This window comes from Schistocerca americana, chromosome 1 (assembly GCF_021461395.2).
Source record: "Schistocerca americana isolate TAMUIC-IGC-003095 chromosome 1, iqSchAmer2.1, whole genome shotgun sequence".
In the NCBI taxonomy this organism is placed as follows: domain Eukaryota; kingdom Metazoa; phylum Arthropoda; class Insecta; order Orthoptera; family Acrididae; genus Schistocerca; species Schistocerca americana.
The window spans coordinates 36,451,483-36,726,105 of NC_060119.1; the positions used below are offsets into that span (position 1 = coordinate 36,451,483).

The following is a 274,623-nucleotide window of genomic DNA, read 5'->3' on the forward strand; positions in this document are numbered from 1 at the left end:
AGAATGTCATGGAACAGTAGTGTGTAAAGGTAGGATGAAGCAAACAGCTTGGTGGAATGACACAGTCAAGGCAGCCTGTAAAAGGAAAAAGGAGGCGTTTCAAAAATGGCTACATACTAGAACTCAGATAGACAGAGAAAGTTATGTTGAAGAATGAAACAAAGCCAAACAGATAATTGCAGCATCCAAGAAAAAATCTTGGGAAGACTTTGGAAACAGGTTGGAGACTTTGGGTCAAGCTGCTGGAAAACCATTCTGGAGTGTAATTAGCAGTCTTCGAAACGGAGGTAAGAAGGAAATGACAAGTATTTTGGACAGGTCAGGAAAACTGCTGGTGAATCCTGTTGATGCCTTGGACAGATGGAGGGAATATTTTGAAGAGTTACTCAATGTAGGTGAAAATACGATCAGTAATGTTTCAGATTTCGATGTACAATGGGATAGGAATGATGATGGAAATAGGATCACATTTGAGGAAGTGGAGAAAATGGTCAATAGATGGCAGTGCAATAAAGCGGCTGGGGTGGATGAAATTAAGTCGGAACTAATCAAATACAGTGGAATGTCAGGTCTTAAATGGCTACACAGGATAACTGAAATGGCGTGGGAGTCGGGACAGGTTCCATCAGACTGGACGAAAGCAGTAATCACACCAATCTTTAAACATGGAAACAGAAAAGATTGTAACAACTACAGAGGTATCTCTTTAATCAGCGTTGTGGGTAAAATCTTCTCAGGTATTGTTGAAAGGAAAGTGCGAGTATTGGTTGAGGACCAATTGGATGAAAATCAGTGTGGGTTTAGGCCTCTTAGAGGTTGTCAGGACCAGATCTTTAGCTTACGGCAAATAATGGAGAAGTGTTACGAGTGGAACGGGGAATTGTATCTATGCTTTATAGATCTAGAAAAGGCATATGACCGGGTTCCTAGGAGGAAGTTATTGTCTTTTCTACGAGATTGTGGAATAGGAGGCAAACTTTTGCAAGCAATTAAAGGTCTTTATATGAATAGTCAGGCAGCAGTTAGAGTTGACGGTAAATTGAGTTCATGGTTCAGAGTAGTTTCAGGGGTGAGACAAGGCTGCAACCTGTCTCCACTGTTGTTCACATTATTTATGGATCATATGTTGAAAACAATAGACTGGCTGGGTGAGATTAAGATATGTGAACACAAAATAAGCAGTCTTACATATGCGGATGACTTAGTTGTGATGGCAGATTCGATTGAAAGTTTGCAAAGTAATATTTCAGAGCTAGATCAGAAATGTAAGGACTATGGTATGAAGATTAGCATCTCCAAAACGAAAGTAATGTCAGTGGGAAAGAGATATAATCGAATTGAGTGCCAAATAGGAGGAACAAAGTTAGATCAGGTGGACGGTTTCAAGTACTTAGGATGCATATTCTCACAGGATGGCAACATAGTGAAAGAACTGGAAGCGAGGTGTAGCAAAGCTAATGCAGTGAGTGCTCAGCTACGATCTACTCTCTTCTGCAAGAAGGAAGTCAGTACCAAGACTAAGTTATCTGTGCACCGTTCAATCTTTCGACCAACTTTGTTGTATGGGAGCGAAAGCCTGGTGGATTCAGGTTACCTTATCAATAAGGTTGAGGTTACGGATATGAAAGTAGCCAGGATGATTGCAGGTACTAGTAGATGGGAACAATGGCAGGAGGGTGTCCACAATGAGGTTACCCAAGAGACTCATGGGTTCAGCAGTAGAGGGTAGGAGGAGTCGGGGCAGACCAAGGAGAAGGTACCTGGATTCGGTTAAGAACGATTTTGAAGTAATAGGCTTAACATCAGAAGAGACACCAATGTTAGCGCTGAATAGGGGATCATGGAAGAATTTTATAAGGGGGACTATGTTTCAGACTGAACGATGAAAGGCATAATTAGTCTTAAATGATGATGATGATGATGATGACCACTGAAATGCGAGACAATTTCTTCCTCTTAGAAATGCGAGGCATGATACAACTGTGAGTTACGAAGCTGTTGAAGCTGGCATGGTTTAGGCATGTTTACGCCTAGTAGATAAAAGATGGAACAAATTTTCGAACTACAATGGTTAATAAAATTAGGACAGTCAACTTGTTTAATGCAGTCCGCATAAATGCTAGGTCACTCTGCACAACATGTGTACGTGATTTTGTTTACGATGTCTAGAAAAACTTTTGGAAAGTATGGACATTACAAGAGTAATCGCAATCTGATTTATAGTTGTTGCCCATACCTATATGTGGTGATATATGGATCCAGAAGAAAGCCAGTTGGAGGAAAGGTGATGGTGTCGGTGAATCTGCTCAGAATATAGCTCTCAACCAGGAATTGATGTCGGTTTGGAAGAAACAGTGGATATACTATTGGAGGCAGTATTTAGCAAAGCTTTGAAAGAACTGCGCACGAACGAGGCGGACCGAATACATAACATACCTACGGAAATTCTTAAATCATTGGGGTAAGTGGCAGCCAATCGATTTTCAGATAACGGTGTACAATCCATAAGACTGTAGATGTACCATCCAACTTTTGAAAGACTATCATTCGGACAATCCCGAAGATACCAAATCTCGATATGCGACAAGTACCGCATAATCTGCTTAACAACTAATACATTCAGGTTTATGACAAACATAAAATACAGAAGAATGTAAAACAAAAATGAGGATCTGCCAGATGAGGAGCGCTTTGGCCTTAATAAACATAAAACCAATTCTGACGTTGTGCTTCATAAAATAAGTAAGACTTAAGAAAAACCAGGACACATTTGTGGATTTGTTGACCAACAAAAAACCTTTCAACATAAAACGATACAAGATGTTGGAAATTCTCAGAAAACTAGGCATAAGCATAAATAAAGAGGGAACAATAAGAATGAAGACCAAGAGAAGAGTGCTTAAATAGAAAAGAGCGTAAGGCAGGAATACAATCTTTGAACCTATACATCGAGGACGCAGTTACGGAAATAAGGAGTGGAAGCAATAAATTTGAGAGAAAAGGACATCAACGTAAGATTCACTGATGATACTGGCATACTTAGTGAAAATGAGGGTAAACTACAAGAGCTTTTGAATAAAACGAACAATGTAACGAGTAGAACACAGGGGCTGACAATGAAAGTAAATCGAAGAAAGACGAAAGTAATGAGTAAGTAAAAAAAAGGAGTTTAGCGACAAACTTACAATCAAAATTAGGGACCACGAAGTGGACAAAGTAAATGAATTCTGCTACCTCGGAAGCGAAATAATACAAGACGGACGCAACAAGGGCATAAAAAGCAAACTAACATAGCACAGACAAAGGCGGTATTCCTCTCTAAAAAAGCTTGATAGATCACACATTGGACTTAATATGAGGAAGAAGTTTCTGAGAGTGCCCTGCTTGAGACAGTATTGTATGGAAGTGAATTGTGGATGCGGGAAAACCGAAAATGGAAAAAATCGAAGCGTTTAACATGTCGTGTTGCTGAAAATTAAGTAGACTGATAAAGTAAGAAATAAGGTGATCCACCAGAGAGTGAAAAAAGAAGTTGTGGAAAACAGAAACTAGAAGATGAGACGGTGTGATAGGACCAGCAGGGAATAATATCCACGGTATCAGAGGAAAACTGTACTTAAATGCAGACGCCAACACAGTCATAGTGGCCCACGTGAGACCAGCCTGAAGACTGAGGAAACGGAAACAAAACAATAATACTAATCCAAGACTACAGCCCAGGAGACATGACATTTAGTTCAAAGGCTACAGATGTTAAATGAATCTCATTTTTGCCACATGATGGAGAACGGCAAAACAATGACCTGAGTGGAAAGACCACACGCCTCGACAAAGTTGCTAGTATTACATTATTGAAGCGGACGTAACTATACACAGAGGAGACGAGCGGAGACGTTCGACACCTGGATTGATCGAGAGACTATGGCTAAACAGCTAAGTTGACCATTCCTCCTCACTGCTGCACACCTAAATTTGAAGAACCATTCCGCACAGTGGTTTTCTTAATTTTCTGCTATCGTATTAAAACACGATTATCAGTTACGATGACATTTCATTTGTGCATCAGTTTCCAAATCCTATCTCTGTATATGGAACTGCAGAATAAAAGCCATTTCATAAAACATAAATATATACAAAGAAAGCAGACTCCCGAGGCCGAGGTTGTCAGCGGCACGCGGTCCAGAATAAGCCAGTTCGAACCTAGGTGGTGCGAAAATTTTTTATTACTAGTATTTGGCCAGCAAGGGCAGTGAAGGTGGAGGAGTAAAGTTCCTGGTCATCACGCTTTTATTTATTTATTTACTTATTTATTGCTCTTAAAAGCCGGCCGAAGTGGCCGTGCGGTTAAAGGCGCTACAGTCTGGATCCGCAAGACCGCTACGGTCGCAGGTTCGAATCCTGCCTCGGGCATGGATGTTTGTGATGTCCTTAGGTTAGTTAGGTTTAACTAGTTCTAAGTTCTAGGGGACTAATGACCTCAGCAGTTGAGTCCCATAGTGCTCAGAGCCATTTGAGCCAGCTCTTAAAAACTGGATATACAATTTTTATGCCTAATGGAGCTTGTTAATGCAAATTGTACTTGTTCCAAATGATATAACGTGTTCAAAAAATTATATATAAGTGTTGAATTTCTTGTTTACAATTAAAACAATATATTCAAAAGCCGAACAATCTAACCCTTTAAACACATTTGGATAATTTAAGTAGATATGCCTTGCTACACAGAAATTATGACGTGGTATTTCTGGAAATGTGCTGCTCCAGCGCTCAGATTCTGTACTAACCATTTCAAAGGTGACCAAGTAGAGCTACTCACCATAGCTACAGACTACATTACAGCAAAGAGACTACTGTAGAATTTCGCTCTTCCATTTAATATCAATGAGTCCGCTGGACGTTATTCTTTCTTTCCTTGAGTGTGAGATGACTACCATCTCAATAGGGAAACTGTTCTCCTAGCACATCGGTGGCACGACACCATCAGAGTGCCTCCCGAGTCTATCAGAGAGGTGTGGTGTGAGAATCGAATACCGCATCCTCACCGGACCCACCAGGAGACATCTCATTTCTCTTGGAATGCAGAGGAGATCGCAGCATTGGACGCAAGGCTACCGCCCTCTCAGTTAAGTCCAAAAGATTCGTTTTCTGTCATTGCCTCTGCTCTTCCGTTTGCACTTCGTTGCTAGTATCGTCTGAAAGGCCACGTCTTCATCTTGGCATACCTCCTATCGACGTTTCTCCATCTTGCTCATCTTTCATCTCTAGTGAACTGTTCTGACAGCTCCGACTTCACTTGGCTGCTCTACATTACTTATGTATTCTGATACTCGTCTAATTAAGCTTTGGATATATTGTTCCCTGGAGTATCCAGCTGCTGCCTCTTTTCTTCATTCTAAATTATGACATACACCCTGCCATATAGTGTCCACTCCTTGTGTAAATTCACTACATATGTCGCATTTAAACAATGTATGTCCACCAGAGGTTGAAAATACCGCTTCAGTTGTAAAGTTCTTTTACTATCACACGACCGGGTTCAAAATGGCTCTGAGCACTATGGGACTTAACATCTGAGGTCATCAGTCCCCTAGAACTTAGAACTACTTAAACCTAACTAACCTAAGAACCTCACACACATCCATGCCCGAGGCAGGATTCTAACCTGCGACCGTAGCAGTCGCGCGGTTCCGGACTGAAGCGCCTAGAACCGCTCGGCCACCGTGGCCGGCCACACACGACCGGTTTCAGGCTCTTATAAGCCCATCTTCGGGTTTCGTAACTTTCGTAACTTGGTGCTGTGGCCCCCGAGCGCTCGGGGGCTACAGCACCAAGTTACTACACCTGAAGATGGGCTTATAAGAGCCCGAAATCGGTCGTGCGATAGTAAAAGAACTTTACAACTGAAGCGGTATTTTCAACCCCTGGTATAATGCACAGTTGCGCATCTCCCTCCAACAGGATTGTTTGTAATGTTTGTTCAGGTGTGCCTACCAATCCACAGTTGCATTCCACTGTGCTAATATTATGTATTACACATACACATGCGTAATGTTGACGGCGTACACTACCTAATCAAAAGCATCCAGCCACCTATTAGTGGAGTTTAGTATGGGGCGTGTACACACTTTGCCTTTATGCTTGAACTCTGCTGGAGACACTTTCAATGAGGCGTCTGAATATCTGTAGAGGGATGGCAGCCCATTCTTCCACTGGAACCGAAACCAGAGGAGGTAATGACGTGGGACGCTGGGGTGTGAAGCAAAGTCAGCATTCTAACTCATTCCAAAGGTGTTCCATTGCGTTCGAGTCACGGCTCTGGGCAGGTCAGTCCATTTGAGGGATGTTATTGTCCACAAACAACTGCCCTGCAGATGCTGCTTTATGACAGGGTGCATGATAATGCTGATATAAACACTCATCGTGTATGAACTGTTCCTCTACTGTGTGCTTGACACTATGCTGTAAATGTGTCCATATTCTTCAACATTTAGCGCTTTCTTAAGCAGAGTAGTGGAACCACACTCTAACCATGAAGAACACCACATCATTGCAACATTACCTCCTCTGTGCTTCAGTGATGGCACTACAAAGGCACTTCCATCGGATTGCCACATTGTACAGCGTATTTCATATCTCCAAATGGCTCGTTTCCAGTCATGCACTGTCCAGTGCTGTACCACCTCAAACGTTGCCTAGCACTGGCTATAGAAAACTGTGGAGTGCGTACTGTAAGACCTTCGGTACACACACCATCAGGTTATTTGACTTGTCGCTGTAACGAAGTAGGTGAGTGTCAGCAATATGTCTCGTGGTCTTATCGTGGCGTGTTCATCTTCTGCCATTAGGTCAGACGATAGAAATGCCACTCGCACGCTTAGGGTAGCAGATTGACGGTGACCAACTTTAAACAGAACTTGATTAATTTTCACACGCATTTATTAAAATAATAAAAATCATAGAAATTACTTAACTTGATTCTGGATGCTGTTTACAATTGACAATATGAAGTTCCTTTGGTCTTGGTACGTTAATCTTATTCTCACATATCTCTGATACTTGACAAAGTGTCTGTACATTTTTCTTCGTGGCTATGTACAGGAATATGATAATCTTATTAGGCGCAGACTGAAACTGGACTATAGACTAATGCAGACTGACTAATCGGAGGTCTGTACACTCGTTATAATACCTCGAGCGTTCAGGTATCACTGCACGAGTGTGATCCGCGAGGAGAAAAGGTTCTACGTTAGCAGCAATCTCATTGGCTGCGAGACATATTAATACGCAGATCGGCGGAAGCAGAATTTGGTCCGTCTCTAAGGCAGCGCCATCTCGTAGTGCGGAGACGGACGAGCGCTGCGCCTGCGCTGTTGTGCTTAGCGGGACGCGCTCTAGTGGGAAAGTTGTGTACGCGCTGACTACGCGGAACTATGTACACAACAAAAACTGTGGCTTATGTAACTCTCTACGCATAGTCATTGTGCTAATTGGACTGCTGATAATATTTATTTCACCGATTTTACGCGATTTTTACAATCGCCCTTTGCAATGCTATCGTCCCCTGTCTGTCAGTACATTAGGTGTGTCTGGTCTTCGTTTAGCTGATGTTGTTCCATCGCGTTTCCACTTAAGAATGACACCAGCGACAGTCAGGCAGCTTTATAAGGGTTAGAATGTCCCTCATGGATTTGTCACTCAGGTGACATCCAATGAGTAGTCCATGATCAAAGTTACTAATCTCTCTTCACCACCACGTTCTGTTGTCACAGCTTCTGTACTGACAACATAATACTGCCTGCCTCGTTTCTGGATGCTTTTGATCAAATAAAATTCCGTTAAAGTATTTGTATGGAGTGTAGCCATGTATGGAAGTGAAACATGGACGATAACCAGTTTGGACAAGATGAGAATAGAAGCTTTCGAAATGTGGTGCTACAGAAGAATGCTGAAGATAAGGTGGGTAGATCACATGACTAATGAGGAGGTATTGAATAGGATTGGGGAGAAGAGAAGTTTGTGGCACAACTTGACTAGAAGAAGGGATCGGTTGGTAGGACATGTTTTGAGGCATCAAGGGATCACAAATTAAGCATTGGAGGGCAGCGTGGAGGGTAAAAATCGTAGAGGGAGACCAAGAGATGAATACACTAAGCAGATTCAGAAGGATGTAGGTTGCAGTAGTTACTGGGAGATGAAGAAGCTTGCACAGGATAGAGTAGCATGGAGAGCTGCATCAAACCAGTCTCAGGACTGAAGACCACAACAACAACAATATACCGTTAAAAATACGCATTTTTCGTTTGGAATGATTTATATAATTGAACTGGAATACTTCATTGACATTTGGAAAAAAAATGTCTACTCGCTGTGCTGTGTTTCTAGCGTCTCAGTCACATCGTCATTCAGCAAACATTAATTCGAATTTCTTGTGAGTCATGTTCTGGCAGTAAAGTCTTGTATGATCCCGAATGTATCTAATGTTACTCTCGTTTTCATTATGCATTGTGTGAGATCTTTCTTGTTACATTGGCTTGAAATGTGAATTGTAAATGTTGTAACATCACAGATGTCACATTTATTGCAGCGTGTTCCTTTGAAATGTTGTAATTGTATCATAATGTATTTGGATGAGGTAGGTATCTAGAGGAAGTATTATATAAAACTGACATGCAATGTAAAAATTAGGAGATGTGTATGGGTTGACTTAGGCAGGAAGAGGATGGATTGGGGCCTTCAATGAGGGTGGGACATTCAGAGTGCAGTACAGTTGGTAGGAATGATAGATATTAGGGATCATGTTGGTTGGTTGGTTGATTGATTTGGGGGAGGAGACCAAACAGCGAGGTCATCAGTCTAATTGGATTGGGGAAGTATGGTGATGGAAGTCAGCTGAGCTCTTTCAACGAAACCATGCTGGCATTTCCCTGAAGCAATATAAGGAAATCACCAGGTGCCGGTTTGAACCATCTTCCCCTCAAATGTGGGTCTAGTGTGCCACCTCACTCGGTAGGGATCATGTCATGGCCTGGGAGAGAGAGAAAGGATGTGAAGTGTTAGAGTGAAATGTGCCGATATGCTAGCAAAGCACCCCAGGTTTTCGTGCATAGGGCTGCAGTGGGGTGTTGGGATTAAAGAATTCAGTAGGCATAGGCGAATTTGTTCTAGGTCTGTGACGAGATGTCGAACTCTTATGAGCTAGTACAGTGTATGGGAAGAAGAAAGTAGTCAGGTATGGGAAGGAGTGTGGAGTTTGGGATGATGATGATGATGATGATGATGATGTTTGGTTTGTGGCGTGATCAACTGCACAGTATCAGCACCCATACAAAGTCCCAATGATTACACGGTACAATTTTTTCACAATCCAATGTAGCCACCGTCATAAATGATAATGATGATGATGAAATGAGAAGGACAACACAAACACCCAGTCCCCAGGTAGAGAAAAAATCCTTCAACCCGGCTGGCAATCGGACTCGGGACCCCGTGATCCAGAGGCAGCAACATTAGGGAGTTTGGGAGGAGCAGAGATCCATATGGGGATAGATAGGGTTGTGGTGCAGTAACCTTGCACAGGTAGATGGACGGTCTTTGGGTCTACATAGCATCTTCAGCCTGTTTTTAGTTTCAGAATATTGTGGGCTTTCTTTTCCAAGATTTCTAGTTAGCTTTGAACGAGTGGTTTTCCTAGGCAGTTATCTTTTTATTTCGGTGTATTGGTAGGCTTTTTTTTTGTTTGCCAAAGGTATCTGAGGTGGAAGTATCACCTGGTTTTTTGCATTAATCACTGAAATGTACCATGAGTTATATTCGGATATCAAACAGTTGAGATGGAGGTACCATTTGGATGAATTAAGGATGGGACTAGGTGGCAAGAAAGGCAGTATTGTCAGTATTCTGAATTATGTGGTACACAGGTGGGGAGGGTTTGTGAATGTCAGCTGTGTGTAGCGGATAGGATGGAGCCTCAAGCACACCGGCAGTTGGTTGGGAAATGTGAGAGAGTGTGTGTGTGTCGTTTGCATTGTAATTTGTCTTGTTAGTGTGGCCGTGCTGGTCGACTGGTAGTTCTGTGTGCCGGCAGACCAGCTGCGCACGCTGCAGTCGGCAGAGCGGCGGCTGGTGCCGCGGCTCAAGAGCAGCGACGACCTGGAGAAGCTGAGCGCCGCACTGCGTCGGGCCAAGCTCAACAACCTGCTGCCGCCGGGCGACCCGGCGCTCTGCACGCACGGCACCCACCGCTGCCACCACGCCGCCCACGCCTACACCGGCGTGCCCTGCGCCGCCTACAGTGAGTCTGTCCTCTCTCCGTCACAGCCGGCCACCTATATGGGGTGATCTTATCCGCCGTGTGCGAACTCTGGGGGTTGGTCGATGAGAGGATACGGAACAAACAAGGTCAATGCGTCGTGTCCATGCTACAGACCATTTATGCAATCCTACTTTGCTGCATGCCACACTAGCACATACTGCAAGTAGTAGGGCAACCTATATGTCAGCTCACTCTGCATTGTTGCCAAATTTATTCAAAATGGCGGTGATGACGTCACCCAAGATGGCGGCGTATAGACTTGGCAACAGCGCATGACGTCATCCAAGATGGCAGATTTGGCGAGAAAATAGGCCAATTAGGCTATGTCCATTAACCTAATACTCGAGAAAAAATGGCGAGGATTTTGAATTTTGGCGGGAAAATAGACCAATTGGGTTACATCCACTAACCTAAGCCTTCATAAAAATAGGCGCCAAATTCAAATTCCAACAGGATAACCCATGCAAAACTGTACTTGTCTTTATTATTATTCATTATTATTGATTATCATTTATTAACAGTCATTATCATTCATTATCATTTATTATAATTTATTATTGTTTATTATTATTTATTATTATTGACCTGCCTCAACTAGAAAATTCCCTCCAAATTCAAATTCCAGCACGCTAATGGCTGCAAAACCTTACTTTTCTTTATTATTATTCATTATTATTCATTATCATTTATTAACATTCATTATCATGCATTGTCATTTATTATCATTTATTATTATTATTTATTATTATAGGCCTACCTCCACTACAAAATTGCGCCAAATTCAAATTCCAACACGATAATGTCTCGAAAACTGTACTTTATTTATTATTATCATTTATTATTTATTCAAGATGTCCCATTTTCTCGGCGAGAAAGCCATTTTCCTTGCATCCATAACAAAAATCTATCACAGTTCAAATCCGAGCAATCGATCGCATGTACGAACTTTCTCTTTCACTTATCCTTTTTCACTGGTAACCTATCAGAATCATATGTATGACTTCTGCTTGGAATTAGGTTTGTCTATTTGTTCTACCTGCATACTAATATATGCTTAGAAAGGGAGAATGTTTTTTATTATTAAGTGAGTTTTGGCAGGAGTGAATAAGCTTTTATATATGAGAGCGCTTAAGATTTGTGAGTGGAAATTGTCAGTGCAGCGTGAATCACGTTGGGTTCGCTGGCTGGGGGAGAGACAGTGTTTACATGTCGAGTTGGAGATGCAGGGGAGGATAGAGATCTGCGATATTCAGGAATCCATTTGTGCAGTGTATGTGGTTAGACAATAGCTGGAGAGCAGGTATCGAGAGAGCCCACTTTGGCGTGCTGGTCCTGGGGCTGAGTGGACGGCTGTTTAGATGGACAGATATGTGGCTTTGACATGCCGCCGCCGGCGCTTGAATTTCAGGCGAATGGCCAAGACAAGGTCCTGTTGCAGTAACTGAGGTCATTCTGCTTGTAGACAGGCTGCAGAAGGTAACTGATATGTCTTTCTCCGACTTAAATTGCATATATCAGATGCGCAAAGATCTGGAAATGGGATCAGCTAAACGATGTGTAGGGTGTGACTAAAGCTAAGTTCGAATTTTACTGTAGCATGCAGGTTGGGGAAAAGTGAGACGTTTCACACTGGGTGCAGCCATGTTGAATAATGGTAATTATGTAATCAACTGACGTGATGACAGAGTGCTCTGGTGATTGTGGTAGGAGCTAAACACAGTTGAACTTGGAGCAAATTTTGTTAGGTAAACGAATTGTATGAGGCGATCGCCGAAATTGTGGAACAATTGTGAGAGGGACTTCTGTCCGTTGATGTAAAAGGGCTGATTACCGCTGAGTGTCACATGTGTAGAAAGAAAGAGTAGATTCACAGCGCTTCCTTAGGAATGGAGCGCATTGGGGCATATAGTCGGTATTACATTGTTTAGGGTTTGTATATAATGGATTGTAAAGTTAGTATTACTGATCTTATGGAATGAGTAGAGAGGATGACCGTGTGTGTGTGTGTGTGTGTGTGTGTGTGTGTGTGTGTGTAGATTGAAGGGGCTGTGGAGGTAATTTAGCGATCTCTGTAAAAGTAAGCTCAGAAAGAAAAGCAGTATGGTACTTCGATAACAGGTCCTTAGGGAATTAGACCTGTAAATTCGATAGGAAGGAATAAGAATGATTAATCGGTTGTTCTGGGATATAGGAGGATTGAGAACATTTGTGTATGTTGAGAGCTGGAAGGGTAGGAGGTTAGGAGCGCATTCAGTGTTATTTTCGTAAACAAGTCCTGTTAGGGTAAGAACTTGAATTTACAAATAAGCTGAGAAAACACGAAAGCGAGCATTAACAATTTCTGGGGGGCAATATACAATTTTGGAGAGGTTGACTGGGCTCTTATTTTTTTTTACATAGTATGATGATCGTTTTAAATTGTGAGGGTAGGGCAGCACTGGGATGTGTGTGGACGGTGCGTGTGTGTGAACTCGCTCTCGGCTGTTCTGACAACAGACGTGAAGGTGGAGATGCGTCGCAAATAGGCCGGCAAGCAATGGAATGCGGCCTTAGCATGTGTGTTGGACCGCACTGAGCTAGGACGGTGACAGACGACGCGCGCGGCCTGGCTTGGATAGTCATGTTCGGCGTGTAGGTGATATGAATTTATCAGGTGTTAAGTGTGAATGCGGCTGTCATCAAGTCATGTTTGAGGGGTCGAACAGAGACTTTTGAGTGAATTGAGAGCTGGTGGACGTGTGACTTAGTGTGGGAAAGGTTCAATGCATGCGTCTGTTGAGTTATTTTGCTGTGCGTTATTTGGGCAGATTATGAGTACTGATGATGTTTACTGTTATGTGTACTGCATTAGGAGCAGTTTGATATTGTGCACTGCAATTAGGAGCTGTTTGCGTGTCTGCCGACTGTGCAACATGACACCAGGTCCGTCAGGGCGAGTGTTTTTTTGTTTGAGAGTGATAGATATACTCGATGCTAAATAAAATGTACGTTAAGTATTTGTGGGACGATATAGAATATGAGAGAGTTCGAGTTGGTTATTATTTTTTCTACTTGGAGGTTTTGTTACATCGAATTGCTGTGGCAAGTAGCTACGAGAGTGCGAGGGATGTGATTGCAGCATATCTCCGTCTCTCAACGGTTAACTACAGGTGGAGCGAGCGATGTTCTTGGCTTAGGTACTGGGGGTGTGCTCTGGCCATGTCCTAGGCCGTGTGGATTGAACAACAGTATTCGGGTCATAGTTTAGCTAGAATATTTACAGAAGAGTATGTCCGACACGAGTATAAAGGTCCACGCTGTGACGTGGGCGGTCTCGCGCTCGTGGCGTGTGAAAGAGGCAAAGCCGACGATTTTGAATCATCACAGGTGACATAGTGGCTTCGTTTGCCACAATTTTCTTGTGTTGGTAGCGAAACACGAACTGACCATCAGAACTCAAAGTTGGCTTATTTGTATAGAAAAATGTGATATACGTTAATGTAGGTTGGTGCACGTTAGTAAACGGCAGTACACTTTAGTACATGTTAGCCGACGAACGTGGGTCGGTAAGGGGCCGTGGTGGTCGGTAGGGACGTTAACTATTTCATTCCAAGTCCAGGTGGGTGTGGCACTGGTGGAATATTGATTCCCGCTCTAGGTGGACTTGGCAGTTTTCCGCATCAGAGAGGTTAATTAAGTGATCAATTTAATTAAGTAGTCATGGGAACTTTGTTACATTCACTTGAGGAGATACTAAGCTCAGCGTGCGTGAAGGCTCACGTGCACGGGCGTGTGTTTTCATGACGATCTTCGATTAGGTAAGTGCAGAATGTGGAATGAATAATGAGAGTCGGTTGATCAATTAACTTAGCAAGAGACATCGTGGCGAGCACATGTGCTGGACCACCTGTGTGACGTCATGGCGGATTCCGCTCTCGAGCAAACTTTAGCGTCAATCGTGCGGCAGGGCATTCTTTGTCAACCAGGTGCTGGATCAACCGACCGACCGTTATGAAATCGGCAGGTTCCAACCTGTGCAGCGAACAGCTTTGGCGCCAACTGGACGGTGGGGGTGGACTCCACTGTCCACGAAAACATGTTTACATCGCTGGACCAACGCGGGCCCAACGCGGGCCTGTGAAGCGAGTCGGCGGCACGTGGGGAGACCGCTCGCTTGCCGGTGGCGCCCGGTCCAGTGCGGGTCGGCGGCGACCATATGAACTAATTCAGTTGTACTGGGGACCTCATTGCGGCTGGACTGCGATCTCTAGAATGTGTACTAACTCTGTTGGAGAACAAGTGATGACGGTACTGTTTGAAATAAAGACTTCATTCCCTTTCCCCCTGCAAAATCAAAGGGTGTGACTTAGGTTGGTATAAGTGCACTTTATTATTTGACGCGATTCTGATAGGTTACCAGTGAAAAAAGATAAGTGACAGAGAAAGTTCTTACATGTGATCGATTGTTGGGATTTGAACTTGTGATAGATTTTTGTTATGGATGTAAGGAAAATGGCTTTCTCGCCGAGAAAATGGGACATCTTGAATAAATAATAAATGATAATAATAAATAGAAGCACAGTTTTCGAGTCATTATCGAGTTGGAATTTGAATTTGGCGCAATTTTGTAGTGGAGGTAGGCCTATAATAATAAATAATAAATAATAATAATAAATTATAATAAATAACAATGAATGATAATGAATGTTAATAAATGATAATGAATAATAATGAATAATAATAAAGAAAAGTAAGGTTTTGCAGCCATTAGCGTGTTGGAATTTGAATTTGGAGGGAATTTTCTAGTGGAGGCAGGTCAATAATAATAAATGATAATAAACAATAATAAATGATAATAAATGATAATGAATTATACTGAATGTTAATATATAATAATCAATGATAATAAAGACAAGTACAGTTTTGCATGCATTATCCTGTTGGAATTTGAATTTGGCGCCTATTTTTTCTGGAGGCTTAGGATAGTGGACGTAGCCAGTTGGTCTATTTTCCCACCAAAATTCAAAATCCCCGCCATTTTTTCTCAAGGGTTAGGTTAGTGGACGTAGCCCAATTGGCCTATCTTCCCGCCAAATCCGCCATCTTGGATGACGTCATGTGCGGTGGCCAAGTCTACATGCCGCCATGTTGGATGACGTCATCGCCGCCATCTTGAATAAATTTGGCAACAATGCAGAGTGAGCTGACACATAGGTTGCCCTACTACTACCGCAGTAGTACAAGTTGATATGCCAAATGGCTCCATAGATGATGAAGGGATTGAAGAAATGTATGACGTTATAAGAGAAATTATTCAGAGAGTGAAAGGAGATGAAAATTTAATAGTCATGGGGGACTGGAATTCGATAGTAGGAAAAGGAAGAGAAGGAAAAGTAGTAGGTGAATATGGACTGGGAGTAAGGAATGAAAGAGAAAGCCGCCTGGTAGAATTTTGCACAGAACGTAACTTAATCATAGCTAACACTTGGTTTAGGATTCACGGAAGGAGGGTTGTATGCGCGGAAGAGGTCTGGGGACACCGGGAGGTTTAGATAGATTATATAATGGTGTGACGGAGATTGGGAACCAGATTTTAAGTGTAGGATATTTCCAGTGGCAGATGTGGACTCTGGCCACAATTTATTGGTTATGAACTGTAGATCAAAACTGAAAAAACTGCAAAGCGGTGGGCGTTTAAGGAGATGGCACTCGAAACAAGCAGAGGTTGTAGAAACCTTCAGGGAGAGCATTAGGGAACGATTTACAAGGGCGGGGGAAAGAAATACAGTAGAAGAAGAATTGGTAGCTTTGAGAGATGAAACAGTGAAGGCAGCAGAGGATCAAGTAGGTGAAAAAACGAGGGCTAGCAGAAATCGTTGGGTAACACAAGAGATATTGAATTCAGTTGCTGAAAGGAAAATATAAAAATGCAGTAAATGAAGCAGGCGAAAAGGTATACAAACGTCTCAAAAATGAGATCGACCGAAAGTGCAAAATGGATACGCAGACATCGCTAGAGGACAAATATGAGTATGTAGAAGCACATATCAATAGGTGTAAGATACATACTGCTTACAGGAAAATCAATGAGACCTTTGGAGAAAAAGGGAACCACCTGTAAGAACATAAAGAGCTAAGATGGAAAACCAGTCCTAAGCAAAGAAGGGAAAGCAGAAAGATGGAAACTGGCAGGTGTGGCCGAGCAGTTCTAGGCGCTTCAGTCTGGAACCGCGCGGCCGCTACTCTCGCAGGTTCGAATCCTGCCTCGGGCATGGATGTGTGTGATGTCCTTAGGTTAGTTAGGTTTAAGTAGTTCTAAGTTCCAGGGGACTAATGACCTTAGATTTAAGTCCCATAGTGCTTAGAGCCAGAAAGGTGGAAGGAATATATAGAGGGTCTGTAAAAGGGCGATGTACTCGAGGATAATATTATGGAAATGGAAGAGGACCTAGATGAAGATGAAATAGGAGATATGAAACTGCGTGAAGAATTTGACAGAGCACTGAAAGACCTAAGTCGGAACAAGGCTCCAGGAAGACAACATTCCATTAGAACTACTGATAGCCTTGGGAGAGACAGTCCTGACAAAACTCTACCATCTGGTGAGCAAGATGCATGAGACAGGAGAAACATCCTCAGACTTCGAGAAGAATATAATTCTAATCCCTAAGAAATCGGGTGTTGACAAGTGTGAAAATTACCGAACTATCAGTTTAATAAGTCACGGCTGCAAAATACTAACACGAATTCTTTACAGACAAATGGAAAAACTGGTAGCAGCCGACCTCGGGAAACATCAGTTTGGATTGCGTAGAAATGTTGGAACACGCGAGGCAATACTGACCCTACGACTTATCTTAGAAGATAGGTTAAGGGAAGGCAAACCTACGTTTCTAGCATTTGTAGACTTACAGAAAGCTTTTGATAATGTTGACTGGAACACTCTCTTGCAAATACTGAAGACGGCAGGGGTAAAACACAGGGACCGAAAGGCTACTTACAATTTGTACAGAAACCAGATGGCAGTTATAAGAATCGATGGGCATGAAAGGGAAGCAGTGGTTGAGAAGGGAGTGAGACAGGGTTGTAGCCTATCCCCGACGTTATTCAGTCTGTATATTGAGCAAGCAGTAAAGAGGACAAAAGAAAAATTTGAAGTATTAATTAAAATCCAGGAAGAAGAAATACAGACTTTGAGGTTTGCCGATTACGTTGTAATTCTTTCAGAGTCAGCAAAGGACCTGGAAGGGCAGTTCAACGAAATAGACAGTGTCTTGAAAGGAGGATATAAGATGAACATCAACAAAAGGAAAACGAGGATAATGGTTCAAATGGCTCTGAGCACTATGGGACTTAACATCTATGGTCATTAGTCCCTTAGAACTTAGAGCTACTTAAACCTAACTAACCTAAGGACATCACACAACATCCAGTCATCACGAAGCAGAGAAAATCCCTGACCCCGCCGGGCGAGGATAATGGAATGTCGTCGAATTAAGTCGGGTGATGCTGAGGGAATTAGATTAGTAAATGAGACACTTAGAGTAGTAAAGGAGTTTTGCTATTTGGGGAGCAAAATAACTGATGAGGGTCGGAGTGGAGAAGATATAGAATGTAGACTGGCAATGGCAAGGAAATCGTTTCTGAGGAAGAGATATTTGTTAACATCGAGTATAGATTTAAGTGTCAAGAAGTCGTTTCTGAAACTATTTGTATGGAGTGTAGCCATGTATGGAAATGAAACATGGACGATAAATAGTTTGGAGAAGAAGAGAATAGATGCCTTCGAAATGTAGTGCTACAGAAGAATGCTGAAGATTAGATGGACAGATCACGTAACTAAAGAGGAGGTATTGCATAGAATTGGAGAGAAGAGAAATTTGTGGCACAGCTTGACTAGAAGAAGGAATCGGTTGGTAGGACACGCTCTGAAGCTTCAAGGGATCACCAATTTAGTATTGGAGGGAAGCGTGGAACGTGGAAATCGAGAGGGAGATCAAGAGATGAATGCACTAAGCAGATTCACGTTGCAGTAGTTGCTCGGGGGCGAAGAAGCTTGCACGGGATAGAGTATCATGGAGAGGTGCATCAAACCCGTCTCTGGACTGCAGACCACAGCAACAACAACAACAACTTTGCTGCACAGACTGCCGTCTAATACGTTCACATCAGCCAGGGTGCATCCGGACAGTGTCAAAGGCAGTGGGAATACGTTGCTCCAGTGTCGCCACGTCTGGAATGTGCTCTGCATACACGATACATTTGAGATGGTCCCATAACGAAGAATCACAGGGGTTGAGATTCATCGAACGAACAGGCCTTTCAACTAGGCCCCCTTGCCCGATTCATCAAGCAGGAAAGACACAACTGAGATGCATCCAGACGTTAACGGTGATGTGGGCTGGAGCACCGTCGTGTAGCAGCCACATAACCTTTCGAATCATCAATGCCACTTCTTCCAGTAGGTGAGGTGAAGTCATCCGCAAGAAACGGTGATAGTTCCAGCCCGTTAGGCGACGTGGAGGAAGGACTGGTCCCAAAATATAGTCGCCAGTTATCCCGGCCCACACATTCCGGCTGCACCGATACTGGTGATTCGCTCGTTGTCATCATACCGTAGGGGGTTCTGCATACTATCCCACAGATGACTGTTTTGAAAGTTCGAAATACCACTCCGTGTAAAGGTGGCCTTCGGATATATAAATGGTGTAGTAGAAAGCATCAGATGCCCTTTAAGGCTATTCACAGATGATGCAGTTGCCTACACCAAACTAGCAACGCCAGAAGATAGTAAGAATTTGCAGTACGACCATCAGAGAATTGATGAATGATGCAGGCTCTGGTAGGTGGCCCTGAACTTAAATAAATGTAACATATTGCGCATACATAGGAAAAGAAATCCACTACTGTATATTGGCACTGTTGATGACAATCAGCTGGAGACAGCGTCTGCCGTAAAATATCCAGGCGTAGCTATCCAGAGCGACCTTAAGTGGAATGACCGTATAAAACAGTCTCAGATTCATCGGAAGAATCTTAAGGAAATGTAACTCATCCACGAAAGTAGTGGCTTATAAGGCGCTTGTTCGCCTGATTGTTGAGTATTATTCATCTAACTGGGACCCTATCAGGTAGGACTGATAGAGATATAGAGAAGATTCAATGAAGAGCAGCGCGTTTCGTCACGGGATCGTTTAGCTGGCGAGAGAGAGTTACAGAGATACTAAACAAACTCCACTGGTAAACGCTAAAAGAGAGGCGTTGTGCATCACGGAGAGATTTACTATTGAAATTTCGGGACAGCATTTTTCAGCAGGAGTCGGACAAAATATTACTTCCCCCCACATACATCTCGCGCGTTGACCACGAGGAGAAAATTCGAGCCAATACAGAGGCTTACCGACAATATTTCTTCCATTGGACTATTCGCGATTGGAACAGGGTTACAGGGATCAGATAGTTGTACCGAAAGCACCCTCCGCCACACACCATCAGATGGCTTGTGGAATATGATGTAGATGTAGCTGACACAGAGCCCGGAATCGTTGTTGCCTGGTGTAGAAACCAGTGACAAAACTGCTCCCGACGTGAAAAGTTTGTCGCTAGTAATCCCTGCACACGCTATAAGTGATGAGAGTAGTAACAATTGTCACGAAGAATATTCCACATCTCCCTGTACTGGCGGGCCAACTGCCTGGTACTGACACAGCGGTCGCCTTTCACAGTGTTAATCACATTATCCTCCAGGTATGGTGTCCGAACGTTTCGGGTACATCCTTCATGATTTCCTGCTTCCTGAAACGACCCTGTGTCAGACAAGCGGCGAAAAACTGATGCAAACATTGAATGCTGTGCTTGCTGTCGGCGGGGATAGGGCTCGTGATCCAACCGTGTTGGCCGCCGCCCGTTGCCATTTGCCTTTCCGTGTCGGCAAGCTCTCCATTCGAATACAGAACCACTGTGTACTGTGTACACGGTGAGTCAGCAAGAGAGGTGAATCGGACACAACATTACCAATTACTATGGCAAGAGAGGGCGCTAGGGCATGACGTACGAGGAACAGTTCCACCCTCTAGGAGGAAATCATGCATACCTCTGCATGGTACAGCGCGTGTTAGACCGCTGTCTCTGTAACAAAGTATGGTTGAATAAATGGTCTCTAGTATGGAAGCCATCGTTTCCGGACATAAGTTTATTACACCTATTTTGGTTCCGTATCCTCACATCGATCACAACTTAGTACACGGTTGAAAAAATCACCCTATATAAACACCACAGGCGCCGCCATATTAGATGCCAATTGCATACTTAGCCGCCACGTTTTGCAAGGTCATGTCGAGTGGTACTGATCGTCTACTGGTAGAGAATTGTATAGCTTTGTTTGTTATACAAAGGCTCCCACATAAAGGCGGTACGCCACACGTACTTGTTAATCGTCTCTGGTCGAGCTGCTTGTGAAGCGGGTACAGTGTCTCGGAAGTTGGCTACACTGCATTTTATCGGAAAGTTGAGGGCAGTTGTACGTTCGTGTGTCAATTATTCTGAGAAGCTAGTACTGTTGAGTTGTTACAGGAATGGGGCAGCTTGCATTAGAACAGTGAACTGATATAGTAAAATGTTACATAAAGAAAGGCTCCATCGAGGAATGTTAAGAAATGTTAGAAGCGAAGTATTCCGGTAGAAAACTTCTCACGACCAGCACAATTCAAGATCTGTACAGGAAATGGATGGCTGCAGGATCCGTTTGGAATGTGCAGAAGAAAATGCGACCGACAGAGAGGGCCCTTGAAACTACAGGCAGAAGTCCCGAGGGCATTACGAGAAGTCCCTGCAAGTCAGTAAGGAGTTTATTGCAGTAGGTTGGTGTACCTTGTACAACGTGTACTGAAACACCTATCGTGTGAGTGTGGTGCAAAACTGAAATTTGAGGACCAAGAAGTTCATTATTGTAACTGGCTGTTGATATCAATTACTAACAGCTACTTGAACCCCTCGCTTTACTTCATATCAGATGAGCGTGGTTTCATTTGTAGTTCCAGTCGCACGACAACCTACGTATCTTGCACGAAGAACCTCTCCACTCAGAGAAGACAGGCGTTTAGTGTGTGTTGATCGGCATGCACAGAAGTGGTTCCAAATTTTTCTATTACACCTTAAACAGTACCAGATATCTAGAGATCTTTGACTCTTTTCATGCATAGTTACCAGATGCAGAAAAGCTGTATGTAATATTCCAACAAGAAGGAGCGACCGTTCATACATCGACCAAAGTACGACCCACATCACCAACGTGTTCCCTGAAGACAATCTTGTCAGTAGAGACCTCTGGACCCCTCGGTCCCCGGACTTAAAATCACGTGATTTTTATTTATGGCTCACACTAAAAAGCAAAGTGTATTTTGACAATCCTCGCACAACAGAAATCTTCAACGGAGCTTTACTACAGAAATTAACAATATCACGTCCGCAGAATTACAGCATGTTGTTGGTAACATCGTCACATGAAATCAGCGATGCCTGGATGCCCACGGATACAACTGCCAGAATCTCTTATAAACAGGCAACTACGTATTTCTTTAGTATCTCTATTATTTATTCGTTTTTAGTTCGTTCAATGTTACTTGAATTTCCGGCGTGAGGTGTACCTGTTTTATGTGGGACGCCCCGTACAACAGCATTTGCTGCTGCTAGTGGCGATTTTTCCTTATTTCTTGCCCGCACAAAGTGTTTCAGGAAATAATTTCCAATAAGAAGTGCGTTTTTCCTGTATTATGGCTTATCGAGTGTGATGTTTGCAGTGCGCGAGTTGCTACGTCATTCTGATGACTTTAATGTAAGCACGCGCATTTGTGTTGCTATTGGCGACTTTCGTTATAATTTTGCTTACAGTTATTACACGTTTCACTTGAATAACATTTTGCGTATTTCATGCTAGAGAAGTTCTGTCTTACGTATTTATCAAAGAGACATTTTTTATAATTGTTGATATTCATAAAGGGAGCAAACAATAGTAGACTTATATATAAATAAATAATTTAAAACGTGATTCGAAGGCTTAATTATCGTTGCGTTAGAGAGAATTCCAAATATGTGGGCTAAGAGTTTTTCGTTCTTGTGTAGCTTTCGGCAGTTCTAATCAAAGACGGCACTATCATGTGTCGTGTCACATTGAGTTCGGATTTTTATTTCTCCAAAAAGAGCAATTACCAGAACATCGAAGATAAGAAGAGCACGTATAATTATATTATGTATACCATCACTTGTTCACAGCTTATACAGGTTACTCACCTCTGTGTTGGCTAGTAATTTTTCAGAGGAATTCAGCAGTAAAAATTAGGAGTAGCTTGAAGAGTTTATACGCATACATAGCCCTTATGCCTATTGTAGTTGTTATTTAACAAGTAATTTTACTCTGGACAAACGACGCACTGAGCTGCATCAAATGCAGTCGAGAGATGTACTTTAATAAAGTCGTCTACCTGAGATCCAACATGCCTGTCAAAATCTGAAAAATACGATGTAGAAATTTGGCATACACGACAGGTACGTACAAGAAATTTTAAAAGTGAAAACATGCTAATACTTACGTAATCATTACTGTGATTAATATAGTACAATTGTACTCTGAACACACACTAGATGTGATGTATGACCAACAAAATAATTTTTAAATTATATTTCAATTGTAAACACATGTGATTTTCCAGCAGCTATTACATCTGTCCAGCTTCAGTATTTCGTATGCCTGGCGTTACAAAATATGGCGACCAGGGTTGCTTGCATCTGCCACCCAGAGCGCTGTAATGCATAGATACTCTCAATGAGGTTAGAATAAGAGTCCTAGAATCTTTTTCCCCATTAAAACCCTGTGTTATACATATCTTTTTGGTGTTAATGCGCTTAATTGACAGTCAGTTCTGAGTATTTACTTCGAAACAATATTGTGGATGAATACTCATCATCAGAGAGTTAAAAACAATTTGTAATGCCAATTCTCAATCGTCGAGCAAGGCGCACATCGCAGCAAAACAACCAAACGTTTTGTTGCTGTTTTACTCGCAAATGAATGCAAGAGCAGCACAGCAATACCAGCACTCTAAAGACTCACCAAAATATGGCGGAGACAGGTTTCACTTTTTCGTTGTAAGGGCGTCTCCCTTTCTCCTCTTTGGTCACAACCATTCCAGTACGCCTCCAGTTTACTCTTTGTACAGGGTGTCATGAAAAAACGTATATCTCTACAACAAGGGTACATATGAACTATCAAAAATTTTTAATGTTCAATGTGGCCACGCTGCATGTCAACGCAAAGAGACCGCCTTTCCACCGTATTCCAGAACACGTTGCGTATTTGATTTTTCCAGATTCGGAATAATAAAGTGATTGCTGTCTGGCTGCTCACAGGGCTGCAATCATAGAACGCTGTTGGACGCGCTCCTGTTCCGTCCACCGTTGTCAAATCTCTCTGCTGCCGCAGGTAGCGGCTAGAGATGGGTCGTTCGCGAACTAACGGGTCCAAAGGAACGGTTCATCAACGGAACGAGCGAGGAACGAATTCAAAGGAACGGTCTTCCATAGTTCACTTCGGTGGCTGCTTTCTACTTACAGTTTCCGGTAACAGGAAACGGCCGGTGTCGTTCCCGCAACTGCAAGTCGGCCAGCCTCGTTCCAGCCTCGACTCCGTTCTCGTCTCTGTCTCTGTCTCTGTCTTTGTCTCTGTCTCGGTTTCGGTCTCTCTCGGCCGGACTCGTCCTTCTTCGCGTGGCCACTCGTCGCAGTTCCACTGCCGACTTCTCATAGTTCAGTATCGAGTTGTTCGTTTCGTACGCTGCGCACGCCCATTCTAGATCTGTTTCAAACCTTTTTTGAACTCTCAACTTCTGGTTCTGTTCGTGGTATTCTATTCCGAGTCGACGACTGGTAATTAAAATGCATTTTATAATTACGTTAATTACATAAAATTACGTGGTATGTAATACATACACCTTTTCAGGTAACAAAACGGCATATCAGCTTACTTCACTATTTCGATAAATAGCAGAAAAAATATTTGTAAAAAGGTAACATTTTTTTGTTATTACACATGCAAAGGAAGTCGGCACGGCACACACCAGTGGCCATTTTCCGTCTTTTTATGATCCAAGGTAAAAGAGCATGTTCATTGTTATGGAAGGCAGACCGACTTACAACCGAATGAAGTCCGCGCTCCATAATTGAGTGCCTGGTGTCACATTTTCTAAAGAAAATATCATAACTTCTTCAATATTATTTTCGTGGTACAGCGTGGCACACGGAAAATCGGCCCCGAGTACTGGACTGCTCTTTGTCACCCACTAATCGTCATCTATTGTTTGGAAGTTGTTGTTTGCATTAGCTTATTACTTATTTCTTCACTGCCTAATTATTACATGTTTATCTATTCTGCTCGTAGCGCTCAACATATCCTGCGTAATTGGCGAGCTGTCTGTACCCGGGACCGGTTTTTCACGCGCCACCTTGTATTATATCACTGTGATCAGCCACATAACGCTACAGTTGCCTAAACGAGAGGTTTTACAGAATCACTAAAATTACAACTTTGTGAGAGTTCTGTTATGAATAAAAATTCCGTACTCCAGGGGGGAGGCAAGTGCCCCCTCTTGCCGTCTTCCATCTTCAGTCACGTATGCTACTAATTTTCAGTTTTTCATAAGAACCATATACCAAGCACAAATGAACGGTGAACGAGTAAATATGAATGGTTCCCAAAAAAGAGCGATCACCAGTGAACTAGTTCCCAAGGATGAACGAGTTCGCCCATCTCGAGTAACGGCTACTGTAGCCACTTGTAGGCGACGCCCGCGGCCCGTCACGTAAACAGTTGTGGTCCGTTTCGTCGTGTGCTCTGTTTCTCTGTGCGGCGAATTTATTTTACGCAACTGGTGCAACTCTGTTGCCTTTAACCAAGGTAGTCGAGAGAACGGCAGACGCCTTGAAGATGCACAAAAATACTGTAGTCAAAATTTGTAAGGAGAAAGGGGGAGAGCCTGGTTCGTCAAAACTGTGGGCACCCGGAAAGGAGAGGAGGAGAGACCCACGTGTAACAAACTTTGACTCTTTTCAACAAGATGCTGTTCGTCGCCACATATATGGATATTCCGAGAGGAAAGAACATCCAGCTACCAAGAAACTGTGCGTTACTCTTCGCGAGGCAGAGTTATTCAGTGGCAACAAAACGCCTTTGTTTACGGTTGTCAGAGCCCTCAGTTCTCGCTATAAAATGTTAACGGCGGAATATTGTAATGGACAGAGGCGACATCGTAGAGTGGCGTTATCGATTTTTTAAGAACTATAGTTAGAGCGCCGTTTGAAGGCAAGAAACCTGGATAAACGCCGGTCATTTTGTCAGAAAAGACAGGCCAGATGGCAGCATATGTGGAAGTTCTGCTGGTCCAGTGCGAAAGGGTGCGAGAATTATTGTCTTGCATGCTGGAACTGCATATGGTTTCGTACCTGCCTCCTGGTTTACAAATCGGGAAAACCAAACACTACCACGAGGAAATGAAGCACGATAGTTTTCTGAAATGGTTCAAGGGGCAACAACTCGAAAACTTAAATGAGGCGTCTATCACTGTAATGGATAATCCTCCACGCCATTCAATTATTAAAGACAAAGCTCCAACGATGGCAACGTAAAAAGCCGACATTCCAGAATGAGATTTTCACTCTGCAGCGGAGTGTGCGCTGATATGAAACTTCCTGGCAGATTAAAACTGTGCGGACAGAGACTCCTGCAAGGTTCGCAGGAGAGCTTCTGTGAAGTTTGGAAAGCAGGAGACGAGGTACTGGCGGAAGTAGAGCTGTGAGGACGGGGCGTGAGTCCTGCTTGTGTAGCTCAGATGGTAGAGCACTTGCCCACGAAAGGCAAAGGCAAGTCTCGGTCCGGCACAGTTTTAATCTGCCAGGAAGTTTCAAAGACGACATTGTTGAATGGTTGAAGCGCAACAGAACGATTTATTTAAGGCAGAGCTCGTGGAAATGGTAAAAACAAAATAAGCCACAGTTTCAGCAGTGTGTTGTGCGCGAGGCAGGTAAAGAACATGGCCACGTGGTTCTTAGGCTTCCACCATACCACTGCCACTTTAGCGCCACTGAAATTATTTGAGCGCAAATTAAAAATTACGTGGCAACAAATAACAAAAGCATGACTGTGGCAGAAATTCAAAGACTGTTAGAGGAAGCTGTGGCAGAAATAACGCCAGAGAAGTGGGGAAATGATGTACGCCACATAGAAACGTTAAAGAAGCGTGGAAAAGTGAAGTGTGTGTCGATAGCAATACACAAAATACAAATATATCCTTGGGCAATTCCTGTGGCTCGTTCACGGACCAGAGCTCAGAAAACGACGGTGTCGAGGAAGAAGATGATTCTGAACTAAGTGGCATTTACCCTTTGCCTTAATTCGCCTATAGTTTTGTGTTTGTATTTGTTTTATTGACTGAATGGAGTGTACTCCAGTTGCACGATAAATCTCATCTCATTATTAAGGAATACTCCTCCGTACAAATATGACATTCTGCATACACACCACAGTGTAAGAACTCAAGGAGTTTATATTATCTTGATGTTGTTAGTTATTGTATTTACATGAACGATTCAGATCCTTTTTAACACACCTTACGCATCGAATGCAACTACTGAACGTGATTAATTCTGATTATCGTAAAAACCATGCTCTTCCTACCGCTTTTGTTGAGATAGACAAATAACACGAACACGGTATCGTTTTATATAACGGTCCTGTAAAGCGAACTCAATACCGAACAGTAAAGGCGGCGAGAGAAGGCAGTCCAGTAAGAAACTGCCCTGCTGTCGCTGCTACAGCCATCGCGCGCACAGAGGCATCGGCGAACAGACATCGCCCCCTTCCACGCTCAACCGTGGTTCGCTGTAAATCACTCGGTTATTGTGATCCTGGTATAGGTGTGATTCTGTTAACCTTCTTCGCAGCTAATGCAGGATACTGATTTTAACCCTGTACACGCAAGGCTTGATTTAGCCCCAAGCGAAGAAGTGTAAGGAGCTAAAGTCAGGCGACTTCGAAGCTCACCGTGATTGAGGTAATCTCGAACAATGGGAGCAAAATGTGGAGGAGCTTGGAGCCTTATCCTGCTGACACACAACGGATTTCAAAATGCCATCAAATTCCGACTGCAGTTCCAGGAGAAGCTTAAGCATTTCAAGATAACTGGTACCTATTACTAATTTCTCTGTAAGAGAGAATGGTCCATACATGTTTCTCATAGTCTCCCCTAGCCATACGTTCATTTTCTGGGTGTTTCTTTCCCATTATTGCACCTCATTAGGATCGCTGTCGGTCTGTAACGAAACAGATGTGCGAAATGTGTCCTCGCATGATGAGAAATGGTTATCTAACAGGTTTTCATTTTTCATGGCTCCAAAAGGTCAGCACACATTTCCGTACGGCAGCATAATATTTCTCCTGCAGGTGGTACATTGCCAGGATCCAATAGGCCGTCTTCTTCAGCAGAAAACGAAGAGTGCAGCAGACAGTGGACCATGCAGTGTTGCTCGCGGCTCAGCCGACGAATAGAAGCGCGTCTGCTCCTTTCTCTGGCCTCCCCAACGTCCAGACTGCACAGTCAGCTGTTGATTGCCGTCCAGGACGTTAGTCATTGGGCACACTTCCTCTTCGGCTGAATTCATTGACAGAAACTTGATAGTATTCCTTGCTGGTGGCTCCTTCCCATATCTTAGATGTTGCAGCTCACGCACCTTCTCAAATATTTTACAGCCAAATTTCGAAGGAACGTTGACTATTCTTTCTTCTACGGTACGCTAACGACACTGCCTTTCTCGTCCTGTACCCTACCCTCTAGAATATTCTTTCGTCTTAACCACAATCACTTTACCTGCTGGTGTAACCAACGCGTTATCGAGATAAATCATTTCTAAAGTCTGCCAATAATTATTGGATGAGCTACCGGCACCTTCAGTCCAACCATGTATGACCATTTTGTCCTATTAAATAAAAAACTAAAATAGCTCAAACTAATCCCCTACTGTAAAGTAACACTGTAGCCCCACCTAACTGTCCAACTAACCGCCTGCAATACACTATAACTAATCGGTTGGCCAAACACGGGCGCCTGTATCCGTCCATCATTCTGCACATCTGCGAAGACCTGATTCGTCCCACCCTCTCCTGCGGATATCTTAATGAAAAGCCACTCCAGACGCTGATTAGAACTTCATTAAGTCCACGATCTGTTTCGGCCTTCATATTACGGCCATTTTTAAGTGGATCTTAATCTGCCATTGTTAACGCATAGCGTGATGGATAATAAACGTTTTACATAATAGGAGATAGGTACAGTATAAGTACAGAAAGAATATACGACTTAAATTGTGCTGTACAGAAACAACGTTAAGTGAAAGAAAAGTAAAAGTCACGTGGATATAAAAAGGTTATATAGCCATTCTCATGGCGAGAAAAATGGGCGTGCCAAGATTTAAAAACTATGCAGTTCGATGCATTAAAAATATTGGCGTACTTTAGCTTCAAGGAGAATTACATTCGGAGACGTTGGAAATTTAAGTAGCATTTTACCAGTTTCTTGGCAGTGCGGGGGAAGGGGGAGGGGGGGGGGGAGTACACTCTCCGTCTACCCAGTTACGTCAGAAGGACCACCTGAATCCAGGCAGTTTCACAAGGCTACACCAGTCATTCCGCAGAACGTCTTTTAAATCGGTAGCGACGCAGTAGGCGGAAATGCTCTGGGAGTGTTTATTCTCCACTAAATGTGTAAATTCTGTGTGGAATACAGAAATTAGTACCTAATGTAGCTAACATACATGAAAAGAATCTTCGTAAATACAGCACGCTGAACTGCACTGCTAGATGGAAAACTGATTACTATATAGTCATCCTTTTTTGGCAGTTATAGTTCAGTGCACTTCCTCTACCATATGCTCTACTCGCTCTTCGGTTCACAGACTGACTTTATTTTATTGACCTTGTCGAGTATTTAACATGTGCCAAAATGTTTCTCCCTTAGCTTATTGTCACTTGTTAGGTACTTCGTTCCAGTGCCTTGAATGTACTATGCCTTACGAGAGCAGTTGTGTCGGCCCTTATACAATCTATACCAAGCACGGCTGGTATTTAAGGGCTCTGAGGGGAGCTGCCCCAAAAATATATTGAAATATATTCGTCAATAATGGATTATAGAATTTAAATTATCAGAACGCATTTCGAATTTAAACAATGACAGTGTTGTTTTTGGAGCTGTTGATAATCACTGACGTTTTTAAAATGATAGTAGATGGTCTTGAGATCGCACCTTGTCTAGTGTCGTTCAACTCTATGAAGTAGAGGTTTGGAGCCGTGACTTCTACGAAGTACACATCTTATGGACCTCCCAAAGGCTCAGCTCGTTCAGGCTAAAGGTGTTGCTTTAACATCCATACGATTATCACGATTTTGTTTTTTTTTTTTTTAATCACTGTCTCTGTATATTTATATTATGCTATGATCCCCCATTAATTGACGGTTAATATTAATGCTTTGAAGTGCTGAAAATAATTTTTTGTTTCTGACATTAACTGTTATATATACTGTAGAAAAGGCATGTGAAGTTTGTAAACGTCCCACCAGAGTCCACTTGGACATCGTAACTAAGTGCCACCACATAGAGAGAGTTTCACGAATGTGTAGAGGAAAAAAGCACGCAAAGCATTTCTCATTACTAAGAATCTCCTTTCCTGTTGACGTTCGTCAGATGAGATTTCTTTTTGTTAAGTGTGTCATGCCTGGGTTATCGTGAGTTTTATTTTCTTGCAAATGACTACTGTATATCATGAGTCTGAAAACAGTACACTTGTATGAAACTTCCTGGCAGATTAAAACTGTGTGCCCGACCGAGACTCGAACTCGGGACCTTGGCCTTTCGCGGGCAAGTGCTCTACCAACTGAGCTACCGAAGCACGACTCACGCCCGGTACTCACAGCTTTACTTCTGCCAGTACTTCTGGTAGAGCACTTGCCCGCGAAAGGCCAAGGTCCCGAGTTCGAGTCTCGGTCGGGCACACAGTTTTAATCTGCCAGGAAGTTTCATATCAGCGCACACTCCGCTGCAGAGTGAAAATCTCATTCTGGAGTACACTTGTAGTTTAGTGTGTACTTGATTAGTACAAAATTTGACACATGAGCTTAGGATGAAAGTGGAGGAACTTGTTGCGCCTAAACCTGATCTAAACATAAATCAAGACAGTGGCGGCTGGTGCAAAATTTTGTCAGTGTGCTACAATGAAACTTTTGACTTACAATGGTAGGAAACGTAACTTAACTCAGTATTTTAACTTTCTGTATATAAATTGAATTGTTTGAATATATTTAGAGCTTATTATTAATAGTTTAACTTTGTGGGGAATAAAATAAAAGGAAATGTTGGAACAGCAGGGACCGAACCCGAGTTAGCTAAATGCCAGTGAGAGCACTAGACCACTCAGGCAAAAGGCTACTACAAAACAGCTCCTAATAAATCCATCGTTCTCTACGCTTCCACAATATGCTACATGCAATTTTTTACTGACCTGGTACTGTGAGCAGCGTAGTACTCGTTGTGGCGGAAGGGATGACGTCACTTCAGAGCATGCCCAGGTCCACGAGGAAGACGGGCCGCGGCGCGTACGTCACGAAGATAGGCCTGAGCTCGCATGCTCGTGTAACTCGAGCGGGAAAAATGCGTCTCTAAAGCTGTTAACTCACAGCTGGGTGTGTACGTACTAAAGAGAATTGCGTCTTCTGATGGAATCTGCTATCATGAAGTCTTACTGATTACTAGTCATACAACAAAATTTAAAATCAATTCTCGACATAAATAGTATAACGGGTTTTTTTAGCATTTAGTCTCTTTCTGCCTAACATACCTCATTTCATAGAAGATATGGTGGCTTATGCAACTGATAATCATTTTGGCATGATTTTAATTGTGTTGTACTCCAGAACAGCCGTAACAAATTACTAGTAGGCCTATGGGCTTCCTACCATGGCAGGACTAATAACAGTAAGATACCATGATAGGTGCAATTCTCGTTTGTACGTGCACGCCTAGTTACGAGTTAACAGGTGCAGAAACGCAGTTTGTCTGCTGAGCTGAGCGAGCGTGGCCTACCTTCGTGACGTACGCGCCACGGTCTCTTTCTCGTACGTCTTTCTCGTAGGCCTCGAGGGCATGCTCAGTCAAAAACAACTGCGTTCCTTATTTGGGTTATCGTACCGTGACTGCGCATCATTCCAGCTCTCGACACTGGTTTCTAGTTAGTGCGGACAGAGTTCTACAAAATATGTTTTTGTGCGTATCATGTGCAGGTACTTGCGGACACTGCATAACAGACATGCCTACACGCAACGTAACAACAATCTCCAGAGGATGGACGGCGATTCCCTCAGTGACAGCGAAAACAGTGACACTGAAGAGTAACAGGAGGAGGAAGAAGTGGCAGTAAATAAGCATAAGGTGCTGGTGATCCAGCCAATCATCATCATTCAACAGTTCCAGTTTCCAGGTACTGGTAATGACCCTCTTCCACTTCGTCCTGTCCAGATACGCCTGTTAACGGAGAACATCATCCACTGTCCATCCTCTGGTCAGTAGATCAGCCTTGATCAAGTCCGTCCATTGAGTTTGAGGTCCTCCTTGAGGTCTTTTCCCATCCACCTGTCTTTCCAAATTTATTTTGGCTGTTCTGGTTGACGCCATTCTCATCACATGCCCGTACCATCGAAATCTAGATGCGCCAATTCGATCTAATAGGGATGTCTTTATTCTGGCTTCTTTCCTCGCCTCCTCGTTCCTCATCTTGTCCATCATGGTCTTCTGGTTGGTGGCTCTAAGAAATTTCATCTCTGCTGCTTGCGGCCTTGATGATTCACTTTTTGTGAGGGTGCATGTTTCAATACCACAGGTCAATATTGGTATGAAACAGCTATTAAAAATCAACAGTTTGGCCCGTTTTGGGGTCAAGTCATCCCATAAAAGTCATTTTACATTGTTGGTAGAATTCAGATCCTTTTTTCACTCTGTTGGAGACTGAATTTCTGACCAAGTTATCACCGGAAATTACACTTCCAAGGTAAGGAAAACTGTCCACACACTCTAGATGGTGGTCTTCTACTTTTACACTTGCTGGTTGCCCATCTCTGTTGACTGCCATCACCATGGCCTTGGTCTTACTGATGATGAGGCTATATTTCTGGAACTGAGATTTCCATTCATCGAGTCTGATGTGTACTTCCTCTTCAGTTTCACGCCAAATCATGATGTCATCAGCAAAGGCAAATGCATTCAGTTCACCTGACTTCTCCTTGAAGTTCTTCATTATAGTAGCCATAACAGTTATGAACAGTAGAGGGGACAATGCACTTCCTTGCTGAACTCCAGTCTTGGTTTCAAACCATGACGATTGTCCTTCCCCAATTTGTACACAGCTAGTACAGTCTTTGTACAACATCTGAATTTTTTTTTGTTAGTCCTTCAGGGACATTCTTTTTCGTCAAGCATTCCCAGATCTTATCTCTTATAACACTCTCATAGGCTTTTTCTAAATCCAGAAATACAATGACCAGGTTCTTGCCTTTCTCCCAGTACTTTTCTATCAACATGCGGGTGCTAAAAATTAGATCTATTGTTGATCTATTACTTCTGAGGCCTTATTTTTCCTCCTCTAGCTGTGGTTCTATGATAATTCTCAGTCTCTTTTCTATGATCTTCTCAAGTATTTTCAGCCCATGAGACAATAAGGTTATTCCTCTATAGTTGGTGGGTTTCCACCTGCTGCCTTTCTTAAAGAGGGGAATTATTACACCCTTTCTCCAATCCACAGGTATTATGTTACCTCGCCCATATGGCATTGAGTACTCGGTGCAGAAATTGTATGCCTTGGATACCTGGATACCTGCTGCCTTCATCATGTCTGCGTTCACTTCATCTACACCTGAAGATTTTCCTTTTGGCATAGATTTTAAGGCTACCTCTGTTTCTGTTCAGGTGGTTGGAGGTTCCTCGCTGTAAGTGTGGACTTCCAGTTCTGTATTTGGTTCTTCAACTGATCTATTTAATAGGTGGTCAAAATGGTTTTGCAAGACTACTCTCATGTCACTTTCTGTCCTAACCAGGTTTCCATTTTCATCTTCAAGTGCTTTTATGGTATTCATTGGTTTCCTTTTACCTCTGATAACCTTATAAAACAGTTTCTTATTTTCTCTATCGTCCTCCGCCAATTTCTTAATGAATATCTTCCAAACCTTGGTCTTTTCTTCTGTGACCGTTCTTTTAACTTCCTGTTTCTTGATTCGGTACATTTCTTCGAGGTTTCTGATCTTTGTCTCATATTTGCGATCTAGCCAAGAAATCACTAAATTCTGTACACAGATGAGCAGGGTTAGTAATACATAGGATTAGGAATAAATAGGATTAGGAATACTTTTCTATACTAGTAACCAAACTTTTTTTGCGACTGGTGGTCAACACCTCAAAGAAATAATTGCGAGGTATTCACTGTCACTCACAATCGGAGATGGCGTTAACAAGTCTCTCCACTATCCTATCATGTTTCTATATTCTCCTTAAAAACAACAACATCTTATTTATATTTCAACCTTAAATTACTGTTTCTTTAAAAGGTATTATTCTTTGTAAAATGTTGTAGATAAAAACGAGACAAAACAAAACTGCAAAAAGATGAAAACCGAAAACTGTAAGATATGTTTTAAAACATCAGGTAACAGGTCTATAATTTGGCAATAAATAAGTAAATAATAATAATAAATGCCAGCATGCATTCGAAGAGAAATAGCGTAATCTTAGTTCAGTTTCAGGCTCGAAGAGAAATGGCATAATTTCGAAATTTTAGTGCAACATCTAAATTGTTCTCCAGCACATTATCACGTGATAACTGGCCACCACTGAATCAAAAACAAAAACAGTGCAAATACACGCACAGATATATAGATAATTTCTACGGGCCAAAGAACATTAATATGTTTAACCACCGCTGTCTATTTTCCCGACACTTTAGCACAACGAAATGTACTGAAAATTATACGTTTTGGAAAGCTCTTTAATTTGGTAAATCACTTAAATTGGATACTTTCGTAATATGCAAGTGTAAATATGAATGCCAACAAATACAGCTTCACAAGTACTTAAAGCAACTTTGGAACTGCCTGTTTACTTCCGTCAGCCAATCACTGAGCCGTGACGTCACGGGATGGTGCCTAAAGTGTTTCGTCGCGTATAGCCGTAAACATGAAGCCAACACACACCGCATTAAAATTCTCTCCAAAACGCGTCGTTTCTAGTACGGTTTGTTGTGGTTGTCTCAAAGAAAGATAACGTCGGCGGCTAAATATGCCAACTATAGAGTCAGTTTTGATGTTATTTAGTAGATATTACGAAAAGCAAAGGAGATACCGTTTGCACACTTTTTATAGAGCCCTGGCACCACATTTACGATCCGCAGTCACGAGCCACGCATGTTTGGCCGGATACTGTACTGTAACGCTGATGCGAGCTGGAGGTGAGTACTGCACTGGAGTGACGCGTGTAGCCGCGTGTTGCAGTCGCGCCGCGCCTCAACCACCACCAGCTGCCGAAGACGGCGGCGACACCCTTCCTGCCGCGCATCCACACGGGGGCGGCGCCCGGGGGCGGCGGCAGGCCAGCGGGGGTGGCCAAGGGGGCGGCGGCGGGGGCGGCGGGGCGCGCGGTGACGCTGGAGCTGGGCGCGGGCGGGCGCCACGTGATCGCGCTGCCGGCGGAGCGCGGCCGAGACAAGCGCTACTACGTGTCCTTCACCATCAAGGGCGGCGGGGGCGGCGCCCCGGGGGCGGTGGCGGCGGCGGCGGGGGCGGCGCCGGACCGGGAGGACGGCCGGCACCGGCACGCCAAGAGTCTCTAGCGGCGGCGGCGCGCGTCGTGCGCTCGCTGGCCAACTCCGTCTACATGTTCCGTCAGCGCGGCACCTGGCAGACACGTGGCGCCGCCACGCGCCGGCCGGCCTCCCCGTGAACTAACGCGCAGGACGCGGAAAACGTTCACCCCAGGTCGCAGACGACACTGAAGCTGAGCTCTTAGTAACAAACCCTACACTCTACAGCCTGTCCAGGATCTGAGCTAGGAGGGCTGGTTGTACTATATGTACAAATTTTGTGTTAAGATGATGCGCTAATAGTCACTGTATCCATTATATGTTCCGACTTTCTTGAAAATAAAATTTGAAATATCTGAGTTTCGGAACAGGATTCGACTTTGACTTGGGAAGATCATTCTTTCTAGCAGAGCACACCTCTGAACAACCTGACAACATTGAAATGAGGATTGTAGAATGTACGTTAGATTCGTTTTTTAAACTTTGTAGGAGGATGGAAAAGTGTGTTGTTCCCGGTATACCTTTTAATTGCAGTTTCTAAAATTAAAAATCTGAAAAAACTTGTGTTATTTCTGCACTAAATGTATAACAGTAGGATGGAGAAGAAAAAGAAAAAAACATTATGCTTGCATAAATTAGATGCATCAAAACATCAGCCAGTCTGTATTTTGTGGATGAAAAATAAACACGGAAACATTACAAAATATGGTACATTTTCAACACTTCTAAGAAAACACTTGACAAAAATAACATCTCATACAAAGCATCTCAGTAATGAGCCACTGGCAGAGATATTTGTAATATCAGTGGAAATTCTGTACAATATCTTCAACAATTTTCTTCAAATCTCTCAATGTCTTTTACTCATTACTCTTACTATCACTAGGACAACATCTTTCACTGGCCATGGCTGGACAGATTATGTCACATCTTATATATCAAAACAACTACTACAACTAAGATAACAGACAAGAAGCAATACATATCGATGTTGTATACTATGGTCATAAACACCACTTTACAGCTCTTAAATGTTTCGAGTTTGTAGCTTCATATGTGATCCTATCATGTTGACCCATCTACAGTTCCACTTCCAGAGAAAAATTCTTTTACAGAGTGTAGTGGCTGTTGCTTGAGCACACACATGAGTGGCAATATTTGAACATCCGGTGGTAGGTGGTTGAATATGTTCAGAGCTGCCGTGAGAAAACTGTCCAGTGTCTTACTTAGGTGACAGCTTGGAATATCAATGTTGGCCTTATTCCGTGTCATAGTTGGGAATCTTTTGTCGCTTGCAAATGAATCCTCGATTTTCTTTTACATAGACAAGAGAGTTGAAAATGTACTGGCTAAATATTCTCGTTATTCCCAACTGCTTGAAAATGGATCTACAGTGGACAAATTTCTTGCTGGAAGATGTTGTCTTACAGCCTTCTTTTGTTGGAAAATATGTTTTTATTTCCAGTAGTGTCCCCTCCAGTAGCCATCCATATGAAACAGCGCATTATAATTAAGTACTGGTCTGTTATCACACATTTGAGCTTCCTGTGTTTGTCCACATCAGCTTATGGTCAATTGTGACTCCCATGAGTTTGACGTTACTGACATTTGTTGAGGGTCCACCGTCACCGAGGCTGCATAATATTTTCTGGGTTTTATCTTCATTTAATTTCATTTTGTTTGCTTTGAACAACTTTTTATGTACTTAAAACAAAGTTTCGGTAACCTTTGTCACTCAGCACAGTTTCTACCCTTAGTCATTAATGTAACACCTACAAAGAACTGTCTATGACCATCACAACTTAACTCTTTGACAAACATTGAAAGAGCAGAAGGCCAAATACAGAGCCCTGGGTTACACCACGTTCAAGTGGCATTTCATGAGACGTCACTCCCTGGATACACTCTGCCACCTGTCTCTTAGGTAAGATGACAGGTTCTTAAAAATGACGCCCTTTATACCATGAGGTTTTAATTTTTCCCACATTATATTACGCTTAGATCACTGTAGATTTCCCACTTCTAAATCCATCTTGGTTATCCAGGAAGAATTTGTTGCCTTAAAAATAATGGAATAGTTGGTTCGTCATTATAGTTCCAATCACTTTTACTAGTATAAATATTACAGAAATTGGTCTATAGCTGGATGAATTGTTAGGATCATCTTTTTATACATTGACACTGGCTTTCTCAATTTTAATAAGTCTGTAATAGTACCAACCTGAAGGCATTGGTTAATGACAGCAGTGAAAGGTTCGGCAATATCAGATACAGCATCCTTATGTCCAGAAGGGCACCTAAGATGGTTAGGAAGCCTGATGTTTTGTGGTGGTTGTTGTTTGATACAGAACTACCAGTATTATTTGAGAGTGATAAATCAAAGAATATCATCTGCTGTATCCATTGTCTTTCTCAGTGCTGGGCCAGTGGAACAGATTTTCATAAAATAAGCAGAAGTTTTGTCATATACATTCAACCACTTTGTTCAAACCCTTCAGTGATTGTTATCCACTTGCGCAGACCCAGAAGGGTAACACATATAACTAGGATTGGGGATTCAAATTACATCTTTTGAAACCCATTGAATTGTTGATTCATTATGGTTTCTCTTCTAGATCATAAGCACAGACATATTTCCTTAGTTTTCTTTCCTTTTTATTCCAGAATCTCAGTAATAAATAAGTGGACTCCAGTGACAAACTAATGGATTATCTTGTTGAATACCCACAGTCATATAAAAACAGGACTGAATCATTGCGTAGTTATGGTTTTGTCAGGACAATCATTGCAAAAAAAAAGGTAAGATTGGTTACTGCAGAATGTACATACTCATTTATATATGTGAACAACAAGCTGCAAACTTCATTAGCTCCTTTCTTGGTCTCCCCCTTCATGAGTGATGCAAAAAGAAGCCAGATTTTCTGATTCCGTCTACCAACTGGAGCAGAAACTGCATGAACTGCTGACTTGTTTCTACAGTCATACCAGATTCCTATGGTCCTACATCTTCTATATAAGACACCAGACTAGTGTACGATCTACACTCATTGTATGCTGACCCTGGACAAGTCAGTTACTGCCATAAAATAAGAAAAGAACAATTCTAGACTTAAGTGATTTCTGCAATCATCAATTCAAATGTTTAACTGACATGCATAGTCATCGGTATTTTCTATACTTCCTGTACATAGAAACAATAACTGCTACAATATGATTAAAATTACTTGTTAGTTGACATGTCAAGCATTGGAACTTAGTTTCTGAAGTCATAGTTCTCAAAATCATACACAAAATGTCTGCCATTGCTAAATTGCCACAGCGGATTGTCAGTATACTTACAGTTTTTAAGTAATGCTGAGTGCACACAAAATCTGTTATTTGGCACTGCTGACCACTCATTTAACTGTTATTGCAGAGGGTAAGCAAGCTTTCTGCTAATGGTGGCAATTATTTCATGTTGTCGGAGCTTTAGTTCAGGCATAGCGGACTGTCAATAGTTAATGCAGTAGCACTAAGTGACACACATGAAGTAGCAAATAGTTTGAATCAGAATGTAGTTACATGATGGTGTGTTTGCCTTCACTTGCATATTTAGTAATCTAGTAATGCCCACTTAGCTGCTTAGTGCAGTAGTCCCAAACAGATCTTATTTTGCAATCTGCAGGCTGTACCCTCTCAGGGATCATTGTATCATCCCATACAGCCCATCTCAGCATCTTCCACTTCCTGATGACTCCAAAGTCTCTTCAGGAAACTTGCACTAAGCAGGGCTCAACTTGTTGCCTTATGAATGTGTATTTTGGAGAGAAATTATACAAATGTATAATCATATTAATTGTAGTTTCCAGAAGTGTAAATGGTTTGAAAATAGAGAGGGTGTGACACAAATAACCCATAGTCCTGATTAATCAGCTTCATGTTCCAGTCCTGTTGCAACAATTATAGTAAACATATCAGTAGTGCCAATTGTTCAATGGTATGTTCAGAATTTTATGATTTGAATTCACAAAACATTGAAATTATAAATATGTGTACCATAACTGTTTGAAACTTACCTTCATATGTGGTGTATTTTGAAAGCCAGCAATTTGTGACAGAAAAATGAATAAGTTAAGGTTTGAAGCAGTATCACACTACAACTGCAGTTAACCTAGACAAGGTTCACATACAAGGGAAATGGTGCATTTAAGATTTCATAAAAGTGTTTCATTTATGACAGGTTAGCTTGCATTTGAACATTGCGATCATGACAATTCTTCCCTGTGCAGCTTCAGGTAAGAAAGACTTTGCAAGTTACCATGATTAATCAGAGACAGAACTGAATTGTGTAAAGATGCTTGAAGAGTGATCATGAATTTACTCCAAGGCTCTTGACTGTCACTTGGATATGGAGGGAAAGAAAAACATTTTGCAGCAAAGAAGTAACCATCTCTGTGAAAATAATTCCTTTCAATTTGTAATGTAAATAGAACACCTTCTTTCTTTTGTGTTATCAACTGTGAATCATTGTGTTGTAATATCTCTCTTTCAGTAGCTCATAAGTATCATTCCATTTCTCTGCACATTATAATTCTTTTATCTCAATTTTCAAAATGTTCTTTTATAAAAAAAAAGTAATTTACTAAACAATGTGAACATTAATTCCAGATTTTTCTGCAGTTTATTCACTTATTGGATGACTGACTACAACTTATTTTCAAAGTGCACTACTTTTACTCTGTTCATTGGGATCTTATTGTTCAGCATTGATCCATGTGGTAAGATAATACTCTAAAGGATACGAAGGAGTGTAATAATAGTTAGGAATATAATTAAAAAGAAGATACTTCGAAATTGATAAATGTTCACTATTGTACCACTCTGCAAACTCTCTCATTCTAGACTTTGATATACAATTATTTTATTGTTTTCTGGCAGTTATTTGATGTGATAAATGAACAACAAAAATGTATATTCAACCTCTGTTGATCCATCATGGCCAGGGGACATTGGCTGGTTAATACTATTTGTATGATGTTCCTAACCAAATTCGAGATAGTTAACTCGAGATGTTCACTGTGTTTATAACGTGAGGAAAATCAAGAAATGTGCATCAGTTCAATGGTGTGTTGTATATAGAAGATAAATAAACAATAAAGTAATATTGATGTGAACTTTAACGTACTGGAATAATGTAGCCTAGTCCAGACTCTGAATGGTTGTTAATATGGAATCTTAATATTTGGCAGCTTTACTATTGACGTACTAATAATGTCACTGAACTATACGGACTCACAAAAATTGAAAAAAACTGCAAAATTAAAAAATAATTGTAAAATAAAGTGCTCCATGTGAAAACTTACATATTCTATATTACAGTCATGCCTTTTAGTTTTAATCAAGATAGACTGTGAGTAATATTTTGTATGTGTAAATATTTGTAAATACGATTAACACATCTTTACGTATTAAATAATCACCACTGAACTGAAAACATGAAACTGCCAGTTTGACACTTTTAGTATCTTGTATACTAATGTTAACAAGGCAATAAATTTTGTTGTATTATGCATGCTATCATTATTCTCAAAACCAGCTACATTCTTTGGAAGAACTACAGCTGATTCATGGTAAAAATCAATGTTGCAGGTGAAGAATTTTTCCCACAATCTTCTCAAGCATGTCTCATGGTTGTTACTGATCTCTAGCTGATTTTTGATAAAGAATGTAGTAGCAGCTTCTTATTAATATCACTTCTTATTAATGTCAGCAGTTCAGCATCACGATACGGTGAAGTCGCAATGACAAGAGGTTACTGTATAACTATATAAAAGTCAAATCACATTAGCAGTTCCTACTAGTAACATTAATGACGATTGCATACAGTGTGTGACATGCCACCGCACACAACTCTCTCATTGTTTTCACCATTATCCAAATTGTTAAAATGATGGTATCTAACTTTTCGGGCTAATTTTTGTGACCTGCCTTAATGCTGTTAAACCATTTTATTTCTCAGTATAATAGTACATGTGAAGACACGTACATAGACAACGTAGTTGCAAAATCAATTTATATAATAAATGTGTAGTTTGTCTCTTGAGGAGGTGGCATTCTCATATGGGATGACTATCCAAAACATCACTTTCTGCTGTGTCTCTCCCAGCCCATTGATGTTCATGGCTCTGCAAAGCTTCTGGAATGCCAGGAATTTTTCCAACTGGAGGGTGGTGCCCAGCCAGCAGCCAATGGAATATCAAGGCCAACCTCCCATCCCTGCACTCCATATGTTATAGGGTACCAGCCAAGAAGCAGAAGCATTTTCTGACAGCAGTTCACACACAAGTTTCAAGGGCTTCAAAGGCACCAATTCTGGTACACAATCTTGCTTTGGGCAGATTATGAAAGAGCTTTCAGTTAATACATTCTATCAAATTATAAAACACCCTATAAAGAAAAGTAACAAACTCCTAATATCAAACAATGCAAAGCCTTGGTTAGAATATCAACAATATTATGAAAAGATTGCTACTCACCATAAAGATTACATGTTGAGATGCAGACAGATGCAACAAAAATATTGTTAGACACTTAGCTTTCAGCCAAAGCCTTCTTCAGAAAGGAAAATAAAACACACACACATTCACACTAGTAAGCACACCTCATGCATACATGACCACTCTCTCTGGATGCTGCAGCTGGAATGCAAAGGTGTAATGTCAGGCAGAATAAGCAATATGGAATGGGGCAGGGAAGGGGGAGGGATAGCAGTATCCAGGTGGGGGTGAGGAACCAGTGAGTGCTACCTGACGGGGCATGCAGGGACTAGATGGTGGCCGGGCAACGTTGCCTGGTGTGGTATTGGGAGATTGTGGGGGAGGGCAGGGGAGGATGGGAAGAGGAAAAGGAGATCAGCAGAGATGGAAAAAGTCTGATGGCAATGACATACAGTGGAGCACAGTGAGTGTGGGAGATGTGAATTGGGAGCTGATAGGACAGAGAGGGTGGAATCTGTTGGAAGGAATGTGCAAGGGCAGTAGGTTACCTTATGCTGAGGCTGCGATTAATTCAGGAGCAGAGATTGTCTTGTATGGATAAACCCCATCTGAGCAGTTCAGAGAAGCTGACAGTGAGGGAAGGGTGAAAAGGGGGGGGGGGGAGGGTGGAGATTCAGGTGGCCCAGGTTGTGAAGCAGCCATTGAAATCATGAATGTTATGTTCAACTGCATGTGCCACAGGGTGGCCCACTTTGCTCTTGACCACAGTTTGGCAGTGGCCATTATTCCTGGTAGTCAGCTGGTCAGTAACGTACCAATATAAAAAGCTATGATTGCAGCAGAGCTGATATATAACATAGCTGCTTCTGATGGGGTAGGATCCACCTGTAACAGGACTGGAATAGGACACACTGGGTGGATGGATTGGGTAGGTCCACAGGGACATGATCCTTACAGTCAGGGGCTGAGTTTAGGAGTGGCATAGTGATGGACTAGGATGTTGTGGAGGTTGGGTGGGCATCCTGGGTGTTGACCTCCTCCTCCCTGATGGCTCAATTTACACCTCTGTCCACATCAAACCCATGACTGCCAACAGTACCTGCATTTCCATAGCTGCCATCCCTCCCACACCAAAAAAAAATATCCCATACAGCCTGGCCACCTGGGAATGGTGTATCTCCAATGACAAGAACTCCCCTGTACAGTATGCTGAAGGTCTCACAAAGGCCTTCACAGACAGACATTATCCTCCACATGTAGGCCACAAAAAGATTTTCTGTGCCATATTTCCATATCCCCCCTCCAAATTCCTCCTAACACCCCCAAGAACCAGCTACAAAGGAGTACCCAGTTCATTACCTAATACCACCACGGACTGGAACAACTGAACTACATTCTTCTCAGATCTTCAATTACCTACTATCATGCCCTGAAATGAGGGACATCCTATCCAAGATCCTTCCCGCCCTCCTAACGTGATGTTCTGTCACTGGAATTAAAGTATCTTGTGCTAGGAAAAATTGATAGAAGACAGATTGGAAACAAGAGTATAAACTGCATTGACATAAATATTGCAAAGTGTTGAAACTCACTAACGGTAGAGCAGACACATTTTGCACACAGAATGAATCAAAAGTAATCTTGTGCCGTATTAAACAATTTAAGATGCAAATATCAAAACTGTTGGTCACCAACTTAATTTTCCAACAGTGGTAAAAATACATAGACCTATCAATAAACGAGCAAATACAGATAAGTTACAACTGAGTCGGTGAGTTGGAAAAGGGGTCATGTCCACTTTTTTCTAATTACATTTGCCAGCAGTAACTGATCTTTATATCTGTATAGATTCTTTTGGAGAACAGGGGTTATATCCCAGCAACAGAAGTGCTTGTTAGATGGGTACTGAGTTAGAGAAGGGGCCATGTCCAGATAAACAACTGTATGGCAGACCTGTTCAAATAGTGGACCTGCTAGCAACCAGCGAAGGATGGACAAGCTAAAGATGAAGTGCACCCACCATTGTTTGCTTTGCTATGGTTTGATTGTGGCTGTATTTTGGGTACGTTATGAATAATGCTCATAATACTCTCTTTTATTTCTACAATGAATATGAATAATATAAGCTTTCATAATGCAATCTTTCCACTGTAAGCAGAATGCTAGTTGCCTCATCAACATCATCAAGTTTGGAAAAAGCTCACCTCCAGTACATTCATACTGGATCACTGACCACACTTGGTGGCTAAAGTATGTTGTAATTGTATATTTTGCATCACTCTGGAGCCAATTGCTACATAGCAACTTCATGACATCATGCTTAAGCCCACTGAGTAGTAAAACAATTTTTTTGTGTCTCCTGGAAAATTTACTTTCTGGGGCATGACCCTTTTTCCATTTCACCAATTCAGTTGCAGTAACAGCAAATATGTCACAGACAGATATTAGTTTCAGAAATGCAATCACAAGGTTACAAAAACCTTTAGCTGCTAAAAGAGGCAGTTTTTTGGTTATGCTGATCTGTTAACTTGAGTCACTAATTCTGTATCCTGAGAAAGGTAAATATGTTGAAGCAGCAGCCATTGACAAAAATTTTGATAAGCATATGACCTCTAATTATGTCTTTTACATTCCTAACTTCTCCTATTATTGAGAATGTAGCCTACAATGAAGTACTGCCCCACTTTACTGAGAAAATCTTGCTAATGTCCTCTTAGTTTGCTTTTGTAAAGCATTTTGTGCAGAAAAAGCATTATATGACCTCAGAAATTAAATCCTGGAAGAACAAACAAAACAGATTATTCTAGTGTTATTTTTTTTACAACAAACTGCATCACAGGAGTATTATTAAAATCCAAATTGGGAGAGTGCGAAATGTGGAATACCACAAGGCTCAGTATTGGATCGATTCCTATTCTTCAATTACGTGAATAACTTCCAATATACTTCAAATCATCATTTGTAAATGAGGATGTTTGCTAACGACAAGCAGTTTGATAAAGGCTAAAACACACCCTTGTTGTTGTTGTTGTTGTTGTTGTTGTTGTTGTTGTGGTCTTCAGTCCTGAGACTGGTTTGATGCAGCTCTCCATGCTACTCTATTCTGTGCAAGCTTCTTCATCTCCCAGTACTTACTGCAACCTACATCCTTCTGAATCTGCTTAGTGTATTCATCTCTTGGTCTCCCTCTACAATTTTTACCCTTCACACTGCCCACCAATGCTAAATTTGTGATCCCTTGATGCCTCAAAACATGTCCTACCAACCGGTCCCTTCTTTTTGTCAAGTTGTGCCACAAACTCCTCTTCTCCCCTATTCTATTCAATACCTCCTCATTAGTTATGTGATGTACCCATCTAATCTTCAGCATTCTTCTGTAGCACCACATTTCGAAAGCTTCTATTCTCTTCTTGTCCAAACTATTTATCATCCATGATTCACTTCCATACATGGCTACACTCCATACAAATACTTTCAGAAACGGCTTCCTGACACTTAAATCTGTACTCGATGTTAACAAATTTCTCTTCTTCAGAAACGCTTTCCTTGCCATTGTCAGTCTACATTTTATATCCTCTCTACTTCGACCATCATCGGTTATTTTACTCCCTAAATAGCAAAACTCCTTTACTACTTTAAGTGTCTCATTTCCTAATCTTATTCCCTCAGCATCACCCGATTTAATTCGACTACATTCCATTACCCTCGTTTTGCTTTTGTTGATGTTCATCTTATATCCTCCTTTCAAGACACTGTCCATTCCGTTCAACAGCTCTTCCAAGTCCTTTGCTGTCTCTGACAGAATTACAATGTCATCGGTGAACCTCAAAGTTTTTATTTCTTCTCCATGAATTTTAATACCTACTCCGAATTTTTCTTTTGTTTCCTTTACTGCTTGTTCAATATACAGATTGAATAACATCAGGGAGAGGCTACAACCCTGTCTCACTCCCTTCCCAACCACTGCTTCCCTCTCATGCCCCTCGACTCTTATAACTGCTATCTGGTTTCTGTGCAAATTGTAAATAGCCTTTCGCTCCCTGTATTTTACCCCTGCCACCTTCAGAATTTGAAAGAGAGTATTCCAGTTAACATTGTCAAAAGCTTTCTCTAAGTCTACAAATGCTAGAAACGTAGGTTTGCCTTTTCTTATTCTTTCTTCTAAGATAAGTCGTAAGGTTAGTATTGCCTCACGTGTTCCAACATTTCTACGGAATCCAAACTCATCTTCCCCGAGGTCCGCTTCTCCCAATTTTACTATTCGTCTGTAAAGAATTCACGTTAGTATTTTGCAGCTGTGACTTATTAAACTGATAGTTCGGTAATTTTCACATCTGTCAACACCTGCTTTCTTTGGGATTGGAATTATTATATTCTTCTTGAAGTCTGTGGGTATTTTGCCTGTCTCATACATCTTGCTCACCAGGTGGTAGAGTTTTGTCATGACTGGCTCTCCCAAGGCTGTCAATAGTTCTAAAGGAATATTGTCTACTCCCGGGGCCTTGTTTCTACTCAGGTCTTTCAGTGCTCTGTCAAACTCTTCACGCAGTATCTTATCTCCCATTTCGTCTTCATCTACTTCCTCTTCCATTTCCATAATATTGTCCTCAAGTACATCGCCCTTGTATAAACCCTCTATATACTCCTTCCACCATATGAGACACAATTCAGTTGATAGTTGAACAGGCCTGCAATTGATCATCTCAAATCTCTGGAGATCAAACAATGGAAAATCCAGGATGGAATGTAACAATCGTGACTCAGCACCTCCGCTATATTGCTACAAATCTCTGGAGCCTAATTTCAAATCAGAAATTGTGTCTTACTGAAAATACATTGCTTGACAGAAAAGGAAGTTTAGCAGCCAGAAGACATGGTTGAATGTCAATGCCTCTTTGCAGACATACACACTATTGACAGATATGCAAATGATTACAGTTGCAATTCTCTTTGACAGGTACAATGGCCATCATAGTCCATTGGTTTTTTTCATGTTTACTGTTGTTACCAGGACTGATAGGGTACAGAAGGGGTCTGAAGAGTGTCAAATATTGAGTTATCATTCTGATGGACATGTAGGTGCCTCATATGTGTGGGTAACAGCCTTATCAGCACCTGACATAGTTTGTTAAGAGCCTTATTGTGAGTCTCCATTTGGTTAGCTGATTGAATTGTGCAATATCCCAATTGCTGGGGCATTCAGATGTGATAGGGTCCAATGTTGAACTGCACAGGAATGTGAAGGTAGGCACATTCATCGTCAAGGTTCCAGATGATCACAACTGACCACCACAAGCATACCACCAAGCATACCGTAACCTCTTCACTTCTGAACCTGCCATCTGAGAACAAGTAATGGAATCCCTGCAAAATTTTATTCCAACCTGCTCCACTGAGTGGAGACTAGCAGCCACCAGACTAGGGAATTACTGTGCCACACACAGGCTGCCATTAATACCACAACACAAAAGGCTGCATATGGAGTGGAGCAATGACAGAGAAGCATGGACTCCTGATGAGTTGCATCGCATTGTGTTCAGGAATAAATCACAGTTCTGTACTGCCCCAGGTGATTGTCATCAGCGAGTAAGTGACCTGTGTCATGGCTGGTAGTCATTGAGGGAACTCTGATGGCATGACAGCACACTGTAGATGCCTGCATCCTCTCAGTCATCTCTCATACAACAGTATCATGGTGCCATTTTTCAACCAGACCATGCTCATCCATACAGCATGTATCTCTATGCTGTCTGCGCGGTGTTGAGGAATGCCCATTGCCAGTCAGATCCCCTGATTTGTCCCTGATGTAACATGTGTAGGAGCGGCTTGGACATCAACTCTAGCACTCTACCAGTATGTCAAGGACTGGTTTCAACAGTTGTGGGCCAGCTTACCTCAGGAGAGGATGCAACGGCTTTATGACTCCCTTCCCAAACAAATCAGCGCATTCATCCAGGCCACAATTGGTGCAATGTCATATTTATAAGTGGCTTCACACTGCTAAGTTCTTTGTAAATTTGATACCATTTTGTAATCAGTGAAATAACATCACATACACTCTGAACACGTGAAGTTTAATTCTTTTCCTCCTCTGCTTCTGAGGTGCATAATTTTTTTGGCAGGCACTGCAGCAATAGATGCTAATAATTTTGTAGTAAATGAGACATTACATGCAGAATTTCTAGATTTCTAGCAGGATAAACAGTTAGAAGCCACATATAAATTGACAAAGAAGCTCAGTTTGGCAACTTTAGCACTTAGAATTAGCTCCAATTGTCCTCAAAGGATGTAATGTCAGCTTACTTTGCCTATTCATACAGAATTATCATCTGGGGTAATAGAAAGTAAGTACATAAAGTATTTATCCCACATAAGTGAACTGTAATCTTAGTATAAAGGAGATGATTGCACTTCCTGATGGGACATTATTAAATTGTTCAGGCAGTTGGCTTTATTGATACAGTTCATACACTTTGTTTATGGTGAAGCTATGTTTACTTTTGGTGTTTACACACAATACTATTAAACAATTTTACTCAGGAGACAAACATAAAATTCATATTTACCTAATTAACAGGATGCTGATTCTTTATATTTCTTGAGAGAAAGTGGTCCATGCTGAACTGATTCCTGGACACAGCTTTTGAGCAACTTTTGTATTGTGCCTGGTGATGATAATCTACATGAATATAGTGGACTCAGATCAGCCATCAATAGACTCTTTGGTGCATGTGTTATCAATCATTGTATTTTGAAGAAAACCACTCAAGCACTATTTACAGAAAGTGTGAATTGCATTGCTGTTATTCTATAGCATGGCCCAAATACTAAACTCAAGATTTGCAATTGTTAGGGATGGAGAATTGTTTTATTCATTGAACAATTTACATATCATGCAGTGACCCCAAAATGAGGGACTGGTGTGGATTGTGTCCCTGTATATGTGACCCTTCAGGCTTTCCCAATAGATCAGTTCAGTATATTGCTCTCAGACCTGCTGGCAGACCACATTTTTTACATCCCAGAATATTTCTTCAAGGCAACTGCTCAGCATCATCAGAGCTTTTGGTTACTTCTGACAAGTAGCAACTGCCCGTGCCCACACTGCAATGGTCTTCTTGTGGAGGCGTCATCTGAAAGTTACGTATGCATGACCAAGATGCTTCCCATGGCATGTTAAGAGCCCCCTACTGGAGCAAAGCTGTGGCTTTCCTGCTAACGCCAGATCACTTGTGTTGTTGCCAAGTGTCCACGAGCCAACCAAAATTGGTAGCTAGGTCATGCCTCCACTATGTCACAGTGGAACCATTGTCAAAAAATCTTGTTTTTCTCTCACAAGTGTGGTTCCAGGCTGTACTTATTTGGAAAACTAAGATCCTATTTATTAGGTTATAACTATTTAAGTACGTATTTCTGTCTTTATCACAGTCCAGAAAGACACAATTTAAAATATAATCTTTGTATTCTTGTACAACGTGTGGTTCCCTGTACTAAAGCAGTGCTCTGTTATTCCAGTTTCATCCTGTTGGCTCAGACATGTATGACAATGGTATTTGACATGTCTGTCTTGCACTTTACAATGTCTGGCCAATATACATCAGCACTCATTTTCTATAACCTTATATACACCTGTTTCCTGTGACTGAGATTGTCAGGCCCCAACAATTCTTCAGTTTAGCTGGAGGATGAAAGACACACGCACAAGATTGTGTCTGTAGTGGACTCCCTAGGTACTTAAGGGAGTACGGCCAAAGTATGGCTAGATATGGAGTGCTTCTGTTTTTTCATTTTGTTCCCTTGGATGGACTCATTTTTGCTGGACTGTGCAATGAATTTGCCTTTCAGAATAGCCCTTCTGTCAGAAAGCTGTCCTAAGGTGTCATTCAGATATGACATTACTAATATTTTATCTAGTTTACTGAACATATACGGCTTATTTTAGTTGTCCTTTGTACTTTGGTAATCATTGTTGCCACAACTGCATCATGGTCACTGATACCAATTTTGATGTGGACATCCTCAAAGAGGTCAGGTCTATTGGTTTGTGGGTTTGTGCCATTAGATCCAATATATTTCCATCAAGGTCGCACCCTGTCTAGCCATGCTAAGTAGCTACTACTTACCATTGCTTGGTTAATATTTATAAGAGAATACCAATTTGCATACTGTAAGTACAGAGCACTATTTAAAATGAGCAGTTTTATTTGAAATGTTGCTAACAGCCAATTCCACTCACTGGATATAGTTCATCAGATAATCTGTAGGAATAAGATATGTTTTTATTTTGGTTACCTCTCAGTATTCTAACTGTACACTGAGAGTTTTTTTCTCCATACCAAAATATTTGATATGTTCTACAGCACCTCCAGACATTTGCTACTATGACATCACATGCAAGTCTCATAAAATACTACACGATCTAGTAACATTAATGCGACCACCTATCTAAATACTGAATAACTAACTTCTGTGCTGCAAACATGCAAAAAGAGAGTCAGTGAGGTTCTGCAGAGTACTGACAGGGATGTGAAGCCATGACAACTCTAGTGCCAGGGCCAGTTGTGCTAGGTTCCTCGGTTGAGAATTCATGGCACGAACAGCCCGATCGTGATGGTTCAAAAAATTCTTGATTGCATTTAAAACCGGAGAGTTTGGTGACCTGGGGAGTATTGTAAATTTATCCTGGCACTCTTCAAACCATAAATGTACACTGCAAGCTGTAGCTGTGTGACATGTTGCACTGTTCTGCTGGTAGATGTCATTGTGCCAACGATAAAACATATTTAGTCCCCAAGGAAAGATGCATACTTGCGTTGACCCACTGTGCCTTCCAGAATGAAGAGATTGCCCAGGGAATGCCAAAAAAGATTCCCCAGACCATATGGTCTCTCCTCCAGCCTGTACCATTCCAACAATTTTAGCAGGACCATACACAGCCATCTGTCTGATGTTGCATAAACCGTGATTCATTTAAAAAGACCATCTGTTGCCAGTCTGTGGACATACACTTGCAGTATTGGCACGCAAATTCCAGCCTTCCTCTCCATCACCAATGAACAGCAGTCAGCAAGGGTGTATGAACCAGGTGCCTGTTGTGGAGGCCCATATGCTGCAACATTCACTAAACGGTTGTTGAGGAGTCACTGTTGGTAGCCCCTTAGTACATCTGGGTGGTCAGTTGTGCAACAGTTGCATGTTCTGCCCATACACATCTACGCAGCCATTGTCCATCCCTGTCATCTATGGTCTGTGGTGCAACAGTTGTCTCTGGTTTTGGATAGCACCATTCTGCCATGCTTGGTATACTTCAATCACAGCAGCATGCAATCAGTTCACAAACTTAGCCATTTCATTAATGCTTTCACAGTTGGTCCAAAAGCCAATGATCACGCCCTTTTGAACATTAGATACATAGTCCTGTTTCTGCATTATATGACTGCCCTTTTTTCTGTGTCCCTCCAACACCTTTCATATACCCTTCACTGCTTGACCTTCTGTCTGTGGGTTGTTACTGCACATTGTCATCAAACATAAATTGCGGTCACATTAATTTGACTGGACTGTGTACATTGTTAATGTACATTGCAACTGATGACTGCTTTTCTTTTAAAATTGGATTTACATACATACAAGAACACATGGGCCAATACATTATTCCATAACAGACACTATAACAATATTATTTAACTTTAGTTCAGCATGTTGTTTATTACAAGTCAATTTATTAGACAGATATTTTCTAAAAAAGTATTTATTGATCATCAAAACAGTGAAAAAATATAACTCATATGAAGGTGCATGTTAACATCAGTACTGAGTCACTTCATTAGACAACACATGCCACAATGCATTTCTTAAATTGTATTTTATGATGCCTATCAATGGAACAATACACTTAACCATGAATAAGCACCACTATAAATGCTATGCAACAGAATACATGCCACAAAATCAAACTTCAACTTCACAGACATTTGCATTTGTACTTTGCAGTTTCTGCTTTGACCTTGGCATCAACATAAATTATAATTTAATTCCCTTATACTCTTCAGATTCCCTTTATTTTGTATCAAAAAAGGTAACTGTAAGTCTGAGAATACATATATTTTCAGCCACTGGAGGAACTACACTTTTTTAACCATTTTAATGATAAACTCCTCTCTCTTCTCATAGATTAATTTTAAAAAATTACTAGCCATCAGTCCCTCCTTGAGCTATGTTCTAGCTTCTGTTTCCTTTGCTCAGTCATTTATGATGAATTTTGTTGCATTTGACATTGACCTAACACATGAAACAAAATTAATTTTTCTAATGCAAACAATTTTTACTAGTCAATGATCATCTACATAAAAAGTTTGTTAATTGTTTCTTTGGTGGTGCCTCTCCATTTGGTGCATACAATGGGCATTTTAATCATTTCCTTTGTCTCTGAATTGATGGATGAAATAAAAACTATCTGTATTGTTCAGTACAGTTTTTCATTCTTGGACACATTTTTTCACTCTTAAACATCCAATTGATGTGTAATAGAATGCTGAAAATCACAGTTCACATGTTTATTCTGATTCAGATGTCTTTATACTTCCATTAAGGATGTCACTGCCATTTGTTACACCACCCTTGTTTGTTATATAGTTCAGAAGATCTATCGGTGTAACAATTCCAATAATTACTTCCCTTGTCTCAACCACATTGCTATTTGTGTCTGAAAGAGAAACAAAAATTAGAAAAATTAACACAGTAGTATCATGCACTTATACAGAAATACTGAGAAATATTTTAGAGAAGCTACTTGTTGTAGGCCTATATACCACTTCTTGTCCTATGCTATAGAGCTCTAGCAGTTTGTCATTCTGACTGCACATTGTTTTACTAGTGAAAATGAGTAATAAATTTATAGTACATGTAACATAATATAATCACAGTCAATGATCAGTTCGACATCTTGACTGTATACATGAATGAGCATTTGAGAAACGGGGCTGTGACCTTGAAATTAAATGCAGGAAAATGAAACATAAATAAATAAAATTCTAAAGTAAAGCAGTAAAGCATAGCAATAGAACTTCTGTTCTCAAAACAAATACCTTCTCCAACAGAAATTTGTGTTCAACACAGCCGGAAGATTTTCACAAGTTCCAGCAGATACTTACTGCAAACTATTAATATGGTATGGAAAATTCTTGGTGGAATATAAATAATTTATGAGTGCTCTTTACATTATTTTCTGGCAAACTATAGTTATTAAGGATATCTATGATATTGTCCACAAATGTAAAGACAACTTGTTCAACTGATACAGTGATTAAAAGACAAAGTGCCTTTCATTTATAATAAGAAATTGGTCAAAATGTTTCCAATCTTGGTTACCAACAGTTTTCAAATAGTTTGGAAAATACAGTTAATAGTGAGACCATTCTACAGTTGTTTACATTGCTAGCATCCCCTTTTTATGAAGTGGTTCTATGATGCGAATTTCATCCTTCCTGGGAATATTCCCTGGTACATTACCATGTTATGGAAGGCACAACTCTACATCATTTACTAGTTGAGGTTTTCAGTAGCACATCACATATGTATAGAGTACTTCTGAAAACTGTTTATTCTTTGATGAAGCAATGGTCTTCCTCAGTTCACCATGACTACAGGAGATTGGTAATTTGATCAAAAGTAATGAAAACTTCATTTTTGAGGATATCTACTGCCTCACACACAGCTGACTTGTTGGCTCTGTTACACTAAGGAAATGTTCAGTGAACATGTTGCCAATAATTTGCTTATTACAAATTTCAGAACAACAGCTGAAGCCCTGCTGAATGTCTCTCCTGGCTCATTTTTACATTTTTATTTTTCCCTCACTTTATTCAGACCACTAAGAGAGATGAAAAGGCAACTGTGATGTGGTTTGGAACTTGATAGTCAGAAAAAGGAAGGAAAGGAAAACTGGTGGGACAAATTAGACTATGGTAAAGAAAAGAAAGGGGAAGCTGACTCATATAATTCTTCACAGAGCACAATTTGGTCTTTGTTAACACAGTTTAAGAATCATGAAAGAGGGGTGTATATCTGAAAGTGGAAGAGATCTGAACACACCATACGGCTTCAGATAGATTACATAATGATAAGATTTTAAACCGCAAAACATTTCCAGTGCCAAATATGAACTGCAGATTAAAACTGAAGAAAATACAGAAAGGTAGGGGATTCATCCTATTTATGACCTTTTGGTTCCCTTATGCCCAACAGGAAAAAGGAAATGTGTGGCCAGAAATATTGCAAGAAGGATCTCACAAATCACTGAAAGCCCTAAGTAAAAACAAGACCCATGAGAGTAGACAATTACTTAGAACTTTGAAAGAACATACCATAATAAAACTATTCCGCCAGGTGTGCAAGATATATGAAACAAGTGAAATACATGTAGTCTTATAGAAGAATGCAATAATTTCAATTCAAAAGAAGGTAGGTGGTGACTGGAGTGCATATTACTGAATTATCAGTCACATTAGTCATGGCTGCAAAATATTGACACAATGTACTTAGAGAACAATCAAAACATTGGTAGAAGCTGACTTCAGGGTAGATCAGTTTGGGATCCAAAATGTAGGAACATGCAAGGCAATACTGATCCTGCATCTTAACATAGAAGATAGTTTGAAGAACGGAAAACCTATATTCATAGTATTTGTAAAAGTACAGAAAGCTTTTGACAATGTTGAATAATGGAAAGCCCAGGATGGAATAACAACAATATGGAAAAGATAGATTGCTACTCACCATAGAGTAGGCATTGAGCTATACACACACACACACACACACACACACACACACACACACACACACACAAAAAAAAAGCACATCTCACATAGACATGGCCACTGTCTCTGGACTTTTCTGCTTTTGGACAAGGACTGTCCAAAAACCTCAAATATTTCACAATGGAAAATCTGGGATGGAATGTAACAGTATTATGAAAAGGAAAGTTGCTACTCGCCATATAGCTGAGATACTGAGTCGAAGATAGTTACAACAAAAAGACTGTAACAAATAAAGCTTTTGGCCAGTAAGGCCTTCATAAAAATAGAAGAAACACGCACACGCACACGCACACGCACACGCACACGCACACGCACACGCACACACGCACACACACACACACACACACACACACTCACTCACGCAAACGCAACTCACACACACACGTCTGCAGTCTCAGGCAACTGAAACCACACAAATATTTCACTAGGATATTTCATTGTGCCTGTCTGTGATGCAATTCCTCCTCTATGTAGCAAGTAACAATCTATCCTTTCTATTTTGACAAAGTTGAGTGGACTAAATTTTTTGTAATTCTTAAGATATCATGGGTAAAATACAAGGAGTGAAAGGTTATTTACAACTTGGACTGAAAGAGGACTATACTTATAAGAGTCAAAGAATATAAAAAGCAAGCAGTAGTTGGCTAAGGAGTGAGACAGGGTTGTAGCCTATCCACAGTGTTATTCAATCAGTACACTGTGCAAGTGTAAAGGAAATCACCACCACCACCACCACGAACAACAACATCAATTTGTGAATAATATTTCAATACTTTTCAAAGAAGATGAGTTTTTAATAGCTGTTTCATGTTCTAGGTTTATTATACAGGCTTTCTTTCTTTTAAGACATATCTTGGTGCTGGTATTTATCCATGGCTTCTTAACACGTTCTTAGAGGTGCATCTTGCTATTTATGCCATATATTAATGGCCTGGTGAGCAATATTAATAGCAACCTCAGATGTTTTTGCGTGTGATTTAGCTATCTATAATAAAGTACTGTTTGAAAGAAATTGCACAAATATTCCATCAGATTGCACTATGGTTCAAAGCGGTGCTAAGACTGATAACTCAGAAATGCAAAACTATGCACTTCAAAAAATGTAGAAATGTAGTATTTTATGACTACAACATCAACAAGTAACTACTGTAATCAGTCATTATACAATTAACTGGATTTAACAATTCATAAGAGTAAGAAATGGAATTATTATGTAGGCATAATTGTAGGTAAAGCAGGTATCAGACTTCAGTACATTAGTAAGATACTAGGAAAAGACAGTCAGTCTACAAAGAAGACTGTTTATAAAACACTCATGGGAGCCATAGTAAAATACTGCTCAAGTGTGCATTGATGATGGGCTGTGAGTGCAAGACCAGTCACCTCAGTTTTATTGCACCAGGGTACGCACTCATTCAATGAAGTGTATGTCTACCATGTTGCATCATACCTCACTCACATCATACCCACAACTGTACCCAACTTCCACACTGATGACCCTACGATTCGCAGTGACTGTGTACAATCTAATTTTTGCAAGAATATGGTTGCTACACTAGGACAATGCAAACTCTGTTAACTGATGAGTGCTGAAACTGGCATACTGTGCCAACAGCTTCTGTTCTGGACAGTGCAGTGCTTCTCAACTGATTTGTCCACCATCTATAGACATCAGTTATTCAACTGAAGTGCTCAACTACTCTGGTTCAACTTACAATGCCAGTCCTGAACAACTAAATACAACAAACAATCTGCTGTGGGACCTCATCGCCTTAACCTACTTGCAGAAATACTATGCAAAGACTGGACTGCAACATTCTCACTGTATAGATTCACATTCATTCAGCACAGACAGCACATCTTCTGCACCACATGAAAATCTGTTCACTTTGCCTTTGTTGACGCCAGTTGCCTGGCTTTCATACGTGGCCATGGAACATACCCAGTTTTGTTCAGACCAACCTCAAACCTGGCATACAAATGTGGACAACTTATTTCTAACTAGTGGTGTTGCAAATGAACAATCACATCAAGAATGTTCTGTGGATCACCGCTATGGTATTCACATTGTTGATGACAGTGTTGGCTGTCTTGAACCACAGCAACAGCCTTGGCACGCTTCCCTCCTCATAGGACCCGAGCCAAATCGATTTAACAAAATCGCTTCAGACTCTGGCATCACCGCACCTGTCTGGATTGACAGCCTTTGCGTATCAACAAACCCCCACATCCCCGAGACCCGTACCACGCCTGCACAGCACATTCCCATCAGCACCGCACCTGTGCAGAACACTACCAAGCACGCTACATTCTCACCTACACGAAACATCATCAATACGCAATGCCCGCACAACAGCTTCACACGACAAGTTGAGCCACACCCAGGCAGAACTGCTTTGTCCAGCAGCTTGCATCCCTGCCACAGTTTGGCACACAACTGTCGACTAACTTGTGACAAGTCGACAGTGTCTGCAACAGGTTCACCTACCAAGAAGACCATACTAGTCATCTCCGTGCTCTGCACAACAACGAATCTTTTCTCACACCACTGACAATGACTGCTACTGGACTTCAAATCTCCGATTGCACACATGAATGTCATCTTCTCATCAACCCAGTTTCTAATGAGTATTTCGTGCAGCTTCCACCTCCATTTGTCCCACTTCCAGCAAGCCACTTTTTGGCAGACATCAGCTCTGACATCAAACTGCAACTACTTGATCTTTCATCATCAATGGACAAACCTATGGCATTCCAACCGCATGAAGTTGCCAGTTCGTCAATCATAGCGCACAGACTCATGACCAAGAACCCATTACAATCACTATCCGACCACCTTATATGGACTTCTCTTTTAAGGAAATCATAAAACCAGACCTAGTGATGGAGCTTTTTATGCCAATTCCACCTCTCCTCAATCATACAACACAACAACACACCACACTCTTTTACTTCAACAGGGCCCTGCATCCCAGGACCTTTCACCCTGGCGCCTCCAACTCTACCTGGTACATCGACCATTAAAGACAAACAACAGGAAGACAATTGTACATCCATCAACACAGTCAAGCAGTGTGCCCCCTCAGCTGAAGAGTTCTCGGTGATTCACCTACACTATGCTGACTGTTATTCATCATCAGATGCTCTCCGTATGGAGAACACATTGGTCCTACAATATAATGATGCACAAATGCTGCGCAGCTAGCGCCATTCGACGGCCAACACCGCGGTTCCTGGTGTGTCCGCTGTGCCGTGCGTGTGATCATTGCTTGTACAGCCCTCTCGCAGTGTCCGGAGCAAGTATGGTGGGTCTGACACACCGGTGTCAATGTGTTCTTTTTTCCATTTCCAGGAGTGTAGTTTTTTTTACATTTAATGTTTCAAGAAACAGTGTTAAAAACAAATGGAAATATCATGTGAAGGTTCTTGTTGAGCAGGTTCTTATGATTTTTGTAAAGGCCTAATTCAATAACAACATCTCAAATCACTTCGTTCAAATGTTAGTAATAAGTCACCTCCAAAAAAGACTATTTACAATTGGCTTGCAGTATTTCTATACAGTTGTGCTTTCTTCAGAAATTACTTGGATGAAGATGGACCAAAATCAAATGCTGTTCCAAAAAAACACTGATATCGTGTGAAACATGATTGAAGAGAATCAGCATGTGACACCATGAGGCAGATGCATTCTTAATATATATCAAAGACAACAAAATATTTGATTTTTCATAAAAATATATCTTTGAAAAAGATCTGTTCCCAACAGACCCCACACAATTCGACCAAAGCTCAAAACCAGGCTTGGGTCATTTGATGCACAGAAATATTCAAAAACCTTGATCAAGGAAATGGAAAATTTGTATAAGACATCATAATCAGATATGAAAATTGGCTATATTTATACAAGCACATAACTAAGCAGCAATTAAATGTTTCAGTCTTCCAAGGTGAACTGGAACCAACAAAAGGGCTTCATTTATTAACATTTGCACGTACAGAAAATTTTGCTTTTCTGGTGTTGGAAGGATTGTCCATTGCCCTTTATTGAAACATTCCCCTGGGATGCTGGAATTTGTAAAAGCTTCCAAGAAAATGAATGTTACTGTGACCATTATTGGTTTTGAGGGTCAAAGAATGATGAATGGTATGCAACAATTTGTTCACCACATGCCATCAATGACATCAGGAAAATGTCCACACAATTCTTCACATGATGATTACGGCAGTCACACAGCACAATATTTTTGGCAGAGGAAAACCATAAAATCAATGTCTCATTGTCTACATTCACTCAGTTTATTGTCTAAAAACTTCTTTTTTTCCCCTATGTCAAACAAAAAATTGATGGAAGTAATTTTCAGCTCTATAAGAAAGTGTCAAATCCTTCCCAAACCATTTTTTCAAGGTGCCAACATTAGAAAAGTGGTTCCTCACTAAAAGAAATTTGTGTGTTCTAAGGTAGAGCAACACGATGATAACATATGATATAATGGCGCAGGGGAAATAAAGGGGTAGATGCAACGTAATCTGGTAAGGAAAGGAAGTCACAACTTTCTCTCAAGAACTGCCAGCCCAATTCCCCTGTGCTAGAATAATTTAAATTTACATCTACATTCTGCAAGTCACCTTATGGTGTGTGGCAGAGGGTACTTTGTGTCACTACACCACTTTACTGTTCCATTTGCAAATGGTTTGTGGAAAAAATGATTGTTGGTAGGCCTCTGTCTAAGCGTAAATCTCTAATTTTACCTTCATGGTCTTTTCTTGAGATACATGCAGGAGGAAGGAATATATTGGTTGTCTCTTCTATGAATGTACACTCTTGGAACTTCAATAGTAAACCACCCTGTCACACAGAACACCACTCTTGCAGTGCCTGCAACTGGAGCATGCTGAGAGTCTCCATGACACTTTTGTGTTTACTAATGAATCTGAAATGAAATATGTTGCCCTTCTTTGGACCATCTCTGTTACCTCTATCAATCCTTTCTGGTATGTATCCCAGACTGACAAGCAATATTCAAGTATTGGTCGAACAAATGTTCTGTAAGCTACCTTGTCTGTGGAAGGACTACAATTTGTGACTTCTTCTTATGGGGCAACTGCAACTGTATCAGTCCATTTTGAAAAATGAAGAAATTGCAGGACAGTTGCTTAATCCACAATTTTTATTGTGTGCACACGGCTGGTTTTAGAACAGTTAAAGTACCATCACCTGGTGTAAACTGTAATAATAAAAATGTTGTTATGCATGAATGGGAGGGGATACTCAAATCTGAAGTATGAGAGAAGGAACTATGTGCCCAAATCTTGTAAACTAAAACAAATGAAAAGAGCAGACAGGATGTTACAAATAAAATCACTTAATGAACGGAGGTCATCATCACCCCAATATTGTCAAGAAACCAAAGGTTCCATATCACAAGGATAAAAGGGACAAAAATTAAATAATAAGCATTCCCCAAGGCTGTGTTCCCAGGAACACAAGCAGAAAAACACCTAACAGTTTGGTTTCAAGACAACATTTGCGTGATTTGACCTCAGTTTATTAAGTGATTTTATTTGTGAGTAACATCCTGTTTTCTCTTTTAATTTGTTTTAATTTATAAATTTCTGCCACATAGTTCCTTATCTGGTATTTCAGATTTGAGGATCCTATGCTATATGTATGTTACAGAACATTTTTACTATTACAGACTACATCATATGACAGAACTTTAACAGTTCTGAAACCAATTGTGTGAACAAAATAAAAAACTGTGGATTGAAACCAATTGTGTGAACAAAATAAAAAACTGTGGATTAAGAAACTGTTCTGCAGTTTCTTTATTTTTCAAAACACAATTCCTGAGCATTCTTCCAATGAATCTCAGGCTGGCATCTTCCTTACCTGTGGTCAGATTAGATTAGATTTACTTTCATTCCAATTGATCCCCTAGTGAGGAGGTCCTCCAGGATGTAGAACATGTCAGAAAAACAATAATACATGACAAATATTTACAACTAAAACAAATAATCATAATGTACCTTCCACAGGTCCCAAGTGGAATGATCATCACCCCCACCCCAAAGGAAACTGCTCCATGTTCATACTACTATATACTTCATGTATATAATTCAGCAACTGTTCTTCAATTGTTTAATCATACAATAGAGGGTCTTGCTGCCTGTTTATTCACCTGAGTTTCTCTCAGCATGTACAGTGTTCAAATAATTAACAGGAATGCAGATGGATGACATTGTTGACAACAACCAATATTTGCCTTGAAAATGACAGGGTGGTCACCTGTCAAAATGTTGTTGTTGTTGTCTATAATGTCACCTGCCTGCATTCCCATAAGTTATTAATACATTATATTTGTTTATGCTCAGGGTGGACTGCGAATCCCTGCACCAAGTGTCAATGCTCTGCTGGTCCTCCTGCATTTTGGTATAGTTTTCTATCATTGCAGCTTCTCTCTATATAACAATATTATCCACAAAAAGTAATATGGAACTTCTGACATTACCCACTAGATCATTTATATATGGCATAATCCGTGTCACTTCAGGCAGGGGGGTTACCTTCATAGTCTCAGATATTATTGAATTTAGCATATGTTAAAATTCAGTAGTAAGTAAGAAACACATTTTTTTCTCTCCAAAAAAATTCCTGTTCTGTGATACAGGCCACCAAAGATGACAATGCAAACACCATTTTGAAGATGCGAATTTCAGAAAAATTTCTTAAATGTAATCCCTGTAACAGTTCTATATAATACATTGGTAGAGTTTTTTTCATTTGAAAGATAGTTGCATTATGATTGCAATGGTATCCTCCACTTGGACATATCTGTCGAAGTTGGTTGGTAGCCCTGCACAAGGCTGCATGTAAGGAGACAGAGCTCTCGTGAAAGATAAGTAATTTAGCTTGTAATTAATTGTAGTTGAACACTTTTGACTAATTAGATACATTCTTTAGTGTACTCTTCAAGCTCACCATTAAAAGTTTTTCTCTTACTTGTGTAGTGTTCTAGTAATCGCAAAAAGTTCGTTTGTTTACTTATTGCTGCTTAGGCCTAATTTTTCGAGTGTGCATATTTAGCATTATACCGCAATTGGAAGTGCAGTTTCTGTAGTTTAACTGATTAAATACGTTCATTAGGGTGCTTTTCATGCTCACCAGTAAAGGTTTTTATTTTATTTGCGTATTGTTCCAGTAATCACGAAAGTTCGTTTTGTTTATATTTCGTGGCTTTGCCTTACTTTCCAAGTGTGCATATTTAGCGTTATACCACAATCTTAAGTGCATTTGGTATAGATTAACTAATTGAATACATTCATTAGTGTGCTCTTCAAGCTTTCCATTAAAGGTTTTTCTTTTATTTACGTATTCTTCCACTTATCGCAAAAAGTTCGTTACATTCGGTTGTTTAGGCCTAATTTTTGATTCTGCATATTTAGCATTATACCACAAATTTAAGTACATTTGGTAATAGTTTACTCACATATTAGTTTCCAAAACATATTTATTGTCCTTTTGCATCTGCATTTAATACATTATCATTATCACTTAGTAAATCTCTTAACTAATTTCCAAACTACCATGGATACTAAGTGTGTGAGCTGAAGTAGGAAAGTTAGTTCAGGAGTTTTGTGCAACTGTTGTGACAGGTGATTTCAGTGGCGAAATTTTAGCAGTGTGGGAATTGGGGAAGCAAACGAGACTCTTCCATTCTTTTGCAGGGTTTGCTCAAGAGATAGGATTATAGCTGAACAGGAGGAGAAAATTAGAGCCCTTCAGGCTGATTTGGACAGAGCGAGGGAGGAACTGAAGAGGTTAAGGGGGGAGGAGGGCAAACAGCAGTGAGAAGTGGCAGCTGGGAACAGGGGCCACAGAAAGAGGACAGTGTCTGACAGTTTCCCAATTGGCACAACCAATAGATTTGCCTTGCTACCACAGTTAAGTAAGGAAGAGGCTCCAGTAGAAGTAGAAGCAGTTAAGATGCAACAGAATCTCACTAGGAAACCAACTGTTTCAAGAAAAGTAGAAAGCAATAGGAAAGTTCTGTTGCTAGGTAGCAGCCATGGAAGAGATGTGGGCCAGATTTTGCAGGAAAAATTAGGTGACAGGTACCAGGTTACAAACTTTTTCAAGCCAAGTGCAAGTCTTAGCCAGGTGGTAGAGGATATAGGTTCCTTGTGCAAGGGATTCACAAAGCAGGATCATGTGATGATAGTGGGTGGAGTGGGAAACAGTATTGATAGGGATCAGGGCTACATTCCTGAGTGTGACCTGGTGAAAATAGCCTTGGCAACGACCCATACCAGTGTTGGGCTGGTGCCTGCTTTCATGCAGCATGATCAGCCCCAGTTGAACCGCTTTGTTGTTGTTGTTGTTGTTTTTGGGGGAAGAGACCAAACAGCGAGGTCATCGGTCTCCGCTTTGTCAGGAGGGTAAATATGGAGTTGGATCAGATGCGTAGGGCGGCCACTCGGTCAGACATTGGATTCGTTCCTGTCGAGGCTATTGAAAGGTGGTATTTCACAAGGCATGGCCTACATCTCAATAGGAAAGGGAAGGGTAAACTGGCAGGGTTGTTAGCGAAATCCATAAGGGGGAACACTAGTACTCATGGGTGTACCTCTTTTTTTAGACTAATTTCAGTGTCCAATGAGAAGTTCAGGCAGGCAATTGCTAAAGAGGTCCAAAACTCACAAAATTCTCACAACAGGAAAGTAAATAATAATGTTACCATATTTAACCAAAATATTGGTGGATTAAAGAAAAAAGTTGATTCTCACAAAAGTAAAGTAAAAAATAATGTTACCATTTTTCACCAAAATATTCCGGGATTGAAGAATAAAGTGAGCTCCTGGTTTGTTTAGATGACATTGAATCTGATAATGTAATAGATATACTATGCCTGTCTGAGCATCACATTGTGTCTGATATGGAAAAGGTAAATATCAGTGGTTATAAACTAGGTAGTTATAAACTAGCTGCACATATGAGTAGAGAGAATAAGGTGGGAGGAGGAGTTGCCATATATGTCAAAAGTTATCACTGTGTAGAAAGCTTAGATACAAAAAAGTTTTGTCTAGAGCAACATATAGAAGCATGTGCCTGTCAACTTAAACTGAAGGAGGGCTCTTTTATAATTGTAACAGTATATAGGTCCCCTTCAGGAAACTTTCATTTATTCCTGGTAAACTTGGATGCCTTGTTGTGCTATCTGTCAGATAGGGGAAAGCAAATTATTATTTGTGGGGACTTCAATGTTGATTCACTGAAAGAGTGTAATAGGAAGAATGACCTGGAAATCTTGCTCGGTTCTTTCAATTTGACATCTGTCATTAATTTTCCTAGTCGGGTAGTAAAGGACAGCACCAAATTGATAGATAACACTTTTATAGACCAAGATAGGTTTAAAAACATAAATTCTTGTCCTGTTGAGAATGGCCTTTCTGACCATGATGCTCAGCTAGTTACAGTATATGACATAGCTCCAGTCAGTAATTCAAAACTACCCTCCAAAGTTGTGCGTTCAATTAATGACTCAACAATTAGAAATTTCAGAGAAAATCTTCAGCAGTTAGACTGGGATGAGGTGTACAAGGAACCCAATGCTAATTTAAAATATAACTTATTTCATGATACACTTGTAAGAGAATTTGAAAACTGTTTCCCCAAGAAAGTAGTTAAATTTAATTATAAGAAACCATGCAAAAAACCTTGGCTTACTAAAGAAATAAAAATATCTTGTAACCACAAAAGGGAACTGTATCTAACAACAAGAAAGAGTAATGACCCAGAAACAGCCAAATATTATAAAAACTACTGTGCTACATTAAGAAAGGTTATTAAAAAGTCCAGAAGCATGGCATCATGTCTGAGATTAATACCTCTGATAACAAAATCGAAACAATTTGGAATATTATTATAAGGGAGACAGGACAACCAACAGTACAGGATGACGGCATCACCATCAAAGAAAATGGAAACTTGATAAACAACAAGCCGGAAGTCGAAAATATTTTGAATAATCATTTTTGAAATGTTGTAGACAAAATAGGATCTAAATGTTCATTAGAAGAAGCAAGGCAGTTAATGGAAGAGGTCTTACCCACACCATTTGATACAATTGAAATTCCACCCATCTCTCCTTCTGAAATTAGGAAGATAATAAACTCTCTCAAAAATAAAAGCTCACATGGAATTGATGGCATTTCCAGCAGGATAATAAAAGCTTGTTCCCAAGAAATAAGTGGGATTCTTAGCCACATATGTAATAGCTCTCTGAAGCAGGGTATTTTCCCAGATAGACTAAAGTATGCCATTGTTAAACAACTGCATAAAAAAGGGGATACGTCTGATGTCAACAACTCCCGCCCAATTTCTCTTCTGACTGCCTTATCCAAAATTCTTGAAAAAGTAATGTATTGTAGAGTAGCTTCACACCTTTGTAAACATAAAGTTTTAACAAAATGTCAGTTTGGTTTCCAGAAGGGTTTTTCAATGGAAAATTCTATATATACTTTCACTAATGAAATATTAAATGCTCTGAGAAACCGGAAGTCACCCGTTGGGATTTTTTGTGATCTATCAAAGGCGTTTGATTGTGTAAATCATGGAATACTTCTAGATAAGCTCAAGTACTGTGGTATGAATGGAACAGTGCTCAAATGGTTTAAATCACACCTAACTGGAAGAGTGCAGAAAGCTGAAATAAACAGTTCACATAATATGCAAAAAACTGGTGATTTCTCAAACTGGGGAACAATCAAGAATGGGGTGCTGCAAGGTTCGGTCTTGGGTCCTCTGCTGTTCTTAATATATATTAATGACTTGCCAATCTATATTCACGAAGATGCAAAGCTGGTACTTTTTGCCGATGATATCACACCCAACAGTCAAGAATTAACTGGTGAAATTGCAAATGATGTTTTTTTCAGAAAATCATTAAGTGGTTCTCTGCAAATGGGCTCTCATTAAACTTTGACAAAACACAGTATATACAGTTCCACACAGTAAATGGAATGACACTATTAATAAATATAGACTTGAATCAGAAAGCGGTAGCTAAGTTAGAATATTCAAAATTTCTAGGTGTATGCATTGATAAGGGGTTGAACTGGAAAAAACACACTGAGGATCTGCTGAAACGTTTGAGATCAGCTACTTATGCTATTAGGGTCATTGCAAATTTTGGCGATATACATCTGAGTAAATTAGCTTACCACGCCTATTTTCATTCTCTGCTTTCATATGGCATCATATTCTGGGATAACTCATCACTGAGTAAAAGAGTGTTCATTGCACAAAAGCGTTTAATCAGAATAATTGCTGGAGCTCATCCAAGATCATCCTGCAGACACTTATTTAAAGAGCTAGAAATCTTCACTATACCCTCACAATATATATATTAACTTATGAAATTTGTTGTTAACAATCCGAACGAATTCAAAAGTAATAGCAGTGTACATGGCAACAACACTAGGAGAAAGGATGATCTTCACTACTCAAGGTTAAATCTAACTTTAGCTCAGAAGGGGGTAAATTATGCTGCCACAAAAGCCTTTGGTCACTTACCTAATAGCATCAAAAGTCTGACACATAGCCATATAGCATTTAAAAGGAAATTAAAAGAATTTCTTAATGGCAACTCCTTCTACTCACTAGATGAATTTTTGGATATAGTAAGTGGGTAATTTCCCTACCCCCACAAAAAAAGAAAAAAAAATTGAGTGTCATGTAATATTTTGTGTAATGTAATATCTTGTATAGACACCTTTTATTAACCTGACACATTCCACATCATCACGAAGTGTTGTATTCATGATCTATGGATCAAGTACTAATCTAATCTAATCTAGTTCTTTTACTGTTGCATTTTGATTTTTTTTTTTTTTATAATTTACATAAAATTTTTTTTTTCAAAAATGCCGATCCAGAAAAGTTAGATTTTTTTCTGTTCATTAGTACCATGCAGTACTACATTCTCTATAAATGATAGCTTCCACTTTTCAGTTGGAAGGTTTTATTTCAAAAAAATCATTTTTTTTTAAACTTTCAAGGGCAATATATGTCTTTTGTTTCTTACTAATTTCTTTGTTAAAATGTTTATTTCTATTGTCTTTGTTGCAGTTACTTCTAATCACTCTCTTTGTTGCTGTTACTTCTTATCACTTTCTTTGTTGCAGTTAGTTCTTTTCACTTTCACTGTTGCAGATATTTCTTACACTCTGTTGTAGTTTCTTGTCAGTTTCTTTGTCATAGTTGTTTTTGCATATTTCTGTATTGTACTTGTTCAGTGGTAATTTGTTTACTGAAGAGGCTTCTAAGAATCTGAGACCATCCAGTGAGTTCTGCATTTTCATGAGGAATTTTCCAGGTGACACAGCTGCGGTGTATTTTGTGAAATGGACTGTTTGAAACATCTTCTGACTGGGGCCACAGGAGAGCGAAGTGTGCTAACTATTTGCATATCCATAAAAGGGTTATATAACACACAAAAAAAAGACTTTGTTCAGGTCGGGAATAAGTGTTCTCATTTGAAGAGTCTGTTTCAAAGTGAAGATGCTTACAGTGATGACTTTTTGTGTTCTAAATGTTTTGACAGAATAACAACAATGATAGTAAATGAACAAGGTGAAGCCTCCCATGGTGCAGATGATGCAGATTTTGCATCACTAGAGGAAGAATTAAATAGCCTGAATCAGTCAACTACAGAGCTAAGTGTTAATCCTCTTAGGAAACTGTGGTCAGTGAAGTCGAGTCATAAGTTCTATGCATCAGGAAAACACAGAGAAATTACTGAAGCTGTGGATGAACACACTACAGCAAAACTGACCACACTCTTCAAAGTAGAAATTCCATATTCAGAAGAAAATGAACCAAAGCACTCTTGCACCTCTTGCCAGGAATGTTTCACAAATATCAATTCAGCTGTTGAATATTGTGCATCCTAAAGTGAAAAGTTGCAAGTTTTAACTATTATTCCAGAGACATTTTCAAAGAAAACGACTTTGAACCACATTCCATCAGTCTCAAAGTACATGGCAGACAAATCAAGAAATGTGAGGTCTGTAAAAGGAGTCTTTCGAAGACCGGAGTCCTATTATGGTCATCCTGTAGAAGTAGCTCAAGTTCAGACAGTGCAATCATTCTATCTGGAAGATAAGTGGGACTGTTCTCGCCGGAGTGCAAAAAAAAAAAAAAAAAGGACACTATAACTGTAACAGTAGGTCAAAAAGTTGTGAAAGTGAACAGGTACATGAGTTGCAGTATCAAAGGAACTTTTGCAATTTATAAGACCAACTACACATTTTGGAAGATCAAAATTTTATGCACAATGAACTGAGTGGGTAGTTCCGCATCCACCTAGAGATGTCTGTTTATGTGTGTAATGCTTGAATTTTGAACTTTGCGTGGTAGCTTTGAAGAACTTACTGGAGCGTGTGACATACGACACCTTGGTTGGGTGCGTGAAATCATTAGTAGTCTGTGATGTAAAGCGAGAGACTTGTTTGTTTCAAGAATGTGATGACTGGAAAGGAAGGACTGTCTTTACAGGCACTTGGCCTGGAAGATGTAACAGGTAACTCTGCAGAAATTACATATGCGACATGGGAGGAAAATAAAATAATTAATAAATCAGTTTCCTTTGACAGTTTCATTGATGAACTTGTTAAGTGGTCAGTGAAAGCAGTAACACACCAGTACCTGAAGAAACTGCAACAACAACACATTGCAAAAGTGAAAGGGTGTGTACAGGCTGAAGAACTATGTTTAGTGCTTTAGTGATTTTGCTGAGAACTGGTCTGTAATTCTCCAACAAGAAGTACAAGGGTATCATTGGAGTAATGACCAGGTTTCAATTTTTACAGGAGTGACATATTTTCAAAACAAGACCACAAGTGTTGCAGTTATAAGTGATGACACAGGACACAACTCAGCACATGCTTTGATAGCAATGTACAAAATTCTTCAACTGCAAACAGGGGCAGAGAAGACCATCATTATTTCTGATGGTGCTCCTAGTCATTTTAAAAATCATTACTAGCCGTTTGAATTGAGTAAGTCGGCTGTGCCAACTGACTGCGTATACTGTGCTACTGGTCACAGGAAGGGGCCTTTTGATGATGTAGGAGGCCTGCTGAAGCACCATGCTGCAAAACATAATCTTTCCAGACCAAATACATACAGCTGTGATTCTGAATGCTAAAGATTTTACAAGAGTCATGAATCTTACACACCCACAGCCCTCATTCTTTTATCCAAAGAGGAAATTGAAGAATTCTGTGAAATGGAAAAAAAAGAATGGTCCAAAAAAAACTATTCCTGTGAAAGGAATTCAGAAGGCACCTTTTTGGTCGCAAAGTGATGGGCAAACTCATATTGCACGCACTTTAAAGAGCAAGAAAGAAGAAAGTTCATTCATTCAGCCAAAATCTCGGAAACAGCTGGATAATATTCAGATTTACAGCCTGAGAAGGGGGATGTTTGTGGCATGCATGTATGACTGTGACTGATGGATGGCAGAGATTATAGACACCAGTTATGAGCTAAACGGAATTGTAGTGAACTTTATGCTACCACACGGACCAGCTGCTGAATATAGGTTTCCAGCTTAAGGACAGCAACAACACCATCAGGGCTCACTTCCTGTTCACAATGTTTTGAAGATGGTAAGTGTTCCAGTTCCTATTGGTTCAACAGGAAAGCATCACTCTATATCAAAGGAAGATTTTTAGTTCATTGACTGGCTAATTTCAGTACAGAACAGAGTGCACAGAAGTTGTATGAATTGAAACCTTTTAGTCTCTGGACCTTTCACATACATTTTGGAACCATTTAAAATGCTTGAAAAATGAGTCTCTTACTCATCTTTCAAAACTAAAATTATGTTAAATAAGGCTGGATTTTGATTTTTATGATACTGTTATGTCATGATGTGGTAATAAAACAGGTTTTATGTATGGCAAAAATTTCAATTGTCTATAAAACCTGTTCAACCTAAAAGTGGAAGCTCTCCTTTTAAGGAAATGTGGAACTATATGGTACTAATCAACAGAAAAAAAAATCAAAATTTTATGGATTGGCATTTCTGGAAAAAAAAATTCCATAAATTATAAAAAAGTTCAGAATGCTATAGTAAAAGAACTTTGACAGATATAAGTCCAAATGGAGGATTTCTTTGTAATGATCAAACAGTTATCTTTCAAATAAAAATAGTCCCAACAAAATACCCAGAACTGTTCCAGAGATACAGAAGTTTAAAAATTTTTTCAAAATTCGCATCTTCAAAATGGTATGCGCAGTGTCATCTTTGGGGGGCTGTATCTCAGAGCAGAAATTTTTTTGGAGAAAACAAAAAAATACATGATCCTTACTTAGCCCCTCATTTTAACATATGCTAAATTCAATAATATCTGAGACTATGAAGGTAAGATTTTTTCCCAGCATGCCTGAATTGATATGGATTATGCCATGTATTGTGAAAAGCAATGGCCCCATAAAACTCTCTTGGGATATGATCAAAGTTAGTTTTACATCTGAAGATTTTTCTGTCTTGGAATGACATGCGGTGTTATATTTGATTGAAACTCTTCAATCCAGTCATACAGCTGATCTGATATTCCATATACTCTCATTTTGTTCATTAGGCGGCAATGGGAAATGGTGCCAAACACCATCCAAAAATTAGAGAATATGGGTTCAAGCTGGGGGCCAGTATCTACTGCTTTCTGGGTCTGATGGTTGAACAGAGTGAGGTGGATTTTTGGTCTCCAGAAGTCTCATAATACCATGATATGTATTCAAGACAAGTTGTTATAGTTCTGAACACTTAAAATGTGTTGTGGCCAAGGTATTAATATAATTTCTTCCTGCAAAACTTGATAATATGGATGAGAAAACAGAAAGTTTCAGTTTCTAAAATAAATAATTGAGGTGTTGAAAAAGCTGGGGGGAACTATTGAAAATAACTGATATGAGATAATGTTCTGAGTGACACACACACACACACACACACACACACACACACACACACACACGAAAATGTATTTCAAATGTTTTATAAGATCCCAGAATGATAGTGTTAAAAGAATAGTCACAGAGACTTGAATAATATATAGATATAGAGTATTACTGTTGGTGTAAATGTGTCTGTTAGACAAGTGATGTACAAATAATGATATACCAAAATAAAACTATTTACTTGACTTACATAGCCTCTGTGAATGAGTGACAAGGACAAAATGATCTCTTTCGAGAAGACGGGATAGCTTGCCCAGTGATGTATCCAGTGTAATCTTCCGAAACTGGCGGTACAACACTTTTTCCACTGGATCAGTGGGTAACGCACGGCTGTTTACGAGACGTGACATCAGATTCCCCATTGTCACCATACCTTGTACACTTCTGTGAAATCAATATACAACACACATTAATGTTTGGTCCAACCAATTTTTCATATGTTCATGGCTATCAATGAAAATATTAAATTCTTGTAACATTTCCTTGCAATCACTTACTTCTTAAAATTAGTTATTCATATAGCTACAAAAAGTGAAAATTAATTACAAAAATTTTCAATAAATGTAAATTAATACCAACCTACTATAAATATAAAACATAAGGAGCAAAATACAGTTAAGGCACAGTTGCCAAAGCATGCTGCAATAAACATAATGTCTTATTATTATTATTGGCAAGTGTTCACCTCTCTTTTAAAAGTAATGGGCACTAAAAGTGTACAGCACATGAGAATTAACTCTGCAATAGAATGTAACAAGGGGAGAGAACTAAATTGGTTCAGTACAAAGAGTAAAAACAGAAATTACAAGAAATGGGGTCAAATACTGAATGATAAATTTAACAACTGAATGTTGTTGCACTTAGAAGACTCTAGTATTATTAATTGCAATTTACAGTTTATATGAACACAATATGTGTCATTACTGTTCCTTCAAGAAGTGCAGCTCATGAAAATAACTGAGCTAGTAGAACAACAAACAAGAAATATATTTTTGCTTCATTATCAACACCATGCAATAATTCTGGGCCCAGTAATATCTGGAACGGGCTACACTATTCATACTAACTGAGAAAAATTCAGCTGCTTCAAAACAAGCATGTCATTCTTAGATGGAGACACCTGATAGAGTCTGTGAGCACACATTTAAGTACACATCAAATGAATGTGAAGACTAAAGAAGAGATATGGTGTCTGCTGTTCATGATACGCCTCTTCAAGAGTCAAAGACACATTCGCTCAGGATTTTCACTTGCATAACAGGTTACTAAGACCCCTCAAGCGAAGAACCCCCTGGATTTTGAACAATACTCTACTACTCCTCAAAGAATGGAGCACACTAAAGAAATGTGGCTTACAAACCTCTCAAGATGAAGAAGTATACAAAGAACTTTGGCGCAAAATACATGGCAGCTGCTGAATTGACAAGACACAGTATCTCATCAGTATTTGTAATGACATATAACAACATCAAAAACTAAATTAAACGCATGGCCTACTCAAGAAGATAAACAGCATCACTCAAGAGTTCAAACTGCGCATGTGGATGGTAGGAGATATAGATGGCACTATTATTAGTGAAAAGCAATTAGCAATAGCTACGTGGAAGTAACATTGTGAAACACTGTATTGCAAAAGAAACAGCTGCGAAGAAGAGAACATTTGTATGGAATCAAATAAAGAACCTGATATCCTGTACAGTGAAATTGAAAATGCCATCAAGCATCTGAAAAACAAAAAAGCCCCAGGTATAGATGGTATTTCCAGAGAAACGCTGATTGATGGGACAGGAAGGCATGCATTCCCTACATTTAATATGTAATGTGTGGAAAATGGGTGATGGCTTAAAGACTGGACTCCATCTGCCCTAATTCCTCTGCACGAAAAAGGATCAGTTAGGGAGTGTTCCAACTACAGGACCATAGCATTAATACCACATACTAGTAAAGTCCTCCTGCATATAATAAATCAATGCCTAAAACTTTTTCTGCAGTCTCAGATTTCCGCAGAACATGCGGGTTTCGTGTCAGGTAAAGGTACTCAAGAGGCAGTCTTGAATTTAAGGCAGATAATTGAAAAATGTTATGAGTTCTGTGTCAATGTACATTTGCTTCCTAGATTATAAAAAGGCGTTTGATTATGTCACATGGGACAAGTTGTGGCATGTGCTCAAAGAGTCTGGAGTTCCAAAACACCTGGTATCCTTACTAAAAGGTCTTTATAATAGCCATACTGCAACCATAAAAGTAGATGGTGAATATTTGGAATTTTTTGATGTGACAAATGGCATCATACAAGGCTGCATAGTCACCTAAGCTCTACAATATCGTGCATGGAAAAACTGAGGGCAGAAGACCACGTGGGAGAGCAGCAAACAGCTGGTTGGATCAAGCCAAGAAGATTACCAGCCTGTCGCTTCACATCAAATTAAGAAAGGCCGAAGATCGCTGTGGATGGAGACATCTGTCTGAAGTTTCAACTATGTAAGAATGAATGAGGAAATGAGGTCACAACACTCAGCAATGAGTAAAATGCCTAATGATGATGATGATGATGAACACTTCTTTAACTACTGTACGGAAGTATGTGTATTATTCTGCAGCTTACATCTTCAGTGAGCTTCCAGTAGAATTGAAAAACTTAAGCAATAAATCCAAGATTTTTAGTTCTAAACTGAAAAGCTTCATCATGGAACATTAATTTTACTCTGTGTAGGAGATCCTTGCAACAGTTTTGAGCACTGTACTGTAAAATATTTTTTACTATTTTAGGCCATTAAGGACAACATGAAATAAACTTCTTTCTTTCCAGTAGTTTTTTGTTCTTTCTGTATGTTGTTCTCTTCTTTCTTCAGTCCATTCTGTACCTTTCTCCTTGTTTTCTCCTGGAAGCCTTTGAAACATTTTACTTTTGCTCTGAAGTTCTCTCTTTCTCCTATTTCTTCCTCCATTATTTCATTTTCTCTCAGCTAACATATCATTTATTGAAAACATTTTTGGTGTTCTTTTTTAATATTATAGTCTTCTTGACTTAAGTTTACTTATTAGCTTCCTATTAAATAATAAGTGACTCCACAACCAAACAGCTTAATTCACATGGACCCACAAAATTTGATGAATTAATCTTAGTTAAATGAAAATTAAAACAACAATGGTCCTCCTGATCCCGGTGAATGTGCACTTGCAGATAACAGCTATGACAAAGAGACCGAATGTTGTTCAACAAATTGGTACATAATTGAGAATGAGTAGCATTGCTTTATGCAGAGTATATGCTTAGAAAATTATTGTGATAAATTAAAGCTGTGTATTGGATTAGGATTTGAATACAAATCCTTGCCTTTTGCAGTTGATTGTAAAAAATGAACTGTTACCTAACAGAGAAGTTTTGACTGCAATGCAGTCCCAATGCAATTATGGTTTTAGTGGTCAAGGCTCAATGACAGTTGCAGATGCATATGATGAAAATACGAGCAACATACTATCTAAAACAGCTATAGGCTTCCTTGGTCTGTGGCTGTATTCAATTAGTACAATAACACTGAGTGATCAGTGGCAGCCATGTAATCCTTCCATTCAATTTGGTGATTGCAGTATACTGAGCTACATTATTTGTATGCACAACAGTTGGCTGACTGTAACATCCCAACTATCCAACTTTACCGATAACTTGCACAGTACATGCAGCACCTAACAGTACAATAAATCAGCTAGTCACTTTTGTAATCCCTCATCACCAATTTTGTAAAGGCCTCATCGCTACTGCTGAGGAAGCCGAGTTTCAACTGTTGTTATGGGAGGCCATGTTTGTGAGTTGGTGAAACAGCTTCTGGTGCAGTACACCACTAAGATAATTTCTCCCTACCACTGTTACACAGATATGTCACAGGGTCAGGTAACAGGGTAGAAAAACAAAGGTCCTACAACACTCTAACAAATTAATAACAAAATGATTAATGGAAAACCTCATATAAGATGTGAAACAAATACTAACAAAGAGATAGAGGGGCTGGCCAGTACTTACCTCAGCTCAGTACAGCCGATAGATACACATAAAACAGAACTGAAAATTTACATTCCTAGCTTTCGGAACTTTGTTCCTTCATCAGGGAGGAGAGAAGGGAAAAAAGGGAAGAAGGGAAAGTGGATTCAGTTACTCACAACCCAGGTTATGAAGCAACAGGGAAAGGTAAACAGGGAGGGTAGCAAGGATGGAGGCATGGTTGTCAGAGGGAAGCCAAAGATATTCTACTGTAAGTACTGTGCCAGCTTCAAACCAAAGAGGATGCATACAGAAGTAAAGAGGTATATAGTATAAAGATAAACACAACTATGTAGGATGAAAAGATGCGTGAATGGCTAAAGAGGAAAGGGAAAGAGGAGAAGACTGAAGAGTGAATGGGAGTGAGGTTGTTTAACGTAGGTTCAGTCCAGGGGGATGGCGGGATGAAAGGATGTGTTGGAGTGCAAGTTCCCATCTCCGCAGTTCAGAGGGACTGGTGTTGGGTGGGAGAAGCCAAATGGCACATACGGTGTAGCAGGTGCCTAGGTCCCTAGAATTATGCTGGAGGGCATGCTCCGCTACTGGGTATTGGGCATCTCCTAGGCGGACAGTTCGTCTGTGTCCGTTCATGCGTTCAGCCAGTTTGGTTGTTGTCATGCCGATGTAAAAGGCTGTGCAGTGCAGGTATGTCAGTTGATAAATGACATGTGTAGTTTCACACGTAGCCCTGCCTTGAATTGTGTATGTTTTACCAGTAGCGGGGCTGGAGTAGGTGGTTGTGGGGGGATGCATGGGGCAGGTTTTGCGGCGGGGTCGGTTACAGGGGTAGGAACCGCTGGGTAGAGAAGGTAGTCTGGGAATATTGTAGGGTTTAACAAGGATGTTACGGAGATTAGGGGGGCGACGAAAGGCAACTCTGGGTGGTGTGGGGAGAATTTTGTCAAGGGATGATCTCATTTCAGGGGTTGACTTGAGAAAGTCATATCCCTGGAGGAGTAATTTGTTGATGTTTTCGAGGCCAGGATAATATTGGGTGACAAGGGGGATGCTTCTGTGTGGTCTGGGGGTAGGAACATTGTTGTTGGACGGGGAGGAATGTATTGCTCAAATCTGTTTGTGGACAAGGTCTGCAGGATAGTTGCGGGAGAGGAAAGCACTGGTCAGGTTATTGGTGTAGTTGTTGAGGGATTCGTCACTGGAGCAGATACGTTTGCCACGAATACCTAGGCTGTAGGGAAGGGAGCGTTTGATGTGGAAAGGATGGCAGCTATCAAAGTGAAGGTACTGTTGTTTGTTTGTGGGTTTGATATGGACAGAGGTGTGGATGTGAGCTTCAACAAGATGAAGGTCAACATCCAGGAAGGTGGCTTGGGTTTTGGAGAAGGACCAGGTGAAATTCAGATTCGAAAAGGAGTTGAGGTTATGGAGGAAATTAAGGAGTGTTTCTTCACCATGAGTCCAGACCACAAAGATGTCATCTATAAACCTATACCAGGCCAGGGGAAGCAGCTGTTGGGTCTTCAGGAAAGCCTCCTCCATGCGGCCCATGAAGAGGTTGGCATAGGAGGGAGCCATCCTGGTTCCCATGGCCGTTCCCCTGATTTGTTTGTAGGTCTGGCCTTCAAAAGTGAAGTAATTATGGGTGAGGATGAAGTTGGTAAGTGTGATAAGGAACGAGGTTTTTGGAAGATCTTCGGGTGGGCGTTGGGAGAGGTAGTGCTCAAGGGCAGAGAGACCATGGGTATGTGGGATGTTTGTGTAAAGGGATGTAGCATCTATGGTGACAAGAAAGGTTTCAGGTGGGAGAGGAGTGGGAATGGATTTGAGGCGTTCTAGGAAGTGGTTTGTGTCTTTGATGTAGGATGGGAGTCTGCGGGTGATAGGTTGTAGGTGTTGGTCTACCAGAGCTGAGATACGTTCAGTTGGGGATTTGAAGCCTGCTACAATGGGACGGCCAGGATGGTTCTCTTTGTGGATTTTGGGTAATAGGTAGAAGGTAGGGGTACGTGGCTCAGGTGGAGTGAGTAAGTCTATGGAAGCCGTTGTGAGGCCTTGTGAGGGACCTTGGATTTTTAGGATTTTTTGCAGCTCAGTCTGGATGGAGGGAATGGGATCCTGGGTAACAGCTTTGTAGGTTGAGGTGTCAGAGAGTTGACGTAGTCCTTCTGCCACATACTCCACACGGTCAAGTACGACAGTTGTGGAGCCTTTATCCGCCGGGAGGATGACAATAGAGCGGTCTATTTTCAGCTCCTTAATGGCACGGGATTCAGCTGGGGTGATGTTGGGGGTTGTCGGGATGTTCTTCAAGAAGGACTGGGAGGCAACACTGGATGTGAGGAATTCCTGAAATGTCTGCAAGGGATGGTTTTGGGGGAGGGGAGGAGGATCCCTTTGAGAAGGCAGTCGGAACTGTTCTAGACAGGGTTCAACACTGGGTCTAGTACTTGGGGGCTGTGTTTGGGTAGTGAAGTGATATTTCCAGTTGAGGTTCCGGGTGAATGAGAGGAGATCTTTAACCAGGGCAGTGTGGTTGAATTTAGGTGTGGGGCTAAAGGTTAAGCCTTTTGATAGAATAGATGTCTCTGGAGGAGAGAGGCATCTGGATGAGAGGTTTAGGACTGAATTGGGACTGGAGATATGTGGCATTTGACTGTGGTTATAGTTGCGATTTGGTCTGTGTGGGGTATGTGGTGGGATGGGGAGATTGAGTAGGGTGGCTAGGCTAGGTTTGTTGGCTATGAGGGGGGTTTGTTGAAGGTTCTGTTGTGGTTGGTGTTTGTGAGGGATAGGGAGAGGGACCCCACTTCTTAGGTGTTGCACTAGCACTGTGGATAGTTTTTTCAGGTGGTGTGTGGCATGGAACTCAAGTTTGCAGCTGGCTTCTAGGATGATGTTCCTCAGTGTGTTCTCCAAGCAAGGGTTTGAGAGGTGGAGGACTTTGAAGAGAGATAGGAGCTGTTGGGAGTGGTGGTTACATGAAGTAGTGTAGAGATTCAGGACAAGTTGGGTAAGGGCTAAGGATTGAAGGTTCTGGAAGTCCAGGAGAGACTGGTGGAAGGAGGAATTGCACCCGGAGATGGGAACTTTTAAGGTAAGCCCTTTAGGGGTAATTCCAAAGGTTAAGCAGGACTGGAGGAAAAGTATGTGGGATTGCAGTTTGGCTACAGTGAATGCATGTTTCCGGAATGAATATAAATAATGTGGTATAGGATTGGGGTACATAGTGGGTAACTGGTGGGTAGGGAAATTAAATAACTAAAGTTGAAATAGTAATCATAAGAAGGAGTAAAACACGGAGGGAAGGACGAGAAGGAAAGAAATTGTGTTGGTAATGTTCAATACCAAAGGAAGACCACTAAATAAGAAAAATACGGAAAAAGTTGACTAGACCAAGCAAGTATGTCCAGATCAGGGGAAAAAGAACACACGTAGCTCAAAAACAGAGATAGCGAGTGGCGAAAATAGATCGCGCGTGCCGCAAAAGCGATCGCGCGTGCCGCAAAAGCGATCGCGAGTGCCGCAAAAAGGATTGCGCGTGCCGCAAAAAAGATCGCGGGTGGCGCAGAAATGTCCCAAAAAATTTTTCTTGTGGCAGAGAAAGATAGCCAATGGCACAAAAATATCGCCAGCAACAAGAAATCGACGGAAATGGATGATACTGGTAGGTGTGGCAGAGATTGTTGGCAGTGATTGTTGGCTGGGAAACAGCGAATAACGAACGTTAAAACTATGAAATGTTGAATAAATAAATCAATAAATAAAAAAGAGAAGAGGACTATAAACGGAACAAGATAATAGGAGGAAGATGAAACTAGCACAGTTGGTGACGAAAATATTTATTTATGTATATATAAAACACTGAAGAAGAGAAAGTGTTAAGATGACAGACGTAAGTGATAGCTAACAAAAGGGACAAAACAATGAAGGATGTGGACCATATAGGTGATCTAAATGATTAATGGAAAACCTCATATAAGATGTGAAACAAATACTAACAAAGAGATAGAGGGGCTGGCCAGTACTTACCTCAGCTCAGTACAGCCGATAGATACACATAAAACAGAACTGAAAATTTACATTCCTAGCTTTCGGAACTTTGTTCCTTCATCAGGGAGGAGAGAGGGGAAAAAAGGGAAGAAGGGAAAGTGGATTCAGTTACTCACAACCCAGGTTATGAAGCAACAGGGGAAGGTAAACAGGGAGGGTAGCAAGGATGGAGGCATGGTTGTCAGAGGGAAGCCAAAGATATTCTACTGTAAGTACTGTGCCAGCTTCAAACCAAAGAGGATGCATACAGAAGTAAAGAGGTATATAGTATAAAGATAAACACAACTATGTAGGATGAAAAGATGCGTGAATGGCTAAAGAGGAAAGGGAAAGAGGAGAAGACTGAAGAGTGAATGGGAGTGAGGTTGTTTAACGTAGGTTCAGTCCAGGGGGATGGCGGGATGAAAGGATGTGTTGGAGTGCAAGTTCCCATCTCCGCAGTTCAGAGGGACTGGTGTTGGGTGGGAGAAGCCAAATGGCACATACGGTGTAGCAGGTGCCTAGGTCCCTAGAATTATGCTGGAGGGCATGCTCTGCTACTGGGTATTGGGCATCTCCTAGGCGGACAGTTCGTCTGTGTCCGTTCATGCGTTCAGCCAGTTTGGTTGTTGTCATGCCGATGTAAAAGGCTGTGCAGTGCAGGCATGTCAGTTGATAAATGACATGTGTAGTTTCACACGTAGCCCTGCCTTGAATTGTGTATGTTTTACCAGTAGCGGGGCTGGAGTAGGTGGTTGTGGGGGGATGCATGGGGCAGGTTTTGCAGCGGGGTCGGTTACAGGGGTAGGAACCGCTGGGTAGAGAAGGTAGTCTGGGAATATTGTAGGGTTTAACAAGGATGTTACGGAGGTTAGAGCAATACATTCCTCCCCGTCCAACAACAATGTTCCTACCCCCAGACCACACAGAAGCATCCCCCTTGTCACCCAATATTATCCTGGCCTCGAAAACATCAACAAATTACTCCGCCAGGGATATGACTTTCTCAAGTCAACCCCTGAAATGAGATCATCCCTTGACAAAATTCTCCCCACACCACCCAGAGTTGCCTTTCGTCGCCCCCCTAACCTCCGTAACATCCTTGTTAAACCCTACAATATTCCCAGACTACCTTCTCTACCCAGCAGTTCCTACCCCTGTAACTGACCCCGCTGCAAAACCTGCCCCATGCATCCCCCCACAACCACCTACTCCAGCCCCGCTACTGGTAAAACATACACAATTCAAGGCAGGGCTACGTGTGAAACTACACATGTCATTTATCAACTGACATGCCTGCACTGCACAGCCTTTTACATCGGCATGACAACAACCAAACTGGCTGAACGCATGAACGGACACAGACGAACTGTCCGCCTAGGAGATGCCCAATACCCAGTAGCGGAGCATGCCCTCCAGCATAATTCTAGGGACCTAGGCACCTGCTACACCGTATGTGCCATTTGGCTTCTCCCACCCAACACCAGTCCCTCTGAACTGCGGAGATGGGAACTTGCACTCCAACACATCCTTTCATCCCGCCATCCCCCTGGACTGAACCTACGTTAAACAACCTCACTCCCATTCACTCTTCAGTCTTCTCCTCTTTCCCTTTCCTCTTTAGCCATTCACGCATCTTTTCATCCTACATAGTTGTGTTTATCTTTATACTATATACCTCTTTACTTCTGTATGCATCCTCTTTGGTTTGAAGCTGGCACAGTACTTACAGTAGAATATCTTTGGCTTCCCTCTGACAACCATGCCTCCATCCTTGCTACCCTCCCTGTTTACCTTCCCCTGTTGCTTCATAACCTGGGTTGTGAGTAACTGAATCCACTTTCCCTTCTTCCCTTTTTTCCCCTCTCTCCTCCCTGATGAAGGAACAAAGTTCCGAAAGCTAGGAATGTAAATTTTCAGTTCTGTTTTATGTGTATCTATCGGCTGTACTGAGCTGAGGTAAGTACTGGCCAGCCCCTCTATCTCTTTGTTAGTATTTGTTTCACAAATTAATAACAAAGTCACACAAATGAGTTTAAAATGTTTACTTACCTTTGTGACTTGTCTAATAATGAAGTCTGCAACATTGCATATAATATAACACAAAGAATGTCCTAAACTGCTAAATGCAAGTAATCATAGATGTATTTCACAGTACATAGCAAATGCAATTTACAACAACTGTAAAGAGTTTTAATAATTTAATTGGATAGATAAAAAAAATCTACTCAAAAATGGCGGCAGAACACATACGTAAAAGAAGTTTATAATTAGGCAAGTTTTGGTAGCCAGTGGCTCCTTCTTCAGGTAGAAGGGTTGAAGGGGAAGGAAGAGGGGTGAAGGAAAAGGCCTGGAGATGTCTAAGAAAAGGTGTAGGTTTCAGGAAAGTCACCCTGAACCGCGGGTCAGGGGAGATTTACCACATGGGATGAGAAGGAAAGACTCATTGTTGGGGACTGCATCAGACGAGATTGGAAAACATCTTTTTCAAATCTCATCCAAAACAGCCCCAGCAATCAGTCTTTCCTTCTCATCCTGTGTGGTAAGTCTCCCCTGACCCCCAGTTCTGGTTGACTTTCCTGAAATCTACCCCATTTCTTATATCTCTCCAGTCCTTTTGCTTCACCTTTCTTCCTTCCCCTTCAACCCTTCTGCCTGAAGAAGGAGCCACTGGTTCCCAAAGCTTGCCTCATTATAACCTCCTTTTATGTGTGTGTTCTGCCACTGCTTGGTGAGTAGATTTTAAAGCACCAAAATAAAACTGGCCCAGGAAATGTTTATACATCTGACACGAAAAGTTACTCCACTTAATGAACAAGAGAGTTAATCTATATAAAAGATGTTAGAAATAGTAATAACTGAGACTGATTCATGACCTCTTTGCTTTTTAGATTACATTGTCACAAAACAGCAAAGATGCTTTTAAGCCAAGTTTTATTTTGCCGTTCTATAAATATAGTCTGTAAGTGCCACAGAATTAAGTCTAAGTACTAATCTGATTCAGAGGGAAGAAATTGTGATCTACTTCTTTTGAGAATATGGCCAGTGCAATCTGACTTCTTGTATAACATAGTAATTCTAAACATTACTTCGGTGGAGCACTGCATTATCAGAACTCTCAGACTATGATATAAGAAGCATTATTTTTGACTCACCCTGATTCATCCACTACTGGCAGCTGATCATAACCTTCCTTCCTCAGTATGTCAACTGCCTCTTGGCAAGTTACAGATGGTAGTACAGTTAGAGGTGCTTTCAAGCCGAGACTAGAAACAGTTAGATTCCACCACCTAAAACACAGAAAACATGACTGTACTATGTAGTGCACAGACTACTATTACTCTGTAGCTTTTTTTATAGGCTTAAAATTATTTGTCCCTTCTCATCTGATAGGCTGCAGTTTGTCTGTTATTTGCAGTCTTCTGCACGAACAAACATACTGCAAGATGACAAGAATCTATTCACAACTGACAGCTCACATAGATTATTGGTATCAGAAATACCCCTACTGAAACTGTTTTAGTTGTAGAGGACTATCAGGCAGAACACAAGAATCTCTTTCTTTTCCTTGTGCTTATCTCTTAATCTTCTATCTTCATGGGGTTGGCATGTTATTCTGGATTTGATAATGTTAGTGGTACACAGTGGCCAAGTTCCCCCCCTCGGCTCGCAATTTGTATACCCCATCTGCCTGCACCTAGTGATATCCGTGATAAAGGATGAGAAGACTTTCACAATGTTGAGAATATGTAACTGAGGCAGCACTTCAGGTCAGACAGAACACAAGAATATTAATTTAAAATATGTACATACTGAAGACCATAGTCATAAATCACAGAAAAATTCTAGTGATTTCAATACCTGTTGTCAAAAATCCTATTTTCCAGTGACAAGGGAATCTTGGAGTAGCTTTATTTCAATACAGCTTTAAAGAAAGTAAGAAAGATTAGGGTTTGATGCTGTACCATAATAACTACGAGAAGGACATGCTGAAGATGAAAGTGACTGACAGATGTAGCGTATGGAGTCAGGAGGCAAATCAATTGAACATATAATGGCTGATTACCCTCCATTTTCAGAAGCCGTGTACCTGTGTAGCTATAACAAGTTATTAAAATTAATACTTCAGCACATAGGTAATAGCAATGTACTATGGAGAGAGGGCATACCACTATATCATTAAGTATACACCCACTTCTGTTTTGGAATACAATCATCATCCGCTGCATTAGGCCTGACCAGTGCTGACTGATAAGACCACTGATTTCTACAAACCAGATATACTGACACATGGCCATTTCTGCTTACAGTCATAAGTGGAAATAACCATGTGAGACCTGAGTTTCTCCTGGCATATACAACTTTCAAATAACTTCCGGGAATTCAGCCAGGTAACACTGAAAGTGTTACCTGGCTGAATTCCTGGAAGTTATTTGAAAGGAAATAACCATGTTCAATGATTACATGATGGCTATGGATCCATCAACATTAAACTAGGAATGATTATCAGTAACAAAATAAGACTGGTAAAGTTACTGATATTGCTCTTACTCCAACACACAGTACAGAGAACGAAATGAAAAAAGTGAGAAAATTTGAGGAACTGGCAAATCAAATGAAAGATATATGGAATTTGCAGGATTTTTAAACATAGGACATGATCATTTCAGTTGACAGAGTGGTTGCAAGGTTCTGCAAGACAAATATCAAGATCTTAAAGAGTGCTTAACTTAGGAGAGAAAGCTATCTTATTATAGGTTTGTAACATTATTAGAAATTTTTTGAACAAAGGAGTGAAAAGTTCTGAGACAAGATGAATTTCCATTTGAAAGTAGAGTAGCTTACTTATTGCCTTTATAGCACTGTATCACTGTAATTTAGGCATTATATAACAATCAATTCATTCATGTCATGGACAAGGATTGTGCTAGAAATTGGTAAAACCTTTTAGAAGTAACCATCCTGGCACTGTCTCAAATGATTTAAGAAAGCCACAGAAAACTAAATTTAAAGAGCTATACAGGGGCTTAATCACACTCCTTCCAGAAAGCACTCGCTCAGCCTCATCATCTCTGTCATTGCTTTTAAAACTGCAATACAAAAGCATATCAATAAGCAACACACAGTAATTCTTTAAAGAACACATTTGTTAGGCAAGACCAAAGAAATTATAGGTGATGAATACTTCTTCAACTATTTTTCAAAATACAAGGAAAATTGAGAACGAATATTTCACTTTGGATTGTTTCATGTGCCCACCTACAACAGGTATCAATAGTAGCAGTGACTCAGAGATGCTGCAAGTCATTTTAGGAGTGCCAATGCAGCCAGCTGCAAGGGACAAGGCAAGGCATGGGCAGTGCCACGAATACAGGTGTAAGCTAGCTAGCTGTAATGTCCTCAAGAAGTGAAACTGTTTAACTATACAATGATGCAAAGCCATGAGCGGAGTAAAGGCTACTGCATTATTAAGATTATATGTTAAAGAATTTCCCACTTTCATACAAAAATGAAAATCCTTACAAACAGCTCACTCTCTCTCATTCTGGCAGCAACAGCAGACAGGCATATTGTTGAGTACTAGTGCTACATGTTGTTGTTGTTGTTGTTGTTGTTGTTGTTGTGGTCTTCAGTCCTGAGACTGGTTTGATGCAGCTCTCCATGCTACTCTATCCTGTGCAAGCTTCTTCATCTCCCAGTACTTACTGCAATCTACATCCTTCTGAATCTGCTTAGTGTATTCATCTCTTGGTCTCCCTCTACAATTTTTACCCTCCACACTGCCCTCCAATACTAAATTGGTAATCCCTTGATGCCTCAGAACATGTCCTACCAACTGATCCCGTCTTCTGGTCAAGTTGTGCCACAAACTTCTCTTCTCCCCAATCCTGTTCAATACTTCCTCATTAGTTATGTGATCTACCCATCTAATCTTCAGCATTCTTCTGTAGCACCACATTTCGAATGCTTCTATTCTCTTCTTGTCCAAACTATTTATCATCCATGTTTCACTTCCATACATGGCTACACTCCATACAATTACTTTCAGAAATGATTTCCTGACACTTAAATCTATACTCTATGTTAACAAATTTCTCTTCTTCAGAAAAGCTTTCCTTGCCATTGCCAGTCTACATGTTATATTCTCTCTACTTCAACCATCATCAGTTATTTTGCTCCCCAAATAGCAAAACTCCTTTACTACTTTAAGTGTCTCATTTCCTAATCTAATTCCCTCAGCATCACCCGACTTAATTCGACTACATTCCATTATCCTCATTTTGCTTTTGTTGATGTTCATCTTATATCCTCCTTTCAAGACACTGTCCATTCCATTCAACTGCTCTTCCAAGTCCTTTGCGGTCTCTGACAGAATTACAAAATTTACTGCTTGCTCAATATACAGATTGAACAACATCGGGGAGAGGCTACAACCCTGTCTTACTCCCTTCCCAACCACTGCTTCCCTTTCATGTCCCTCAACTCTTATAACTGCCATCTGGTTTCTGTACAAATTGTAAATAGCCTTTCGCTCCCTGTATTTTACCCCTGCCACCTTTAGAATTTGAAAGAGAGTATTCCAGTCAACATTGTCAAAAGCTTTCTCTAAGTCTACCAATGCTAGAAACGTAGGTTTGCCTTTCCTTAATCTTTCTTCTAAGATAAGTCGTAAGGTCAGCATTGCCTCACGTGTTCCAGTGTTTCTACGGAATCCAAACTGATCTTCCCCGAGGTTGGCTTCTACTAGTTTTTCCATTCGTCTGTAAAGAATTCGTGTTAGTATTTTGCAGCTGTGACTTATTAAACTGATAGTTCGATAATTTTCACATCTGTCAACACCTGCTTTCTTTGGGATTGGAATTATTATATTCTTCTTGAAGTCTGAGGGTATTTCGCCTGTTTCATACATCTTGCTCACCAGATGGTAGAGTTTTGTCAGGACTGGCTCTCCCAAGGCCATCAGTAGTTCCAATGGAATGTTCTCTACTCCGGGGCCTTGTTTCGACTCAGGTCTTTCAGTGCTCTGTCAAACTCTTCACGCAGTATCGTATCTCCCATTTCATCTTCATCTACATCCTCTTCCATTTCCATAATATTGTCCTCAAGCACATCGCCCTTGTATAGACCCTCTATATACTCCTTCCACCTTTCTGCTTTCCCTTCTTTGCTTAGAACTGAGTTTCCATCTGAGCTCTTGATATTCATACAAGTCGTTCTCTTATATCCAAAGGTCTCTTTAATTTTCCTGTAGGCAGTATCTATCTTACCCCTAGTGAGATAAGCCTCTACATCCTTACATTTGTCCTCTAGCCATCCCTGCTTAGCCATTTTGCACTTCCTGTCGATCTCATTTTTGAGACGTTTGTATTCCTTTTTGCCTTTTTCATTTACTGCATTTTTATATTTTCTCCTTTCATCAATTAAGTTCAATATTTCTTCTGTTACCCAAGGATTTCTACCAGCCCTCGTCTTTTTACCTACTTGATCCTCTGCTGCCTTCACTACTTCATCCCTCAAAGCTACCCATTCTTCTTCTACCATATTTCTTTCCCCCATTCCTGTCAACTGCTCCCTAATGCTCTCCCTGAAACTCTGTGCAACCTCTGGTTCTTTCAGTTTATCCAGGTCCCATCTCCTTAAGTTCCCACCTTTTTGCAGTTTCTTCAGTTTTAATCTACAGGTCATAACCAATAGATTGTGGTCAGAGTCCACATCTGCCCCTGGAAATGTCTTACAATTTAAAACCTGGTTCCTAAATCTCTGTCTTACCATTATATAATCTATCTGATACCTTTTAGTATCTCCAGGGTTCTTCCATGTATACAACCTTCTCTCATGATTCTTAAACCAAGTGTTAGCTATGATTATGTTGTGCTCTGTGCAAAATTCTACCAGGCGGCTTCCTCTTTCATTTCTTAGCCCCAATCCATATTCACCGACTATGTTTCCTTCTCTCCCTTTTCCTACACTCGAATTCCAGTCACCCATGACTATTAAATTTTCGTCTCCCTTCACTATCTGAATAATTTCTTTTATTTCATCATACATTTCTTCAATTTCTTCGTCATCTGCAGAGCTAGTTGGCATATAAACTTGTACTACTGTAGTAGGTGTGGGCTTCGTATCTATCTTGGCCACAATAATGCGTTCACTATGCTGTTTGTAGTAGCTTATCCGCATTCCTATTTTCCTATTCATTATTAAACCTATTCCTGCATTACCCCTATTTGATTGTGTGTTTATAACCCTGTAGTCACCTGACCAGAAGTCTTGTTCCTCCTGCCACCGAACTTCACTAATTCCCACTATATCTAACTTCAACCTATCCATTTCCCTTTTTAAATTTTCTAACCTACCTACCCGATTAAGGGATCTGACATTCCACGCTCCGATCCGTAGAACGCCAGTTTTCTTTCTCCTGATAACGAGATCCTCCTGAGTAGTCCCCGCCCGGAGATCCGAATGGGGGACTATTTTACCTCCGGAATATTTTACGCCATCATCATTTAATCATACAGTAAAGCTGCATGCCCTCGGGAAAAATTACGGCTGTAGTTTCCCCTTGCTTTCAGCCGTTAGCAGTACCAGCACAGCAAGGCCGTTTTGGTTATTGTTACAAGGCCAGATCAGTCAATCATCCAGACTGTTGCCCTTGCAACTACTGAAAAGGCTGCTGCCCCTCTTCAGGAACCACACGTTTGTCTGGCCTCTCAACAGATACCCCTCCGTTGTGGTTGCACCTACGGTACGGCTATCTGTATCGCTGTATTATTATTGTGAGGAAGTATCTTTAAAATTTCAAATCAATCAGGTGATGGCATCATAATTTTATTATTTAATTATGATAGTATGAATCACAAACTAAATGAAATTCTGTAACCCCTAAGGCTTTAGCATCAACCTAGAGTAGACCCTGATTGGATGTTTCCTGCTAAGTAGGGGCCGACAACAACAAAGCAAGAGGTAAAACTTCAATTAATTTCCACTGAAGTTCATGAAGACTAGGAATCTTGAGCCCCCAGTAAAAGGAACATGAGATTTGGTCATCATGCTCCAGTACAAAACAACTTTGTTGAAATCTTTGAATCTGTATGAGAAGACCACATAATTGTGAGAAAAATATAAAGGAAATATCAACTGTGACTTAAAACTGACTACATGACATTGGGAGAATACGTATAAGAAGTTTGTGCTGAGTTAGACTTTAAGAGAGCTGAAGACACACACAACAGAAATTAAAAATTTAATACCACCAATTAGTGCATGCCAAAGAGCTTTTTCAGTAGACTTTTGTATAAAAATATCAATGAGTAGAAGCTTTGAGTGTAATGGCTGACAACAACTACAAGACAAGCATTGAGCATTGCTGAGCATCAATGGCTGAGGAAAGGAGCCATTAAGGAAAGTGTATGGAATCTTTTAATTTCAGAATTGGTGAAGGATAATTTATTTGATGCATTTATAATAATAAATTTGTGTTTTTCTGTGTTTTGAGAAAAAGATTTCAAGAATGGCTGCTACACAAGCTGACATTACTGCAAAGCTCAATGATCTTTTTCTTTTTTTTAAAAAAGAAAAAAAAACTGAGTTAGTGTCTACTGAAGTGGCAAAACAAATTCAGTTTCGGAAGAAGTTAGAAAAATGAAATACATTTCGGAAGAAATTACCAAAATTAAAGATATTTCAAAAGTTTATAAGACCAAGGACATACAGGAAGTGACCAATATTTTTACAGAGGTGGTAGGTAGGTTCAAGAAATGGACACAAGAATAGAACAAACATATGGAAGTAATGGACACAAAATTTACTGAATGGAAGATCGTACAAAACACACATTTGGAAAAGGCTATTGAGAAGGCATTTAAGCAGTACAAAGCAGAAACAGATCAAATCTAGAAGAATTATAGTTCAGAAATTTGAAGAATATGAAAGCAACCCCCAACACCAAGATCAGTAAAACTGAAGTCAAGGTAAATGACATAGCACATGCAACAGATACAAAACTGAAAAACACGAGTTCATGTATAGCTTATAAAGTGAAAGCTATATCAAATTCCATGGGACAAATGAAGATTGGCATTCAGTCTACGCAAAGTAAATTAGACGAACTAAAGAGTAAACAGAAAAGTGAATGGCAACCTAGTTCCACAGAATGTATTTTCAATGGACACATGCCCAGATGTCATGCCACAACAGTCCGCCCCAAGTAGCTGAGTGGTCAGCGAGATGGAATATCATACCTAATGGCCCTGGTTCGATTCCCGGCTGGGTTGGAGATTTTCTCCCCTCAGGGACTGGGTGTTATGTCGCCCTTATCATCATCATTTCATCCCCATTGACATGCAAGTCACTGAAGAGGCGTCAACTTGAAAGACTTGCAGCAGGCGAATGGTCTACCTGACGGGAGGCCCTAGCCACATGGCATTTACATTTATTTTTTACTTAATGGAGGACAGAATGCTAAGGTACTGGCACTTTGCAATATTCATATTAGAAAGGAAAGATGTACATCCAATCTTGTTAATAAAAGAATTTTATGGACTACCTACTCAGAGCTGAGTGACAGCCACAAAATTAAATTTTTGTGTGGATTTATGCAAGGAGATGCTGCATTATGGGCTGCTGAAGTTGCAGATATTTACGATAGATATGAGTTTGAGAAAGCGTGTCTACAAAAATACTCGCCAAAGGGAATACAGGAGAGATTAAGCGAGGAAGTATTGAATCTAGAACTACTTAAACTACATCACGGCAGTCACGAACACTATTATGAAAAAACATTTGAATAAGGTTAAATACTGAGAACAGGAGATTCCACAGAGCATCATCTTGAAAATTTTAAAGAACCAGCTCTCCATAGAGATCACAGGGAAACTCTTAACAATACTTGACAAAAATACTAGAACATTCTTCTCATTTAGATTCTTTGGATATGTTAGAAGATGATCAGACATACCACGGAATACCAGCAGCAGCCAACATATTATTATTGTGAAGGAACACCTTTTAGCACTTCAAGTAAAACAGCTGACTGCATCAGATGTTTGTTATAAAATTACCCATATTATGAATCATGAACTAAATGAAATTCTGTAGCCCTAAAGCTTTAGCAACAACAAAGGGTAGAGCCTGACTGGTTGTTTCCTGCTAAGAAGAATGCACACAACAATAAGAAAGTGGTAAGAGTTTGTGGCGACGTCATTTATCCACTGCGCCAAAAACAGCGGGTGAAAGCTGCAACTGATAGATATTTATCTTTGCCGTAGTCGGCTTGGTTACAAGTTGTTTATTCTTGTTAGTTTTTGATCTGTGCTTGAAAAATAAAATGTTTTCTCATTTCACGAAAAAGCTGTTACTTCCTAAAATATAAAGGCTCCCATAGTGGTGACCCCGAAAAATCGTAGCAGAAGCATAAAGAAAATATATATACCAACGAGAATAATAAATTCAGAGACAAAAGCATGGGGCAGTGGAATCAAGATTGAAGACTACAGTCTGTTCGACCAAGGATTGCGGTCCACGCCCTTTGATTCGCCACAAAACGGAACGACAGATGTTAACGCAAAAGATGGGAGTACCTACGCGCGACACGGAAATGTTAAGCTTTCCGCATTCTGGCCGACACGCCCCCAGCTTTGGTTTACACAGGCTGAATGCATATTTCGGCAGCGTGGGGTGTCTAACAACATTGACAAATTTAATATAGTGGTTTCACATCTAAATTTAGAAGTGATAGAGCAAGTAGAAGAAACCTTGTCACAACAAAATTACTTTGTGCTAAAGGAAGCTCTCACACAGCATTATACGTTGTCACCAGATTTGCGACTACAACAAATTTTCGCATACGAAGATTTGGGCAACAAGACTCCGTCACAAGTACTCAAAGCCTTACGTACATTAGCCGGCCCGGAACTCCTACCTGAAGAGTCTTTACGTCTAATATGGCTTCGTAAACTTCCTGCCAACATCCGTGCCATCATTGCAGAAGAAACAGACTTACCATTGCAAGTCTTAGCAAAAAAGGCAGACACCATCGCAAACACCTTAACCGAAGTTTCTGCGTGTTCCGAATTCAACTACAGCCAGGATAGAGGCCCAAGAACGTGTAGTGTGATGGAACCTGACGTCAGTGAGCCAGGAACATGCAATAATACTTCCCAACAGCAGTGCTCATCGACCGAACCCACCGTACAGCAACTGGCAGCAAAAGTGGCAAAACTCAACGTGCAAGTAACTTCACACCACCAGCAGCTACGAAGTCGCAGTTGGAAAAGACGAAGAAATACTATCCAACAGGATTTGACAGATCAATGGTGCTGGTACCACAGATGCTTCGGTAACACTGCCCGTCAATGTATTCAACCCTGCAGCTACCCAAACTTAAAAGACAGGCATTAAGGGGCACTAACGTTCGTCAACAACAACATAGGCACCCGAGTCATAGCGTGATTCAAAGAGGTGAAAACACCACGGTATCTGCAGTCAACCAATCACACCGATTGTTCATGTGGGACCTCTCTTCAGGTGAGAAGTTTCTGATTGACGCAGGTTCAGAAGTCAGTGTTTATCCAAGAAAGAGAAGTGATATACTCACGACAACAATGCAACATGTGCTGACTGTGGCAAACAATTCCAGAATATCTACCTATAGTGAGAAACAGTTGGCATTACATCTGAATTCCAACTTCCATCCAAAATGCACTTTTGTGGTTGCTGATGTGCCGAGTCCTATAATTGGAGCGGACTTTTGACGGAATTGCCGACTTATGCCCGACCTGGTTAATCGTCGTTTGGTGACAGTTCCCACAGAAGGGATATTGCCTACTGCGTCTTCTGCGTCGGTTCAAGTGCAGCGCGATGTGCCCGTGTCTTTCCGCACGTAGGTTTCCGGCTCCTCTACCGCGTCATCCGCTTCGGGATATTGTGATACGATTTCGTACCCGCAACTAAGCGGGGCGCACACGTGTGCATCACGCAAGAAGACACCCGACAGTTGTAACGATTCGTATACTGTAGGCAATATCAGAGCACTGTCGGAGGAATCACTTTTTTGTAAACTGCTTCAAGACTTTCCAGCACTTACCGAACCCATCAACGCAACCAGGAAATGCAGGCACAATACTCAACACCACATCAGCACGACACAAGGTCAACCCGTTGCCTTCTGCCCGCAGCGTCTGCCTCCAGAGAAGCTGCTCACAGCGCGAGCTGAGTTCGACAGACTTCTAAAAACAGGTATTGTAAGTAGGTCTGATAGTTCATGGGCATCTCCAATTCACATGGTCCGTAAAAAAGACAATTCATGGAGAGTATGTGGAGACTACAGGGCGCTTAATGCCCGCACAATTCCCAACCGCTACCCAGTACCCAATGTGACTGATTTTAACAGTACGATTAGCAATGCCAAAATATTTAGTGTGATTGATTGCACCAAAGCATTTTCCCAGATTCCCATGGCTCCATCTGACATTAAAAAAACAGCAGTTATCACACCATTCGGTTTGTATGAGTACAATTTTATGCCATTTGGCCTCAGAAACGCTGCCCAAACATGGCAAAGGTTCATGCATGAGGTGCTTCGAGAATTACCATTCGTATTTTGTTATATGGACGATATTTTAGTATTCTCTGGTTCTGTAATCGGCATGTTGAACATCTGCGGCAGCTTTTCCGCAGTCTGACAGAGTAGGGCATAATTATTAATGAAACAAAGTGCACGTTTGGAAAACGCGAGGTTAAGTTCCTGGGATATTTGGTTTTAGCAGCAGGCCTGTCACCTTTGCCTGAGCGGGTTGAAGCAGTACGACAGATGCCCCTCCCCACAACTTACAAAGGACTTCGCAGATTTTTAGGCATGCTCAACTATTACAGACATCACTTACCTATATTAGCTGCCACCCAAGAGCCACTCACAACGTTACTTGCAGGTAAAACTACAACAGGAAATCGTAAAATTCCATGGAGTCCAGATGCTGAAGCAGCTTTCCATGACTTAAAGAAATGTCTTTCTCGGGCAACACTACTGGGACATCCAAGATTGAGTGCTCCTTTAGCGCTCATGGTTGATGCGAGCCAAACAGCAGTGGGTGCAGCGCTACAGCAAGAAGTTGATGGCAGATGGCAGCCGCTCGCATTTTTCTCTAAAAACCTGACTCGACAGCAGCAAAAATGGAGTGCTATTGACCGTGAGTTGCTTGCTATTTACTTAGCCATAAAGCATTTTTGCACGTTTGTCGAAGGGAGGCACTTTGCAATTTTTACCGATCACAAGCCGTTAGTAGCTATATTTCAACGAGACACAGAGTTCAATTCACCACGTCAGTGCAGGCAAGTCAAGTACATTGCACAGTTCACAACTGGCATGCGTCACATTTCAGGAAAAGACAACCTGGTCGCAGATTGCCTGTCTAGGAATTGTGCCAGTTTAAATTCAATTCGTTGGACCGAGTTAGCGTCTAAACAACGAGAAGATCCTTTCTTGCGCCGTCTAATAGAGGAACAGAGAACTGCGCTGCAGCTCAGACGTGTGTCTGTCCCAAATGTTCCAGACGGAATTTGGTGTGATGTAGCAAAAGGAAAGGAGCGACCTTACATACCAGAACAATATCGTCGCGAGATTTATAGTGCACTACATAACCTATCACATCCAGGAGTACGAGCTACAGCCAAGTTAGTTTCCTCCAAAGTAGTGTGGCCTGGAATACAAAAAGATTGTCGTGCATGGGCGCGTGCATGCCTAACATGCCAGCGTAATAAAATCAGCAGACATGTCTTTGCACCTATTGCTGACTTCCCGACACCATCTGCCAGATTTTCCCATATACATGTGGACATTGTGGGCCCACTATCATGCTCTTCAGAACAACGCTATTTGCTCACAATCATTGATTGTTTTACCAGGTGGCCAGAAGTAGTTGTAATACAAGACATTTCTGCGGAGTCGGTTGCAAAAGCACTGTTGCATTCATGGTTCTCCAGGTTTGGCGTTCCGCAAAACATAACCACAGATCGCGGAAGGCAGTTTGAAAGCCAACTTTTCAATCAACTTTTACTTCTGTGCGGGTGCAACCACCTACGCACCACAAGCTATCATCCATCTAGTATTGGAATGGTGGAATGACTACACCGCACGCTCAAAGCTGCATTAATGTGTAGTTCCACTTCATGGCCTGAAGCACTGCCGCTAGTCCTACTCGGATTGAGAATGGCCATGAAGGAGGACTTACAATGCTCTTCTGGAGAACTGGTTTATGGCGAGCAATTGAGGGTTCCTCGAGAATTTATCGTTCCAGCATCTACACAGCCTTTCGCCCCTGATCTATGCGTGCAATTCGCGAGACAACTCAGTGTCAGAATGAGAAACATCAAACCCACTAACCCTGTCAGACATGGAGACCGGAGAGTGTTTGTACATAAAGACCTGCAAGCAACGTCCCACGTGTGGCTTAGGGATGATACGGTGCGCCCGCCGCTTGTTTCGCCTTACTCTGGACCATACAGGGTAATCACAAGAGGAAGCCACAGCTTCAAAATCGATAAGGATGGTAAAGAAGAGACAGTCTCAATTGAGCGGCTTAAACCTGCTTACACCGAAGAGGGTACACTCCTTCCTCGGTCTACAAAATCACCCTCAAACGTGGAGGCCAAAGAAACAGCAGATAGTCTCGCCGAGCCCTCGGTTTCAGAAGAGGACAACGAAGCAGCAAGTGCAGAACAGGAGCAGCCATTGCCTGCACCAGATGTTTTCATGAGAGCTGGTAGAAAAATCAAGTGCAAGTTTCCCCACATACCTGGTGCACCCGGTTTCAAAAGGAGGGGGGCTGATGTGGCGACGTCATTTACCCACTGTGCCAAAAACAGCGGGTGAAAGCTGCAGCTGATAGATATTTATCTTTGCCGTAGTCGGCTTGGTTACGAGTTGTTTATTCTTGTTAGTTTTGGATCTGTGCTTGAAAAATAAAATGTTTTCTCATCTCATGAAAAAGCTGTTACTTCCTAAAATATAAAGGCTCCCATAAGTTTCATCAATATCCACTGGAGTTCATGCATTATAGGAATATTGAGCACCTAGCAATAAGGAACATGAGACAGCAGACAACATTAGCACTTGTTCTGTGGTGTATGAAGGATACAGTCAGTTGTCAGACAGCTACACCTACAATGACCCTGCTTTGTTTTTAGACTGTCTGGTTTTTGCTATTAATATACATGCAGTGTACAACTAACAACTCTGGCTATGTTTACCAGGACTGGACTGAAAACTTGAGTCGAGGACTTTACCTACCATGCATTCACACCTACCTCTACATCTACATGATTTCTAGCAATCCACACTTAAGTGCTTAACAGAGGATTCATCGAACCACTGTCAGACTGTTTCTCCACCATTCCATTCCTGAACAGAATGTGGGAAAAATGAACACCTAAATCTTTCCGTGTGAGCTCTGATTTCTCTTACTTTATTATGATGAACATTTCTCCCTATTCAGGTGGTCATCAACAAAATATTTTTGCATTCAGGGGGGAAAGTTGTTGATTGAAATTTTGTGAAAGGATCTCGCCACAAGAAAAAAACAGCTTGTTTTAATGACTTCTTACTCCAACTTTGGTGAAGGAATTTTGAGTAACCGCATTTAATAACTCTGCTATAGTGGCACTGTCATACATCACATCACTGTAGCTATTTTACAGAGAAGATAGTGATTGTGTCTTGGCTGCTGGTGTACTTTGCATATGAACAGAATCTCTTTAGATATTCTGCCAAAGTCTTATGATGTATCATGCAGCGTAACTTGCTGTGACAGTGCGAGAGAGAGACAAAGATATTGTTTATTACTCTGTGGCGGTCAGCGCTCACATAATTATTCTTAGGATATAGAGTTTTATGTTCTTGTTAAGAGTAATTTTAGGAGAGGAGAGCCATTCTTGTGATGCAAAAAATCGACACCATTGCGAGTTTTTGATTCACATTGTAAAATATAAGTGTATATGGAAGGAAATCAGTTAATATAACAATAAAGTCTTGTTCATTTCAAGAAGGTACGTCTTATTATACACCTAGCGATATACTGCTATTGTGATTTACTAATAAACACCAGCTTGAGAACAGTTCCGATGGGACCGTTCAGTTTTAGTGAAATAGTTCAATGTTTTCTTCGAAAAAGAAGTCACTTCATGGATCACTCAAATCCACAATAGTAACTGGACATTTCTCAGAACTGAAAGCAATCTGATTGCTATGCAACAGAGCCTGAAGAATATTTCTCCGTACTTTGGTTACCGCTTTCAGCTCAACACGGTATCTGCAGCATCTGGAGCAGATTTCTACAACAGCGGAAGCATGTAATCGCTATCAGTTTCACACACCACCCTGTGTACGCTGTATGTATTTACCCACAACAGTGAACATACAGCTACTCACACATATAGCCCAGCCTCTCCTACTATGCCTGAGGCCTCACATACCCACTGTCTGACAACAACAAAGGAGCATTCCTCTTGTAACTCACTATCACCCAGGACTGGAGCAACTGAATCACAGTCTCTGACAGGGTCTTGACTACGTCTCGTCATACCCTGAAATCAGAAATACCTTACCACTATCCTCCCCCACCCTCCTAACAGAAATATTCTGCCTTACACCAAACCCCCACAATACCCTTGTCTAACCCTACTTCATCCCCACTCCCAACCTCTTGCGTCATGGACCATATCCCTGCAATAGACCCAAATACAAGACTTTTTCCATACATCCTCCCATTTCCACCTACTCCAGTCTTCAGTCATGTCACAGGCATCTCATACCTGTGAAGGCAACCAAGTAATCTACAAACTAAACTGCAACCACTGTGCTGCTTTCTACGTGAGCATGATGACTAACAAGCTGTCTGTCCATTTGAATGGCCACCACCTAGCTGTGGCCAAGAGAGAGCTGGATCACCCAGTTGCTGAACATTATGCCCAACACGATGTGCTTCACTTCAATAACTGCTTAACAGCCTGCACTATCTGGATCATTGGATCATTCCTATCACCACCAGGTTTTCTGAATTGCACAGGTGGGAACTCTCCCTACAACATATCCTTCCTTCCTGTAACCCCCCTGGCCTCAACCTCTGCTAGTTCGTGTACTCCACCTATCTACCTCCTTACCTGCTCCCACTCCAGCACTACAAATGCCGTCTATTCTGCCAATGCATCTAAAGTCTTTTCCCCTTCTCTACTTCTCCCCCCCCCCCCCCCCCTCCTGCACATGCACAGCCTTTCCCAACTCTCCACCTAGGAGCCCTATTCTGAACCCACCACATTCCTGCACACTCTCACAGACAGCACAACATCTTCCCTTACACCTATCCTAATAACCCTCCCCTTCCCATTCCCATCCTGTGCCTCCTCATTACTCCACCACCCACCCCAGGTTGCCGCTCACATTAGACGCAATCACAGCCCACACTCGCGCCATGGCAGCTGGAGACAGTAGCCATGAGTGTGCAACTTGTGCTTATATATCTCTCTCTCTTTGTGTGTGTGTGTGTGTGTGTGTGTGTGTGTGTGTATTTCTGAATTCTGAAGGAGGACTTTTTGTCCTAAATCTTAAATATTTAGCAGTTTTTTCATTGCACCTGTCTGCAACTCAATGCCTCCTCTATGTGGCGAGTAGCAGTCTACCCTTTTCGTAATACTCTTAAATCCAATAACAAGTTAGAATTAACATACAGTCCTGTATTTTAACACTCTTATACAAATCCACTCGACAAATTTCTGGAGGTATGCAGACTGAAAATAAAATGTTAATAAGAAGTACATGGATGGTCCTTCTTAACAAAACAGGTGAAATTATTTGAGAGATAAATAAGGCAAACTGTGTGTTAATGACTACTCACTAATTTAGTAACCAAAGGCTCCTTTCCAGAAAACAGGATGAGAGAAGAAGCTAGTAATGTTTATTGTGAGGGTTATCTACAAAGTAAAGACAAATCAGTGAAAATTAACTATTGTTATTCATTCTTTTATGTGTACAATTTCACAAGTCACAAGATCTGTGCTGTGACACTGTCATGTTGGAAATAATACCAAGAAAATAACAGGGGACTACCAGGATGGTATTTTGGAAACTGAGATCAACAATAGATAGTATATTTTGCATTAAGACCAGCAACAAAAAGTATGGGAATACAACAAGCACATCCATTACCTGTTCATTGACCTTAAGAAAGCCTACAATGTAGTGCACAAAGCAATGGCATAAAAAACATAACAAATACAGAATCCCTAAGAAACTCACCAGGCTGGTAAAAATTTGTACGGAGAATGATGATAATTGTGGCTCATTATCGGACTGTTTTGAGAACAAAACTGGACTGGAGCAAGGTAATGCACTATCCCCACTTATCTTCAACCTCATCATGGAGAAAGCAGTAAGAGAAACCAAGCAAGCACCATCACGATAACCAACAACATATACTGGCCAATGCAGATGAGAGTTTTAATATGGAAAAACAGTGGTGAAACTGAAGTACTGTTCAAGAACTAAATTAAACCACTATGAAAATTTGCATATAAAAATTAATGAAGAAAAGACAAAATACATAACCAGACAAAGGGAAAAAATTAGTACAAAACAATGTAATGATCTTCATACAGAAAACTACACTTTCAAGAACACACTGAACTTCAAATACCTTGTTGTAAATATAAATAATGCAGCAGAAGTCAAATGCCAAATTATACTATGGAATGCAAACAAAGTTTACTTTTTGCTCCAGACACTTCTTTCCTCCACCTCCTGACAAGTAAAACTAAGCAAAAACTCTACAACACAATCACCAGACCTGTACTGCTATACGGAGTGGAATCATGGCGCATGAACAAAAGAGAAGGGCACCAACTCTCAGTATCTGAAAACAAAGTACGCAGAAAAAGTTTTTGGCCAGCATTTGACCAGGTGACACAAAGATGGATTTGGAGATCCCACGATGAACTAGTTAAACTAGCCTGCCAATTTTTGGAAGCAAACATCAGCAAAAAGAGCCATTTGCAATAGACAAGCCTTGTTGTCAGAATCGACCTTGGCAGAATAGTCCCTCAAATATATGGCAGGAAGATGGATGATCAAGAAGTAGAGGCAAGGTGAGGCCAAGTGATAGGTACCACTGAATGGAAGGAAGTGGCAAGAGACATGAAGAACTAGAGGTAGATAGTATGACCGGCACAGAATGGTCGTGTCCCAAAGAAGCAATAGAGTGACCGAGTTCACGCCCAATCTCACAACATTTATAGACACATAATTAGATGTGGAAAAATGACTAAAAGTACACTCTGAACATACAACAACAAAAAATATAATTTTTTACCTATAATTTCTATACTTTTCCTCTCCTTTTTGAGTCTACCTATAGAAGTAGACAATTTACATTATTTTCACATGGAAGATAAATGCCAATTTTTATGAGACCTAGACTGTAGTCCATCAATATTGTGTCTATGTATGTTGTCAAAACCCAATAATAAAAGTATAAATAAAAATAAAAAATTCAGAGGAAGTATCAATATCTATTCTTCTTCATCCTCATTGTGTCATATTTAAGGAGGGTTAATCTTGGTCAATATATCCACATCACAAGGAAACATCATACATGACAAATTACTGGTAATTAATTATAATAAATTTTGTTACAATAACGGTCACACACAATATTTGCAATAACATGAGGAAGAAGAAACCAAATCAAAATATTCCATAAAAGATAATCCATCACACTTAAAATTCATATCACACTTAAAATGCAAAAGAGCTAAATGGTATAGGAAACAGTCTATTACCTAGATTTTGGAAAATTTGTCAAGAAAAATTCATTCCAGATATTTAATCAATCTGGTCTAGACTCTAATACACCTTTATGTAATTTGCACAATGTGTAAATACATAAAATATTTACACAGATGGAACTGTTACAACTGCTTACCAATGCTGACTGGAGCCATCATCTTCAAAAAATTCTCTTGTCTGCATCCACTGGTCACTAACAAACTTTGTCATATAATTTCGTAGCCCATCAGGAAGTAGTACCACACACCGCTGGCCTTCCTTTAATGAAGCAGCAGCCTTCAGAGCCCCTGACATTGCTGAACCACTGCTCCCACCTACAGCAAATGAGTTTAGTACATTCAGATGATTAAATAAAATCGACTCTACAGTGAAAAATTCATTGATAATGTGCCTTAAACAAGACAGTATTCTACCAGACAAGCACACCTTTGTCTTTCATCTACGTATGCACCATCTGGCCAATTGTGGGATGGATCTCACATCCTCTCCTTCCCTCTTTCCTGAAGAAGCAACCGTTGGTTGCGAAAGCTTGAATTTTGTGTGATGTATGTGTTTGTTTGTGTGTCTATCGACCTGCCAGCGCTTTCGTTTGGTAAGTCACATCATCTTTGTTTTTAGATATATCTTTCCCACATGGAATGTTTCCTCTATTATATTCATATCATTAATTTGAACCCAACAATTACAATTGTTATTGTCACTGTTGTATTTCGAAATCTTTTCTGTCGTCTTATTTTCTCTTTCTGTTTTTGCCAGTAGTTTAACTTTGTATTCAGCTTCTCCTTTTTACCGTAATCTACTATACGATTTTATCCCACCTATATATACTCAATAATACGTAACCCAGTTCCAAACCATAAGCAAAAAAATTTTTACCGCTTTCAACACTACCATTTCTAGTTCACAAACAGTTCCCTTCACCTATTAAACAACAATTTCGGCTAGTTCTAATAACTTTCGCTTTATTTCCATTTCCGTTTTTCCCACATCACTGATAATTTTTAGCCGCTTCCCACAGGTTTTAATGTCATTATTTCTTCGTCAGACAATTGTTAGCCTCATTTTCATAATCTGCCATCACAAAACCACTCCTTTTAATACATTTACACGCAGTTTTTTCGAAATTTTCCCGAATTTCTCCACCCTTTAACGTGTTTTGGTGGCAACACAACCACCTAACCTTTGTGCACATCGTTGTCTACCAACCCAAGTTCACCACAGGATCAACATAGCCCAGCTTTAACCAACACTTTTTCGCCTTTTTTCACACCAGATCTCCAGTTACTTTCTAGTTCACCTTTATCTCTCCCCATATATTTTTATTTTCATTTTCATTTCAGCCTCATGTTACACCTTCCACCTTCTAATACCATGTCACCCTCACAACACCCCACAATGACCCCATTAAGTTTTATTTACATTCCCTCCGCAAACATGCCTTCGCCCTAGCCAGATTACACTCCCATATTCTATTTTCTCAGGCTTGTCTGACATTTGGCATCACCCCCAAAGGCCTCACACTTAAAGTTCCCATCTCTGGCTGCAACCCTTCCTTCCATCAGTCCCTATACCAGTTCCAAACTGAACAATCCATTGCCCTCACCCACCTAATCCTTCACCTACACATCAACTCAGCCAATGAACACACCCGTCAGCTCCTATCCTTAATAAAAGTCCTTAATCTTTCCTCTCCCACATCCACACCGGCTGTTCAGAGCATCCTCCTACAGGCCAATAGCAAATTAGAACAGCATGCCACCCTCCACCTCAAAAAACTATCCAATATCCTGGTTTCCCACCTACGGAAAGGCAGCTCACTGACCTTTCACAACCTTTCCAGCAAACCTCAACCTCCTCTCACTGCACACAAACCCAGTCTCTCCCATATACTCAATCTCCCACTTCCAGCTCCACTCCCTCCAAAACCTCAAAATTCCAATCAACACAATCCGGAACCATGACACCCTAATTCAGTAGTTAACCTTTCCTCCAAACCTCTCTCCCAATCCGAAATCTCTGTCCTATCCAAAGGCCTCACCTTCAGCCCCACTCCCAGATTCAACCAAGCAGCCCTCGTCAAAGATTTACTGTCCTACACTCGTAATCTCTGCTGGAAACATCACTTTGCCACGAAGAAAAATGATCCTAATCCTACTCCTAATGATCCAACTCCCCAAGACCCTATCCAAATTGAACCCTGCCTGGAACAGTTCCGTCTTCCGTCACAGCGGGACCCACCTCCTCTTCCTCAAAATCACCCTCTCCAAACCTTCCAGGAATTTCTGACTTCCAGCCTTGCCTCTCAATCCTTCTTAAAAAAACCTTAATCCTACTCCCAACATCATCACTGCTGAAGCCCAGGCTATCCGTGATCTGAAGGCTGACTGGTCCATCGTCATTCTTCCGGCGGGCAAGGGTTCCTCGACCGTGGTACTTGATCGTCGGGAGTATGTGGCTGAGGGACTGCGTCAGCTTTCAGACACCACCACATACAAAGTTTGCCAAGGTAATCCCATTCCTGATGTCCAGGCGGAGCTTCAAGGAATCCTCAGAACCTTAGGCCCCCTACAAAACCTTTCACCTGACTCCATCAACCTCCTGACCCCACCGACACCCCGCACCCCTACCTTCTACCTTCTTCCTAAAATTCACAAACCCAATCATTGCGGCCGCCCCATTGTAGCTGGTTACCAAGCCCCCACAGAACGTATCTCTGCCTACATAGATCAACACCTTCAACGCCTGGAATCCTTACCCAATCCGTTACCCCCGGAAACCATCCTTGTAACCATTGATGCCACTTCCTTATACACAAATATTCCGCACGTCCAGGGCCTCGCTGCGATGGAGCACTTCCTTTCACGCCGATCACCTGCCACCCTACCTAAAACCTCTTTCCTCATTATCTTAGCCAGCTTCATCCTGACCCACAACTTCTTCACTTTTGAATGCCAGACATACCAACAATTAAAGGGAACAGCCATGGGTACCAGGATGGCCCCCTCGTATGCCAACCTATTCATGGGTCACTTACAGGAAGCCTTCTTGGTTACCCAGGCCTGCTAACCCAAAGTTTGGTACAGATTTATTGATGACATCTTGACATCTTCATGATCTGGACTCACAGTGAAGAAGAACTCCAGAATTTCCTCTCCAACCTGAAATATGGCTTCCCGGCTATTACACAAGTTGAAAATATGGTCACTATTTTTTATAAACTTAAATTTGCCATATTTCGTGACAGTACCTTTTCCATTAGACGTTTGCAAGCAAATATAAGTCTTGGCTTCAGTTGTCTAAGTATGATTCCACAATGCATCGTTGTCGGCTGTCGCTGTTAGTAGTAGTTTATCCTGTAGTGAAGTAGAAGTGGATAGTTCCTGTGAATTATTATGGGTGGAGGTTACACTAAACAACCGAACTAGGCTAATAATTGGCTCCTTTTACCGACCTCCCGACTCAGCAGCATTAGTGGCAGAACAACTGAGAGAAAATTTGGAATACATATCACATAAATTTTCTCAGCATGTTATAGTCTTAGGTGGAGATTTCAATTTACCAGATATAGACTGGGACACTCAGATGTTTAGGACGGGTGGTAGGGACAGAGCATCGAGTGACATTATACTGAGTGCACTATCCGAAAATTACCTCGAGCAATTAAACAGAGAACCGACTCGTGGAGATAACATCTTGGACCTACTGATAACAAACAGACCCGAACTTTTCGACTCTGTATGTACAGAACAGGGAATCAGTGATCATAAGGCCGTTGCAGCATCCCTGAATATGGAAGTTAATAGGAATATAAAAAAAGGGAGGAAGGTTTATCTGTTTAGCAAGAGTAATAGAAGGCAGATTTCAGACTACCTAACAAATCAAAACGAAAATTTCTGTTCCGACACTGACAATGTTGAGTGTTTATGGAAAAAGTTCAAGGCAATCGTAAAATGCGTTTTAGACAGGTACGTGCCGAGTAAAACTGTGAGGGACGGGAAAAACCCACCGTGGTACAACAACAAAGTTAGGAAACTACTGCGAAAGCAAAGAGAGCTCCACTCCAAGTTTAAACGCAGCCAAAACCTCTCAGACAAACAGAAGCTAAACGATGTCAAAGTTAGCGTAAGGAGGGCTATGCGTGAAACGTTCATTGAATTCGAAAGTAAAATTCTATGTACCGACTTGACAGAAAATCCTAGGAAGTTCTGGTCTTACGTTAAATCAGTAAGTGGCTCGAAACAGCATATCCAGACACTACGGGATGATGATGGCACTGAAACAGAGGATGACACGCGTAAAGCTGAAATACTAAACACCTTTTTCCAAAGCTGTTTCACAGAGGAAGACCGCACTGCAGTTCCTTCTCTAAATCCTCGCACAAACGAAAAAATGGCTGACATCGAAATAAGTGTCCAAGGAATAGAAAAGCAACTGGAATCACTCAATAGAGGAAAGTCCACTGGACCTGACGGGATACCAATTCGATTCTACACAGAGTACGCGAAAGAACTTGCCCCCCTTCTAACAGCCGTGTACCACAAGTCTCTAGAGGAACGGAGGGTTCCAAATGATTGGAAAAGAGCACAGATAGTCCCAGTCTTCAAGAAGGGTCGTCGAGCAGATGCGCAAAACTATAGACCTATATCTCTTACGTCGATCTCTTGTAGAATTTTAGAACATGTTTTATGCTCGCGTATCATGTCATTTCTGGAAACCCAGAATCTACTATGTAGGAATCAACATGGATTCCGGAAACAGCGATCGTGTGAGACCCAACTCGCTTTATTTGTTCATGAGACCCAGAAAATATTAGATACAGGCTCCCAGGTAGATGCTATTTTTCTTGACTTCCGGAAGGCGTTCGATACAGTTCCGCACTGTCGCCTGATAAACAAAGTAAGAGCCTACGGAATATCAGACCAGCTGTGTGGCTGGATTGAAGAGTTTTTAGCAAACAGAACACAGCATGTTGTTATCAATGGAGAGACGTCTACAGACGTTAAAGTAACCTCTGGCGTGCCACAGGGGAGTGTTATGGGACCATTGCTTTTCGCAATATATATAAATGACTTAGTAGATAGTGTCTGAAGTTCCATGCGGCTTTTCGCGGATGATGCTGTAGTATACAGAGAAGTTGCTGCATTAGAAAATTGTAGCGAAATACAGGAAGATCTGCAGCGGATAGGCACTTGGTGCAGGGAGTGGCAACTGACCCTTAACATAGACAAATGTAATGTATTGCGAATACATAGAAAGAAGGATCCTTTATTGTATGATTATATGATAGCGGAACAAACACTGGTAGCAGTTACTTCTGTAAAATATCTGGGAGTATGCGTACGGAACGATTTGAAGTGGAATGATCATATAAAATTAATTGTTGGTAAGGCGGGTACCAGGTTGAGATTCATTGGGAGAGTGCTTAGAAAATGTAGTCCATCAACAAAGGAGGTGGCTTACAAAACACTCGTTCGACCTATACTTGAGTATTGCTCATCAGTGTGGGATCCGTACCAGGTCGGGTTGACGGAGGAGATAGAAAAGATCCAAAGAAGAGCGGCGCGTTTCGTCACCGGGTTATTTGGTAACCGTGATAGCGTTACGGAGATGTTTAATAAACTCAAGTGGCAGACTCTGCAAGAGAGGCGCTCTGCATCGCGGTGAAGCTTGCTGTCCAGGTTTCGAGAGGGTGCGTTTCTGGATGAGGTATCGAATATATTGCTTCCCCCTACTTATACCTCCCGAGGAGACCACGAATGTAAAATTAGAGAGATTAGAGCGCGCACGGAGGCTTTCAGACAGTCGTTCTTCCCGCGAACCATACGCGACTGGAACAGGAAAGGGAGGTAATGACAGTGGCACGTAAAGTGCCCTCCGCCACACACCGTTGGGTGGCTTGCGGAGTATCAATGTAGATGTAGATGTAGATGTAGATGTAGAAAATGACGTGGTTCAACGTGTTTCTCTCATTTTGGTGTTTCAAATACAGTTTCTTCAAATGTAGTTTCTTCTTTTTAGATAATACAAAAATAATAGTTAACATAATTCAAAATTATTTATGACTGCGACCTTCACATCGTTCTTCCGTCAACACACACCAAGAGTTAGCTTCCGACTCGGACTGACTATAGTCAAAGACTACTCCAACGTCAAAGATATTTTACACAATCAGTTTCTTTGCTATTCTTCGATACATTTTCTAATAGTAATCAATATGCTTTTACTCTCAAAAACAGAAATAAATTAACATATAATAAGACAAATTATAATAAATTCTGACAAAAATATAAGAAAACATTTTCAATTCAGTATCGACAAATACGGTAAAAAAAATAACATCTCCCAGATCCATTACAAACCTCAGCTCCTTTGGTTCCATCAGATTCACCTGGTCCTACTCCAAATCCCACGTCACTTTCCTTGACGTTGACCTCCATCTGTCCAATGGCCAGCTTCACACGTCCGTCCACATCAAACCCACCAACAAGCAACAGTACCTCCATTATGACAGCTGCCACCTATTCCACATCAAACGGTCCCTTTCCTACAGCCTAGGTCTTCGTGGCAAACGAATCTGCTCCAGTCTGGAATCCCTGAACCATTACACCAACAACCTGGAAACAGCTTTCGCATCCTGCAACTACCCTCCCGACCTGGTACAGAAGCAAATAACCAGAGCCACTTCCTCATCCCCTCAAACCCAGAACCTCCCACAGAAGAACCACAAAAGTGCCCCACTTGTGACAGGATACTTTCCGGGACCGGATCAGACTCTGAATGTGGCTCTCCAGCAGGGATACGACTTCCTCAAATCCTGCCCTGAAATGAGATCCATCCTTCATGAAATCCTCCCCACTCCACCAAGAGTGTCTTTCCGCCGTCCACCTAACCTTCGTAACCTCTTAGTTCATCCCTATGAAATTCCCAAACCACCTCCCCTACCCTCTGGCTCCTACCCTTGTAACCGCCCCCGGTGTAAAACCTGTCCCATGCACCCTCCCACCACCACCTACTCCAGTCCTGTAAGCCGGAAGGTGTACACGATCAAAGGCAGAGCAACGTGTGAAAGCACCCATGTGATTTACCAACTGACCTGCCTACACTGTGACGCATTCTATGTGGGAATGACCAGCAACAAACTGTCCATTCACATGAATGGACATAGGCACACAGTGTTTGTTGGTAATGACGATCACCCTGTGGGTAAACATGCCTTAGTGCATGGCCAGCACATCTTGGCACAGTGTTACACCGTCCGGGTTATCTGGATACTTCCCACTAACACCAACCTATCCGAACTCTGGAGATGGGAACTTGCCCTTCAATATATCCTCTCTTCCCGCTATCCACCAGGCCTCAATCTCCGCTAATTTCAAGTTGCCGCCACTCATACCTCACCTGTCATTCAACATCATCTTTGCCTCTGCACTTCCGCCTCGACTGACATCTCTGCCCAAACTCTTTGCCTTTGAATATGTCTGCTTGTGTCTGTATATGTATGGATGGATATGTGTGTGTGTGCGCGAGTGTATACCTGTCCTTTTTCCCCCCTAAGGTAAGTCTTTCCGCTCCCGGGATTGGAATGGCTCCTTACCCTCTCCCTTAAAACCCACATCCTTTCGTCTTTCCTTCTCCTTCCCTCTTTCCTGACGAAGCAACCGTTGGTTGCGAAAGCTTGAATTTTGTGTGATGTTTGTGTTTGTTTGTGTGTCTATCGACCTGCCAGCGCTTTTGTTTGGTAAGTCACATCATCTTTGTTATTAGATATACATACACACATACATACATACACATCCAGTAGCCACAGTCCCTGCAGACCACATGCACCTTCCACAAACAACCTCCATTCCTTTCTGTTTCACGCTCAGTTCGGCCAGATCTCTTCAGTCTTCAGGGCTGCCAGGTCCTTCACTAGATTGTCCATCCAGCCACGTCTTTGTCATCCTGTGGGGTGCCTAGTGTTCAGTTTCCCCTCAAATGCTTTCTTTGTCTGTCTTTCTTCTGGCATGTTGGCTACATTGTCTGCCCACTGGATTCTTTTGCTCTTTGGCTTCTGTAGTATTGCTGATTGCTGCATCAAGAGGAGGGTTTCCTCATTCCTCCTCCTTCTCCATTCTCCTTTATCTAAGATTGGTCTCCATATTTTCCTTTCAAATATTAATAGTTTTTCCTCTTTGTGTTTTGTCATGCTCCAGGTTTGTGAATCATATATGATTGTGTTATAGTTTCTCATCTTAGTAACATCAGACCACCTACCTCAAGAAATTCTTGTTGCGCTTGTCTTCTTCCTAATTGCATGAACTCAATTATACCTTGATTCACTCTTAGCCCAACCTTCTGTGCATAGTTGTCCATTTCCTGGGAGATTTCTTTGAACTGATGGATTGATTCACTTAGGACTAATATATCATCTGAATATGCAAAACAATTTAGATTACCATCCATCTGCATTCCAGCCCATTCCTGTTTCCTGCATTTCCTTACTACTTTCTGTAAGATGATATTGAATAGAACACATGAGAGACCTGTCTCAGTCTCTAACTTTTCTGAGGTGACCCTTTAGAAACACATAGCTGACATTGATCCATTCATACAAGTTTACATCGTTCTCACTAGCTTCTCAAGGCTTCTGAAGTCACACAGGGCATTGTAGAGACTATTCCTGTGGCGCTGTTGTACGCATGTTGAAAAATCAACAAACAGACTACAAATATTTTTATCATATTCCCAATGTTTTTCAGACAATATTCGTAGGATGAAAATGTGATCTACAGTCAACTGGCTGGGTCAAAAGCCAGCATTCTCTAGGCATGTTTGTAATTAGAACAATGATAGACTGTACCTTGTAGATTACATTCAGAAAGCTTACACCTCTGTAGTTATCCCATTCCATTTTGCTTCCCTTCTTGTATATTGGGCATATTATGGTCAGTTTCTATTCTCTTGGCTGTGTCTCATTTACATCAACTGGATAAGTTTATATCTTTCTAAGTGCAAGCTTTCCCCTCCTCCTCTGATTAATACTCTTCCCTGGGGCCTTGTTGTTTCTGAGTTTTTTTATTACAGTCTCTTCTTATTATTCTTCATCTTTGTTGGCATCAGACCCCAAGAACACTGTAACCAAGACAGAAGTTAAAAAAAACCTATTCAAAACTGCCCTAACATACTGTCCCTGTTGGTCACTCTTGTGTCGTCCCCACAAGCACTGATCACTGATGAATGCACCAAAAGTAGAGTGGCTCAGACACATTAAGAAGCTGGAGAAGGTTATGTGCAGCTGATTACATAGATATTTCCAGTGATTTTGACATCATGGAAATCAACAGATCCTTCGTGTGTTGGCTTACATTCACAGAAAATCGTATACAGAAAGAAGTATTTTTCTATTTAGCAGTATTTTCCAATAACAAAATTTTACAGTGGGAGGTCTATGTCTAATGCTTGTTATGCTAAGGAACCGTCTTTGATGCTGTGATACAGTTTTTGTGTGTGTGTGTGTGTGTGTGTGTGTGTGTGTGTGTGTGTGTGGGCAGGTGGGTGGGGTGTGTAATTGAATTTATCATTCCATAACCTCATTCAATGAATTGTTAATATATTAATTCAACAGACTGTCTCGATTTGTAGCAGTACTCGTCATCAGAGAAACCAAATCTCAAATAGGAATTAATATTGCAAGTATACATAATTCCTGCAGAAACTGTTATCTTTGCTTGGTCACTATTACAACTTCATACAACACTCCTAGTGGAATTACAGCTGCTCTGTAGGTTGCAAGCATTAGACCAAATGTGGGGATCCACTTGTATGTACTAGTCTTTAAAAGTTATTTTGTGTCCGAGCACTACTCACCACAAAGTAAGCCTTCTTCTTTAATCAGCTGCCTTGCCATGACAAGTGATTCCTTATCATTTGATTTGACCCATTTATCCACCACACTTCGATCTGAAATGATATTCCAGTCAGCAAAATAACAAACAAAAGCACAAGTGATAAAGTACCTTTCATCAGCTTTAAAATATATACATATACATATTTGTACCCAATACTGTGGGAATGAAATCGTATCCAATTCCTTCCACTTCATAGAAGGTAACATCAGTCTTGTTCAGTTCAGCTGGTTCAGCTAGGATGGAGCCTTCAGGATCAACTCCAACAACAATGCAGTTGGGACATTTCTCCTTCAGCTTACGTCCGACACCTGAGATCGTGCCTCCAGTTCCTGCCCCCATTACTACCATATCAACTTTTCCATCACATTGTTGTAGAATCTCTTCTGCTGTCAGATCATAATGTGCTAAAGGATTTCCTGCATTCCTGTACTGCAAAGATATTATTTAAAAATTACTGTTCAAAAATTTAAAAATTCTGCAGATACGTTTATAACTGTATACTTGATGTGTTACAGAGCCTAATGCACATTCAAACTGTCTATAATCTAAAACTGTGTAAATGAATGTGCAACAGCTCATTAATAGTTATACAGTTTTCTGTAGGCTCAGTGACACATCATAGCAACTGATATGCATGCACATTTTATTCTGCCACTAGAGTAAAATGCTCACAACAAGAAAATGCAGCTATGAAAATAGTTAACATGTAATGACTTTTTAATGAAAATTGAATTAACTCTATTTTGAAGAGACTGGCGTACTGTGAACAACAAATAGAAATGCTAAAAAATAAACATAAAACTGAAAGCTGTCCACAAATTAAGATGAAAGTAAAGCATAAAATCAAGACACAGTTCCCATTTGGGAATTCGTTGGTCATATTAATGTGCTGTAGTAGAAAGGGCCTACATATCAATTGGCAAATGGTGAAGAACCTTTCACATTCAGCACTATCCTTCAGAGTACCTGTTTATACCATGTAGACAAGTATGCAGGGTATAGTAAGCAGCATAATTCAGCCGGATATATGTAATGTCGGTCACAGTTGCCACTGTCTGCTGCATGTATTGTGATGTTTCGTATACTGTTCAGTTCATCTATCATGTTGTATGAATGACTGTGACTCGGAATATCAATAATAAACTGATGCTGTAAGTTATAAGGATTCACTTGCATTAGTAATTAACAAAATGAAATTAATGACTGCCCAAAAGCTCATTGCTCTTATTTACCTTTCCTAAACAGAAAGTTAAAAATGCAGTTTACTTGATTACTCCTCATGTTTCAGCAAAACAATACAGACTTGAAAGGTATTGTTATACCGGAGCCAAGGTAGCCCCTGAGGGGTGGCAACCCATATTACACCACAGAGGATGAGGTTGTCTATGCCCAAGGCGTACCAAAAGCACCATGGTAAACACCAACTATTTACATAAAAGATAATGGAAACAGACATTCTGAGCACAAGAGTCCAGCCGAACTGCTCCACGGCCGCCAGCCTCGGACCCTACTCTATCTCCTCCTGCCGCAGGTTGGACCTCGCGCCCTGCCAGGTGCTTCCCGATATTCATCTGCCTCCAAGGTATGGGCGCACAGTTTTGGGCCCCAGCTCAGCTGGCTTCCAGGGGGTCATTATACAGCCCCCTGGTCAACAAATGTTAGACATACACCTGGACGACAAGGTGGTTTCATGTCACTGCACCCAACTGTGTCTTCGTTTCCTCGAGCAGCCGCAGCCCCAAACACCGGCTCCTCTCTCACTCCTATCACCGGTCCCTTCCATGGGGCCTATGTTGATGCCCTCCTCAGTTGGTGGATGATCTTCCTGGAGATAGCCAGCAGATGCCTACTGCTACCACTGCGTCGCCGCATACTCCAGACCCGGGACAGCTCCGAGACCTTCCCCTGAACCCACTTCCTGGCCCTTCTTTGGCACTGCCTCGGTTGGATAACACAGACGTCCCCATGCCACTTGCCCAGCCTGACGTCACCTCACAATCGCCACTGCTGCGGCTGCGGCTTTCCAGCCGCCTCGTGCGGAAAGTGGTGCCCTACTCTCCGGCGGCCGGGCACCACCACCTCCTTCAAGAGGACTTAGCTGCAGATCAGCCTATGGCACCGAGCTACATTGGTACTCTCTCCCCCACAGTCGCCCGTGCCACACCAGCTTTTCCAAGGGGTTATGGGTGTTATACCGGAGCCAAGGTAGCCACAGAGGGCCGGCAACCCATATTACACTACACAAGATGAGGTTGTCTATGGCCAAGGCATAGCTTTGCACCATGGTAAACACCGACTATTTAGATACAAGATAATGGAAACAGACATTCCGAGCACTACTTCCTGCAGGGGGAGCTCAAGCTACAGCCTGCAGGAAGTATCACTACGCCAAAACCTGATTGGTTGGAGACAGCTATTTAGGGGCTAGAACCAGCCCCAAAGTTCAGTACATGCTGGACGCCGACTTTGTGTACTGCGACCACTGAAGATTATGTCTTTGTCTCTGAATTGGACTGTTACTAGTGCGTGTGCGTGTGCGTGTGTGTGTGTGTGTGTGTGTGTGTGTGTGTGTGTGGTTTGTTACCACGAACCTTTGTGGAAAATCAAAAGTGAAATTTTGTTTGCCTCAATTAGGAGACTTTTACTGGCATCATTGTTGTTACCTTTCATTTGTTGTTCAGTCATCAACCTTGTGAACTTACATCAATCAAAGTTGTGTTTGTGAAAAATTGCAAATTGTCAGTCACAACAGCTATCTCATTTCATAGCATAGTGCTCAGTAGCAGCTAAAAAAAAAAAAAAAAAAAAAAAAAGGAGAAGGATTATAACTCTCAAACAGAATCCAAATTGCTTTATTTTTTTTTTCCTCACCTGATCCAAAATAATAGAATTTGGTATTTCTTTATTCAGTCTTTGTGCAACAGCAATCAGACCCTCAGGTGAGTCAAAAGATGCAGCTGTTGGAGTTCTTATAATTTCTGCACCAAGAGCTCTCAAGGCATCCACTTTTTCATTTGACATTTTTTCAGGCATTACTATTATGCACCGATAACCTTTTACAGCTGATGCCATTGCCAAACCAATTCCTGCAAACAAATTCAAAGTGTCACAATCTTATACAACTGTTCACAGTATCCGACATGAAACTTTAGAAAATTTTAAAAATTCAGTGACTTCATTTCTATCATAGTTTAATAAAGTGTAGATCACTTATGTACACATATCACAAGTATAACACAGTCTGTATTAAAATGGCCTAATTCTTCTCAAAATCTCACAGATATTCTGTAAACTGGTGTGGCTGGAAATTCCAGAAGCCTTTTTTAGTCACAATACATTACAAGCATCCCAATCTGTGCATCTCAAAAAGTGGCTGCTTCCTATTTTTCAGTGCTGTATAGCTAAAACTAAATATGTCACAACATATAGGCATCAGTATGTCATATGACAGCTTTGATTCAGTATTTATATTCAGGTCTTGTTTGGTATCATCGCTTGAAACATCACTAACTGATCACCCCCAACCACCCGAGTCGACTATCACAGCTGTAACAGGTTCTTATTGCACTGAATAATCCTGCACACAATAATCTCCTGAGCCAGTTCCCAAGCTGACAAAAAATTTCAACATTCAATTTTTGTGGTTTTCTTAATCACACTGTCACAGAAACAACTCATCAGACATTTTTAAATAAGAAGACTATTACCACTGGAGTATCTACACATCTTGTTGAACAACATGAATTAAATAAATCTGGTGCATAATGGAGACGACAGAGTATTAATTGTAAGTTACTGAGAAGTCTATCAATAAATGGTAATAATGACACCCCACTAGAAGAAAAGTAAATCACTTTTCAAACAGACCATATGCTAATCATATTTATACAATTGGGAAACTAATAAAATCTGTTATGTAAACACCTCTTAGCCATAGAAATCTACCACTTCAAAAGTAAATTTTCATTAATAATACTACTTAAGTCTGAGAATGCAAATGTAATTTCTTGTGAAGAATATTCCATCATATCTCTGTTCTTTTTTGTTATATTCCACATCTGCATTTACATACCTACTCCGCAAGCCATGTTACAGTGTATAACAGTAAATGAATTAAAGTGCTGGAATGGTAATTCTGTATTGAGGCATTACTGCCTCTGAGGTGAAGTTTTCACTTCTCAAGGGGATTGTGGAACTAAATTGGGTGGTGGTGGTAGGAGGGCAGTGGAGGGTGGCATAGCAGTGAAAAGGGAGCTTTGGTATAGGCATTCTGTGTTTTCATTAGTCATGTTCATAGCTATTAACAGACAAAAATTAACATGAATTTAATTTCGTAGGTGTATGTACGGTAATGCAATACACCTGACACTAACACAAGGTGTACAGTGACAACGGTAAGTAGCGGTTGAAAGAAACAGATCGCAGATGTCAGGCAGTTAGCTTGGACAACGGTCAACATAAACTCATTCAGACATTAGTCAATTGGTGTCCGCATCATAAAGTTGTTCTTGATTGAAAATGTCAGTTTACGAGCCTAATTCTAGTCATTTGTGGGAGATGTTACTGTTTGGTTTCAATATGAAAAAAACAGCAGCTGAGTCTCATCGAATGCTCTCAAGTATATATGGTAAGGACGCTATTAGTGAAAGCACATATTGTGAGTGGTTTCAACATTTCAAGAACAGTGATTTTAATGTTGTAGACTGGCATAGTGGTGGAAGACAGAATGTTTTCGAAGATAGAGAAGCCGGCTGCTGTAGCTGAGCGGTTCTAGGAGCTTCAGTACGGAAACACACTGCTGCTGTGGTCACAGGTTCGAATCCTGCCTTGGGCATGGATGTGTGTGATGTCCTTAGCTTAGTTAGGTTTAAGTAGCTCTAAGTCTAGGGGACTGATGAAATTAGATGTTGTCCCATAGTGCTTAGAGCCATTTGAACAATTTTTTTGAAGATGCAGAGATGGAGACACTGCTGAGTGAAGACTCGGTCAAACTCAAGACGAATTGGCATGATTAGGGGGAGTGACACAGCAAGCCATTCCAAAATGTTTCAAGGCTATGGGCATGATTCAGAAAGAAGGAACTTGGGCCTTGTGTGAGCTGAAATCAAGAGACGTTGAATGGTGTCTGTGAACAGCTGCTTCAGAAGCAACAACGGAAGGGATTTCTGCATCGCATTGTGACTGGGGATGAAAAATGGGTTCATTATGATAACCCTAAATTCAAAAAATCATGGGGATATACCGGCAATGCTTCCACATCAATGGCCAAACCAAATATTCATGGCTCCAAGTTCATGCTCTGCATTTGGTGGGACCACCTCGGCATCATGTACTATGAGCTGTTAAAACCTAGTGAAACACTCACAGGTGCTTGTTATCGAACACAATTAATGCGTTTGAGCGGAGCATTACAAGACAAACAGCCGCAGTACAGCGAGAGGCATGATAAAGTGATTTTGCAGCATGACAACGCTCAACCCCACGTTGCAACAGAGATCAAAACATACTTGGAAACATTAAAATGGGAAGTCCTACCCCACACGCCATATTCTCCAGACATTTCACCCTCTGACTATCACCTGTTTATATCAATGGTGCATGGCCTGGCTGACCAACAGTTCCGATCTCATGAAGAAGTCACAAATTGGATCAATTTGTGGATCGCTTCAAAAGATTAACAATTTTTTCGACACAGGATTCGTACACTGCCTGAAAGATGGGAGAAAGTAGTGGCCAGTGATGGAAAATACTTTGAATGATACATGTGTAACCAATTTGTTTCATTAAAGCCTCAAATGTTGGGGAAAAAAGGTGGAGCCAAAGTTGTACACCTTGTAACATTGATTAAAGTGATATTTCTATTGCCAGCTGGTTTAAAAATGAGACCAATATAGCTTTTAAGATGTACAAGTACTAAATGCTTTTTATTTTTCTAACATTTATTTCATGTTGGTCAATAGCCAAGTGTCAGTCTTTCAATTGAATGCCACTTCGATGAGTTGCCCGTCCTTAATATACTCCAGTTGTTCAACCAGAAAAATGGAAGCTACAGTTTAGCATGGAATCTAAACCATGTATTATTACTGGCAACTCTTCACATGATTGAGAGTTGAAGGCCAGTTTAAAGGTAGACTGAAAATTCCCATGATCTGGCCGGAATTGGATCCTGCAACCTCTCAGTTTGTAAGCATACACTTTACTGCTACACCAGCAGGCCCAATTTTCTAACAGTTAATACTTCATCTTCCACAAGCTGCTGTAACATCAGCAAGTGTTCTGTCTAGGATGTTGTATGAGTGCACAAAGTGGAGTAGCTGGGACTAAGACAAAGCTGTAACAAAGAAGTCATGAAAACCAATTTAACAGTGTCCATTTCTTTAGCAGCAGCAAATCCCCAGTACTTGCACTACTGAGGCAGCATGTGTATTGTGGTATGTTGGGCCCATATTTGGTGGAGTCCAGTGAAAATATTTGACATCCCATTAGCGGTATAACCAACACACTTTGAAGCATATTTTCTCATAGTGGCTAAGAAATAAAAGTGTCATACATATTCAAACACGACTTAAAATATGGATTCAAATGGACAACTTCCTTTGTGTTCACTTGTGAAAAATCATTTTCAAGTGAAGCTGCAGAACATTCTAGAGGAAGTGGTCACTGAGGAAAACTGCCGTCTAACAAAGTGAGTCAGTTTATTTCATTTTTCCATGCTTTAAAATCTAAGTTTGAAAAAGGCAAGATTGTAGCAAATTATGTGAATAATCTACTCTCAGCACTGACAAAGGCACCCTTACTTCCATGAAACTTCATTATTAATAGCGGAATGAAGCGATTCACTTACCAACACTTATATTACCCACAGTTAAAAGCATTGTCAATAATATGCTGGTGCCTGATGCATATCCCATAATTTATATCAATTTCTTTGAGTAATGAAACTGTTTTGAGAACAATGGCATTTGATTGGTAGTAAAGACTTTTTAAAAACAGAATTTGCAATAAAAATTTATGTATGAATAGCTACTGACACAAAGCATTGCTGTCAAGGAATTGTCAAGTAATGGTAACACTGTCATTTGTCAGAAATTTGACCACTAAGTTGAAAGAGATTTTCCTAAGGAAGAATATGGAAGTTTTTTTCAAAGGGAAAAGAAATATTCCACTACCAAACAAACTGCATGAACAACTGATGGAGCTGCATCCATGAGGGGTTGATAAATTGGATTTTTAGTCTGTTTAAAATCTGCTATACTTGAAATTATTATAACAATATCATAAAAAAGATAGTTCCTACTCACCATATAGCAGTCACAGATAGGCACAACAAGAAGACTGTAACAAAATAAGCTTTTGGCCAACAAGGCCTTTGCCAAAAATAGACGAACCACACACACACACACACACACACACACACACACGCTTCGGCTACCACAGACTATGGTCACGTGCGTGCGTGTGTGTGTGTGTGTGTGTGTGTGTGTTCCATTTGCATGAGTGTGGGTGTGTGTCTGTCAGCTATTTTTGACAAAGGCCTTGTTGGCCAAAAGCTTATTTTGTGACAGTCTTTTTGTTGTGTCTATCTGCGACTCAACATCTTCGCTATACGGTGAGTAGCAACTATCCTCTTCATAAATTGTTACATTCCATCCTGGATTTCCAATTGTATGATTATGTCAAAGGGTAGATTGTTAAGATTGTTACGACCTAGCACATAGGAATTAGTATCTCAGAAATGTGGAGTTCAGAGGTTTGTCCCATCTTAAAGCAGAATAGACAAAGTTCTGTGACAGATCTGATGACAGGGTACAATCCTGGTATACACACAAGTGTTTCAGAGTACACCATGCAATACAAATTGTGGAATATGAGAATCCACAGCAGATGGGCCATGTGTGTTCTCCCACTGATCCAACAACATCATCAATTATGATTACAGTGAGTATGGGATCACTGAGATTGGGTCATCGATCAATGGAAAATCGTTTCCTGGTCGGAAGAATCCTGATCCTTGCTACCTGTATACACAGTCATCCAGTGAATAGCTGCTCGAAATAGGCACCATGCCAGGAACACATAATGACTGAGTTAAAAACATGAGTTTCATTCAGGAAAACGGTGGAACTGTGATCTCCCTCACTATTTTCTACACATATGTTGCCCATGTTACATTTCTGCCACTCCCTTCCTCCTACATCAATTCTCTCACTGCTGTTTCAGTTCAACTCCTTCTCACATACATATTCCAAGATATACTTCCACTAATGTTACATTAAGAGTCTCTTATGTGAGATTATCTGTTGCAGCCTCAGGTGTTGCAAATGACTGTGGACCTGAAAAATTCACATTTGTGGTAAACATGAATATAGATGTGATTCTTGAGTTTCTCCCGGCATATTTGATAATCAAAATAACCACAGGTGTACTGCCGGTCTACAGTGTCCAATGGGCACAATATTACGGCGATCATACATGTTGCTATCATCAGGTGAACTGACGGACTGAGCTCCTGCGAAAGTGCCGGCATGGAGATCCATACGCTATGGCTGCTCGGAGGGAACTGGGTTCGGTCGCAGCGGTGGCCAATTTAAATACCCTCCACCTGCGGCGCGCTCCCTCTGCTGTCCGCGCCACGGTCACGCGGTGGAACAGATTGCGACGGCATCTGAGATGACGTCAGAGTGATGGCTCTGTCCACCATGGTCGTCACAACTATACGTTTGCTCGATTTACTCTTGATTAACCCAATTGCTGGTTCCCAAGCCTTTCTAAGATTATAGCCACAGTCACGGTTTGTGAGGTCGTCATTGGTGCAAATTTCTATGGTCTCTCTAACAACGCTGTCCCAGTATCTCGACGTCTGTACCAGAATCCTCGTGCGTTCATACTCCATAGCATGATTCTCCGATAAACAATGTTCAGCGACTGCCGACTTGCTCGGATACATCAGTCAAGTGTGCCTCTGGTGTTCACGGCATCGATCCTCGACGGTATGTATTGTCTGATCAATATACGACTTGCCACATTGACACGGAATCTGGTACATGCCGGCCTTCCTCAAACCGAGGTGATCTTTGACACTCCCCACCAGTGCACAAGTTTTATTTGGAGGACAAAACACAGTTCCGACCCAGTGTTTCTTCAAAATGCAGGTGATTTTCCCTGAGACTGCACCTGTATATGGAATGAACGCATTGCCTACCTCCTCCCTCGTGATTTCATCCATCTCCACAGGTTGTGCTGTAGTGGTTGGGCGGAGAGCACGTAGAATCTGCCACTCTGAGTACCCATTTTTTCGAAATACAGTTCTCAGATGTTCCAATTCCTGGAGTAGACTCTCTGCATCAGAAATAGTGCGCGCCCTATGTACTAGAGTTTTAAGTACCCCATTCCTCTGTGAAGGGTGGTGGCAGCTGTCTGCGTGCAAACACAGGTCAGTGTGCGTTGTCTTCCGATACACCCCATGACCTAGGGTGCCGTCAGCCCTTCTCTTGACCAAGACGTCAAGGAAAGGTAATTGACCCTCCGTTTCAGTCTCCATAGTGAATTTGATGTTGGGGTGTATGGAGTTTAGATGTGTAAGGAAGTCAAGGAGTTTATCCATACCATGTGGCCAGATGATGAACGTGTCGTCCACGTAACGGAAAGAGCAAGTAGGTTTCCATTCGGATGACGACAGGGCTTCCTCCTCGAAGTTATCCACGTACAAATTCACTACCACCGGTGACAGTGGGCTACCCGTGGCGAATCCCTCTGTTTGTTCGTAGTATTCTCCATTAAACGCCTTGACAGCTTCAGGTTGGATGACTCAGATATCATGGTGAGTTTTGACGTCGTTTCCTTGTTTACAAGGGTAACCCTGTGAGAGTCACTAGAATTGATTAGTCATAAGTTAGACGAGAAGACCACTGAACTTTTTAGGCATGTCTTGACTTCCACGTATTTTCTTTTTAATGGAGAAAAGTTCTTGTTTATTTATGTTCACGATGACCAGCGATGTTACAATCTCCACACTACAATGACCATGTTGAGAGCCTGCCTGTAAATTTCAATTATTTCTTGATTCTACTACTCCTTTAGAGTACCTTGTCAGTTCTATCTGTAGTATTATCACATATGTATTACACACACATGAGAGGGTTCTGCAATATACTAATCAGGGCTTACATGCTACAGATTTGAAATCAGTGTTCTGCAGATTTTGTAAGAAAAGAAAGATAATGTCGAGAAACACCTAAAATCAGAGGCATTCTGCTCACCAGTGCTAAAATAATGTTACTTCTCAACAGAAACATTTACTGAAACACAACTGCAGAAAAAAAGCTTTTGAAGTTTCTGCAGAAGTAAATATTCTACTCAAAAAGCTCTAGTTATATAGAATAAGTACTATACTATTTTATTATTATTTTATCTATGATTACTGCTTTTTCAATTTTTAGTTTTTTATTATTTTTCTTTCTTTGTAATCAATTTTGAGTTCATGAATATAGTGAGCTAAAGTTTTAAATTTGCACATCAAATTATTTACAAAAATAGATGCTTGTTTTGTCAAAAACAAATACTATTTTCACCATACATAGATGCTAATTTTGCTACAAACAGATGACACATTTTCAGGTTCCTACAAATGACATTCAAAATATGAAGCTATTCGTTAAGAAAGGAAGACTAAGGATTAATGTTGCACCAATAACAATGTCATTTATGACAGAACTCAAGTTCACAGTGGACAATGATTAGACAAGAAATTGGCCATGGGCTTTTGAAAAAAAAATATCCTGGCACTCACTTAAATTGACTCAGGGAAACCATGGAAAGTTTAAATCTGAATAGCTGGATGGGGTCTTGAATCCTGTTCCTGGAATGTTTACTACTCTTTCACTTCTCTCATTTTAAATAACAGAGATCATAATTACAAAGAAATAATAAAAATTACCAGTGTTTCCTGATGTTGGTTCAATAAGAACATCTCCTGGCTTGAGAATTCCCTTTTTTTCAGCATCTTCTATCATTCTGTAAGCTATTCTGTCCTTTACACTTCCTCCAGGGTTAAAAAATTCACATTTAACCACTGTAAAAAAAGAATATATATTGAAAGGCTCACACAAAAACTTTAATTTTTTTTAAATCTAAGGCAAGTAATGTAGCTATCAAAAACACACAAATTTAGATAGTAAAAATAGTTATATATGACCTCCTTTAGTAAGAGAAGGTTAATCAATATTCCTGTAGTTTCCTCTAAAGCATAAAGTTATCTACTATCATATGTCATATTTTGTTTTCTTAAGCACTCTTACCTACACTAAAGCATCACAGAGTTCTTTACGCTATTTTTTAGTGTTATAAACTACAATCCAGCATGTTAACATCATGACAAATAACACTGGTTTTGATATCTTATTTCACCTAACAGTGCTTAAAGTTTCCATACCTCATGTTGTAGAGATCTCTTGTTCATCTCATTTTTACAGTTGGTTAAAACACTTATGATTTCTCGTAACAAATAGTCTTCAAAGGCAATATTTGTTTTTTTTTTTTTCTTTGGTGTCTTTCAGCTGTTTTCTCTGAGTCTCACTTTGAGCCTGAACAGTCAGCCCTAACAAATTAATGTTTTTGATTGGCTGTAAGGAACGTTTCCCTTTTGACACCTTACAAACAAACCTGGAGATTTATGAGCCATACTGCCCACAATTCCTCCCAATTTGAATAACAGTAGACAATTTGTCTCAGAGAAAAACAGATATTATCTCTTCAGAGAAAGTAGTATTGGTGCACCATAGGATTCTGTCCTCAGCATTTTTTTTTCCATTATGGCGGTCAGTGATCTGTCCTGTTACATATCTGAGTCTGTCATCTATTATACTGATGATACAACCATGCTTACACTGATGATACAACATCTCGTAACATCTCTGGCCTTGAAGAAATAATAATCACTTGACTGCATTGGGTTGGTTTCCAGCCAATAAGTTGATTTGCAACACGAAAAAGTCAACTGTTTCTATCAGGTTTGACTGGATTTTAGAAATTCCTAAAGAATTAATTCTTAACTGAAAAGAACATACTATGCAGTCATGCAAAAAAATCTCAGAGATTGTTTATCACATGTGGAAAATTTGAGGTGTGGTTTGTAACAATTATCTCTCCAAAACATTTTTCAGACTCTTCCATTCACGTATTTCATGCGGTTTACTCATATGGGGACATTCTTCTCGCATCATCAGCATTATTATAATATAAAGAAAAGTGCTGTAAGTAGGGTGTCTAAGATTGGTTATATGGAACACAGCCCTTGTTCTGAGTATTAACAGTTTTCAACCGGTATATTTAATTTTGTTCTTAAACTAGAAATTCAGTCAAAGTGAATGCTCTCAGAATGTTTACTGCATCACCTCTCATCTCTCCACTCAGTCAAGGCCATTGAAAACTTTTAAAATAAAATTATATAATTGGCTGTCAGCCAATTAATTTTTCAATTTAACTGAACTGAACGTGTAAAACTAGCTGTACTCTTTGCCTATGACAAAGCATGTTTGTGATCAGTGGCAAAAAAAGAACCTCAACTCTTAACCAGACTCTGCACTGGAGAAAGTGCATCATATCAGAATTTTTCACTCACATTTCTATTTCATTCTTGAACTGAGTATAGAAAATGGTTGTCTGCAAGTCAAAATCTCTATTCATATTTCTGTAACCCTTGTATGACCACTTCTGAGCATCTTCATAACACTTTTCATCTTTTCCAGATATAAGACTGAACAACTAATAAAATTAGTACACACAGACATGCACTAGCTTTACAGGTTGTGAAAGAATGAAGGGAAGGAAGAAAAAAAATGTTGCTTGTGCAGAATCAAAAAATGAAATGAAGGTGGAACAGGCAACTGACAGCAGATGGTTTAAATAATTATAATGTTCTCTGTTTGACAAAGCAATCAAATGCAATAAATGCCTCTGATGCATGACAATCACTACAAACAGTATAAAATATGCACTGAAGAAAATATGGACTCTTTACAATGGCAATGAAAGGGGCAGCAGAAGCAACCCCTCCTGCCTGCATTATTATTAAATAATTGCTCACAGTTATATACTATAGTGAAGGCAGCAGAGGATCAAGTAGGTAAAAAGACAAGGTATAGTAGAAATCCCTGGGTAACAGAAGAGATTTTGAATTTAATTGATGAAAGGAGAAAATATAAAAATGCAGTAAATGAAGCAGGTGCACAGGAATACAAATGTCTCAAAAATGAGAGTGGCAGGAAGTGCAAAATGGCTAAACAGGGAATGCTAGAGGACAAATGTAAGGATGTGGAGGCATATATCACGAGGAGTGAGATAGATACAACCTACAGGAAAATATAAGGAGAAAAGTGAACTACCTGTATGAATATCAAGGGCTCATGTGGAAAACCAGTTCTAAGCAAAGAAGGGAAAGCGGAAAGGTGGAAGGAGTATACAGAGGGTCTATACAAGGGTGATGTATTTGAGGGTAATATAATGAAATGGAAGAGGATGTAGATGAAGATGAAATGGGAGATATGATACTGCGTGAAGAATTTGACAGAACACTGAAAGATCTAAGTCGAAACAAGGCCCTGGCCGAAGACAACATTCCATTAGAACTACTGATAGCCTTGGGAGAGCCAACCATGACAAAACTCTACCATCTGGTGAGCAAGATGTATGAGACAGGCGAAGTACTCTCAAACTTCAAGGAGAATATAATAATTCCAATCCCAAAGAAAGCAAGTGTTGACAGGTGTGAAAATTACCAAACTATCAGTTTAATAAGTCATGGCTGCAAATACAGACACGAATTCTGTACAGATGAATGGAAAAATTGGCAGAAGCAGACCTCGGGGAAGATCAGTTTGCATTCAGTCGGAATGTTGAAACACGTGATGCAATACTGACCCTACCACTTATCTTAGAAGATAGATTAAGGAAAGGCAAACCTACATTTCTAGCATTTGTAGACATAGAGAAAGCATTTGATAATCTTGGCTGGAGCAGCCTCTTTCAGATTCTGAAGGTGGCAGGGGTAAAACACAGGGAGCGAAAGGCTATTTACAATTTGTACAGAAACCAGATGGCAGTTATAAGAGTCGAGGGACACGAAATGGAAGCAGTGGTTGGGAAGGGAGTGAGACAGGGTTGTAGCCTCTCCCCAATGTTATTCAATTTGTATATTGAGCAAGCAGTACAGGAAACAAAAGAAAAATTCAGAGTAGAAATTAAAATCCACGGAGAAGAAATAAAAACTTTGAGGTTTTCCGATGACATTGTAATTCTGTCAGAGACAGCAAAATATCTGGAAGAGCAGCTGAACAGAATGGACAGTGTCTTGAAAGAAAGATATAAGGTGAACATCAACAAAAACAAAACAAGGATAGTGAAATATAGTCGCATTAAATCAGTTGATGGTGAGGGAATTAGATTAGGAAATGAGACACTTAAAGCAGTAGATGAGTTTTGCTATTTGGGGAGCAAAATAACCGATTACTGTCAAAGTAGGAGAGGATATAAAATGTAGACTGCCACTGGCAAGGAAAGCTTTATTCAAGAAGAGAAATTTGTCAACACCGAGTATAGATTTAAGTTGGGTTGGGTTGTTTGGGCAAGGAGACCAGACAGCGAGGTCATCGGTCTCATCGAATTAGGGAAGAACGGGGAAGGAAGTCGGCTGTGCCCTTTGAAAGGAACCATCCTGGCATTTGCCTGGAGCTATTTAGGGAAATCATGGAAAACCTAAATCAGGATGGCCGGACGCGGGATTGAACCGTCGTCCTCCCGAATGCGAGTCCAGTGTCTTACCAATGCGCCACCTCGCTCGGTCTATAGATTTAAGTGTCAGGAAATCCTTTCTGAAAGTATTTGTATGGAGCGTAGCCATGTGTGGAAGTGAAACATGGACGATAAATACAAGAAGACAATAGATGGTTTCGAAATGTGGTGCTACAGAAGAATGCTGAAGATTAGATGGGTGGATCACGTAACTAATGAGAAGGTACTGAATAGAACTGAGGAGAAGAGTAATTTGGCGCACAACTTGACTAGAAGAAGGCATCATAGGATCACCAATTTAGTATTGGAAGGAAGCGTGGAGGGTAAAAATCGCAAAGGGAGACCAAGGGATGAATACACTAAGCAGATTCAGAAGGATGTAGGTTGCAGTAGTTACTCAGAGATGAAGACCCTTGCACAGGATAGAGTAGGAAGGAGGGCTGCATCAAACCAGTCTCTGGACTGAAGACCACAACAACAACAACATATACTTCTCCTTCCCTGTTTTCCTTTTACTCATTCACTTCATTGTCCCAGTTTCATTTTTTGTACTTAATATATACATAACACACCATATAGCAGAAGACAAATGTTTTGCACCACTCACATTATTAACAGTTAAAATTCAATCTGGAATGATTATTAATCTAAAAATTTATGATTCTGTCTACTATTTTACTTATAAAAGAAAACTTAATCTCTACTTCTCTTCAAGTCAGACTTACACATTTCACATTTGATGCCACGAGACTTTGGAATGTTATTCAGACGGATCATTGGTGTGTTTCCAATTACATGGAGAACATTTGGCATAATCTTCTTTGGAGGTGTTCTAGATAAACAAATACACACACCAGTTTTATAGGCATAAAGAAGATAAATAAATGCAGTAGATAGGATCATGTAGTCCTAAAATTAAAATGTAGGTTTTAACTAAAAGTAATATCTTGAAACATAGTAAGCTACTATTGATGTAAGCATATATGCCACAAAATGTACAAAATGGAAAACAGCAAACACATATTTCTAGTCAAGAAATTCCAGTTTATCATCTACAAGGAAGTGTTGCCATATGACACAGAAAACTATTTAATAAATGATAGTATTACATTGTAGAGGGGGGGGGGGGAATGAAAGCCACTCAGGGGAAATAAATTTAGCAGCTTGAACATTATTACATCTTGGGGAGGAAATACTCCTCTTTGAGTAATATGTGCTCTGTTCACCAACTGTAACAATTTAAAATGTATGCTGGACAATGACGCATCATGGCATGCCTAGCAGGCAGAATCAGAACTTTTCTGGCTGTTCTTCAGCCCCTCTCTAATGAGCTCATCATCTTCCTCTGCTTCTTCCTTCTTCTCCAGATGCTGGTCCATCGTGCTGCAGAAATTGCACCTCATGGTGGAAGTTACAGCTATGAATCCATGGTTAAATGAGTCTTCTCACAGTAGTACAGTAAAAGGAGCTAGACTGGTGCCCTTGTAAGTGAGACAATTTACATTGTTGCACTATCACTATTAGCTTCACTAACCACAGCTTCTTGTCCCTCAATGTCAGCCACAGTTTCTTCCTTTGGTGCATGGTCTAGTTAAGCAGTGAGATAGCAGCCCATAGAAGAGTGGTACATTCTTCAATCCTAAGGCCTCCTAGACTTCAGTATCAGCTTCCTCATTTTCCTTTACTCAGATGTGTTCTGATTTGCTGAGTGCAAAATTTACACTGCACGGGAAGTCGCAATGTGTCACTGGTGCAGTCAGGTTGGAGCTGTGAGGTCTGCGTCGACATGCCTCGCCGACCATTGCCGGCACGCATCACTTTAGTCGGGCCACAGTCTTGGTGGATCGTCAGTCGTTTGTCCTACCGGACAACGCGTTTTGGCTCACCGATCGTTCATGAGTTAGCTGTGTGTGTGTGCGCATCGACTCCCGACTTGTCTTCGTGTGTGCTTAGTTACTGTTGGGTATCGTTCAGGTCTTGGTGCAAGAGTTTGTCAGGTTGTGTGTGTAGTTACTGTTGTTTCCACTAACAATGATTTTAGATGTTGTCAGCATTCTGCGGGAGTCGGTCGGTTGCTGCAGACCAGGGAAGTTATCCCCGCGCGGTGCAGTCATCTGGGTCCTCTGGTGGTCCCTGCACAGTGTGGAGCATGTGTGGAGCTGTCCGATTGCTACGAGCTTCATGGTTCACCAACCCAGGATGTGAAGGTTGAGTGGTTTTGAGCATTACGTTGTTTGTACCAGTGTTGCTGTTGTGGAGGTTTTCCTGTGAGCAACAAGGAGTGAAGTGTTCGAGATAGCCGCCGTCAGGTGGAATTGATCAAATTAATTTTCCATAGTGAAGTACACCAGCAGGATTTTCTGCCTTGTGGCCGTTAGTATTCTGGTTACCTGCCCTGGCCGCTAACGTAGTTTTTAGGCAGGCTTTTCCTCACCTGTTGTTGTTGCCCAACATGGTTGTAGTTTTGGTAGCTCAGTTCACATACGCATTTGTTTGGGGATAGTGATACTTGTAACTTTTTTTGGGGTGCCTTTAATTCTCATGTACTTCATCGTGGCAAGCAAGCAGTTGGTCGGTCGGTCCATGACTGTCCCTTGGTTGGGTTCGCGCGAATTAAGTGTAGTTGGACTCACCACCTGTCTTGCCTAAGTGAATGAGTGCCATTCTCTTAATTATCCTTTTGGCAGTGTTAATGTTGTTTTAATTTAACTGTATTTTATATTTTTAATTTGGCAAGGTTAGTTATGGGCTTTCAGCCCTGGAAACATGTTCTCAGAGTTTCCTTCAAGTTCCAACATTATCGCCTTCTGCTCTTGGAAGGTTATTGTAATTTTCTCTGAAAGATTTATAAGTTGTTGTGGACCTTCCGCCGTTGGTGTTGCAAAAAGGAAATTTTTAAACAATGTATTGTTTTACCGATTGTTGCAATATATATTTCCTTAATTTGCAGATTTGAACTTTGCAGCCTTCAGCCATCTTATTGCATTTGTTTATCTTTTCCTGTGCAACTTGTGGGCTATAAGCCCTGTTAGCATCTTAAAACACTGTGGCCTTCTACATTCAGTAATCATCATAGCATATTTGGACTTCTGAAGATTTAATCCAGCGGCCTTCAGACACTCTCCATGCTGATCTCACATATGTATAAGATTTATCTAATTCATAAATTTAACTGTGTGTCATGTATTTTCAAAATTGAACTTATTCTAAAGCATCTGTTTGGAGGCCTTCACCTGCAGAGAAAATTTAATTCTTTCAAAAGTGTATTTGTGAACTAAATGATAATAAATTACAATTGTGAAATGAATACAATTGCAACGCCCTTGGCCCTTTCCACAGTCCTAATTACCTGTTAGCCCTGCGTGATTTAGTGGGCGTTTCAGAGTAGTCACTATTTTAAAAACAAAAAGCAAAGGCTATGTAACTACAGCCAGAGTAATAAAAAACTTCACATACAAAATTTAGCATATCTGTGCATACTGTTGTCGTATTTTAATAGTATTAATAAAACAGTAGGTGGCAATCACATGGTTGGATGATTACAGAATGAATAGGATGAGTCATCCAACCAAAACACATTAAACTGGGCAGTAGCTCAGACTGTCATGTTATGCATATTTAGACAAGCTAATCAGCCACCCATAATTGCTATGAAGTAAGGTGTATTTGATGTACAGCTGAATGCTAACAGGCCTGGAGCTCAGGGCAGGCCACAGCCCAGGGTCAAGACCAGATGTGGGTAAATCCCAATATAGTGGAGATGGACAATGGTCACTCACTTAGCAGAATGCAGAATGACCAGCACTGGTGGACTTTAAGAGAAGCTGAAGATTGTATCTTACAGCTCTTTGATGGTCTATAACAACTTACAATCAAATATTAATGCAAATCTGAATACACATCTGGGATCTCACACCCAGTGACACAACAGTATTTCAGTATCTTCAAAGCTACACAAGTTAATAAAGGGTGTACATAAAGTCTGGGAACACTTTCAATTATTTATTTCACAAGAACTAAACATTGTACAGATATCATACATATTGCATTTTGAAGAGAAACTCTGAAAGTATTTTTTTTACAAACATTCGATGTGTGAACCATGAGTGACCTGCCACCAATTTCTTTGGATTCCTTATGATATGTCTTTTGTACATGCTCCAAATTCACTTCACTCACACTGGGACGTCCACTTCTCTTTGACAGGCACAAGCAACCCGTCTTAACGAATTTGTTGTGCCAGTGGTAAATGGCCTTCCTTGTTGGTGGCTTCTTATCGTACTTGGTTCTAAACATTCGTTGAATAGCTGTAGCACACTTGTTTTGGCAAATTACCAAACTACGCTGTGGCAGTATACATGAAAAAAAACTTTCATGGTTTCTCTTCAAAATGACATATGTATGATATCTGTACAATGTTTGGTTCTTGTGCAATAAATAATTGAAAGTGTTCCTCAACTTTATGTACGCCCTTTATTTCACAGTGAATAAATATTTTCACAATGAATCTCTCAATTAATAACTTTTAAACACTTCATGTGATTTCAGTATATAATATCTCAGATGATATCATTGCACTATAGCTATCATCTCTGAAAACTACATATCAGTATCTGTTTTATTTATTGATTTATTATGTCTTTTATATATTTTTTTTTTTATTACATGAATGTTTGTCAGAAGTTTGTATTCTCCATATTTATACAGTGAATGAAAACATCATCAGTATTTCGTATTTTGTCATACTTATGTTTTTATTTAATAAACAGTTTACTGTTACTATATTTAAACATTGGCTGCAAATGCTACTAAAAGAACTGTGCTAATTTGAAAGTGGTCAGTCAAATGTGTTAGCGGACATCACAATTGAAAAGAGAACCAAAAAGACACTTCTGTCAAGAAACCATAAATAATTGTTTAAAAAATATTTAACAACAGTCTGTTGTAATTTATCATGAGTACACTTGCACCAAAAATGCTGGGTTATTTATTTACGAACTAATTATTACTTACATGTACTGTACATGATCTTAGTCCAAATGAGTGTTTATAACATTTCATTTATTTAAATATTGTTGTAATATATTAGTTTAGTGTAGGAAAGTGGTCATGTTTGTGGCATGTAAGAACAATGATTTATGGTGGGGATGGCCTTCAGTCTATGGAAAAGCAGATAAAAGTGGAACACTACAGGAGTCAAGCGGAGACTGGGACTTTTTCAGTGAAGAGTTCAAGGGAACCATTATGGATGCTTTATGTTGAGTTCTTGAAGAACACAGACCTGCCTGCGGTAACGTGCATCGTTTGATTGTGGGGGTGTTTGATTCTGGGTGGTGAACGGCCACTGCCATACTTCTGAAGGGATTTTATAATTCCGAATGTGCTCCAGGTCTCTTAACTATTTCTGCTTGAATTACAGAACTGAGAATAGACAGAGTATGAGTTGCCATTCTTTGTACAGCGTGTGTTAATTTGTTAATCATCATGTTGGATTCTAAACTGTTTTGAGCTGGTGTACGTTTCATGTATTGTGAGTGTGAAATGGACGTAGTTTTTGCATAGATTTGATAGCTATTTAGTTTGGGGATTTTGCTACTAGTCTCATAATGCTCTCAGTGTAACTTTAGCATTTGATAAGGGTATTTTTGTCTGTATTTTAAATGAAATCATAGGACCACTTCCCATTTATTTGAGATGTCCTTTCTCAAATAACCATTATTCAACATAATTATCTGTGAATTACATCAATTACAGACTTTAGAATAGAGCCCTTGTTACTAAATTTAAATTATTCATTTAACTTTTATTTTGTATTTCTGTGTATTTTATTAACTCGCAATTCTAGCCAATGCACAGGCTATCTGAATGCAGGATCACAGCTACTGATTATTATTTGCAACAAATTAGCTGTTGGGCATGATAGCAGATGTGTGTGGCTCGACCCTATGACTGCATTGAGCTATTCTTTTGAAACAGAGCCGGGTATAACCCAAGTACCCAAACTATAAGTAACCACAGGTTACAGCTGGTTTGCTTGTTGGGACTGTTTCCTTTTTTTTGCAATTTTGCTGCAGTTACTGCAAGGTACCATCACAGGACGCCACATAAAATGTCAACAATTTTCTTGGTATTGTTTCATCATCACCTTAACTGAGGGCTAGTCCCTCAGTAGACCAAAGGCTTCCCTCCTTGCAGCATACAAAACACACAACATTAAAACATTGTGCACCATGAGTAGAATGTTGGAAACATTGTATTCCAGTGGATCTTTATGCCGCAAGAGATAAGTGTGCATCATTAGACAGCGTCCAATAAGAAGACTAATGAGTACCAATGTGCTCCTTGTCCTAGTTCAGAAGGAGGTCCCACATTTCCAACATTACATTTCTATCACTGGCAATGAAGTTCCTTGTCCGCAGTGTACATTTCCATTATTGGCAAAGCCATTTCCATGCTGCATGGTGACATTTTCATCATTGATGGTAATGTTTCAGATTTGCCGTGTTACATTCTCTGTCATTAATGTCGAAGTTTTCAGACAATTTGGACAGCTCCCTGAGTAGACAGTGCATTTTTTTTTTTTTCAGTGCTCTTTCTACATCCACATCCATGTTTGTGAAACATGCCAATGGGGCTCTCCTCATTGTGGTTTCCTTGCAATACCTGCAGAAGGTATGGCTAACCTAGCAGTGGATTGTTTTTGTAACAAACCATGTGTGCCTCAACCTAGTCATCTCTCTGGGATTCCTGAAGCTTCAACAACTGCCATCACAGCACCGGAGGTGTCCAACCCCATTCCTGGAGTGTGTCCAGCATCCACCATCTCCAGATGACACTGCTGCAACTCTCCATTTCTGGAATGGCACTAGGTTTGGACTCCTCTCTGAGCCCTGCTGGTCTCCTTTGCTCCCTACAGAAGCCTTCAGTCCTTAGCCCCTATCCAAGGACCACTTCTCTTTGTGATCCTATGCACAGTCTGGTGGCTTTGTGCACAACAGACTCTTCCTCCTGTTCCTCCACATCGGCTGCTCCAGTAACACATAACAGACTCCTCTGGTGTTCTGCACTCTTTCTCTCATCCTCCTCCACATCGGATCCTCCAGATGCTATGCACATTCCTCCAGTGCTATGCTCTTGTCCCTCTGTGCTCCTTCCTTGCAGCTCCACTCTCACCTTCAATGGCTCTATGTCACTGGTCTTGCTGCAGTGAGATTTGCTACACCTGTTTTGTCTTTTCGGTTAAGCTCCCCGCACTCCACTGCTCACAACTGTGCCTCAGCCATCTACGCGCTCATCAGACACTGCCTCTCAACCATAAGCTGCCAAGAGACCCCCACATCATCCCCTACCTAAGTCCAGGGGAGGCACCTCTCCCACGTGGACTCCCATTGGCACTGTGTTTTCCAGCATCGGGTTAACACTGCTGTCTCTCCCCATGGGGGGAGAGAGAAGATGGTTCTGCAACCAGCACCATGACATGCCAGTGGCACAGTGAGCCTGCCATATTTCTCTCTAGGGGAAAGGGGAGAAATATCTTCAGCTATTATCGAAATGGCTCCGCCATCTTATCTTTATGGGGGAAGAGACAGCTGTTTGGTGACTATTTCTGCAACCAAACATAAACCCAAGTCCAGTGGGTTGTCGGGCTCCAATCATCCACCAAAACCAGCCTAATGTCCACCACTTGCTCCACAAGTACACAAACTTTGCAGAGAATGACCAAAACAAGGTGGTTTCTTGTCCTTGGTATCTCCCGCAGCCACCAAATGAGGTGGCAGTCTTGCCGCCTGCCGAGTGCACCACATACGACTGTGGTGCTGCAATCACAATACTTGCTCTGCATGGAAATTCTCCCGCCTACATGAGATGCCACTCAATAACTAGTAGGCAACATCTGCTTATGCTATGAATTTGCAGAGCCCATTCCTGGCAGCCCATCGTTCAGAGAATAACCACTGACCCAGTATCTGTTGCAGGCTCTACGGTGGCTGCGCCCAGAGGCTCACCAGCTGGAACACATGCTCACCATTCAGCATTAGCACAGCATATTCTCAGCTATATGTTGGCCACATCCAGGGGCCCAATGAACAGAGCACACACTGAGTTTATGGTAGCCATTCCACAACAACCCAGACACCAGTTCAGACTTGTGGGCTAACAGACAATTACCAGCCAAGAGTTAGCTCCTCCTGACATCACAAAAGAAAACAGCAAAGTACAAGTAGTTGCTGGCCAGTGTCAACTGTTGACTGGATCATTAACAATAAACCTTGTTCTTTGTCTACTTGGAAGCCAATATTTTCTTTGTGCACCGCATTCTGCTCACTACTAGAGTGAATACAGCATTACTAGCCCTGTGAAGTCTACTACTATGAACCACACAGAGCCCAGAAAGGGGCTCCACGTGAATGTTGTCCCAGAGGTGACAGGGAATAGGGTGGTGCCATGGGGGGGGGGGGGGGGGGGAGTTATAGTTGGGGGGGCAAGGGGAGGGGGGGTGGCAAAGGTTGTGGTGGACCAGCCTGGTGTCGGGCACAAGTGGAATAGTAGCTCATCGTGGCTTCCATGTCTTTCTTCAGCCTCGACCAGTAGGCATCTCGCCACGCGAAGGATTTCAGCCTGTGGATGATGGAGGTGTTATAAAACTGGAAGCCACAGAGCATTTGGGATGATGACAAAGTGAGTGCCTGTCTCATTGTGAAGTAGGAGATCACTGGTTACAACTGAAACATGGTGGGAGACATGAGCCCAGTCCCAGAGCTCCAGACAGGCATTTTAAAAAAGTGTGTAGTCCACCCATGGAGCATGTGGCACATGATACACCATAAGAAAGGGTTGTGGTGCATGTCTGCAGTGATTCAAGCAGCCATAATGGAAAACCTTGTCCAAGGAGTGTTTACACAAAAGATTCCCTGCTGGTCAAAGGCCAGGCCTGGTCCCAAGGGTAGGCATGGTAAAGTGTCTGCATTTGCATTTTGTACTGCGAGCAGTATTTAATCTATACCATTATATACAGACAGGCATCTTGAAAAGTTCTTGACCAATTTACTTCAAATTTTTAATTGATACTCTGATAAACATTCAGACCAACAAAGTTTTTAAAAATATAAGTGGTATATAAATATATACAAACTGTATAAAGTGGAACTGTTGGCAAAAATCTCAAAAAGTTTTTACCAATTTACTTCAAACTGTTACATGACACTATAGACATTCTGACAGACATGGGCTATAAATTTTCTTAAGCAGTAATGTACAGGTTTTCTGCTAAAACCGACTGTGAGAAAGAAAATGGTGTGCTATGAAAATGTTCAGTTTTGTTTCCTCTCTCAGTCAGTTGGTAACATGATAATGGGGCATATAAAACATTAGACAAATTGTTTCTTCCACACATGTTGTTTTTTCTTATATATACTTCTAAACAAAAATTGTGTACATGACAATGTGTTGGATCCCCCTCCCCCCTTCCTTGGAGTCAGTTTTAACAGGAAACAGGGAAGTTGTATTAATGGCTTATCAGCTTATCAGGAAATGAGACACTTAAAGTAGTAAAGGAGTTTTGCTATTTGGGGAGCAAAATAACTGATAATGGTCGAAGTAGAGAGGATATAAAATGTAGACTGGCAATGGGAAGGAAAGCATTTCTGAAGACGAGAAATTTGTTAACATCGAGTATAGATTTAAGTGTCAGGAAGTCGTTCCTGAAAGTACTTGTATGGAGTGTAGCCATGTATGGAAGTGAAACATGGACGATAAATAGTTTAGACAAGAAGAGAATAGAAGCTTTCGAAATGTGGTGCTACAGAAGAATGCTGAAGATTGGATGGGTAGATCACATAATTAATGAGGAGGTATTGAATAGAATAGGGGAGAAGAGGAGTTTGTGGCACAACTTGACCAGAAGAAGGGATCGGTTGGTAGGACATGTTCTGAGGCATCAATGGATCACCAATTTAGTATTGGAGGGCAGTGTGGAGGGCAAAAATCGTAGAGGGAGACCAAGAGATGAATACACCAAGCAGATTCAGAAGGATGTAGTTTGCAGTAGGTACTGGGAGATGAAGAAGCTTGTACAGGATAGAGTAGCATGGGGAGTTGCATCAAACCAGTCTCAGGACTGAGGACCACAACAACAACAACAGCTTATGTTTAGAATACTATTACACAATCTGAATTGTCTGGAACTTTGTAATGATTCCAGTTTGCAGATTTAAAAAACATGTGAAATACTGTGACAGACCCAACAAAAAGGTCAGGTCTCTCTTGCCCCATATAACAATGAACCCAACAGATTTATCAATTAATTTTAAGCAACTTCAGTTGCCAATCAAGTTTTCATTGGCAATAACAGTAAACAAGGCTCAAGTTCAAAAGGGGTGAGAGGGGAGGGGGAAGAGGAGATGGATAAAGAGGGTGTGGGGTGTGAGCAGGAAATGGATGTAGAGAGGGGGAAGGAGGAAATGAAGAGAGATAGGGGGATGAGAAGATGGACACAGAAAGGTGGAAGGAGGATCTTAACAGAAAGCTGGGGAGTAGGAGGAGATGGGCAAAGAAAAGGGGAGGAGAATATGGACAAGAGAGAGAGAGAGAGATAGAGAGAGAGAGAGAGAGAGAGAGAGAGAGAGAGATAGAGAGATAGAGAGAGAGAGAGGAGACAGAGAGGAAGATTAGGACACATAGACAATTCCCATATGTATTTAGTTATTGTGAAGCATCGCTGGCCAGGGTGGCCGAGCGGTTCTCAGCGCTACAGTCTGGAACCATGCGACCGCGAAGGTCGCAGGTTCGAATCCTGCCTCGGGCATGGGTGTGTGTGATGTCCTTAGGTTAGTTAGGTTTAAGTAGTTCTAAGTTCTAGGGGACTGGTGACCTCAGATGTTAAGTCCCATAGTGCTCAGAGCCATTTGAAGCATTGTGAAGGATCACCATGTTTGCTAGTTGGTATAATAAATTTCGCAACTTTCGCAGCTGGAGCTGTTACAGTGCCGACTCTGGAAGACGGGAGACAGCCTGAGTAGCACTACCAGTGGTTTGTGGTCTGTAATGAGTGTAAACTTAGTCCCAAATATCTCCCTAAGGGTATTGCCTCCTGCGGGCATGGAAGTTTGTATGTTCGCTAGAAGCTGAGGGCTATGCTGGCTGTATCACAGGTGTTGGCAGTGTCTCCCATACCACCCTGGCAGTTGAACCAGACAAAGAATGTCCCACAATGCCCCATCTCTCCTAGCCATTCCCAACGCCCTTCCTCAATTCCCCAGATACTTAACCCAAGGTGTGATGTGATCTGTGCCAAATGGTACATGGGACAGAGGAAAATGTGTCACTAACAGAGCCTCAGGGGTACCAGGTGACCTTCCTAAGTAACCAGCCTTGCAACAGGTTGGGTTTCTCTGTTGTTGATGAAATAAAACCCTTATTCTCATGGGACCTAAATGGAGAACAAGTAACGAAGTAACACAAAAACTAAGGGACTTGATGAGACATCGAACACCTAAGTGTAGGGGTTGAAACCGATGGAACTGTTTTCGCAATTGGGTCAAGTGACAGACCAGTCCAAGAAGTGGAAACTATCACTGAGATGTTGGGCTAGGTCAAGATCAAATCCAGAAACCCTACAGATATAAAGGGAGTATTTCAGGCACCAAGAAGAATAGGAGGTATGGTGATTTATGCTTGGAATCTAAAGAACTCTGGAACATGCATTTATGTTATAAGAATAGCATTTCATTCGTGCTGACAAGAGGACTTTTGTTCCATGGACTTAGTGACCATCAGAATGAAACAATATGAGAAAGGAAGCAGAATAGTACTTCTTCTTCCCAGGAAGTGAGGAGACTAATAGTTAGCTGCTCACAGCAGAATAGATAACTTTTGCTTGGCTGTGATGTCAGTGTCCACAACCTGGTATGGGGAAGCAGTTACACCAACAGGTGAGGCGATCACCTTCTCAAATATCTACTAGAAAGTAATATGGAAATCTTGAGTAGGGGTAGGGAACCTATGTTCAGGAACAGAAGAATGGAAAAGTAACTGACATGTCTTTCGGGTCCACTCTAATGAGCAGTTATATCCAATAATGGCAAGTAGCAATGGAGCCATCCTTAGATGACCAAGTCTATATTAAGTTTGAGGTTGAAACTGGTCTTAAACAGACTAGGACATATATGAATCCCAGGAAAACAAGCTGGAACTCATATCGGAAAGACTTAAACTTATGATTTTGTGATGGCAGTACTTCGATAAGAGAACGAGTAGGTTTTGAGGAAATGGCAGATGCAGTGACATGTCTCATTACAACCTCATACTGATAAAACTGCACAAACAGAAATGTACCTTAGTGGAACAAAAATACAGAATTGCAAAGAAAGCAGGTAAGAAGACTTTCAACCTTGCAAAAAAGAAAGGACAGTGGGTAAAATATCAGGAGGATCCTATCAGATACAATCTTGTGATCAAGCAAACACAGCTATCATCCTGAAAGGTACTCTATGAGGAAATGGAAAGCACAGCTCCTTGTGCTAGACTTCATCATGTACTCACTAGAATACCAAATAATCCAGGAGGTACTCTAAGGAAGGAGGAGATCGAGTATACAAGGACAGAAAACGAGAAGCTGGATGTGCTCCTCAAAACTCAGTCCCCTAAATGCACTCTGGCAGATACAACAGACCAAAAATCAGTCCTTCAGAAGCACTAGTTCACAGGTAATCAAAGGGAAAACTGAAAATCTGCTGGAGAATGTGTTGATTTCAAAAATATCCAGTGGACGATGAGAACGTTTCAACCAGTGGAGTCACTATGCCCATATGGTACCTTCAGCTCTGCTGCAACAAGCAAGAGAAGATTTAATTAGATTCCTTTGTAGTCTGCTTATGGTCAGCTTAGCATGCTTGGAAGACAGTGTGGGTTGTTTTTATCCCAAAGGATTGATCATACCAAAGCTGAGGATATGAGACCGATCAGCCTGTACTCTTGTAATGTCATTAGAAAAACTCGTTAACTTGCACATTAGGGAAAGGAGTTTAACTGAGATTCCTATACATATAAATCAATTTACGTATCAACCAGGCAAATTGCCAACTTTTTGGGAAGGTGGGAAAATTTCTACACTTTCAGGAAATTGCTCTCTGGACCATCTTCGATATAGAGAGGGTTTTTAGCAATACAACTTTGGAATCCATGGTTAGAGCTATCAAAGAGCATGATTCTGAGACAACCATACGTATGTGGATTAAGACCACGCTAAGTAGAAGAAAGGCAGAAGCCACCTTGACAGATGAGAAAATGGTGATCAATACCACAAGGGGACATCCACAAGATGGTGTTTTGTTCCCACTACTGTGGAACTTAATGGTGGATGAACTCATTGAGGACTTAAATGGCTACTTTTGCCATGGAAATGCAGACAAATTAGTCATAGTAATAGCTGGAAAATTTGTTAGTACTGTTAGAAGAATGGCACAATATGTACTAAACACTGTGCAAAAATGGTGCAGAAAACAGGATCTACGCATCAGTCTCAAGAAAGCTGTTATAGTACCATTTACAAGGAAGCATATCCTGCACGCATCCTGGACTCAAACTCAAACTCCTCAGTGAAACTCTTATCAGTAGAGGACATGCCCTAACAGGCAGAATTAGCAGCACACCCACTGCTGGGGTGGAGACCACTCCTGTGGTTTACAATGGATGCAGCAGCAGGGGCATACAAGTTAAAAACTGGATGTCTGCAGTATATCCAGACTCTCACAACAATATAGGGAATGTGGTAAATATAGGGATGGACAGGGAAATGCTGGCTGACAATACAATAACTTCCAGTTGCTTCAGTAAACCTTTCAGTGTAACAGTTGGAAGTGGAGAGCAGCAGAAGACCAAACCATGACACCATTCAGAAGACACTAAGGTTTACTGATGGGTTGAAAACAGCTGAACGCACTGGGGCCAGAGTACAGTCTAGACCAGTGAGAGCAATGTCTCTATGGAAGCTGGCCACAATATTCTAGACAGAAATATGCACAATCAGAGTGTGTGTGTGAAGGAGAATTTGTGTAGGTGCCACAAGGATCATGGCATCTACATTTATTCAGTCAGCCAAGCAGCTCTGATATCTCTATCAGTCCCAGCAATAATATCATAGAATGTTGCAGAATGCCATGAAGCCCTTGTGAAACTGCAGGAAATCAACAGGGTATACCTGAATGAGATTTTCACTCTGCAGCAGAGTGTGCACTGATATGAAACTTCCTGGCAGATTAAAATCTCATTCTGGAAACATCCCCCAGGCTGTGGCTAAACCATGTCTTTGCAATATCCTTTCTTTCAGGAGTGCTAGTTCTGCAAGGTTCGCAGAAGAGCTTCTGTGAAATTTGGAAGGTAGGAAATGAGGTACTGGCAGAATTGAAGCTGTGAGGATGGGTCATGAGTCGTGCTTGGGTAGGTCAGTTGGTAGAGCACTTGCCTGTGAAAGGCAAAGGTCCCGAGTTCAAGTCTCGGTCCGGCACATGGTTTTAATCTGCCAGGAAGTTTCAGGGTATAACTGCTGTGGGTCGCTGGTCACTCAGGAATTATTGGCAATGAACAAGCTGACAGACTGGCCACAACAGGCACAGTGATTCAATTTATTGCACTGGAACCTGTCCTAACCATCACAAAGGCAACGGTAAAATCAAAATTACATAGCTGGGTCAGAGAACAGCATGCAAAATATTGGACTATGATCCAAAAACAAAAATATGGTGAGCTAATGATGCCACAGCCATCTTTTAAGAGAAATTCTGTAATCCTGGACTTTAACAGGATACAGATTAAACTCATGGTAGGACTTATGACTGACCATGGGGACTTTAAGGAAAACCTATGTACAATGGCATAGAGGAAGATGCCCCAAAGTGTAGATTATGTGGTGAGGAGGATGAAACCACACCACACCTAATCTTCCAATGCGAAGTGCTGGAAGGTAAAAGATACAGAATACTCTGGTCATTAAGTCCTGAAGAAATTTTGTCTAACAAGGAACTAGTAAAAGGGCTCCTATTACTTTTTAAAAGTAACAGTTGGCTAGAATCACAGGTAACAAAATTGCACAATACATTCAGTTTTGGCGTGGGCGACAGTGGATTAAGACCATTGTTGTTTATGTCTCCTTGTGTTAATCAAATAAAATGAAATAGTGTCCCAAATAGGTAAAAACGGAACTTCTTAACTGGAAAGATTTATGTAAGCAACATAGTTAAGAGGGAGTAAAGGTTGTGTAGGTGGTACTGGCACACAGTGCCCGTGATAATTAAGTCATCGAGATAGTGCAAGCAGGTAGCTGCTAAGGGGTTTGGCAAAGTGCAGAGACCGGCCTCCTAAGCCACAACGGGCAGAATTATCAGCACACCCAGTGCTGCGATGGAGACAATTCCAGGTATCTCTGGAAGGTTAATGGGGGTGGAAGAGACCCCAATAGGCATGCACTTGTATTTATGTAAGCCAAAGGAAGTACTGATAACCATGATGCTTTGCAACTTCTCATCCAGTGGGACCTGCAAATATGGACCTTAGAAGGAGACCACAGAGCAATGAGATTTTTGTAATTTTTTATGTATATGGTACTGAAATTCACAACTCTAGTATCAATCATTCAAGGCAGTTCAACACAACTCTCAAAAGTTATCGAGAAAATCAACTTTGAACTTTTCTGATGATCTTTAATCTGCTAAATCTAGGATGATTTTTCGATAGGCCACTTGGATCTGTTGTAGAATGTTGGCCTGACACATGGGTAGCACAGGTTCAGTTCCTAGCCGAAGTAAATTTTTAAACAAATATTCAAAAGCATTTCCGTAAAGTGTAAGAAAGGAAAGACATATAAAATAACTTGTAATGATTTTTTAATTTAAACAATCTTCATTAACAATGTTTATAAGACACTGGTAATTAAGACTTTATATATGCAATGAAAACTGGAATTTTATGTGTGATATGTACTTAGAAACAAGAAGATGTGCATTTTTCATAAAAAAGTGACAATTAGATATGTATTCACTAGCATATATCTGATGAATTTTATATTTGAGTGGTATAGATATTTGAACCGAGTGAAAAAAAAAAAATTGAAACAAACATAGATGTAGATGTGAGCAAAACAAGTCTCAAACCAGCAATCTAGCAGTTATCAGCCTCAAGCACTACCTATTTATTTTTTCATCTTTGTGTATTTTATGCATCACGGAAATGTCCGCCCCAGTAGCTGAGTGGTCAGCGTGACGGATTGCCGTCCTCTGGGCCCGGGTTCGATTCCCGGCTGGGTCGGAGATTTTCTCCGCTCAGGGACTGGGTGTTGTGTTGTGTTCATCATCATTTCATCCCCATCCGGCGTGCAAGTCGCCCAATGTGGCGCCGAATGTAATAAGACCTGCGCTACGGCGGCCGGACCTGCCCCGCGAGGGGCCTCCCGGCCAATGACGCCAAACGCTCATTTCCATTTCCATCACGGAAATACTTGCAAAACAAATACCTTTGTTTAAAGGTTTGCACTGGCCAGAAATCAAACCCAGACCCCTGACATGGCAGGCCAGCATTCTACCACAGAGCCACACTTCCTGTCTAAATACTGTACTTATTTTATGGTGTTAAACACTTTCAGTAAAAGTCGATTTTCTCAAGATTTTTTTTTGAGTTGCATTGAACTGCTTTGAGTGACATACTTTAGTTGTGAACTTCACAAACCATAAACATAAAAAACTTAGTCTAATTGCCATATGCTCTCCTTGTTAGAAAGACATACACCAGACTAGTTTTGTGAGGGACATGGTATGTTTTAGGTTTCCACTTGTTCCTGATCATTGATCTGAAGTCAATGCATAGTCACAGGGAGCAACTGGGTTTCTTGACCATCAGCAGGGAAGTGGTCCAAGTGCTGCTTTTAACAGGTTCATCACATCATCCTCATGGAGGTAATCTATTTCCTGCTTGGCGACCATCAGCAAGAAAAATGGAATGGGTCATGGCCGTCAGAAATTAGGCACTACATCTGGACACAAGGAGATACAAGGCTGGAAACTTGTGGCACACTCCAGGGAAGCCAGATGAGCTTAATTTTGGAGATTTATCAAGGAAATGGTAGTTGCCATGACCACCTAGAAATGGACATCTTAGTTTACAATTGTGAGACTGATTAACAACTTGTAAGTGAAAGGATCAACCTGGGGAACAATTCCTTGAAGTTCATTCACAGCTCCTTGGTGTCCAACTGTCTTGACAATTTACAGTAGACAGTTTGGAGGTGGCCATCTTTTTCACAATGGGTGCAGTGCATGCCCAGCAATCTGGACAGCCCACATGTGTGTGCACTGTGAAGCAGCTGGGGTATGATGCAGCTGTTGGGAGTGTCATTACTTCTGAGCCATTTTCTGACTGAGGGATTTCAAAAGAGAGTGTGATTTTCGAAACATTTTCCAAGCAATTGTTGCCCAAATTGAAAGCTGCCGTGTATGTTCCTGTATCAGGAGCCAACTGGAGCACACATCTTGAATTAAGAAGTCAGCAATAGAAGTCTCAAATGCCATTTTTGCACAAGTGAAATTGCATCAGTGACTCAATCCTTGTAAATCAGTCACTCATAAGTGGTATGACAGACCAGGTTGCTTGAGATATTAATGAAATCTGAAACGCAGTGCAACTGCATGTGACAACTGGGAGTAATAATTCGAAATCAATGTGTACATCTTGACTGTGATTGCAACATGATTTGAGAGGGAGGACCAATCCCACGAAAAGTAAAGTGAAAACTGGAGAGCATCACCAGAGACCCAAAAGGTAGGAAAAGTGCTGTTTTGGCCACTTTAATCACATGTTCCAATTCTTTTTCGCATTGCTAAAAAGTGGATATGTGGGTAGGTGGCTCTCCACCTGGCAACTGGTGACTGCCCATTTTTGGTGGCCACCAATCTGCATTTGATCCTTTCAAAGCTAAATTTCTTATGTTAACAGAATCTTCCGTCGGTTCTTGGTAGAACAACATTATAATAAATGAAAAGCACCAGTTTTCTTTTGTTCTACAATATTACTTTTATTTGTTTTTGGCTTACAAGGCCATCTTCAGACATTTACCAAGTATTATCACCAAAGAAGTTACAATGCTTGCAAACAACACTGGAAGAGAAGTAAAACGTCTAGACTTCCTAATCAAGCCAAAAACTGGTTGACAATAAAAGTAATATTGTAGAACAAAAGAAAGCTGTTGCTTTTTATTTATTATTGCTAAATTTCCTGTTGAAGCAACTCAGTTTTCTGCCGCTGTTATCTGCTGTTGGAACTGATGTTGGAATTGCTATTGCAGGAGCAGCTGTTGCTGTCGCTTTTCTGAAAGTTGCACGAGCTTTGGGTCCATGGGACACTGCTAACCTTTTACTTCATCACCAATGACTGTGATCAGAATCCAAAAAAGATTAGGAATAACTCAAAGAACTTGCAGAGACTGGCTGAACAATCAGGAGCCATCTACAGAAGTTCATACAGTATGAACAAAAGGACAGCTCTAATAGGAAAACTGACAACAGAAAACATGGAAGAATAATAAAGTCCAAACAAGAAATTCAAGAGCAAAAACCTAAGGTACAGTTAAATCTAAAAACAAACCAATGGTGTGTAACACATGCAATATGAGAGCACAAAAAATACACAACTAAAGGTCAAGCAGTGATGCATAGCTATATAATTTGGCTGTGAGCACTAATTAGCTGCCTAGGTGGGTGTGGCCCTGTAAGACTGGTGCAGCCAGTGTTGCAGTGGTGATACTATTCACAGATGTAGCAGTGGTGTCTAGTAGAGTCCTGCATGACCAAGTAAGTGAGCACAAGATAAGAGATGGGGCGAGCACACCCTAACTGGATAGGCTGCCCACACTAGTTCTAGTGACCGAGCATAGTCGTGACTGAATACGTAGCACGTAGCCTCAAACACATTACACATGTCATTATCCGTGTGAGACTGCAGCCAGTACGGGCTTCTCATTTGTGGTGTCTCTCTCTCTCTGTAATCATGCAATGCGAGGAAACCACTGCAGTAAGATGTAAGATTGAAACCAATATTTACACACTGAAGAAACGGGAGGTCTAAAAAGCCAAGTATGGAGTACATTTCCGTTGGTTGTAGATGAAAACAGTGCATCTACTGGGTACATATCATGCATAAACTGCTCCACATTATTGTGTTTCCAGTTGGGAACCACTCATTTAAAGAAACACAGTTGCAAGAAACCTCACAAACATACAGCTCCTTCAGGGACACCGGCAGTAATAAAAAATAGTATTACAGCAAAGTGTGTTGCACTGTGTGCTAAAGATATGAGACCTTTTAATGCTGTTTCTGGGGAAGGTTTCAGAGAACTAGGCCAAAAATGAATACTTCTAGGTGAGCATTATGGAGAAGCTAACGTGGCAGATGTCATGCCACATCCCTGTACTATAAGCAGACATGTCAAAGAACAAGCTGGTGCAATGCGAAACAGCAAAATGCCTTCAGTTATTGTGGAAGGTATTAATAAAACATGTGCTGCAACAGTTGATATGTGGACTGATTCGCATAATCAGGTGCACTATTTGACGCTTACAACACATTACATTAACACAGATTGGTCTCTTGTGAACAATGTTTTATTTACAACAAAATGCCCAGACGTTAAGAAGACAGGAGTAAATATTATGAAAGAAATTGAAGATAGGATGGCTGACTGGGACATTTCACTGGACATGCACAGTCTTGTATTTGTCTCCGATTAGGGTGCCAATGTAATAAAGGCTTTAGAAAATCATTAAAGGATCCTTGTGCTGCTCATTGTATAAACACAGCACTTAGCCATACTTTCGATGACGATAACTTCTTGTTAAATCATGCCCCGAACATCACATCAACAATAAATACTGCAAAATGCATTGTGAGGTACATTAAGAAAAGTGGCCTCTGCTCGTCTTTGAAATCATCATTGAAACAAGAGGTCTGCACATGCTGGAACAGCTTTTACACTATGCTGGAATCCTTACACACTCAGTATAATGAAGTTGCTGCTTTGCTGGCGGCAAAGGACTCCGCTTACAGATTGCAAGGATATGATAATGAGGAAAAATTCCACATTTTCTGAGACCATTTAAAGAGCCCACAGATGAATTAGAAGGCAAAAAAGAACCGACAAGCCAGTTAGTTCTTCTTTGATTTCACAAATTTGCAGTGTCAATGACACTGACTGTCAGATGAGTAATTACTGCAGTTAAAAGCACTGTTTCATTATGATACGCAATGGATTTATAATTAACTAGCACAATTGGTGTGTACTAACAGATATGTATTTTTTAACAGGAGGTACAAAGGATTAAAAATCGAGCCTTGGCTTTTGTTTGCGAGAAGATTGTGATCACTTCCAAACATAAAATTGCTACGTTTCTTTGGCCATATTTTCATAATCTTAGTATGCTTGAAATAAATAGAAAGCAGGAAATACTTAGCAATGTGCAACAAATGTGTCCACTTATGCAGGTACAACATACAGTCATTAACATAATCGTTTTTGCATAGTTAGTGGATACTGTATTATAGAGAAATAGGAATGTTATAATTCGTACAATATTTCATTAATGTAAAAAACATCATTTTTACAGGAACGTTTTGATGATATCCACATCAGTTCTGAATTACTTGTCTCTTTTGTTTATTATCATAGATCCTTTAAGTACTATGTCATCACCACCCTGAAAGAGAGATCGTTTCAAGGAATGGAGGAACAACAGATCATCCACAGCAGATGAAGTAGATCTCTACATTTTAATGCACCCCGGAGATGATGATGACATCTTAAAGTGGTGAAGCAGACATGAAACAGAGATGTCAGGCCTCACTGCAGTTGCAAGATGTATTTCATGTATCCCAGCAACAAGCACACTTAGTGAAAGATGCTTAGTAAAGCCGGCATGTTACTAACAAATCGCCACAGCCAATTAAATCTGGATGTGTTAGTGATTCATTGCTGATCAACAATAACTATCATTTTGTTTCTGTTGCAAACAAGTGAAAAATATGACAGGTCATGTCTGTAAATGTTTAATGTTCTTTGTATGTTTTCTTTATGAAGATGGTTGTCTTCTAGATTACAGGGACAGCACTTATTTAATGTTTCCTATTAATGAAAGGAAAAATATATCTTCTGTTTGGTAATGAGACTCATCTTCTATCCACGATTGTATTGAAATATCATTTTACTTTCCAAGTGCTTTATAAATTTAGCTGTGTCACGTACCCGTTCTTGGAAATGTTACTTTTGTATTAAAAGACAGATAGAGATAAATACATTTTGTGTGTGTGTGTGTGTGTGTGTGTGTGTGTGTGTGTGTGTGTGTGTGTGAGAGAGAGAGAGAGAGAGAGAGAGAGAGAGAGAGAGTGGCGTTGGATTTGTACAGCACAGAGCAGCGAGCCGGGGCGAGGCAAGGTGAGATGTCAGAGGTGACCGGTCATGCTCAGTTATCCGCATGTCCAGAATCCGGACAACAGGTGAATATGTAACCAAGCTGAGTTGTGTGGCGCAGGACACAAGCAGCTCGGTCCACCCGTCAACAGGCGAGCCGTGACCGGTCACACATTGACTGTTGCAGCACTCTATAGTGTCTAGCATCAATCATCAAGTTCCACGCCCTCCAGCTGGTTTTCAAAATAGCTGGACCAGAATACCATAATAAATTTTATTTCAGTAAATTTCCAAATCAGTCAGTTGGAACCAGTACAGTAATTAAGCAATTTATGTGACCAATGACTGAAATAAAATGATGCTGTATCTATGCTGAAACATAGTCAGGTGAGTGTGTGACTGTCTGCCTTCTTTTACTTTTTCGTTTGTTGTCCTCGGTGTCGACATACTGCGTTATGATAATGGCTGAAAAATGGGGTGTGAAAGTACAAAAGTACATCAATGACTACTTTAAATGAAGTAGCTGACAGGTGCACATTTGCAATTCACAGTTGTTTACTTTCACTTTTCACCCCCCCCCCCCCCCCCCCCCATATACACATTTGCAACGGCCTTGCCGCAGTGGATACACCGGTTCCCGTGAGATCACCGAAGTTAAGTGCTGTCGGGTATGGCCGGCACTTGGATGGGTGACCATCCAGCCGCCATGTGCTGTTGCCATTTATGGGGTGCACTCAGCCTCGTGACGCCAACTGAGGAGCTACTCGGCCGAATAGTAGCGGCTCCGGTCAAAGAAAACCATCATAACGAGCGGGAGAGTGGTGTGCTGACCACGCGCCCCTCCTATCCGCATCCTCACCTGAGGATGACACAGCGGTCGGATGGTCCCGATGGGCCACTTGTGCCCTGAACACGGAGTGCTCTCTATATACACATTTATTATGGCCAGTGCACTATCATTTAACTTTTGATAAGCCTCATTAATAGTTTGCAGGCAAACCTCTGCATACTGCTACAATAGTTTATTATTGAACAGCTACAAGCGGTAAAGACCTAACCACAAAGTTCACAGTTCTTGAAGAAAAAAAAGGTATGAATGGAGCATACACTGTCGCTGTTTTAACACACGGCCTAATTGTGTAACACTTATTTCACAGTTAAGCTGAAGCATTGTTGTTGTTCTAATAAACACAGGTTTCTCGTCTGAAACTCGGCCGTGAACTTACTGTCTCGGGACCAACAAGTGGCCCTTATATATCCTCACAATAATAGGTACTGAAACTACACATTGTTCACAGTTAAATTTACAGAAATTATAATTAAAACTTAACTCATTAAATTAAATGAATACATCAAAAAATTCATTCCTTTTAACAGTTTCTTCTACCACAAGGTTTAGACCAAATTATTTGTTTAAGTGATGAAATTAACAGATATCATTATGCAAACAATACTTTTGACAAAACTGTTAATTACTTTGGAATTAATTACGAGCTGGCTTTGCTAACATGTTTTTGAATAAGAAAAATAGAGCCTTTAAGAATACTATTAGTTGTTACTCCAAACGTTTATAATTAGTACAGAATTTATATTTGTTTATACGTCAACAAAAGAAGTTAATTTACAAAACAATTACCGATTTCACCCTGTAACAAAAGATACTAACTACGCATAATTGAAATAAATTATAAAATCAATTACATACATAAAACTAAGCCCAAATTTAGGTCTTGTGTTATATTCTTTAAAACTGAGGGCCAACCTTTCTCTTTTATGACAATGTAGATTATACTCGCTTATGCTAATGGTAATTAGTCAGAAGTGAAAAAATGAATTTTAGGAGGCAGATGGCAAAGCAAGAGGGGAAGTAAAATTATACCGGCTTGCTTCGTCACAAGTGCAAAGCATCCACTTTGCCTTGCTGAACGCCAGTTGGGGCAGACTATTTTCACACACTAATTGATTCACCATGTACTTTCAGATCACAAAATTGCCCCTTGTGTCACACTGACCATTTACCACTGAGAAGTGAATGTTCTGGCTGAAGGGCAGAAGGATAGACTGATTGTTGAGAATAGTCCTACAGTAAAGTTAATGTGATTCGTATATTTATTTTATTTTATTTACACGTCAAGTTCCATAGGACCAATTTGAGGAGTAAACCTCCGATGTCATGGAACATGTCAGTACATGAAATTACAACATAAAACACAGATAAAAATAAAATGTTTAGGAACATGAAAAAAGTGAATCCATAAATTTAAGTAAACACAATCAACAATACAACAAGAATCAGCTTAATTTTTCAAGGAACTCTTCGACAAAATAGAAGGAGTGACCCATGAGGAAACACTTCAGTTTTGATTTGAAAGCGTGTGAATTACTGCTAAGGTTTTTGAATTCGAGTGTAGATTATCGAAAATGGATGCAGCAGAATACTGCACGCCTTTCTGCACAAGAGTTAAGGAATTATGATCCAAATGCAGGTTTGATTTCTGCCGAGTATTAACTGAGTGAAAGCTGCTTATTCTTGGGAATAAGCTAATATCGTTAACAAGAAATGACAGTAAGGAATATGTACATTGAGAGGCCAATGTCAAAATACCTAGACTCATGAACAGGGGTCACAAGAGGTTCGTGAACTTAATACCTCTTATTGCCCGAACTGCCTGTTTCTCAGCCAAAAATATTCTTTTAGAATGGGAAGAGTTACCCCAAAATATAATACCATTCAGCATAAGCAAATGAAAATAAGCAAAGTAGACTAATTTTTGTGTTGAACGATCACTCACTTCAGACACTGTTCGAATAGTAAAAATGGCAGCATTAAGTCTTTGAACAAGAGCCTGAACGTGGGCTTTCCACAACAGTTTACTATCTATCTGAGCACCTAGAAATTTGAACTGTTCAGTTTCCTATCCTGGTTTCAGAAGACACAGGCTTCTGAAGACTTGTGATTCTAAACAGCTCCACCCTGGGCCTAGGTACCCAAAGAGCATAACTGCAAATGCGACAAATTAAACTTCCCACACAAGAGGAATGGGCAGGTAGAGCCTTATTGTCTGGGCATCACCTGGAGTCAGGTTGAGAGAATTGACACATACACATCAGCAAAAACTATTTGTATGGTGTTGTTGAGGGGGCTAGGCAAGTCTTCATATCCAATTTTTAAGATGGGCACAACTTGATCCCTCTTCCATATGAAGTAATCCATTCTTTGCATACTTTAACACAGAAGTGCCTAACTCTTTACATTGGGTCTTAAGAAGACACATGCACAGAGATCTCACTTGCGCTCAAAGTCACAGTTCCTCCCACTGTTTCTGAACTGTAGCCATCTTGTCCTTTCTCCCTGTCATTCTGCCAAGTGGGTAGCTTGTAATGAGGGGAGGGAGGGAAGGCACTTTAGAGGCTTCTTGGTTCTCTTGAGCAGCGCTGTTTGAGTTTTCTTTGCCTGCAATCTTGGCTGCAACACTGACAAAGAAACATTCCCAAGTGTAAATAAAAGATCTTGATTAAAATTGGCAGGTGGCTAGAGGGGGCAAAAAATGCAAAACCTTTTTTTGTGACTAATTTCATTTTCAAGGAATAAAACTAACCCTGAAAGGTAATTTTGCATCTTCAAAACAATGATACATCAAATTTTTTTTTTTTTTTTTTTTTTTTTTTTTTGCATAAACGTTGAAAATGGTATAATCAATTTTTAATACTCTAAAATTCTTCAAAATACCTCTCACCATTAATTAATTTTTAAAAATGAAAACTTTTGTAATAACATTGGTTAAAGAAGCCTTTAAGTCACCTACATCTGTCTGAAATACCACTTTTGTAAAATGAACTGTATATAATGTGCTGTCAGACAGTCCACAATGTATTTCAAATGGTGGCACTCACACAAATCATCTGTGGGGTTAACTGTCACTCTCAAGGCATCTTAGAAAGAAAATTTTGACTTTCACATATGGACAATGTGTCACCTTCTAATATCAGCAGTTAAATTCTCATAATGCTCACTATGTTGTGGTAGTGGATTGTGTGACTTCCTAATCTTTATTTTATTGCTTCTTTTGTCTTTATGACACACTGCAAAGGTTTCATGAAGACTAGGATATTTTTACTATTAGTATTTGTCCACAAAATACACTGAATATATGAAAGTAAATAATAATCTAGGTTTTCTGATACCTGGAACGATAAAATCTATGTTGTGCATTGGTAAGGGTGTAACAGATAGTACTTTTCATTGAAAACACTTCTTTGTAACAGTAAAGAAAACAGCTCTATTGAAGGGAAATATACAGTTTTTTGACACTATATGTCACTCAAAAAGAAAACAAGGCATGAAGGAGAAAGTAAAAAGGTGCTATGTATTGCCTTTTAAGCATTTTTAACATATGTGTATGCACGTATCTTGTCAATCAAATGTTGTGTTGAAATGTTTGCATGACACTTTTCATATTCTTTCATGTGGGAAAGTTACTAACTGCTGTCAATAAAATTCGTTATGAATTTTTGCTTGCCCATTAATGAAATCTCTCACTATTTCTAGTTCCTTAATGTTGATGCTATGGCATATTGTAACACAGGTTGTGTCTCATAGCATCACTTTCGCTATTATGTATTGTCCTAAGTGGCAAGATGATATGTCAGTTTTCTGTCAAGTGTGAAGACGGTAGTCCGGTCCGTTACATTGACATTCATTGTGAACTGACCTTTGTATGCTTCAGAACAAGTGATATATTTTGAAGACTTTTTCACCCTACAAATACTGTGTGGTCAACAGTGCAGTTAATACAGTATATTGAAGATGAACACAATGTTTCTCCTTTGTGGCCTGTTCTCAATTAAAACTCACTTGGTTTTAACATTACGTGCGAGTGTGACTGAAATAGTGACTTTTAAAACATTTTAAAAGGAAGTGTAGGGAAGATGAACGCTGCTGTGGTAAATTCTCAAGCTAGAGTCTTCAACTTTATTACAAATCCTACTGCCTTCTGAAGCTCACTTTTTATGTCCTTCATAACGGTTTTAACGTAAATGACACCTGCCAACTTCCATTTTTGTAAAAACAACATTCCATTTGAGAGATGATGGATGACTTATTATAAGGAATTATTTGACACAGCCACTTCTTTTATAATATAATCATAACCAGTTTCAGCCTAGAAGGGCCTTCTTCAGACGCTATGAGCAGAATTTGGTGAAGAAGTGTTCATGCAGTGTCAACTCAAACATGACAACACATCAAATGCCATCCACAGTATCTGAAGATTACCATTGTAGGCTGAAATAGAAAAGAACTGTGTCAAAAATAAAAAATACTATCTCATCAGCTCATTTTTGTTTTAGCACATTCTGCCTTTGTCATAATTGTATGTTTGTGCGCAGAAAGGTGATATTGTTTCCAACATATCTTCTTGTTCTCATTGGATGGTTAAAATCATACTAAGGAAATTACAAATATTCCACTACTGCCTCCATAGATGACTTATCTTTAATCAGATCACCTATCAGAACCCATTTCTTAGGTTGGGTGTTAGTGCTGCCACAATTACCAATCCATATTGCTGTTTTTGTGTAAATTAATAGGGCAATTTTGTTCATTCATGCTATAAATAAAAAAAAATAAAAAAAAAATAGGACAACAATCAGGATTTACGATTTTGTGGTCACTAGAAATAAAACATGTTATGATAGGGCAATGAAGGAAAAGGAAATCATTCATGGTCTCTTTAAAGAAATCATTCTCACATTTGACTTAATCAAGTTAGAGAAACAATGAAGAGCCTAAACATGGTGGCCAGATGGGGATTTGAAACTTACTCTCACTAGATGCAAGATGAGTCTCTATTCACAACTACACCACTCTAACCGGTGCTAGGTCACCTTAAGCAGAATCTCACACATCTAAACAAGCTGAATATGACAAGTACAGCTGATGTCGTACAGGTTGCTTACTAATGATTGTTTCACGTCAACAGTCACCTGCGCCATCAATATATAGGCTAGCACACACTGGGGTTAGGATATTTTTTTACTGTAGATATTTGTACCATTCTTTTAATTTTGACACTTAGGTCAAGACTTGTTTCAGGTGACATGGTGTGTGCCACTATCATATTGCACAATAGTCAGTGAAGCATGTAGAGAACTTATAGATGACCACTCCCCAGTTAAGGCACTTCAGGTTCACCAAACTTGCACATGACCACAAATTGCCGAGTTCCCCAAGGTGCTTTCCATTTCATAACTCAGATGTATGGGGATTTCCGAAAGAGATTACTGTATGGCATTATTGGCCACAAGACTCCATATTAGGTTGTTCAGCTGGCTGGTGCATGACTATTTGGTGCCACTTTGGTGACATGAACATTAATGAAGATGAGATGAAATAATTCAGTAAACATAAACACCAGTCTCTGAGTGAAGAAAATATCCAACCCACCTGGGAATCAAGCCCACTGTGATCCATAGGCAGCAATGCTAGCTACTAGACTGTGAGCTGTGTTATTAATTACCATGGAGCATAACCCCCTCAAGAAGCTAAAGCTTTTAGTCAGTCATGCAGCATGTTTGGATACACACTACCAGTTAAAGGCTGGTACGCAGTTTAAAACCCATTCGAGTAAACTGTCTAAAACTGTCACACATAAGCAATACAAAAGATGATAGTCTTAATTTATGAAGTCATGACTTACAGTTTCTCCAAAGAGTGTGGTGTTGTTTTCCCATCAGCACCGAGATGCCAGGTACAACGACTTGGCATATTTGGCGGGACAAAACTTATCTTCTCTGCTGCATGGCCTTGTTTCAAAACCACTGGAGCTGGTGGTATATTTGATGCCATCTTTGGAGATGCTGCAAAAACAACACGTAATTTTAATTAAAAAAGTAAGAGAAATTAAACTGTAGGACTATGCTTTAGGCACATGTTAGTAGATTACACTGGCTATCACTGACAGAATTAAGAGAAAATAAAGTCATATGCAATGTTTTGCACAAATACTGAAGAATAATTTATCAAAGAATGCGTAGGAAGAAAAAATAGAATGCGTAGGAAGAAAAAATATAATTTACAGAATCATCCTGAAATTACAAATAACATCAGTAAATAATCTCAACCAAAAAATAACCATACACAATCTACTTAATAACATAGTTTATGCCATTAGCTACACTGATACAAACAGAAATAGCTGCAACTCAAGTTTTCAATTTTTATGTCCTCCTAAAGCTATTAATCAATACTGCACATCCCCCAAAAGTTATAACTTTTTTTTTTAACAAAGTGTTTGGGAGAAGTCACATGAATCCTACCACAATGTTATCCATATGTGACTAAATGCAAGTGGAATTCTGTCATCAGAACAATTACTACAACATCAAAAAAGCATCATCTATGAAAAACATGATTTTACAAGATGAATTGTGTTATGTTCTCAGTATGACTGATGAGCTGCACTGTTCATATCACAATTTCTTGTAACTAGCCTTACAACTACTCAGTGTCTGTCTAGGATGATGAGCCTGCATTCTTGCAGTCATAAGCTCAGGTCATGTTATATGATTTGTGACAGCCAGCCACGTTTGTGGATAATTTTGAAAATTGTTCAAGTAACTACTCTTTCTACAATTTTCACTAGATTCTTTATTAAACACAATACAAGCATAAACTGAACTCCATGCAGTCATGATGCCATACAACACAACACCCTTACGTCACGGGTCAAAGCCGACAGGTGGGATCAGACGCCTCCGTTGCAGGACACTACTTATTTTAATTTTTAAGAGATTATTACATGCCATGGTAAACTGGTTGTTATGCAGGCATATTGTATTAATGCTACAGAAGCTTCATAGGTTTTTTTTCCATGGCTTTGTGTCTAATGATATCCACATTTTCTTGTAAGCAGCCATGATGGCAAGTAAAAAAATTAAACAGAATCAGATGGAAAGCTAGGAGTTTTATTTGATTATGAGTCAAAATTTCTCAAGTTAAGTCTTCCATCAGGTGTCTTACATGCAATCTTTCAAACAGTGAAGGAGTGTCTGAACCCCAATTGAGTCACAAGCCAATATTTTCTGTCCCTCAACATATCTATGTTATTCATCATGTAGAATTTGTCAGAATACTGGTTTTCTGTTTCTGATTTTGTTCCGCCAGAATTTATTACAATAACGCTACTACCTTCTTAATGTAATGTGCATTATTAGGCAATGTCAAGGTGGGATTCTCTGGACAGTGTTATCGACATTGTATGTGGTAACATCTAAATGAAAAAACAAACACATCTAGGCAATAGGCATACACACTACAAGTCAACACATGCATATGCAGACTACAAGTCAACACATGCATATGCAGTACAGGTGAAACCTGTGCCACTTTAAAAGGTATCCCTTATTAGGGCAGTACTCCTTATCAACATTTTTTGAAACTTTAGAAAGCCCTGTTTCCACTCAGTAATTATTTTTGTCTCGTTCTAACGGGCAAAAATGCTGTTGCAGCACATATCTCAAAATGCTTTTTATATGAGACTCCACAAAATACTTTCTGTAAGTGTTTTTGCTATTATATGGCAGAGTAAAAAATGGGGGGGGGGGGGGGGGGGGGGGATTGGATGCTGAGCAGTGCAGTAAATGCATTCCTCTTTTCTGCACGACATTTAATGTCCTTCCTATGAGGAAGTAATTAGGAACGGAACATAAACCAACATAATTTCAAGTTAAGAGAAGGGGGGCGCGGTAACAGATAAACAGGAACCTACTGCCAAAATAAACGCTGACAATGTAAAAGCTGCCTCACTTCTTTCTACCAGTAGCAGATCAATAACGTCCAGTTGTGTATCTATTACAGCCTATTCTCCTACATACGGTAAATGAAGCAATACTTTTAAATAAAATAATTGCCTCTATGCCATAGCTGTTTAAAAAATTACGTCACGCTCAGTTCAGCGGGTATCATACTTATCTGCAAAGCTTTTTTTTTTACGGCTCTGCGAGTGGCCTTGAGTTTTTGTTCGCTGCTGTATGCGAGGGGGAACGGCGAGTAGATTAAAGATGGCGTACCCATACAAGTTTGCGAAGGGTCGATACAAGGGCTGTGCGTGCGCCGGAGCTAAAAGCCACACACAGCAACATGCCTCGAGCGACTGCGCTCACAACTCTTACCAGGACGACACAAATCTAAACCGCACTCTTTCTACTCGCCTACATGTTGGGTACGCGACACTATCATCTATGACACCCAGCCTCCTGCCTTTGTTAATTTTTACCTGGAATAATTTACAGAAAAGGGAAAGAGAAATCGACAGACTACACCTGCCCTTTCATACTGGCACGAATTGTTACCGATGTTATTGCCCGGCAGTAATAGCGCCATGTTTTGTATCATTAGTAGTCGCTGTGGTTTTTCAGTCAGCATGGAGATAAATGTAAATTTACAAGTAAAAATCAACAAAACAATTGTGGATATATAATTTACCATGTTTAAAGTTTAATGGCAGTTCGGACTCACAAGTGTTCTGAAACAGACTGATAAGACAGAAAACCTCTTTGTCCAGTGCAAATGTCTGGGCTAGCGGCAAGAATTACAAAAGGACCGGTAGCTCAAACGTTCAGTACGGAATAAAATATGACCACATGCAATCGGCGAGTGTGTCTTGCGCATTTGTAGACAGCACACAACTTGGCACATATATCTACACGTCGCTTCGTCTTATTGTACACACCTATCATTACTGCTTTGCCCATCGGCACTGTCATCATGGTCGGTATAGGATACAAGTACAATATTCTTCCTTTCTTAAGAATAAATGGTACATGAGTGCAATAATTTTTGAAGGGAAATTTGAACCCTCTGGACGCTTACTTGACTTCGTGAACTCAAGGGGCAATTTCGGGAGGCAAAAATACCCGAGTATAAATAGAACAATAAAATGACTCGTACCTAACAATCTAACTAACAGGAAGTAACACCGCAATGATAAGAAATCCCTTGAGAATAAGGTATGACATGGCTACAATGGCTTCCCTTTTTCTGTTTCTCCTAAACGCGAAGATGCAGCTGCTCACTCGGCAGTTCTTGACTATTACCACCGCTGCTCTAGTCAAAATGAAACACAGCAGTAACGGAGTACTCGGGTTATGTGATTTCTAGTTTTGAAGCATGTAGCAGTTCTAAACGTTATGTCCAAGCAGGCAAAGGAAAGCATATGAAGTTACAGTAGAATATGTTAAAATTTTTTGCGGGTATTGTATGTTTAAAAGTTTTATCTTATTTAGATATTCATTTGTAGAAACTGGAATCTTTTACAGCCTTGATTTCTTCACAATCAATTTACTAAAATAGCAAATCGTGATTTCGCTATACATATTCTATCAGTGTTCATTTTACGAATTTCGGTTACATTTCCAGCAAATCTATACGTACAACAAATTGATAAGTGTCCGGTGTCTGAATATAGGAGATGGCTAAGAAAACTTTTTGAATGGCCTATAGAAGCGCAACAGACGGCAAAAAATATTTTTATAATTTCTTCTGCGTACCTGTTTGTACTCGCATTACGCTAAAAGTAATGCACGAAGTTGGATGCTGTTTTGACACATATTTTTGCGGGTCTAATGTAAAATCTGGTACATATTTCTTGTTTATAAGCAGCCTGGAAGCAAAGTATTCAAGTTTTACCAGAAGACCGAGCGCGGATGTAGAGTCGTAGCTACGGGTTGGCCAGATTTGGAATCCACAGCCAGCACACCGCCGGGGCACACAAGCACAAAATTATTGTGGATTGAACACGATATTGCAAAAGGCATAAATGTTGACCTTGTAACTGATAAATTATAACTCAGAAAAAGCCCGAATACTGTAGGCCTACTTTGATGAAAGCTCCTAGTTCTTGGAAATAAACTTACATTCATCAACAACGTTTTGAAATACATACTGGTACGACGAAGTTTTCTTGTCGTTCAATAAAGAGAAGACCAATGGAATGTAATGGCCATTAACTAATCCGAGTATTGTAAACAACTGACAAAAAAACTTTGGTCAGCACTTGAACGTACCATCAACATATATAGATTCACACTGCGTTAATGTTTTAAGGTTTGCCGAGTCACAAAATATGATCACTTTTTTCTCGGTGTTATTTTCTAATAAACACTTTGTCCCGTCTGTGGTTTCCACATTCAGCGAGTTGATAACATCATGGACATCTGCAGCATTCGTGAGCAGTTTTGGCAGAATTTTGCGCCTAGCTTTGTGAACAGATTTACAAAAATTGTTGACATCTCTCGCAGTTATATCTTGCGTATCTTCTCATTTTAACTTCTGGTAAATTATTTTTAACGTTTCTCCGAACGAACTACAGGAAGAACATGAAGTCCTGACAGCTGTTGCTGCTTTCCGCAACCGCCCACCCCAGTCTGCTCCCCTTCTTACGTCCAAGGCAGAAATTCAGCGCATCCTTCGACGGAAACGTGGCCGGTCGGCCCCTGGATTGGACGGAATTTTAAATGAACATCTTTGCCACCTTCCCCGCACACCACTCATCTTGTTCACCAAGATTGTAAACTGGTGTCTCACATCTGGCCTTTTCCCCCCTCAGTGGAAACAAGCCAAGCTGATTGCGATCCCCAAGAGGTTCAAAGACCCTACAGTCCCCACCAACAGGCCCATCAGCCTCCTAAACACTATGGCGAAGGTCCTTGAATCTGTGAGCCTTCACCGACTTTCCCAACCTCTTGCAGCAGCTGGGACGATCCGTCCTGAACAGTTTGGTTTCACTTCGCACCTCTCTGGTGAACTTCAGGTCCTACGGATCACTGAACACATCAGCAAAGGCTTCAACACTGCCAAGTCGACAGCTGCTGTTTTTCTGGACTTGCAAGACAACCTCGTACACAAGATGCTGACACAGACCCCTATACCGGATATTTATGTCAAGATCGTGGATGACTTCCTCCGTGGTAGGACTTTCCTAGTGGCTCAACGGGGAGTGCATTCTGGCATTCGCCAGTTGTCGGCAGGCACTCCGCAAGGATCGGTGCTATCTCCCATGCTATTTAATATCTATGTCAATGATATGCCGGTCATCCCCGAGTGCCACGTTGCACAATACGCTGACGACACAGCGCTATACACCACTGGCCGCATTACTGACGCCGTCGTCGCCCGCCTCCAGCGACAGGTGGACGCCACCATCACCTGGTGCCGGACAAACAAAATAGCTCTCAATGCCGCCAAAACTACGGCAGTTTACTTCACGAAACGGCGCCCAGTCCTCCGCCGCAATATCTCGATTGCAGGTGTGCAGGTGCCCTGGTCCCCGACAACCACCTATCTCGGGGTCCAGATGGACCACAAGTTGCTCTTCCACTGTCATGCGGAGTACGTCACCAACAAGGGGCAAAAGCTAACTAGGGCTTTGTACCCGCTCTTTCGCAGTAGGGAACTTAACCTGCATACCAAGCTCCGTATTTACCGAACAGTTATCCTGCCTGCCCTCACGTATGGATCTGCTGCGTGGGCCACGATTAGTGTCACCAGGATGCGGACATTGCAGCGCCTGCAGAACAAGGTGCTCAGGTGGAGCCTGCACGCCCCGCCACTCACGAGAATTGTCACGCTCCAGGAGGAAGCGGATATCGTCCCCCTAAAGACGACCATACGCAACAATGCGCGGCGGCTCTATGAGAAAGTGGATGCCTTGCGGGACACTGTCCATGGGTTACGCCACGTTGGGACCACACTTCCACGCCGCTGGCATCGACATCCGGTTCCCCTAACCATCCTAGAGGAATCGGATTCCGACCATGGCTAACGATAGGTCTGGCACGCCCACCACGGACGCATCCTTTGGCGGGACTAGCCCCCATTCTACGTCCAATACTTTCCAATCATACCTGCCCATGTTAGGCTAAATTTTTCTGCCTGACTCATGTAGTACTGTCACCGTCAGAGGGTGGTACGGGACTACAAGTCCCACCGCCACACCTCCAAAGTGAATTGCAGTGATGCAGTCAGTGCCCTGTGGAAATTTACTGCCTCACCAACACAGTTAGACCGCAATAGACCGGTGATGCTGTAATGCAACATATCACAAAAAAAAAAAAAAAAAAATTCACGGTGTCTCACAAATATCTTCTATGGCTTTTCTCTTTAGGTCAGAAATGATTTCTTGCCTCTGAATTTTGTTATGAAGCATTTATTCATGATTGTGCTCTTGTCACTCCACGACATCCTGCTCCTCAGTAGAAATAGTTTTAGCAAAACTTCTGCAACCATTAATGCTGCACTTCTACCGCGCTAGACCACCTTTCAGCAGTTTTTGAAAACCGAAGGTGTTACCTTTCAAAACCATTTTCCTTCCTTTCAGCTGGCCGGTGTGGCCGAGCGGTTCTAGTCGCTTCAGTCAAACTGCGCGACCGCTACGGTCGCAGGTTCTAATCCTGCCTCGTGCATGGATGTGTGTGATGTCCTTAGGTTAGTTATGTTTAAGTAGTTCTAAGTTCTAGTGGACTGATGACCTCAGATGTTAAGTTCCATAGTGCTCAGAGCCATCTGAACCTTCACTTCCTACTTACTGAAACTGTAAGCTCGTCTGAGGACATGTTCAGTCTACAACGATCTGCCGCGAACTGCGAAATGGCCGCAGGCAGTTGTGGTCATTAGCGCACACAATGCTCTGTCGCTTTGTGTCAGTTTGGGAGGATTCGCATTCGGTCCTGTTACCTGCTTAACCTGCCTGGTTTCGGGAGGATTCGGGGCTGCGCCCTTTGCAACATACCTTTCAGACTTAACAGTCTCAAAAATCTTCTCGCTATTGTAGTTGGTATTACAATACAGAGATTTAGAAAACACATCCGTTTACTCTAGAGATACTTGTTTTGTAAATAAAACCGCCTTTTATTGCTGCAAACTTAATTATTTTTCGCAGACGCGTTTCGCCTTTTCCTTACTCAAAGGCATCTTCAGCGGGATCTACATCGATACAGTTTGTTATTTTTAGATTGTCAAATAATTCACGTCACGTTTTATGTAAATAAGTATTTACAAAACAAGTACACTACTGGCCATTAAAATTGCTACACCACGAAGATGACGTGCCACAGACGCGAAATTTACCAACAGGAAGAAGATGCTGTGATATGCAAATGATTAGCTTTTCAGAGAATTTACACAAGGTTGGCGCCGGTGGCGACACCTGCAACGTGCTGACATGAGGAAAGTTTCCAACAGATTTCTCACACACAAACAGCAGTTGACCGGCGTTGCCTGGTGAAACGTTGTTGTGATGCCTCGTGCAAGGAGGAGAAATGCGTACCATCACGTTTCCGACTTTGATAAAGGTCGGATTGTAGCCTATCGCGATTGTGCTTTATCGTATCGCGACATTGCTGCTCGCGTTGGTCGAGATCCATTAACTGTTAGCAGAATATGGAATCGGTGGGTTCAGGAGGGTATTACGGAACGCCATGCTGGACCCCAACGGCGTCGTATCACTAGCAGTCGAGATGACAGGCATCTTATCCGCATGGCTGTAACGGATCGTGCAGCCACGTCTCGATCCCTGAGTGGGGACATTTAGAAGACAACAACCATCTACACGAACAGGTCGACGACGTTTGCAGCAGCATGGACTATCAGGTCGGAGACCGTGGCAGCGGTTACGCTTGACGCTGCATCACAGACAGGAGCGCCTGCGATGGTCTACTCAACGACGAACCTGGGTGCACGAATGGCAAAACGTCATTTTTTCGGATGAATCCAGGTTCTGTTTGCAACATCATGATGATCGCATTCGTGTTTGGCGACATCGCGGTGAACGCACATTGGAAGCATGTATTCGTGATCGTCATACTGGCGTATCACCCGGCGTGATGGTATGGGGTGCCACTGGTTACACGTCTCGGTCACCTCTTGTTCGCATTGACGGCACTTTGGACAGTGGACGTGGCTCTACCCTTCATTCGACCCTGCGAAACCCTACATTTCAGCAGGATAATGCACTACCGTATGATGTAGGTCCTGCACGGGCCTTTCTGGATACAGAAAATGTTCGACTGCTGCCCTGGCCAGCACATTCTCCAGATCTCTCGCCTATTGAAAACGTCTGGTCAATGGTGGCGGAGCAACTGGCTCGTCACAATAGGCCAGTCACTGCTCTTTATGAACTGTGGTATTGTGTTGAAGCCGCATGGGCAGCTGTACCTGTACACGCCATCCAAGCTATGTTTGACTCAATGCCCAGGCGCATCAAGGCCGTTATTCTGGGTACTGATTTCTCAGGATCTATGCACCCAAATTGCGTGAAAATGCAACCACATGTCAGTTGTATTATAATATATTTTTCCAATGAATACCCGTTTATCATCTGAATCCCCTTGGTGTAGCAATTTTAATGGCGAGTAGTGTATTTCTATGCTGCTGCGGAGGACGGCCACGCAAACCAACTTGTTACTCTAGAGAATTTGGAGACGGAACGATGATACAAAATTCGTATGAGCACAGTCCCCACCCCACTCCGACCAAAACCCTGGGTTCGACTCTGTTTCTGTCTCCTCCAATTCCACAGCTGTCTCCTCCCACAACTTAGAAGTAACATTCCTCGCCCGATACTGAGATGTCTTTTAGTACCACAAGCATTTAGTTCCCGTATCTGGCTGATTAGCTTGTCGCCATCCATTTAACTCTTTTCACCGTAGAGGTATAGCGGTGTAAATAACAGTAGATGACGGAAAGAGAAGCAACTTTTGGACAGCTGTACGAAATTAAGAATGCAATTCAGAAATCACAGAAAAAAATCCGGCAATCTAAACTGGGACACTAAACTGCCATATCAAAAGCGACTGAAGGACGATATGAAAAAAAAACACACTACTTCTGAAACAATAACGTACTTAAATCGTAGCTACTCTCGGCAGTACGTTCAAAGCACACAGACACAATTCTTGACAATTAAAAATCCTCGGTCTGCTAATGAAAGCGGGGTCAGGGATTTTCTCTGCCTCGTGATGACTGGGTGTTGTGTGATGTTAAAAAATAGTTCAAATGGCTCTGAGCACTATGGGACTTAACTTCTGAGCTCATCACTCCCCTAGAACTTAGAACTACTTAAACCTAACTAACCTAAGGACATGACACACATCCATGCCCGAGACAGGATGCCAACCTGCGACCGTAGCGGTCGCGCGGTTCCAAACTGTAGCGCCTGGAGCCGCTCGGCCACCCCGGCCGGCTTGTGTGATGTCCTTAGGTTAGTTAGGTTTAAGCAGTTCTAAGTTCTAGGGGACTGATGGCCATAGATGTTAAGTCCCATAGTGCTCAGAGCCATTTGAACCATTTGCTAATGAAAGATTGTGTTTTATCTTTAAGTATGTATTTATTTTCCTACGTAGTCCCTTTTAAGTAAACATACTTTGTACATCGTTTCTCCAGTTAGCAGACTGTCCAGCATTTTTCCTGTTAATAGATTTTAAAGCCTGAAATGAGATTCTTGAAAATCTACTACAGTTCCACGGCCGGCCGGAGTGGCCTTGCAGTTCTAGGCGCCACAGTCTGGAACCGCGAGACCGCTACGGTCGCAGGTTCGAATCCTGCCTCGGGCATGGATGTGTGTGATGTCCTTAGGTTAGTTAGGTTTAATTAGTTCTAAGTTCTAGGCGACTGATGACTTCAGAAGTTAAGTCGCGTAGTGCTCAGAGCCATTTGAACCATTTGAACAGTTCCACGGGGTGAAAACGTTTCCCTCCACAAATTTCTCTAGAACAGCTAAAATTCAGAAGGTGGCTAGTCCGGTATACATGTTTCAACTGGTTCGGGAGACTTGCGATCCATTGATCAATTACTGATTCATCTTTGTAAAGTAATGACTAGTACTGCCCGTTTTGGTGGAAAGTTATGGACACACGTCTTAATCATAATAACAAATCGGCGCACAAAACGCATGTGGGTCATATTCAAAAGGAAATGGGACTGATTGGATTATTAAGAACTGCCTTATTATTAAATTGTTGTCCCATTCGAGCATCAGTTGATTTTCAGCTGAAACTTTTCTTCCTTGTTTAAAGAAAGTAAGGAATAAATCACTATTTAGGAAACGGAAGAAAGAATACGTAGCAAAATATTATCTAGTTTCTCAAAAATACTAGGAAGTTTCCCAAATGAGGCTATCACCTCTTTTCCACTGCACAACATAGCTTCAGAAAAATAAATGATGGACTGACACTTGTCATTTTTAAATTTAAGTTACACCCCTGGGGACGTAATACCATTTATATATGCAGTGACCTATCCAAGGCTGTTTATATCATTGATCAAAATATATTAACTTACGAAATCCACAACATAAGAATCAGTGGCACACTCACACACTAAAGGTTAAAATACAATTTTATGAAAATAGCGTTTCAAATAAACATTGTTCTGATTATCAAGACATTAATTACGTTGTAGCAGAAGGACCTGTATATGGGCCCATTTTATATCTGTAAGATGTAAATGATTCAACATCAAATACAAACTGGCGAAATAATACACAGTTTTCAGACGGCGGAAGTGTGTTGATCAGTGGTAATACACTTACCCAGGTATCCTTTGCTGCTGTTGTTATGGTTTTCAGTCTGGAGACTGGTTCGATGCAGCTCTCAACACCTTTGCGTAGGCCTCTTCGTCTCTGCGTGCGTAGTGCAACTTATATCCATTTTAATCGGCTTGCGGTAGTCGAGCCTTGGTCCCTGCTACAATCTTTACCCCTAACATTTCCCTCCATTATCACATTGACGACTCCTTGAAGCCTCAGAATGTGTCTTTACCATTCGATCCCTTCCTTTAGTCACGTTATGCCATAATTTTGCTTTTTCCTCAGTTTGATACATTACTTCTTCATTAGTTATCCGATCTAGTCCTCTTCAGTACTCTTCTATAGCGCTACTTTTCAAAAGCCTCTTTTCTGTTCAAATGGTTCAAATGGCTCTGAGCATTATGGGACTTGACATCTGAGGTCATCAGTCCCCTAGAACTTAGAACTACTTAAACCTAACTAACCTAAGGACATCACACACATCCATGCCCGAGGCAGGATTCGAATCTGCGACCGTAGCGTTCGCGTGTTTCCAGACTGAAGGGCCTACAACCGCTCGGCCTCACCGGCCGGCTCTTTTCTGTTCTTGTCTGAACTATTTACAGTTCACATTTCACTTCCGTACATGGCTACACTTCAGACAAATACTTTCGTAAAAAAACTTCTGAACACTTGTATTTATATTCGATATTAACAAATTATGTGGTGCTACAGAAGAAAGCTGAAGATTAGATGGGTAGGTCACATAACTAATGAGGAGGTATTGAATAGAATTGGAGAGAAGAGGAGTTTGTGGCACAACTTAACTAGAAGAAGGGATCGGTTGGTAGGACATGTTCTGAGGCATCAAGGGATCACCAATTTAGTATTGGAGGGCAGCGTGGAGGGTAAAAATCGTAGAGGGAGACCAAGAGATGAATATACACTAAGCAGATTCAGAAGGATGTAGGCTGCAGTAGGTACTGGGAGATGAAGAGGCTTGCACAGGATAGAGTAGCATGGAGAGCTGCATCAGACCAGTCTCAGGACTGAAGACCACAACAACAACAATTAACACATTTCTCTGCTTGAATAATGATTCTCGTTACTGCCAGTCTGCATTTTAAATGATCTCTGTTACATCCGCCGTCGGTTATTTTGCTGCCCGAGTGGAAAAAGTCATTTATTACTTTCGGAGCTTCGTTTCCTAATCTATTCCCCCAACACTGGTTAATTTAATTCGACTACATTTCATTATCCTTGTTTTACTTTTAATGATATTTATCTTACAATCTCTTTTCAGAACACTGTCCATTCTGCTCAACTAAACTTCCAACACCTTTCCCGTTCCTGGCAAAATTGCAATGTGATCGTCAAACCGCGCGATGCATTTATTTTTACTTCCTGAACTGTAACTGCCTTTCCGAATTTCTCCTTGGTTTGCTCAATGTACGAACTGAAAAATACCGGAGATAAACTACAGCCCTGCCTCACTCCCTTCTCAATTACTGCCTCACTTTTGATATGCTTCGACTCTTATAACTGCAGTCTGGCTTCTTGTACAAGTTGCAAACAACCTTTCATATACTGTATTTTATCCCTGCTTCCCTCACAATTTCAAAGAGCGTATTCCGGTCAACATTGTCAAAAACTTCTTCTACATAATGCAGATGTTACAAATAAAGGCTTTCTGTTACTCAGTCTACCATCTAAGACAAGTCGTTCGAGAATGTGACACTCAGTTCTGCAGTGACTTTTGCAGCAGGCGTCCTCTAATTTTTCATCACAATCCACTTGCGCCACGTCACTCCACACACGCTTTCGTCCGCGTAGTGACTTAGCGGACGACGTTTTTCCGCTTTTTCTGCACGGGGTACAAATATTCGATACGGTGCCTCTTGAAACACCAAACACTTCGTCTACCTAAGTTACGGAAGCGCCCACCACACGAGCGCTAACGGTTTCTCCACGTTCAAATTCGCTTAGCTCCGCCATGACACACTCGCAGCTACACAGAACACTGTTCTGTTCTGTTCTGGCCACCACTGACACCGCACACACAGGTGCCGTTCCTCTTCAAACACAACAGCTCATCCGCTGGCTTGGCTAGCATCTACATTTAAGTTCAAGGAAGCGTTTCCCGCGATGTTTCGATATTTTTGTCCAACCCCTGTATCTTGCAGACGAGGTGGAATGGTTTTTTCAGTATATGTTGTCCCAGGGATATTGTTTACTCTTCGTGCGTTACTTTGACTAAGCTCTTTCAGAACTCAGATATTTGCCGGCCGTTGTGGCCGTGCGGTTCTAGATGCTCCAGTCCCGAGCCGCACTGCTGCTGCGGTCGCAGGTGGATGTGTGTGATGTCCTTAGGTTAGTTAGGTTTAAGGAGTTCTAAGTTCTAGGGGACTGATGACCACAGCAGTTCAGTCCCATAGTGCTCAGAGCCATTTGAACCATTTTTTTTGAACTCAGATTTTTCTTCCGGTATTGCCACCTTTTTCTTCATCCATCACTGGGCACGCATTTTGTTTTTGTTTCACATAACGGAACAGAAATAAATCGTTAGGCGAGAAATAAGGTGTATACGACAACAACACAGTAATTTGATATTTTTTTTACACAAAAACGTGCCCACCTACGAAAGCATAATTTAAAGTTGTTGCATGTTACGTACCTTCGTTAAATTCACAGTGAAGAATACGATAATACCAAACAAATAATACAGTAGATTCTATTTCTTAAAGCGGTACAAATGAAACAACTTGTTAACAGCATATGATACATTCCGAAACACGGCAGACACCGTGATCAGACAATTTCTGAGCGTTAACACTTTCTTTCGCAGACCCCTTCAATTATTATACAGACGTGCTGTGTGAGGACTCGCATTGTCACTATGTGACATTTTCGGTTGTTTTTCCTAGCCGACCGAGGTGGCCGAGCGGTTCTAGGCGCTACAGTCCGGAACCGCGCGACCGCTGCGGTCGCAGGTTCGAATCCTGCCTCGGGCATGGATGTGTGTGATGTCCTTAGGTTAGTTAGGTTTAAGTAGTTCTAAGTTATAGGGGACTGATGACCTCAGAAGTTGAGTCCCATAGTGCTCAGAGCCATTTGAACCATTTTTTCCTAATTTCAACGGCGACTCGTGGCAAGCAATTGCTGTATACCATTCAGCATCAACCGTCCACGGTCGCGACTAGTATAGCGTAACCAAAGAAATAGGCGATCGTTTTCTTCGAAGTGCTTCACGAACGAACCACTTTCGTTAGTTTCAGTGGGTCTCGAATCACCAAAACAGTTGACCGCTGCTTAGTTTCTGGCTCGTCTGCTGTTACGAGGCTGTAAACGGATTTTTCATTTCGCGCCGGCCGGAGTGGCCGAGCGGTTCTAGGCGCTACAGTCTGGAACCGCGCGACTCAGCAGTTAAGTCCCATAGTGCTCAGAGCCATTTGCCCCATTTTTTTCATTTCGCGGTCGAATTTTCTCAGCATTCGTTTACACCAACTGACAGGAACCTACTTTTTTAACTTCAGTCAAATTGTGGGGAATCCACCCGTAAGAGAAAAATTTAACAACTAAACGTTGGCGTAAAATCGAATGTAATCCAGTGTTCGATATGACTACGGATGCGTCGATCAGAGGGGAAAATCACACATCGGTTCCCGTAAGTCGTGTTTGTCTCAGTACATTTGGACCTAATACCCCTAGTATCATATTGGGGACAGAAATATTGCAATTAAAGACAAAGCTTTCAGCAAAATTTCAGGGCTTGGGTGAAAAGTGGAGAAGGCTCTATCAAAACCTATTCTTTTCATGTTGTAACCTTAGCAATTTTCAGATATTGTCATTACACATTTTATTTACTTATCTCAACTCTTTCTTTTATTTTTAATTTGCATTCACAAAGTTTACATTTAATGACTACCACGCTTTATGGGATGGCCAGTGCTGTAGGGCCAAAACTAAGTGGTGATAAGACAAAAACAATGAGGATCAAAAGTAGAAATGTATCTACTCAACTTCTGGTGCAACAGTAGGTACTACAAGATGTTTACCTATTTCCATAACTCGGCAGCCGTACCAATAATGACAAGGACTTAGAGGCAGACAGCAGCAGCACAATTGCGAAAGTCTTTCAGTCATCGAACGAATGCGTCCTGTATGGCAGTTGGACTACAAGGATGTCCAATAGAGCTTCGGCAGTACTTCTCCATCATCCTACCAATTATCATGTACGCATGTGAGGCCGGGAAAATGCCACTAAACTCAGCACACAAGCTCATGTTTTTCAGCAACATTGCTTGAGGCGAATTTTGAAGATCAGTTATCGTGAGCAGTTTCAAATGATTCGTTCTGACAAGCAGTGGTCTACGCAGCCTGCACAAAATCGTTGCTGAAAGAAAACTGAAACCTGCAGGATATGTTCTAAACACGAAATACGGAAGAATTCACAAATCAACATTGTTGTGGAAACGAACGGGTGGGTGCACGAGCTAAAGTGGAGCTAAAGAACTTTTGCACAAGATCTTCAGGGCATGGGCATGAACTTGGAGAACTTGAAACCTGGCAGCTAATCTAGTTCGCTGGAGGACACTTGTTTCCCGATATGCTACCTAGCATTCGAGGAACTAAGTCTAAGTAAGTCCAGTGTTGCCGTACGCATGATTCAGCACTTCTGAGCTGATTCTTGTCCGTAAGCGAGACACCGACAGTCACAGTCACAGTCGGGGATCGATACGCGTCCTGCGATGCTACGCCGGTAGCGCACCAATGGCAGCATCAAATTTGTAAACACTGGCTTCGCTCTTGTAGTTCTCGACTGGAAGCGGCGGAACATTTCTTCGTTATTTCGGTACGGTTCGATTTCCATCAGATACAAAGAGGACGCTTCTTCTGACGACTTCCTGGCAGCTGACGTCAAATCGTGTCGGAATATACACAGCGCCGCGAGGAGAAATCGGACGCTGCACGCCTAGCTACGATTAAAGTGGCCAATTTATTAAGAGTATCGCGTTGCGACAGCACATACCGAATTGAGTACAAGGGCGTTACGTAAAGAAGAGCGAGGTCGAAAGTGCAAGACGACAGATTGTGGACACAAATAAGAAAAAAACAGTGTTGCCAAAGTGACGTCTTCCCATTGGAAAAATATCACCTCTGCTTTACGGTCTTCTTAATTTAAGCACAATTTTCTTGCTCTTCCATTCTTATTGCGGGAGCTTCTTTTTCGTATTCATTGTGTATTACCTGTCTTTGCTTTTAATCTGTACCTATTTTACTGACATCTTGCACCACTTTACATTATCGGACGCTTTTTCCGGTCAGCAAATAGTAAGGAGCTTCCTCTATTTTTCTTCAGTCATACTTCCATATCGAGAACAGCCTCTCTGGTACCTTTATCTTTTCTCCAGATAAACCGATCGTCTAATAACACATCTTCAATTTTCTTTTCCATTCGTTTGTATGGTATTCTGTTCTGCAACTTTGATGCACGAACCGTCAAGCTGACGGTTCCATAGCTACAGTGCTCTATTTTACGTTTAACGCTTCCCAATGTCGACAAATCCTTTGGAAGTGTCTAATGGTCCTATGGCGATAAATCCTACGAAAGTGCCTTGAATCTTAATAAGTCTTGCCTCCAACATCGAGCGCAACTTCAGAACTGCCTCTCTAGTGGTTTCATTTTTCCTACAGTCAAACCGATCGTCATTTAACAGATCTTCAACTTTATTCTCCATTCTGCTGTGTATTACTCTTGTTAGCTATTTGAATGGATGAGTTGTTACTCTTCCTTTCTCCTCTATTTCTCCTGTAATCCTACCTAGTTAAGAGTCCCAAATTGAGGACCAACACTCAAGAACTATCATAAAAAAAGAGTTTCGTGAGCAAATTTATTTGTCGTGAATTACATTTCCTTAGAATTCTGGCAGTGAGTTTCCCCTTGGCGTATGCTTTTGTTACGGCTGATTTTACGCGCTCATTCCGCCTAAGTAGCTCCTGGAGCATATTACGAGACCTTGCACAGTTACGGCTGTTTCCAGTAATCGACTACCAATCGCGTAACGGAGCTTCCTATTCATTTAAGAGCAGTACGTTACTGGTAGTTTCATTTATGCTGACGGTCAACTTATAGCCTCCGCACGAGGCATCGATCCTCCTGCATTTGGTCACAATTTCCTCGCGCCAGAACTTTCCTATATACAACAGCATCATTCAAGAAATCCTAACGCAGCTCCCGACGTTGCTCACCTGATCAATTATTTATGTTGCGAGCACGTGTGCACCTACAAGACTCCCTTGCGGCACGCTTCATGTTTTATTAAGTTTTTATCTTGTGAGGCCGACTAGTATTTCACAACAAATGCTATTACTACAGATTGAGTTTTTCATTCGAATACGAGTACAGTTGGATCACTCACCTCACTGCCATAGAAACAGATGGAATTATAGACAGTAAGACTTTCACCATCAGCTACGAATAGGAAAGTTGAATGTTTCATACAGCTACAAGGCTCTCTCTCTCTCTCTCTCTCTCTCTCTCTCTGTCTGTGTGTGTGTGTGTGTGTGTGTGTGTGTGTGTGTGTGTGTGGCGCGCAATATCCATGAACGCAAAGTGTAGCAAGCAAGGGAACTTGAGTCTACCGTAACATGAGTTCAAGGGAACAACAACTACAAACTATCGCAACTGTTATTGGATTTTTGCGTTTACTGAACAAGCTGGAGTTGTTTGGAAGTTGTGCTGACATGTGAGCAAGGTCAGTGATTCTGTAAAGTGCGAACAGCGTATGCACTGAAATGAAGTGCTACTATTCCACGTGGGAAATGTCAGATTTGGTACCGTGCTGTAGTTTGCAGAATGTCATTAGTCTAAAGAATGTGATAGGTATTTTCCAAATGATATCCTTAACGCTAACGTTACGGCTAATAATGGAAGCAAGGCTAAAGAAAAATCAAGACACTTTCATAGGATTTGTCGACCTGGCAAAAGCGTTCGACAATATAAACTGGTGCAAGCTGTTCCAGATTCTGAAAAAAGTAGGGATAAGCTATAGGGAGAGACGGGTCATATACAATATGTACAACAACCAAGAGGGAATAATAGGAGTGGACGATCAAGAACGAAGTGCTCGTATTAAGAAGGGTGTAAGACAAGGCTGTAGCCTTTCGCCCCTACTCTTCAATCTGTACATCGAGGAAGCAATGATGGAAATAAAAGAAAGGTTCAGGAGTGGAATTAAAATACAAGGTGAAAGGATATCAATGATACGATTCGCTGATGACATTGCTATCCTGAGTGAAAGTAAAGAAGAACTAAATGATCTGCTGAACGGAATGAACAGTCTAATGAGTACACAGTATGGTTTGAGAGTAAATCGGAGAAAGACGAAGGTAATGAGAAGTAGTAGAAATGAGAACAGCGAGAAACTTAACATCAGGATTGATGGTCACGAAGTCAATGAAGTTAAGGATTTCTGCTACCTAGGCAGTAAAATAACCAATGACGGACGGAGCAAGGAGGACACCAAAAGCAGACTCGCTATGGCAAAAAAGGCATTTCTGGCCAAGAGAAGTCTACTAATATCAAATGCCGGCCTTAATTTGAGGAAGAAATTTCTGAGGATGTACGTCTGGAGTACAGCATTGTATGGTAGTGAAACATGGACTGTGGGAAAACCGGAACAGAAGAGGATCGAAGCATTTGAGATGTGGTGCTATAGACGAATGTTGAAAATTAGGTGGACTGATAAGGTAAGGAATGAGGAGGTTCTACGCAGAATCGGAGAGGAAAGGAATATGTCGAAAACACTAATAAGGAGAAGGGACAGGATGATAGGACATCTGCTAAGACGTGAGGGAATGACTTCCATGGTACTAGAGGGAGCTGTAGAGGGCAAAAACTGTAGATGGAGACAGAGATTGGAATACGTCAAGCAAATAATTGAGGACGTAGGTTGCAAGTGCTACTCTGAGATGAAGAAGTTAGCACAGGAAAGTAATTCGTGGCGGGCCGCATCAAACCAGTCAGTAGACTGATGACCAAAAAAAAAAAAAAATCCTTAACGCCTCATAACTTCACAAGAAAATATTCGGCATGTTCTTCCAATGACCTGCACCCCCGGGAACGTGGCATCGAGGGCAAGAGACCGCGGCAGGCCACGCACACTGCACACGTCGCGTATAGTGGAGCGAGTTTTGCGAGCAGAATATGATAGAGTGTGAGATGTTGGAGCTGCTGAATGCGTAAACCACGCTCTTCCGTGTTGAGTTCTGCACCAGCAGTTGCTTATTTGCAGGTCACTTTGTAAAGTGTCTGTAGTTATCAACTTAAATATCCTTTCTAATGGGGAGGCCCACATCGCCCTTCACAATGGCGTTTTATAAACACACACAGGAGGATTATCATAAATTTCCTTGAGACAGAAAAGGTTCCGTTCTCATACCAGCACAGAATTAGATAGCATCGCTCTTGTGAAACGCAGCTTGCCCCTTTTTTTTTACGTCATGATATCCCATGAACCATGGATGAATGGCAACAAGCAAATTCCGTATTCTTAGATTTCTGGAATCGCACAGTGCCCCACTGCAGATTGTTATCGAAGATCCGACTATAAGGAATAGGTTCCAAGGTAAGGAGTGAGTCGTAGACTTCTTAAGTACATTACTGGCCATTAAAATTGCTACACCACGAAGATGACGTGCTACAGAAGCGAAATTAAACCGATAGGAAGGAGATGCTGTGATATGCAAATGATTAGCTTTTCAGATCATTCACACAAGGTTGGCGCCGGTGGCGACTCCAACAACGTGCTGACATGAGGAAAGTTTCCAACAGATTTCTCATACACAAACAGCAGTTGACCGGCGTTGCATGGTGAAACGTTGTTGTGATGCCTCGTGTAAGGAGGAGAAATGCGTACCATCACGTTTCCGACTTTGATATAGGTCGGATTGTAGCCTATCGCAATTGCGGTTTATCGTATCGCGACATTGCTGCTCGCGTTGGTCGAGATCCAACGACTGTAAGCAGAATATGGAATCGGCGGGTTCAGGAGGGTTATACGGAACGCCGTCCTGGATCCCATCGGCCTCGTATCACTAGCAGTCGAGATGACAGGCATCTTATCCACATGGCTGTAACGGATCGTGCAGACACGTCTCAATCCCTGAGTCAACACATGGGGACGTTTGCAAGACAAGAACCAACTGCACGAACAGTTCGACGACGTTTGCAGCAGCATGGACTATCAGCTCGGAGACCATGGCTGCAGTTACCCTTGACGCTGCGTCACAGACAGGAGCGCCTGCGATGGTGTACTCAACGACTAACTTGGGTGCACGAATGGCAAAACGTCATTTTTTCGGATGAATCCAGGTTCTGTTTGCAGCATCATGATGGTCGCATCCGTGTTTGGCGACATATCGGTGAACGCACATTGGAAGTGTGTATTCGCCATCGCCATACTGGCGTATCACCCGGCGTGATGGTATGGGGTGCCACTGGTTACACGTCTCGGTCACCTCTTGTTCGCACTGGCGGCACTTTGAACAGTGGACGTTACATTTCGGTTGTGTTGCAACCCGTGGCTCTACCCTTCATTCGATCCCTGCGAAACCCTACATTTCAGCAGGATAATGCACGACCGCATGTTGCAGGTCCTGTACCGGCCTTTCTGCATACAGAAAATGTTCGACTGCTGCCCTGGCCAGCACATTCTCCAGATCTCTCACCAATTGAAAACCTCTGGTCAATGGTGGCCGAGCAACTGGCTCGTCACAATACGCCAGTCACTAATCTTGATGAACTGTGGTATCGTGTTGAAGCTGTATGGGCAGCTGTACCTGTACACGCCATCCAAGCTCTGTTTAACTCAACGCCCAGGCGTATCAAGGCCGTTATTCCGGCCAGAGGTGGTTGTTCTGGGTACTGATTTCTCAGGATCTATGCACCCAAACTGCGTGAAAATGTAATCACATGTCAGTTCTAGTATAATATATTTGTCCAATGAATACCCGTTTATCATCCGCATTTCTTCTTGGTGTAGCAATTTTAATGGCCAGTAGTGTAGTAGAAGCCAGTACGTTGTAATGGAAAACGAGTATTTATCGGTGACAGAGCTATCCTCAGAAGTGCGCCAGGAAGGTGTTATAGAATCGCTCTTATTCTCTGTATACAGGGTGTTTCTGAATGAGAGTGCAAAAATGTAACAGGATATAGAGGATGCTCCACTGAACAATTTGAGGTACGGAAGCTGAAGTCGCGGACGGCTGCTTAAGGATGTAACAGGAATAAAATCCCAATACTGTGTGCCTTTTTATTTACGTTAGTTACAGTTAACTGCAAATACCATCACTGACACAATGAAGGTACCGTTTGTACTGCATCTTACTACATGTTCTGAAACTGATGGCTATCAATCTCAATGCACGCAGGACGTCGGTTAACAAGATTCTGACGCACCATGACAAATATTCCTGGTGTGTTTCGAATCACATCACAGGTACATACAATTCTGGCAACTAATTCCATCTCCGTATCCACTGAGGTCCCATACACAAGTTACTTTAGATATCCCCATACGAAATAATCAAGGGGATTCAGGTCAGGTGACCTCGCAGGCCATGGAATAGGAGCTCCCCTTCTAATCCAGCGGCCAGGAAATACAGCACAGAGATGGTTGCGGACATGCACGCTGAAGTGAGGCGGTGCACCGTCATATTGTATCCACTCACAAACAGCCAAGGTTACATTCTCCAGCAACTCAGGCAGAACTCTTTGCTCGAAGCTCAAGTACAGGTGGCCATTCAGACTGGATGTGGGCCAATGAGATTGTCGCCTGCAATGCCGGCTCAGATATTCACAGCAAAACGTACTTGATGGTGTGACTCTACTACAGTGTGAGGGTGCTCCTCATCCCACACGTGGCTATTCCTATTGTTGAAATACCATCACGATCAAACGAGGTCTCGTCAGTAAACAGCACGATATTGAGGAAATTTTGTGTATCAGTCTGTTATTGGAGCAAGCACTGACACAGTGCGACCCTTGGTGCAAAGTCAGTCACAAGCATTGCATGCACTCGTTGTGGGTGATATGGGTGCAATTGTTTTTCGTGCAGTACTCGCCACACGCTAGTACGTGCAGCGCCCATTTCACGTGCAATACGGCGCGTACTTGTAGTGGGGTCCGCTGCAACACGTTCCAGCACATCCTCTTCAAAATAGGGTTGTGCGAGTGGTCCTCATGTTGCCAGGTGCCTCGTTTCTTCTTTCCAAAGAACCAATCTTCCGCGTTTGTCGATCGAGAGAAATAAACACACGTCGTGACAAACGATGCCTCTTAGGAAATCGTTCGCTGTATAGCCTTTCAGCAGCGAGAGCATCGCAACGTATTTTCCCCAATAAAGAAGGTGTATGTCAGTGAGTTCTGCGAAACTGTGCCGGTACTGCGCCATAGTCGCTGAATACCATTGAGTAATAAATGGGTCTGTTGTTGTTTCATAGTGCGTTCTGTCACGGGACAGTGTAAATACTATACAATAGAGCCCCCTTATGAACAAACAAAGTAAACAAAACCTACATCATGACTTCCTAGTAATCGTCCTCCTTGTTCCCTTCCAGGAAAATGGTTCAAATGGCTCTAAGCACTATTGGAGTTAACATCTGAGGTCATCAGTCCCCTTGACTTAGAACTACTTCAACCTAACTAACCGAAGGACATCACACACATCCACGCCCGAGGCAGGCTTCGAACCTGCGACCGTAGCAGCAGCACGGTTCCGGACTGAAGCGCCCAGAACCGCTCGGTCACAACGGCCGGCTCCTTGCAGGAAATAAATAATGTACACGTAAACTTTTAGGCATATTAGTTGTAAATAAGCTGGAAAACACTTATGATTTACAAAGGGGTAGACAAGTTTACTCCCATATTTCCTTAAGCTGGCTTCTCCGACTACAGGTTCCCTACCTCAAATTGTTCAGTGGAGCTTTCTCTACGTCCTGTTACATTTTTGTATGCCCTGTTACATTTTTGCATGCTCTTACGGAAACACCCTGCACAAAAATGGACTAATGGAGAGGGTGCGCAGCAATCTGCGACTGTTTGTTGATGATAATACAGTGTTCGGGAAAAGTGTACTGGTTGAGTGAGTGCAGGACAACACAGGATGACTGAAACTACTTCTACTTGGTGTAATGAATGGGAGCTTGTTCTGAGAGTAGAAAAACGTAAGGATGAGTAGGAAAAACAGTTCCGCAATGTTTAATACAGTATGAGTAATGTGTTGCTTAACACAGTCAAGTCGATGAAGTATCTAGGTGTGATGTTGCAAGGCGATATTAAATGGTGTATATATGCACAATGAAGCGACGAATGAAAATCTGTACCTTGGCCGGGATTCGAACCTGGTCTCCTGCTAATTAGGGAGATGCGCCAAGCAGCAGGCCACCCTGGCACAGTAGTTCTGCACAACTGCACGGACCACACCTGGACGGCTCTCTCCTCAATCCAAACTCCTGGTCACGCCTCGGACCACTTGGTACTCTCCTTAAACACCGAACAGTCTGCATAGAAACATCGCAGATGTTTGAGACCGGGCATGAAATGGAATGAACACGTAAGAACGATAATAGGGAAGGCAAATGGTCTACCGCGGTTTATTGCAAGAAATTTTAGGAAAGTGAAGTTCATGGGCAAGGAAGAACACGTATACAATAATAGTGCGTCTCATTCTTGAGTACTGGTCGAGTGTTCGTACACCCCACGAGGTCGGATTAATGGGAGACGTCGAAGCAATTCAGAGACGGGCTGCTAGATTTATTACCGGCAGCGACCAACAGAAGCGATCGACCGCACGCGATATTTGAATGCGCCACATTGCAGTTACAAGCAGCCGCAGCATCGGGCGACTGGTTCATGTGTCTGCGTGTAAGCGATAAATCTCCCCCTCAAGCTACAAGAAGAACCAACCACCTGTTTCATAAAGTGGCGCGCCTAACCGTGGAATGTTGTTGCTCGAGAAGGTGGTAGCAAAATTAATTTTATTTAGGAAAATAAAGCGAAAATTGAGCGTTGTGCATGAAATTTACAAAGACAGGAATCTTAATGGAGAATTCCATAATTTTTATAATCAGCTACGAAAATCACCAGCCTAATTCCTCGAACATACAAGGATGAGCATAGATATCATTAATTAAAACTTCCGGGCTAAGAGGCCGTGGTCGAACAGTAGAAATTTTTCGTTCTGACGTTTCATTGCCAACTGCGGGCAACAACTTCCGAAGAGAGTCGGCAGGAGGAAGAATGTATACTGCTCCACCACGGCCTCTTAGCCTGGAAGTTTTAATTAATGAAGACGTCGGTTCTGAAAGCCTACACGAGCGTAGGTATATTCGACTACCTCCTCAATCAATTAAAGGTGTTTCTTAAGTGACGAATTTTGAACAGATGATAAGCGTGGCAAGAATGACTTACCATTGGATTGTCGGGACTTTAGTTTAGGGGTAGCGTCTTTGGCTAGTAATCCAAATTGTCGTGGGCCCTAGATTAAATTTTAGATGACTCCACTACAATACTATCGCCTCTTATGTGTATCAAGTTTTGTACATATTCTTTATATTGTATTTCAAAGTAAGATGTTTCAGTCCCTGTGTTATTCCGAATTACGATTCAACGTTCCTTCGGACACGCGTGTATGTCCAAAGGAACATGCACTGCGGCGACTACAGCGATTATCGACAACTATCAGTTGGAATAACGAAAATGAAAATTTGTGACGGGCCGGGTCTCGAACCCAGCCTTCCGGCTTATCACGAGCGGTCGCCCCACCATTTGTCTATCCAAACTTCCATACGCCGTTAACCACGTGACTACAGCCTGCACCTGTACATCCACTACATTTTACTTGAAAGTCGCAGCCCGCACGCCCGTCCCAGCACTTCACCGAAAAGTCTCACACCTGTTACTGAGACGTGTGCTCCAACGACAAGGTTCAAACACGTTTTAATTCAAATATCGCCAGATACAGCGGACGAAACCAACAACATGGATGTCGCCAGTCTAGCAGACTTCCGCAGCTGTACCTGCGGTCGTGTTCTGTTGCCTGAAGAGTGCGTGAACTGTGGCCGTAGCGCCGAGAGAGACTTCGCCAGACACTGGCGAAACTTCGTGGACAGGGCAAGAACGAAAGTTTCAACTCAAACTTTTCGTTGTGTCTCTATCATTCACCTTTATAATAAAATAATCTTGAGCCGAAACACTACAATAAAGAAAACAAAAATTGGTGTTAATTACTGAAGTCGCCTACAATCAGTGTTGGGGAAAACGGAACGAAAAGAATCGATTGAGTCAGATGTTGGAAAGTAATCAGCTCATTAGATTGCAGTTTTACGTTTTAATTAATTTATTCATTCATTCTTTGAGTGAAAACAGTCTCTGGGAGCAAACAAATAAAAACAATCGATTCGGTAGCTTGGACTAGCAATTCGTTGTTTTGAGTGAAACCAGTCCACGGGTGCAACCCTATGAAAACAGTCGAGTGTTTTCTTTATAGTGATCTTTGTGTTTTGTACTCTCAGTGGCGTGGGAATGAAAGAGATCGCTGAATAAAATTGCTCGATAAAAAATTATCCTCAAGATGAATTCAATGCGATATACAGGACCTGCAAGTGTGATTCATATTTTGAAACGATATTAAGTAAAGAGATTCAAAGATAATTCACGAATGATGACAAGTGTTTCTTACAAAAAAAGCAACTGATTAAGTCACCAAACAACAAAAACGTTGATTATATGTTTTCTGTTCACCTCACCTCTGAATTATTAGTGATTGGTACATACCAGTGAGAAGGAAAAAACAGGTTAAATAAATTTAAATAAAAATAATCGTTCATTTATTTAAATATAAATTTATAATGTAGCACCAGTTATTAAACTTTTGAAAGCAATCAAAAATCGACGTTTAATGCCAGAAATACGAAAAATTCGTATTTAAGTACATAAATACGTAAATTTTGGAAATATTTCATTTTCAGAAATATACTTTTAATTCAACTCTCCCTGAAATAAGGGGCGTTATTTGTATCTAAAAATGTTGGCAATCGTAGTCATGATTCATGCATAGCTGAAAAATCTCAAACAGTATGTAAATGAAATTGATCAAACCTGGAGACAAGTGAAAACATTCATATACCTGCCGTAGCTGTCACCGACATGTGTGTGTCGGTTGTTTTACATTAAGCGAAACCACTCAAACCCAGAGTGTGCGCCGGCCGCGGTGGTCTAGCGGTTCTAGGCGCGCCGTCCGGAACCGCGCGACTGCTACGGTCGCAGGTTCGAATCCTGCCTCGGGTATGGATGTGTGTGATGTCCTTAGGTTAGTTAGGTTTAAGTAGTTCTAAGTTCTAGGGGACTGATGACCACAGTAGTTAAGTCCCATAGTGCTCAGAGCCATTTGAACCAGAGATGGTTGGTTGGTTGGTTTGGGGAAGGAGACCAGACAGCGTGGTCATCGGCCTTATCGGATTAGGGAAGGATGGGGAAGGAAGTCGGCTGTGCCCTTTCAGAGGAACCATCCCGGCATTTGCCTGGAGTGATTTAGGGAAATCACGGAAAACCTAAATCAGGATGGCCGGAAGCGGGATTGAACCGTCGTCCTTCCGAATGCGAGTCCAGCGTGTAACCACTGCACCACCTCGCTCGGTTGAACCAGAGAGTGCGTCAAAACATTCACATAGCTGACATTGCCGTTGACACTGAGATTACATACATGTCACTATAAAAAAAAAAAAAAAAAAAAAAAAAAAAAAAAAAAACTGAACGGAAAAACAATCCACAGCTAATCGATTTGTTCGTTCCCATTTAATTATATCATGCGCTGTCTCAGCTACAGTAAAGAGAAGATGATAATGCAAAAAGGTAATAACGCCACATATTGTTGGCTAGTATTTTCCTGAGCGAGTCAGGTGCATACATCGGAAAGGCGCTTCTTTTATTTGCACCAATTACGAACTTTTCCTTTGCATAATGTGTTATGTCTTCAATGTGACTGTTTAATGCAGGTGCCTACTAATGGGTGCATGTGGAAGGTAATTTCGGGTCTGCATTATTGTTGTTGTTGAAAGAATTGTCAGCTAATCGTATCTGGGTTCTTCGAAAAGAGGCAAGGCCGCAGCTTCCGTACGTGGAACCATTATCGCTGGCTTCATTTTCGAGAGGTTGCGTAAAGCCTCTCAGATGGCGTCAAAACATATTTCAGTTTGTGATGTTTCCAGACGTTCCACGTGCGACCTTCGATGTCTGATAATGATGAAGGTTAGGCAGTTGCGAAAACAGAATGAAAGGGAGCAACCTAAGAATATTAAGAAAAATTGGACATCTTGACTCTCCCTTCTTGTACGGAACTTTTCAATGCGCGCATGCAAGCTTCCATGTATTGTATTTTACTTCCAGTTTTAAGTGAGTGTTCTAGCGGACGAGTGTTGTGCTTCTGAGCTTTTAAATACATAGCTCAGAGAATTACTTTTTCTGTTTCGCTAAATCCTGAAGACTAGAAACAAGCGGTAAAGCTGCTCCTTGCAAGTGTTTGTGGTGTCATTTGTGAGTCTGCAGACTTGGTTTCAGACCTGTGAAAACTTTTTTTGTTTTAAATAAAATGCTTTTTTTACACAAAGTAATCAGCATTCCAATACTTTGAGGCTGAACTGCCAATGCTGATTGTGTCACTCACTTGATACTGCACTTGGTGCAGCAAAACCGTGTGTTTTTGCCAAAACAAATTCACTCGATCGCCAGCGCAGCCCAGAAAACTTATGTTACAGCATAAAATACTAACTGGAAATGCGAAGGGCTTCAAACAGTAAGTTACTATGGCTTGTCAAGTAATTTTTTATTGAATGCTGCAATATACAGAGTGAGTCAAAAGTCGCAGTACACCCTCTCATGTCAAAAACCCTGCACGAATGGGGAAATCTGAATATTCCAGTAAGGTACGGGTGAGGTGGTCATCTTTTACGGTATGTACCGAACATCGGCGCCATCTTGAAATCGATAATCTTGAATCCAAGTCAATTTTTTAAATGGAAAGGGAGTCGTATGATAGGTCAGATAGCATTAACATTTTCCGACAAATTCATCTTGTGAACAGATTCGAAGTAGCAATCATGGTTCGAAAGTTATAACGCTTTTTTTGTTGCAGGTACCTGAAGAGATGGCTTTGACCAACGAGAAGAGAACTGAGGTCATTTTGATGTCTAGAGAACGGAGCTTACGTGTCATTCCGGCAGATTTTAGCAACCGGCACCCAGAAAGAAGACATTTTATTTTGTTCTGAAAGCAACCAGTTTCGGCAATTCATTTTGCCATCTTCAGGCCCCATAAGCTTTTTCAAACTGACGAACTTATCGTATGGCGCCATAAAACTGGATATCGTGAATTCCAATTGTTGTACAGATGCTTCATACGAAGACGTGACAGCAAAGTTTGCCTCATCACTGAAAAAGATACTTTGTGCAAAAGAGGGATCTTGTTGAAGAAGGCCCCCATGCAAAAATGCATACGCCTGTCTGGGTCACGGTAACGTAAAAATTATGGTATGGTGTGGAATATGGGGTACCCGTGTAATTGAGTTGCTGTCACGTCTCCGTATGACGCATCTGTACAACGATTGGAATTCATGATATCCTGTTTTATGGCACTATACGATAAATTCGTTGATTTGAAAAAAGCGTATGGGGCCTGAAGATGGCAAAGTGAATTGCCGAAACTGGTTGCTCCCAGAATAAAATAAAAGATCTTAAAGTGTATGCTGTTCGTAACGTTTATTGACATTGAAAAGTACGTACCAGCCGATGTCCCCTGGCCGTGATGGACCAACAGATAGGCACGAATTGGTCGTCCAACAAGTGCTACTGACGAGACAACCTCAACAATGGTTTTGGCGTCCTTCGTGAAGAGCACACACCGCAGCATACGACGTTTGTCAGGAGAATTTGGAAAGAGCCAGTCATCGCTCGTAGAAATCCTTCATGCTTATCAATGGCATCCACTCAAGACTCAGCTACTCGAGCAAATAGCATGGGATGACCCAGACAGACTTATGCAGCTTTGCATGGGGGCCCTTTTCAACAAGTTCCCTCTTTTGCACGAGGTATCTTTTTCAGTGATGAGGCCAACTTTTTTGTCAGTGGTGAAGTCAACTGTCACAACAACAGACGCTGGAGTGCCTAGCATCCACAATGGATGAAACCTTCCAAGGTAGATGGTGACGTAAAGGTTATGGTGTGGTGTGGAATATGGGGTACCCACGTAATTGGATCCATTTTCAGTGACCAGAACCGAGCTACCTGGAAATGCTGCAAGAAGTGATGATTCCCTTAGTTCTGAACGAAGATGGCAGCTTTCCTTCTTACACTCAACAGTATGGGGCTCCACCACGTTGCACAGCTGTCGTTCACCTGTGATTAGATGGTCAATTTCCTGGTCATTGGATTGGCCGACGTGGGTCTGTAGAATGGCCATCCACGTCACCTGATCTCACACCACTTGTCTTATCTGTGGTGTCATTTAAAGCAACTCGTATATGCAGAGAAAATAAGAAACGGACACCACGTCGAGCAACGCATTGACGAAGCTTGTGCCAGCATTTCGGGGGATATCCTCCTGCAAATGCATGACGATTAGATTCAGCGCCTTCAAATGTGCGTTGACCGAGATGGACACTATGTTGAACACATTAAAAGTGAATGGAGAACAATCTAGCCTGTAATTCCAACCAAAATCTAACTTTTGAACCATAGCTGCTTGTTCGAATCTGTTTACAGCAACTAACTTGTCAGAAAATGCTACTTAAAAAAACTGAAATATATATACAAGATCGCGCCCGTTTTCGGGTACATACCGTAAAAGATAGACCACCTCCCCCACATCTTACTGAAATACTCAAGTTTCCCCCAATCCTGCAGGATTTTTGACATAACAGGGTGTACTGCGACTTTTTACTCACCCTGTACTTCAGAGCTACACAGATACATGGAATTATTTTTTTTTTTTAAATAGTCACCAATTCTCTGTACTTTCTACTAATCGTTCATTTCCTCGACGGCAGAAATCTGCTCCTTCATCACGGAGCCGTTCGAAAATACTGTCCTGAACGTCTTCCATCGACGAGAAACCTCTTTTACCCCAGCTGTTCCTCCTCGATTTCGTGGATGATGTCGATTGCGGTCGATGTTCGATGGGCTTCCTCCCCGATCAGGGTCAACCACATCTGTGCAGCCTTGGTCAAATTGTTGGCAGATTCCACTACGGCGAGACGCTATACTGCATTTGGGCCTGTGAAAGTTCACAGTGCGTCTGTGTGAAATTTAGTCGTTTCACCCACAAAATTGGTACTGTACCGACTGATTCAACTTTTTGGAGATCATTTTCAGCTGCTGGACCATTTTTACCGCAGCAGAACTGTGTCTGCAGGAACTCTGAAAAATTTGCACATCTGTGACAACGGGCCACACTCGTTGCGGAATGGTCTTGCAGTGAGACGACGTGTGTAACATACTTTCCGAAGTCTCTACGTAAAATAAATGCATGAATTCTGTTAATATTTTCCATTTACAACGATCAATAGTAAACTGTTTATGGTATTGGAAATGCTGATTATTTTGTGAAAAAAGTACACGAGTAGGAAGATCGTCAAAATCACTACTTACTTAAATACGAGTCTGCAGATCCGAAGAATAATAAATTGACAACTTGCCGACACAGTCGCTTTGCCAAATGGTTGCAATTATTTCAGCTTACGCGACATAGAAATATATGTCTATGTTCTTCCAATTACGGAAGTCTATTTTATATAAATCCCTGATTAACAGTTGACCAGCTTCCGTTTGAGAGATCTACTGGCCTGCAGGGAAACCGACTGTCGTTGGAACAACGGATTCACTCGATAAGGTTCAAATGGTTCAAATGGCTCTGAGCACTATGCGACTTAACTTCTGAGGTCATCAGTCGCCTAGAACTTAGAACTAATTAAACCTAACTAACCTAAGGACATCACACACATCCATCCCCGAGGCAGGATTCGAACCTGCGACCGCAGCGGTCACGCGGTTCCAGACTGAAGCGCCTTTAACCGCACGGCCACACCGGCCGGCCACTCGATAAGGAAATTACGATAGGTGCAGAAATGGGAGTCATCTCAAACAGTCTTTATTTTTATTGTTTATCTTGTTCATGATTATGTGTTAGTTTGGGCGCATGACAGTAAGGTCTTTAACGCTGTTCTTGTGGTTACTGTCTTCAGATCGAAGACTGCTTATATGCAGCTCTCCACGTTGGTCTATCCTGTGTGAGAATCTTCATGCACGAATAGCTACGATGCCACAAGATGTGTCGTTCCAACCCATTCAGTCCGGTTGCCCCAAAAACGTCTTTTCTCCCCAATGCTATTCAGTACCTCTCTAACCATCTAATCTGAAGCATTCTTCTGCAGCACCACATTTCAAAAGCTTCTATTCTCTTCTTGTCTGAACTGTTTATCGTAAACATTTCAGTGCCACATAAGGTTTCAGAAAATATTTCCTAACACTTAAATTTATACTGGATGTTGACACTTGTTTTCATTGCTATCGCCAACCTGTATTTAATTTGATTCGTAACTTTTTGCGCACAATTTAACGTATAATGTTTTCTGGATAAAATCGCAATGGCTCTGAGCACTATGGGACTTAACTTCTGAGGTCATCAGTTCCATAGAACTTAGAACTACTTAAACCTAACTAACCTAAGGACATCACACACATCCATGCCCGAGGCAGGATTCGAACCTGCGACCGTAGCGGTCGCGCGGTTCCAGACTGTAGCGCCTAGAACCGCTCGGCCACTCCGGCCGGCAAAACCGCAATCAGAGCAGAGTTATGTACCTCATGTTATATCGTGGGTAATTATTTTCTTCTGTTATACCTACAGATCGATGGAACCGAAACTGGTCATAACATCATAAAGACACACAATACAGACGGAGAGTAAAAGTTAATGCGTTACATCCTTGCCCGAGAAAAACCTGTTCGGATACTCAATCGATAACAATTGTTCTGTGACTGTTATTACACACGACTAGAATCTTTTTGTGTTCTCTCACGTGAATGCACATACAAAATATTGTAGGTTTACAAAGTATTGGACGATGCAGTTGGCGTAGCAGTGTTATGATGATGAGCCGATAAACCGTAAACACAAACTTCCATTTTTATGTTAAAACCCACTGCGAGGCAAAAAATAAAACATCAGATTGTTGTGGATAGATTTTTTAACGTTAAATATCAAGAGAAAGAATTTGTCTAATGGTTTAAATGCTCTGCTGCCATAGAGAAAGAAAATTAAACAGAACATTTTCACAGCACAGCACAGCATTTTCTTTCTCGCAGTCAGGTGTAACAGAAAACATGTAAATTGTTGTTTTTTTTTTAATGTATGGTCTAAGTCCATCCGAATGTTGTTTAAAACATCGTTTAAAAATTTGAAGTAAAGCGGTTAAGAACTGTTCGAGATTTGTGGTAACAAAGTTAGATAAACAACGTGTTGGCTTTATATACACTGCCGTCTGAAACTAAAGCAAACCGCTATTTTCCCGTACTGTGTCTAATTCACGATATAATCATACAAACTGTCAGCAGGTGTCTTATGATCGTTGACATGGCCCAGCATGCGTTAGCTGGGATAGGTAACGGGGAAAACATCAGACAAAGACCGAAGGCCAATGCTTGGAATACGTAGAAGTTGTGGGGTGTACCGGCGGGCACCGTTTTCTTACCTTTCAAATTTTACTACTTTATTAACTTGGTTTCAAAATAGTAAGTGAACATTCGTTATCACGAACAGCAAGATCCTCAATACAGTTTCTTAATGAAAGTTCCTGAAGCATTATGTTAACAGATCAAAGAACAGTTCTCAGATTCAATTTACAACGCTTAAAACTCAAAATTCCTCTTTAAGCACAGAAAAAAATACAAATTGCAAAATGCGAGGTTAAATAACAGATTCTAACGCCATATGGCAATACCAAAATTTTCCTAGATATCACCTGTGATCTCTAAGGGCAATAAAATATTGATCACAAAATTTTAATGAAAACAACAACTTAAATGCAATAAAATCTGATCACCATCAACATACACTCAAAACCCGTAGCCTTTACGATGCGCACCGTATCACAAAATATTTTACTTCCTTTTAAACACTTTACACCATAAACCTCCCTACATGTGATGCATACTACACCCAACGTATTATGACAAGTAATTAAGCATAGATGTTATAACTAACCAGGTATGTAAATCTTTTCCTTTCAAAATAAATAAAAAAAACACAAATCAACTCTTAAGCTCAGTGGTTACATCCGTTAAAAAATATATACAATGCGTATCTTTGGATTTCGTCGTGACCGTGCGCTGTTGTGCACCGTGCTCTCCGTAAGGATCACACGCGGCACGGGAAAGATTTCTCACGATGTACAAAACATTAACAGGGCGCAACCAACTTACACAAATTACATACTGGGATTATACGTCGATATGGATGCTGCTCGCAAATCTTAAAACGGGCGAGGGAGTACATGCGGTACTATTGAACAGTTCGACTGTAACGCACCGCACCAAACAGCAACACGGTGGGCTAGACAAGAGACGAATCAGCAACTATTGCAAGGCAACCTCAGAAAAGACAGTAAGAAAATATTTGGGGTTTTAAGCTCTTGGGAGGGCCACACCAAGCCACACAATGATGTCACAAGCTAATTCATGAAAATACTATCGGCGATTTCGCCACGACAAATATAACCGTAAATACCGTAAGAAGTGAACTGCAATTGACATGACTCATACGCGTCCGACTGAAAAGGTCGACAGTCAATCTTTCCCTTAGAACAAACACTTACCAGTACCTCCAAAGTTCACTCCCGGACACTACCAGAGTTCTATTACTTGTTATAACTGTAGATATCAGTTTAACACGCTGGCGCTGACTTAGGTTTCTTAATAAGACAAGCAACGATTCGGTGCCTCACTTGGATCCACCTCCGATCCAAAACAGTCATTTACTTTAAAGCAGCTAAATAGATGACAATGCCGATATCAACGCTCTCCTCCCAAGCGGCGCTCTAACTGGAGACTGCAGTACCGAAGCCAAACTTACACCACTCACACTCACGCGCCACGAACGTGCATCCTTTTAGAATTCTTATGTTCACCTCATACTCCAAACTTGCCGTAATTCATCGTCGGAATTGTAATGTAATAAAATAAAATATGAGCCGTGACTTATATAAAAAGAAACACACATTAATGCAATGGCTCAGCATAAAAGAGAAATGACTAATGTAGGAATATTATTAACAGTGTAATATGTTGTTTAATTTAGCCCGACGGCAGTAAACTAGCTCAGTTTCATTTGGTAGTTACGTAATCGTCGATACATAATTGTCCTTTTCTTATTTATTCAACACTAGAGAATATTTGCCAAGTCTGTTCGATGTAGACTACTGTAATACGTAACTGAACACCGTGGTTTCGTCTCGATTCACCAATAGAAGATAACAAGTGTAGCATCTACAAATGAAATCCTATAATGGAACTGGAAGCCTGTGACCAGACCTTTTCTGCCTGGGATGTTATCCCGTTATATAAAGAAAATCTGGAAGTAAATTGTTAAATTATTAGTAGCTGCCTCCGGTCTCGTGGGTTCTGAAATAAAGTTAATTGTCCTAACCGACGGCACGTCTCGTGGATGAGCTAAAAGAAAAATGTTAAAGATTTTCTAAGATGGTGCCTAACACTGAAAGTTCTTTGTTAAGGCCCATATCTACTGAAGACAATGAAGGTATCAGATTTACTATAGATTGACCACATACACAAATTCTTTTGACAAAATAACCATTATATTTTCCTGGTCTTAAGTACAACTTACATTATCAGCTGGTACAGCAAGATGAGCTTTACACAAGAACGTCCTCTTAGGTCCGAACCCAAGCAGATAAGATAAGCGAATGACAAAGGAAAGATATTTCATGCATAGAAGCGCAAGAGTCCATGGAATAACATGTCCATTGTAGTTGTAACTCTTCTTCTTTTGCGTACTTGTCGATTATTTACAAAATTTGTCGTAATATTTAGTTTACATTTTTTTCAAAACCCAAGTCCACCCAGGAGAAACAGTACAGAACCCGGGGGACGACCCAACAAATCACTTCTCAGCCCTCGGATGACCACAAGATGACCGCCATCGGGACAACACCGGCCCTCCACACTGGGATCTTTGAGCCTTCGGCGTTCCGTCCCCGACCGACTGCTTCCGCGGGACCCACCGACGAAGCCGCCTTGACCTCCGACACCGGCGTCGCTCATCACGCACGGTCCAGAGCTCACTCCCAGCAACCCCCTTCTTCCTCGTTCTGTCGCTTTGCGGCGCGCGGGAAGCCAACTCGCCAAACATATGCGGCGACCAGAGACTCCAATCCGATCTCGAAATCGCGACGAGTACTGAGAAGGCGAGTGGTAGCCCAGTCTACCGAAAACCACGCCACCGACAATGTCAGGACACCTACCAAATGGGGTAGTGCATAAAAAGTTCTCCGTTTACTTGCCGCGTCAAATTTGGATTTCATCCAACTTTTTATGCAAGGACTTCGTAGTCAAATGGGGTAGTGTTTGTCGGTTAGTCCCACATCGACAATCGCTGTACACACGCTCACAGACGGTGCAGTGTGGCACAGGGAAGACGCCTACCAGGCTCTCTGCAGTGGAGGGTCGTAGGCAGACTGGAAGCAGCACAGTCGCAAACTGATGTGACCCGATGGCTTAATGTGAATTTCTCAGATGTGGCGACAGCTTATAGAGGCCGGAACTTTACCCCGAAGACCACTGACGGGCCGACTACGTTTGAGACCACAAAGAAAGGTCCGTTATTTGGCTGAAAGGGCGCAAGAGTACCGCCCGGTACTGCACGGCAACTGGCATCTCACCTCGCAGCATCCACTGGACGTGTTGTATCGAGGCAAACGGCTTACGGAAGGCTTCGGCATAGCGGCCATTATTGTTGGAGACCTGCTGTATATGCACCTCTGATGCGTCTTCACAGAAGGGAACGCCTACAGCGGTGTCGTCAATGCCTAGAGCGGTGTCGTAAACATGTTCTTTTCACAGATTAATCCCGATTAGGTCTCGAGAGTGATTCTCGGCGGATTCGAATCTGCAGGGAAAGCGGTACACGACTTCGGAATCTAAACATTGTGGAAACAGACCGATATCGAGGAGGATGCCTCACGGTATGGGCAGGGATTATGTCGACCACTCGAACCCATCTTCATGAAATTGAACGGGCGAATCGGCAAGGTTTAACTGCTGTCAGGTATCGTGACGAGATCTTGGAATCCCATGTGCGGTTGTTGCGAGGTGTTGTGGGCTCAGACTCCGTATGGATGAGCGATAATGCTCAACGTCAGACAGCACAGGTGGTTGAGGTTTTCTTGGATACAGAGAAGATACTGCATGCATGGCGTGCCCTGCTCGCTCTCTCGATTTGAATCCCATAGAGCATGTCTGGGATGCACTTGGGAGGCGGTTTGCATCACGTCAGCATCCACCAAACGCTCTCCAAGACTTGCGAGCAGCTATGGAGGAAGAGTGGGCGTTATTGCCTCACCATGAGATGGATGATATCACTCAGAGCATGCCCCGTCGTTGACAGGTCTGTACAGGTCTGTATTGCTCTCAGAGGTGATCACAACCCATAGTGAGCACATTAACGAGTTGTCGGAATGTGTGTGCAAATCAAGTTGGAAAAAAAAACGAAGAGAATTTTCGTCTACCGTTACGCGTGTTGTAGTTGTTTACATTTTGTGTTCTTTACATTGTTTTTACTTTACTATTACCTGTTTATAATGTTTTGTGACAAAATAAACGAAACCTTGCAAAATCTCCGTTTGTTGCTTTAATTTTGGACAGCAGTGTAGATCGTAGTAAGCGTACATGATCTGTGGGTATACGAAATTGAGAACACAGAGCTGTGGCCTCTTGTGGCTACAAAGATTCTAACCCCGCTGGGCATCAAGTCGAACTGACTTCGCATCGTAGATATGGATGCGTCATGACGTGCTGCTTCAACTCTCTGCCACAGGTTCTTAATAATCGTAGTATCTGTCACATGGTGGTGTGCCAGATATTTTCACTGGGTGAGAAATCTGGACAACGTCCCGGCAAGGGGAACAACACCCTCTGTATAGAACTAAGTTTGGAGAGCGTGGGTAAGGCAACGCCTTGTGTTATCTTTGAGCCGGCCGAGGTGGCCGAGCGGTTCTAGGCGCTACAGTCTGGAACCGCGCGACCGCTACGGTCGCAGGTTCGAATCCTGACTCGGGCATAGATGTGTGTGATGTCCTTAGGTTAGTTAGGTTTAAGTAGTTCTAAGTTCTAGGGGACTGATGACCTCAGATGTTAAGTCCCATAGTGCTCAGAGCCATTTGAACCATATCTTGTGGAAAGACAACGTCACCGTGTCTTAGAAAGTGGGCACAGCTGTCTTAACATGGCACTAATATTATGCCTACTTTCCAAACCAGAGGCTAACGTTTTGCATATCCAATGGCATCGCAGAACGTCATGTCTGGCCATTATGACGAATGCAATCTGGCAACATCGTTCTCCCTGGTGCCGTCGTGCACGGATATTATCCATCGCGATGCTGCCTGCAGCACCGGGACTCGTCTGAAAATACGACGTGGTGCCGCTAATGTGTCCAGTCCTGTCGCTGATGCTGTCGTGTCAAGGAAAGCCGCAACAATGTTTGCCATCTTGACAGTCGCTGATGCTCCAGACATTGTCGCATTGTCTGCACGGATACTTGTCTTGTCGCAAACAAATCCATTTCCTGATTCAAGGTATGTGACGTTGGTGTATGAGCCTGTACGTCAGAGTGAGCAATATGTCAGCCCTCTCGGGCGCTAGACGCGTGGGGGCATTAAGATCCTGAAGGCGCTCAGTATAGCTCTCCTGAACCCATCGATTACACATCTACCTGACAGCAGTGGGATTCCGCAGATCAAAGCGAGCAGCAGTATCGCGGAACGATAAGCCACAGCCTGAACAGGCCACCAACCCACCGCTACCAAATTCCGACACGTTATCGAGGACGTTTCTCTGTGTTACACGATGTGTAAGACGGTCTCATCACAAACAAACAATATTTAAATGCGATTTCTGAACGAGAAATCCCCTGAGTAATGTTTCCTCATACAAAGTATGTAGAGAGCACCACTGCTGTCTACTTCACACTGAGACGCTAATACACTGTCCAGTCACATGTCAAAAGCCTGAAGAACCATCTTTCCCAGCACATACCGCTGCGGGACGTGCAGGAAGAGAACCAGTGAGGCTCTGGAAAGTACAGACAGGGATGTGGTGCCATGCCGGCCAACTGCGACACTTCTCCATTGTGGATCCATGACCCATACAGCCCAATCGAGGTGGTCCCATAGATTCTCGTTTGGCTTCAAATCCGGGGAGTTCGATGGCTAGGGGAGTGCAATGAACTCATGCTAATGCTCTTCGAACCATGCACGTACACTGCGAACTGTGTGAAACGTTGCATTGTCGTGCTCGTGGATGTCATCGTGCCGAGGGGGAAAAAAACTGCATGTAGGGGTAGAAATGGTGCCCCAGGACAGATGAATACTTGTGTTCCACTGTACCATCCAGAATGACGAGAGCACACAGGGAATGCCAAGAAAAGAATCTCCAGATCATAACGCTCCCTCCTCCGGCCTGGACCCAGCCGACAATTGTTGTAGGTTGTTTGCTTTCAGTCGTTTCAAGCCGTACACGCCAAAGGCCACATGTCCGATAGAGCACAAAAGGTGTTTCACATCAAAAGACCATCTGTCACCACTTATTGGACGTCCAGCAGTCAACATGGGTGAGTGAACCACACGCCTGCTGTGGAGGTCCATACGCAGCGACGTTCGCTCTTGGTAGCCCCCTGGTTCATCTGGGCGGTTTGTAGTTACCGTGCAGCCGTTTTGGAAAAGCTTCCAGTCTTGGCCCGAAAGCTAACGATCATGCCCGTCTGGACGTCACATCAATCGCTCCATTTCCCCATTACGACGACTACATTGTTTACTGCGTCTCCCGCGACACAGTCGATATACCCTCCACTGCTAGCGCTGCCACCTGCCGTCTGTGAACGGCTGACGCCGAGCACAGGCGGTGGTCACAGTCACGTGACTGGACCGTGTTAGCTGCGTGTAACGTACTTTATGCTAATTTGACGTTTAGTGCAGGCCGCAGTCACGACGCTGCAATTTTATTGGCTAACAGTGTATTTACACACCGCGCGGCAAAATTACCATTACCATATAAATAAAAGCTTATAGTGTCACAACAACAGAAGAAAATTACTCTACATCTCTCTACAGCGTTTTTCTATGTGAAGGCATTGCCACCCGCGCCGCCCCCGCCAGTCAGCTCGTACGCTATTCGTTCGTTTCTTTCGGCAGTCGCCTCGACTGAATCGAGTTATAGAGTAGTTGTGTTTTCCTATGTAGCACGCGCGTCCGCGTCATCGTATTTTATACGTTCCTGTCTGGCACATAGATAGCTAACACATATCTACGAGAAAAGTCGCGGCCATTCTACTGATGCAGGTACGTTATTCTGTCTGGCATATGTTCGAGAAAAGTTGCGAATATTCTACTGTTTACTTGTACAGAGAACCTTCGATATCCGTTTAAATAAAACTTCTTTAAACTTCGCATGTGACTTGATTATTTTTTATTACGGTAAAATCCATGGAGAAGAAATAAAAACTTTGAGGTTATCCGATGACATTGTAATTCTGTCAGAGACAGCAACAGACTTGGAAGAGCAGTTGAACGGAATGGACAGTGTCTTGAAAGGAGGATATGAGATATACATCAACAAACCAACACGAGGATAATGGAATGTAGTCGAATTAAGTCGGGTGATGCTGAGGGAATTAGATTAGGATATGAGACACTTAAAGTAGTAAAGGAGTTTTGCTATTTGGGGAGCAAAATAACTGAGGATGGTCGAAGTAGAGACGATATAAAATGTAGCCTGGCAATGGCAAGCCAAAGCTTTTCTGAAGAAGAGAAATTTGTTAACATTGAGTATAGAGTTAAGTGTCAGGAAATCGTTTCTGAAAGTATTTGTATGGAGTGTAGCCATGTATGCAAGTGAAACATGGACGATAAATAGTTTGGACAAGAAGAGAATAGAAGCTTTCGAAATGTGGTGCTACAGAAGAATGCTAAAGATTAGATGGGTAGATCACATAACCAATGAGGAGGTATTGAATGGAATTGGGGAGAAGAGGAGTTTGTGGCACAACTTGACTAGAAGGAGGGAACGGTTGGTAGAACAGGTTCTGAGGCATCAAGGGATCACCAATTTAGTATTGGAGGGCATCGTGGAGGGTAAAAATCGTAGAGGGATACCAAGAGATGAATACACTAAGTAGATTCAGAAGGATGTAGGTTGCAGTAGGTACTGGGAGATGAAGAAGCGCCGGCCGCGGTGGTCTAGCGGTTCTAGGCGCTCAGTCCGGAACCGCGGGACTGCTACGGTCGCAGGTTCGAATCCTGCCTCGGGCATGGATGTGTGTGATGTCCTTAGGTTAGTTAGGTTTAAGTAGTTCTAAGTTCTAGGGGACTGATGACCACAGATGTTAAGTCCCATAGTGCTCAGAGCCATTTGAACCATTTTTTTATGAAGAAGCTTGCACAGGATAGAGTAGCATGGGGGGCTGCATCAAACCAGTCTCTGCACTGAAGACCACAACAACAACAACAACAACAACGGTAAAAGTAAAGCTAGCTCAAGATATCTTTAGCGCCCCCTCCTTGAGGTTTTTCTGCATCCGCCGCTGCCGCTACACCACACAAGTGTTGCAGCCGCAGTCAGCTACTGCTATCCTTACGAAGCAGCAGCGGGCCGCTAGTTAATCTGTAACTGGTAAAGTTGTCGTGAGACGAATAAAACGCGTCTTCGGTATGCTCTTACACGCGTCCCTGAAGCATCGCCTACTAGCCTGCATCAGAGTGGGGAGTTCCTTTACACTTGCTGCCAGAGAGATAGAGTATCGTTTGAAGGCCGTGTTTCGTGCTTAAGGCGCCATAGCTCTTTTATGAGCTGGAAAAAGAACCTGAAACACCAGCCACGAAGACAGTATGATGCACGTTACGTGAGTGCATGCTGTCGGAACTGAAGGCGACCATTAGAGACAAAACTGAGTTAATGGTAAGTAGAATAACGGCAAAATCTTTTATGGCTGACATTACCAATTATTTGAATTCATTAGGTCTCTTAATGCAAAGGGAGAATCATTTGGTAACAGACATGGCGTACAAGGTGGATACTATAAAAGAAACAGTACTCCACTGGAAAAATGAGCTTCAAGTTCATGACAGAGGTCATTTTCCAGAACTCGGGGCAGTCACTTGCGGACTAGAGGGAATTGAAACGTTACATCGTGGACTCTCAAAGACATACCAAGACTTTACACGACTGAAGACTGATTTCGATTTATTTGTCAGATCGTTCTCTGGCTGCTGACGTACTTCACTACTTTCAACTTGAGCTCACACACGTACTGTGTAGCATCCGTTCCTCGATGTGTTTTGTCCGATCCAGGTTGTTCACAACACTTTGATAAAAGTTTATGCCAAGAGCAGTATCCTCGATCGCACACACAAGCCGCTTGAGTTTTTCAACGTTTGGTTAAAGACACGTGTGTGCCGGTTTCCTGTTATTATGTTCACAGATTCCTGCCAACGTTTCGGTTTAATAGATTTTAATATGGGTACCTCTTGGTGTTTGTGTCACAAACCGCAGTTACAGATATAGGGTGGGGCAAATAAAAGTGGCCCAGACGCTCGGCGCGTTATATTGCCAACATTTCGAAACCGTTTGTGGCAACAGTAACGGAGGACGAAAAGATCTACCGTCACTTCCAACAGCACGGAGCGACTGTCCCTACAGCAGGTCGAACCTTGGAGCACATTTACACAATATTCACGCCTGACAGGGTGGTTAGCCCTAGCTGCCCACCCAGGTCACCTGATCTGTCAGTGGTCAGTTACTTTGTGTGGGGAGCCCTCAAGTCTAAGGTGTATCGCAGCAATCCTCATAGTCTTCAAGAACTGCAGCAGAACATTTCGGATGAGAGTGCAGCAATTCTAGCAGTCCAGCTTCGATCTGCCTTCAGCAACTTACTGACCATGGCCCAAAAGTGCCAACAGATGAATGGTGGTCACTTTCAATATTTGCTGTAATTAGTTTAGTACCGTATTTCCTTTCCTCTGCTGTTTCTTTGCACCATGGAACTCTGTTCTCTGAGCCACATTTATTGTCGCACCCTATATGATGTATATTCTAAAAATTTATAAACATCGCAACTTAATGTTAAACGCCTGTATGTAAACTTTTAGTTCAATAAATATGGTTTGTTGTTCGCTTCATCATATCAACACTATCTAATTTATTTAAGTAACAGATTTATTGCTTAGGCAAAAAAACAAAAAGTTGAAAAGAAACACTAGTGGTAAAAGCTCTGCTCAGAAAACTACGCTGCAATATACGCGCCTTACACGTAGTCGCACTCTCTTTGTAAACTGGCCTTCCCACGTTTCCCAAGTGCGCAGTCTTCTTCGTCAACCGTTCAGGGGCTCAAATCTTGGTCAGCCAAGGTTTATGTTCTATTTCACTTACGGCGAGTATGAATTTTCTTTGTCTATGTATCGTAAATAGAGTATAACATTTCGCATTCAAGAGACAACACTCGAACAAAAGAAAAAGTCTGCGTGCAACTTTCGCAATGAACCAAAACACAATGTGAGAAATAAAAATATATATTAAGACGCCACGAAAATGGGGAAACCACAAACGTTACACGAGTCGACAGATTCAATCAATACCGAATGTTGGCACACTTCGGGCCAGGATCGGATTAGTCACGTGACGTCACCGCATCATCAACGGCAAAATTTTCTCGCGAAGAATCCTTGACGTGGTGTGACACAGCTTGACGTTAAGCTCGCGTTAAGGCTTCGTTCCGTCAACGGGTGGTGCGAATTCCGCTATTTGAAATACGTTGGGAACGTTCCGACAGGACGTGACGTAACATCCAGTGTCAATAGAATTACAGGGCGGGTTTAGGAACAAATCCAGAGCGTCGGATAGTGCTACGTAAGACAGATCTTACTGCAATTGAAGGACTTGTTACATGACGGATCACTTTGGCTTTACGAGAGGAAATGCTACGAGAGAGGCAGCTCTGACGTTCCCCTTGATAAGCAAGTAAGACTTTAAAAAATCAAGGCACCTGCGACGGATCTGTCGCCATAGAAAAAGCGAAATGTGTTCGAAAGTCTGATAAAAATCGGAATAAGCTCTAGGGGAAGACAGGTAATATACAATATGTACAACAACCAAGAGGGAGGGAACAATAAGAACGGAAGACCAACAACGAAGTGCTTGGATTAAAAAGGGTGTAAGACATGCGTGCACTCTTTCGTCCCTATGTTCGGTTTATACACCGAAGAAGCAATGACGGCAATAAAAGAAAAATTCAAGATTGGGATCCAAATTCAAGTTGAAAGGATATCAATGATAAGATCTATTGACGACATAGTTATCCTCCCTGAAAGTGAAGAAGAACTATATAATTCGCTGAATTAAATTAATAGTCTAATGCATACAGAATATGGACCGAAGAAAAACGAAAATAATAAGGAGAAGCAGAATTGAGATTTCCAATGAACTCGGCACAAAATTGGTGACCACGAAGTAGAGGAAGCTATCTGGGAAGCAAAATAACGTACGGAAGTCGAAACACGGACGAACTAAAAAGCAGACCAGCAAAGGCCAAGAAGGCATTCATTGCCACGAGAAGTCTCTTAATATGAAACATAGGTCTTAATTTAGGAAGAAATGTCTGAGAAAGTACGTCTGCATCACAGTATTGTATGGTAGCGAATTATGACTCTGAGAAAACTGGAACAGAAAAAAATTCAAGCGTTTGAGACATGGTGCTAAAGAAAGATATTTAAAATTTGGTGCACAAATAAGATAAGAAATGGGAAAGTTTTCTGCGGAGTTTGCTATGAGCGGAACATATGGAAAACACTGACAAGAGGTAGGGACAGGATGATAGGACATGAGTTTAGACATCAGAGAATCAGAGGGAGCTGCAGAGTGTAGTAACAATAGTGGAAGACAGAGTTAGGAATACATCCAGCAAATAATTGAGGACGTAAGGTGCAGGCACTACTCTTGAGACTAACAGGTCGGCACAAGAAAGGAATTCGTGGCGCCCAGCACCAAGCCGATAAGAATACTGGTGACTTGGAAAATAAAACTGGAGTCCAGCATAACACGTGCAAGTACCCGCCTTGTGGCAGTACTGTAGCTGTTAAAGGCCTAAACGTTAATCGTGTTTTTATGTCGTCGTTACTCATCTGTGTCAAATACGTTAAGATGTTCTGAGGATTCTTTCGCGCTATTTCCTTTTCCTTTTTTCTCAACTTTTGGCCAGAAATGTACATAAGTATGCATGAATATACACGTAACATTGCTTGATGAATCTACAGTTGACGAACCACCGTTCCGCACTATTCATATCTCCACGAGAATCAACGAAGAGAATACAAGCCATAGTCTTTGATGAATATTTTTCGAGCTGTGTACACTTATTTGGCTTGTACCATACAGAGTAGGTCAGCCGCAGTAAAATATATGGTGAAATCAAATGAATTTCAAGTGCCCCTGAAGCCAACAAGTGGAAAACAAGATCGTTTTTAGCAGTCAGTGTCCCACTACTAGAAGAAAAGCTCTCCCAGTTACATTTCGCGCTATAGATGACCAAGATGGTTTCCGGATTTTCACAATTCATATCGCCATCTTCTTCCTCCTTTTGTCCGTCTCTTTCTTCCTTCCCTGTGGCATTCAATCTTGGATAAATTTGATCCGCCATTCACCGGATCTTCTCGTGATACGTGCAAGCGAGTGCCAATTCCTCGCCTGAAGGGCTCGGTTACACAATACGAGTTGCTGACCTGACAGTGGACAGCTACAAATCGCATTGCACGGCCGCACGAGTGCGAGTTGCTGACGTGAGAGTGGACACCTAAAACACGCGTGTACCCGCATCTTTTCAGTAGCAATATCTGGTGTAATGTCGACGCAAAATGCACGACTGATCACAGTTCATACCATAACGAAAGGAGTTACGAAAATACTTTGTGCTAGAATACTTCGAGCTGAAAGTGTAATGAAAAAAATTTAAAAAAAAACGAACTAGATGCAAAGGAAAAAGGCGACGCATATAACATTTAAAGAACTACATAATGAAGGTCCGCGAGAATATAAAACAGTAATGATAGTGACACCTACACAAGAGGAAACGGTCTTAAATTTAATTGCTCTAAAAATTCCACGTGAAGGTACACACATAAGAGATGCAAGAGTGAAGTTGGAAAGAAAACTATTATACCTTTCTTCTGGGATATCGTATAGATTACTGTCGATTTATCAGAATTTCAAAGGCATCCGTAATCAAAATAATATCAGAAGTGTGTGATGCTATAAATGAAAGCCTGAACAATTTTATCAAAGCAAGTATTTTCATTATTCATAATCAAATTCATAACTCGTTTGTTAATTTTTTTGTGTACATTAAAAATGAACCTTGCATAGTTATACAATACTTCACAGCTTAGTTTATTACATTAAAGAACGTCGTTGCTGCATGAAGTACATCACTAGCGAGTATTGATTGCGAAAATTGTTCCAATTGTGCAGAGTGTACGTACACTAAACGTTCATCAGGCTGATAATAAGCTGGCCTTGTTGGTGTAGAGGTTAGTGACCTCCGAGTAGCATGCAAGCTGCTGACGGTGGCATGGTGGGGGAGACGAGAGGCTATTAAAACCAAAATATGTTTTAGTTACTCGGATGCGAGGTACTGATCGGCTCGCACTTGACAATCACTCGTAGGAGTAGCTGCACTGCACTGAATGAGTAGGCCAGCTCGGATGCTGGCTCGCACTGTGTAACCACGCCTCCCATCTACATATACATCTACATGGATAGTCTGCAAAACACGCTTAAGTGCCTGGAAGAGCGTTCATCGAACCACAAGTCTTCGTCGACAGCGCTCCTCACAACAGACTGCTTTTTAAAATCCGCGTCCACCACTGCCCGGCTACCGACCTATTTGCCTTCAGAGATACGTCAGTAACGCGTCTCTATTAGGTACAGTTATTAACGCCACCAGTTATCGATCATGGGGAGCGTGATGCGTCAGACGCTACGGCTGATGTCCCGTTTAGTGAGGATTTCATCATTTGTTGTTCGCTCCACAGCTCTAGCGTAACGTTCGCGCCTCGTTTCAAAATATCCAAGTAATGTTGTCATCAGAGGAACAACACAGAGCTTTGCCAGGAAAGGATATGCAGCGGGTGGTCTGCTGTGGCCTTCCTCCAACCTGGAACTCACTTAGCGGTTACGGAGGAACGTAAGTAATGATTAATGCAGAACTCAAACAATGGAGCAACTTGTCGCTTTTTGCACAAACTGATATAAGAGATATGACTTTGCTCTCCGCTGTGAGATCTCTGTATTCAGACCTTGCGTAGGTAGGTCGGTATGGCAAGCGACAACAGTTCAGTGTCCCACTGCGGTCTGCCCCGTCTCCAGACATCTCTTTGCTGTTGATCGTGGATCAGTTCAAAGCAGGACTCATCACAGAAGACAATCATACTCCAGTAAAACGAGGATAATGGAATGTAGTCGAATTAAGTGGGGTGATGCTGAGGAAATTAGATTAGGAAAAGACACACTTAAAGTAGTGAAGGGGGTTTGCTATTTGGGGAGCAAAATAACTGATGATGGTCGAAGTAGAGAATGTAGACTGGCAATGGCAAGGAAAGCGTTTTTGAAGAAGAGAAATTTGTTAACATAGAGTATAGATTTAAGTGTCAGGAAATCGTTTGTGAAAGTATTTGTATGGAGTGTAGCCATGTGTGGAAGTGAAGCATGGACGATAAATAGTTTAGACAAGAAGAGAATAGAAGCTTTCGAAATGTGGTGCTACAGAAGAATGCTGAAGATTAGATGGGTAGATCACATAAATAATGAGGAGGTATTGAATGGAATTGGGGAGAAGAGGAGTTTGTGGCACAACTTGACTAGAAGAAGGGATCGGTTGGTAGGACATGTTCTGAGGCATCAAGGGATCACCAATTTAGTACTGGAAGGCAGCGTGGAGGGTAAAAATCGTAGAGGAAGACCAAGAGACGAATACACTAAGCAGATTCAGAAGGATGTAGGGTGCAGTAGGTACTGGAAGATGAAAAAGCTTGCACAGGATAGAGTAGCATGGAGAGCTGCATCAAACCAGTCTCAGGACTGAAGACCACAACAAGAACAAATGAGATTCCGGGCAGAAGAAGTGTTTGCAGACGCCCCCGAAAGCGGTGGGATACCAATCTAATTGTCGCCGACGTACCGTACGACAACCAGTACGGATGGTTTGGGGTGACAACTGTTTTCGTAGCGAGACCTCTTCGCTTGTCATCTGCAGCACCCTTACAGCACAGCGGTGCGTCGATGATAGTTTACTCCCCATTATGATGCCTTTCATCACATGCTTCCTGCCTCGGGCATGGATGTGTGTGATGTCCTTAGGTTAGTTAGATTTACTTAGTTCTAAGTTCTAGGCGACTGATGACCTCAGAAGTTAAGTCGCATAGTGCTCAGACCCATTTGAACCATCACATGCTTCCCTGGAATTACATTTCAGCAAGATAACGCCCGCCTGCGCGCGAGGAGTCTACTGCTCGTCTTCGCGCTTGCCGAACCCTATCTTGGCGAGTAAGGTCGCCGGATCTCTGCCCAACTGAGAACGTTTGGAACATTATAGGCAGGGACCTCCAACCAGCTCGGGATTTTGAAGATCTAACGCGCCAGTTGGACGAATCTGGCACGATATCCCTCAGGAGGACATACAACAACTCTTTTAATCAACGCCAAACCGAGCAACTGCTTGTATAAGGGACAGAGGTAACTCTTGAACAAATCATCCTATTTATCTGAAAAATCATTTGTTTGTCCGTACATGTGGATCACGTCTACCGACTTCCGTGCCATTCGGATAATTCCTTCGTGGTACGGTTTTTTTTTTTTTTTTTTTTTGTCTTTTTATGTTTTAGAGTGTATCTGCATACAGAAACAAAAGGAACAACCCAGCCATAGCAAAGAGAATATCAAAACACGATAACCTGAAGACGACCGTATGCCGTCTAAGAAACTAATCTCGCCCACTAGTAGTCAACAACGGTCATCAGTACGTTCTCCCCAGATAAACTGAACGAGCCAGGTGGTGCAGTGGTAAGAGACTCGAGTCGCATTTGAGAGAACTGTGGTTCAGATCCAATATAAGGTATCTAGATTTACGTTCTTCTTCGTTTCCATAAATCACTCCAGGCAAAATCCTTTGGTAAGAACGTAAGCAATTTCCTACCCCAATCGGAGCTTGCAGCATGTTTTTGATGACCTCATAGTCGACGGGACGTGAAACCCGAATTCTTCTTCCTTCTTAAAACATTTTACGAGCAAGAGGATAAACACTCTTGAAATGAAGCTGCTTTGACCTTTCGAGGAAACGCGTAGTCGTTAACAATAGGCAGTTCCCTTAACGACTTGGCGTCGTCTGTGCTGCTGCCTCATAAGCTAACACATTTACTTGTTTTACTCTTTGTAGGTAACAGGTTCATTGTCACAAATTCTGAAATACTTTTATTTTCCTCCTGTAGGTCTGAGCATGGCTTTAAAGCCGAACCGGATTATCTGTTCAAATAAAATAAAATGACAGCAAGGCTATGAACTCAATGATTTATTTAAATAGACGTTATGCTCTAAGTTTACCTACTAACAGTACGTATGAAGTCAACACTGCATAATCTCAGTCTGCTCTGTGTTATGCCAGAAACAGGCTAGCAGATGTTGATCAAGCAGGATTTTGAAAACAGGGCGTAAATCATTTACAGCACTTTGAGTAGCAGCATTGCTGAGGAGGAGACATAATGAAGCAGTTGGGAACCTGGTAAGACGAGGCAGCTGTTTGCATTAGGCCAATTTTGTACACGTGCATGTATGACAGCTCTGAATCTTCATGGATATTTTTTATTTCCTCCTGTGCTTCCATATTTTTTTCTAAACATGGACCGTCATTCACGGTAATAATTTATTGGCGGTTCCCAGCTCTAACTACGCCTTCACTAGTTTGTGAAACAGGCTTAAAAACCGTTTCAAAGTCGTTGTTGTTATGCACCTCAAATGTATAAATGCGAAACCGATATCGATCGCAAAATTCTTCACAACTTTTGTAGGTGAAGCGGTGCGAATTGACGTCATACTGATGCAAACCTAGGAAAAAGTACGACATTACACACAGCCACCATATTTTGCAATCAATGCCTACATAGTTCAGTGCTTTCGGCTTCTTCTGTTCCTGGCGACTCAGCGCAATACAAGGAAATCCACTACCGATGCTCTCCAAGTGTCTATAGTACAACAGCTGGTTTTTGTTACTCAACACATTACATAACTCATGTTTATCTGTTCTTCCAGCAACAAGTTATTCTTGTATCATGTATAGATGACACACTACTGGAGTGAAAATATCGACCTAGCATCACAAAATTACTGTATTACGAGACTTATTAAAACAAAATTTTAAAATTTAGCATCATAAAAATTTCGTTGGCTGCAGATGCGAGGAAAGAGCCTTCGGTTGGTAAGACTCTGTTTTTCTGACTCCCGTTATTCAGATTTCCAGTTTACTTGGTAACTCAAAATGCGAGGGCACTCGATGCACAAAAGCCACTTCGAGTAATATGATGATCGAAATAGTTTTTGTCGCCGCACTTTGGCCGACAAGCTGAAGTGCAGTAGCGGGTTACAGCCTTTAATCACCGTTCGCCTGTGCGCTAGCTTCTAGTGTCTTACAGAACCAGCTGTCAATGATGAGAAACGTGTCAAACGAAAGCGCGAAATTCGATATTCTTAAGGCAGTATTTTGAGCGTGGTTTGTGGCAGCATCGACTATCAGTCTTTCGTTCCCTTAAATTCGACATGCTAGGACAGCAACACGACCATAATGTAGCAGATCTTCTGTTCTCTCAGCCGCCGGCCGAAGTGGCCGTGCGGTTAAAGGCGCTGCATTAACGAACGGAGGTTTTTTTATACTATCGGTATACTTTCTGAATAGAGGTTTAATGAAAGTTAAAAAACTGGCGGTCTTACGCATGGTGGCCTTCAATCATCAAACATGTGCCTTATACACACATCAAAAACAGTTTTGCATCACCCCGGTTCCCAGGACACCTGAAGATGTTGACTGTGGATGTTATATCACAGACACAGTCCTTTTGGCTGTTCAGAGATGTAACTAAACCCGCCCAGAGATGTAAACCACCATGCATGGGCAGCGCCTATTAGACGGAGGGGGTCCGGTAGCCGATCAGTCCCAGTCATTCCACCAGGAAGGAGGTGCACGGCTCGTGTTGTCTGTAGTCCAACCAGGCCTAGACGAGCATTACCGCGGTTCGATTGCGTCCGCATTGTTATTTGGTGCCAGCAAGGGTTCTCAACAGGCGTCTCGGAGTGAACAAAGCGATGTTGTTCGGACATGGAGGAGATACAGAGAGACAGGAACTGTCTATGACATGCCTCGCTACCTACGGAGGAATCCTGACAGCAACGCCACCATGTTGAATAACGCGTTTCGTGCAGCCACAGGACGTCGTGTTACAACTCAAACTGTGCACAGTAGACTGCATGATGCAGCCTGAACGCTTCAGACACACTGTCCAGCGAGTGCAGCAAGGTGGAGGTTCCTTGCTGTTTTGGGGTGACATTATGTGGGGCCGACGTACACCGCTGTTGGTCGTGGAAGGCGCCTTAATGGCTGTACGATTCGTGGATGCCATCCTCCGACCGAAAGTGCAAACATATCGACAGCATATTGGCGAGGCATTCGTTTTCATGGACTACAATTCGCGCCCCCATCGTGCACATCTTGTGAATGATTTCCTACAGGATAACGACATCGCTCGACTAGAGTGGCGAGCATGTTCTCAAGACAGGAACCCAATCGAACATGCCTGGGATGGATTGAAAAGGGCTGTTTATGGACAACGTGACCTACCAACCACTCTGAGGGATCCACGCCGAATCGCCGTTGGACCAATAGTACCTTGATGAACTTGTGGATGATATGCCATGACGAATACAGGCATGATCAATGCAAGAGGACGTGCTATCGGGTATCAGACGTACCGGTGTGTACAGCAAAGTCTTGCTGTAAGGTGGTAAAACATGCGATGTGCGGCTTTCGTGAGCAATAAAAACGGCGGAAATGATGTTTATGTTGATCTCTATTCCAGTTTTCTGTACAGGTTCCGGAAGTCTCGGAACCGAGGTGATGCAAAACTTTTTTTGATGTGTGTAGCTCCACATCTATATACTGTATACAGGGTGATTCACGAAGATACGCAAATGTTTTTATATGTTATTCTACAAGTATAACTAAAAAAAAAAGTTCATATAAACATAGGTCCGCACATGTTTTGCTACGGAGTTATGGCTAATAACAGACTCTGCCTGAAATTTAGCAACTTCGCTAATATGAAGCCATCGCAAAACTGTAAGAGGTTAAAGCAAAGCACGATTTCAACTTATTTTGTTGTTATTGGTCTGGCGAATCTATTAAAACATGTCCAAGACGTGTATCTGCAGTAGTTTTCCAGAACATCCAGAGAAGCAAGGATTATTATACAAGTAAATTTGTTTACTTTCCATTAAGAATGTAGAAACGTTTATGTCATTGTATGCAACCGTTAGTGAGTAGTTTCCTAACCTTGAAAACATATACCTTCGTGAATCACCCTGTGTACAGGGGTTGGACAAAAATAAAACCATGAATTTGTCACTGAAAATAGTATGACATACGCAGTGATGCGACGCAGTATGAACAAATCATAACATAAAAACATTACCTATTGTCACATCGTAATATAAATTACATCGTCAATACGTGAACTATGCTAGGCAGTCCACTCTTTCAAGTTACAGCTATCGGCTTTCGATGGATGCAAAAAAATGGTTCAAATGGCTCTGAGCACTATGGGACTCAACTGCTGAGGTCATTAGTCCCCTAGAACTTAGAACTACTTAAACCTAACTAACCTAAGGACATCACAAACATCCATGCCCGAGGCAGGATTCGAACCTCCGACCGTAGCGGTCCCGCGGTTCCAGACTGCAGCGCCTTTAACCGCACGGCCACTTCGGCCGGCGATGGATGCATAGCAGAGGCGACTGCACGGCTGATCACTGTTTACTGGTAGAACCAAAGTAAGTCATAGAGATGTTCCTTCATATATCGATGGAGACTAGTGACTTACGAGTATACAAGCCGCGTGTCGTATGATATGACAATCAAATGTGCTAGTCGTAACAGATAGTCTGCATATTGCATCTAAGAGCAACATACGCGTGTTACGTACCTAGCTGCGGTGACGGAAATAAATGCATAAAAGTAACACCTTACATACCCACAAAGACGCCAATGTGAAGCACACTACATTTAGTAAACTTACGTTAGCTGTTCACTTCATACAACATCGTTTTAATTCCGCATTGGCTGAATATACACTGGCGGGAAAAAACTCGCAACACAAAGAAGAAGCTGTGCAACATAAACGAAAGTTGGTAGTCGTGTTTCTACAATTGCAAGATGATGTCTATTCAAATTGGCGCCAGTCGCATAGAGTGGCGCCAGCAGCGCCACCACGACGATGCAACTCAGGTTTGCTTCAAATACGCGCTGTAACGGTCGTGAGCGCTACTTACCTTCGACAGTGGACGTGGTGAGTTGATGGTAGTCAACCATACCTTTAAGGCGACAAAGACGCCATTATCGATATTTCAGTGACTTTGAACGAGGTTCTGTAATAGGATTACGAGGAGATTGATGTTCCTTCTGCGATACCGCAGAAAAACTTGGCAAAAATGTAGCCCCTGTACACGACTGCTGGTAGCGGTGGTGATGACAACGTACCACCACAACAAGTCTGCGTTCCGGACGGGCACGTGGCACTACCGAGATGAAAGACCGTCGTGTTTGGCGTGTGGTTCTGGCGCATCGTACTGCATCTGCAGCAGCAATATGGGCACCAGCTGGCACCACAGTGGCACAACCAACTCTTACTAATAGGTTACTTTAAGGTCAGCTCAGAGCCAGATGCCATGTAGGTGTATCCCAGTGACCCCAAACCACCGCCGTTTTCGACTTCCGTGGTGTCCAGCGGGAACTCACTGGAGGCCAGGGTGGAGGTCTACGACTACGTCTACGTGGTTACTCTGCCATTCACAATAAAGTGCCTGGCAGAGGGTTCAGTGAACCACCTTCAAGCTGTCTCTCTGCTGTTCCACTCTCGAACGGCGAGCGGGAAAAACGAGCACTTACATTTTTCTGTGCGATCCCTGAGCTCTCTTATTTTATCGTGGTGATCATTTCTCCCTATGTAGGTAGGTGCCAACAGAATGTTTTCGCTACCGGAGGAGAAAACTGGTGATTGATATTTCATGAGAAGACCCCGTCGCAACGAAAAACGCTTTTGCTTTAAAGATTGCCATTCCAATTCATATATCATGTCTGTGGCACTATCGCCCCTATTTCGCGGTAACACAAAACGAGCTGCACCTTCTCCGAAGTTTTTCGATGTCACCCGTCAGTCCCACCTTATGCGGATCGCACACCGCACAGCAATACTCTAGAATGGGCGGACAAGCGTGGTGTAAGCAGTCTCTTTAGTAGACCTGCTGCACCTTCTAAGTGTTCTGCCACTGAATAGCAGTCTTTGGTTTGCTCTGCCCACAATATTATCTATATGATCGTTCCAATTTAGTTTATTAGTAATTGTAATCCCTAAGTGTTTAGTTCAATTTACAGCCGTCAGATTTGTTTGGCTTATCGCGTAATCGAAATTTAGCGGATTTCTTTTAGTACTCATGTGAATAACTTCATAATTTTCTTTATTCAGGGTCAATTGCCACTTCTCACACCATACAGGTATCTTATCTAAATCATTTTGCAATTCGTGTTGGTCATCTGGTGATTTTACAAGACGGTAAATGACAGCATCATCTACAAACAATCTAAGAGGGCTACTCAGATTATCTCCTATGTTGTTAATATAGATCAGGAACAATAGAGGACCTATAACACTAGCTTGGGGGACGCCGGATATTACTTCTGTTTTACTCGATGACTTTCCGTCTACTACTACGAACTGCGGCCTTTCTGACAGGAAATCACGAATCCAGTCGCACAATTGAGGCCATACTGCGTAGGCACGCGGTTTGGTTAGAAGATGCTTGTGAGGAACGGTGTCGAAAACCTTCTGGCAATCTAAAAATATCAATTTGACATCATCTGTCGGTGCCCACTCTTTACTTGATGAGTATAAAAAGCTAGTTGTGTTTCACAAGAACGATATTTTCTGAATCCGTGCTATCTGTGAATAAATCGTTCCAGGTAATTCATAATCTTCGAACACAGTATATGTTCGAAAGTCCTATTGCAAATCGACGCTAGTAATATGGGCCTGTAATTCAGCGGATTACTCCTATTTCCCTTTTTGGGTATTGGTGTGACTTGAACAATTTTCCAGTCTTTAGGTACGGATATTTCTATGAGCGAGCGGTTGTATATAATTGCTAAATATGGAGGTATTGTATCAGAATACTTTGATAGGAATCTGACTGGTATACAATCTGGACCACAGGCCTTGCTTTAATTAAGTGATTTAAGCTGCTTTGCTACACCGAATATATCTCATCTTGTCAGAGGTTCTTGATTGGAATTCAGGAATATTTACTTCGTGTTCTTCGTTGAAGGAATTTCGGAAAACCGTGTTTAATAACTCTGCTTTAGTGGCACTGTCATCAGTGACTTCACCGTTGTTATCGCGCAGTGATTGTATTGCCACTGGTGTGCTCCATGTATGACCAGAATCTCTTTGGGTTTTCTGCCAGATTCCGAGTTTCGTTGTGGAAATTATTAAAAAAATCTCGCATTGAAGCAAGCGCTATGTTTCGAACTTCTGCAAAACTTTGCCAATCTTGGGGATTTTATGTTCTTTTAAATTTGGTATGCTTTTTTCGTTGCTTCTGCAACAGCGATCTGACCCGTTTTGGGTACCATGGGGAGCAGTACCATCACTTATTAATTTATGTGACATATATCTCTCAATTGCCGTCGGTACTACTTCGTTGAAATAATTCCATATTTTTTATAGGGCTACATGATCAGACCGAAAAGAGTTGAGGCTGTCTCTTAAAAAGGCGTTAAGAACATTTTTATCAGTTTTTTTAAATAGATGTGCTTTTCGTTTCTTTTTGATGGTTCGGTATTGAGCCTAGGAGCAACTGCCTTGTGGTAGGTAATCCCTGTATCCGTCTATTTGTCCAGGATTATTTGTTGAAAAGAGGTCAGGTATGCTTTCGCAACCATTTATGCTACGAGTAGGTTCATGAACTAATTGTTCAAAATAATTTTCTGAGAAAGCATTCAGTACAATTTCGGAAGACGTTTTACGCCTGCCGCCGGCTTTTAACGTACATTTTTTTCTGTTGTGTTTTCTGATGGAAGCTGGTTCTGCCTCAGAACCAGTGATGGCCGTGTATTGGGTAGGAGAAGGCATGAGTAGGGAACGCCGCCAACGTGTCTACGTGCTAGACACACTGGGCCTCCTGTACATTTGGAATTATAGTTCGGCGTGCTACTTCGTATGACTGCAGGAGCGCTCTTGTTGTTATTCCACGCCCTCTGACTGAAAATCTGTACGTCAATGTAGTCCTCCGACCTCTTGTGCTGCCATTCGTGACCAGCACCCCAAGGGGTGTTTTCCAACAGGATAATGCTGGCTCACATACCACTGTTGTAACCCGACATGCTGTACATTGTACAGAGTGTCGACATGTGGCCTTGGCCTGGTCGATCACCAGATCTGTCTTAAATCGAGCACCTATGGGACATCACTGGACGATAGTTCCAGCCTTATCCACAAATAGCATTAACCGTCCCTGTGTTGACCGACCAAGTGCAACAGTCATGGAACTCCATCCCACAAACCGACACCCGGCACCTGCAACGTAGTGCATGAATGTTTGCATGCGTGCATTCAACATTTTGACGGCCACACCGGTCATTAACGTACCAGCAGCTCACATTTGCAATGGCTTATCTCGCGCTTACGTTAACCTGTGATCTTGCAACATTACTTAAACATGTAACCTAGATAAATGCATTCCCGAACTGTCATTACTCTACATTAATTATTTTTTGGTGTTGTGATTTTTTCCGTCAGTGTATCACCGTATAACACGTCTGATTTCATAGACAATAACTTCGATTAACATCTCGCGTTAAAAACCTAAAGGGACAGTTGCGTCAAATGTATGACGAATAAAATTTTATGCAGTGTCCTTTACTGTATAAAATTTTAACTCCTCATACAAGAGACGCAACTGCCGCTTTAGTGTGTTATATGAGATGTTAATCGAAGTTATTGTCTATGAAATCGAACGTGTTGCATACGTTATACTGTAATATACACAGAAAATTCGCTTACGAAAACATTTTATGTATCTGTACGGCCTGTGCCTTAAAAGTCAGTGTACGAGTAAAGCAGTGCACATGTGGAATGTGGCTGTGCATTGTTTCGCATTAGCGTCTATGTGTCTATGTAAATTCTTACTTTTTTGCATTTATTTCTCTCACCGCAACTACGATTGTAACACGCGTAAGTGGCTAGTAGTAGCAACATACTATCTGTTATGACGGTCTCATTTATTTTGTCCTTGCTTACGACACACATGTTGTATAATCGTAAGATACTAGTCACTATCGATGTATGAAGACCTCTATGACATCTTTGGTTCTACCAGTAAACAGCGACCAGCTGTGTAATCGGCTGTGTGGTACGCACTCGTTCATAGCGTTAACGCCGATTGCTGAAGTAACCTCAAAGAGCGCACTGCCTAGCGCAGTTTATAAAGGGTGTTTCCGTAAGAGAGTGTAAATATGCAACAGGACAGAGAGAATGCTACACTGAACAATTTGAGGTAGGAAACCCGGGGTCGGAGATATGGAAGTAAACTTGTCTAACATAACGGTTTTCCAGCTTTTTATAACTAATATAGGTACAAGTTTACACGTACTGTGCTATTTATTTACATATATGTTCATTATTTCCTGCAAGGAAACAAGGAGGACGAGCCTGAATACTAGGAAGTCATGATGAAGGTTTTTTCCTTTTACTTTACTTGCCCATAAGGTGGCTCTGTTGTCTCGTTGGTTTGGTTGTTTGGGGAAGGAGACCAGACAGCGTGGTCATCGGTCTCATCGGATTAGGGAAGGAAGTCGGCCGTGCCCTTTCAGAGGAACCATCCCGGCATTTGCCTGGAGTGATTTAGGGAAATCACGGAAAACCTAAATCAGGATGGCCGGACGCGGGATTGAACCGTCGTCCTCCCGAATGTTGTCTCGTTTTACATTGTCCCATGACAGAACGTGCTATGACTCAACGACAGACCCTCTCATTACTCGGTGCTATTCACAGACGTATAGTACAATGCGGTGGAGCGGTACCGGTACAGTTTCGCAGAACTCACTGACATGCACCTTGTGCATGGGGAAGTACGTTGCAATGTTCTCGCTGCTGAAAAAAGGGAACGATTTCTTAACAGGCATCATCCGTCTCTACCAGTGTTTATTTCTCTCGACCGACAATTGCGAGGGACTGGTTCACTGATTGCTAGATTTGTTGCTGTCTGTGATGTGATTCGAAAGACACGAGGAACATTTGTCAGAATCTTGTTCGCCGATGTCACTTTTGCATTGAGGTTGATGGCCGCCAGTTTCAACACATTTTGTAGAATACGAAACTTCCTGGCAGATTAAAACTGTGTGCCAGACCGAGACTCGACCTCGGGACCTTTGCCTTTCGCGGGCAAGTGCTCTACCATCTGAGCCACCCAAGCACGACTCACGCCCCATCCTCACAGCTTTAGTTCCGCCAGTACCTCGTCTCCTACCTTCCAAACTTTATAGAAGCTGTAGGATTGCAAATGGTACGTTCATTGTATCAATGGTAGAATTTGCAGTTAGTAACGAGTGTAATGAAAAAGTACGCAGGTTCCCTACCTCAAACTGTTCAGTGGAGCATCCTCTATGTCCTGTTAAATTTTTGCACGCTGTTACGGAAACACCCTGTATACTGACGATGAAATTTATATTACAATGTAACAACAATGGTTTTATTAGCCGATGTCTATTATTTTATATTCAAAAATGGCTCTGAGCACTATGGGACTTAACATCTGAAGTCATCAGTCCCCTAGAACTTAGAACTACTTAAACCTAACTAACCTAAGGACATCACACACATCCATTCCCGAGGCAGGATTCGAACCTGCGACCGTAGCAGTCGCGCGGTTCCGGACTGAAGCGCCCAGAACCGCTGTGCCATAGCGGCCGGCTATTTTATATTCGCCTCATATGATGCTGTAAATGCTTTTAAGTGAGTACGTGACGTTTTATTAAGTGTCTGTTGTCGTTACCATTTACGTGAGTTAACAGATTTGTGACGGTTTAATCTTGTAGTGCTAATTGTGTGTTATTTCAGTTTGGTTTACAGGAACCTGATGGTCAGCCGAGCGAAACTGGTTGTTTAAATACAGTTCTCATCAGCAACACATTGCTGTAAGCATGATATTTTTCAAATACCCACGAGCCGTGGGGTATCATCTGCTGAAAATATACTCTGCATTCACTATACAATCATCTACCCGCCCCTGCCCTGTCAAACCATCCCCCCAGCACCATCATCTAATCGCTAAACCTTCAACTCCATGGCAACACCATAATTTCTCTTGCACATTATATAAATACATAATAACACAATTAAATGACATTACACTAGCGGTAAAATTCGTAACAGTACATAAAACACTTGAGGCATATGTTGTCAGAAAGATACAAGATTCACGTCGCGAAATGCATCGTCTGGCAAAGCAATATGGGATTAGACCAGAATCAACAGCTGCAGAAGGAGGAATAACTCGTAATCGAGCAAGCAGACGGCGTTTCCTGATGTGAGCGCTGGCCGGGGTGGCCGAGCGGTTCTAGGCGCTACAGACTGGAACCGCGCGACCGCTACGGTCGCAGGTTCGAATCCTGCCTCGGGCATGGATGTGTGTGATATCCTTAGGTTAGTTAGGTTTAAGCAGTTCTAAGTTCTAGGGGACTGATGACCTCAGAAGTTAAGTCACATAGTGGTCAGAGCCATTTGAACCATTTGATGTGAGCGAAAACCATGCACGACGTGTTGTTAAGTACAAAGAACATCTTTTAAACGAACTGTTTTTCGATCTAGAAAGGAAGCCAACTTGTGAATATATCACATTGTTGACCACTGATCATGTTTTATTTCGATAAAACGAAAGATGTCTTTCGACAAAAACACGCACTTTCTTGTCGTTACAAAGACGGAATAAAAATACCTTAAATAATTCCCATTTAAATTCCCTTAGCGTTCGATGTGGGCTATACTGCACTGCTACGATCCCAGCAGAGCGACCCTGAATCCACACGATGCCTACATCCCTGAATCGAAACAATGCCTATTTGCATACCTTCTTGATAACGACTGCGAACACTGGAACAATATTTTAGAGCTGTAATTCACTAGCATTTCGTACGCTTTTTTTTTTTTTTTTACAGTTGCACTGGACTTCCCCAGAATCCTTCCTAAAAAAATAAGTCTTCCATTCGTCTTGCTTAATACTTTTCATTTACTTATTTCATTGTATCAGAAACGCACTATAACTTACAGGTTATCATAAATATTAACAAAAATACTTCAAACAGATTCGTCCTAACATTAATAAAAATATTCGTAACAGATTCGTCCTATAAGCTTTATCATTTCTACTAATAATTAATGGCATCGAATAATTATATGCTACACAAATATATAGGGTGAACCAGAACTCCAACGGTGAACTTTCAAAGGTGGTAGTATGGACCAAAATAAAAAAAAAACGAGATGTTTAGCATACATGGGATCTAAAGTGCTTACTTTAAGAGCAATGAGCATTCGTTCGCCTTACTGTGAAACACATCTTTTCCACTGAAGAAGTGCTCACAGCTCTTAAGGTACGCATTTTTGAGCCCATGCTTACTGGACATTTTTTCCTTGTTTTCATCCATACTAATTTCCCCCAAAATATAGAAAGCAAAGAGCTTGCAATAGAAAAGATGCGCCAGACAGTTGCGAAGACGTACAAGTGCTCATAAGTTTTAATGCACGCATTTTAGAGTCCTTGTTTACTCGTCTCGAAACTTTTCAGACGTGGCTGATGCGCTGCATCTTCCCACAGTCGCACTGTCATGATGTTTTGACGTGAATCATATGGAGATGATGTCGTTAGCAGTCGTGGTTGAAATCCAGTCTGGTAACGGACATTACCAAATGGCTCTTGTTCCCTTTGCCAGTGGATCAGCGTTTCATATCGCACTTTTTGGCGCACCAATGTACCTTCGGCATGTTTGAATGGATTTGCTTGTAGCATGTGACGCGTGCAGATCTTCCGTCTTCCACGCCACGTTCCATTCACTTCTAGCCTTGAATCTGGCTAAAGCAATTATATCTCCAACCGGAATGCTTCTCTTGTATTCCATTACCTTCTGCGTTCTTTGCTAGTTGGTCAGCCTTATCATTCCCACAATGCCAACACGTCCCACAGTCCGTACAAATGTGTCGTTTCTTCTTAGTTCTGAGAGAGCAGCAGCCATTTGGTGCGGCAGACAGCAGCTCTCTTTGTCTTTACGAGCTGATGTTACTGTTCGCAACGCGCAGAGCGAATCCGTTATTATTACGATATGCTCAGCTTGGATTGTACCGGGTGATCAAAAAGTCAGTATAAATTTGAAAACTGAATAAATCACGGAACAATCTAGATAGAGAGGTACAAATTGACACACATGCTTGGAATGACATGGGGTTTTATTAGAAGCAAAAAAATACAAAAGGTCAAAAAATGTCCGACAGATGGCGCTTCGTCTGATAAGAATACCAATAATTAGCACAACAAAGTAATACAAATCAATGATGATGTTCTTTACAGGAAATGCTCAATATGTCCACCATCATTCCTCAACAATAGCTGTAGTCGAGGAGTAATGTTGTGAACAGCACTGTAAAGCATGTCTGGAGTTATGGTGAGGCATTGGCGTCGGATGTTGTCTTTCAGTATCCCTAGAGATGTCGGTCGATCACAATTCACTTGGGACTTCCGGTAACCCCAAAGCCAATAATCGCACGGACTGAGGTCTGGGGACCTGGGAGGCCAAGCATGACGGAAGTGGCGGCTGAGCACACGATCATCACCAAACGACGCGCGCAAGAAATCTTTCACGCGTCTAGCAATATGGGGTGGAGCGCCATCCTGCATAAACATCGTACGTTCCAGCAGGTGTTTATCAGCCGGGCTGGGGATGATGCGACTCTGTAAGAGATCGGCGTACCTCTCACCCCGTCACGTTAACAGTTACAAAACCAGAATCACACATTTCCTCGAAGAAAAAAGGCCCTTTAAAATTAGATGTGGTAAATCCAACCCATACCGGTACTTTCTCGTCGTGCAATGGAGTTTCCAGGACATTCTAGGATTTTCGGTAGCCTAAATTCTGCAGTTGTGGGCGTTGACAGACCCTCGGAGCGAGAAATGAGCTTCGTCGGTCCACAACACGTTACTCAACCAATCACCATCTTCTGCCATCTTTTGAAACGCCAACACCGCAAATGCCCTCCGCTTCACTAAATCGCCAGGTAACAGTTCGTGATGCCGATGGATTTTGTACGGATAGCATCGGAGGATACGCCTAAGTGCCAACCAAACGGCGCATACCGTCCACATTTGAACAATCGTGCAGGTATTTTCAGTGCAATACAGACACGTACAGCAATGGCGGCAACAAGTCAAACGACGGACAATTAGTCTATAATGAGCCACAGGATACCACCGGTCCGTTATACCTAAATACTCAGACAATATCGCGTGGATAAAATTGAAATTTTATCGGTGGAATTTGAGTTCACCCTGCTGAAATGCAACTGAAGTAATACGGATTGTCGTCGTGGCAAACAACTCTTACACTGATACAAACAACATCACCAACTGTCCCAGCGTCAGGAAAAGGGATTCCACTAACGTCTCCCATGCTATTTCAGATGGTGCAGTTCGTTTTATTATAGCTGTCAGAGGAAGTGCTCGAAATATTGAGTTGGTCAGTGATACAAGCAGTTGCGCACCGACAACACTGCCCGTTGAATTTCATATGGACGCTATGGGCATTCGTAGTTGTCGGTGTTTCCCTGTAGACCTTTTGCTTCAGTTTTCCGCACAGTTAAAGGTTCTGGGGTGTTACATCTGGCAGTACTTCTATCACAGAACCGCCACGTTGTAATTACGGCCATGGTACTAACGTGACTAATGTCTGCCAATTTTGTACAGGTAATTATTAGCACAAAATAGACTGCACGCTCACCAGAGTTAACGCCTCTGGTCTTATACATGGAGACAAACGAAAACAAGATGTCTTACAAGGAAAGACGGACCACTTCAGAATTCAAATGCAGTATAACACTGGTCTGTGAGCAGCTAACAGTACAGACGAAATTCAGTGTGCAGTACTGTCTTCTAAAACCGCATTACGGTATGTACCAGAGCTGAAGATCTACATTTCGAGCTTCGATAACATTTGGTAGAAGTTTCTGGGCCCCTTCTCCTGCAATGCTGTTACCTTGTTACTATAATTGAGCAAATCCCACGGATGTTACCTAGTTGAAGTCCTCTTCGAGGGCTCTTTGCAATGCTACAGAAAAAGGTATATAGTTACTTTAAAATAAAATAGTTGGTGTCATACGTCAGCAGCTATAAACGTTCAAAATTTCTTGCCTCTCAGAAAATTCGTCACATTGTCCGATACAGCTCAGACAGCGCTGCATCTTGATATGTTTACGCCTTCTGGACATATTTGGTGACTGCTTGGATCTGAGCACTATGGGACTCAATATCTGAGGTCACCAGTCCCCTAGAACTTAGAACTACTTAAACCTAACTAACCTAAGGACAGCACACACATCCATGACCGAGGCAGGATTCGAACCTGGGGTGACTGGTCCTTGCTGCTTCACCCTGTATGTGTAATGTGCATATCTTCTGCCAGCGATCATTTTTGGCGATATCATGATATGAAATGAAATGTCGTGTGCACAACTCCATCACCGTATCGTCTTCGTTAACCCGAACTGTGTAATCCAATCTTTTTGAAGCCCTATTGTATGTTTAGTCTACCGATCCTTCTACGGATAAGATTGTGGCAAGTGTCCCTATATCATGTTTTTCCTTCTTTGAAATTCCCCGATATAATTGTGTCTTAAGTCTGTTCTATACAACAACCTTCAAACCGTAATTCGCTCGCAGCTTTAGTTCCTGAAGTATGCGCTTTGCATCGCAAGACGAATGATTTATTTCTTTTATCTAGTTTTCCCACCGCCCACGATTTGCTGAATTAGCAAGTACCAGTACGCTCCAAACGCAAACTTTCAGAAACGCTTTCGTCATTGCCAAATTAATCACCAGCACACGAAAGCACAATTACGAACATCGTGGTGCACGCTGCAATCTGCGCCAATTGAGAACAGATGTTTTTGCGCAGCTCGATGCCAGAGGTGATTGGCAGCTGTCGCCGAAAGTGGCGCCGCCAACAGAGAAGACTGTTTCGCAAATTCAAGGTCGCGCTACCAAATGCCACGAAGGTCGCCCGCCAGAAATGACAACGTGGTCCGAGCCAAAGAGACACTTAGCTTATTAACGTTAATCAGGACGCGTGATTGGCGTTGTTTATTTTCGCTTGAGCTCTGCATAACGAACAGATAACTGTTTCGATATTTTTTGTTTCTCCTCAGATAGAAAAACATCAACAGTTCTTCATAAGTTTGTTTTGGTTTCTATGAAGACATCATCACATCGCCCGACAATGTGGTTTCCTCATCCAATCTTTTCCCCGGAGCTACATCACTTGAAGGGCTTGTGTTGACAATTATTAAATCTGGACGTTCGAGACGACAAACGAAACAGTAACACACGTTTCGTTGAATCGGCCACAGAAGACGTACTTACCGGCCATGAGTTAATTTTCGTTTTCTATCTCTTGCTCGGCCTCCCGGGCGGAATACCTTACGCTCTCCATTGAGCTGTACTCACAACATAAAATGAAGTGAGACACAAATTTTGGAATCTTTAATACAAAACACCATTCCCCTCCTTAATCTGTAGTTGTATTGAGTCACTAACTAAGCTTGCTTCAGTAGCCACAGAACCATGCACACATTTAAGAAACTACCATTCCTGGAGCTACTTGCTTTAAATGACATTGCAGCTATCGGTACTATATCCTTTAAATGACATTGAAGCTATCGGTAACTGATGCTTTAAATGACATGAATTAAATGCGGAAAACAGTTGTTTAATGTGAACGACGTTCCCGGAGGGCTTTCAAAGTTGTCAATGGCAGCTGTGTTTTTCATGTTATCCGTACAGAAACACACTATCTGCATTGTCTTTGGTTACAGCGCTATTATTCGAAATTACCACTTTGATACGGCAAACGAAATAGGGCATTTATGTTTAAATAGGTCGTTTCCACCCTCGTTTTTTTTTTTTTAACGTAAGGCGACACCATCCCAAGAATCTTTCACCACAAGGAGAAATAAAGAACCAAAAACTTGCGTAAGCTTCAACAAATGTGCATCTTGTGAGCAGCCGTCTATGAAGATGAACCTGTCGGTTCGACACTGGTTACGGCACTACTTACGCAAATAAATTGCATTATCAATACCGTCTGGTTGCTGAGATATTCTTTGAAAGAATCAGCCCACAAGAGAAAACGCTAAATATTCGTACATGCTGAGGCAGCAAGAAATAAAATATAAACGTTGGAACTGGATGTTGCCGAATAAGCGATGGAAAAACAGCTGACTTCTTTGTTCCGAATGATATACACGCAATAAATGAATTAATATAACAACAGTGAGAATAAGACTTGCACATACATCGTATGTTTTATATTTGCGTTATAATACTGAGAACAGCGTGGTATTACGATACACCAAAAAAGCTACGCTCTGCTACTATTTGACAGCGTTTCCGTATGGCAACAAAACAATAATTTATTCATAGAGCTGGAGATTTTGCAGGTTTTTCTCACACGTTCACCACGCTATCTGTAAATCGTTCAACATCGCTAGAGCAAATTCACGAAAACACATCGAAGAGCGAATCTCCAAGAACAACAACACTGCCAACAAAAATAACATTCATACGCAAAATCAAGGAAAAGGAAGCTATTCCTTTTCGTACGCCAGTGATAATCAAAGTTATTACAAAACAGAGTGCAAAGACAATTCATTGTTTCTTTTTCAGCGATATGCACCACGGAAAGCAAAGACAAACGACTCGCGACTCATGTAACAAAACACGATGCTTGTCCAACCCAAGTAACTAACAAGGAATACAGCGTCAATGTGCTGCAAAACTTACTTTATGTGAGGCTGCCTGAAGACGCCAATGCCACCGATAGAAATGTGACACGGGCACGGAAATCGCAGAACGGTTATCGCTTATCCGCTACGTAGCAGAATTCAAGAGCTGCTGACGCACCGCACAACTGAAACGACTAGATCGTAAACACTGCTCCAACAGACCGCGCAAAGCTGCAATCGTGTGGTCAGACATCGATCACTCGAGTATCCTCACAGATAAAGCGCACTCACAGGAACACTATACAGTGAGTTACGGTAATGTCGTCCATGTACATACCCTAACTGACAATGGACAATAGTTGTGCTGTGTGAAAAGTGATGTTATTGTTCTTTTTGAAGGAGAAGGGATGTCACTTAAGAGCAAGAGCGTCACATGGGATGTCGGAGCACCGTGTTGTACGAGCACCTGGCACAACACGTGCGCCATTAAGGTCGCGGGCTTGGCGGCAGGCCAGGAATTTCTCGCGTGTACTTACTCTCCATTGTGTACGGTGCCCCGTCTCTTGCTGTGGGATGCCGGGTGGTACTGTAGCTTTCCACGCTGGCGAATCTGCCCGGCGCGGTAGCCTACGCACAATGGTGGGGGGTGGAGGGGGTTCGCCCCATGGCGGCCGTTGGTGGGGAGGAGAGGGGGCAGCGTCCTTGACAGTGGGCGAGCCGGACCTAACCTGACCTGCCACGCGAAATCCTGTGCTGCGTTCTTGCGGTAAACGACGCACTCTCTCCCTGTCTGCCGAAATACGGCTCTCAGCCCGTGTAGTATTCTGCGAACTAGATGTAACATTAGGCAGCAGGGGGCAACAAATGTCCGCTCCTCTATTTCGCCAATATTTTATGTGAAGTGTTTCTAACTTCTTTATAAATAAGTATATTTTATGGGTAGGGGCAATGAATAAAAAAAAATAGGAGCGCGGGTAAGCTACTACAAATAGCTTAGTGAACTCATTATTGTGGCCAAGATAGACACGAAGCCCACGCCTACCACAGCAGTACAAGTTTATAGCCGGCCGAAGTGGCCGAGCCGTTCTAGGCGCTACAGTCTCGAACCGCGCGACCGCTACGGTCGCAGGTTCGAATTCTCCCTCGGACATGGATGTGTGTGATGTTCTTATGTTAGTTAGGTTTAAGTAGTCCTAAGTTCTAGGGGACTGATGACCTCAGAAGTTAAGTCCCATAGTGCTCAGAGTCATTTGAACGAGTTTATATGCCAACTAGCTCCGCAGATGACGAAGTGATTGATGAAATGTATGATGGGATAAAAGAAATTATTCAGATAGTGAAGGGAGACGAAAATTTTATAGTCATGGGTGACTGGAATTCGGTAGTAGGAAAAGGAAGAGAAGGAAAAGTAGTAGGTGAATATGGAATGGGGGTAAGAAATGAAAGAGGAAGCCATCTGGTAGAATTTTGCACAGAGCATAACGTAATCATAGCTAACACTTGGTTCAAGAATCGTAAAAGGAGGCTGTATACATGGAACAGGCCTGGAGATACTGGAAGGTTTCAGATAGATTATATAATAGTAGGACAGAGATTTAGCAACCAAGTTTTAAATTGTAAGACATTTCCAGGGGCAGATGTGGACTCTGACCACAATCTATTGGTTATGAACTGTAGATTAAAACTGCAGAAACTGCAAAAAGGTGGGAATTCAAGGAGATGGGATCTGGATAAACTGACAGAACCAGAGGCTGTAGAGAGTTTCAGGGAGAGCATTAGGGAACGATTCAGTGGAATGGGGGAAAGAAATACAGTAGAAGAAGAATGGGTAGCTCTGAGGGATAAAATAGGGAAGGCAGCAGAGGATCAAGTAGGTAAAAAGACGAGGGCTAGTAGAAATCCTTGGGTAACACAAGAGATAATGAATTTAATTGATGAAAGGAGAAAATACAAAAACGCAGCAAGTGAAGCAGGCAAAAAGAAATACAAACGTCTCAAAAATGAGATCGACAGGAAGTGCAAAATGGCTAAGCAGGGATGGCTAGAGGACAAATGTAAGGATGCAGAGGCTTATCTCATGAGGGGTAAGATAGATACTGCCTACAGGAAAATTAAAGACACCTTTGGAGAAAAGAGAACCACTTTTATGAATATCAAGAGCTCAGATGGAAATCCAGTTCTAAGCAAAGAAGAGAAAGCAGAAAGGTGGAAGGAGTATATAGAACGTCTGTACGAGAGTGATGTACTTGAGGACAATATTATGGAAATGGAAGAGAATGTAGATGAAGATGAAATGGGAGATATGATACTGCGTGAAGAGTTTGACAGAGCACTGAAAGACCTGAGTCGAAACAAGGCCCCGGGAATATACAACATTCCATTAGAACTACTCATAGCCTTGGGAGAGCCAGCCCTGACAAAACTCTACCATCTGGTGGGCAGATGTATGAGACAGGCGAAACACCCTCAGACATCAAGAAGAATATAACAATTCCAATGCCAAAGAGAGCAGGTGTTGAGAGATGTGAAAATTACCGAACTATCAGTTTAATTAGCTTTATGTGACGGTAGTATCTGTTCCCAAAAGAACAGCTACCGTTGATAACCATGCTGCTTTTGCTAGAATGAAATGATAATTAAATGGACACCCTAGCTGCGAACAGGTGTTGATATACTTCATTGGGGACATGTTGAAAATGTGTGCCCCGACCGGGACTCGAACCCAGGATCTCTTGCATACATGGCAGATGCTCTATCCATCTGAGCCACCGAGGGCACAGAGGATAGTGCGACTGCACGGACTTATCCGTTGCACGCTTCCCGTGAGACCCACATTCCCAACATGTCCACACCATTACTTTCGTAGTGCGCCTAATAGATGTTTGCCCATCATACTCATTACTCGTGGCAGATTAATCTACCAAGTCCCGTATCAGCTAGGATGTCCATTTAACTATCATTTCATTCTAGCAAAGCTGCATGGTCTTCAACGGTAACTGTTCTTTCGGGAACAGATACTACCGTCATATATAGTTAAAATCTTTCCGGCCATTGACCTTCTTGTGCGAACGCACATGCTATCCCCGAACTCGTACGGGACTTCCAGCAAAAGAAGTCACCCTCATTTAGCCAATGGCCTTGTTAAAGAAGGCGGAGGAGCGGACAGAGGTTCAGGGCACTCTCTTTCCCTTGAGGAGGGAAGCTGCCCCAAAGGGTGGAAGAATCAGCTATGATTAACGACATGAGGATTCAGAAGGCAACGGAAACCACTGCATTAAAGACACATAATGTGTATCCACAGGACATGTGGCGTGTAATTGAAAAAGTGTCATGGATCTCCAGGTGGGGACTGCCTAGTTGGAGGTGACCATGAGAGAAATATTGAATAATCAACGGAAGGATTTCGTTTTATGAGTAGACGCACAGAATGTCGAAAGTTTGATAGTGGTAAGGAAGCCAGAAAATCTGAAAAGGAAAAAGCTAAGGCTCAATCTAGATATACTGGGGATCAGCGAAGTGAAATGGAAAGAAGACAAGGATTTCTGATCAGAGTAGTATACAATAATATCAACAGCAGCAGAAAATGGTATAAAGAGGTGTGATTTGTTATGAATAGGAAGGTAAGGCAGAGAGTGAGCTACTGTGAACAGTTCAGTGACAGTTTTTTCTCATCAGAATCAACAGCAAAACAGCATCGACAGCGATAATTCAGGTGTACATGCTGATGTTGCAAGCTGAAGGTGAAGAGACAGAGAAAGTATTTTAGGATATTGAAGAGGTAACACTACGTGAAGGGAGATGAAAATCTAATAGTAATGGGGGACTGGAATGATGATGGGCTTCGTACTAGGAATGAGAAAGGCTAATAGAGTTTTGCAATAAATTTCAGCTAATAACAGCAAATACTTTGTTCAAGAAGTATAAGGGGAGGAGATATACTTGGAAAAGGCCGAGAGATACGGGAAGATTTCGGTTAGATTACATGATGATCAGGCAGAGATTCCGATATCAGCTAGAGGACTGTATCAAATACAGAGAGACTGCGAGGACAAGATTAGAATAATTACAGCACACACAGACGCATCCAGACAGTCATTCTTCCTGCATTCCATACGCGTATGGATCGGGATGAAATCCTAATAATTGGTACAATGTGACGTACCCTCTGCCATGCACTTCACAGTGATTTGCAGAGTATCCATGTAGATGTAGATGTAGATGTAAGATGTACGCAGGAGCAGATATAGACTCAGACAACAATTTAGTCGTGATTAAGAGTATGCTGAAATTTAAGAGATTAGTCAGGAAGAATCAACATGCAAAAAAGTGGTATATAGAGGTACTAGGGAATGAAGAGATACACCTGAAGTTTGCTGACGCTATAGATACTCCCATAAGGAGTAGGTAAATATGCAGTTCAGTTGAAGAGGAATGAACATCTCTGAAAAGTGCAATCACGGGTGCTGGAAAAAAAACAAAGAAGGTAACTGCAAAAAACCCATGGGTAACAGAAGAAATACTTCACTTTACCAATGCAGAAAGGAAGTACAAAAATGTTTAGGGGAATTCAGGATGACAGAAATACAAATCACTTAGGAATGAAATAAATGGTAATTGCAGGGAAGCTAAGGTGAATTGGCTTCATGAAAAAGTAAGGAAATCAAAAAAGAAATGATTGTGGAAAGGGCTGATTCAGCGTATAGGGAAGTCAAAACAACCTTAGGTGAAATTAAAAGTAAGGGCTGTAACATTAGAAGTGCAATGGGAAATCCACTGTTAAATGCAGAGGAGAGAGCGGTTAGATGGAAAGAGTACACTGAAGGCCTCTGTGAGGGGAAAAACTTGTCTGATGACGTGACAGAAGAAGAAACGTAAGTCGATGTGGAAGAAATAGGACATCCAGTATTAGAATCAGAATTTAAAAGAGCTTTGGAAGACTTAAGATCGAATAAGGCAGAATGGATGTTATCTAACATTCCATCGGAATTTCTAAAATCATTGGAGGATGTGGCAATAAAACGACAATTCACGTTGGTGTGCAGAATGTATGAGCCTAGCGATATACTATCAAACTTTCCGAAAAACATCATTCACACAGTTTCGAAGACTACGAGCGAGAATTATCGCATAATCAGCTTAACGGGTCTGCATCCAAGTATCTGAAAAGAATAATGTACAGAAGAATGGAAAAGAAAATTGAGCATGTGTTAGATGACGATCAGTTTGGCTTTAGGGGAGATAAAGGCACCAGAGAGGCAGTTCTGACGTTGTGGCTGATATTAATGGAAGCAAGACTGAAGAAAAATAAACCGGGAAAAAGCTTTCGACAATGTCAAATGGTGCTGGATGCTTGAAATTCTGAAAAAGGGGGGGGGGGGGGAAGCCAGAGGGAAATACGGGTAATAAATAATATGTACAAGAAACAAGAGGAAACAATAAGATTGGAAGACCAAGAATGAAGTGTTCGAATTATAATGAGTGTATGACAGAGATGTAGCCTTTCACTCCTGCTGTTCGAAGAAGCAGTGATAGAAAGAAAAGAAAGGTTCAAGAGCGGAATTAAAATTCGAGGTGAGAGGATATCAACGATGAGATTCGCTGATGACATTGCTAACCTCAGTGAAAGTGAAGACCAATTACAGGATCTGCTAAATGGATTGAACAGCCTACTGAGTACAGAACACATATTGACAGTAAATCGAGGAAAAACGAAAGTAATGTGAAGTAGCAGAAATGGGAACAGCGAGAAACTCAACATCAGGATTGGTGATCACGAAGTAGATGAAGTTAAGGGATTCTGCTACCTAGGCAGCAAGATAACCCACGATAGACGGAGCCAGGAGGACATCAAAAGCAGACTAGCACCGGCAAGCAGGGCATTCCTGGTAAGAGAAGACTACTAGTATCAAATATAGGCCTCAATTTGTGGAAGAAATTTTGAGAATGTACGTTTGGAACGCAGCATTGTATGGCAGTGAAATACGGACTGCGGGGAAACTGGAGAAGAAGAGGGAGCATTTGAGATGTGAAGCTACAGAAGAATGTTGAAAATTAAATAGACTGATAAGACAAGGAATGGTTCAAATGGCTCTGAGCACTATGGGACTTAACTTCTGAGGTCATCAGTCCCCTAGAACTTAGAACTACTTAAACCTAACTAACCTAAGGACATAACACACATCCATGCCCGAGGCAGGATTCGAACCTGCGACCGTAGCGGTCGCGCGGTTCCAGACTGAAGCGCCTAGAACCGCTCGGCCACCCGGCCGGCAGGCAAGGAATGAGGAGGTTCTTCGGGGAACTGGCGAGGAAAGGAATATATGGATAAGACTGGCTAGAAGCAGGGACTGGATGGTACGACTTCTGTTAAGACATTGCGAAATAACTTCCATGGTACTAGAGGGAGATGCAGACGGTAAAAACTGTAGAAGAGGACAGAGATTGGAATATATCCAGCAAAAACGGAAGATGTAGGTTGCAAGTGTAAGTTCCTCACTATGTGTTTCTATACGAAATTTAGCACAAATTTCCAAACAGTATTCAAACTGTTTCATACCATACCACAAGCCGGCCGAAGTGGCCGTGCGGTTAAAGGCGCTGCAGTCTGGAACCGCAAGACCGCTACGGTCGCAGGTTCGAATTCTGCCTCGGGCATGGATGTTTGTGATGTCCTTAGGTTAGTTAGGTTTAACTAGTTCTAAGTTCTAGGGGACTAGTGACCTCAGCAGTTGAGTCCCATAGTGCTCAGAGCCATTTGAACCATACCACATGGAGCAATGCGTAATGATAAACCTTCTTTAAACAGAGGAACGGGGAGAGTAACTATTTCTATGATAACTGTTCTAGAGTGAAGTATTTATTCAAAAAGCGAGTAAAACTTGGCGTGATCTTCACATTTGACATTGATCTGAACAATACTATGCTTAACAAAGTGAACAACGATTTGAAAAGGGTACAACGTTAACAGAAAGTTTCTATAAAAAATCAAACCGCTTAATCAGTTGACATGTTATGCATGACTTAGGGAAGTGGGGTGGTCTTCCTCTCACCTCTGAGCAAGTGAATTAGGTTCGCTAGCTTCCGACAAACTAGCTCCGTAGAGCTGCAGTCTTAAACTTCTCTTTTATTTTTTTAAAAAAAGAAAAATTATTCAATGTCTAAGCTCTTTCAGCCTTTCAATATGTACATCATATTGATGTTTGCTGTCCTTTACAACATATTTTTCTTCACTTAACAGATACGGTCACAAGCCAACACACACTACTAAAGACATACATCGCTTACCACTCATCAACTAACAATGTATCAGACTGTGCAGAGGCAAAGATTGTGCCACAACAAGACCAAAGATTGTTTAACGGTAACATAACTTGCTCTCTCTCTGACGTGCACATCGATAATTTATAAAAATCAAAAATGACATGTCCACCTTACATAGGTGCTAATCTGATATGAAAAGGAGGAATTCACGGCGGGCCGCATCAAACCAGTCAGAAGACTGTTATTCAATCTGCCAATCTAATCTATTCCTCAGCATTCTTTCACAGCACCCCGTTTTTAAAGTTGTGGTCTCTTCTTGTTTGAACTGCTTATTGTGTACGTTTCACTTCCATATAAGACTACAACACAGACAAAGACCTTTACAATTGTAGGACTCATTATATTCATTGTAATTATATGAGAAAGAATAATTACAAACCGTTCAATCATATTTAGAGCTTACACTGATATTTTATGTCAACAAATTCCTCTTTAAGCCACTGGAGCAGAGTCGAAGGCAAAAAATATTGCGGCTATATTTTCCCCTTACTTTCTGCCGGTCGCAGTACCAGCACAGCAAGGCCAAATCAGTCAGATATCTTGACTGTTGTCTCTGTAACTCCTGAAAATTCTGCTGCCCCTCTTCAGTAATCATAGGTTGTCTGGTGTGTCCGCAGATAACACCCCCCCCCCCTCCCCCCCGCCCCGTTGTTGTTGGGCCGCCGGTTGTTGAATTTATTATTTTCAAAGTGAAAAGATCTCAGCAATAACATTATGGAACATTTTCAAAAGAATAATTCTTAAAATGAACTCATTGGTGTCCTTATGAAGAATTTAATTTCACTTTCACAACACGTTGCTGTCATTCACACTTCAACGCAGAATTCAGTCCTTTCATTTACCTTGCTTCGCGTGAAATTTACTTCTCTTTCTTGTTTAGCGAATATAGTGGAGTTGTGTTCATATGCCTGGAACACATTCTTGACTCTAGGTATACCTTTGAAATATTTTTATCCACTTCAGGGCCAAAAGCGTCTTTGGAACGCAAGTTCAAGTAGATGATGTTGCTAGAATTAGTGAAACCAACATCAGGTAGTGGTGAACCTGAATTTTTGTCCTTTAGTGAACACGCTAGATGGTTGCAGTGCTTGTTAACGAATTTTTTTTTTAACCGGTAGAGTGCATTTAGTTTTTTCTTTAGTGGGACAAAACGGAAGGCGTATTTGTAGATATTGAAATGTAGGGACAGGGAAGTTGCAGGGGGTGGACAGAAACGTGGAAACACCGAAAACACAGCTCATTATCATCCCTAATGCGATGTAGGAAAACCCGCTGGAATTCAAAACAGCTTCCAGTCGTCTCGGAATGGAAAAATAAGGTCCTGTATGGTTTTCGAGGGAATTTTATACCATTCTACCTACAAAATGACGGAGGTGGATAGCGGTCACGTGCCCTTCTCCCACTAGTAGAGCACAAACGCTCAATAATATCGCCAACTGGTGACTGTTGTGGTCAGGGGAGGTGCGACATTTCATCCTCGCGCTCACAAAACGAGTCGTGGACGATGCGAGCTGTGTGAACAGGGGCCCCGACGTCTTGGAATGCAGCATCAACATTGGGGAACAAACATTGTACCGTGAGATAGACTTGATCTGCCAAAATGGTCACATAATCCTTGACAGTAATGCGACGTTGCAAAGTAACCTCGGGGCCCACGGAATACCACGGTATGGCTACCGCACCCCTGCCATGTTTCGTTCTTGGGACGTAAATTCGGCCAGAAACTGGAAACAATATCAAACAACACTCATCCTAACGAATGACTTTCCTCCATTACTCTGTAGTCCAGGTATTATGGATTCGGCATCACGTTTTGGTGTTTCTGACATTTGCGGCAAAGATTTTGGAATTTTAGTTCGCCCTGTAATTCCCAGCTTGTGGTTTTCCCTCCGTTCGTGTTGTTTTAGTGCTGACACAGTTCGAGACGTTCACTTCTGCAGTACTTTTTGCAGCTGTCGTCCTCTTACTTTACGTTACAATCCTCTGCAGTGACACTCTATCACAATCATTCAACACATTTTCGTCCGCGTTGTGACTTAGCGCATAATGTTTTTCCGCTTTCCTTATATGGGTATACATCTTCGATACGGTGCCTCTCGAAACTCCAAACATTCCGGCTGCCTTGGTTCCAGTAGCGTCCACCACACGAACACCAACAAATTGCCCTCCTTCCAACTGACTTGTAACGCACTCGCAACTACGTGGTACACTGTTCTGACCATGAGCGACACTTGCGACGTACTGAGGACATTCCACAAGTGTCGTTAGTGGTCAAGTACAGTAGCGCCATGTGCAGTCTTGGCTAGTATGTACATTTATGCTCAAGCATGCTTTCTCGCTGTTTTTCCGTATTTTGTCCAAAAAATAGCTCCATGCGTTTCATACCTGCCTGGTCGGTATTTACGTTATTTGTTCCTCACCTCACCCCACTCTCACCTCTCGCTTTTCCCTTCGGTGATCATCACAAGCTTCAGCCCTCTACAGGGTGTCTCGATTTCCCTTGGAAAAACTTACGTACATCAGCGTACATACGGTGCCTCTAGCTAGCAAAATAGCTATCTGCCTGTCCTCGGCTCACACAAACTCCGCAACTTTTACCTGCTCCACACACGAAATCCACAGTTTGTCCAAAACCGCCCTTACCGCCGCTACACGACTTCCAAACTGTACTCCGTTCGTCATAAGAATAAACCTCATGTGAGCATTACACTACGTATACTTCTGCGTTTGCTAGAACCTCATTGGATTTCGTTGTACGTGGAGCGGAAGTCAAGTTTTCTCGAGTACAGCCAAGTACGGTTGTTTTACGTGGAGCGGAAGTCAAGTTTTCTCGAGTACAGCCAAGTACGGTTATGAAGATACGTGTTATGCTGTGCGTAACGCGTACATCCACTCAGCCATAATACGGTACAACAGCTTTATCGGTGCGTTCAACTTGGACGGCACTGGTACAACTAACCTGCCGCGATGTGAAGTTGCAGTCAAGATGTAAAAAAGAGACGAGCAGAGAACAATTTTTGAACAGAAGGAAATAATGGCAAAACTCAGGTGATACGTTTCTTAGGTGATCTGATGGAAAGCATAACATGCTCTCGTCTCTGCTAACATAGTATTGTAATTAAAATCAGTCCGCAGCTCGTGGTCTTGCGGTAGCGTTCGCGCTTCTCGCGGACGGAGTCACGGGTTCGATTCCTGGCAGCGTCAGAGATTCTTTTCCTGCCTCGAGATGACTGGGTGTTGTTATGCCGTCTTCATCATCAACATTCATCTTCATTAGGATCGGAGGAAAGCAATGGCAAACCACCTCCGCTAGGACCTTGCCTAGTACAGCGGTGCGGGTCTCCCGCACCGTCCCCTACGTCCCTCGGACTATGGGACATCATCATCATCAATTAAAAACAAGAGTGATGGAATCCTTGATTTTTAACAGGGGCAATTTTTCTGCATGAGCTATGTGCGGCGTAAAAGTGCACTGCTGGCATTTCACCACATAGTTGAATATTGAAGCCATTGAAGGTATCGCATTCAGTCGTCTGGTAATCTTTGAACTCCTTCCATATCAGACTCTGAGGAATGCGGTATACTTCAGTAGTGCCACGCTGATCACGAGGCGATCAACAGAATCCTAAGCCACCAAAAAGTCCACATTTCCTCCTCCTCCCCTTTTATGACGGGCTCTTCTGCACTTCACCATCGTTTGACAGTGGCGTGTCACAAAGATTCGTGCATTAGTTCCAGTACGTTTGGCAGCTTAAATGTCTTTTTGTGTCTCGCGACGAATCCCTTAACTTGGCTCCAGATCAGAAAAATGGTTCAAATGGCTCTGAGCACTATGAGACTTAACATATGTGGTCATCAGTCCCCTAGAACTTAGAACTACTTAAACCTAACTAACCTAAGGACATCACACACATCCATGCCCGAGGCAGGATTGGCTCCAGATCAATTCTGCTGGGTTCAGATAGCAGTGGCGCTGTGACAGCTGTAATAATGCAGCACTTGTACAGTGTGCTCGACGCCGTGAAAATTGTTTTCCGTGTTTCTACCAAGCTGTATCACTCTGGCTCGTGTGAGACATCAGTCCTGCAAAGCAATGGGCATATCAAACAAAGGGGTACTTGATTTTTCATGTTCCTCTAAAAAATTTGTTGTTTAATGTTCTCTTAACTTCAACAATCTTTTATAAAACAGCAATAATTAACAATGCGTATTTGCAAAGAAAACCAGAAATTTGCGTGCGACAAGTAATTCAAAATTAGAAGACGTGCAGTTTTCTTGAAGAAATGATGCTTAAGTATGAGTTAATTCCCATACATTTGATGAATTTCGTATTTAAGTGATTTAGGTATTCAAACCGAAAAAACTTGTAGATCACAACATGTTTCGAATCGCCGCCTGCCAGCCCACTCGATTATCAAGCTCGGACGCTACCAGTGACGCTACGGGTAAAAGTCAGAGACAATCGTTTATACTTATTACGTACTGTTTCTCGAAAAACGTCAAAGCTCATTTTTATCCGTAACCTTGTGAAAAATACCAAGAACAATTTGTTTCTAGCCATAGACGGTGTTCCGCGCGCATGTTTCACCACGAAACAGAAAGCAGTGTCATCCATTTTCGTGGATCGTATGAACAGCGAGACATTTAGAGCACAAGTAGCGCTTACAGACACTGTGACTATACGCGATTTTTCAAATAAAAATTTCGTAGCCAAAGTATGATTAAGAAAAACGTTGATGGCTATTAATACATGAGAATGTCTTAAAGTTTCACTTACAGTGACATAGTAGTAAGACAATTAATACATAGGTTGGACTTACTTCCAGGAGCGGATCAACAACAGTGTACGCAGAGCTACGACTGCTGACCAATCATAGCGTTTGTGTTTGTTTACATAAGGTTTATTCTTACGATGAACAAAGTGTAGTAGCCGGCCTGAATTTTTCTTTTGACCACTCCGTGATAGACGTCATCAAGCCATAGCGTAGACGTGTGGCAATGTCAATCTAAATTTTACAAAATTTGAAATGAAGGTAAGTTATTACCTTAAATACCCCAACTGGCAGATGGATGACGAAAAAGAATTTAAAGAAAAGAAAATATATAATAATGAGCTGTAATTGCAAGTATTTTCACTCAGCACATACTTTTAAGTTTACGATAATATTTGAGCTTTGTACAAAATAAACTTCAATAAATGCATTTGCCCGTTTCACCATTTTGCCATTGTGTGAATAAATACATATCTTTCTTTAGTTCTTGCTGTGTCGTTCGAACAAGACACAGCCAGGGCAAAAGCGCCACAGGCGCAAAGATGCGAGCTGGCGCCTGTTGTGCCTTAGGGACTCGGCATTTGCGCGAGTTCCACCAGCACCGTGGGCGGCGCTGGAGATGAAGACATCGACTTCGCCTCGGCCTATGGCCGGCCGAGCACAATCGACGAATGACCGGACGACAACGGACAGAAGCCTAATCGGAAGATAGAAGAGTAATTCTCGCCCACTCGGTTACAGATCATCGTCCAGGGCTGACTTAGACAGGGAACGACGTTTAGTGAACTCTTAGAACTGAACAGAGAATTGCTGTAAATTTCATTTGCTATGTACTGTCAAATTTACCTGCGATTATTTGCACTTACCCATTGAGGGCCTATTTTTGTATTAATCTTTGTTGGTCCATTATGGATCGTGGGACGACGGCTGGCATCAACTTCTTGATGCAATAATTTACCAACAGCCGTATGTATTGTAGAAATTTATTTTATGAACTTCTACGTGCTACCAGCTTCGGCATTACATTGATGCCATCTTCAGGCCCCACTCGCCATAGTCGTAAAATCGCTATACACGGAAGGAGCCATATAATTGGATCCGTGAATCAATCGTTATGCAACAGCTCTTGGTGGCCAGGCTACACACACTGAGTCGCATGGCCACCAAGAGCTGTTGCATAACGATTGATTCACGGATCCAATTATATGGCTCCTTCCGTGTATAGCGATTTTACGACTATGGCGAGTGGGGCCTGAAGATGGCATCAATGTAATGCCGAAGCTGGTAGCACATAGAAGTTCATAAAATAAATTTCTACAATACATACGGCTGTTGATGAATTATTGCATCAAGAAATTTTTGTATTATGTTACAAGCAGTGTTGCTGACTGCATTGTTCAACTAATCACGAACATAAGTAAACCTTTTAACTGAGTTGTGTGACTTTGTTACCAATTTGTCGGACTGTTGTAGGACCTCCGTTCCCCTATCCTGTACCTGACCCTGGGGCACAGCTGTGTAATAGTGGCAGGGAGAAATTGTCTTAGCGGAGTACCGCACCAGAAACCGTTTCACGAACTCGCAAACTCGGCCTACCGTAATAACAATGGCAACTCGGCCTCCATAGCAGTAGCGACGAAGCCTTTACGAAACTGGCGTCGAGTATTAACAAAAGTTTTCATATGGTACTACAGCCGACTTTATTTACCCCAATGTAAGAGTGTTTGTACTCTTAATAAGCTACTCACAAAATCGTACTTTCCAAATTAGCCGATTCAGACAAGGAATTGAGATGAGAGTGAAAACTGCCGCACGTATTTTTCATTCTCCAAAGCGCAGAAGACTCTTCGCCCCAAATAGAGACCGTCCCACGAGGAACAGTCAATATTCTGGGATATGACAGGAACGATAATTCGAAGCACAACGCTGTGAAACAAGTATCTTCTACTGTCCTTTGCTTTCCGTATTTTGAGAGGTCTTAGTATGAACCACAATTAGAATAAGAATCCGGTAAGCATGGATCCTGAAGCGCACACATTAAGAGCGGTGAGCGCTTGTCCATCTTTGCTACCGTGAAAGATCTCTTTTACTGAATACTGACCAATCCTCATAGGAGCACTGTACAGTATATGTACACTCTCTTCTGCCGTGGGTGAGCCGCTGTACTTACCGAACTTCTCGGTTTTCGGATGTGTATTCGACTCCTTTTTCATCTCTAGAACAGAATTCTCGATTTCGTAGAGTTCTCGTTTCTGTCCCTCTCTATTCAGAGCGACGGCTCCTGAGTAAGCTTCCGACCTCAAAAAGTAGGTCTCTTGCCAATTGCTGAGAAAGGCAGTGACGAATTTTTACCTGCTGAGAAATAGAAAAAAGACAATGCCTTTGTTCCTCAGAGGTCCCCCATCCTGCCTTGACGCAAACCAACGCAACGCAACGATGCACGTATCTCGTACCAAGGCGCCTCTCTGAAGAAGAAAAAGGAGCTATTCAAATTTTTAGCGGTTTTTAACGGTCACGATCGTTTTAATGAAAATAGTAACTTCTCTCATAATGATCGTATCAGAGATAATATTCGGTTATACTGGTCTCTAGTAGGTAAGCAATCTGGCTATCACTGTTCCTTTCTCTCCGCCGGCCGGTGTGGCCGTGCGGTTCTAGGCACTTCAGTCTGGAACCGCGTGACCGCTACGGTCGCAGGTTCGAATCCTGCCTCGGGCATGGATGTGTGTGATGTCCTTAGGTTAGTTAGGTTTAAGTATTTCTAAGTTCTAGGGGACTGATGACCACAGATGTTAAGTCCCATAGTGCTCAGAGCCAATTTTTTGAACCTTTCTCTCCGATTTTTCTCTCAGGGAGAAATTTGCGTATAGAGTTATGCAAACATGGAAATAAAATTAATATAAAAAACTAAAGTACACCAGCGGTCTAAATACAAAGAAATATTCGTAGTTCGTAGGAATATGAAAGTAATTTTAAGTAACCCTTCCTATACTGCTGCTCGAGTGAGATTCGGGCACCTTCACCAACGTGTTAACTGGGGGTCTGTCTATGCTAATTGGCCTCGGGCGACTGTGCGTGTCAGCGTCTCGACAGCCAGCGTGAATGGCTCATGTTCTGATCCACAGAAAGCGTTAGGAAACACGTGACGTTAGTGTGTTATAACCACAACTTTTGTTTCCTGGTGAACAGCAGTCGATACTTTGTGTACGGGTCTTGTAAACGGCGTATTTTATTTCTATAGATGATACAAGTGTGATTTACGTAGGGAGAGAAACAAGTCTCTCTGCGATGCTCCATGTTTTTTTTTTTTTTTAACTCTAGTTAACTACCACGCACGTACACCCTTAAAACCTGAGTGATTCGAAAGAATCATCCTTTGTATGCTTCAAAGAAGCAGTATCCAGTTAAAAGTGAAAAACACGAAGCGTCTCTTCAAAGCAAGAGATAGTCAGTTATAGAGGGAGAGCAATTAAGAGGATGAAAAAAGTGCCAGTGATCACATATACGTACGACTTCTCATCCTCCTCGACGTCAGTTGAGTAAACGCTGCTAGCAGTCAAGAAATTTAGCTCCAATAAGTTTTCGCGCATTGAGAAATCACATCTTATCTAATGTAGTAGTTATTTGCATATACTTCGAAACAAATTGTGACAAAAAAGTAAAGAAAGAAAGATTAATTCAATATCGAGATCATTCGGACACAAGCTAGATTTCGACTAGGGTAGGGTAGGAACCATCCCAGCATTCGCTTAAGTTTAACTTGGGAAACCTATACCGGCTTGGAGAAGGTGGATTTGAATCCCACCTACCACGAATACGAATTCATTGTCTTAAACACTGAACCAAGTCTCTTAGCACACAACAGCAGACGGTAGCTTGCAGTAGATTAAGTAGTGTTAACCGCCACCTTTTGTGTTGTGCTTGTCCGTACTTCTTTACATGTTTCACAAGTTTTCTCCGCGTTGCAGATCAGAATGTTACACTATTGTGGAACCTGGAAGATAGCACTGGAGCAGACGTGCTGAGTGCCTGAAACGTGTCCCGAGACGAAGCACCGAGTGAATGTGTTTACTCGTATGCTAGTTGCATATTCTGCGACAGACACGTACGGAGACAGTCACTACCTTTTTACTGGTGTGACATGAGATCTTACGTCATTATCGCGTGTTTTTCACTAGTAGACTAGTCTGCTTTTAATTTTTCCTCTTGCGTGTTTATGTGCCAGATCTAAGCGGAAAAGCCACCAAGGTGGGACATTATATAACTGACGAGTTGGTTCATACTCTGGAGGACTAGGGATAAATCTCTACCTGGTGCCCTTCAGTTAGTTCCACAGGTTGCCAGGTGCCCGAGCCACAGTCCGATGGTTCGAATCCTGGTGGTTTGAGAATGTTTTTTGTCACCAAATTTGGGTGGGGGAGAAGGGGCCACGGTACAAGTCAGGCTACAGTTCCAAACTACCAGACAACAAGCGCATACGACACTGGAGGATGATTCATTCTATGTCTGGTGGGGATATCAGGTATGAAGGTATCTCGACATACTGGGACATAGTTTCCAGCAGTATGAATCCAAGTACGTACAATAGGCTCTTCCACACATCACGCGAGAATGGCCGTATTATTTAGCCCAACACCAGCAATCAGCTTGCGTAAAAATAAAATCTACGCCCACAATGTACAACCAAATGAATCGCTCTTGTAATTAGCATTACGGTTGGATTCCAATAGCGCTAAGATAAAAAAAGAAGTAAACACACGCAAAATGTAAGCTTGCGAGTGCAACTTATAGTGTAGTCGATCTTTAATATAGTCGATATCATATGGTTTGTAAAACGTTTACCCACAACTGACGAATGTGAACAAATGTGATCGATGTATATAAGTAATATAAAAGGAACGAAACGAGTGTAAACATGCTGGAAAATTAAAAGTAGGTAATGTCTACATACATAAGTACATGTACATCTAATGATACAGACACCTCATATGGTAAAAATGAAATGGTTTGTCTAGTCAGAGGAAACTACGCCTCAAAACATGGACGTTAACAGGGTCTAGAATCCTAACTGTAAAGGTAAAGCATGTGACATACAGTCGCACATGAGTGCAGTAGTCTACAAGCAGACACTAATTATGAACTACAGTAGTATAGCCAAGAATATTCGCCAACATCTCCATCACACAAATTCCAGCCGTATATAAAGCCGCCGTCTTATGAGATTTTCCAGAAGTAGGCTAATGAAGTCATATTTTTGAGGTCAATCTAGTCATTCAAGATACCTAAATGCACTACAATATTTCTTTTAGCGCTATTGTAATCCAGTCACCACGTTGGCTATACGTGCGGTTCATGTTGGTGTACGGTGGTGCCATAGTTCTTATTTTTATACAAGCTGTTACTTTGCTTGCCACACTGCTCGTGCTTGCATGGTGTGTGGAAGAGCGGCCATACTTATACCACCATTCGTATTTGGATTCAGACTGCTGCGAACTGTGTCCCGACATGTCGTAGTTTCACGTTGCATAATGGGTCTTGACATCCTACGAAAGTACCGTTATATTTTCAATTGTAGTCCCGTTACTTCATTTTTAACTCCAGCGTATTTCATTTGGTGACTTCGCTCTCACAATACTTGACAATGACAAAATTTCGATATTGTAATCACAAATATTTTTAAAAGCCATATACGAAATGATTATTTTCAATAAGGAAATTCTCTTTCGGCGTACGAGTAACTAGAAAAATTCCCGCAGCTTACGGAGGTACAAGATCGTATGTGTTTCCTTCCGGTTAAACAGCACCATAGCTCCTTCGAGAAATTCCGTAGCCAATTACTTCCACTTTAGTAACGGAACTAAACTAGGCAGCATAAACCTGTAAACGTTAAGTGCTTCTTTAATGTTTACTCACATCTCATTAACGTTATGTTCAACGAACATCACACAATTTTCTCCGTCGTGTGCTCAGAGGTAGTGGTGACCATGACGGCGTGTTCAAGAGAGGGAAAATGGCTTGCTACATAATTCCTATATTTCTTTTTTCCTATTTAACCAACTCGTTTGTAGGGCATCCCTCGTCGTAAGGTTACTTGCGTTAAGTCAGATACGGTACGGTGAGTAGTACCTGCAGTCGATTTTGTGTCGCTGCTGTTATAAGGGTCTGCTGCGTAGTGAAACCGGTTGAGATTTGCATAAACATTTGTTCCGATTACAAAGTGATGTTCAACTCGTCTCTTTCAAATATATAAATTGTGGTTTAAGGTTATCAAATCCGATTTGTTTCGCTATGAAGTCGATCACCACAACTGTATTCTAAGATATCAGAAGCTGTTTGGCAGCGTTTCACTGTCGGACACGCGAGTAGCTGCAACTATTTTATTACCTATAAATATTCACGTAAGACGTTATAGATATTATAATTTGCTGGCATTTACTCGTACTTCGGAAGTTATACGAACCGCCCATGAATATAACGATTTATTCCGCAACTTCAGTGAAAGAAATTCGCACACCTAAAAAACTCTAAATGGAAGACACATGTTTAAAAAAACTGCGGTGTACATGAAGGAGTTTAACACAAATGAATCGAAGTTAACAGGTGCTCTATTCCATGAGAGGATAGGATGCAGATCGGATCTCTCTGACATAAAACTCCGCAGGTGAATTCACTGGTAGCGTGAATTAATTGAAAACAATGGTGACCATCGTGAATAGTATATCTGTTTGGGAGAATTGCAGGTTACAGGCGGTTTAATTTATATCCATTCAGAAACTACTTTCCGGGTTGTCTTCCAGCGCATTTTCTATCTCTGATGGTTCACAGTATTCGTTTTAATGTGTCGCATTGTACAACGGTTATTCACAAGGGACGTTTGTCGGCTCCAACAGCAATTTGTATTTAAATATTTGTACACCGATCATCGGCGTGTAATTGAGTTTCTCTTGGTTCTTACACAGTTTTGGAAGAGGAAAGGGGCGGGAGGTTAACACGCGAGTCAGTCAGTTACCTCAGCAAGGAGTTGACATGTTTAGTATACGTGTGACAGTACTGCCATCCATATACAGCATAAGTGAACGAAATCAGTAATGTCTGGAACGTTTTAAATACTTTGGCATCCAAGGGCGTAATCAAGCGTGACACGGTGTAGGAGAGGATGATGAAAATTTTGCAATGTTTTTGAGGGTCTGATTATTCAAAAACATGAATATTCAGTTGACTGCTCAACTGAAGTTACATTGGATATGATACTGGATGAAGAAAATGACTTCACAGACGGTAACGCGATTAAAAATGTTCAAGATTGTAGTGCTGGTAGCAGTGGCAGAAACAGTGCTCCTCGACGAGAAGCTAACAGTTCTGGTGGCTATGAACTTTCACCAGACAAGAAATGCAAAACTGTTAGTATTTTAACAAAATTTTCGGAAGGAACCCTTAAACAGATTTATGATGATTACCACACACCTCCACTTAGAGTTGCGCCCACAACTCGTTATTGAAGAGACAGCCATCTAAAAAAAGCACATGTGGCAATGAACATCCACTTCGAGGAAACGAGGCAATCAAAGAACTGGAGATAAACAATACATTCTATTCCAAATTGACATAATTGGGAGTGAAGTAAAATGTGTCCATTACTGGCACTAGAAATCTGGGCAATGCAAAAAGCAAGACAAATTGGGCTCACAAATTTTAAATGTTCTGTAGCTTTCACAGCAAGTCTCAAGGAAGAAAACAAATTTTGCAATAGAAACATCACTGCTTTCATGACAGCTATGCCGGCCGGTGTGGCCGTGCGGTTCTAGGTGCTTCAGTCTGGAACCGCGTGACCGCTACGGTCGCAGGTTCGAATCCTGCCTCGGGCATGGATGTGTGTGATGTCCTTAGGTTAGTTAGGCTGAAGTAGCTCCAAGTTCTACCGGACTGATGACCACAGATGTTAAGTCCCATAGTGCTCAGAGCCATTTTTTTTGACAGCTATGTATAGGAAGACCAAGATATTCTCCAGTCTGGGGCCCGTTTCATCGGAGGGGACGACAAGGAAACTGAAAATTTTCCAACACAGCCACACAGCATTTGGAACACTGATAGAAGTGGATTTAATTATGAACTAATTTCTGGTGTGACATTATCTATAAAACGGAAAAATCAACAGTTACCCTGAGTGAATCTGCACACAACACGGCTCATAGCTATCTAATAGATGATGGATTGTCAATGAGTGGGACACCTAACAAAAAAACTATATTTGTCTTCAGGAAAAAAACTTTCAGCGCAAAACTCAGAAGACTGTTGAAGACAGTCTTCCACCAAACATACATTTGGAGGCAAGCACACGTGGGAAAATGTGAAAAGACCATTTAATATATCTTTCGCGAATGTTGTTAAAGACGATATTACAAACGACCAGAAGTGTATACTACTTTTTGATCCTTGATGTGCTCACAAGAACACGACAATGGTAAATGATTCATCTGTGGATGAAGACAATGAATGCATGATCATTTCCCAAACACAATGAAATACGTACAGCCTTTGAATGTATATTTCTTCCGGCAGTATAAAATTTATGCAAGAAGGATAGCAAACTCTATAAGTGACTTCGACACTAAATTAGGAAAGAGAATTTTCATAACGAAAACGCATTCTATTATTCATAACCAGTGTCTGCTCCAAGGCATCAGCTTATGCTTCATTATTCCAAGCAAGTGTCTGAATACTCCCGCGCATGCTATTGAATTCAATTTGATTTTGCAGCTCAGGAATGTGATTCTGAGGACTGTCCAGATATTGATTTCGACGTACATCCCTATTGTGGATCTGCATATTGTTTCATGCATTTCGTCAAGGAATTTCGTGCACATTTTTAAAGTCAGATAGCGGGCAAACTAGGGTAACACAATCGAACGCTTCCACCATCCTAATCACTGCTATACGAGCCGACATCCCTTGTCAGTATCTGTTTCTCTAATTGACGTCTATTGTTCTTCTCTCAGATAACCTCCAGGGCATGACTTCTTCTTTAAAGGACTTCATACTCGCCGTTGGCCGTAGAAATTATTCATTTCACAACTGCAGTTTACTGGAAAAATTTACGCTCCAGCACAGGTCAGACTTTAAAACTGTCCGACATGTGTGCACGTCATTGTCCTTGACGGAGGATTTTGAAGCCTGACATGTGCTGAAGCATAATCTTTTGCGGTACCACTTGAAAATGGCCCAAAGGACGAAACTACAATTGTGAAATGAGTAGTTTCTACAGTCAACGGCGAATATGAGGTCCTTAAAAAATTCTGTATAACTGTGATTGCCGACCATGGGAAGTTAATGACATAGAATCAAGAAGGTAGGTCCTCAGACTCGCCAGCCGTTAGCGTCCTGCAGGTGGGTAGAGAGCCCACCGCCTATCGCTCGATTCCTACTTCTCGCTGTCGTTGGCAGCAACGAATGTGTGTACACTCTCAGTTGATGTTACCAGTTTCCTCTTTCCCGTCTTCTTTTTTCCGTTCGGCGGCGTCCATTGTGATGTACATTTTCTCCGTCTCTCATTCAATCTTTCCCTGAGACGTCCCACCATTTCAGTTTGTTTTGCAAGTGGTTTTCCTTCGAGTATCAAATTCCAATTGTTGAGTTACACTTACGCTGTGGTTAAACTCTGCTAAATTCTCCGCTCTTTTTGACAGTATTTGATCTACATGTAACTAATCATTTCAAATGGAATGCTCTTTTTTCAGTACGAACAGAATTTGCTTGTAACAAAAGTTGGTCATGATGTTACGTGTTACACATTTGCGGATATAACAAAAAATCGCTTAAAATTATCCGCCTCTTTCCTTAACAGCTAGCTTGTCTATAATTACTCTATAAGCTGTGTGAGTAGCTCTTCGCTTTTGGTTTCCTGTTTAGAAGTTGTGACCAACATTACTAGCATTTTTTGAAAGTCAGGACCTCATCTTCTACATCTACAGCCACATAATATTCCGCAAGCGACCGTAAGGAACATGGCAGAGGGTACCTTGTATCACTACTAATTTCCTTTCCACTCGAAAATGGAGGGAGGGAAAAACTACCGTGTGCAAGCCTCCGTGCGAGCCGCGACTTCTCTTATTTCGTCTTCGTGGTCCTACGAGAGACGTACTCGTATGTTGGTGTAGGATGATGCTGTGGTCTGTCTCTGGAGTTTCCCAATAGTTTTCCGAAAAGAACGTCCTCTTTCTTCCAGGGATTGCCATTTGAGTTCACGGAGCATCTGCGTAATGTTATTAGTTTCTCCTTGTTCAGAGCGACAAGTTGTTCGGCAGCTGCACTCTACAGGAACCAACTTCTCGGAGGAGGTAGGGGCAGTACATTTTAAAACTTTTTATTAAGAATTTCCATTCCCTTGCTACGAGCTGAGACGCTGTGTTCACAACCCACCCACGGCTTCAGCACATGGTGCTGGCCTGTTGTCGTCCAACAAGGTAAGGATTGCTGACCGGGGTACATCTTGAATGGACTTCGTTCACACCCCCTGGACGATGGGGCTGCGAGAGGGGATCACGTGGTGCTCCGGAAGCTGTCAGACAGCGGTCGCTTAGCTCTCTTGCTCGCCTGCCCTGATAACACGTCTCTCTTTCACTCTGCCAGGACATCCTCGGGACTGTGGTACTACTGGCTAGCTTTCCAAGCTGTTGGTTTCTTCTCCAGGTGTCTCAAATGCATACCCGTCTTCCACGTATAAAACCTCTGGGACTCTTTTTGGAATTCGTTGCTTTATTACTTCAATTGACGATTCTGGTCAGATGCCCGCATCAAAACCGTTCCTGCTGCACTGCGCGGTATATTCAATTACTGAAAGCCGCTCCCAGTTACTGATCATTACTTTGTTTAATGCGATGTCGGTTGTCGGTACTCACGACTCCAGAGACTACAGCACCAGAATCGACAAGCCGAGCTCGAAACACTGGTAGCGCAGCAGCTGTAGGGGTTGGCAGTACTGACTATACCGAGGTCCTCCAGGGGCCACAGCTGCCAACCCACGGACATCACGTGTGTGGATAGCGATTGGTCGATGCCTCGTTAAACACCAGAGCCCTAAGCTACGGTGGACAGTTCTCTTCAGTGCGCCAAGTCGTGTGCAGCTTCCAGTTACCGCCGAGTCTACAAGCTGTAGTGTTCGCCCGTCGTCTCCGGAATTTAGGCTCCAAAAGCATCATAGGCCACTTCTGGACTCTACATGGGCATCACTCAGAGGCACAGTGACAGGACTTTAATATTTAAGAGGACGTAATAATTTCAAACGCGTAATTTTGCTGGGCATTTCACAAGAAGAAGCATAATTCAACTTGATTATTTCTTCACATTTAATGAAAACGATTTTATTACTAATTGTTGGGAATCTTCCTGATCGAAGATAACCTACGCCGTCCTACTACATTCCCAAAAATTGACCCACACCTGGTTTCGGCGTCGACATCCAGGCGATTCTCAAGTCGATTTGTAACTGGTTAATAAATAAGATAATGAATATGCAGGGTGTTTCATAAATCCCGTTACAGGCTCCTAGCGGCTGCAGAGGAGACTTACTTAATACACTTTTGATAAGGAACCCATGCCTGGAAAATCAAATTCAAGATGGGATGACTTTGAAGTCTCCCACTTCACACTATGCACTCAGCAGAGAAAATTAGCTCTGACATGTGTGCTCTACAAGAAGAAAAGGGCATGGACTGTGAATGCAGGATGTAAAATCTGTTTCTTTTCTACGTGGTGAAGGATGTCTGTAGATCACCACAGTCAACCCTCCTAGATGCGAACGTACCAAGTCCTTGCAGCCGTTGCTGTAGTAGGACAAAAATAGTTTGCGATGTCATATTTACAACAGAGATTGATGGCGGAGTTCTCTTCTTGGTTTGTGTGCGTGCGGTGAACTGCCTGGTTTGAAAGCGGTCCTACCTCCCTTCAGATAGATCGTTTTACCTAAAGATACCACGTCCTCATTACTTTTAAATATTTAAAACATAAATGGAAATACACCATAATTTTCGAAATACTTTGCCCAAACGAAATTCAATTTCACATTTGTATTGCCCAATGAGACGCAACAATTTGGCATTTGAATGAATAAACACCCTCTGGATCATTATTTACTTTATTCACGTTTACCGTTTTCGGTCTGCCTAGCACATCATCTTCAGATCTGAGCTGAGAAAGGAAAAAAAGGGGGCAGCTGTATAAAAATTACGTAAGTGTAACATTACAAACAATATCATAAAAGATACGACAAATACAATGAAGACCCAAAGAAATTGGTACACCTGCCTAATATCGTGTAGCACCCCGCGAGAACGCAGAAGTGCCGCAACACGACGTGGCATGGACTCTACTAATGTCTGAAATAGTGCTGGAGGAAACTGACACCATGAATCCTGCAGGGGGGTGGAGATCTCTTCTGAACAACAGGTTGTAAGGCAGCCCAGATATGCTCAATAATGTTCATGTCCGGAGTGTTTGGTGGCCAGCGAAGTGCTTAAGCTCAGAGGACTGTTCCTGGAGTCACTCAGTAGCAATTCTGGTAGTGTGGGGTGTCACATTGTCCTGCTAGAGTTGCCCAAGTCCGTCGGAATGCACAATGGACATGAATGGATGCAGGTGATCAGACGGGATGCCTACGTACGTGTCACCTGTCAGAGCCGTATGTAGACGAATCAGGGGTCCCATATCATTCCAACTGCATACGCCCCACACCATTACAGAGCCTCCACCAGTTTGAACAGTCCCCTGCTGACATGCAGGGTCCATGGATTCATGAGGTTGTCTCCATACCCTTACAGGTCCATCCGCTCGATACAATTTGAAACGAGAATCGTCCGATCAGGTAACATGTTTCCAGTCATCAACAGTCCAATCTTGGTGTAGACGGGCCCAGGCGAGGCGTAAAGCTTTCTGTCGCGCAGTCATCGAGGATACACGAGTTCGTCTACGGCTCCGAAAGCCCAAATCGATGATGTTTCGTTGAATGGTTCGCACGCAGACACTTGCTGATGGCCCAGCAATGAAATCTGCAGCAATTTGCGGAAGGGTTGCACTTCTGTCGCGTTGAACGATTCTCGTTGGTCCCGTTCTTGCAGTATTTTTTCCGGCCTGTGCGATGTCGGAGATTTGATGTTTTATCGGATACCTGATATTCACGCTACACCACATTGAAACTCACTTAACCCTTTCGGTCACGAATTATTTTTGTCCTGAAAAAAATCATTGTTTTGCTATCCCGTCCTTCGAATTATGATTTTTCAGATGTGTAAAATATTCCATGCATTTACACATGCATTATCAGTTGCATGAGATGACGTGCGAAGCGTCCACTTTCGCGGTCTGATGAATGTGCGATAAGTTGCGATCAGAAATTCCATCTTGTCGACCCCTCCCGTATGTTGATTGTAAACTTGAATAACTTCTGGCCGATCGATTTCAACCTATATCCCCAGACCCTATAATAAAAGTTGCTATTACGAAAACAAAAACTCATAAAAGACGTACATCTGAGTAACCCAGATGGAAAAGCCGCTAATTTCATTTTATGTCGATTTTGAGGTGGACACACGGCACTATAGTTTTTTTCAGCGCCTACATTATGGAATATGTTCCAGGTTGCAAAACTGGCTGTAAACCGTTGAAAATAGCTGTTGAAAATGGTGTTGGGTTTCAGAAGTAGCTAACTTCATGTTGTATTCGGGTGCAAATGGTTCAAATGGTTCAAATGGCACTGAGCACTATGGGATTCAACTGCTGTGGTCATAAGTCCCATAGAACTTAGAACTACTTAAACCTAACTAACCTAAGGACATCACACACATCCATGCCCGAGGCAGGATTCGAACCTGCGACCGTAGCGAGGTGCAAATGGTTCAAATGGCTCTGAGCACTATGGGACTTAACATCTGAGGTCATCATTCCCCTAGACCTTAGAACTACTTAAACCTAACTAACCTATGGACATCACAGATATCCATACCCGAGGCAGAATTCGAACATGCTACCATAGCAAACGTGCGGCTCCGGGCTGAAGCGCTTGGAACCGCTCGGCCACAGCGGCCGGCTCGTCTTCGGGTGCAAAGCCCGTTAAATGCCCAACAGGCGTGGCTGTCGCCCTGGTATGTCCGGATGCAAAGCACGTGAACAGACATCAGGGTGGATATTCAAAGCTACCTTTCGGTCTGTTACGATTATAATGGATATTTTTCTTATTCAGGTTTAGGTTGGCTGTTCCGTAACAAATTCGTAGGCAACAATATCGTTCCCGCTGCCATTGCGTAGTCGTTTGGACGGGACGAGTGTTTCGTGATTATCTGAGAGTCACTTATCATGCAGTTAGCTGGCTTTGCGTCTAGGCTACTCAGCTTACAATATACCGTATGATATAAAACGTCTAAAATTACCTCCATCATAGTCATTTGTTCAAAATTATCACCAGGATCATCGGATAACCGTCAGTTTCAAATCAATGAAGGAGCTCTATAACTTCTTTTTCTGTACGTGGCCTTCGTCTATCTTGGACTCGGGGCACTGTGAAATCACCATAAGATGACTAAAAACACAGTGAAATAATGTCCCAAATTTTATGCTATTACAATCTTTCAATCACAGTGTCCTCATTTGGAGACATGTATAAAGCTATAAATATGTCACTTACCTTTCGTTCTGAAAGACAAATTTAATTTTCATCTTCAAGAATGCAACTATCTACGCACCAATAATTTTGTTTACCTGAACTCAGATGATGGGAGGTACAAAGATTACTGGGAAGCGCCCATGTGACTGTGCACAAGTTGACAGGAGATGGCGACACTGTTCTCAAATAAACTTTCTGCTTGTGACAATAAGAGAAAACAATCACAAATGGTAAATGTAATGAATTTTAATATACTAAACATTTACTTAGTATGTCCTTATATGAGGACGCCATGACCAAAAGGGTTAAATTTTGATGACCTGCCTTTGCAGCAGCAGTAACCAATCTAACAACTGTGCCAGAAACTGGTCTTATATAGGCATTGCCAATCGCAGCACTGCCGGACATGGGGGTTGCACCCCTCTACCACCCTCCACACCTACAAATCCTTAATCTGTCCCATCCTCTGTTATACCAGTCCCACCTGGATATCCCCCCCCCTCAAATTCTATAAGTCCCACCAGATCCTCGAGTGCCATGCACTCGGCCTCGCCTTCCGTATACACCTCCCGTCTCCCACGTGGATCCTCTACGACCTCATTCCTTTCCCCCATCTGTTCCTATTCCTTGAACATATCCGCATACTCTACACCTCCCGCCGCCTTGATCCCCCTCACCCCCTGGTTGCTCCACTCCTTTCCCGTCCCCGCCCCCTGCCATGCCTTCACTGTTGTGTCCCCCCTACCCTCCATCTCTACACCCTTCATCTCCTTTCCCAAGGTGGCTTCTGCCAACTCCCCCTCCCGGATGACCCCCTCTCTCCCTCCATTTATCCCTCCAATCAACTCTGATCCTCACCCCCCAATCCTTTCCTCTCTCCTTTCTCTGGGCTCCCTCTCCCCCCCCTTCCATCCTGTTTTCTCCCCGCCTAACCTCTCTCTGCCTCCCTTCTGCCCCCCCCCCCCACCCCCCAAGTCCTTTTGTATTCCCCTCCTCTGCCTTTCCCCTTCCCTGTCGTGTCTGTCAAGCATCCCTCCCCCCTTCTTATGGGTCCTTGTCCTCCATCGGCTCCTTTCCCCCCTCCCCCCCACTTCGTTTTTTCCTCTCCTTCCCCCCCTTTTCTTTCCCATCATCTGTCCAGGTTCTCCCCGTCTGCCCTCGGCTGTGGTATGTCACATTTGTGTCATCTTTTTAGTCCAGTGTTCAAGTGAATGTTCAGTGTTGTTCGTCTTTCCAAAGTGTTGCGAACAGAAATCATGCTGTCACTGAGTGTGAATTTTATATCTGTTGCGAACAGAAACCAGACTGTCACCGTGTTTTTTAATTGTCTGTCTATTATTTTACCTGTCTGCTTCATATGTATTTTGTTAAAATCATCAACCCTTTGTTTTATGTTTTAAACTCCACGATTTTCCGCCATTTTACCATTTAAGTCACCGATTTTATCGCTTGCTTTTATTATTTATTATTTTCATCTTTTTAAAACAAACTCTGTAGGCTGAAAACCGGCGTACTAAGCTACTGCCAGCTCCCTTCGGGGGAAATCGAAATTCAGTAAAGAAAAAAAAAACCGCTGCGCTGTATTTTGCCTGTTTACATATCTCTGTATTTGAATATGCATGTCTGTAGCAGTTTTTTTGAAGCTTCATTTTACCATAGAAACATCAAGAACCCACACATACCCAGCGCTGCAAGAAGCAGTTTGTAAAAATCTATCTACAACACTCCAAAGCGGCCATTCGGCCATATCGAGGGGTGAGTAATATTTTGTCCAGTGAGCTTGTTGTTGTTGTCGTCGTCGTCGTCTTCTGTCCGAAGACTATTCTGATCTAGCTCTCCGCGGAAATATATCTGTGCAATGCTCTTCATGTCTGAATGATTATTGTAATCCACATACTGCGCCGAGACTGCAGGGCGTTAACTTTCTCGTAGTCGTGGACCGTTGTTTACTTCTGTTTGCGTGTCTAGTGTCACTCAGCCACTTGTGCTCGTGGTACGTGCGTGAGGAAGACCTAAACTCTTCTGGTTGCGACACGCTGATAGCGTGCAATAGTTAGCCCAGAAGCCACGTAAAATTATTCTAAACATGGACAGCAGGCCCTACGGGGAATGCGGCTGCCGGGACCTTTTGTCTGCGGCCGTGCGACATTTGACAGCAAACTAGCAGCCACTATCCTAAGCGGTCGCGAAGGCTATGGAAGTTGTCAGTTATTATCCCAGCAATGACGCCATCACCTCATCCGGTACCGGTGCTTCCAGTGGCGTACAGAAGCGGACACTGCAGCACGAGGGAGAACAGAAAAGCGACAAACGAGCAGCAGTCGCCGCGGAGCAGTACGAAAACCAAACAAGGGAAGGAGCCAGCTTGTCGCAACAGCGCGTAGATAAAGCTTTGCCATCAGGGAGCCCCTCAGCTGTAGACCCACCCCTGACTCTGCACTTCCTAAGCTCTTCTAGTGGTGCACCAACTCATGATACAAACAATGCTCTTCACTCCGATCGGTCAGCTTATACAGTGAATGAAAATAACCGGTATCGATACAATGATATTTGTCCTTCCTGTATATAAGTGGAAGGACGTTCAGGAACGTTGGTAGGCTGCATCCGATGCCATTTGGAAAGCTCGTGTACACAACGAATTTGCAGTGCAGGCAAGACCAAGACATAACAGTCTGCAGTTCCTTCTCTAAATCCTCGCACAAACGAAAAAATGGCTGACATCGAAATAAGTGTCCAAGGAATAGAAAAGCAACTGAAATCACTCAACAGAGGAAAGTCGACTGGACCTGACGGGATACCAATTTGATTCTACACAGAGTACGCGAAAGAACTTGCCCCCCTTCTAACAGCCGTGTGCCGCAAGTCTCTAGATGAACGGAAGGTTCTAAATGATCGGAAAATAGCACAGGTAGTGCGAGTTTTCAAGAAGGGTCGTCGAGCAGATGCGTAAAACCATAGGCTCTCTTATCATGTCATTTCTGGAAACCCAGAATCTACTCTGTAGGAATCAACATGGATTCCGGAAACAGCGATCGTGTGAGACCCAACTCGCTTTATTTGTTCATGAGACCCAGAAAATATCAGATACAGGCTCCCAGGTAGATGCCATTTTCCTTGACTTCCGGAAGGCGTTCGATACAGTTCCGCACTGTCGCCTGATAAACAAAGTAAGAGCCTACGGAATATCAGACCAGCTGTGTGGCTGGATTGAAGAGTTTTTAGCAAACAGAACACAGCATGTTGTTATCAGTGGAGAGACGTCTACAGACGTTAAAGTAACCTCTGGCGTGCCACAGGGGATTGTCATGGGACCATTGCTTTTCACAATATATATAAATGATCTAGTAGATAGTGTCGGAAGTTCCATGCGGCTTTTCGCGGATGATGCTGTAGTATACAGAGAAGTTGCAGCATTAGAAAATTGTAGCGAAATGCAGGAAGATCTGCAGGGGACAGGCACTTGGTGCAGGAAGTGGCAACTGACCCTTAACATAGACAAATGTAACGTATTGCGAATGCATAGAAAGAAGAAACCTTTATTGTATGATTATATGATAGCGGAACAAACAATGGTAGCACTTACTTCTGTAAAATATCTGGGAGTATGCTTGCGGAACGATTTGAAGTGGAATGATCATATAAAATTAATTGTTGGTAAGGCGGGTGTCAGGTTCAGATTCATTGGGAGAGTCCTTAGAAAATGTTGTCCATCAACAAAGGAGGTGGCTTGCAAAACACTCGTTCGACCTATACTTGAGTATTGCTCATCAGTGTGGGATTCGTACCAGCTCGGGTTGACGGAGGAGATAGAGAAGATCCAAAGAAGAGCGGCGCGTTTCATCACAGGGTTATTTGGTAAGCGTGATAGCGTTACGGAGATGTTTAACAAACTCAAGTGGCAGACTCCGCAAGAGAGGCGTTCTGCATCGCGGTGTAGCTTGCTGTCCAGGTTTCGAGAGGGTGCGTTTCTGGATGAGGTATCGAACATATTGTTTCCCTCCACTTATACCTCCCGAGGAGATCACCATTGAGTGGCTTGTGGAGTATAAACGCAGATATAGATATCTTATCAATAGGACGCAACAGAATCAAAATTGAACTTAACTTTCCCAGAGCAGCTAACTTACTAGTAGAGTCCCCGGTTGGTTGATTGATTTGGGGGAGCGGACCAAACAACGGCGTCATCGGACCCGTCGGGTTAGGAAAGGATGGGGAAGGAAGTCGGCCGCGCCCTTTCAAAGAAACCATCCCAGCATTTGCCTGAAACGATTTAGTGAAATCATGGAAAACCTCAATGAGAATTGCTGGACGTGGGTTTGAACCGTCGTTCTCCAGAATGCGAGTCCAGTGTGCGAACCACTGCGCCACCTCGCTCCTTAGTCCCCGGTATTTTCAGATCATCATCTGGGGGCCTACATACCACGTCGCGTCACTACGCGCCAGGGTGTAATCGGAAGAGTTGATACCAGATTAAAAGAGGGAGATTCCTGCATGCGATAGTTCCACCCTATATAGTCTTTCGTGTCAGGCCCACGTCGAGAAAGGTGATGGTGAGTGTTCATCGGAGGTGAGGGTATCATCTGGAGTGCCCAAGGGAAGTGTGGTAGGTCCACTGTTGTTTTCTATCTACATAAATGATATTTTGGATAGGGTGGATAGGAATGTGCGGCTGTTTGCTGATGAAGCTGTGGTGTACGGGAGGATGTCGTCGTTGAGTGACTGTAGGAGGATACAAGATGACTTGGACAAGATCTGTGATTGGTGTAAAGAATGGCAGCTGCCGGCCGGAGTGGCCGTGCGGTTCTAGGCGCTACAGTCTGGAGCCGGGCGACCGCTGCGGTCGCAGGTTCGAATCCTGCCTCGGGCATGGATGTGTGTGATGTCCTTAGGTTAGTTAGGTTTAATTAGTTCTAAGTTCTAGGCGACTGATGACCTCAGAAGTTAAGTCCCATAGTGCTCAGAGCCATTTGAACCAATAGCAGCTAACTCTGAATATAGATAAATGTAAATTAATGCAGATGAATAGGAAAAAGAATCCCGTAATGTTTGTATACTCCATTAGTAGTGTAGCGCTTGACACAGTCACGTCGATTAAATATTTGGGTGTAACAGTGCAGAGCGATATGAAGTGGGATAAGCATGTAATGGCAGTTGTGGGGAAGGCGGATAGTCGTCTTCGGTTCATTGGTAGAATTTTGGGAAGATGTGGTTCATCTGTAAAGGAGACCGCTTATAAAACACTAATACGACCTATTCTTGAGTACTGCTCGAGCGTTTTGGGTCCCTATCAGGTCGGATTGAGGCAGGACATAGAAGCAATTCAGAGGCGGGCTGCTAGATTTGTTACTGGTACGTTTGATCATCACGCGAGTGTTACGGAAATGCTTCAGGAACTCGGGTGGGAGTCTCTAGAGGAAAGGAGGCGCTCTTTTCGTGAATCGCTACTGAGGAAATTTAGAGAACCAGCATTTGAGGTTGAATGCAGTACATTTTTACTGCCGCCAACTTACATTTCGCGGAAGGACCACAAAGATAAGAAAGATTAGGGCTCGTACAGAGGCATATAGGCAGCCATTTTTCCCTCGTTCTGTTTGGGAGTGGAACAGGGAGAGAAGATGCTAGTTGTGGTACGAGGTACCCTCCGCCACGCACCGTATGGTGGATTGCGGAGTATGTAGGTAGATGTAGATGATGTAGATGTAGAAAGGCGGATTACCACTACCGCGCCTTTGGCGCGTGTGTGGTTCAGTTTGCCTAACAATTACTGCCAGCTTTTGATTCAATTTATTAGATCCGTTGCCTGGTGGATGTACATGTACCTTCTGTACGACATTGTTTTAACTGTCTCAGATTTAACCATGTTAGCAGCCAGTGCTGCTCTGCCCTAAGATGCGCCACATGTGGAAATTGTGTGCGAGACGACTCCGCGGCGTGTACACTGCAATCACGCGCACGGGGTTATAAGCCGGGAGTGTCGAGAGTGCGTGCGCCAAAGTAAGTTAAGTCGCTATTAGGCAAGGCGTCACTTTCGTGGAAGTCGAAATGGCTGTATTACATAGGCCGTATGCCGAAGCAGTGCAGTCTCCTCCGCCCCTGCACGATGAACCCGTCTTCCCATCTCTGGCGTCTCAGCCGCACAGATACGCAGTCACGAAACAGCGACACCACGCCGCCCGCCCTTCGCCCACAACCCCGATGAACGCTACGACCTCCTCTGCACCCAAACACCCTGCCACTGGGACCGAACCGCAGCAACCCGAACCCCGCGCAACACCAAGTCTCCATATGGGAGTGCATAGTTTGACGGCGATATGCACTAATAATTCTCGGGCTTCCAGCCACGTAAAGCGGTGTGAAATCCACGAGCTTTCGGCCGAGTACTCCTTGGCCATTGTCAAGTGGGCTTCAGACAGTCCTCCAAGGATCGACCTGGGAAAGTCGCTCAACTTCGTAAACGATGAGACAGGCAGCCAAGAGTTGTATTCACTTAACGGTGTCGTGGGGTTTCCTACCGGATGGTTTCCTACGAGCAGGGGCGCACTAAACCTGTCAGAGGCCCGGGCCGGCAAAACAAATCGAGGCTCCCCTTGCTGCCGCCTCCCAACCTTCTCACCACACAGGAGTTCTCCGAGAGTTCCAAACGCAAACGGAAGGAAGTCCCACATTGCTTATTATCTTCATTTTGTGTCCTGATAATTTACAAGGTATAACGTTATTTTACGTAACACTGCTCTCGTAATGTCGTTGCTATTATTTAATGTTGCCCCTTATACGACAGAAATCATTACAAGATTTCTGTTGTTCGAATCTATTATTTATGTTTCGCGACTAAGTCGGCGTAAAGCGAGCAGGTGTATAAAAATGAATCCCTATTTCTCAAACCAAGTGGAAGGTCACTGTCTACATAAAACCTCGTTCAGTGCATGGTGGAGGGTACTTTACTTACGGATTTCAACAAAATCCACAGTGCTGCTCCGATCTTGTTGAAAATTTATACATCTGATCTTCAAAACAAGGGGAACCTCACCATCTACGTGATATTTCATACGGTGTATGGCGGAGGGCACTTTACAACAGAATTACACACAGTTTGACTCATCAGCTTCGGAGTTGGCTCATGTATGTATGTTTTCGTGGTGAAGGCATTTATATATACTGGATGGCTGAGGGTTGCCCTACCTTTAAATAAATTCAACATCATAAAAATGGTTCAAATGGCTCTGAGCACTATGGGACTCAACATCTTAGGTCATAAGTCCCCTAGAACTTAGAACTACTTAAACCTAACTAACCTAAGGACATCACACACACCCATGCCCGAGGCAGGATTCGAACCTGCGACCGTAGTAGCCTCGCGGTTCCGGACTGCAGCGCCAGAACCGCACGGCCACCGCGGCCAGCAATTCAACATCGTTTCGTCAGTGAGCATGAAAGTTGGCATATATACGTATTTTTTCATTGATGGGGAAAGAGGATGTGGTGTCAGCGCCAGACACCACACTTGCTAGGTGGTAGCCTTTAAATCGGCCGCGGTCCGTTAGTATACGTCGGACCCGCGTGTCGCCACTATCAGTGATTGCAGACCGAGCGCCGCCACACAGCAGGTCTAGAGAGACTTCCTAGCACTCGCCCCAGTTGTACAGCTGACTTTGCTAGCGATGGTTCACTGACAAGATACGCTCTCATTTGCCGAGACTATAGTTAGCATAGCCTTCAGCTACGTCATTTGCTACGACCTAGCAAGGCGCCATTACCAGTTACTATTGATACTGAGTCATGTACAGTCAAGAGCGACGCTCATCATTAATGGATTAAAGTTAAGTATTCCACCAGCTACGTCCGTTTTTCTAAGTCTAATTTCCTTGTCCTGTTCCAGACCTCACGCCAGCCTGCGTGAGCTAAAACGCGTGCCTTTCGGCTTCCTCTAGTACCCGGTGTTGGCTCTCCTGCCAACCCACAACAGAGGAGATGGCATGACGGAGGCGGAGGAGAAGATATACGGAGAGAGGAAAACGTGATGGGGGCGGGGAGGGGGGAGGAGGTGCATCCAGAGAAGTGAGAGAAGCAGATTAAAAGAAAGAGGTAGCAGCAGGTAAACAGAGAAAGGGGGAAGGTGGTGAATGACTAATGGAACACTGTAATAAATACATAAATTAGTTGTGTTATTGAGAATTTGATGTACTGTTAGAAAAAGTGGAGGAGGAGGTGGACAGAGATGGGAAGATGGATGGAGAAGGAGAGGAGGATGAAGTGTTGTGAGAGAGGGGGGCAGATGGAGGAGATGGAAAGAGAGACGGATGGGCGGAAGGAGGAGGTGGATGGAGAGACGAGATAGGACTAATGGACAAGAGAGATGAGGGAAGAGGGGATGAACCGACATAAAACTGGGATGAATAAATATCCAGGCAACGCTGGATTTACTATTAGTAATTAGATAAAGATTTACGCGACAATGGGCGTGTTCATCTGAAAGAAATTACAAATGGTTCAAATGGCTCTGAGCACTATGGGACTTAACTTCTGAGGTCATCAGTCCCCTAGAACTTAAAAATGCTCCTGTTGGAGCACAATAAAGGAAAATACGATCGTGTTTAAAAGTCTGTGGCAGAAAAGTGGGCAACCAGCTGTCTGAGTCCTCATTCTGCCTTCCGCACTAAAAATTCTGGAAGCTTCACAGGACGAGTGACCATTTTATGTAAGAAATTTACCAAGTAAAATTTCAGTATAAAAATTCAATAAATAGCAGATTGTGTATTAGAACTTTAAAAATACCGTTAAAAGCGTACTTTTGTGAATGAGATCTGCCAAATACAAATAATTAGTTTCGTACGACATGTATGACGACACTCCAGAATCGGCAAGTTAACTTTGCGAAATTATTGATTAAGGTAAAATGTGTGCTGTATTTACACAAACCGTTTTGTAACAACAATATTTTTAAGGCCCACAGCAAATCTCAAAATTTTTCACACAGAGCATCACGGTAAATATTTTGTCATCCAACTTTTCGAATCTCTAGATCCCCTCCGTGGTGACGCTCGTGTTTCCCACTACAGATAAATATCGTAACCGTGAACTTTCCGACTGACGTGAAAATAGAAACATCCCTTCACATTTTATCCAGGCTTAGGACTGGCTATGCACGTAGTACATAGGTATGTTTAATTTTTTTTCATTTTATTTATTTTTTGTTGTTGCTCAACATTACAGTAGAAAATTGATAACCTTTTTTCTTATCAATCGTAATTTCTTATTCAATTTTTTGTGGAAAGGCTAGAGATTTTAAACACCTTTTTAAATCTTCAGAGTCTTCATATGTTTTCATAATGTCTTTCAATCTTTAGTCAAGATCTATGTACCTTTTCTTTCTTTTTCGGAGAGGTAGGCCAATGGAATCTTTTTTAATTTCAATAATAGCATTCACTGCCTCCTCTTTCAGCTTTTGAATCAGAAAGTACACATTTGGATGTTTCTGATTTATTGAGGAGTTCAGTTTTCTATGCCAACCTTCGACAGCATTCATCGTTCTGTGTCGTTGGTTAAAAACATTTCACATTTCAATAGGTATATTAGGATTTTCCATCCACTGATCAACCATATAGTCTGCAAATGCTGTGATCTTCTCTCCACTGGGTATTTGTTCCATTATTAAAATCCACACTTCATCGACAGTGTTAAGTGGAAGACGTGCCACTACAGCACACATGCGACAAAACAATCGGACTTCCTCCCTATCCCTGCAGTCTTCCGCTAATCCCAGTTCCTGTATCTTCTTCCACAGACACTGGTTAATGTGAAAATTACAACCGGAAAGTTGTGTTTCAGGGAACACTGAATTCATTGCTTTAATTGTAGCCATTTCAAAATCTAGCACTGCAATTTTTGGTGACCGTCCAGGCATCTTAGATTTCAATCCAGAAAAAAGTCTTTCGTATGAATTTTGACTTTTGTCTGGCAGCAAAGCAAATAAAACAGGAAATATCTTAGTTGCCTCTACCGTACTTCCGATGTCGACATGGATTATGTACAATTGTTTGAACAGTTTCGCCCGCATCTCGTGGTCGTGCGGTAGCGTTCTCGCTTCCCACGCCCGGGTTCCCGGGTTCGATTTCCGGCGGGGTCAGGGATTTTCTCTGCCTCGTGATGGCTGGGTGTTGTGTGCTGTCCTTAGGTGAGTTAGGTTTAAGTAGTTCTAAGTTCTAGGGGACTGATGACCATAGATGTTAAGTCCCATAGTGCTCAGAGCCATTTGAACCATTTGAACAGTTTCGAACAGCTGTCCCATCCATAATCACAGTTCCATTGTCACAAAGGATTTTCTCTGCTTCTTCACAAGCAAATACTAGAAGTCTCTTGCCTGGAACAGAGCCATCATCAATCTTCAAAAAACTATTACCTTCCGTTAATTTCAAAAGGCCTTCGGTAAGGTGAATTTCCGAAATAGAGCCAGGGTTCTGGGATGTCCCAATAGCTCCTCTTCTCACCTTACACAATTGAGTCTTGGAGCTGTCGTAATTTGGAATATATGCCACGAATTCTAATCCTTTATCTTTCAAATCTTGAAATTCCTGCTTAAAAATTTGGGCTATAGGCACTGTTTTTTCTTCACAAACTTTTTTTCTGCAATTATGTAGTCTTTTCTCTTTCTCCACATCTGTTTTGTCAGGTGGACAAGAATATTGCTGTTGAGCAACGATTTCACCATTTGCAATTTTTAAACGGCCTTTGCACCTACTCCGTTCATAATTGACGCACATTCAGTTCGTATATTCTTCATTTTTCCTATAAATACGGCAGCGATGACCATACTTGATAAGACACAGCCTCCCTTTCGTTGTTGTTATCACTTCCATCGTGTACACTGCATAGAAGTCGTATAGGGAAACGCACGGAACGAAAGCTATCGACGTCGACACTGTCTGAGAAACGGTGACAACACCTGCACTGAGGGTGAGCAACTGGGGTAGAAAAGCAGTGGGGGAGGCTCAGTTCGCAAACACCTCGTTAGGGAACCGGTTGCTCGGGACAGCTTCGCTACCGGCTGCACCCTTGTAGGAAAGCCCCACGCAGCCCTCTTAACTGGATGCCAACTCAAACTAGTGACAGTTTAAACGCCGGCCAACACTCTTGCAACATCTACCTAACGTCTGATGACCAACACAACGATGGAATACCCCAGGCAAGGCGGAACCGGCAGACAGCACTTCGTCTTCTGAATCCAGTGTTTAGAACATCCGGAAGCAGAAGGATGCACTACGACCAAAGTAGTCCAAAGGAACGAAATATCCGAACCACAATCAAGGAGGCTGTCGAACTACACGCCTTACCGGACAGCAGCGGCAAGGAGAGGAAAGATACACTGCCGCGAAAATACGCTAACGTCCATCGCAGGTAAATGGGGCGTTAGCGGCCACTAGGCAGAAAAATACCGCTGGTTGAACTTCATCAATAAACACAAGGAATTCGATGATTAATAATAAAAGGTGGAGGACGGCTAATTAATTTCGCCAACTCCAAACACTCCACTCGTTGCTCTTCATCTCAGCGACCCTGTGAGCAACAACGCGCGAACAAATGGCGTGAGCTCAAAATAGTGGAGGTTCCACTACTGGGTTAATGTTTTCTCAACTAAAACGTCGTGGGTCCGGTGGAGAAAGAGGTTGCCGCCCTCGCAACCACAATCCCTCAATCCGGCAGTGCCTGCGTGCCTTCAGCGGTCCCTGCAGTGTCGGACCTCACTGCTGCTCCGTCCCAACCAAACTACCCGACACACTCCGACCCGGAAAACACTTGACGTCCCTCCAAAGATAGTACCACAGTACTAGATATCGATAACCGCTGCTGCTGCCAGTCGAGGACAGACAACGATAGCAAACGTCATGGCGCGTGTATAGACAAGAAGAAAACCAGACGCCACCATCCCTATTACACGATGCCAACCTACCAACGGCACCAACGTGAGCCGCAACTCGGCTCAATGCCATTCACTAATCTCCCTGTTCTTCCTCTTCATTTTCCGACACGAGAAATGTTAGCGTTTGGTAAAACGCCATGAGCGTGGAAAGAGCAAAAAAATTCTTTTACATGCTATTGGTGGTGTATCAAGGCTTCTTCCCGTTCCATTCACGTATGGAGCGCGGAAAAATATATCCGTGCGCGAAAATATCTCTGTGCGCGCCGTAAATAATCCCTGCGAGAAAGACGTGTAAGGTGTTGCCGTATGTTTCTAGATTCGTCATTTAAAGCTGATTCTCGATACTTTGTAAGCAGGCTTCCTCGGAATAGTTTGCACCTACCTTCAAGTGTCAGTATCTATGACCATCCGTGTTGCACTTATCGCAGATACTGCATGTATTCTGTACACGTTCAACATTCCCTGTTAAACCTACTTGGTACATCTCCCACACACGAGCTGTCGGATAAGGTTCCACCAGTGTTCTGTAGGCAATTTTCTTTGCAGAATGTCTGCGTTTCGCTCTTACTTTGTCAATAAACCCAAGTCTTCCACCTACCTTACCTACGACTGAGCTTATGTGATCTTTACATTCATACAAAGTGTTACACCCAGGTATTTGTATGAGTTGACCGATGTTAACTGTGACTTATTGATATTAGAGCCGTATGATACGTTTTCTCCTTTTATGAAGTGCACAGTTTCACATTTATGAACTTTTGAAGCACGTTACCAGTATTTGAACATTTTTAAATCTTATTAAGATTCGACTGAATATTTGTGCAGTTTTTTGCAGCTAGTACTTCATAATAAATAGACACATCATCTGCGAAAACCAATATTGTATGCAGTGTCATTAACATATAACATGAACAGTAAGGGACCCAACACACTTCGCTTGAGCACACTCGAAGTTACTTCCACATTTCTCAATAACCCTTCATCAAAGATAACATGCCGCGTCATTTGTACCCATCCTAAAGCACTGTGGCTTCCAATAAACCTTGATGGTTCCAAAGTTTCACAGTCATGGACATACTAAAAGATAATTCCATTTTATATCTTGGCTGCACTATGATCACAGTTATTTGCTTTAGCGTTATCACTACCGCCGAAATCAGTTGGCAGTGTGAAAATAGATGAGTGTGCTGGTCACACTGCAGCCGAAGTGGAGAGTGAGTTGTCACTGTTTGAAGTACACGCGAATGGAAATACTCCATATTTTGAGACTGTGGGCTATGAAGTCAACGGAGAAGTAGCGACAAGTTAACTCAGAGAGACTTACACTTTTGTCTTAGAGGTTTCACATCTATTATTAGTTATCTGAAATGGCGGAATCCATTTCGGCATACTGCATTATAATACTCGTTTGTACCTAACACTAAGGGCTATACCCGATATAGACGTAAGTAGTTGAAAACAACGAAATGAATTTATCAACCACTAAAAGCAAACAAAGTGACAACAAACTATTGTGTGATCAAAGTTCTACAAACCCTGTTGTTTGACAACAATTTTCCACCAAGATACTGAAGCAGACATCGCATTTTAAATGGAAATGCTGCCGTATCTACGGCGGCACGTACGAGAAACTTATTTGTACCGTCATTGACATGCGTTTTTACATTTAATTATTAGTGGATTTCCGTAGGGTAAGGCTTTTCAAGGAACCTGTTGATTACCATTTTATGTTACTTCGCATGTGACTGTCGAAACACTCAACAAAATGTAGCAAATGATGTTACTTTATAAACGGTAACAAACAACAAGGAAAAAAAGTCGAAATTCCCGACAGAACAATCAACACTAACAGAAACAAAACATTTTTGCATCATTTCACTGAAATTTATGAATTATCCAAATTACAGTTTTTCATATATTTGCTGTGGCAAGTTGGCAAGATATCAGGTTGTATCGCGCCTTTCAGACCCGTTCTTAAATACGAGGGGCGTTCAATACACAACGCAACACAATTTTTTCTCGGGCAATTTCGGTTGAAAAAAATCGGAATTTGTTGTGGGACATCGTGGAATATTCTCGCTTCGGTCACAATAGTTTCAAGAAGCTGAAATAGGTGGCGGCGCTATACGTGGCCTTCAAAATGGCGTCTGTGAGAGAGGTGCAAAAAAATCGTTCAAATGGCTCTGAGCACTATGGGACTTAACATCTGAGGTCACCAGTCCCCTAGAACTTAGAACTACTTAAACCTAACTAACCTAAGGACATCACACACATCCATGCCCGTGGCAGGATTCGAACCTGCGACCGTAGCAGTCGCGCGGTTGCGGACTGAAGCGCCTAGAACCGTTCGGCCACCGCGGCCGGCTGAGTGAGGTGCATTCCAAGCAGAGAGCTGTCACTGAGTTTCTTTGGACAAAACCCAGAGCGTCGTAGACATTCGTAGGCTCTTGCAGAATGTCTGCGGAAACCTGAAGGTGAACAAAAGCACGGTGAGTTGGTGGGCGAACCTTCTGTCATCATCGCTTCAAGGTCGCGCAGACCTGTTCCACATATCGCGAGCCGTCCGGCCGCACACAGGTGCGACTCCTTTAGTGTTGTAACGTGCGGACACTCTCGTTCGAGGTGATCGACGGATCAGGGAAACACTCCGCTGCTCAAATGGACGTCTCTGCTGGTGGTGCTGACGCGCTCGTCCACCAGCTGGGGTACTCAAGAGGTACGCACCCGCTGGGTTCCTCGCCGCCTAACGAAGGACCGACTGCGCGGAACTGCTCGCGTGTCAGGAGGCTGATCGTGACAATTTTTTGTCCAACATCGGCACAGGCAATAAAACATGCGTTCATCACTTTGAACCGGAAACAAAATGGCAATCGACGGAGTGGCCTACGCCACCTCTCCCCCGAAGCAAAGGTTCAAAGCCACATCCTTACCCGGTATAAAGTCGTTGCGACGGTCTTCTGGGACGTTGAAGTGATTAGGGTATTTGAAGGCCTCCCTAACGGTACAACGATCAACTCTGAAGTGTTTTGTGCTACGAACTTCTCCTTCTCCATGACAACGAAAGGCCTGAGACAAACCTGCGCACAAGAAAGGAGCTCTCAAAATGTGATTGGGCTGCTTTCCCTCATCCAGCCTACAGTGCGAATCTGGCGCTTTCCGACTTCCATCTCTTTGGCCCAATAAAGGATGCATTTCGCGGGAAGCAGTACGTGGGCGATGAAGAGGTTACTGATGCAGCGAGATGTGTGCTGCGACGTCAGCCAGTAGAGGCGGGCATGTAGGCCCTTCCAGTAAGGTGGCGTAAGCCCATCGCATTGAAATGAGATTATGTCGAAAAAAAGGATTTTGTGGCCAAAAGGGTGGGGAATAACATGGTATTCTGGAATCCCGAATAAAACCAACCTGCTTTCAGAAAATAAAAGTACTGTATTACTTATCGAACACCCCTCGTATGTTGATGTGAATGAAAATCCTTGTACATGTTCCGGGTGCCTAATTTATATTCTTTAATGTTCATCTACGTCTGCATCGTCACTCCGCAACCTTACTGTCTCCCGCTCCAGTCGCCAATGGAGCGCTGAGAGAACAATTGTTGGAAAGCTAGCGGTTGGGTTTGAACCTTTCTAGTTTTACCTTCATTGTCTTTTAGCAAGATTTATCGAGGAATATTAAGTATATTGGATCACTCTTTCAGAAACGTTCGCTCTCGAAATTTTACTTGGTTCAAATGGTTCAAATGGCTCTAAGCTCTATGGGACTTAGCATCTGAGGTCATCAGCCCCCTAGAACTTAGAACTACTTAAACCTCACTAACCTAAGGACATCATACACATCCATGCTCGAGGCAGGTTTCGAACCTGCGACCGTAGCAGCAGCGCGGTTCAGGACTGAAGCGCCCAGAACCGCTCGATCACAGAAATTTTAGTAGGAACCCACACAATGAGTCTTAAGCAGTGTGCGATTTGTGCTTTTACGAGTGGGGGGGATGTCTTAGGGGGTTAATAAAATTATATACGTTACTAGCTTTGACCGTGCCGTTACCCATGGTTAAACAGTTATTTATAAAGTGTTAATGCCGAAACTCACTATTCATGCGTATGCACTATCAGAAAAGCCATCGCTTGTTATATCTTTAAAAGTACATTATAGGTGAAGCTTATTTACAAAATCATCGACATACAGGTATACGAGGGGAATTCAAAAAGTAAAGGCACATTTGTGAAAAGCTGTACTTATTCTGATGATAGAAAACTGAAACATGCGTTATTTTTCTACGTAACCTCCCTGGACTTCAATGCAGTTTTCCCGACGTTTTACGAGTTTTTTTATTTCATCATAAAATACGTTCATCAGTTGCATCTGTAACCAATTTTGCACCGCAGCAATGACGTCTTCATCACTTTCAAATCTTCTTCCCTGTAGTGCTTCCGTTAAGGGTCCAAACATGTGAAAATCGCTTGGAGCCAGGTCTGGACTGTATGGTGGGTGTTCCAGCACCTCGAATCTCCTTTATTACGTCGGCTGTCCATTTGGCAGAATGTGGGCGAGCGTTATCTTGCTGAAGGATGACACCTCTTCACAGTTTTCCACGTCGTTTGGATCTGATTACAGGTTTTAGTTTCGTACGCAACACATCACATCCACCATGCAATACAGACGTAGCTTAGAAAGCCTCGTTTACGCTGGGGCGGCGTCTTGCAACATTGTGGCATGCTACGGAAATGTGGCGTACGTCGTCTTGTCATTTAGTTCTAAATGTTTTGAAATGGTTACCTACTACATAACACTTTTTCAAAATTAATAACCGAGCATAATAATAGTATTAATAGTAAGACTGTATTAAAAACTTTCAGTGCTCGGCTCCACAAATTTAAATTATGTGTAAAGTTTTACTCCAGTGCATGGGAAATAAACATCCCAAGTTGGGATGCATAAACTAACACCAGAGGAGGGGATGGTCTGATGCAGAGGGGGGGAAATCCCCCCCATCCCCCCCCCCCCCTGTAAATCGCACACTGGTCTTAAGGCCTCCTCTGGAGCGCCTGTCACTGGAGATGATGATCAGCTGTGTGTCGCCTTCGCCCCTCGGCTGTCCTCACACGGGACGAGTTAGCTAACATTGACGTGGAGCTATACGACTTTCGTGATGTCACTTCCCGTTATTTCACGTTGACGAGCGTTTTCCTCACTTGAAACACAAAGTTCTGCAGTACTTCGGAAACGTGCTACAAACGGTTGAACAATAAGAGGCAAGAACGTACTCTGCGCCACAAGCAGTACTTACGAGACGCCATATTGTATTCCTCGTTTTCGGCTGAAACCTATATTTTTTATTTTTGTATTATAACTTACATGGTATGAACATACAGGGTCGTCCACTGATAGTGACAGGACCAAATATCTCACGAAATAAGCGTCAAACGAAAAAACTACAATGAACGAAACTCGTCTAGCTTGAAGGGGGAAACCAGATGGCACTGTGGTTCGCCTGCTAGATGGCGCTGTCATAGGTCAAACGGATATCAACTGCGTTTTTTAAAAATAGGAACCTCATTTTTTATTACATATTCGTGTAGTATGTAAAGAAATATGAATGTTTTAGTTAGACAACTTTTTTCACTTTGTGATAGATCGCGCTGTAATAGTCACAAACATATGGCTCACAATTTTAGACGAACAGTTGGTAACAGGTAGTTTTTCAAATTAAAATACAGAACGTAGGTACGTTTGAACATTTTATTTCGGTTGTTCCAATGTGATACATGTACCTTTGTGAACTTATCATTTCTGAGAACGCACGCTGTTACAGCGTGGTTACCTGTAAATAACACATTAATGCAATAAATGCTCAAAATGATGTCCGTCAACCTCAATTCATTTGGCAATACGTCTAATGACATTCCTCTCAACAGCGTGTAGTTCGCCTTCCGTAATCTTCGCACATGCATTGACAATGCGTTGGCGCATGTTGTCAGGCGTTGTCGGTGGATCACGATAGTAAATATCCTTCAACTTTCCCCACAGAAAGAAATCCGGGGACGTCAGATCCAGTGAACGTGCAGGCCATGGTATGGTGCTTCGACGACCAATCCACCTGCTATGAAATATGCTATTCAATACCGCTTCAACAGCACTCGAGCTATGTGCCGGACATCCATCATGTTGGAAGTACATTGCCATTCTGTCATGCAGTGAAACATCTTGTAGTAACATCGGTAGAACATTGCGAAGGAAATCAGCATACATTGCACCATTTACATTGCCATCGATAAAATGGGGGCCAATTATCCTTCCTCCCATAATGCCGCACCATACATTAATCTGCCAAGGTCGTTGATATTCCACTTATCGCAGCCATCGTGGAGCTTCCGTTGCCCAGTAATGCATATCATGCCGATTTACGTTACCGCTGTTGGTGAATGACGCTTCGTCGCTAAATAGAACGCGTGCAAAAAATCTCTCATCGTCCCGTAATTTCTCTTGTGCCCAATGTAAGAACTGTACACGACGTTCCAAGTCGTCGCCATGCAATTCCTGGTGCATAGAAATATGGTACGGGTGCAATCGATGTTGATGTAGCATTCCCAACACCGACGTTTGAGATTCCCGATTCTCGCGCAATTTGTCTGCTACTGATGTGCGGATTAGCCGCGACAGCAGCTAAAACACCTACTTGGGCGTCATCATTTATTGCAGGTCGTGGTTGACGCTTCACATGTGGCTGAACACTTCGTGTTTCCTTAAATAACGTAACTGTCCGGAGAACGGTCCGGACACTTGGATGATGTCGTCCAGGATACCGAGCAGCATGCATAGCACACGCCCGTTGGGCATTTTGATCACAATAGCCATACGTCATCAAGACATCGACCTTTTCCGCAATTGGTAAACGGGCCATTTTAACATGGGTAATGTATCACGAAGCAAATACCGCCCGCATTGGCGGAATGTTACGTGATACCACGTACTTATGCATTTGTGACTATTACAGCGCCATCTATCACAAAACGAAAAAAGTGGCCCAACTAAAATATTCATATTTCTTTACGTACTACACGAATATGTAATAATAATGGGGTTCCTGTTAAAAAAAAAATGCGGTTGATATCCGTTTGATTTATGACAGAGCCAGCTAGCCGTCTGGTTTCCCCCTTAAAGTTAGACGAGTTTCGTTCTTTGTAGTTTTTTCGTTTGATGCTTATTTCGTGAGATATTTGGCCCCGTCACTATCAATGGACCACTCTGTATACTGCTTCTAAGCACCAGTACAGTGAGAATTTCTCCAAAACGCGTCGTTATTGGTACGATTAGCTGTAAAAAAATGACGGGAGACACCACATCGATGGCTAAAGACGTTTCGTATTCATTTTTCTGATATAGTTAACGTGTTATGAAAATAAGTCGTTTTAAGAACCCAAAGACATCAGAAGAACGTAACATAAAATACGAGGTCATTTGCTGTAGAAGGTCAACGTAACATACTTGGTAGAAGCGCTAAGGTACGAAGCAACTTGTAGTGGGCTTGTCTCTTGTATCCTATTTTTCTTTTATCTCTGCGTTTTTTGAAAGGTTTTGGAAATTTCTTATTAAATTAATAGAAATATTTTCAGTTATATTCGATGTTATATAAATATTAGTGTGATCCGAAGGCTGGTAGTGTTTTTGTTTTGCATGTTGGTAATCCGGTTGCTATGCGCTTATTTATCGATTATCATTTTTTATTAGTAGTTCTCAGTAGCTATCTGAGCTGAAAATTTGTAATTTTCTCATTTGGCCATAGTGAGTGGAGCCGTGGACGCTAGAAAATGGAGTGCCAAGTGGAGAAATCGGAACATTTCGGACATATTCTTCAGTTTGAGTTCAGTAGAGGGGTGACAGTAGCGGGGGCAGCCAGAAACATTTGCGCCGTGTATGGGGATAATTCCATTGGAGAGAGCACGATAACAAAATGGTTTTCACGTTTTGAAAAGGATCATTTTGACATAAATGACTCACCACGTTCAGGAAGACCTTCGATATTTGACGGAGACCGTTTCAACGCATTAATCCACAATGATCCACGTCAGCGTGCTCGACAACTGGCAGATGTTATGAACTGTGATTATTTCGCCAGTGTGCGACATTTGTGTGCAGTGGGAAGGTTCAAAAATCGGGTGTATGGGTACCGCATGCTCTAAGCGAAAATCAGCCGATGGCCATATGTGCATCTTTCCTTGCTCGTCATCAACTGACTCGTGGACAAACCGACCATCCTATCCTGTATCGATACTAGTGACGAGAAATAGTGTCTTTATGCTAATATAAGGAAAAGAAAGACCTGCTCTCATCCACAAAAGATAACGTTATGCATCTGGTGGAACGACGACGGTGTGGTGTACTACGAACTGCTTCCCCGAGGTGCAACAATCACAGCTGACATTTATTGTCGAGAACTGAGACGTCTTCCACACGCAGTCCTAGGACAAGACTGTAAGAAGTGATGCTACGCCACCATAACGCCCGCCCGGATTCTGCTACACTGACAAGAAACACTGAACAGAAGTCGAGTTGGGAAATCATTCCGCACAGGTTATTCACCTGATCTTGCGCCCCCATATTTTCACAGTTTCCGCTCTATAAAAAACATTCTTCAAGGAACTTTCTTTTCGGATGAGAACGCGCTCCGAATATGGTTAGACGAGTTCTTCGCCTCAAAACCACGTGACTTCTATAGTCCCGAAATCGATAAGTCTCCCCAGCGTTGGCAGATTGTTGTAAATTATGAAGGGGAGTATATTATTGATGACTAACATTTCTCTTACGTTTGTGTTTATTAGAGTTATGGAAAACGCTACGGACTTATGCGCCAACCTAATATAAATGTGCCCTCTCGCAGGCATTAGTTTGTTCGATTTTGTGAAGTTCTATAAGCTGATTTCCTTACTGTCTTGACATGGATGTTTACTTTCCGTCATACTCTACTGGCCATTGAAATTGCTACACCAAGAAGAAATGCAGATGATAAACAGGTATTCATTGGACAAATATATTATACTAAAACTGACATTTGATTGCATTTTCACGCAATTTGGGTGCATAGATCCTGAGAAATCAGTAACCGGAACAAACATCCCTGGCCGTAATAACAGCCTTTATACGCCTGGGCATTGTGTCAATCAGAGCTTGCATGGCGTGTACAGGTACAGCTGCCCATGCAGCTTCAACACGATACTACAGTTCATCAAGAGTAGCGACTGGCGTATTGTGACGAGCCAGTTGCTCGACCACCATTGACCAGTCGTTTTCAGTTGTTGAGCGATCTGTATCCAGAAAGGCCCGTTCACGACCTGCAACATGCGGTCGTGCATTATCCTGCTGAAATGTAGGGTTTCGCAGGGATCGAATGAAGGACCACGCGTCGTAACACATCTGAAATGTAACGTCCACTGTTCAAACTGCCGTCAATGCGAACAAGAGATGACTGAGACGTGTAATCAATGGAACCTCAGGTGCCACCAATGGTGGTACGCCAGTATGACGATGACGAATACACGCTTCCAATGTGCGTTCACCGCGATGTCGCCAAACACGGATGTGACCATCATGACGCTGTAAACAGAACCTGGATTCATCCGAAAAAAATGACGTTTTGCCATTCGTGCACCTAGGTTCGTCGTTGAGTACACCATCGCAGGCGTTCCTGTCTGTGATGCAGCGTCAAGGGTAACCGCAGCCATGGTCTCCGAGCTGATAGTCCATGCTGCTGCAAACGTCGTCGAACTGTTCGTGCATATGGTTGTTGTCTTGCAAACGTCCCCATCTGTTGACTGAAGGATCGAGACGTGGCTGCACGATCCGTTACAGCCATGCGGATAAGATGCCTGTCATCTCGACTGCTAGTGATACGAGGCCGTTGGGATTCAGCACGGCGTTCCGTATTACCCTCCTGAACCCGATTCCATATTCTACTAACAGTCATTGGATCTCGACCAACGCGCGCAGCAATGTCGCGGTACGATAAACCGCAATCACGATAGGCTACAATCCGACCTTTATCAAAGTCGGAAACGTGTTGGTACGCATTCCTACTCCTTACACGAGGCATCACAACAACGTTTCACCGGGCAACGCCGGTCAACTGCTGTTTGTGTATGAGAAATCGGTTGGAAACAATCCTCATGTCAACACGTTGTAGGTGTCGCCACCGGCGCCAACCTTGTGTGAATGCTCTGAAAAGCTAATCATTTGCATATCACAGCATCTCCTTCCTGTCGGTTAAATTTCGCGTCTGTAGCACGTCATCTTCGTGGTGTAGCAATTTTAATGGCCAGTAGTGTATAACATTTTCACGGATATCGAAATTTTTATTTATGTATACTACAGACAGAACAATAACACGACTAGCATACGGACAAAGGAAGAACTGTGCATTCTAATGGAGCATACGTGAGAATTTTACGGGGGTCCATTTTCGCTAATAAACTGTGTGATCGGTGAGCCAGATACAGCCGAGAACTACCGCTGGAGAGCGCTATATTCGGAAATCACGTTAACCAGCTCGTTCCGTGTGATACGGGTGCTGTCTCCCGTGAGATTCGATTTCCTATCTGCGTCCACATCAATTTTTTGATGCCTCGTCCCGTGTGAGGACAGCTTTAGTAAAGAATCCAGTCACTTAACACGCTGCTCGTCTTTGAATTCTCTCTATTTCCTCTATCAATACTGCCTAGTAACTGTCTCATAATGAGAAGCAAAACTCAAGTAGCGGTCGAAGGAAGAATTTGTAAGCTATCTTATTCATGGGTGGACTATAGTGGTTTATACACTGTCTAAGGATTATTTCTGTGAATCTCATTTTGGTATCTTCTTTTTCTATGATAAGTTTTATGAGATCGTTTCATTCTAAAACGTTGCTTACTCACATACCCAGTTTTGATTGATATGACTGTCTCTTTCATTTGGTCAGCAACTGAGTAGTCAAACAACAGCTCTTACCGCATTATGTACACACATTAGTGCGTTGTTTGTTTTTTTCTCTGCCTCGAACAGTCTTTCCACAAACACATTATCTAATTTACTACTTGATGTTTTACGCACGGTCGTAACTGCACCCTTAAGTGGACTACACCTTGCAGTATAGGCTAATCGTTTTGTGCCCACACTTCAACACCTGACCTCTTCCCAGGTGCATATAAATATTAATGGCTTGGTCTTGCCACATGTACTTGGAGGTACTAACCGAGCTGAAAACATACTTTCCACAATAGCTATGATTATTAGTCTGCAAATGATATATTTACTGATGTTACGCCGTTCAGCAGACTATTCTCAGACACCAGTAAAAACATCTGCACTTACTCCCCTCACACCCTGTAGAACTTGGGGCTGGGTAGCTTTCTCAGAATTTAGTGTTCTTATTATGGGATATATTCCAGACCACCTTTCCTGTGAAGTATAAGTGTATCGCTTGTGCACAAGACTTCAGGCTTGATAACTGTTTTGCGATGCCCGATTTTCGTGAGTATGGACATTGCAGATTTTACCGTAAGTTCTTCTTTTAGCATCCGAATTATCTGTACCATTTTCTCTCCCCCTGTTGGTTCAAGGATTTTGCCCTAATACTGAAGTATGGAGCTCTCTCGACTCCATATTTTGTGAAGTCTCTTTGAGTAGTGCGTTTCCAACGGATGTATTTGGTATTTCGAACGATATTTGGAGACCAGCTATGTCAGCAACGCTTTCACTACACAGAAAAGATGATCTGGAAGATATCCTTAAAGAGGAACCCAAAATTCCAGGACAATTGGTCCCAAAAGAACAGAACATGGATATAAACTACAGTTCTAAAAAAACCGAAAAACTATCGAATGTCGCGGCAGATGTCAGAAAGAGGAAACTGAAATTTCATGGGCATATTCACAGACTCCCATCAACAAGACTCACTCACAAAATTGCGACGTAGATAAAAAAACTCAAAACCATACCCTGGATACACCACATCAAAAAGCATCTAGAAAAGCCACATGTATAATTTCACTTTCTCGGCAGAAAGCTATGCAGACCAAAATTTAGCAATTGGGAAATATTGCCAGAGAATTAAGTCACTACCAGACCAGGACGAAAATGAAGTGGAGGAAGAAAAATGAAAAATGAGAGCTACTTCGAAGCCCTGAAGATTGAAACATAGTAGCTTTCGTAATCCGATAGGATACCATCGCATCTAATAACAATTATGTATAATTTCGACAGCAGTGATCCTGTAAGAGTCTTCGGGTTTAAAGATTTCTCTTCAACAAAAATTTACATCCAGTATTCTGTTTGCGAAGAGCTCTTCGTCCAATGACAATGCTGGTCTCATATTTCGCGCTCTCACCTTTTTTCGTTTTCTTTTTTTTAAAAAAAAAAAAGAAAAAAGTAGGTGACGATGCGAAACGGTATCGAATGCTTTCTGAAAGTCAAGGAATAACCGTCAATCAATCTAGGCGCCGGGATCTACTGCATTATGCGTCTCGAGGACGAACAGAGTGAGCTGGGCCTCACACGACTGTTGTTTGGGGAATACATATTGATTCTTGCAGAGGAGATTTTCGGTCCTCAGAAAGGTTATAACACGCGATCATAAACGTGTTCAGAAATTACACAACTGACTGAAATCAGTGATATACGTAGAAGAGGTGATGGAAAAGTTTCTGTTGGAAGGCGACACTGACCCCTTGCCTACACGTCTGTGTCTATATACCCGCATAGGTGTCGCGCTGGCTATCGTAGAAGCTGCAGCAACGCCCGCAACGGAAACTTTTTGATAGCCCCTTATAGACGAGTGCATCTGTTCCACGACTCTCCAGGAAAACGGGTAATTCGACTGGTAACCAATAATAATTTGATGTTCATTATTATTTTTAATAGATTATCTTATTAGGTTTTAATGTTTTGAGACTACACTTTGTCTTCATTGTATGTAGCTCACATTGTTCTTTAAAGTTGTTGGTTTTTCAACAGTTTTTTGTAGATTCTTCCGTCACTATTCGTTAGCGTAATGCGCTTTAGATATTTAGTCACAAAATTATTGAAGTGTCACCATATTCGTAATAACTGAGCTGTTTACATAACGTTTGAAATTAATTATTTTCAGAATAAGGCCTGCGGACATCGTCCTTTCAACCACATTTGATACCTGAGGTTTAAATGCGAGGTATGTTGCACTTTATTTGATGATTTTTTCTAATTAGTGTGCAGTCATCATAGTAATATTTTCACGTTGGTCCTCATTTACCACACACATTCTCGCAGTTTCTTCACATACATAGGACGCACACAATAACGGAACATTTAAAGTGCCCGACGCAGGACTTGAACGAGCGACCCCCGCTTTGCTATGCAGTGACTCTAAGCCGTGACGATACACGCTACACCCCTGCCACCAAGGAAAGAGTGGCGGAAAATTCGTGGGTCCCACGGAGAAATCGTTACTTGGGGGTAGCCATCTACCGGGCCGAGAAAAATGACGTAAAAAGAGGGGAGCGATAACGCCACTACCTGCGTCCTACGGGACGGCAACCGCTGCTTACAAAAACCTGCAGTTGTACTAGGGGAGGCGCGCATCGTAGCTGCCTGGAGATCTTTCATAATGAGCTGCTCCCCAACTCTCAAGGCTGAAGGGGACCACAATATCCAGGTCCGTATTCCCCTGTCCACCGAGAGTGTGTGGCTGAGGGCACTTAGAATACCATTACTATTTCCTCCTTTTCTGTTCCATTATAGAATCACGCAAGGGAAGGAAATTTGTCTGTTTTCCGAGGTGTAAACGCGATTTCCTCTAATTTACTATCATTGTCATTACGTAAGGTATATCTTGCGTCGTTACGTACTCCGCAATCAGAGTAAAAGCGTACAATCGTACTTCGTCTGTTAAGGAGCCAAATTACTACTTTGCATAAGTAAGTAATTAAGATAAGCAACACGATCGTGGGGACGTGTCGTTCTGCACGGCGAGTGTTATCGTAAGGGACAGGACGGCTCTTGTTCTCTGTGTACATAGACGATCTGACTGACAGTGCGAAACCAGTCTGCGGCTGTTTGCTGATGACTCTGCAGCGTACAGAAACGTGTCGCCGTTGAATGACTCTAGAAGGGCGCAAGATGACTTACACAGAATTTCTGTTCAGTGTGATGACTGGCAGCTTTCTCTAAACGTAGAAGAAATTAACTTGAAGGAGACGAAGAGAAAAAACAGACCTTTAATGTACGGGTACAGCATTAGTCGTGTGCTGCTTGACAAAATCGCGTCGATTAAATTTCTAGAGGCAACGTTGCAGAGCAATATGAAGTGGAACGAGCACCTAAGGACTGAAGTAGATAAGTCTGATATGTGTCATGTGTAATTTTGGTATATGAATTTTTGGTATCTGAATCGCTGTATCGCAGAATCTAAGTATCTTTGAGCTGCGCGAGGACGCAGCGGAGCAGACTCCGTTTAGCTTTGGTGGAGACATGGTGTTGAAGTTCAACTGTGTTAGAGTAAGGATGATAATATTAACCAGTGTTAGTGAGGAAGCTATGGAAATATTATGATTCAAATTTAATGTCTCAGTTTATAATTTTGTTCAATTGATATGATTATTAAACTGATTTGTGAAGGAAGAAATCTAATGGCATGTCAGGTAAATACAATAATGATGTTACTTTTTTTTCACTATTGCTGCGCCATAGAACTAACTTGGTTATTGTACCGAAAGTTGTTAGATTTGAGAGATAGGAAAGTATATTGTTTGGGATGTTGAGAAGTTCATTGAATTTAAAATCTGCCTTGAGCTCTTTTTCTCAATATAAAAAAAAACGTAATGTTGTCATTTTTGCGCATATTTCATTTTCTTATCAATCTTTCTTTTACAATTCTTCTTAATGGATTATCCAAACAAGTATGTTCGAGAAACAGTTCGATTTGTAATAAACAGAGAAATAGCACCTCTCGAGTGTCTCAGTAATACAGTAATTTGCAGCTTTAGCATAGCGGCGCGCAAGACAGAGCAGAACGACAGATTTGCGCAGAATAAAGATAGGGAGAAAAGATTATGAGTTTTTTATTTATTCAATCAGGGGCAACTTATGTTATTCAGAGACAGTTTTTGGATCAAATTTTGCAAAACTAATGACTCTGGATTTCATGTCCAAGTTAATTATTCAGGCAATTTATACTGTTCAAAATTCTTGCAGCCAGATTGCTAACTTTTACAGTATGAAAGAATTCCCTTTTCATTACGACAATTAATTACTTATACAGTGCAGCTTGTATTGTATTTCACACTACCACAGTACAAGTTTCATTAATTCAGTTCATTTATTATCACAGCTCAGAGTTTACAATCAGAAACAGAGTGCTTCTGTCCACATTTTTATTAATTTAGATAACTCTCAAGGCGTATGGACGGCAATATCGATACACAACCAACACGCACTGAAGGTGAAGTGTTCAGTTGACATGTACTCGAAAACACCGAACTCCAGCATCATGAAGTATGCAAGTCAACTAACTACAATTCCAGGACGACACATACGCAAGAATAACATCACAAAATCGTATGTAGATCCAAATAGTAACTCAACCTTACAAAACTTGCTCCCCGAAAGGTGTTTAATTTTAATTTGTGGTAAGTCCTATAGGACGAAACTGCTGAGGTCATCGGTCCCTAAGCTTACACACTACTTAATCTAACTTTAACTTACGCTAAGGACAACACACACACCCACGCCCGAGGGAGGACTCGCACCTCCAATGGGGAAAGCCGTGCGGACCGTGACAAGACGCCCTAGACCGCGAGGTGAAAGTTATTTCTTATCTAACAATAAGAGAATAGCAAAATACTGTTATATAGAAACTTACCTTCATTATATAATGCAATTATTATATGCATGAAACATATTCCACAGGCCATTGCAGCCCCAGTAAGCACCAGTTACCAAAGGGGTAAACCGAAAGGACAGAACTGCGTAAAATAACTCTGCAATGTCTTAAGGAATAGAAGTGTATTCAAAGCTACTCTCTAGATAAAAACAAAAATGTACCCAAAACCATCCCTTCCTACCAAATAAGGATATTTCCATGCACTTTTCACAGAATTACATTTTACAGAACATACAGTATCGAAAAATATGGTACATACATAAATATTGTAGTAACAGTCTAAAAGAACTGTAACAACTCACCCGTCACTTATCTGGTTTTGGCGTGTGTTCGCCCCAGCTAATTGACTAACAGATCAACAGAGAGTGCAAAACTGCCGCAATATCGGATAACGCAAAAAAAAGTAATAACGCCCTGTGACTCCTGATTGAACTGCGGTGGCAGTATTGACATTAATTGATTCAGAATTGATCTATTTTAATTAAAAAGGGGTGCACATTGATGTTGTATTCAGCTATTGAACACCAGATGCAAATGTTGAACATAAAATTAATTAAGAAAGTGACTTGGGATTTCAACTACTTGATTGAAAACAGATGCAGTCGATTAGCACAAATTTATTTTAACTCCCGACCTTCAATCATCACATTACAAGACTCTCCTATCAGGCAGTGGTAATAAATTGCGTTTACATGGAGTAAAGCGCCATAACTCAAAAGTAATTCCTATCGACTGACCCAGGCATAATGCGAAGTGCGAGAAGAATTCTACAATACACGGCCCATGAAACCCTCGAGGAAACTTTGCCGATGTGATCCAACAAATTAATCAGTGGCCTAACTCAAGCCGGAGCAGGCGCAATATCACCCAATTCGGCGGGTGGGGCATCGTCGTTGTGCGGACGTCGGCCGACCTTGTGGTGCTGCAAGGCTGCGGTCGCCTATTCACTCCTAGCTATCTTGCTCAGTACATAGCTGAACCAAAACTTTCTATCTCCAAGCTCAATTGTTCCGTTCGCTAAGTCCTAAACCGCAGAGATGCTCAAAATTGCTTACGCCAATTGCAGTGCAAGTCGCGTTAATTGACTCTGAGCACTATGGGACTTAACTGCTGAGGTCATCAGTCCCCTAGAACTTAGAACTACTTAAACCTAACTAACCTAAGGACATCACACACATCCATGCCCGAGGCAGGATTCGAACCTGCGACCGTAGCAGTTATGCATCACTTCCCAGTGCCGACCAATGCCTGCTCTGGGAAGTGAACAAATTCCCACAAAATTTCCCTTCCTCTCAACTTCTGCTATTTAGCTCCTCCCAGGCCACCCATCAAGGTTAGCGTCTGCACAAACACCAATTTTTCCGGAATTCTGACTCCCAGGAGAGTACTTCAAATTCCTTGGTCCTACGACCCATCGGAGGCCGGCGTATTTCATTCTGTCGCTCATCACCTGATTTACTTCAGACTCTGCGGACTGTGAGTTCAGCGTGAAGTTGCTATAGTCACAAATATGCATATTTTGACCTCTGTTGACCGCTCCACCATAGCTTTGTGTGGCTTTGTCATATGTTTCACTGAAAACGCCTATTGTCGCTTCCCTTCGCCGCTCCCCCGCCGGCCACGGTGGTCAACTCGAATACTTCCCTGGGATAAACTAGCCTCCAGTAAATCGATGCATTTCCACAAAGTTTTCATGTCACGTGAATTACTTTAAAACCATCACCCGACATTAATTATTCCAATACGCCCATACTATACCCTCTACAATATGTATTGTGCCTTGTCAGTCATTTTTGTTCAGCCCTACTGTTTGCTCAACGTGAGTTAGGTGATCTTTAATGACTTCATGTAAGGGGCATAGTTCTTGCCATCTTAAAGAACAACTGCACCAGCTTATTACAAAAATTAATATCCTTGAACTGTGAGCTTTTGTAGTCACAATAAATCACTTCCCCGTCTTCTACTCATCCATTAGAGATCAAATAAAAAAATTAAAATTCACTTACAGAATTCACCTATTACAATATCTGCCCAAAGAGAGGAACGATTTTTATATTTCCAGCTCTTATACGTTGAAGTACCTAAGAAATGTGTAGGCATGCGTATTCAAATACAGAGGCAGAATACGGCGCTGCGGTCGGCAACGCCTGTACGAGACAAGTGTCTGGCGCAGTTGTTAGACCAGTTACTGCTGCTACAATGGCAGGTTATCTAGATTTATGCGAATCTGAACGTGGTGTTATTGTCGGTGCACGAATGATGAGACACAGTA

General features: G+C 42.0%; 1 protein-coding gene across 2 annotated transcripts; it reads right to left on the reverse strand.

Moving 5' to 3' along the window:
* Positions 1-51,435: 51,435 nt before the first annotated feature.
* On the reverse strand, positions 51,436-218,438 carry LOC124546690 (cystathionine beta-synthase). Of its 2 annotated transcripts, none has more exons than XM_047125056.1 (11): positions 218,352-218,438; positions 152,216-152,375; positions 124,801-124,907; positions 120,225-120,359; positions 112,160-112,374; positions 109,438-109,717; positions 109,248-109,340; positions 99,535-99,712; positions 81,724-81,858; positions 70,730-70,923; positions 51,436-52,405 (listed from the first exon to the last, which is right to left on the reverse strand). In XM_047125056.1, exons 1-11 carry the CDS (start codon positions 218,356-218,358, stop codon positions 52,257-52,259), a joined length of 1,653 nt encoding a protein of 550 aa, XP_046981012.1. In that variant the 5' UTR covers positions 218,359-218,438; the 3' UTR covers positions 51,436-52,256. The 2 variants fall into 2 exon arrangements, with proteins under 2 accessions (XP_046981012.1, XP_046981013.1); XM_047125057.1 differs by lacking the exon at positions 218,352-218,438 and adding an exon at positions 217,874-217,992.
* Positions 218,439-274,623: the final 56,185 nt, after the last annotated feature.

Excerpts from the sequence above, each read along its gene's own strand:
- LOC124546690 (XM_047125056.1), bottom strand. Across the intron at positions 124,908-152,215 it reads CCACACTCTTTGGAGAAACT|AACACCTCCAAAGAAGATTA; the intron begins GTAAGTCATGAC and ends TTGTTTATCTAG. Across the intron at positions 99,713-109,247 it reads AGAAGAAGGCTTACTTTGTG|GTGGGAGCAGTGGTTCAGCA; the intron begins GTGAGTAGTGCT and ends CATTTGCTGTAG.